The following is a 228,525-nucleotide window of genomic DNA, read 5'->3' on the forward strand; positions in this document are numbered from 1 at the left end:
CTAATCAATTAAAATATAAAATTCATTCATTTTAATTCATTTTAAAATTTTCTCAATTTATTATAAATTTTTAAAATTTATTTTAGTTTTTCTTCAAAAGTACAAAGTGTGTTCAATTATTTAGGTGTTACGTAAATTAAATCCACATGTATAATTCAGTGAAAAAACGAAATTTGATGTAATTTTGCTGTTTGACTTTCTGAAGTTTCTGAAAACTGCCACAGTTAAAAGTAAAAAGAAATTCATAATTAAGCAGCGCAAGTGTAAAACTTTTGAATGCTTGTTTTTTTTTAATATTTATTTTTTTTTTTAATCAAAATTCCCACTTTATTAAACTGATATTCAACTTTTTGTATTTAGTATCAAAATATAGTATTAGTATAAAAATTCAAGGTTTGGAGAATTTAAATTGAAGAAAATTTTATTATTCATGAACTTGTTAAGTTGGCAATAGCTTGCTTAATTTCCCCCTTTTTAAAATAAATTTATTAGAAAAATCATCTAAATTTATGTATTCTTTTATCATTTATGAGCCTCAATTGATTATGCGATGAGCTGAAAGTTCATCAAAATAGGATAAAAATTTAAAAAGCTGAGAAGTATTGAGTGAATATGCTCCTGTTGAATAATGCTCCTGTTTTACATCGAGGAATTTAAACATATAGCTTTGATACATAACATTTTTGTATTTGAACATCATTATACTAACACTTATATTAAACAAAATTAACATTGAAATCAAATTTTCCTCAAAAATAAAATATGTTCTATAAAAATCAATTATACATGACAGTAATTAAAAATTAAACAAAATATTTTAGTGTCGTGTTTAAAAACAATATAATTGTTTTGTAAAATAAAAAAGTATTAAAATAATTAAAAATATATTATTATTAATTATGATTTTTTTTTAGTACCTATATGGTTGTGTAGAGGTTTGTTAGAAATAGATATTTTTTCTTGTGATAATTAATTATTAATAAATAATAATTATAATATAGATTATTTTTTATTATATTATATGTAAAAAGTAACAAAATTATTATTTTATTTTATTTTTCAATTAGTATTATATTATGGTTTTGTATATTTTATTACCATTTACCAATGGTACACAAAAACATTTGTAAATAATAATTACTACTCATGTAATTTGTAAATTATAAAAATTCATTAAAAAAATGATTAATTATTAAATAATATGTGTGCATTTTTTATATTTATCACGACCAATCCCTATCCTATTTGTGCAGAACATTTGTGCTTTGCAAAGCTATTATTTTAACATTCTTCTCTAATTCATTCATTGTTTTAGCTCTCCCAAATAAGTTACCGAAGCACATATCTTTGTAAAGAGTAAATTTATACTTTGAATTTTCCGTGGAGTAGATATATATCAAGAAAACTAAGTCCGATTGAAATCCAGTCAATGGAATCTTACTCACTATGTTCAAAGCAATTTTAATAGTCCAAACATTTGTATTTTAACCAAAATCTCATTAAATTAACAGTGCCAAAATTATTTAACCTTGTGGTAGATAAATTGCGTCGAATTTAAGTAATTTTTATTTTAAAAATATTAATTTTTATCAAAACATATTTTCCACATATATTTCTCGCATCATTAAACTCCATTACCAATTAAAAAGAAATATTTTTAAAGTCATTAAAAGAAGATCAAAGCCGCAAACAAATGATATCATAGAATATTTATTTCAAATTGAAATGAAAAATCCTTTTCTATTCAATAAATAATATAGTCTAGGAGCCTGGCACATTAAAGTGATGTAAAGATTTCAGGAAGATTTGGTAGATGATTACAGTATATTGTAAAAGTGAAAACCATCGTTTTGGCCAACCCAAAATCCTTCTAGATGTGAAGAATAGGAATAGGATTTGACACAAAGAAATCGGTGCGGAAAGAAAGTACTTATCATATATGACTATATAAATGAAATATTCAAATTTTTAATTACTTAAATCACAGAAAAAGCAATAAAAGATTGTATCTGTCAGTTTGCGCGCGGATTTACATGTTTTTTAGGTTATCTGGCCAAGTTCTAGTGCACATTTGGTTAATCTAGTAAATTATCAGTAGCAATTAACGAAATAAAGATAATGTATGCATGGTAGATTTAGGCCGACTTGCTGAAAATAAGGTTTTATAAATAGGAACCTATTTCATATGTATAATCTTTATATGCTAACATTGGGATCGAAACAAACTGTGAAGTTCTAATCGGAATTCCAGAAGAGGGCTTCCAGTAAGGGATCAAGTGGGCTAAGACGGGTTAAAATATTAATATAGAGTCTCTAATGATGAGACGAGAGGGTCAACTGGTTTAAGAATATTATTGGATGGCGATTTTGGTTTCATAAAGTTGGAATTACCGAATCCATTTGTAGGTTCCGAAAGTGAGATTTTAACAGCTTTTCATCAACTTTTTTAACTTCTAGACTGGATCAAACACAAAATTTCATATCCCGGTAACTTAAAGTGACTGGCTCCCATTCTAAAATAAATTTTCCATTTAAATTATATACAATTATTTATAATTATGTATATATATAAATAAATATATAGTTGTTACAAGATTTCTATCGCATTTAAATTATTTAGCACAAAAGTATTTATTATTAATGACAATTAATTGCGTTAATTGAGTTTAATGTAATAATTAATTTTTATTTTTTATATAAATGAAAAGCATACCTACCTATCAAAGGAATATATGTGAACAAGGTAACCAACTTAATGTGATTACCTTAACTTATATGTATTTATTGTAGTATGGTAAGACCGTCTGAAAGTAAAGTGTTTTTTTGTAGAGGTTCACAACTATGAGTTTTTTGTTTGATAAACAATTTTACGGCAAATGGTTGCTTTCTTTTTAGTTTGGTTTGCCATTTCATGATGAAAAGACCCAAGCTAGAGAACTGCACGTTATGGATCTGTTTATTAGTCTCCAAGATCCACCGTTGCTAACTTTTAACTATCAAGCCCACTAAACAGACGATAGAAAATCACTAAAAAATCACTAGAACAATTGATATGTCACTCTCACCGTCTGGTTTTGATTTTTTATGTTTGAGGTAAGCTTTTTTCCTGAAAGGAGACAAATTCGAAAATTAAAGTTACTGTCATCCACGAAAAGTAATACCGTTCAATTATCAACCACGATTCATTTCACATCTATTTCAATGTCTCTATGACTCAAAATTGATTAAAAAAAATCGATATTTAACGTAAATTTTAAATCTAGAATATTCCAAAAAAATTGAGCAAATTCCATAAAATTTGTATGATTATCTTACTATCGAAGTATCACTCTCGAAGTATCTATTTCACAGTAAATTAAACTCATACTTTCGGCCGTATTACTGTCGAAAAAGGAAATTTACAAAGAGTAAGCTCCGAAAGTAGGTAAGTTTTTCGGTTATTACTTTAAGGTTTTTCCAGCATGGTTTTTGCAGTTCCTACCCCAAAGCTATGATAATATTTTATTTTCGATAGAATGTAACGAGAAATTAAGGTTAAGTTCTCTCAAGGTTTCAGAAATTTTGATTGTTTAAAAGACGATAATTATTCCTACGTTCCTAATTTTGACCAATTTACTTATGCTTAAAATGACTTGTCTATGCATATGAGGGTCGCTACAAAGCGCGATCGCTCTGTTAGGTAGCTCCAGCTTTAATAAAAATTTCAGTCATGGATTGTTTATGTTTATTTTATAATTGTAGATCTAAATAACCTGTAGAATATTTAGAACTTTTCGAATGAAGTCCAGAAACAGAGTAAAAAAGAAAAAAACATGTTTTTTATATTGAACAATTTTACCCTAGAGTCTCTGCAGTTTCAATAATTATAATATTTATTTGTATTTAACGTAGTTCCAGCATGGTATTTGCAGTTTCTATGTTAAAGCAATGGTACAATTTTTGTTTCGACAGAATTTAACGAAAAATTAAATTTAAGAATTTAATAATGCTTACTATTAATTCCCAAAGTTTCAGAAATTTTGACCGTTTAAAATGGGAAATAATTATGCCAACGTCCCAATTTCGATCAATTTACGTCAAAGTTAATATCTCGAAAGTGAAAATTAATTTCTAAATTTTTTTTTTTAGAATTGTATTGTATAAACATTTTTTTCTACTTTTTCTTCAATATATAATAATATCATAAAAAATAGTTGGAGAGACCGGACATTTTACATGCTTTAAATGGGACATGACCCTCAAAATCGCGAACTTTGTCTTTAAATATCTCGCGATCTAAACGGTCAAAAATTATGAAATTTTAGGAATTCATAAATAAAGCTATTATAAACCCGAGAAAAAAAATTCGGCCAAATCTGTCGAAAAGTGATTTCATGCTGGTACTACCTTAAAATGTAATTACGTTTTTAAAATAAGTACCTATTTATATTTAGCTATAAATAAGTGAATGATGATAACGTTTTCACCATTTTATAAAATTATAGATATCTATATATGAAAATTGACAGTAATTGAAATAAAATGTGTGTGTGTTTATTAATTAGTTTTAACTTGTTACTATAATTATTGTATTTATTTATCTAAAAACATTAAATACTTATATTTACATTGTTTACAGTGTGTTCTAAGTTTACCACGTTAGAATGAATTTACCGGGTACAATTTGTTTAATCTATAATTAGAGTAAGATGTACCTAGAGTCAAATGTAATTCGAATATTCTGTATCAATACAAATATTACTGTATACTTGGAAGTATTTTTTATTGAAATGGTAGTATTTTATAAGAAATCAAGAAGGCTGAAGACTGATGGACAATATTGTTTGATTTAAGAATAAATTTTGTAAAAAACTTTGATTCTTCTAGCTGTTGTCTATTTACAAACTGGCCATTGCATATCATTATAAATATACCGTCGTCTGTTCGTATGTTTGTCACTGAACTTCTTATAAACGGCTGGACCGATTAAGATGATATTTTGAGTGTGTATTCGGTTTTCGGTCTACTATAAATTGGTTTTGAGGGATCTACACCAAAAAATTAAAATTCATGGTGGAAACGCAAATAAATAGTGCATTATATTATATCTTACTATATACCATGTATTTCTTTGCGCTCCCACCATATTTAACCAGAATTGCGAACAGTATTGAGGTATTATTTATTATAATAAATAATAATTATTAATAACGTATTAATATTAATAAATAAGGTATTTAATTATTAATAAATAATAATTATTAATAATAATAATTAATAGGTATTGTGAATTGGTATTCATTAGAATTATGTGAATTCCACTACTGAAGGCTCCAGTCAGGCCAATGTCCTGTCCAAGAGATAGGTGTGAAATTTGTGCTAAGCGGACGGGCTAAGCAGGGGATAGCTAGCGGAATGGCTTAACGGGTTCAACGGGCGGGCTAAGCGTAGTATAGTTATTCATGAATCGGAGCTGCAGGTTTATTAAGGCTAATAATCGCAGATCAATAGTTATAATTAAATGATTTGTAGATAAAACGAAGTTCATCGTAGATCAATGGTTTTAGTGAGAAACTGTTAATACCATACATCAATGTAAGATATACAAAGATAAACATTTTCCTATCAACGGGCAGAGTCAGCAAGAGTGAACTAATCAATATAGGAAAATATTGATTAGGATATTGTTATCACTTTGAATTTTGCATCGTTCTGCATAAGGATTTTATTGGTCCACATATTATTGTTTAAATCTTCTACAACCTAAAAATTATAGGACTACGTTTTTTTTTCTTAAAAATAATTTTTTAGTATTTAATTGGAACGGGAGAGTGGAATAATCTTAGAAAATGGTGATACATCTTGTATTAAATTGTAAAATAACTAAGTAACTATTAAATGAGATGTGGAAATACTTGTTTAATTAATAAATTAATGACTTTGTTTCACTTTGAATAGTTAGATAGATGTATTTATTTACCTGTACTTAGTTAGGCATAATAATAACATGATCTGATGATCATCATTATTTGTTGATGTTGTTAGAGTTGTTAATGTCGGTTTATTTGTTTGATTGTTATTCTAAATGAGTTTATATATAGATTGAATACCTTCTATGCACAAAACAGAATAATAATGCGTAATATTTAACTCAGAATAACAACAGTATAAGTATAGTTATTAACATATCCAAGGTCTTCAACCGTTCAAATTGGAAAAATTTGACATATTTATTATCTCTACTATTATTTTACAAGTTTACTCTTAAAAAAATTTAAATAAAACAAGTGAAAATAAGAATTGACTGAGTTTATAGTTGAAATACCATGTAAAGACAGCGTTTATTACTCTGTCACATTACACATAAATACATGTCACACATATATAACTGTTATTCCCATACATACTATATTATTTGCGCATAATTTGCACTCTCACGGGTAAATAGTGATGTTTACGAAAAAATATTTCAACCAAAAGTTGTTTATTTTTTTATAAGAAACATTTTTTACATTTAAACTTTTGTTCTATCTCTAACGGTTTACAAGATGGGTCCTACAGACACAAGACCAAATTGATCTATGTTGCTCATTTACGCTATAAAAATCGGCTTCGGCTTGATATTTCTTTTCGTTTTTGAGTAATCTTGATGACAGGCGGACAGACAGGCGACAGACAGACAGACAATCGGAAGTGGACTAACAAGTTGATTTTATTTTTTAAACAACTATACCAAAATTTTGTTCATAGTATCAATATTTTTAAGCGTTACAAACTTGGGACTAAATACTATACCTTACTATACCTTGGTATATTTCATATACATGGTATAAAAATATTTTTTAAGTAACAAGCTTTTATTGTACTAACAAGTAAAATACAATTTTTTCTATAAGTCACTTATACTTGATTATTTTGATGCTTGAGGTGCTCCGAAGCATCCTCGATTTCTTTTAAACTTAGCACCACCAGATTTTCCGATTACCGGAAGTTTCCGATTATTGAGGCTCTACTTTGGTTTGATCGTGTTTAGAGAGTTTGGTTGTTTAAGACAAACTATGAACTTGTTTGTTGTCTCGGTATTCATGTTAAATGCATGACAGAAATAAGCTTGAATATTTAGAGAATTTGAGTTTCTTTTTATGTAATAATTAAAACATGTAACATAAAACTCAACATATTTTAAGAAGCAATTTTGTGTATGATAAATTATGAAAAATGTTTTTATCATAATCTGAATTTTTGTTTTAAATGCAATAAAAACACCACACATGTCCTCTATGTGCAGCTCATAGAGATACTATCAAGCATGTTTAAAGTATTGCTCCAAGAAAATTAGACATTTGGGAATTTAAATTCTTAAATAAGCAGGTTCTCAACTTAAAGTGGAAGGATATTTAGTTTTAAACAGAATTTTTAAGACTCAAACTTTTACAGCATATGCTAAATTATATATATTTATATAAAACTAGCTGCACTCTGCCAGGCTGCGTTGCGCAGTTTTTTTTTTTTTTTTTGTACATTTTTGTAGTGTGTCAGTAGCATACGTGCGATTGCGGATATGCTACTGACGTTAATAAACATAAAACGTGTTTTATAAAATATAATTAACCCCCGATAATAGAGTGCACAACTTTTAAACGGCTGAACTGATTGTCGTGTAGCTCTCGGTTTTGTAATAAGCACGTCATATGCGCTATTATTTTCATAATATTTTTACACAAATAAATTTAAACACAACAAATTTTTATACAACTATTTTTATCAGCTGTAATAAGCCCTAAAAAAAGGTTATTTGTGGCTCATTTTGTGGTTAAAAGATCTAGTTTTGAGTTCACAATGTTCAAAACAGTGAGCTCGCAATACTGATTGCGAGTGATCCCAATGTCTAAGAAATAATTTTGAAATGTAAGCAAATTGTAACACAAAGATATGAGAACTATCGTCCCAAAAGAGCTTCAAGGAAAATTTGTTGGTTCTAGCTTAGATTTCAATACATTTATTTTCAAAATTGTTTTTCGAAATCTACGTATATATGTATACCCGATAACGAATTTCAAAATTTGAATTTTTGAGTGAAAATCCGTAGAAAATATTTCTTAGTTTCTTCCCTCTAATTGAAAAATTCTTTTCAAATTTCTTTCAAAAATATAGTTTCTAAAACTTTTCCAAACTTGATATGAGTGATTTGCCATAAGTAGTGGACAAAAATCGTTGTACCTAAGTATATGATACTTCTATATGGAAGTAAAACAAATAATATTAAAATAAAAATTAATGAAAATGTATGAAAACGGGAAGGAAAGAATAATAATAATAATATTGTTCTAATTAAAATAATATTTTTAAATGACAGTTATTTATTTTAATGTCAAAATTATAATTTTTTAGAATTTATTACTGGATTATTTTTGACATAAATTTGTTTTACATCTGTAAAGAATGAACATCCTGTGAAATAATTGACCAGCCATGCGCCTCAAACATTTTGTTTTGAGTAGATATTTGTAGTTTTATTAATTAATATACATATCTCTAATGCCTATTACATATCTATTTTGCTGGTTGGGCGAATTTTTTCTCGATTTTCTCAATAATAGATGGATATTTAACATTATTTAATTTCCAATTATTCTTATAAGGAATCGAACTTGTAAGTTTATTACCTTTGCAATAGAAAAATAATGGAATATTCGTCATAATTTAACATTTGTTTGATAATCTCCTAACTCATCGAGAAGTTTATCGTTGATTCCCTGGCTGGCTTGCAACAACTAGTCTAACATTTCGGTGAAAAATCGTTTGTCTCTTACAGTAGATCTAAGAGAGTAGATTCGCATCTAATTTTTTTCGGCTCATTTTAAAAAAAGACCATACATACAGTATGGTACTTATGGGCTCCAAAAACATAGAGTTAAGAAAATTATAAGGGTGTTTTTTTAGAGGTTCACAACTTTAAATTAAAATCAATGAAACGGGCTTCATTGGAAAGATAGTTTTATGCTATTAATTTTGCAAAATATTTCGATCATTTGGCTGAAACGAGTCATTATTTGGATAAAAAATTTCGAAAGATTTCAATTTGAAAGCGTTGCTAATAATTTCGAAATATAAAACCAAATTAAACACAAAGGAGCTATCTGCCTCTAAAAAGACACATTATACAAACATAACAGAATATATAGGAACAAGAATATATATTTTTTATAATGTCTAAATCAGATATTTTTACGTTAAAGTATTCTAGTTGGTTTGTAGATTTTTGGAACACTCTATATGTTATAATATCGTATATATATATATAGTTATTGTAATATATCATTTTATTATATATATTAAAATTAAAGTATGATTGTAAATGTAATTTCTTTGCCAATTATCTAAAACACTCTTTCTTGTTCATTGCCAGATATTTAACAACGATGTTGGTGGTATTACAGTAAAACATCTTATATACACATTTATGTTTATAATAATATAAATAGTAATGCCGTTTATACTTTTTTTAGAATAAATTTTAAAATTATAGCAGGATATGAACCAAAAAAAACAATTAGAGTCAGAAGCCGGTAGAATTTGAACCTATCTGTCTTCGGAATAAATAAATCTTTGTCTATTTACTTAATGATGGATGCGTGGTTTTAGATATAATCCAAAATTGGACACAAAGAGCGATTTTCTCAGAAACTATGCATCCAATCGATGCATAAACTCGATTTTTGTATTTTTTGGGTTAAAATTACCTTATATACAGAGTTTTATCGAAATCGGAAACAAAAACTTTTTCCCGATTTTTTCGATTTTTTTAAGGGGTACCCCTTCAAAAAATTGCAAAAAATCGAAAAATTTTTTTTGCCTTCGATTTCGATGAAATTCATTATATAAGCTAATTTTGACCCAAAAAAAACAAAAATAGGGTTTATTTAATGATTGGATGCGTGGTTTTTTAGATATAATCCAAAATTGGACACAAAGAGCGATTTTCTCAGAAACTATGCATCCAATCGATGCATAAACCCGATTTTTGTATTTTTTGGGTTAAAATTACCTTAAATACAGAGTTTTATCGAAATCGGAAACAAAAACTTTTTCCCGATTTTTTCGATTTTTTTTAAGGGGTACCCCTTCAAAAAATTGCAAAAAATCGAAAAATTTTTTTTGCCTTCGATTTCGATGAAATTCATTATGTAAGCTAATTTTGACCCAAAAAATCCAAAATTAGGGTTTATTTAATGATTGGATGCGTGGCTATTCAGATATAATACTAAATTGGACACAAAGTTCGATTTCCTTAGAAACTATGCATCCAATCGATATGTAAATCCGATTTTTGTATTTTTTTGGATTAAAATTTTCTTGTTTTTATATCATATCTGTTATAAAATTACCTATAAATAAAAAAGAAAATTACTTACTAGTCACTCACATATATATTAATTCTTTAGCCAGTTTTTAGGCACGGATACCGCACTACCACTAATTTAAAACGAATGTCATAATTATAATACACAATTTAGCTGTGCAAAGATTTGTCTCAACTTACAATCACTTCATAAATATCGTAAAAATATAATAGAGATCTCTACAAATCAAGTTTGACTGTAATATGATATATATTTTTCATAATACTTTTATTTGTTATAATACATAAATCACAGTATGATCTTAAAAATAAATAATACAAATAAAAAGTAACATTATTAAATTTGATCTGCTAAAACTAACTAACAGTGTTGTAAGTCTAGATGATACTATAATAATATAATGTTTAATATATAATATGAAACCACATTATATAGCTATTATTATCCTCTTGAAGGGAAAGAACACGTAGCAACAATATTATTTTATTAATTTTGAACAAATTATTTGATAATACGCTTTATATTGTTACACATTATTATAAGATATTTTATCAAGAAATTTATCAAGAGTATTTGTAAATATTATGATTATGGAAGCGATGAAAAGTCCTATTAACATAGTGTGTAATATAGGAAATGTTGTGTAACATAAAATCTATATGGGAAATTTGACTACTTATTGGCTTTCCAGTAGCGATAACACAGTCCCAACAGGCAAATTGAATTCAGATTGAAATTTAGACAGTGAAATGTAACTTACACGTATTAGTATATATGTCAAAACCTACTGAACCGATTTTGATGAAATATTTAATACAAACAAAATACAGTCCACAATTCGATGAATATTCGGAAAATTCGCCGAACATTCATAAAAAAGACATACAGTCGAACATAAAACCACCTTCTTTTTAAAACTTTTTAAAATATTTCGGACAAAGCTCAAAAAAAATATTTCTTCTAACCCAAGCCCCGCGTGTGAGAGAACAGGGCCTAGGGCCAATGACTAAAAATCATTGACTCATGAGCACTAATATATTGAAATTTAGGCTTAAATCTATACCGAATATAAGAAATAAGTAATGCCATACCGAATCAGATCTTCTCTCAGAATTAAATCCATAAACAAAGTCTTAAATTAATGAATAAATAAACATTGAATTTTGTGCAAAAATATCGATATGATAATTGTGTGGCCACCTTGTAGATATTTACTTTTATATTTTTTACTTAAATTTTAATAACTAATTAAATGTTTATTAAATATTTGAATCAATAAATCTGATATGTCCTTTCGAAAAAAAAAAACATGATTAAATTACAAATCTTAATCACAAATAACTGTGAAATCAGAACTGACCGATTTCTAAAAATTCTTTAACTGATTTATCAAATATTTAAAAAAATTATCTAAAAAGCAATACAAATTGTATGGTTTATTCTTCTTAAGGATGTACGATCACTGCTGTATAATGATTAAGGGTAAATAAATTTGCGGATAAAAAATTACTTTGAAATATCCAGACTAGATGTTAGAGGTACCAACCCTCGAGATATGGTCTTACCAAACTTCCAGTTTTGGACTCCAGTAATGGTACTGTTTCTCCTAACTCCATTTTTGACATCAATTAGGTAAGATCGATTGACATTTTCAGAAATTTTTCTAAATTCCGGCATCAGTACAAAAGCAATAGCTCCATTTCCTTCGAAAATTCGTTAAGAAGTAAATCGTTATTATTTATTTTAATCAACCGTTCTCGGACAACCTTAATAATAATTTATTAATTTGTTAAGTTGCAGAAGAAATTTAATAAGCGGTTTTAACTAACATATTATATTATACTAGCGGCCCCGACGGACGTTGTCCCGTAAAAACGTAACTCCAATTCATGAATACCTATACTACGTTTAGCCTGTCCGCTAAACCCATCCCGCTAAACCCCAATTTAACTCCTATTTATTGGAGTGGCCTGACCTTCGACCTTTGGCCTGACCTTTCATAGTAGAGCTCGCTGCGCTCGCATATGGCTCTAATAAATGCCTATTGACAATACCTGAATACTATTAAAAATACATTGTACACATAGTATACATAATGTGATATGATTTATATGCGCTCCCACCATTTAATGAAATTTAATTTTTTTGGTACGGAGCCCTCAAAAACAGTTGTAGTGGACCAAATGGTAAATCTAAACCATTCTCCAATCCCCTTGAACTCACACAAAAAATTTCGTCGAAATCGGTCCAGCCGTCTAGGAGGAGTTCAGTCACATACACACGCACACAAGAAATATATATATTATATTAAGATGATATTAGTAAGGAATATTTTAGATTATAATTTATATTATATTGAAATCGAGCATACAAGAACATAATTAGACAATTATACTTAACTACACTAAACCTACCGATTAGAAAAGAAGGTATGTTTGTTTTTAATCGTTAAATGATTTCAAATTAGATAAGTAATAATAATTAATTAACATTTTACTAATTTGATATATATATATTTAAAAAAAAACGCTATATTTATTTATTAAATATTAACAACTTAGCTGCTGTAATAAAAAAAAAATTAAATGATCTTATGAAATCAAAAATTATAATAAATTATTTATGCAAAGTGGTTATCAATAATGTTGTCGTCAATTTTATGTTTAACTGATTGATATTTTAACTAAATAATAATTGAAACTTTGAAATTAACTAACTAAAAAATCGAAACTTTGTTACTGTGGTCTTATACACCATACAGTGTGCTAATCCGTAAGTAATAGGAATAATGACTGTCCGTGTGTTTCTGTTTTGAAATTGAAATAAATCCTAGTTTATTGGTTAGTATTTTGCTGTGCTATAATTTAATAATTAATATCGAAATTATTTTGCCTTTTGAATCCACATTGCAACTAACCGAACATTATCCATACAATAGAAATCGGAATACTAACCCAAGATATATCACTTATAGACAAATTGTGAGAATATTTTAATAGAATTATCAAATAAAAAAACATGTTTGGCTTAGTCTTAATCTTAATTGAATCAGAAAGAATTTTCAAAGACGTTCATATTCATACGTTTTAAATATTTTTACCAAGGATTAATTATATTATCCTTATAAAAATTGTGTAAGGTGTAAAAAAAGACGTGATGTACGTGACTTTACATCAATATTAAAATATTATTGTAAAATATCAAGTTTACGCGTCATTTTAAAATTATAGGATCGTTATAACAAAACTTTTTAGTGAATTCAATTAAACGGCGTTGTCTTTTTATATCATTACAATTTAAAATCGAACCAATTCTTGTATAAAAATGACTTTAACATATTATTTCAAAAAAATTCCCATATTGTAACGAGACGGTAAAGTGGCTGATTGAAATCTTTTCTAGAAGAATACAATTACGTCCAGAATCATAGATAGTTGAGGATAAGAAAATCGTACATTGTATCCAAGGAAACGGCATATATGTAAAAGTATAGTGAAATTACTAGTCAGTAGATATGGAAAGTTCAGTATGATCAGTCGACGGTTCACACAACAGTGTAGTGCTAAGAATTGTGGAATTATTATTAAATATATTGTGAATATATTTTGAAATCAAGTTTGTAAACTGGTTTTGATTTTCAAGCATCCACTCCGAAACTAAGTAGAAAGTTTCGAATGGGAAAAGGCAACAGTATAACAACCTGATGAATATTATTTCAATGAAAAGCCAATACTTCCATTTCTTGGCGAAAAATTTGGTTATAATCAAAGAATTGAGTTAGATAGACGTAAAGTATTTTAATTTAAGGCTTTAATACACTTAAGGCTTTGCCAACAAAAATCAATACACTCTTGAGTAAGGATAATATGAGACGTTGCCTGTGGTGTATTTTTATTACAAACCGCGTGGGTATATATTGCTTTTTTACTTTCTTTGAGGCTTTATTGTGGAACATTTTAATAAAACAACCTGTTTTTCTAACATGCTATAAAAAGTACCTTTAAATTCCACAAATTTTTATGAATTAAAAGAATACCTAAGCATTTCAAATAATACTGGCAAGGCATTTAATAAATAAAGATAAGAATACATAAAAATATATAAAGTTTATTCATTTTAATTCAAATTTTAACCAGATATTTATTATGATTACTAGTAATAACCAATATAAGCGATGTTAGGGAGGATTCTTAGACGAGAGATCAATCACTTCCTGACTTCAAATATGAATATTCAATTTCTTCAGGATACATATAATTTTAAAAGACCATAAATATATAAGTAAATATTATACTTACAAATAAATACAAATTAGAAAAGTCTCAGTAAAATCTTGTTTTCTACAACTTTCATTTTCATTTCGTTTTATTTTTACACATACTTTTTTTCGAATAGCTAAACTATTCCACTTTCGTACATCCAAAGTTTCACGAATTTTCCATTGCATTTTTTCAGTTGCATGGGTATTGCTTATTGCTTTTGAAAAGTAAATTTTCCCTGAAGTAATTAAATTTTCAGAAAGAATGATATATAAAAATTCTTCCAAGTAATGGATACCTCTCTCATTTTATATGGGTGTTTGTCCTCTTAGCTGCACATATCTGTTCCAATACTATAATTAATATTGTAGTGTTTTAGACAGCTACTAGCTGTGAACTACCCGCTTTGCTGGGCAACATCCCCACTTGCACCCCTTCCTCCACATTTCCTTGCGTGGGATAACAGTTTTGTAATGTACACGTCATGCTCTTTTATTTGATACCCCACTTAGGTATATTTGTAAATATTCGATAATTCCTTCCCACTTTCTCGCTACACCTTTCTACCCTCCGAAGGTTAAAAGTAGATAAAAACAATAGATCTTTGAAGCTGGTTGTATATCGTGTCAATATTTGAGCTTAATCGATGCACAACTTTTTTAGTTTTTGAAGCATATCCCTTTCAACCCCTATTTCAACCCCTTACTCTACTATAATATGGATGTATTATACATAAAAACCTTCCTCTTGAATCACTCTATCTATTAAAATCCCGCATCAAAATCCGTTGCGTAGTTTCAAAGATTTAAGCGTACAAAGGGACATAGGGACATAGGGACATAGGGACAGAAAAAGCGACTTTGTTTTATAATATGTAGTGATGGAAAGCTATGTTCATAGTCTGGGAAATTGATGATTCCGCCGATTGTAAGTGAATTCGGCATAAGGACCGAATTCACTTGAACACCTTGTTTTGATTTCGGTATGAATTCAATAATTTCCTTCCAGTATAACTAATAATAATATTATTATAAAGTAAGTAAGTACTAAATATTACTCAAAAAACTACTCTAGATCTTTAGTATGGTAATAAATAATAAAGTTATATTATATTTTATTTATAATAAAACTAACAACATACAACACAAGTCAAGTCAGTCCATGGACTGAACATGGAATTGAAATGGAATGGAGTGGAGACCACCCACTTTGATTTCTGTTTAGCTCTAGCGATAGCTGTATGTTGTAAAATTCATATTATTATAATATTTAAGCCATCATATTAAATATGTAGTATAGTAAATAAGTATAAAAAAAAAAACTAAATAAATTTATTATATTTATATTTTGAAAATTAATTTTTATTTATAAATAGAACGTGTGAAATATTATATTTATAAGATTGTCGCGCAAATTTTATTATGTATACCTATGTTTATTTTGGATCTTAGTTTTTTTAAATTTATGTTTTTATTTTGTGTAATACATATCCGATATATAATCTCCAAGACTTTTTATACTATATCTCTCTGGAAGAATTCCTTTAACAATACTCTTTTTTAATGTAACAGAGGTGAAAGTGCCTCTGGAATTCGTTAAACGTAAAGGACTAACCTTCAATTTATCCTATAAAATACTAACATTTTCCACCAATGTTTGTCGAAACCGACATGTGCCTTTTTTATACAAATTTTCCTGATAATATATGTAACTCTTTGGGTCAAAAATAAAAACATTCTGACGAAATTTTCCAAAGAACACCTGCGCTCAAGTCCTTAGTCTTGACTTCGACTTCAATGTATCTTTTGTTAAAATTTGAAACTGTATGAGAATAGTTCTCAAGATCTGAAATCAAAATTAAAATCGATTGAAAAACATAAAAGATATAAGCGTTGAAATAATTTTTTCCATGCAAAACATTTTCATATATAGAATCTATGGAAATTGAATATTATGACGTCACCAAGTGTTATTTTCTTTTCTTTCTATTTGTACATTGGAATCCCTCATATTTTCGTAGTTACTGATGTTTTGGCTCCATAACGAACGTCTTTTGAACCAATAAAAATTTTAGGACAAAGTCTCAGTTTTGGAACGTAGTATTCCAAGGCGTTGACACAATATTTTTTTCTGGAAGCTCATTTTTATACCCGAAGCGAACATTTCCTCCTAGTCGCTGCAGGTTTTGTCAACACCTTTGGTCGCTACTATCGATAGTTTCCGAGTAACAGCGCATTAAACAATTAAATTGTTAATAGCTTTTGTTTGCACCACTTTAAGTAAGATCGGCGAACTTTTTTGTAATCAGTGACCAAGAAACCTCCAGAAAACACTGCGTCTACTCATTCCGGTGTTACTTCCTACGAAACCCTGTATTCTCTCGTAAGGACCACATAATATAAAAAAATTATTTTCCTGGAAGTTGCTACCTTGCTCGCATTTCCTTAAACTTTTTTTTGCTTTTATGGATTACACATCCCAACTATCAGACATGGAAAATTAAGAATTTAACAACAAAAACGTTGACATTAAAATTGTAAATACATTATATCTGCATACATATGACATAATATAAAACGTTTCTTAGAATCTCTGATACATAAATTATTAAGTTACTATAAATAAAATTTATTTTTGAACACAAAGTGAAGATGTAGCAGTAATATATTATGATTTCATAGAAACTAATAATTGAAAGAAAAAACTATTAGACGTGCAGAGTCAGTTTGTCTTGAATCAGAGTCACAGTCAGCCACTTTATATTGAACTGAACTAAAGTCACTACAAATTTTATAGAAATCACTTTTAATAATATCATGGTTCACTAGTTCCGACTGGTTAAATGCATTTAAAATAATATGTTCAATATGTATCTATATGAGTTATTATCTACAGTTTGTTCGAATCTAAAATATTTATTGGTTTACCAATTAAGGAGCGGGAAATTAAACTCATAGGAAATACACTTAAGGGCTTACTAAATAATACGTAAAACCTAGTATTATTTTCGGAAAATTTTAAGTCGTTTCTAATTTTACGCTAAAATCTTTGACGTCTTTTTCTGTGCTGTTAATTGTATTTAACTAGAATTAGACACCGACACGAAATTCGACACCATCCTGCAAATTGTTTGTTGGATTATCGCACATCTACTGTAGTACAATCAAGTCTTAGATTAATACTCTCACGGGTATCATACTATCTCGCTATATAGCAAAAATATGGGCACTAGATGAACACTATATGACCAGTACTCTTTGTTACATCACCAACTGAATTAATTGACTCATGCTTAAATAACAAAAGCTCAATCTTGATCCAATTTTCTCTTACTCTCAAAGACCACCAAAGTCTCAAGAAGCACTATTTGAACTGACTGTTAAGTACGAGTTAAGTAACAAAATATTCTTCGAAATGAATGTATTAATATTCGAGTCATTAGAATGAATTCATCCATATTAGAAATAAATTTAAAATAATCGTTTTCGATTTTAACAAATAGTAATAAAATTAGTAATTTTAAAAACAAACATCATACTTCTTACCTTGCAACAACATAACTAATAAATTGTAGCAACTGATGTTTTTACAAAATATTAATATTTTGATCAAAGAAACATATAATTCTAAGAAATATTTAATATTCTAAGAATGAATTAAATTCAAATGTAAAGTATGTTTGCTTTGAAACACAAGTATAACACTAACAACCAATGAGAAAGGGTTAAATTGTTAACTTTCTGTTAGAAATTTCTGGGTTTTAACTCGGAAATTGTAAGAAAAAAGTTTAGTGATGTATATGGCAAAAAGTGTGTTTTTACATACAAGTACGCTGGACGTTATAACCGAAATATTTGCTTATAATTGCAATGGATATTGATCGCTATATAGCGAATATGTCGTTATAACCGATGTTGTTGTAGCCAATACATTCGTATACAGAGGGGACCATTTTAATATATTATTGCTAATAGTTCGTTTTGTATCTAAACAATCAAAGCCAAAAGTTGCAAAGTTTGATGGGATAACATCATTTTTTGAAATCAGATTTTCTGGCTTCAGATAGTTCTCCTGGTTGCTTTAATAGTCAATTTAGACCTTAAAAGGTAAGAGATAGAAAAACACTATCAATTAGAAAGAATTAATTAGAACACTATTAATAAGAATCATTTGAAGATTGATTTCAAATGATCTTGAAACTAGAATTTGGGTTAAAGCTGTTTTGCACTCACATTATAAATTGTTCACACTGCCGCTGCCTGGATTCGAACCCGCAACCTAAGTCTAAATGGACACACAGTCCAAGGCAAACGCCTTAGACCGCTCGGCCATTTATACTCTAAAATGTTTTAAATAAAAATGTTAGTTTTTTTTATGAAGATCACCTTTCTAATTAAAAGTGTTATTCTATTTCTTACCCTTCAGTATCTTAATTTACTTTTAAAGCAATGGAGAGAACTAGGTCCAATCTGATGTCAGAAAAGGATGTCCCCCATCAAATTCATTAACTTTTGTTTTAGTTATTTTCTTATTGTTTGACTACAAACGAGCTATTAGTCATAATAGATTAAAATGATTTACCCTGTATGTGTTTATATAAGAATTCAGCTGGGACCTTTCATTTTCGTCGTTGGTATAATCGAAGTCGTTATAGCCGATTAGCACTGTATTATTACAGTGATCTTTCAAGAAGTCACTGGTGTGGTCTGCAAGTGTAATACTCTCCACGATTTCATTTTTTTTCCTTTTAGTAAGTACTCAAAAACAAGAATGTAATAATCATAATTACTTTCATATACTTAAACTCACTAATAAAATTTAATGTGAGAGATGTTTTTGTATAGTGCAAATATATCAGTAATGAAATATATCTATCTCAAATTATTATCATATAATAAATGTTATAGTTTTTATTCATTTTTTATTCAAGTGTTGTTAGTTCAAAGTGCCGCTTCAAATGTAATGGTTTGGAATTGTCGTCACATAACAAGACGACTGAGGATGGTCTCATTATAATTACTTGCATACATAATACATATTCATTGGAGATACAAGGAGCATCATATTTATGTACAGGAAGATTCATTCAGTTTGGTAACGGATTATCAACGTCAATATAATAACTATGTTTGCAGCCATATTTAGAACTCTCTAAAGCTTTGGGAAAGCTTAAGAAATTTAACCCCAGTAAGCAGTTTCTAAAATTAACGCTCCCCATACAAGAATTCTGTAAAAAATGACGTTTTGTTTTTAGTTAGTTTCAAGTATTATTTTCTTAGAACATGTAACATCACGTTGGTTGCTCAGGGAAGTTCTCCGGTTCATGCTACCGTAATCAAATAAGAACGTAGATGGATACTACATTCATCAAAAACACACTTGTTTAAATCACTCGAAAACATCCTTACTTAAATGCTTGCTCTATTTTTTTTACTTCTTCTGTGTTCAAATTAATCAAGTTGTTTAAGACAAAATTTTACGGTAAAAATTCCGGTACGATTCGCATCTCTTTTACAGTTCAACCTCGAGTTTGTTTATAATTACTTGATATACAGTCATTCTGAATGTTTCCCGACCAGAAAATGAAAAAATTATGTCTTCGGCAGATTCATCTGCTGTGAGATTTCTTTCGGTATCTTCTTTTTGTCCTTTTTGCATTCATTGATTATTGAGAATTTCAAGGCTTTCTATTCATCCTAATTAAAATTTTCCTTTACTGCAGAAATTATATGAATTGCCACTATTAAGAATAACTAAAAATTTCAATATCAACGGATTGTAACCTTTTTGCATACTTGCTTACAAAATTAATTTAATGTTTTTTTCACACGCTTTTCCCTTTTGTAATCTGTAGGTATGTGCCACATTTGCCTTATGGATAATCTGCCACTGCTTCCACTTTTTTCAAATCGGTTAACTAAGACTTGACATCGCTCAACACCCCATTTTTTCACTTGTTCAACGGAAATAATATTTCTATAACAACTAGTCTTTTATGGAAGGATTATGGCGAGTTTAATCTTCCTAGTGAGCGTGCAATCACACATCATTGTGCAAAAATTAGGCTTATTTTGTTCCTTCTCTTCCCTTCAGTGAAATATTTTTCATAAAATTTTGAGTAAAATAAATTTCGAGTTATTAAACGCTATAATTGAAATCGTATATTTACTATGCTTAACTTTTTTTAGATTTATCGCTCATTTTCAGGTTATCCGAGTGTAAAGTTTTCATTGCCTGCCTTACTCTCCTTGCGCGGATTAAGCACTTAACTAATGTGTATTTATTTATAATGCTAAAGCCACTTTTGTTCTCTAACAAATTGTACTGATTTTGGCATGGTTGCCAACAACTAAGTGTTAATAATAATCAATCACCCAATACTTATTATTACACTTAAAATGATGTACTTGAATTTGAATGTAATATGAACAGCCAGAACATTTGATGCTAAAGCCACAACATTTCTTTTGATCAGCGTCACATGTATACATACATACATACACTAAAACATATACATTTATTCAAAATGAATATGTTCAAAGTAATTAATAATGGTAATATATTAGTTTTATATAGTTAACGATGTTTTAAACGTGTGTGGCATTTTCTTATCATCCTGTTAATTGTTTTATAATAATTACCGTGTGTGTTAGCTTCACTTTTATACTTTTATATGTTTTTATTCACTTTAATATATGTGTTTTATAGAAGAGTATAGACGTTAATAACTTGCATATAGTTAATTTACGTTCAAGAAAATACCGTCCGTCCGTTAGTTGTGTAGTTGTGGTGTAATGTTCAAATACCATTATTGTTTTTATTAGTGTCCAAATTTAAATAATTTCATGGAATTTTAATAAATTATATCATTGACCAAACGTTGGTGAATATAACTTTTTGAGGCCAGATCAATATGGATCAAATCACAAGGAATAAGTTGTTACAATGAGTATTCCCCATGGTACAATATTAGGTTCTCTACTTTTTATCTGACTTCCCGCATAACTTAAAGAAAGAAGAAACATTTGATGTTTTTTGACGAAGACGGAGGCAATCCACGTCATTTGAAGTTATTCATCGCAATTGTAAAAGAGATAATTGAAAAAGATACAAACTTACAAAAAATATTATAATACCCAATCCACGCACTCACGACCACACTGTATTTTTCATTCTAAAGTATCTCGTTGCTATGGTTGACATTAGCACGCTTTAACAAGATTTTTGAACTGACGAAATCACGAGAATCTGGAGGTGAAAGTTTCCTGTATTCGAAGTCAGACAAGAAGGACAGACAAAACATCAAAAGTATCAAGAGTGTGTAGGAGACTTATAAGGATAATCCATAGCCAAATTTATTTTCTACTGCATTGTTTGTGGTAAATTTTTTAATTTTATTATTAGAAGTTAAAAATTTTAAATTTGGTTTTTTCCTCTATCTGTAAACACTCCCAAGCATACATATACACACATTTAGATAAAAATATCCTCAAAACACAGTACATACATCCATCCAAACGGGTAAAATTTAAACCTAAATTTTTCGTGAAAATCGATACAATATCTTTCTCTCAAGAAATTGCAATAGCAAAAATCATTTATATTCTCTGTTTTAAATACATTTCTTTGAATAATCGGTCAAAGGAAATCGATCAATGTATTCAAAAGAAAATTTATGACATAACTTTCTTTGTTCAAATATAAATACACCAAAACTTTCAGTGAAATCAGTTAAAATCGAAAAAGTTCCATAAAATTTTTGCCGTTTATTATTATTATCCAAAAAAATACAAACATCGAGTTAATTCTATGAGTGGATTCTTAGTTAAGTGGATTCTTTAGATTTCCTTTAAAACTCAATCGCAGAATTTATGCATTATTCCTCAATTGGAAATTGAAAATTTATTTCGATTATATGCTATTTTCTTTAAGAGTATAAGAATATCCCTTTCAAATTTCAAAAAACTCCAAAATTATATATTTAATCCTCAAATGAACGTGATTTTTATACTTTTCGGATTAAAATTACCTTATAAACGGATTTATATTGCAATTTGAATTCAAAAATTTATTTCGATTTTTTGCTATTTTCTTAAGGGGCACCCCTATGGAAAAATTGAAAAAAATCGCAATATATTTTATGCCTCAGAGTTCCATAAAACTCTTTCTTTTTTTTTTTTTTTTAATTAATTTTGACCCACAAAATACAGAAATAGCGATAATTTATGGCTTGAATTTGTAGTTTTTAAGATATCGCCTAAAATTGACACGAGTAGTCGTTCTTTGAATCGTCGAATCGGGTTTTGAGCGATATTTCAGAAATTATACATTTAATCCTCAAATGAACAGGATTTTTGTTCTTTTTGGGCTAAAATTACCTAATAAATCGATTTTTATAGCAAATGGAAATTCAGATATTTATTTAGATTTTTTGCTTTTTTCCTAAGAGGTACCTCTTTGATCGAGAAAATACAAAAATTTAGACACTATCCCCACAGCAAGATAATTACCATAAATTCAATTCATAGATCCTTCCTGATAAAAGCAAAATATCAGCATCATTAAAATTTATCATAACTTTTAAATTATTTTGTATAGTATTACTTAAATTGGCTTTTTTCAAAGAGTAAGAATTTATCTTTTACAAAAAAATATTTGCGTTTGTAAACTAATTTAAATTGAACGAAAAAAAAAAAGGCAGAAAAAATGCTGAGTTGTCAAATCAAAACATGTCAGTGATTTGTTTAATGTCGAATAGGATATGTTTCACGCGACATGATAAATGTTGTACCCTTAAACAATGGTACCAACCAAACCCAAAACAAACAACTAAATATGTATAATGTTTATATTGTAACCAGATGAAGCATGTTGAAAAATTAATGCTCCACTTACAACTTCCATATTATACTCGCAATTCAAGCGATTATAATTTGATTGACTCTTTATAGGAATCACTTGTCCAAACCTTAAAAGCGTTGGGTTTTCTTTCATGGACCTCTGAAAATTTATTATTTTTTAACTATTTAAAAATTGAGAGAATATCCGCTTTCCAAATAACACCAAAAAAACTAATCCGATTCAATATTTATAATAACGTTAACACCTTTGGAATGGAAAACCGAGCGGATGAAAAGAAACATTAATTTTCCTGTCATGTATGCATGATTGTATGCAATCGTTTGTTTTTTTACATCATGTAAGTAAAGAAAGATAGCCACTCTTGCACACAAAGAATCAGATTATCTTGCTTCTCACTTCCTCAGTGAATATAGTATACGCTATTGATAAACAAACACATACATAATATATGTAACTTAAAATAATTTAAAATATATACTACAGGTATTGTATATACATATTAAATGTTCTAGCCTAATTTGAGTCGTCGCGGGTAAACAGTGATGTTTACCAAAAAATGTTTCAAACAAAAGTTGTTTATTTTTTTATGAGAAACATTTTATCTCTAACGGTTTAAATGTTGGATTCTGTGGATCTAAGACCCAATTGACCTATGTTGCTTATTTACGAACTCGAAGCGTGCTATAAATTTAAGGTTGATATCTCTTTTCGTTTTTGAGTTATCATGTCCACAGACAGACAGACAGACACACGGACATTCAGGTGTACAACCGGAAATAGATTTTATCCTACATCTTTACCAAAAATTCGTTTTTAGCATCAATAGTTTTAATAGTTACAATCTTGGGACTAAAAACAATATACCTTGATATATTTACATGCTATAATGATAGGTGAATATTGACTGTAAGTAAATTTTTTGTGTTCACGGTAAAATTACATACAAAATATTTTGAAATTCAAGCTTTTAATTTTGAATGACTAAACAATGAACTAAAAATAAAAATAATTCTCATTTTTTAACAATTTAGGTCTAAATGTTTCAGGCTTGTAAGCGCTCACAAAACATTTAACTTTATCAAAACTAGTCTTGATTCTTATCAAGCAAAAAGGTTGAACACCATTGCCTTCGATTTAAGATTGAGTTAGTTAATTTAAGATTCTTTCGGTAGATGACCACTGGACATTGCATTTGCAATAAATTTTATATATACAAATAACAATTCCTCTAGTGATGACATATAGATGTCATCCTAAATGCACTCAACAAACAAAACCTAAGCTTAGTTTGTTGAATAGATCACATGTAGTAATATAGCAGCATATGATAAAGTACATAGAAAATACGAAACGTTGAAAAATAATTATCCTATTGTTATATTTAGATAACCATTATATGATTTTTTATTTTTATTCTGAATGTATACGCAGCTTATGTATGCTTATTCATTATCTGGTGACATTTCATATTAAAAAATTAGTTAATTTTGTTGTTTAGTATATTTATTATACCATGTATATGTAAAATATACCAGGGTATACTAAGTTTAATCCCAAGTTTGTAACACTTAAAAATATTGATACTAGGAACAACATTTTGGTTTAGGTGCTCATAAAATCACCTAATTAGGCTATTTCCGTCTGTTTGTCTGTCTGTCGCCTGTCTGTCGTCTGTCGTCTGTCCGTCTGTCATCACGATTACTCAAGCATGAAAAGATATATCAAGCTCAAATTTTTATAGCGTGCTGAGGACGTAAAATGTGAGGTCAAGTTCGTAAATGAGCAACATAGGTCAATTCGGTCTTGGTTCCTACGGACCGTTAGAGATAGAATAAAAGTTTCAGTGTAAAAAATGTTCCTTATAAAAAAATAAACAACTTTTGTTTGAAACATTTTTTTGTAAACACCACTGTTTACCCGTGAGAGCGCAAATTGTATATTATGTATGTTATTGCTATATCATTTATATGTGTGTGACATGTATTTATCTGTTATGTGATAGAGTAATGAATACTGTCTATACATGGTATTTCAACAATTAATTCAGTCAATTGTTTGTTTTCACTTTTTTTTTTCTCATTTTTATTTTATAATATTTATTATAGTCGACATTTTTTGTGTTAATGTATGCTATTTTTTATTATGTTGGCACATTAATTATTTGAAAATAAAAAAATATATTATTAAAAAAAAAAAAAAAAACAAGAATGTATTTTTATATTAATAAAAATAAAAAAAGATTTAATTAAATGTATATCTCTTTTTGTGTATGTGATTCTAGGGGATTTTTTTTTTTACATAATATAAAATGTTGGTGTGAAAATAATTCTAATGACTGTTTTACATGAAATTAGTAAATTTGTATTGGTGGTACTGCATTATTAATTTGATTAATGTTGTAGCATTGATACTTTTATTTTATTGTCAAAAACTTCTCACAAGTTTTTTTTAATTTACTGAGTTTGACTTATATTAAGCTAACGAAAGTACACAAACTCATTCGAAAATTTCCAAAGTTAATATCTTTGCTCACACCCTTACTCTAACGATGAACGCGAATTTCTCACCATTTCTGAACGACTTAATAAAAATAGAAAATGTTTCAAGCATAAACCATTTAGAAAATATAAGTTATTTATGTTATAAAACGAGCGTGAGCACAATACTCATAAGACGATTGCTGGTAGGTTAAAAATGGCCAAATTTTAGGTATTTTCTGGGAAATTTTTTCCTGGAATGGATATCTTTAGCTCTTTTTGGTTGAACAAATATGATGGAACCCATCCCGGACGACGTTCGTAATTGAACTCCTCGTAAACGAATTGCCTGATATTGTTGAAATTTTGTGTGCGTGTTCAAGAGGATGCGAGGTTTTTAAGGATTCCGCGCCAAAAAATCTTTGAAATAAATGGTGGAAACGCATATAAATAATACATCACATTTTACAATTCAAATGTATTTATTTGCGCTCCCGCGATATTTATTTAGGATTGGAACAGCTATTTAAATAGTATTGAGGTATTTTTTATTATCATTCAGATTTTGTGAATATTTATTATAGCTATATGCGTGTGCAGCTAGCTCACTGCCGAAAGCTCCAGCCAGGTTGAAGGCAAGGTCAAAGGCCAGTTATTCCAAAGTTTTAAGTCTTCACTTCGGTCGACAATCCCGATTACTGATCTTTTTTTTCAAAATTTCTAGGCATTATCAAATTTGGACTAAATTTAATATATTATCGAATATTACAAAAAAGCCGGGTATAATGGCAATGCATTTATATTTTAAAATATAGCTACTGAAAACATTGTTTAGCTTTATAAATTAGAAGAAAAAAAGGTTACAAAATATATAAATAATTTAGGTACTTATTTATTTATACATTTAAATACATAAACATAATGTTTATATGCTTATAGAACTATAATTCATTCAACACTACTAATTGGTATCACTATTAAAACTGTCATTCAGTTAGTTATATGTTATACCTATACGAACTACATGAGCAGTGAAATGGCGTTGCTGTTGCAACTACGCGGCGGCAAACACCATTTAAATAGATACCGAATGCGACAATCACCAATAATAATAATATGGTCCAAGAGCCAGTAGGCGATAGATTAACAATATTTTTTACAACGCCCACTCGGGAAGTAGACTTTCCGAGCGCTGTATGTCACCTTCAAAATACACAATAATCGCATACTTAACTATATGTGTTTCATAAACGCACATGTTCGGTTATAGGTGTTTCATAAACGCACATGTTCGATTATAGACTACATAATTGTATGTACTACTGACACGCCATCTGTACTAAAAAAAAAAAAGTAATCAATCTTAACCCTCATTTATTAAAGTTACCACACTGATTGTGTCAAACGCGAGTGTTACATACAAAAAAACAAAATTAAAAATTGAAATTAAAATGAACGAGCAATAAAAATTTGTATGCAATAAAATTTAAATTTAAAATAAGTAAATAAATCATTTCTCAAATTGATAAATTTCTCTCAAAGTCAACTTCCCGAGCGATTGTTGTAAAAAGTATTGAATGCTACTTGCGGAATAACTAGCAAATATGACAGTCGTGATTACGGCATTCGCTCTAAGGTTATGAGACATTCTTATGAAGACTCGTGTGGTTGTCGCAACTCGCCTACGGCTCGTAGCGACATCTACCACACTCGTCTTCATAAGAATGTCTCATAACCTTACGCTCATGCCGCAACACCACGACTGTCAGATTATTTGCTAGTTATCCCACTTGTAGCATTAATAACTATTAATCAACCTCATAATTTCTTCTATTTTAGTAGAATCTTGATAATGTGAAATGTTCAGTAAACAAAACACATTTCGTCCGCTTGTTAAACACCTCTCTCGATCAATCACTCAAAAATGATATTGTTTGTTTGTAAATACATCTATTATGATTCATTGTTATGATTCCAAAAAACACAATAACATCTCAACAACACATGTTTAATACTGCGTCTACAGTTTCGCACAGGGCCATATTTAGAATTCAGGGGCCCTTGGGCTGAGGGAGAGGGTCAAGTAAAAAAATATGATTACGTACAGCATATGAAAAAGATTATTCTTCTATTATATTTCCACACTGCCAATCGTTTATTAATTTTAATCATCAAAATACATATCGCAGAGAATGTCGATTTCCAAACTGACCAGTATTCGACAAGCGTTCTTGGTTCATCTTCGATTCATCTGTTCGACGTTCGGCGTTTTACTGCAATTAGCTTTCATCATCGATAAATAAATACGAAGGTCCACTTTTGCATTAAGAAAAGGTAGATTGCACATTATTTTGCAAAATTATCCGGTAGAGAAAAATTTCATTCAATTCACCCTTTTTCTTTTCGTATCATTTTGGAAAAGTGGCGAGATGAATCAATTTATTAGCTAAATTCAAATCTGAATCATCAGAGAACTGATGTACAAGATATTTGTCCTTTTGTTAAAACTGGGGAGGTTCTATTGTGGTTATTCGACAACTACAACTACACTAGACAATCTTTGCTAACAACTACACACTCCTGCCATGTCATCGCTGGCCTAATTTGAGTAATGATAAGGTCCAATCTGACACATCTTCTTCAGACATAAGAGGCTGGCTCTCAGATCAGAACCATAATAAAAAAATTAAATAAAAAAATATTTTCTACTTTAACGCCGCTTCTCTTTTTTTTTCAACACTTGTTTAAGGTAGACATTGTCGTCTTAAAAGAAGAGAATCTTAGTTACTGCTGTAATCGCAATATCTTTCATTATTTCATTTAACAAATTTTTTTTTTTCTCTATACGTATAAAATGTCAACTTATAAAATCACTTTATACAAAAGTTAAAACACCAATCAACACATTAAGTTAACACCAAGAAGTAGAACCCCTTATATAAAGTGTTCTAGTCTGTATAGGGTGTCGAACATGATTCTTCTCAAGTGCATTTGTTCTTTTTGCCACGGCGTGGAACACTGAGTACACTCGATGTGATTACTGTACGCAAAAGTAGCTACAAAAGAACATAAATTGAGTATTGTTTCTATGTAATTTTTTTTTGAAAACAGAGTCGATATTTTTGATAGAATTTGGCATGAAGGTACTGCTTTAAAGACATGATTCATATCAATTCATTAGCGAAAAATGTGAGAGGGTATTGTATTAAAACCTCCCAAAATTCTAAGCCCAAGGAGGAAAACGATTATAAGTACTTATGTAATTTAGATTTAGTATGTTGTTTACTAAAACAGGTACTTGTTAGAACTTGATTTACACTCATGGTTTACTTGAAATTTGTCATTGTAATCATTGGAACCAGTTTCAATATAAAAATTTAAATACGAAAAATTATGGCTGTAGTTAGTTATTCCAGATATTATTTAAATACTAACGTTATTAGGGTACTTAGAGAACATACTTTGTTCAAAAAGCTCTATAATATCTCTTGATATCTTTATAAAGTGACAAAAACCTAAGCGAATTTCAAAATTGTGGAGTTTGATAGTTTGTTTTGGATGCTGAATACAAGGCCAAAGATAGTCTATTTAATTTTTTTGTCTTTTATAACTATTAAAAGACATTTTTTCGTTCGAATTTTAGAACTACATTGCCACCCTACCTTCCAGCAAAGTAACGTCTGTTGCATGAAACTTTTTTTTGTTTTCTTGTATTTGAAAAAGTTTCTGTATCTCCTTATTTAGAAATGTTTGATTGATGTAAAAACTTTTTTTTGTTTGGAAAAATAATTGTACACAGAAATGTTGTTGTTAATTAGTAAAAAGGAACTTTTAAAGAAAGATTTATTGATTTTGGCACTTTTATGTATTGTACAAAAGATTTGACATTCAACTAAGTAACTATTAATGAGATTTTATTACACACATATTAACAATACTTAATAATAATAATTTTCTGATCAATTAGTGATTTTATTGATAAATGCAACGATAAGATTATGCAGTTAGATTCAGTATATTGTGTATTTTAATTTTATCATTTTGATCTTATACATTGTTTAAATTAAGGCCGAGGGTCATAATTTCTATATGACACTTGTTAAAAATAATTGACTTTTTGTGCCAATTTATTATGGTACGAATAAATGTTCTTAGAATTGCGAGAATTGATTTCTCGAGAAAGAATATTAAGGAAATTTATATATAATTTATTATAACATCATATCTCAAAAAATCTATGATCATGAACAAATAAATCTTAAGAGTATGATTAAATTTCTAAAAAATTATGACTGTTTTTTAACGTCTGAAGTGTCTAGGCCCAAGTGTCTCTGATAAAATTTCGTTATACGTTAAAAGTTTTTGATTCAGGCATACAAGGTATATATTAATTCGTCAAAAATTATTGTAAAGTAAGTGTCATCATTGACAGGTCTTGATCAAGTTTCCTTGATTTAATAAATAGACCAAAATAAGTTTGAATAATTTACTCGTTGACCACCTTGAATGTAGAATGCCTAGATTAATGTCGGCATTCAATTCAATGACGAATTTTTCTTATAGCTTACGACATATTTTTATCTACAGATCCTATATAGGTATCACATACACATATTATGATCATTTATTTTATAAAATAGGTACCACTTTTTGATATATCTGTTTATATGTGTGTACAATTTTACCATACCTAAAAACAAGGTGATACAAAAGTGGTTACCTTATTTGAAAGGGATAGAATAGTTAAAATCGATTAAAACGGCATTGAAGAGACGAAACGATAACGAAAAAAACTTTTGATCCCTTCCATGTCGTTATAAGCGATATTGGTCTCTATATACGTTAAAATCGATGTTGTTATAGCCGATAAATTCATACCTAGGTATATGTGTTTATATAAGAATTCAGCCGACACCTTCCAATTTCTTCGTTATAAACGGTGTCATTATAACCGGTTTGGACTGTTATTCTATTTGGAAAAAGTTTCTTTGTTTCTTAAATATTCTTCGCCGTGATCGGTGCCATGTGTATAGTTTTCAATTGATAAAAAAAATTGAAGGTATTTGATGTACGACCAATCAAAGTTTGGAGCTGTCGAACTTGTTGCCTAAAAAAAGTTTGTGTTTTTTTGATTTTACAGAAATTGAAAGTTTTATCAACGAGGGGCTGAACGAATAATATTAAAAATTGAAAGAAGATTAAAAAAAGGAAAAATGATAAATATCATAACGAAGAAAAAACAATTTTTGAGTTTCAGAGATCCATCACTAAGGTCAGATTTTCCTCCTAAATATATGCTTCTTATTATAAAAAGCTTTTTTTTTTAAATGAGTTTTTTGTATTTTCATGCTTTTTTTCAACACATAAAATAAAATATTTATATATTTACATATAAATAGAGGAACAGTGTCGAGGACTTGATACTATCAAAAGGCACTTCTTTTCTTCAAAGACTAACGGTTTATTGAATTATACGAAATATCACAAATTTGGCTGCGAACGATTAATATTCCAACAATCTCAAATACAAAATTTCACGAAAATCAAGAATCCTTTGATAAAACCTTCAAAGATAGTTTTTGTTTTCAATGCTCTCTAATTGAGACTAACGTGACAAGGTATTTTTGTCATTATAGTTAACGCCATTGTATCCTAAAATACATCTATAACAATCGAAATACTTTGATGTTTAAAATTTCTACACAAAATTGAGTAAACAAACATAAATAACAAATAAATAAGTTAATGTTGACAAACAAAGCAAATTACAAGTTGAATTAAAAAAATTACATTGTGCCTAGAGCACATATGGCGCGCAGTTGGCAATTCCTGGAACGTGTGACTTGTTTTCAATTCTTTTTAATTAACTTTGAAACGGATGGATACTTTTGTAGATTCTTGTATTATAAAATAGTTTAAAATGATATAGTGAAGTCATTAACAAGGGATCAGAACATTAATTTTAAAGGATAAATATTTAACAAAAGCTAAATGACCACCGTTTGGGTTTGTTATTATACCAAAAATAAACCATTTATTTTACTATTCTTTTGTGTGTTGTATACCTATTTAAATGTTTTATTTGGTCTCATTTTATTATAATAATAGTTAAAGTTGGTCCGGTCCACTCATTTGACCGAATTTTAAAGAGGAATGTGTGTATAAGTATGACTATTTCAAATATTTCAAAAATGTTTTTTGAATATCATTTGAAATTTTATCCTTTATAATCTTTGTATCTTTTTTTTTGTAAACATTTATTCATGTTTAATGATCATAATTAAATGTTATTTATTCATGTTAAATGTAAATAAGCTTGTTAAGTGTGAGGTTGCACAAAGTCGCACGTTTAAGGTGTTCTTTGATCTTTAATAATTATTCAATATTCTTGTCAAAAACATTTTGATTACCATTAATAAGAGAAAAAAAATTTAATTACTAGTCATTTAAAAATATCTACAAATTAAATTGGAAACATTCGAATTAGTGAGTATTTTTTTCTAATCTGAGGAAGATATTATTAAAACAGGTGATTTTTCACCTTGGTACATTGGTACACATCTGTAGGTCGAATAACTGTGTTTTTGAAAAGAATTTTATACTAATTCAGAAAGGTAAGAGTGATCCAATGACAGTTCATAATGAAACAAACAATTAACGATTTTATTTGATTAAGGTAGTAAGAGCACCAAGCGGCCGTTCATAAAATACGTCACGCTAAAATCAGGATTTTGAGACCCCCTCCCCTCGGTTGTCACACTGTGTCACACTTTCTGTGACCCCCTATAAATATTACGTCACAAAAACTAAGTCCCCCCCTCCCCCTAAAAATAGCAAATTTACTTATTCGAAATTAATGCTTTTCATCATGACAAAAAAATGCAAAATAAAAAAAATTGCAGAAAAAAATTCTCCACAAAAATTTTTTGATAAGCCGTGAACGTCACATTGTCTTAGACCCACTTCCCCCCCTGGTCTCATCTTGTCACACTCAGCAGAACCCCTCCCCCTTTTAATGCGAACGTATTTTATGAATGCCCCCAAGGCAAGTTCAGACTTGTGGTTAAATATGCCTACTTTTAAAATCATTTATTTACTTAAATAATCGATTGCTTCTGTGAATTCAAGCTCTGGGCCTTTCTTATAGCTCCCTTTGGCACATTTTGCATAGAGATTTGATCCAACACCCATATAATACGTTAAAAAGAGCCTTTCTCAAAAAAATATTTGTACCGAGAGCAAAGTCGCGGGAAATTTCCATTTCATTATATATTTAAATTATTATATGTAATTTATATGATACATGTTTAGTAATTATATTATATTAGGATATAATTTAGTGTTAATTTGATGAAAGATATGATTTGAAACAGACTATTTAGTATTTGTACAAAAAATATATTTTAACAAATATATACTTATATGATAAAAACACTTTGTGAAAATGCTTAATTATTAACTTATCAAGTCACAAAATCCGTTGATTTTGCATCCAATAACTTCGTTTGAGTAGCAACATTGAAGGTCTTATGACTGTTCTTTCCAAAAATTTCTATAAAATGTTCCATGTTTTTTAAAATAACTTAACTTTCATGGATACAGGATATTAAAATTTTGAAAGAAAGAGTATATAATTGTGAATATGGCCAAAACGTCTCCTTAGAAATTTCACACAAACAACCACAATTGCCATAACCATTAGACATAACTATTTTCCATAGCCCCGCTTCGAGAAAAAAGCTCTAGCACCACTAACTTTATTGCAAATACAATAACGTAATGAAATGCCTTATGCTTGGGCCAAATTTACAACTTTTCTAAGCAGATGACTGCCATACTCAAAATAATATTCTTTTTTCTAAATTTTCAACACCTTGTATCTAGAAAAAGACGCTTTCTTGACTATAAGTGTGTCAAGGAATTGTCACTATTTTCACGTTACCAACCATTTGATGAAGTCTTGCTATTTTTACTTGGACCACATGTATGTGGATCTATTGCCCATCATAAAAACCAATCAGGACACTGAATATTTTAAATGGAAAACTGAGATATGAACTAACGTCAGGGTTTAATTAATTATATTTTTTAAAATTTTCATTAACATGACAATTTTAATGAGGTGTATTCATATTATTCTCTTTTCAGACTTCTAGGTATACGTTTTAAAACTAAGCTGATTCAACGTTTAATCTTTTTCTCAAACTTATTATACATATATTTATTTCATTATCATATATAGAATATAATTATTAGGTAATAACTAATAATAATAAGTAAAAATATGTACATTTATTTTTATAATATACTTACAGTCACATGTAAATCTTTTAACATGATCATAAAATTAATTTCAAAATAAACATAATTGTATAAAAACTAATTAATTAAATCAAACTAACTAAATGTATATTATTTACTTATTTATACAAAAAATAATTAAATATTTAATATACTGACAGATCATTAAAATTTGCCATAAATTCATCACTTTGATGATAATCATTTCTATTTGTACTCCTCCACTTATTGCAAAACATTCTTTTATTAATTAGGAAAATTATTAAGGACGTCAAATAGTTAATACGGCAGTCATTAGCAGGAAAAAAGCAGTAATGGTCTACAGAATGATGAGATCATTAAAAGGTGAGCTATTTTTTGGAAAAAAGCTCATGAGTCAAAGCTCATTCATTTTTCACAATTAAAGAATATTTATTAATCATGAGACCCGAAAATCAAAATTAGTTTATTTTAAACTTTCAGATATTGTTCTCTTAGATTTGATCTCGAAAATTCAAGTTTCTCGAAAACTGAAAAACTGTCTAAAACATTCGGTTAGGTTCGTTCATTTTCATCGCGTGTGTTTGAAATTGAGCTCCTCTTAAACGAATGTACCGATTTGGATGAAATATTTCATCAAGTCGACAATTTGGTCGACTATAAATTGTTTTTGAGGGATCCTCATCAAAAAGTTAAAACCCTTGAAATAAATGGTGGAAACGCATATAAATATTACATATATTACATCTTACTATATACTTATTTATTTATTTGCGCTCCCACCATATTTATCTAGAATTGTGGACAGCTATTTGAATAGTATTGAGGTATTATTTATTATTATTCAGGTATTATGAATAGTTATTTATTGGAGCTATATACGAGCGTACCGAGCACCACTACCGAAATCTTCAGTCAAGCCGAAGGCCAGGCCAAAGGCTAGTTATTCCAAAGTTTTTAGTTTTTCGTCGACAGTTCCCATTGCTGGCTATCTTTTTTTATAGTTTTAGTTATGCAAAGTATGCAAGGTTAAAAAGAAAACCACTCTAAGCTATCATTGCGCATTTGAAGCTGTTACTGAACGCTTGAGTGAACTAATTACGTCGACAACTTTTTATTTTTAAAATCGCTAATTTTATAGATTTTCAATTAGTTGATTTATTCGCATGATCTCATATAAAAAGATTGCAACTTTATTGATTTTTAACGGAAAAGAAAAATCAGCTAGTCAGTGTAAATTAATTGCATTTAATAGATAAGAGAAAATTGAGACTATAAAAATGAACGAATCTTAAAAGAATAAAAAACGGAATTAATCTACATTTTTAAGCCACTTAATTTTTACCACAGGAAAAAAATTTCTTTTAAAATAAAGTGTATGTAAAATCTGAGTCAGAAAGAGAAGCCATTGAAGAGTAAAAGATAAAAGTAGAAATTTTTGAATTGATTCTGTCGACTAAATAATATAATGTTGTCTATTATTATTAAATGTTTGAACAAGATTAAATGATTAAAAGGGGAAATGATTATATAAAGGGAGGTGTTATTGCAAATAACTGATTCGACACGCCCGACAATTCACTATACTCTATCTAGCTAACAGACAGATACACAATCACACATTTATTTCTCAAAGTATGTATATGTGTGTTTGTTTAAACACTGTGTGTTGTTTGTTTGAGCTCATCATTATATGTTATGTGACCCCATATTCTATTAGAAAAGTTCCAGATTATTCTTCTTTCTATGTGAATGTAATGCTTACTATATTAGACTGGGTGCTATTATTCTGAAATGAATTTGAATTGAATTTTTTTATACTAGTTCCTTCACTTAGTTTTTACTGAGGAGCAGATTCAATCTAAATTCAAAGACCGTTTTAGATAAAAGAATCCCTAGAAAATGGTAGGGATTCTATGAATGATTTACATTTTCCTAGATTTTTATTGTATGTTTTCTATGACTCTGAAACTTTCACGGCTTGTACGATCTGGCAACTACTTTAGCTAAAGGTGAAGAAAACCTTCATCTGGTGTTCCAACATTGAAAATGAATATAAACAAATTTTTTAACTAACTAGATTTTTAAACAAAATTGGTCAAAAATTTTGATTATCAAAACTAATAAAAGTTAATGATTTTCTTAAAGCTGTTGCCTTGCTATGGAAATAGTATTAAAAAATTCTACCTTTTTCTATACTTATTAAATATAGTATAATACAACTACCACCAAAATTTGAAGACGATTGAATGAAAAAATTAAACCTGAATTAACTTCGAAGTGATAGAACACTTACTATCTAGTTTATAAATAGATTCTGGTCTATATGTAGTATTGGAGCTAGTGATTTAAAAAGCTACTTTACTATAACAATCAATAGCTCTTACACAAGTATGTTTTACAATTATATCAAACTCAATATCACTGACTTAAATTGAGAAACGAATTTATTCACATGTTTCTACGCTTACAAATTGTACACTTGTTTCAAAAAGTGTTTACTCTATATTCTATCAACAACAATCTATTATGGCTTCAGTTCCCTTAAGTATACGAAGAATAATACAATTCATTATTTTATGTAAAATAATAGCTCGTGTCTAAAAACCGTGATAGTTTATTTTCTTTTTATTTATAGGCAATTTTATTACAGATTTGAGACACATATTACATATTCAACAATATTAAATCTTAATATTATTTCTCTAGCCTGTTTTTTTCTAAGTGGTACATTTTTTGAGTCTATTTTTCGTCATTAGCCAGTACGATAAGCTTGAAAATGTGGAGTCAATCATGGAATTAGCCTTTTTCCTGGGAAGATCAAAAAGAGATCCTCTAGATGGCAGGATTTATTTGTATTTAATTCTCGGCGTTGATGCCCTAGGCCAGTGCCTAGTGTGCCTTAAATAAATTCATCAGTGAGTACAATAATACCCAACTTTTTAAAATAAGTGTACATGTAATATTGTTTTTAAATTTTTTTTGTTAGGTATATAATCACCCCATTTTCTTGTTGATAGCACAAAACATTCCAATCTGAAGTTTTAAAATAAAATTGACATCGCTGTTTTGCACTCAATATACCTACATATTGTTTGTTCTCTTATACCCATTCAATTCAATTCGATACCATTCGATTCCCTTATATACAAATAATAAAATAATATCTATCCAGTGACGTATATATTGTATGAATACGTGATTATTCCCTTTTTATATACATATACATACAACAAACACAAATGTAAAGTGGGTGTTGAATTGATAGAAAATCGGGTTAAAAATACCAAGGCGAATATATGTCTGTTAAAGAAATATTTCTATATTTACTTGTTGGAATCTGTGTAAAAATCAATGATAAAATTTTAATATTATACCAAGAGCCGGTACGGTATTTTATTATTACACAGTTGCATACGCAGAAATAATAGGAATTTAAGTCAATCTTCTCCAGGGTCTCTAAGAAGTTCAATGTGGCCCTGCGTTTCACTCAGATAAAGGGCAATAGTGGTTTTTCACGAAATTTTATATAAGCGTAATCACTAGATACCCCATTTAAGGATGCTCACGTCATACAAGGTTCTCCTTATTTTTCCTTATTGTGCTTATGGGTAAGATCCCTATGCCCTACTGAATAGGTGATCCTATACAAATATATTCCTACCTAGATACAAATTTTCAATTCTAAACGCTTTAAATCAGATTGTAATGTAGCAGCAAGGCTCGATTCATCTAATATACATAAAAATGTTACATGTTCGAGTATAACTCCCAAGGGCACGTTCCGCTGGCAGGTTAGTAGGAATTTTTCATACTTAGCGTGAAATATGTATCATGATAAACAAAACTGCAAAGGTACCCCCGTCATACACCTAAAATTTTACTGACCAGTGTACTGTACTGTTGATTTCTGACGAATTAATAATTAAATAAAGAATTGCAGATCTTATAAACTGAGCTTTAGCTATAATATAAATCAATCAAAAAATATCATTATATGAATAAAATTATTATTAATAAATTCATTTCTATTTATGAATATTTTATATCAACTAATAACTTTGAACCATATACAGATCAGAAGTACTACCAGTTAGTAAATTGAGAAATTTTTATCACATAACTGTACAAAATCACCGTTCCATATTCTTTTTATTTTTGGGCTTAAACAATATATCCATAATAAGCTTGGGGTTTCTCCGGAACTAAAAGACATAGAAGACAGCAAATTGAAATGTAGCTAATGTTATTGGTTTTTTGTGCCATATTTTATCGATCTATGATAAGCTAAACATCTGTTTGATTTAATAATAGTATAAAAATTTCCAGTTTACCTACAACCTACGTGTACTCCTATTATTAAATATTGTCTGTGAATAAATCATATAAAGCTAATAATATGAACTCATTTTAACTCTCAAACAAATTTTTATAATACATATTTCTTTATGAAACATTTAAATTTAAATATCATATCATAATCATAATTTTATTTTTGAATTATTGTTAACATTAAAAAAAATAATAATGTTTTCAGTTTGTTATTATGAAATTTATATAAATAAAGTTTTAAAATATCAAATTATATGTCAACAAAAAAATATGATTGATAGGTAATTTAATGCTTTTCGTAGATAAGTTACGGGTAGAAAGCTATTTTATTCGCCTTGAAAATAAAAAACTAAAATATTATTTTATATAAACCACGCATAAAATTTTCCAGAGTTGTCCGATTTTGATTCCTCTTCTTCTTAATTTTTTCCTTAATATTCCTATCTTTTAATGAACGTGTGATTAAAAGATAGGAGAAATAGTTTGAAATCTGTTTCACTTCATGTACTCCGTTGAAAAGAAAAAGAGTTGCAGCTGAGGAAAACCAACATTTTCATGAGCCACCTCGGACAGGCAATCGTTTAAATGATATCATTTTTAAGTAAAAACCATTTCAAATTTCTATTTCTATTGTACTTTCTCAAATTCCATTATGATATCTCAGCTTAGTGCTTTTACAGTTATTCTTCCATACTATTTTATCATCGATTATTTCTACATCAACATAATTTCCTTTGATTCAGATACCCAGAAGAGGGAGAAACTTGAACTTTCAGATTCAATTATATGCCCAAAAGTAAAATGAGATAATAATTTATAAACAAATGTATATTATATAATAAACGGTTAACCTAAAGTATAATTTACAAAGTATGCAAATAAATATATTTAAACTAAGTGTTTTTACTCAGTTTATAAATATTCACAAAACCAAAAACAACCGAAAAAAATAAATATTCTCGTCTGAATATTTTAATTCTTTTTTTATATTTAATATAAATAAACAAGAGCATTGTATGAAATATCTACAAATGGTATATTTTTTTAATATAAAAAGTATAATCCAAGCATGTATACGATATTAACGGAGTCATTTTAATGGAAAACTCTTTTTTCTTTTATTAATAGGGTGTCCTCTACTAAAATCATGAAAATAACCAAACAAAAACGTTTTTAGATCGTGAAACCCATATTTATAAAAAAATCTGTGTTAGTAAAATTGTAATTAAATTAATTTTTTGATTTTTTTACGCTTTTTTTGTCTTACGTAATAAAAAGATGGAAAAAGCTGACAACTGTCGAAAGATATGAAAATCGTAAACTTGTAAAAAAGCCGAATTTCATTTCCGTTTAAATATTTTCATAAATATAATTATTATTAAGAAACCCATCTTGATCATTCCTCAAAAAGACAGATCTTCAAATTGGAGAAAATAGAAAATAGTTTTAAGAACTTTATTTGCTGTCCTTTGCCTCATCGGGCATGTAATCATGGATTCTTTTATACGTACAGAAAAAAAGGAGGGGGAGAATTTCGATTTTTCAAAGGATTTTCCAATGCCTAATATTATTTTAAAATTATTTTGAATACATGAAGACAATTTTTTCTATGTAAATTGCCTTTTATCTGCTATTAAATGAAATCACAATATGTATATTGATAGACGAAATAGAAAAGATGTTTTGCAAAATTTTACAAGTCCAAGTGATATTTATAATCTTTCTATCAAAATAAAATCCTTAGAAAAGGGACAACCTGTACACCATTGTCGGAAAATGTTTACATTCCATTCAGAATTTTATGAGTTTATACTTAAAAACAATTGTATTTAGATTCTCGATTGGTATGAGGTGGAAGAATTTTCACTCAAATAAACTCTCTCTGTCCAACATTGGGGTACATTGAATTATGGCTTTTACGGAAGTAGATGTAAATATTCCGATATTAAACCAGAAAATTATTGTTTTGATAGTAATCCTATGCAAAAAACAATGTTGTTTAATCAACCTATTTAGTGAAAATCTAAATAGAGACTGCATATTCTTAACCCTTCTATAAAAGCTTAGTACTATTATTGTTTTTTTATTGCGTAAAAGGCCATCGTGTATTCTTAGAAAATTCGAAGGAAAATCTTCGTCTGTTTGAAAGTATTTCTTGTTTCCTAACAAAGTCGGACTATTTTGTATGATTGAATAATGTTCTCTGAGTTCCAACGGGTAATCGGAAGACGTATTATCAATTATAAGTTTACGAAACCAATGCTGATCTGATAAATTTTCGTTGGATTGTGATGAAGCTAGCAAGAAACCAAATTCCTAGCATAGCTAACTCAAATTAGAAGGCTAGAAATTTGTTGGCTAACTGATTTAAATTATTGTATCAGGAATTGAACTCGATCATTTGATGCCCACCATACGCTTAATCAATTAATCGATTAACTAAACTGTACAATACAGGCCAGTCTTACTACTTTCTCTACTCATCCATTTTCTAAGCTCACTGAATTTAAAATGTCTATATATAAAAATTGCTTCTTTCATTGTCTGGACCGCTGCAAAAATACATTTTCTGAATGAAGTTTTTTTTTCTGTAAATAAACAAAAACTAATATAAGATTACTGTATATTAGAATTGCTACAATACTGAATTTTCATAGATTTGGGAATAAAAATTCATTCAATTTCAGCAGATTACATTTTTCAATAATAAACTTTTTATTTGGTAAGAAATACATACCAACATTCTCTGTTTTCATGCATTAAAATTAGAACCAAATACGTACACTGGAATGCAAAAGTTTTGAATCAATATTTTGCATTCTTATCTTATATTTTATACTCTTATATGGTTCAATTTTTTTGAATTTAAGTGACTGTGCAAAATAATCAAGAGTGAGGAATTAAATTACACAAATGAAGTGGAGCAAAATGTTTTTTTTTTTATTCATTCAGTCATATAAAAGAAACGAAAAAAAAACAAAAGGGGTTGGAGGGTTGTTACAAAATGAGTTCAAAAAAATCAACTCTGAAATATATATAATAAAAGAGGGTTGGTTATGGGCTACAAAAGAGCTAACAGCCAAACAGATATGTGAATATTTATATTTTTGTCTTCTTCATTGTACTCTGTCCGATGTCCAAAAACATTTACAACGTATAAAAATTAAAATTCAAATGTCTTCCGACAATTCTTCCCAAGTTCCAAGGCTCCCTACTTTCTCCCCAAGTGACTATGTTTAGAGCTCGTATGAATTTAGATAGGTCCTAGGCTATCCTGATTTTAATAATACCCTGATTATATGATATACTTCAGCTATTTTCATCGAGGTAGTCTCATTGACTAATACGATTTGGCAATCAGAATCTTGAAAAAACTGAGCTTAGTTGTAAGGCGGGGGATTTTTTGTTTATATTTAACTAACTAAATGCACTTGAGAATATGAGACTGCGGACGATATCTGAATCTGAATTACGTAATCTATGAATTAACGCCTAAAAAAACTTGAGGACTTAGGTTTAAAGCCTCCAATTTAAACTTTGCTTTTTTGTGATTTACACGAACTGAAATCTCAAATCCTAAAGAGGCAAACCCTCCTCTTTGACACTCTCTCCAAACACCCGATGAAAAAAAGTAGTTGGCTCTATGTAATTAAAAAAAGGCCGAATCTGCTCGTTCATTTTCAGGGCACAAATTTGTTCAATATAATGTTATATTATCCCAAAATGCTGTTTTGGCAAAAAACAAATCCTTTTATTATGAGTATTGAAAAATTATAAAACTGGTCTTAGTCTTTTTTCTAAGTAAGTGACTGCCTGGGTTATATTCACAACAAACTGATTTTCACATTTCCTTCCCCTGTCACTTCGAATGAAACTTTTATCTTCTCATGGATCTACGTTAAAAATACAGCTTTCACGGACTTTATTCTGGATAAATATTAAAGTAAAATTATTTATTAGCTAGTGTTTCAGAGAATTTTAATCTTTCTTAATTTCAATACTTATGGATAAGCATTTTTTTGTGAATTAAACAATGTTGAAAAAGTACGCACATAATGGGAGTCAACCTCGCGGCTCTTGATTTCGTGCTAAGTATCTTAGCCAGTTGGGCCATATGTGCCACAGGAACAATGTGAAATTTTTGCTCCAACTTAACTAATTTTTATTTTTGTTTGCCAACCAAAACTTATTTACTCCAACGTCTTTCGATTGATATGGAGTAAAATAAAAAAAAAAACAACATGTCGAGTAAATCAGAATAAAAGAAAATTTTAAAAAAAATACACACATACCTGAGGTCGAAGCCAGAGCTCTTTCATTCATGCCAAGCGCCTAAACCACTTGTTCCATATATTCTCTAAGCGCAATGCGTAATTTTTCAACTTATGAATTTTCATTTGTGTTTTTTTTTTTTGTCAATTTTTTTCTTTATACCAATTTAAACGTCAAAGTTTTTCGATTATTATTGATATTTCTACTAATTCTATGTATTAACTTATTTTCAAAAGGTTTCATCTCAAAGTTTTATAACAATAATGAAAACGAATATTTTCTTTTATATTTATATTTATTATCACAGATATTTTTCTCTGTAACCACTATTATTTTATTATTTTTATACATTTTAACAAATTACATTCATACCTACACAAACAGTTACGTTTTCCTTTCATAAACAGTAGCAAGCTATCAAGGTATGGTTTTTTTTTTGTATTCTCTAAATTAGTAGCAAGCACACCATCTCATCTCATCTAAATATTTTTTATCCGAATATAGGTTTTTATGTAGGTATACAAATGAGATGAATATTTGTAAAAACAACATTGTTTGTAATAAAAAAAAAAAAAAAAAAGAGAATAAATTTTATTATCATTATTTTTGTATTTATTTATTTTGTTGTATTTATTATATAAAATATTTGTTTGTTCATTTTAATCTATTATATAACACTGCATTTTCTTTGTATAAACATTATAAATTATGCTCAAATTTTTCCTGTAGGAGATAAATTATTAATTTTTAGATAGAAAGTTATCGTATTCATCGTGAAAATCGGTGAAAAAACGAATGGGATATCCTTAAATAGCCGCACTAGTTTTTGCAAAAAGTTCTTTTCTAATTTACCAAGTACTGCAGAGGACCTAAGTGTATGATTTCAAAGTTATCATGTACTAATACAAAACCTATCAACGTATTCGTGAATTCATTTTATTTTCCTATTTAATTTTCGCTTGTACTTGTGCGCGATTGCGTTAACCACTACGTATGTTCTAATGAGGCGAAACCTAATAACTGCCTAGAAAATTAAAATTACATTCTATATTTGTGAAACTAAATCATAACATAATTACTTCCATGTTAATTTTTGGTGGGAAATCGCACTAGTAAATACAATAAACGCAACCACTCTCAAGTGCTAAGCTTATTTCACCCCTACCAAAAACCACAGGAAAAGAAATATCCAAAATCCAGTCGCCTGAAATCAACTTTTCCTTGACGTTGCTCTTATATCATAGTTCGTGAAGATTCTACAAATACTATTTTATACGCTTTTTGAATCAATTTTACGACGTTAATCCTTTGTTTTTGTCATCCCTACATATAAAATTCAAAAATTAAAATCTCAAACCGGGATGGGTTAAATGCCCCGATTTAGATGGGTTAAATGCATCTAAAATAGCATCTAAACCTCTTATCTGCTCTACGTTCTTGGTTCAAACGCATACCTTTTTTTCTGCTCTTTTTCGGAAAAGAAGGAAATTTTTTTTGGGAAATAAGGAAGACCACTTTTGATAAGAAATGCATAGTTAAAAAATTTCGCTCTTTCGTAAATTTTCTTAAAAATGCATAATTTTAAAAAAATTCACAGTTTTTGAGGTGAAAAAAGTTAAAAATGATCAGAATTCATTATGATGGGAAATTTTTTATTAAAATATTGTTTTTTTGTCACCTTTCTTAAAATGAGTTTTTGAGAAATTAATTTGAGAGCCATTATTTGATAATGAATTTCATCTCTTTCCTTTTTCTGCCCGAAAGGAGTAAATTTTTATACTATTCTTATGATTAAAAAGTTTCAGCATGCTTCTCAATTTAGAATGAATGTGTGCAGAAACGATTCTTTATATATTGCCTTTTCGGACATTCACACGCATTAACAGTCGGAAATGACTGCCTATAACAATAATAATAAAAAAAAAACAACACATTATATCAGTTACATATGAAATTACCTCCAAAAATAATTACAGCTAATGAAATAAAATTATTGAAGAGGAATAAAATGTAATTATATTTTTATGTTTATATAGCTATTAAATTACAACATACACCTTTATTTAATATATTAAACGAAATTATCTACACAGATGTGGCTGATTTGTTGTTATTGAACATAAAATTTTTTATCCAATAAAAAGGGTTTTGTATCTTTATAGTTTTATCGTTATATTTTTTTTATTAAATTTGATGTGTATGTGTTTGCAATAAACAATTTTGTGGCTGCTTTCTGTTGTCGACCTGAAATTCTTGATCATATTTGTGTCATTAAGAATGCAAACTTTGAAAGCTCCATTCTAGAACATCATTTTCTTTGATTTCACACAAGTAAAAAGCTCCAGTTAACAAAAATTATATACAGGCTGAGTCATTTGAATCTATATACACCAAAATATCTCGTTTTGCAGAGAACCAACCAAAAAATAAGTTGAACAAATTACAAAACGATATATTCAGATGTGGAGATTAAAATGACCCTCCTAAACTTTTTCCTTGGAGATATCTAAAGTATTCAATGGTCAAATATTGATTCTCAAGCAGTTATTGATTAGTTACGTAGCAAAATCAAAAGCTACGTTAGGGCTTGTTTAGTAAGGCCTCTAGGTAGATTTACGAAGACGAAAAAAAAGGGAAAAAATACAAATTCTTTTTAACATATATACGTCCGATGAAAATCATTGAAAAACACAAAATTTAAAAAAGTATAGACTCGAACGACAGTTTGCATCTTGATTTTCCTCATTACCAATCCTCAGAAAAGGTGGAAAAAAAGAATGACAGAAGTTTTGCTTTACGATTTTTAAGGTTGACGAACTTTAAGTTAACAATTGATTACTAGTTGTAACAAAAGATATAAATCAATGAATCACTTAAGGAATCAATTAAATAATTCTTTATTGGGTACAATTTTTAAAAAATAATTTATTTCGTCATATCTTCAATCTGTTTATTTATACACTGGAGAAATTTTGAATTATTAATAGTGTTATCTCATTTTTTCATATTATAGTTACTTATATTGTTCATCTTTGTTTCTTACATGCTATAAAAATTTAATAATGAATGAAATAGGAGAATCTCTGTAATCATAGACTTGAATACTTATTTAAGGACATATTTCTCTTAGCTAAAGAAGTGTTATTCACTAGTAAATATTAAGCATCCCATTTTTTTATAAGGTTTAATCATGAAAAAATTAAATTAGGTACTTTTTGGGGGTTCCTAGATTTTTTTTAATAGCTTCATCACGGGAAAAATAATTAATCTATTACGGCCAAAATAAATCTTCTTATAACGACCGTCGGTTACAACCACCATAATTGTTGGTCCCTTTAATGTCATTATAACCGATTTTAGCTGTGTCATAAAATATTCAAAGTTTTGTGTGGTTTTTCTACGTTTTAACCCGAAACCAAAATTAAAACTATACAAAAAAAAAACCAATTTATTGAAATATGAATCATCAGATGACACAAACCAATAATAATATTAAATCAAAGCGTTCTATTCGATTAATTAGAAAAAAAAATTTTTCGTATTTCGAAAAAAAAAATCTTTTATCAAACAATATTCTAAAACAAATATTTCTAAATAAAAAAAGATAAATAATACATAAAACATATAAACTAATACAAGATAACAACATTATATTTTAAATAAAAAATGATGAGAATGTGCATGAGAGTTTTAAAAGTTTTTAAGTTGATATATTCTTTGGTAACATTTATTATATACCTATATTATATAGTATAGTATAAAGTGAATGCTGATTTTCATGGACCACACACGTTGAACATTGATAGTATGCTGATGCTGATGCTGTTAACAGATGATACCGCACTATGTGTTCAACGCACTGCTATACAATTCATTCACAACAAACTGTATAGTCCGTATTACACTAAACAAATAACTTTACTTAAACTTATACAATCACATATACACATACACTTACACATCATCGTGGATCGTGGGTTTAATAAGAAGAGAACTCTTTTATTTTATTACAATATAACATAGAGTAAAGAGGGTTTATAGATGTTAAAACAGATATGCAACAAAAAAAAAAAAAAAAAATACAGGAATGTTATAAAATTTCATCAATTACTCGATATTGGCTCCATGCATGAATTTCATTTCAGGGAGATAATATAGTAACGACACGCTACTTTATTAATATAATTGTGTCAAGCCGAATCCGCAAAAAAAAAAATACAGGAATGTTATAGAATTTCATCAATTACTCGATATTGGCTCCATGCATTAATTTCATTTCAGGGAGCTAATATAGTTACGACACGCTAGTTTATTTATATAATTGTGTGGCTGAATTAGTCCATAGATCGTTTACAGAGTGGTTCAATTTATGTAATAGCTGGCTTTGTAGTACCAATAAAAAAATTTAAAGAGTTTGATAGAAACATCTGGTTCTGACATCAGATAACAGCTAGTTCTCCGGGTTGCTTAAAAGGTAAAAGATCTTAAAAGGTAAAAGATAGGGTAAACCTTTAAATTAGAAAGTTGATCTTTATAAAAAATCTAACATTTTAATATTAAAAATTACTAGCTGAATACAGATAATTACAAAATTATTCCCTTTTTGTATCCAATTATTCCATCTGGCAGTCCTGGAGCAAGCCCCTAAATCAACAGCCAAGCCAATGTTTATGAAAAATAATGTGATTGGCAAATTCCATCTATGGGGTATGGGTATGGAAGTTAGCGGACCATGCTCTAGCATCGCCAAATAGACCCTTGCACTCTATCCCCGCTACGCTTTTCAGTGGCTATTATAAACCAACTGATGTACTGAAACCCAGGATTTGCCTAGCGCTGAGTTTCTTAATTTCTTCTGGTTTCCAACCAAACCATTTCCTTCGCTGCTGTATGAGCGCCGGGCAGTAACAGAGAAAGTTGATGTTTCTTCTGAATTTTCTCCGCATCTGTCACACGCGGTAGATAGTCTTTTCCAATCTGATGTTGGAACTTGTTTAGGTTATCATGCCCTGTGAGTAACTCTACGATGACTCTAATATCAGCTCTGTTTAGTTTTTTTTTCTAAACCATCCCTGAACTATAGCAAACAAAACAAAAAAAAAGTTTTGAAAATCGGTCCAGCCGTTTTTGAGTTTTAGCGAGACTAACGCACAGCAATTTATTTGTATATACACATCAATCAAATTTAAAAAAAAAAACCAACTCAACCCACACCCACACCCACACCCACACCCACACCCACACCCACACCCACACCCACACCCACACCCACACCCACACCCACACCCACACCCACACCCAAACTCACACCCACACCCACACCCAAACTCACACCCACACCCACACCAACACCCACACCCACACCCACACCCACACCCACACCCACACCCACACCCACACCCACACCCACACCCACACCCACACCCACACCCACACCCACACCCACACCCATACTCAACCCAACCCAACCCAACCCAACCTAACCCAACCCAACCCAACCTAACCCAACCTCACCCAACCTAACCCAGCCTAACCCAGCCTAACCCAGCCAAACCCAGCCAAACCCAACCTAACCCAACCTAACCCAACCTAACCCAACCTAACCCAACCTAACCCAACCTAACCCAACCCAACCCAACCAAAAATTACAAAAATTGTGTTTTTTTGAATTTTTTATGATTTTTTCGATTTTTACAAATTGCAAAAAGTGTAAAAAAAGTTTTTGTTTCCGATTTCGATAAAACTAAGTTTATAAGGTAATTTTGACCCGAAAATTACAAAAATCGTGTTTATTTGACCATTAAATGAGTAATTTTCGAGATATTTTATGAATCTGACTGTAGTGCCAACATTTTCATTCCGTTCAGTCTCTGAAATTATTCCGCATTGAATCTAATTATTCCGAAATTGTCCTTTTCATTTCAATTACGATTCATTACTGTTTCGGACACACAGTAATAAGTTGTACAAAGACCCAAGATATTTGTTATTCATTTTATTACATTAGTTTTTTAAGAAACTGTCCGAAACAAAAGGTAATCAATTTTTTCTAAACCATCCCTGAACTATAGCGAACAAAACAAAAAAAAAAATTTGAAAATCGGTCCAGCCGTTTTTGAGTTTTAGCGAGACTAACGCAAAGCAATTTATTTTTATATACACAGATTATATCATTAAAATTTTTTTATAAATCTAACAGTTTATAACAGCGCTGCGTCGATTTAGTCGTCTCTCCAGCCTACAATGTTTCTTGCCAATAGATTTTCACGAATATAGACTTGTTATCGTTTTTCACCAATTAGAACTGGAAAATAAATTTAAAAAACCTCTATTACATCAGTTTTCTTTCAAAAACCGATTTGAAAATTCGAAAATTCGAGGATATCAGGCACATAATAGGGGAAATGTAGACTCAAGAAGGAATCTGCCGGTGTTGATCCCAATAAATTAACGATACATGATTAGTTTGTGATAAACCCTACGGCAAACAGTATATGAAAAGTTTGAAGAACTTGCTTCAAAGACAAACAAGTTAAACTTATTTCAAAGACAAAAAAGTTAAGCTGAAAGTTCAGGCGTTTGTATGATACGCAGTATCATCCAATTCAATTTCAGTGGTTACTATGATCGCCCCTATTATTTGAATTTCCTATTTTTGAAATTTAGAGTTTTGTAAGAAAATCTGACTCCATTTATGATTGGAAAAAATTTTACATACCTAGGAGAATAGTTTCGAGCATTCTTTGTATATTGATAGTACGATACTTTAAAACGGTGTTACATAAAACTTTTCTGAACATCTACAATCTTTCATATCTGTGATACAGCATATAAAATACACACAATAATACAAGTCTTTAGGGTCTTTTACTTTCATGTGCATGGATCCGGACGGATCTCGTTTATTATATATGCATGTATATCTACTTACTATCTTATGGAATATAATATACACACAAACACAGCATCTCGCTGGACTCACATAATACCTTTTTCCTTTTTTTTATAAATAATATATTTTATTGGTAAATACTAACACGCAATTATTTATTTACAACATTATAATTATTTTAAAACACTAATTAGAATTTTTGTTTTATTTATTTATATATTATAACTATAGGTACTATAGAGGTATTACTTTTTTATACTTTCTTGTTGCATCCTATTATATTGCATCTTTTATATACAGTTGGCAATTTTAGGACTGCATATACACTTTAAAGTATCCCTTCTACAGTCTAATTTCCACAGTAGATTTCGACAAGCTGCTTTGGCTGGGTTGACTCAGTTTTGAAAACCTTCCATTCCAATTAAGACAAAATATTAAATGAAATAAATGGTGGAAACGCATATAAATAGTCCATCATATCACTTTACTATGTACTTATGTATTTTTTTGCGCTTCCACCATATTCATCAAGAATTGTGAACAGGTATTCGAATAATATTGAGATATTATTTATTATAATAATTAAGGTTCAGCCAGGTCAAAAGCTGAAGGCTTGGCCAAGAGATTGTAGTAAATTTGTGTTTAGCGGGCGATCTAAGCAAGGGGTGGGCTTGCAGTTGGGCTTAATGGATTTAGCGGGTGGGCTAAGCATAGTAAGGTTAATAATAAGAGTGATTTACGGCAAAAATTTGTATACCTTTTTGTTGTATATTTTCATTGAAAAACTGCGCCTCTATAACCATGTGTCTGTATAAATGTGTTATATTTTTTTTCGGTACCGCAAATACTTGGAATTAATGGAATTAAAACCAAGGAAAAAGAAAATTTTTTCTTTTTTTTTACAAATATCTCAAAATACATGTTGGGAAACTCCAATCATAATTAATCTTAAAATATAATGCCATTTTTCTTTAATTCAAACACATTCCATTCGGAATGTACAATTTTGGATTTATTAAAGATTTTGTATTTGCGTTTTTAAAACATACAACCTGTACAATTGGCTGATGGTGGCTTGTTATAATGTTTCATGTTATATTGGATTGTGTTGAAATATAATCTTTATTCATTTTAATAAAACTTTTTTTTATATATACTTTATTTTATTTTAAATTATATAAATATTGTTGTTTGTGTCACATAATTGGAATATTTATTTATCTTTATTTTATTTTTTTATCTAAGGTAAAACTATCGTTCATAACTTACTTCATAATAACATACTAATTTGTTTTGAGTATATAATTTCCTTAATTTGATATCTAAACAGTTAATTAGGTAAATGATTAGATAAAGCTTATACTTAGACGTCTATTTAGTACAAGCAGTACAAGAAGGTAGGTAAACAGTAAATTAAAAATTCACTTTTTAGAGTTACAAATTAACGATGTTCCAGCATGGTATTTGCAGTTTCTATGTTAAAGCAATGGTACAATTTTTTTTTCGACAGAATTTAACGAAAAATTAAATTTAAGAATTTAATAATGCTTACTATTAATTCCCAAAGTTTCAGAAATTTTGACCGTTTAAAATGGGAAATAATTATGCCAACGTCCCAATTTCGATCAATTTACGTCAAAATTAATATCTCGAAAGTGAAAATTAATTTCTAAATTTTTTTTTTAGAATTGTATTGTATAAACATTTTTTTCTACTTTTTCTTCAATATATAATAATATCATAAAAAATAGTTGGAGAGACCGGACATTTTACATGCTTTAAATGGAACATGACCCTCAAAATGGCGAACTTTGTTTTTAAATATCTCGCGATCTAAACGGTCAAAAATTATGAAATTTTAGGAATTCATAAATAAAGCTATTATAAACCCGAGAAAAAAAATTCGGCCAAATCTGTCGAAAAGTGATTTCATGCTGGTACTACCTTAATAGTATAAAAATATGAGGTCTGTTACAAAAGTGGAGAATTGTATTGTGGGTTGAGATCTGAAGAATAGGACGAAATAAAAAGCTTATTATTATATTTGGTTGACTAAAATTCAATCAAATTTGCGTGTGTAGAGTGAAATGAATTATGAGAAATAAATAAAAATTAAATATTGACACCTTTAAAACAATAATTATTTAAAATATACTAATTGACAATTTGCAATACTAAAATTACTTTCTTTCTATAAACATAAATATAATTATATAAGTTACGTATATCTTAAGGTGTGAATCTGTGAATAACTCGATAAGTATACACACATATCAATAAAATATTGTACATATATAATTATAATTTCTTTTTTTGCTGTTTATTTCATTATTATTTTTAATAATTTAATTATATGTTACAAAAATTTTTATAACACTTAACAAAATTATAATTTTAACACCTTATAAAAGACAATTTCGTCCTGCCACTGAAATATGTAATCAAACTGTGAAGAGAACGATCCCAAGAAGCCAGACCAAACTTGATGCAGTTAAATGGCCTTACGAGAGAAAAAAATTGCTGTGCCATTTTCAAGAATTTTGTATCTTATCTTTTCGAGAACAAAGCAAGATAAGAAGTTTTAAAAATATGGTCTGCAATGAAAAACTATCATTAATATGCATTCTGGCGTATACATCAAAATCCCAAAATCAAGAAAAAAAGGATCAATTACAAAGAAGTTATCAAATTTGTGTTTCACCTGCTCTTGAAACTCCTTTTTACTGTGATCCATTTAGGCTTCAAACGCGATAGTATCTTGAGAGAGGGTTTTTCCATTTGCTTTCCCATTTCAATTTAATTGCATTATTTTTCTCGTGCTGTCGTAAACAAAAAGACCACTGGTAGATGCAAACAACAGATGGAAAGATGTAAAAACATTACAAACAATTTTTTATTTCGATTTTCGAGATAAAAGCAATAATTAACTATCAGGAAATTTCAAAAATAAAAATTCGAATTTACTGAATCTGTGATATACTTTTACCTTAAGGCAGACATGAATTCCATTTTTTCTGCAACGATTGAAAAATTCATTACAAAAAATATGCAAAACATGTATATTGATAATATTTTGATGTTAATTTTTAGCATGTTTGTTGAAAAATGCATATAATTAAGTGTTATTAACAATATTTTACAAAATAAGCGATATTTAGAAATTTTTTAAGTCGATGTTTTTAACTCTTCCGAAATAAAATGCGTTTAGTTGTCGGACATCAAAGAATTCTTCTTTATGTTTACGTAAAAAAGTGCAGAACTATTGTATAAATGTTCATACAGAAAGGTTCAACAGACTAAATAGTTTAAATACTCGCTTATATGTTTGACTACTCTTTTAAAAAATGGTGTAGGGGCAAGGAAATCAAGAAAATGTAGATGCTCTATAATTAATTACTAAAAACGAATGCTTCAAGATCTTTCAAACAAAAGATCTGTGAGTGGAATTATTTCGTGAAAATTTGTTCTATTTGCCTAAAACATTCAATTTAAAAACATTTTAGAAACTATGCAAAATGTTTTAAAAGACTATTTGTACTTATCTAAGCGACGTCGGGCATTGCTGCTTGAAGAAAAAGATTCTAAAAAAATAATTGTTTTACGTGACAGTATAAACCGTGTTAAAATACCAATAAAACCTAAAGTTTTGAAATAACAGTTGTTTTCCTAACTAATTTCAAGGTGTTAAATTCTAAAAATATGTTGTTTTTTTATTATTTTTTAATATACTTTTAATAATTTTATTAATTTGTTAAAATATTTGATTGAAATTGACAATTAACTCAAATAGTGGATAAAACCTACCTGAAAGTTTTTGTTTTATTTTTCAAGTTACTTAGGTCTACAGCAAGGCGTGGTATTTGATAGTAATTTCAGAACGGCTCAAAACTTTTTATTCGGCAAAGAGAAAGAAACGAAAAAATTACACAGTTGGCAATGATAAACGCCATTGACTAACAAGTCGATAAGATCCGAAGATAGTACACAGAGAGGTTGAAGTGACAGAGAGGTAACATCCTAGGCTAGATATCTACAGGAACCGGATTCGATTCTGGGCTACCATTTCTTTCTATTTGTTTCAATAAAAATACGTAAAATGCGTTAATTCATTTGTATCTTGCTCTCACATTTTATGTGGTATAATGTGTTAATAAAGCAAAAGCTATTAAAAATGTCATTTTTGATGTGTAAGTTATTCGTATTTTTCTTAACGAGCCCTTGCATTTGATATCCATATTATGGAATTGCATAACGATATATCTATCAAATTTAAGATGGACGTGCAGTCGTTCTGAAATCTCTTCCAAATACTTCTGTCTAGCCGCAGACCTAATTCTGATCTCAATATCATTAGTCATAGATTAAAATAGGACCATTAACCTTTTTCTCCGTGTGTGTGTAGTCAGACTGTGCTTGTATTTATGCGTTATGTTCAATTCCTTCTGTGATAATGGCTTTAAGGCATTCTTCTTATATTACTAACGATTTTAAATTATATAATTTTTTTTGTTCTTTTTTTTATGTTTGTTATATCATTTGACATTTGAAAATAAGAAGTTTTATTCTGAAATTATTTATTAAATTTTTTTTGGTATCATATTAAAATTATCACAGGAGTGGTTTGTTTATTTATTAGGTTGAATAAATTATTTAAGATTTTTAGATCATTAGATTTTTTTAAATTGCCTTGGAAATAAGAGCTCATTTTTGAAGCTGGTCCTACTAGAAAATCAATGTTTTAAGATGGCTACCGTAGTAAATTAATTTGTCTAGTCAGATTTATAGAAATGTTTTCTTTAGGGTTAATATTTTCAAAGAAATCAAACCTATCTGATATAAAAGTATTATAGACATCAAAAGTTTTCTAGAAAAAAATTTTTAACACAAATTTTACCAAAAATTCCAACACCTATATCTCTGAAAAATATCTTCGATTTGGGAACAGTAATAGCTCACTTGAAAACTAGTACATAATAGTATGAAATTTATTGATCAAAATTTCATGCCACACCCCCTGCTGCTTTGTACGGAAGGTTGAAAGGATGAGAAATGATATCCCAAAAAGTTTAGTAGCATCATCAAAATTTAAAAACATATTTTACAATAAATCTGTTACTCCGAGCTTTTTGGACCAAGATATTTCAAGCAAAATTGATACCTCTGAATTTGAAATCTTATTTCGAAAACTTGTTATTCTAGAAGTATTTCGTATTATAATTTTTAACGACTGTAACACATACATAGAAATTTATACCGATGAAAGTGGTGTCCACACTATTAACAGTATCATTTATGATATTTCATATTATTAGAAATTTAATTTAGACCTAATTAGTGACTTTGAAGCCGTGAATTAATCAAATGGATTCATTAGTTAGATATCATTCCTAAAAATCTTTAAAGCTATAAGTGATAGAAATCAACAAATTTTTTTAAATCTAATAAATTCCAGTATACACAGAATATAAAAAGAAATGAAATTTTATAGTTATTTTGGCTGTAAACTATCTATTTAAGAACAAATAGCATAAGTCTTTAAATGTGTATGAATAAATTTATAGATAAAAACTGTATGATTATTGTGAAATTTTATTTTAAAAAATATTTTTACTATATTTTGCAATAAAATAAGCACTTAATTTATTACATTTTTTTTAAAAATATAATTAAAATCAAATTAATTATTAAAAAATATAAGATATTAAAGAATGTTTTTATGATTTTTAACATTAAAATTTCAGTTAATAATCAGTTTTTGCCAAGGTGTTAATAATTTGTCAACTTTTCATAATTATGTATAATCAAGTTTTTTTTTAAATAAAATTAAAATTCGTGATTTTATGTTATTATTGACATTATTGAGAAATAATTTGTATATTAATTTCGAAAAATACGATAATAGTATTTCCTCATATTTGTTTTAAGTAACTGAAATTTTAAATATCAAGCCAATAACAAATACTCATTAACAGATAAGTTTTTTTTAAATTTGATAAAGGTTGGTGTTAGCGCATGGAAATTATAAAAGCGCAGTTTTCGTTTTTTCAAAGACTAGCTGTGAAATGTCCGTTTCGTTGAGGTACTTCAATTTAAAATACAAAGATTATTATGTTATAACCTTCACTTTATATGCCGTCACTTATCCTCCTTTTGTTCACAATTTCGTTTAAGTTCTAAAGCTATCAGTGTTTCTCTACAATAATATACATGTATTATACATAAAAATCTTCCTCTTGAATCGCTCTATCTATTAAAAACTGATTTAAAAATCGCATCAAAATCCGTTACGTAGTTTTAAAGATGTACATAGGTATTAGAGACAGACAGACGGAAAGGACTATGCTTTATACTTTGTATTGACTTTTATATTAGTTTCAAATTAAAATCGATTTTTGTCTTGATCGTTGAGACAAAATAAATTCCGATTTCCAGCTTTTAGCGACTCACAGAAAACTATCTAAAGCGCTTAAGCCATATATAGTTACACTAACAAAATAGGTGTCGGTTTTCTCGGCAAAAATAACTACTTCTTTCCATAAAAGCCAACATAGGATACAAACAATACTCCCTTCTGAGTAATGTGCTTGAACCTAAGTAGCTGGGCACTATAAATAAGTTTGTTTTTCTAAAAATACACTAAAATTTGTTGCATATAAGTGCAAAATTGAAGGCAATTTGCAACGTATCTGGCAAACGAGCAACCATATCGACGACAGCGGCTGCCTGCCTTTGATAAGAACTTTTAGTCTTTGATATGAACGTCTATCTATGGCATTTAAGCAGTTTTATTTATGGCATTAACCGTGCATGAGCGCGAAATATAAACTTATTATCAAAGTATGAGAAATATAAACTTAATATGAAAGTATATGATTACATAATAAGCGCAGAAAGAATTTCTTGAAATTCTTGAGAAAAAAAATGTTTATGGATCGTAATTGATACTATTAAAAGCAGGATCTATATTAATGTTATTAAAGTGATATTTCCATTAAAAATTAAAATGATAAAACAATAACACATTAGTAAAAGTGTAGGTACCAATAGCTAATAATACATAAAAGTAATAAAACCTCTGTTTATCACCATTAAAAATGACTTAAGTATTAATTTCAGTACTTAAAGTAAAAACAAAAAAGAAACTTTAAAAAATTAAATTGTTTGTTTTTGTAAATGATAATCACTACTATATAAAATGTTTTTGTTTCATGTAATATAGGCTATATTATATTATATTAGTTAGTGGATTTGACGAGGAGGGCCACCCAGGTGGTACGCGGGCCTGGCATCTGTCACACTGACACTACCGCGCCGCGCCGCGCGACTAACTTTCAAACTGTTCTTCTATAATGATATGTGTGTACACGTATATTATGTAGGTATGTTTGTACATGCATGGTGTACTTGGTGCATTGGGAGACTAACAGTGGACAGTGGAGACCCTAGAATCAAGTAGTGTAATATAAAAGTAGGATTGTGCTACAAGGTACTGAAAAAGTTGGTGGTCTATTTAGAAAGACAGTGCTTTTGAATAAAAGTACAAATAGTCCATCTGTAGGATAGAGGGTTTCGTACGATGTAAAATCGGGATGAGTAGCCGCTGTTTTCAGATGGTTTTTAGGTCGCTGAATTACGAATATTTTACGTAAAGTTTAAATCGCTGTTACTCGGAAACTATCGATTGTAGCGACAAAGTTGTTGACAAAACTTGTATAACATCAAAATTTTCTTCCGATCATTTCAGACTAAATACTTTAGGATGTGAAACTTGGGAAAATAACCGGATTTAAAAAAAAAAAAAGTACCCAGGGCAGGTAGAATTAAATACCTTTAACACATATCCGAATTTCAAAGTGATAGAGTAAAGGGTATAATCGTTGAAGTTCAATTGTTAGTTTAACCATTCTTATCCGGAAGACCGCTTTTCTTTATAAAGTTTTTCCACATATGAATATTTAAGAGGAGTCTTAAAAAAATTATAAAGTTTCACGTCAATCAAAGAATGTTTAAAATTTGCACATAACAGCTTTAATAGATAACAAAAATAGTCAACAATAATAGATAACAAGTAATTTATTAGTCTTTAGGTGTCTATAGCCTAATTATATCATTTTATGAAGCGTTAATGTACTAAAATGTATCACAAAACTATTCAGTATTACCTAATACCCATTTATTTACTATACGAGAAACTCTCTCGGTGGGAAATTTTTAGAAAATTGGCTCAGTACTATTACCTATTTATATTAATCTAAAAACTGTAAGGTGGTAATTTTTTGGAAAATGGACATTGCAAATATCATGATTTTATTCATAGTAATATGGTCCAATATAAATTCAGTGTTTAAAAAAAGCTTAGTTTACGGTTTATAATGTATGCCTCATCTTAATAGGTATGCTTCTGTGCAAACATTAGTTGTTTTTTCACGATTAAATCACTCTAACTGGATTGTTGAACAAGAGAGAGGTTCAGAAAAATTAAAAAAATGATACTTTCTTTTTAATGGCCTTGTAAAATTACGAACAATTTCTCTCTGTTTCTCATGTGATAATAATCATATTTTTTTAGTAGATTCTTAATTGTCATTAAATTTTTAATAATTAATAACAAATCCTACATTGACGAATAATTTTTTCATAAAATTAAACTTAAAAATCAATAAAATTTCTTAAAATTTCATATCTTTCTTAGTTAGGTAGTATATATATAAATCAAGCTTTAATGTGAAAAAATTATATACTCAGCAGTTTTTTTACGCAATCTATATATTCATAGTATTGATATTTTCGAAAAATAAAAATAAAGAATACTACACATTTGAACTCTAATTATTTTTTTAATTACAACTATTTTAAACTTATTTTGTCTAAAGTGAAAATTAATTCAAACGTTAAAAAAGCTTCCCAAAATAGGTTTTTATTCAATGTAAGGGTTTTTATATTAGAGTGTTGATCCTGCACCGACCCGAATTATATTATATTACTTGTACTTCTTATCGACTATCATTTTGAAAACTTTATGTTTCATATCGATAGATTTTTAAATTTTGTAAATTATTATTGAATAATTTTATATATAAATTAAAATTAAAATTAAATGTAAATTTGTAATAAAATAATTGTATATAAAATGGCATATAAATAAAGGTATTGTAAGTTGAATGTATAATCTATATATTTTATAATGTGATATATAATCATCAACACTTACCGCCCTTTTACATGCAATCCAATGCATAATCTTAAAAAATGATTTTTAACTACTTACGATACAATTGTAGTAAGTTATAAATGAAGAATTAACAAACGCTCACTCAGCAGGAGTAGTTTTTAACAATTATTACAACAATTATTATTTTATGTAATAGGGTAAGATGTAATACCAAGAGTGTAATTCACCTTGGTTCATTCTCTAATTTGAAATTTCTTGATAGAATTTGCTGTGACAGGGGTGGCGAACCTTTATCAACGTGCCATTTTTGTAAAAGAAATGCTTAATGAGGTGAGGTCCTAGATCTGTCGTCAAATAATTTTGACTTCGTCATTATTGGAGTTTGAAATTAGCAAAAACAGCTATACGTTCAGATTTGGTGAGGTCAGTGTTTTCGTCAATTCGCAGATTAAAATTTCCGGATTAAAAAATTACAAGAACTTGTTACTAGAGAAAACGTGGTGTGTAAGAGAAACTTGTAAGGTTTTCAATGTTTCAAACTTGGTATGGTGGTATTCCTTAGAGTGAAATGATTACATGATAAATAAAGAGTTTTTCAGGTATAATCGGTGGAGGTGACTCTGGGTTCAATAGGTAATAAATCATGATGAAAAATACATAGTGTTGGGGAATGACAATGCTATAAACAGAGACAATTTCCGTTGAGATATTTACTAGGTACTACAATCTATCCCTAATACTATAAAAGTAAATTATTAGTTATATGTAGATAGATATACTTTAGTATTGTATTATTTATAAAATTATTTCATTCCATTTGCATAATTATGACACGTTTAGGAAATTATTAACAGATGATATACATTCAATACTTTTTACAAGTTTTCTTTTTACACAAATACGAAGTTACACGATTAAAAAAAGTTTTCCTGTTGAAAATTGTGTCTTCTTATTGCTGGACTAATGATTATTTTATCAGTTGATTAAAAAAACTAAAATATCAAATCAGATTAATGCAAATATAAGGAGTGCGATTATGGCTACTCTCCCATATGCCATTAAAAACTACTGGCTTGATTTCAAGATGGGGTTCAAGCGTTTGTCCTCTTGACAACACGATAACTCAAAAATGAAAAAAGATATCAAGTTGAAATTGAAACAGCGTGCTCAGGACGTAAAAAGTGAGGTCGACGTTGTAAATGAGCAACATAGGTCAATTGATCCGTAGAGCCCATCTTGCAAACTGTTAGAGATAGAGCAAAAGTTTTAGTATAAGTAATATTCTTTATAAAAAAATTACCAACTTTTGTTTGGAACAATTTTTCGAAACCATCACTATTTTTTGGATTGTATGTATTATATAGGAATATCAGTCATGTGTGTGTGACATGTATGTATGGTTGGCTATCTCTCTTAACTGTCTATACATGGTTTTTCAACAATTAACTCAGTCAATTGTTTGTTTTCACTTAATTTAGATATTTCTGACCACTTTTAAAAAACACCACTTTAATGAAGCTTATCTTTAGTTACAGACGGTCGATCAACTTCAAATTTTAATGGTAATTGTATTACAATATCTTTAATAAGTATAAAAATTTAGAATTTTCTCACATTATGCCCTTAGCGAGAAAAGAACTTTTAATGTTTCATTTTATGTAAATGAAATAATAATATTTACATATACTTACTTACATTCACGTATGTAATTTATTTAATTAAAGCTTTAACTTGAAAGTAAAGTAATATTTTCATAGCCTACACACTTACATACACACTTTATGTAAAAATAGTGTAAAACTAGTAGATTTTTAAAAACTTACCTTATAGTTTTATTCTCTAACTCTAAACACTATTATACTATTTATATACAAACACTATTTATGAAAATTATAAGTTGTAAAATGTTTTCATGAATATTAATTTAAATAATTGTAAATTTTAATTATATTTAATTAAACCACGTAAAACTAACCACTTTGTTATTGTGCGTTGATGTGTTCAATGTACAATTGTTGTTTGTTTAAGACAATTTAATTTATTTGACTTTTTTTTTACAAGAACAGGGGTTTTGGAGGAAATTAAGATTGCAGAATGTGAAGGACGACTGATTCACATACCTGAGATTGTAACCAGCTCAAAAAAACTATGTTTTATAATTAAAAATTACCAAATTTAATATGCAAAAAATGCACAGTCCGTTCATATTGATATTTGTACAGTTTTTCAATTGTATGGCCGTCTAATTCATATAATTCCGGGAAAAAGAAAATTTAAATAAAAATGAACCATAAGCCTTGGAACTTCTTCACTATATGGCCGGGAAACATTCAAAGTGACGGTATATCTAGCAATTATAGACGGACTTATGATTGAACTTCAAAAGAGGCAGGAATTGTACAGAAATTTTTATAGTAAATTTTTGTTTCTAAGCATTTTGATTAATTTAAACACAGAATGATTAATTTAAACACAGAAAAAATTCAAAAATGTGCAATTATGTTAGTGAGTTAACCAAGTTACAAATTGAACATTATTTTCATTTGAGAGTAAAAAAATTCAATAAATGTACATATAGAAAAAAAATAGACAAAAGCAGGCGAATATTTGGTCAAAAGAATCAAGAGTGGAAAAAAACGAAGTTCGCCTCTGATTACACTTTTATATAAAGATATTATATAAACTGGATTTGTTAATATTTCAACGAGGTTTCTCATCTCGTTTAGATATAATAACACATCAATAGTCTATAATAGGTATATAATATAAATAAATAAACTGATTTAGTTTCAGTCTGGTGCCGCTTCGCTCTTAAAACCATTAAAACAATAAAACTGAATAATATAAAACAATATAAAAACGAAAAAAAAAAAAAAAACATATACCTTATTATATTTATGATTATAGGTAAACAAATTATTTATTTAAATACATTTATATTATATTATATTATATGCTATGCACTTATTAAGGACAATAAGGCCTGTCTATAAAATATGTGCCTGATATGGGTTTATTGCATAATTTCGTTCGTTTATTTAAAACATCATAAAAATGTTATTTGATTATCACCTTTTAAAAGTCGAAAAAAAAAGTAGTTTTAATGGTAAATTTATTTCTTTGGCGTCATTGATGGCACTAAGAGTGTTCTATAATTGTTTTTTTATTGGGGTGTGAAACTAATTGAATATCCAATGTCGATAATGTCTCTGTAACTAAAAAAAAATTTTTGTTTTGGTATTTGATGAAACTTCGTGGATGATGTAATTTTGATCCAAAAAGTATAAAATTGGATGCAGATTTTCTGAGATATAGCAATATTTGGATCGATTTTAGTCCGTATCTCAAAAACTATTCGACCAATCATCAAATACACTCAATTTTTGTACTTTTTCGGTCAAAATTACCTTATATACTGAGTGTTTTTTTTTAAGGGGTACCCGTTTGAAAAAATCGAGAAAGTCGGATAAAAAAATTTGATAGGATTTGATGAAACTCAGTGGATTTGATAATTTTGGTCCAAAAAGTATAAAAATCTGGTTAATATAATGATTGGACATATAGAAGTCAGCGAGTATAAAAAAAACGTCAAAAAACAAGAAAATATTCAATGAACAATGAAGGTACTGTAGTTTTACAAAAGTGTTATGAATCATCAATTTTGGATTTATTGAAAACAAATTAAAGTAAATAACAGGTATGTATTTACTGATTACAAATAATTAATTATTTATAACATTTAGGTTGTTTATTTCAATTAATTGGTCCTGGATCCAGACCCCACACCCTGTAATGGTATTTTTATATGTATCACACACAATTACATATTCAACTTCTGTAACGATACAAGTTTTGGATATATATTGTGTGTTAATAAATTTCTTAATTATTACTTACATAATGGCTTGATAATGATTTATTTATACCACTTTTATTTTATTTTCATGGTACATTTTTGTTACAGATACCAAATAAATTTATTTTGGGCCATTTAAGAAATATTGTTGGGCTAAATTGTACTGGTCGGGACGTGACGTTGAAAATATAAATTCTTCTTAAAGTTTTTAGAACAGCACAGATCAGACGATCAAGTGGCGTATTTCTGGGACAGTTATAAATATGACGATACATCGATAAATAAAATTAATTCAGTCATCTGAATACTGAGAACTTATAAAGAATACATACCTAAATACGAAATAAAAAGTTCGATTAAAAACAAACTGAAAGTAATTTAGCAATCAAAAACTTCTGCAAGAATTGAAAGGGAAAATATCAAAATTTACTCTTTTCAGAAAGATATTAAGATATTAAATTGATGCATACAAATTCATTCAATTTAGCAAATATCTCCAATTTATTGTAATTTTTTTTTCTTGGTCTCATGGCACATATACAAAGCTGGTTACTCGATGAGCTCTCCAAAATAACTTGCAAAAATCGAAATAGTCATGTAAAAATGAAAATTAGAATAAAATTTGGTTCAAACTGCTGTGGACGATTATAGTTATTCGGTACACAAAGAGAAGTAAAAAAATACTGTTTCACAAGTATAAGTAACAAAACATCAAAAACCACATTATTTATTAAATTAAAATAATTTTTTGAAGCGGAAAATGGTGGTCATCTGGGGAGATTATTATTATTATTATTATTATTTATTTTCACCATAAGATACAAACGTACATAGGTATAGTCAACATGAAAATTAAATAAATTAAATTAAACTATAAATAAATTAAATTAAATTAAACTGTATGGGCACGACGTTACAATATGCTTCTTCAGCTCACGTTTAAATTTTGGCATGCTCTCTATGTTTTTTAACTCTCCGGGAAGATTATTGTACAATTCACTTCCAATAATTTCTGGAGAGTTTTTGAACTTTTGCAATCTGTAGTTTGCAATATGCAAATCATTATTATGACGAGTGTTATAATCATGTATTTCATTTCTAAGTGGTAGGTTTTGATAATTTTTTCTGATAAATATTAATAGCTCGTAGTAATAAATGCCATAAAATGTTAGCAAATTATTCCGCTTAAAATGATTAACACATGATTCTCGATAATCAAGATTAAACATGAGCCGAATAATTCTTTTTTGTAGTATAAATATTCGTGTACAATCTGAACATTGTCCCCATAATATTACACAATACTGCATGGCAGCATATACAAACGCATAATACACAGCCAATAAAGCTTCAGTGTTATGAGTTTGTTTTAATTTTTTGATATAAAAATAAGCCGTGCCTAACTTTTTACACACTGTATCCACATGTCGATTCCATTTCATACCTTCATCCAGAATTATACCTAAAAATTTCATTTCGCTTACTTGCGTAATCGGATATTTTATTGATGACGTAATAATTGATGCATCAATAACTTTATTTTTAAAAACTAAAAATGTTGTTTTAGTCATGTTTATAATTAAATGATTATTTTTGCACCAATCAGCAAATTGTTTTATTACAATATTCATTTCATTCATTAAACTATGTATATTATCTGAAGATAATATCACAGAGGTATCATCTGCATACATTAATAATTTACCATACTGTATAAAGGACGGAAGGTCATTTATGTAGGTCAAGAACAATAATGGTCCAAGATTTGAGCCCTGTGGAACTCCAATGTTGACACAGAGTGGGCTTGATTTTATACCTTCAACATCCGTTATTATTTTTCTATTATCTAAATAGGACATAAACCAGGAAAGTGGAAGTCCTCTTATCCCAAGACTTTCTAATTTATTTAACAAAAACCTGTGATTTACCATGTCGAAGGCTGAAGTTAAATCAAAAAATAGTGATAAAACATATCTTTTTTTATCAAGTTCTTTTAGAACATGATGCGCAAATTCATTACTTGCAGAGCAAGTAGAGTGTTTGGGTCGGAATCCATGTTGGCATTTAGTCAAGATGTTTTCCGTTTCTAAAAACTCAGAGAGTCTATTGTACATGATTTTTTCTAAAATTTTAGCAAATTGCGGTAGTAAAGATATAGGTCGGTAATTTTCAGGCTTCGACATTTCACCTTTCTTAAAAATTGGTTTTATCATACTGATTTTTAAAATATCAGGAAATATCCCACATTCAAAAGATAGATTGTAAATATAAACTAGCACTTCCGCTAATTGGGATAAGTTTTCTTTTATAAGTTTAATAGGTATTTCATCAACTCCACATGAAAATTTGTTCTGCATTGATGAAACAATATTAATCAATTCTAACTTAACTACTGGTCGTATAAAGAACGATTTAATGTTAAGGCACATTAATATTTGATTTTCTACCAAATCATTATTGTGGTTTTGTCGGAGTTTTTCGATAGCAGCTGTTGCAAAATATTTGCAGAAAGTTTCTGCATTATCTTTTTTATCAGTGCATAACGAACCACCCTCACTCATTAACTTAATTTCCCCGTTATTAGGCCTCTTTCTGCCTAAAGAATCGTTAATAATTAACCATTGTTCTTTAGTGCGATTGCTACATTCAAGCATTCTGTGCTTAAATAGCACAGATTTTGCTTTTTGAATGTTGCCTTTATACTCATTTTTTTGTTGTTTGTATGCTTGCATTAATCGGCTATTGTTACTAGCCTGGGCTAAGTTGTATAAGTTTTTTAACCTCTCACTTTCCTGTATTATGTCGGAATTAATCCAGTCATTTTTTTTATTTATTTTGTTTTGAGTTTTTTTTATTGGTATACTAACATCAAAATAAAATTGAAAAATTTGCCAAAAAGCATTGTAAGCATTATTAATATCAACACACGCATACACATTATTCCAGTCAGCAGAATTTAACAACCAAGTGAAATACTGCATATTTGAATAAGTGAATGCTCTTTTATAAATATTATTTACACAATTGTCATTTTCAAATTCATTTATACACAGCTCAAGAAATTGACCTTTGTCATGATCCGATATACACGTCGATATGTTAGCTATTTTATAATAATTATAATAATCTATATTATTAATAATCATGTAATCGATACAACTGCTGGTAGATGTAGTTGTACGAGTTGGTACTGATACCAAATTTTTTAATTTGTACGAATTTAAAATATCTAACAATCGCCGTTTAGCATTAGTCTCACTCAAATAATCAATATTTAAATCACCACAAACGATGACATTGTTTTTTTCTGACCTTAAATATTCTAAAAGTCGAACAAAGTTTTGTTCGAACAATGTTATATCCCCATCCGGGGCTCGGTAAATAGTCACTAATAATAATTTTTCTTTATTTTTCTTATACACTATACCCGCACATTCGAAATGAATTTCCAAGTATAGGCTTTTTAACTCAATTTCTTTCACATATTTATTAATGTTACTTTTTGAAAATATCACTACACCTCCATGTTTTCTGGTTTTGCGGCAGCAAGACGCAGCTATGGAATAATTGTTTGGTAAACAACAACTTAGTGAGTTTTCATTTTGCCAATGTTCCGTTAAGCATAAGAAGTCAATATCATACTTCTTAATGATAACTTCAACTTGCTCAACTTTATTAAACAAACTTTGGATGTTTTGGTGGAGTATTTTTGTTCGAAGTTTTAAATTATTCATTCTCGATGATTCTTTTATGAGTCTTCCATTTTTGTTTTTAAATTCTCCCAGGTTGTTGCTTACGAAAAAAATACCTTTTTACTATTGCCCCTTTTGGCCAAAAACTTCCATCGTACATGGTATCCTCGAGATCCGCATTGGCTGCTATCTTAAAGCAGGCATTTGTTCCTTTTGTTTCCAGTTTTGACACCTCAAATATTTTACCAGGAATTTTTCCTTGTAAATAATGGAGTATTTGCTCTTCGGTGGTAGTTGCGTTCATTCGTCCAAGGAAAATCCATAACTTTCGGTCGGCAGCAGAGATTGATTCAGGTTCATTTGAATTCCCAACTACTACTCTTCTTTTCCGTCTTCTTACTTCCGTAAATCCATCTGAATCCTGATATTGTCCACTATTGCTTCCTCCAGGATTAATAGTATTAATATCAGGATTAGGCATTACTCTATTTATAGCCAAATCCTTAATAAGTTTTTGTGCGTATGTCACTTGCTTAGTTCTCTGTGGATCGTTCGTTTTTTGTTTACTGTTTGTTGTTTGGTTTGCGCCTCGACTAATTGTACTTAGCTGAAATTGATTATTTTCAGTACCTTGCATATCATGATTTTGGTTCACAACTTGGCTTAATGTATTCAACTCCATCTGTTGTTGAATGGTATTAGACGCCATTGTTGTGCCAAGCTGGATTTTTTTTATTTCAGCAACAAGATTGTGATTAATTTTGCGTAACTCTTCAATCTCCAATTTTAAAGGCGTTACAGCCTCAATCACTATTTCTCTCACTGTATCACGTAAAACACTTAACAGACTATCACTTAGCATATCTTTAGGAATATTTTCAACTTTTTTAGATTCACAATTATCATCTTTTTTAGCAGCACTTCTGGTGGCGTAGTTCTTATCCGCCATTTTTATTAAGCAATCAGCAGAGATCATATGAGATATGGAGTATAATAAGTTTATATAATCGACCAATAATATTTGTTTTAATTTTTTTGAAATCCCATTACTTTTAATAAAGATTATTAAAGACTGTACCTACTCTGTTTTTAAATCTCTTAAAATGAAATAAGAAAGGGCTATACTGAAAGCATTTGTATGTATACCTACCGGGTGTTTGGGAAAAATTATTTTAAAAAAGTTCAATGAAAAGATATTTATGGTGAATATAAAGAGAAAAAAAACATGCTTCATTAGTTTCGTGCAGTCTCTAACTGTTCGTTAAATTTTTTGAGGCAGGTTTTCTAATCATAGGCATAAGAAAAAGCTATATCCTCGATATTTTTCACGTTGAAATCAAATAATTGATTTACCGAGCAGTCGGATATTTCGAGTTATTTTTTGATAATATTCAAAAGTTTTTTGGACTCGTTTCCTAACTAATACGGTTACTCTTCAATCCATTTCTGTGTTTTCATTAACAATGTTGTAGGTATAATGAATAATAAAATTGGATTATTCTGTACTTCCTTATTAAATTTCGTTTCTAAACATTCTGTACCCTCACTGTTACTTACACAAGTTTAATACTGTATTTAATAAATAGATTTATAATTATAATTAAAATCATATAGCTTAATAATAATTATTGTGTTGTAGCCATAATTTTTTTAATATGATATCTAATCACGATATTATATTTACATTTACTTTAGTTTTAGGTTTAAGGGTGCGGCACTTCATTTCACATACAAACTCACCAATATATACAAACAAATAGGGGAAGATATAGTGCCTGGAAACACTATTTACATGTATATGTTTTGTATAGCCCCATGCACCAAAATATGACCATGGTAATTGTCTTTTTGTATAAGCACTGTTATTACACACTAAATTTTTTGCTTAGAACATAAATATTAAACTACTACCAATAAAAACGTTTGAACCATGGTACATGATATGTGAATTATGGTACGACATCATAATGCATCAAGACTAAAACTAAAAATGTACCTTGAATCACCTCGGTAGGTTATTCCCGGAGCCACTCTTTCTGTAACATGTAATCGTTTAAGGTCACTCAAAGGAATAGTATCTTGAAATGTTTATGATTGAAAACCTAACATGTTCCTCCCACATACAGCAACTAATCTGAACATGCAGCAATAGCTTCAACTGGTATTTTTAATAACTTAGATTGAATGAGGCTCCTTATTCATACTTACACTACGCTGTCCTATGCTTGGAAAACGTATAAAACACAATTATACAATTTTAAAACTTAATGTACACTTATATTAATTCTTAGATTCAAGGTACAATGTCTTATTAGATTCAAGTTCCATCACTTTGCGTATTTGAAACTTTTCTTCCACAAAATTTAACGTTTTAAATAACTATGTACGTTGTGTTTATTTTATAAAAGAATAAACAAAGGCAAGTCTGCAAAATTTTTTATGCAAAAAGAAATTAACTTTTATTTTATTCGAACATAAAACCACATTGACAATCAGTCTTCAGCCTGCCTGTAAATTTGATAAAATACTAACATTTTAATAGAAATTCTGTTAAGTTTATATCTATATCTTCATAGTAAGATAGAATGATACAAGGTACATTTGAGTCTAGGTACTATATTTTACCCTATATACTTTCTCCACCCTTGAATAGTAATAAATAATCCTGTTAATCACTTTACAATTTATATATATTGTGTTCAATGCTGTTTGTTTGTAAAGCTTAGTTAGCTACTGTTCTGTTTGTTAATCATTCTATAAATTCATTTTGATTTACAGCTAATAATTTCTTATTAATAAGACAGTTGTTAATTATTTTAGGTTATGTTGGTAGTGATAAATAGTATATAACTATTATGATGTAATGAGATTATTATCATTCTTTTCTCAGACTAAAAATCTGTTACATTAAATAAGGCTCGATATGAACTTCTGGACTTATAAATGTCTATAGCTGAGCTAATACCTCTTTTATCCATCTAATTTTGTTGGTTTATAACTGAAATTATCATCAAAATTGGGAACTATTTTCTCAAATATTCGAATACATTTACTGTTTAATTTACACCATAATGGGTAGAATAAACTCCTAAAATTTCTTAAATATACTTAAGAGATTAAGTATTAAGAACATGGTTGCCAAAAATATCATGCATTTGTTTCAATAGCACACAGTAAGAAATAATTAATACAAATTCTATACTCCAAAAGAAAAAACTCCTCTCTAAATACTCTAAAACGATTTCCTCATCATAAGCTTGTTATTGTCATGAAATCGACATTACTTCTTTATTTTATGGGTGTCTTAATGTTTCAATTCTCAAATATAAGACTTTAAACGAAAAAAGACGTATGAAGTAAATTAAAAGTTTCAAAGTTACAAAAAAAAAATCGGGAGAAGGTAGAAAAAATAATACTCCTTTAACTTTAAAGATCCAGTGCTTCAATCTGGTTTACTTCAATTCATTGAGTATTGATTAGTTTATACGTTTCCGAGCCAAAAATTTGATAACAATCAATTATTAATGATAGTCTAGATTGTTATTAAGGACGTTCCCAAAATAATAAGTGTATGTAAATATTTGAGACCTGTGGTGCAAAATTTGAGTGTAGAATCTGAACCTGGGAAAATTTCTCGAAAATAAAGAGTAAAACTTTTCGATATATACCATTGCCTTAAGATTTACACAAACGCCACCCATTACATTATTTTTTAAATGTATTTAATGGAAAAACGAGTTTAGTTTGTTATAATTTTCTTAAAGGAAGAAAATAACAAAATAACTTTTATAAATATAGTTAGCAATTTTTCATTGAGTTTATGACTTGATGGGCAGATTTCACATAAAAATCAACAGCTATGAGAAAACTGACTAACCGGTGTGCAGTAGGCTATCTATGCATTTTTAAACTCTTCTATTACACCAACTACCTTAACTTCATTAAATTGAAAGAATTGAATACAATATGATATTGAATTATAATTATAAGTTCATTAGAATATTGTACTATTGAATTAATATTATTAGTTAGTTAGTTGTATTGTTTGTAATAATTGTAATGTGAGAATATGTCCATATTGTTTTCTTTAAAAATCAATTTAAAAAACATTAGGACATTTTATATTTAATCGGTTTTTTTTATTTTTAGCTTTAGTATTAATTCTATAGCAGCCATTATTGTATTATGTATAAATTAAAAATGTATTAATTACATTTTTATTTTATTTTACATATAGGTAGGTAAAACAGGGTGGCTCTCAGAGTGTAATTCGGCAAATTGAAAAGAAGTTTCGATTTTGATATGCGTGCTTGTAAAAGTTAATTATCAAGTTTCTTTTTCAGATGTCTCAAAAATGGTTCAAGTCCTCCAAATACCTTCAAGCCGATTTGGATTTGAATTATATGGAGCTTGAAAATATTCTGTAAGACGCTGTTCATAATCGTACTTTTTGATGGACTTTAATAAATAACGAAAATCGACCCTCTGTGTATATTAAATAAAAACTGACTAGGATTGTGAAAATTTGCAAGTGCATTTCTTTGACACTGTTGGTGACCATTAAGGTAGGCTTTTTGTATATTTAACTCCTAGGGTGGTGAAAAAGGGGATGAAATACTATGGATATATTACATAATAGGTCAACTAAAAACTAATTAATCGATTTTAATAATTATTTCAACTATAGAAAGCTACATTAACAGCGCTTAACATGGGCTGTATTTTATTTTTAAAAATACTTCCCAGTCTTTGTATTTAATGTTGAAATGGCTCAGCAAAGCTCGAGATAGCTGCCAGTATAATAATAAATGATTATAAAATTTCAAGCAGCATTTTGACGTCAACAAACCTGTTTTTCTGGTATTTCAAATGGTTACCGGACAATGAAACAAATAACAGTACAAGAAAGTAAATTTCCCAACATCGACCAGAAAAGTATAATTTTTTGTACCGTGTATTTTCTCCCGGAATAGTTTCCATAGTCATCCAGGAATGCATTATTTTTCATACTAAATACTCAAAAATCTTTTTTTACTTGTATGGAAACGTATAGACAAATCAATACCTTATCATTTGATACAAAAAATATAACAAAAAGTAAATTAGGTTGATGTGACACCCGGTAAACTAAAGGTCGTATAATGATGATTCTACTTCCTATTTTACCAATACACATACCTAACGTTTTAAATTATGATTATTTTTATTTTTTTTATAGAATATTAATTTAAAATTATAAAATGAATGGCTGACTAGCTAAAAGTTATTACTATTTAAATAATAATTTGAATTTATAATTGAGAAATAGTTATAAATATTTAATTCTAATAACGATTTCTTTACTGTTCAAAATTTATTTTTTACTTGCATGGTTATTATCATTTGATGCGATATAGTATAAAGTACTTATATCCTTGATTTTATTAATGGGACGATGGTAGAATTAACTCATAGGAATTGGTTAAAGTGCGGTACTTAGAGATTCGACATTACCTTCAAAATGTTTTGTTAACACGCTGTGTTAAAGCAAAATATTTAATCAGTGTATAACATAATCGAACAAATATTGTTTGATTTCAAGATAATTTGTTTAAAATATCTTGAAATATAACCTTCTCAACCTTTCATTATACTTTTTAGTCCGTCGTTTTTAGGAGAGACGCAGATGAAATTGAGCGTTGAGCATTAGTTAAACGACTCTTATCGTAAATGGAATGAATATGATTGACATTTGGCGTTTGAAATAGAAGCGAAAGTATTCACAGCATTCTTGTTTAAAGAGTTCCAAACATAGGAATCTAAAAATGAATCATCCTTTATCAATTGCCACAAATACCTGCATGTGTCCTTTATCAAGTGCCACAAATACCTACATGTGGTACCTCAGGTCATTCAAAGTTTTTAAACAATTATTTTGTCTGACGCCTTACCTACAAAAATAAACTATACCTAATTAAATTATTTTTACAAAAAGATAGGGATGGTTTTTAAAAAAAATGTTTATTTGATTAGCTGTAATATGGTTATAAACCACTTTTCTTGGCTATTAATTAATGTTAGAAAAATATGGGACATAATATTTTAAACGAACAAAAGAATGTAAATGTGAAACATATCTAAGTAGTGTTTTGTAAAATACTGCTGTTTTATAAATTTACAAGTTCATACCCCAAACACAACATATAACAACAAAATTATCTGCCCCGCCTTAAAACGGAAACTTCCAACTGTGGGAGGGTAATATATGTGATAACATTCAAACACGACAAACACTTCCTGAGAGAGTAAAAGAAAATCAAAGTTAGGAAAAACTATTATACTTATTATACTACTGATGTTGATAAAGCACGTTGAAAAATCATCGCTACAATTTTTTGTGTTTTGGGGTTGATAAAATTATGTTTCTTATAAAATTATGCTTTATGATAAGATACCGTATCGGGAATATCCGGTATTATCCGGTTTTTGATCATTTTTATAACAATAAGCAACTTCAAATTTCCTCTAAAATAATATACAAAACTTTATAATTAACACATTAATATACTTCATCTTTAATCCTTGACCTAACTTAATCCCCTCTAAATTTTTAAAAATAAAGCCAAAAAAAACGCCTCCCACTTTTTACCAATATGAAAAATAATAATCGGGTCAGTATTTGTTCGCGAAAGGAATTGCAATCCAAGACTTGATTTATAAGTCTTGCCGAAGGAATATGCAATGGTCGATTGATCAAGGCTCAATTTGTAAGCATTGGTCAAGGCTTGGGCTAGCCTGGTGAACCAAGAATTGATTCATTAACCGTGACTTAGGTGTGGACAAGAGCAGACACACCAAGACCCATACATGTGATACCTTCACTTCTTTTTAAACATCCTCATAGAGTCTCTGTTTTCTTCTTGAAATTATGAATCCTATATGTTTATTTCTATTTATTTGAAGTCAATTCTTACTGTACCTGAACGGCACAGTGACATCGGATATTTAAGCTTATCCTAAGTATTATATTTACGATGTTATTTATAAATACATGTACTATAAACCCTGGACTATAAACATATCTACATAAATATATCGAGATATTCATTTAGGTAAAACATATTTTAGTTGATTACGTAATCCACAGAGGTTGTTTCGCAATGACCGCACTCGAGCAATACAGAAAATAATACATAGAGTAAAACTAGCTGCATGAAAAAATGTTCTTAACATGGATGCAAGTAAATATTTTCAAAAAATTATTTCCTTGCTATTCTTTAATTTTTGAACAATGAAGCACTTATGTATGGCCAGAGTTAAAAACCTGGGAGTACACATTTAAATTTTTAAAATTTTTGAGTGGAAAATTTTGCCTGCCACATCATTGTTGTTGTCAAGTCAACTATCCTATGTCATTTGACCCGTTAGGATTCTACAGGTCATAAATCATTAAAGATATTTAAACCAAATAGTTTGATTATAATGAATATCGTAAAAATTATAATCAGTTTAGGCGTTTTTGGACAACAACTAAAAGGCCAGCCACTGGTTGTTAAACATATATATCTTCCGTCAATGGAATAAAACGCGCAGCTACCTCAATAGCACGTTTGTCCAGTAATGATGGACATTGCAAAAACTAAACAAAAATTAATTGTAATTAGTTCCAAAAAATGACTCAATAAATATATTAAAAATTTCAAATGAAATAACTTTTACAAATTACAAATAAAAATATTATTTTTCTACATCATTAAATTATTTTTTAATAAAAAAATCAAAAAGCTATAAAAAAAATCACAGTTAAAGAAAATCCAATAATTCATATTGAATTTAAAAATTAAAATGAAATCATAAATGATTTATTTAAAAATAATTTATAGATATATTAAACTTTAGCCACCATTCCCAAAACTTATAAAACTATAAATAACTATTATCTTACGTACACATACATATATATGGCTGGAGTAGTACATTCACAAATTATGGGGGTGTTAAATCGCGTGTTATATATAATACATACAATAATAAAAAGCTCTCTGTAAAGGGCGGTTGACCCCCGTTGATAAACTTCAACAACCATACTCATATACCAATATATATAATTCATTTAATATGTAACTATTTTCTTCTTTTTCTTACATATACTTTAAAGATTAATCATATCCTTGTCATTATTTATTGAGTTAATTTTGTTCCGATTCAAGTTAATAATCATGGATACTTCTCGATGAGAACCAAAAGTTCCTGTTACAAATCCTGCCTTGAGCTCCAAGTCATGGAATCCCAAAAAAAATTGTATAGTTCTAAGAAATATTAAAGATAGATTTTCCACTACAAACTACTAGGATATTTTTCTTGTTTCTTTTACCCAGTTTTTCATTAGAAACTTCAATAAATAATTTAATGATTTACAATAAAAGCTGCTTTATAAAATTTTCAAATTTACCTAAATAGGAAACAAATACTCAAAAAATTTCTCAATTTACTAAGCTCTGGGAGATTTATATTGAAATCGTGGGTCGGGAAAAAATACACGATTTATGAAGTCTTCCGATCAAATCTGGAGAGGTGACTGGATTAATGTAGATGGTATCTTATGATACCTAATTTAAAGTCATTTTTGACTAAAGCATTTTTCTTTCGACCAAATATAATAATAACATATTTTTAAATCGTATCTTCTCTCAAAGTCGACGATTTTTGAAAAAATGGATAAGATGAAACATGTTTTTTTTTTTTTTGCTTTTCAACAAATCGGGAAAATTATAATGGGATACATTTGACCACCCAAAAAATAGAAAAATAAAAAAATTCCCATTTTAATTTTTTTTAATATCTTATATTAATTAAATGGGTATAATTCTAATAGAACATTACAAAATTTGCAAATCTTTTAAAATCAATATATACAACTAATCACAACAGGACGTCAATTATATTTTAGATTAACTACATTATATGATACCTATACATTACAATATAAGAGTAATGAGAGTAATATAATATAATCTAATCCACTGTAGTATATTATAAACTAATTAATCATAATTTACATAGATTTATTTATAATATAATATATGAAAATAAAATGACAATATGAATTATTATTAAAATAAAGTAAATATAAAAATATGGCTGCGAGGCATTTTTTAAGTAAATCAAATACAGTAGCAATCATAATTTAATATTAATTAAGTAATCTTATATTATAAAGAAAATATACATTATATAGGTGTGTATAGTTTAAGACAAATATAATGTCCTACATACTATTGTAAAATACATTGTATATTATTTGCAAGACCCAGTAATCCGATCCAATGACGGAAAACAAAAGCGTCACCTGAAAAGAAAATTACAGCAACTAGTCAATAGAAGATTATAAGTTTTTTTGGTAGTCTGTTAATCCAAGTTTTTCGGTAGAATCAATAAAATTGACAGAATGAAGTCGATAAGCTAAAATTTGTCAACGCTGTAGAATAAATTTGCAGGAATAAAGATAATTAATTAAGTAGAAAATTGAAACTTGTAAAAAAATTGAATAAATATTCTTAGAATCATATAATTAACGAAAATTTGGAAATTTGTATATTATTTTTGAAAGTTCCACATATAATAATGGTTTTTAGATCCTGTTTCGCAAATGAAGATGTTTTTTAAAACAAGAAGAATAGTTGTTTTGTTAACTTACAAGTAGCTTAAACCAATAATCGAATAAGTAATTATTAGCGAGTATAACCATAAAAATTGACTCGAACTGTATTTGTATAATCTACAATAAAATGTAAAAAAATATTAAGAAAACATTAATCTTTTTTTCACACGAAAACTTATTTAAACGTAATATATAAATATTACTATGAAATCTAATTTGAATAATTTTGATATAAATATTAATTTTGTAGCAAAATACAATTTGTTTTAATTACATAAATTTTATATTTTTATAAAACATGCTTTATAAACGTAAATAATGAAATCTGAACACCAACCATTTATTCTCCCACCCTTAAGAACATTACTGAAACATTTCTCTGAAATTTTAATTAATCTAAATCAATTCAATTAGTTTTTTGGTATGAAGTTACCGTAAATTCGGACTTATTTGGAACAAAACATAAATTTTTGTGGATGTAGTCGCATGTTGGTCTCACAACAACAAGAACTGGGCCTGGCATATTTTTAATTGGCCCTCTAGCTTAAATTTGATGAAAATCGTCCATTTTTCATACTCTAATAAGAAAATAATCGGTTCTTCGACACTATCGAATTCAATCAGGCGACATTCTTATAGCCCAACATTTTGAAAATATCATATTACAAAGTGTTGGGAAACGGAAAAGTCTTTAATACTTTTGCAGGTATTCACGTTTCAATACTTCACGGTTATACTTCTATACTTCACGCTTGAGTTCTTGCAAAGTATTTGTGGTGTAAAATGTCTTCTTGACGCATTGGTTTCTTCTAAGAAGTTCCGGAAAACTCTCCAAATTTTATTTTATTTGAAGGCTTGAAATAATGTACATATAAATAAATATCTTTGAAATTTATGGAACTTATCCGAATAACGCCGGGCATTTCAAAAGTATAGTTTTTCTTTAATAAATAAATTGTTTTAGACATCAATAAATTAAATTATTTATTGTTTTATGACATATATTACATAAATGAATATTAAATGCATAAAAATCCATAGACAACCACTCTATCAACATTGTGAACACAATTATTGTTTAAGGTAACAAACTAGTCATCAATTAAAGGGATTGGCGAGGTTCATATATCAACAAGACCTCACACATTCAATAATATTATATTATATATATATATTTATATAATACAAAATGGTTCGAATTTAAGGTGATTCTAAGCCTACAATATTGTAAAAAAAGTTTTGGTTTATTGCACGGTACAACGGTACATACAACGGCAACTACAAAAACATATAATATATTGTGTGCAAGTGAGTCATATAAATTTGATAATATAGATATCGCGCTTCAATTATAATCAATACTCTAATCAATTGTCGTCTCTTTTCATTAAATGATGGATTTTCGATGAACACATAATTAAATAAAAGTTACGTTTTTATATCATCTTCAACCTTATATTTTTATGGTATTATTATAAACTATAAGATTGTCTAAATATTTTAGATAGTTTTTTATCACACTCTCTAGATTTTTTGATATGGAAATATGCAATTGAAAAGAATAACCGATATGATTCATCATTTTTTCCGGCAACTTTGAACGATAAAATAATAATAAAAAGCCCGGTGACCTTGGAATTTTTTGTGATTTTTGGAAACTTTGTTAATCAAAAAATGTATTTATAAATTTTTTTTGAAATCCCTAGTATTATTGAATTCTTGCATATCTCATTAAGTGACACATTTATTCGAAATATCAAGGTGGTATAAAAGAGAAGTAAATCAATTAGAAAAAAGTTTCACCAGATAAAAATTTTAAACCTCTGTAAAAGAACCTTTTATTTGAACCTTTCGGTATTATGTAGAAAGATATCCCCTCCTATTGCACATTAGTGTTTGCTTACTCATGCTTTCCTAAATTATCAACCACATAACACACTTCACACAGCACCGTATCCCTTAACGTGAATCCACAAATTGAAAATAATACGCACAGGGTAAAAGAAGGAAAAAAAGAAAAATGGAAATATAAACATATCACATGGTGTACACTTGAGACAAAGAAAACCTTTTATCTTTTAAAACAGGGGGAGTTACGGTTTTCTTTTCATATTCAATTATGTTAAAAGGGAATTTTTATTTAGTAAATTTTCATTATCTTATATACATAAGTTTAATCAGTGATAATAAAAAATATAACCCATGGTTCTCACATCACTTTCATGTAGTTAACTTCGAGGATTCGAGTTCGAGGATTTATAATCATACCTATATAAAACTAAAACTACACATCATGAATGGCACCCAAGATGATGCCTTACCATTTATACAAACTTCTAGTAATCATGAAATTTGTTTGCTCATTCATTTTCTTAGTGGCAATAAGCTATTTATTTATGAGCCATTTCAAATTTGAGCCACTATGCATTACAATGAGTGAACCAAATAACCAAATATCAAAAAGCTACGATTTAATGCTGTTTTTTCATCAAGCTGAAAATATAATATAAATTTTTATTCGCAAAGTCGGTAGTTTTGGCCTAAAATCTTTGGGGAAAACTTTTCAATCCGTTTTTGCCTAAAATGTACGGTTTGCCGAAAAAAATTTCGAACAAAAAAATGTTTTTTTTAATCAATAACAACTTCCAAATTTAAAGTGCTCATCTATCTGTTACCAATTATGGAGTAGAGTGAGCTTTTAATTGAGTCTGAAAACCTGAGTTAAGTTTAATGTCTGTGTATGATATGCGCCTATATACCCAACATCTTTTGCGTGAAGCAATTTTTTATCGATAAAACTTACTTTTTAAGCTGTACCCTGTTTGCATTGGTATACATGGAAGAATCCTTGATTTTCTTAGAACGTGAAAATCGGAATAAATACCATAATTCAATAGACGATTGGGTTAGTACATTTTGAAAAAAACGAGATTTTGGATCGATTCTGCCGATATCTTAAAAATTAGCCGCTCAATCGTTAAATGAACCCGATTTTTGATTTTTTTGGATCAATTATACCTTATAAATTGTGTTTCATCAAATTCCGAAACACAAAATTTTTTTCGATTTTTTGGAATTTTTTGAAGGGGTACCCTTGAAAAAAATCGAAAAAATCGAAAAATTTTTTCTGTTTCAGAATTCGATAAAACTCAGTTTATAGGGGTATTTTGACCCAAAAAATTCAAAAATCGGGTTCATTTAACGATTGGGTGGCTATATTTTGAGATATCGGCAAAAATCGATCCAAAATCTCGTTTTTTTCAAACTTTTACTAGCTCAATCGTTAAATAAACCCGATTTTTGAATTTTTTGGGTCAAAATACCCTTATAAACAGAGTTTTATCGAATTTCGAAACAGAAAAAATTTTTCGATTTTTTCGATTTTTTTCAAGGGGTACCCCTTCAAAAAATTCCAAAAAATCGGAAAAAATTTTGTGTTTCGGAATTTGATAAAACACAATTTATAAGGTATAATTGATCCAAAAAAAATCAAAAATCGGGTTCATTTAACGATTGGGCGGCTAATTTTTAAGATATGGGCAAAAATCGATCCAAAATCTCGTTTTTTTCAAAATGTACTAACCCAATCGTCAATAGCATTACATAGCATTAAAATTTGATATTTTATCTAGAATGTCTTATATTATGAGCAAGAAACATATGAAAACATCCTGGTTAAAGAAAATGACGAAATATCAAATTGATTTACGTGCGTGAACGATGATTGTTTCATTTAGGATATTATTTTTAAATTTTTAATTAAAAATTTACAGCTTAATTACCAAAGTTTTGAATATAATTACGACACATTTCCGCACAAACTCTTGAATGGCATCAATGATATGATATTTCAGTTCATCTACGGTTTGAGGATCATTAGCGTAAATCGTTTCCTTCAAATATCAAAATTAAACAGACGCTAAATTGCAAGAGTCTAAATTATTCGATTGTCAAACATAAGATCCGAAATTGCTTATTACTAATGATGTCTGTTATCTACGGATTTTTCTCCAAATTTAAAATGCAATTAAAATGTATATAAATAAACAAATTTCAAACAGTAATTACCAAATAGGATTTTCCCAACATTCCAGTTCAATGTATGTATATAATAAGTGATATGATTTGATGTCAGGAAATTCCATGTTCAAATAATTCTAATAAGTTGAATAGTTGACAAAATACAAATTAAAAATTAATTTTAATTAATTATTAATTACAAATTATATACTAATATAAATATAATCAAAATAATAATTTATTACACGTTTATTAATTGTTAACAAAAACATGTTCTGCAATTTATATATTATAAATAGTTGAATTTAATGTATAATTGAAAATCATATTCAGATTCTGAGAACTGTTTTCAATCTAATCGAACTATTATTAAAATTAGGAATTGTGTATCAGATAATAAAAATCCCAATCGTCTGTATTTAACTATAAGAATTGGCATAATTATTTTACGTAGTTACTGTTTGAACTGAAATTTTTCTTGTTTATTCGCATTTATCTATTCGTAGCCATAGCAAATAGTTCTACGGATAATTCTAAAATGATATGTGATCATTTAAGTAAAATTGATTCAGTATTCCATCCAAAAAAAAAACTTCTATTAGCGTAGCTATTCAATGTAAGTCCAATAAAATGAAGATTTGAACTACCATCAAAACGGAAGACTGTAATTTTGAATACAGTGAAATTGAAGTTCGTTTTGACATAAATTTGAATTAAGTACCTACTTCAAAAATATTGAAATATATTAAGGTGATTGTAAACCTACAGTATTGTTTAAAAAAGTTTTGGTTTATTCCACGGTACATACGTATAAACCAAATGCATGTTTTGCAGTCAAGTAATGAGTTATTTTTGGTTTTACAATACCACGCAATTACAAAAATATAAAATATATTGTGTGCAAGTGAGGCTTATAAATTTGATAATATAAATATCGCTCTTCAATCATCAATACTCTAACTATGTTCGCCTGTGTTCATCAAATGATGAACTCATAATTAAATTAAAATTTTGTTGTTATATCATCGCCAACCTTATATTTTTATGGTATTATTATAAACTACAAGAATGTTTTAATATTTTAGAGAGTTTTTTTATCACACTCAGATTTTTTGATATAGAAATATCCAATTGAAGAGGATAGCCTATATGATTCATTGCACACCTTCTTAGGAGATTACAATAACATTAAAAATTACCCCCAAAATCACTTTTTCAAATGCTTCGTTTCCTACAATAATTTTCACAGTTGCAAACATTGAAAACTGAAATTGTATCATCCTTTCTATTGCCTTGATAAAATTGCAAAAGTTGACAAATATACCTTGAAGTTGCGTGAACTCGTAGATATAATAACCATTAATTAACGCTATAAACATGACAATTTGCTTCATTATTATCAAACAATAAAAAAGACATTTATCATCACGCATTGTTGTATATAAAAAAAAAATTAATAATATGTTATCAATTTTTAATAAAATGTACAAAAAACAAATTAATTATCTAAATACATATTATATTATATTAAATACTATTTTAAATGAGTTATTATTAATTACATATTTAAAAAATTATTTAAATATGTAATTAATTAAATTATGTGAAATAAATATGATAAAATAAATACAATATATATACGGGATAGTCGTATACCTTGGATGCAAGGATTGAATAACACTAAAGTTTATTAGTATTTTATCGTTCAAAGTTGGCTGAAAAAATGATGAATCATACAGGTTATCTTTTTCAATTGGATATTTCTATATCAATAAATCTAGAGAGTGTCATAAAAAACTATCTAAAATATTTGGACAATCTTATAGTTTATAATAATACCATAAAAGCATAAGGTTGCCGATGATATCACAACAAAATTTTAATTTTATTATGAGTTCATCGAAGATCCATCATTTGATGAATAGAGAAGACTATAGTTACAGTATTGATGATTGAAGAGCGATATCTATATTATCAAATTTATAAGCATCACTTGCACACATTTTATTTCTATTTTACTTGAATATGGAAGCACATAGATGTATTAACCTTCGTTGCTTGCCTTCTATTAGATAAACGATGTCTTCATATAGTTGGACTCTCCATATTTTTCAAGTAACGAAAGAGTATGAAGCGAGCTATTTTATCAGCAAGGTACATAATTTCACCTTATTGGTTCAATTTTTAATGGTATTTGTTTTTTTAAAGAAAACAATTGTTTTTAAAACCTTATATTAAACGAATTTTAATAAATTATTAATTTCCTAGAATTAATTAAATATGTTATTAATATTATATTGATTATGTATTGTCAACATTTCCAATTGTATTTTATTTACGAAAAATCATTAATTTATAACTAACTAGATCTCAGGCGTCTGTCACACGAGCTTCAATTTTAACGCACCTTATACAAACGTTGTATAGACATTTGTCAGATTTATGTAATGTAAAAAAATATAGCTGTCTCATCAGGCATATGCGTTGATGTTGGAATCCATGCAAGTAGCTCTTTTTAAATTGACGAATAACTAAAAAGCGCAATGAAAAAACAATCAAAAAAATCTAAAAAAACAATCATGAAAATGATTTCCAAGTATGGGATAATAAGACTCTTCTCATAAGGTGCATGAGCGAACCGAAGATTACCGAAAATGTTCATAAGTATGTATAAATTTTATAGTATGAAATATTGTAAAGAAAACCATATTCAATTTAAATTCTATGAAATTCATAGATAATTTTCATCGATGAATAATTTTCGGATAATTTTTGTTATTTAATTAGATTCTGAAAAGATTTGATCGACTTAAAAATTAATATAATAATTAGCAAGCAATTGATCAGACCACTAAGGTTCATTCCCATTATGCCTATTTCTTCGTTTTCTGCATAATTATACAGTTTTGTACAAAAAACAATATTTTTAACAAATGAACTAATTTAATAAAATGAAAACATTAGATAGATACTTAATCGTAAATTATTACATAAATATTATTAATAATTATAATTTTTTTTATAAATAGAGACACAATGAATGATATCTAAACATATATAATAAAAGTTTTAAAAAACAAAACCAATTGAAAACGACACAAAACCTCCATGTTAATACTAAAATCAACGTGTAATAGCTAATTGTAAGAGTGCTCAGAGCGTTTAGGATATCATTTGTTGTATAAAGAAGCATTAACAAATACATATAGTATAAAATAGGTTACTTATACCTTTTTACTTTGTAAACTTTATGTAGGGTCTCCCCTAGCTGAGAGGAAAACCCAATAACATCGTAAAATAGCAGTATGGTATTTTTAATAGTTAAGGATGTATGATCATGGTAGTGGGGGCACAAATTTAAAAATAGATATTTTCAATTTTGATGATAAATTTATATTATTACTTGACGATATAAGACGAAAAGTAATAATAAAATTTTTCGATATCTGGCTTAATTTTCAAAATATCGAAAATTGAAAATTTTGTTTAATTATTTAGCTTTCGATATTTCGAAAACCAAGACACATATCGAAAAATTTTATTATTATTTTTCGTCTACATTCATGAAGTTATAACAAAATTCATCATCAAAGTTGAAAATAAGATAAAAATAATTTCAACCCTTAATCTACCCTGCTCTTACATCCCTTATATGGACGGTGACACTTATTTTTTTTCTTTTCTAATTCATTGCTAATATGTTTACTTTCTATTAAAAAGTTTTTTTTAAAATTTGTTTTCATTCATTCCAAATGAAAATTATCAAAAACTTCCAAAATATGTCGTTTTTTGAGATTCCTCCATAAGAGCCAATGTATTTTATATCGATTTTTAATGACTTCTTTCTTAAAAATTTGCACGGTTACCTAAGCTGAAATTTTAACCACATATTCTTTGAGTAAAAGACTACCTATAAACAAATTTTGAGCCTTTAAATCAAACATTGTTGTCATGCTCATACATCCTTAAATATATATGCCAGAATATGAATTATATCCAACATAGCTGATTTTTTAGGTTTTTACTTATTAATCACAGAAAATGTAATTTTTTGGGTTATAAGACCAGTTTCTTATAAGAAAACCGCGATGACAATCTAAGTACCAGTAACGCAATACAGCAATACACTACTTTCTTATATATTGAATATGGAGGTGAACTTTTATTTTGAATGTATAAAATTGCACACGCAATGTATATTTTTAAATTATTTTTTATTTTAACACAAAAATAAATTCATTAAAACATATTTTTCATGTCGTAGCTTATAATAATTATAACTATTATTTGTTTATCTATATTAGATTAATTTATAATTAATGTTTAATTTGATTAAAAGACCTATATTCTATTTTAGTAATAAATATTATGTAAGTGTTACATTTATAAAAAATATAATTAAAAACTAGGAAAATTTTATTTTTTCTATCATAGATAAGCTAATGATGAGCATTTAATCACACTAAAAAAAAAATTACAACTTTTTCGGGAATGTAAACGCATGTAAACGCAGTTATCCAACCGCTACCTCAATTCAATAAGAAAATAAATATCCAGAATCCAGCGGTAAAAGAATTGAACAATAAATATTCTGATGACAGTCTTTTAACAAAACTATAAAGATTATTACCTAAGCAGATATCAACCTACTTCGGTACAGGTTACTATTTATAAAATTCTTTCTTTCTTTTTTTTTTGTTTGCTTTTTAAATAATTAATTAAGCACCATCTATTCAACTTTCAAGTAGATAATTCATCAGTCTCATATATTTGTTGAAAATAATTAATATTAAAATAATAAATATATATAAATAATAATAATTTAAATATTTATGATTAATTAGTATCAATTTATATTTAAATGAAGGAATACAATTGTAAGATTTTTTTGTTTAAATATTTTATTTATAAGATGTGTATATTTGCACGGTAGTATCTATTTCATGTAATTCCATCGTTTATAACTCACGCTAAAAAGAAATATAATTTGTATCTTAATAGCTTTATAAATAAAGTATCTTGCAACGACTTATTTAGCAGAAAAGAGTCACATACGACATTCGCGAGCTGAAAGTAGCATTTCCACATTTCTTCGATGGTAAAGCCGTCCCTTGACTACCACAATTTTTATCTTCCGTATTTTCTGCAATAATTTCTGCAATTTGTCACTTTGTACATGAAAAAATTGTTTGTTTTACATCAGGAGTTTCTCTGCTGAACATACACTTACCTGCCTCAATCCCTATTTGTGTTTTTTTTATCGAGCAACAACTATGATCGAAGAGTGTCTATGTTTAACTCACCTAAGAAATAATCCACTTCTTCTAAAGGTGCATTCAACCAGTTGTGAACATCTAATGTTATCAATTGCCGAACCCCAAGTGTCTCAAATTTTCCTCTTTTATAAGAATTTCATTGTAAGGTACTCTCACTATGTCGGATACTTCAGCCGAAAAGGTACTGTGGGGACTACTGACTCTTTGCCTACCGTTCTTTGAACAATTTCCTGAATTAATTTTTATCTGTACGTTTTATAATTTGAACAACCTTTACCATTTAAACCTTGAGAAAATTAAAGGATAGCAGGATAGGTGCCATCGCAGATTGAACGCAGAATCCATAGAGAGACGCGTGCTAACTCGTCCCCATTAGATATATGGATTTTTCTCAGGTGTTTTTACAGAGAACTTTCAAAAAAAGAACACAAAAAAAAAGGTTTTCTTGAAAACACTAATTTTCTTGATACAAGAAATTTTCCTTGGCATAAGTTAATTTCCTCTTGCTCGAAGAATATTTATTTCTTCCTTTTAAATTCTTAATTCAAGAAGAACATTCTCGGCTAATAATTCTTTTGCTTGTGTACTATCACAAATTAATATCTAAACGTTAACGTGTAACATGGCCCATGAATTTATTAGAATAATATTATAAAAAAGTTCTTATTAATGAATTCTAATACTTTATGGTAAAATTGCAGACTTAATTGTTTTATATCTTAATATAAAATTAATTTTTTTTATTTTGTACAATAATTATTGTTTAGTTTTAATTTCTATCAATAATTAATTTATATATTATTATTATATAAATATGAATTTCATTTTGTTTTTTTTTGTTTTTTATTTAAATATAATTATGTATTAAATTATATATTAAAAACTGTTATTATGGTGAATTTTTTTTTATGATGTGGTTACAAACAATGTTTTATTAAAAGATTATAAATAAAAAAATACAGCTTAATAAAACGGAAGTTATTATAAAAAAAAAATATATAATAATGTCTGCCATGATGTTAAAGACGTGTATGAAGTAATGAAAAGTAGGGTATTTTTATTAAGAATTTATTTAAATTTTAATAGTTATTATTATACAACATAATTCGATGTGATAATTAATTATTATTATATAAAAAAAAATATTTTAAAAATTATGATTTTTTATAAGCACTATACCCATATGGCGTGGTCAAAATTAAAAATATAGTTTTTTGCTGAGTTTTATTATGAAATAGGAGCCATTACTCATCCGCTTCACTGGACAATTTTCAAAAAAAAAATTACCCCTTTCTCTGTACCTGCAATCGGATAAGGAGTACCAGACCAGATGGATTTCGGTTTCTGGCATCAAAACTTTCATCGTCCGTCATATGCAATGATATGAGAAATAGTAAAGATATTTCGGCTTTTATGAAGCCAAAGAGAGGATAAAAAGCTACCGGGGCCATCAGCTAGGATCCAATAATATATTAAATTAACATCCTTAAAGATATAACGTATGATAACATAAGACACAGAAAAAATTGTTTTCTTGGCTGAAGAATATTTTTAAAAGAAAAGCAAAATTTTTTCGTGCGTCAAGACAGGACTCAAGGCAAGATTGTAAAAGAAAATGGGTTTCTGTGAAACTGTTTCTAACCCACCAAAATGTTCTTTGGATCGTTCTGATCCAAAGCTCTCACGGCCACAAAATTTTTTAACTAGTAGTTTTCGAGCTATGAGCAATCAAAGCTACACAAACATTCATTTTTAGGTAGTTTGAAAAATTTTCACAGAAAACCACTTTCCTAGTCATTTGGGTAAAAAAAAAACTACTCGTTAAAAAGTTTTCTAGGCATGAGAGTTTCTGATCAGAACGATCTGCAGAAATTTTCAGGGGTGGTTTGAAAAAGTTTCACAGGAAGCCATTTTCTGAGTCATGTACTAAAACTATAATATATTCATAGCTGTGATCGCCCGTAGCTCGAAAACTACTCGCTACAAAATTTTGTGGCCGTAAGAGCTTTTGATCAGAATGATCCAAAGAACATTTTAGGGTGGGTTAGAAAAATTTCACTGAAATGTTACCACAATCTTCCGGGGTCATTTTTATGGCCCGCATTTTTCATTACTTATGTAGAATATTTTTGAAACGTCTTAACACATTTTTCATAATATTTAAGCTAAGATTCCGAACATTTCTTAGTTTGTACAACTACCCAAATAAAACTAATAAAATATGCTCAGATTTTTATCACAATCAAAACAAAACTGAAGAATCAGTTTGTTCAACGTATACATGGTAGTTATTTATTTATAAAATTGAAGAAATCGATACAATCTGCAATTTAATAATAATAATAATGATAATTATGATGATGGCTGCTGATGGCATAGCATTTAAAATAATTTATAAACATGTTTGTTTTTGTGTTAAGGCTTTTTGTTATGTTTTTTAAATGTAATGTCAGTAAATAAGTAAATACATATAGGTAATTACAAACAATATTTTATTATTTATTTATTAATTGATATTGTTGTAATTATTTTGTAATATCTAACTACATTTTGATGTCAGAAAACATTGTCATTATTGAATAATAGGGTACGATGTAGTACCTAGAGTAGTTAAATACACATTGAATAATTCTATAGATAGTTTCTATTCGTTGTGTGCATAGCCATGGTAGGGACAATAAAATCGATGCCAGCGCTTCCAGTGAAAAATTTTGGCGATAAAGAAGGTTATTATGACTAATTTGTAATTCTTTACATGTTAATGTTATAGTAAATGTCAAATTAAAATTATTGAAAAACACCAATTAATTAAACTTAATGCATTAAAAATTGTGAAAATAAGAAATCAAATTGCACAAATATTATTTTTCAAATGTAACTTTCCATAATTATTTATTTAAATTTGTGAGACAATAATATTAAATTTTCAATGTAAGTCATAAATGCAATCCATACAATTATATATGCATTCATACAATTCTATAATTAAAGTATTGTATCGATACCATGGAAACGCCTGCAATAAAACTCACGCACGTTGCGAAGACAGATATTGTCGTTTTTTGCAATAGATAAGAATGTAGGTAGACTGAAGATAGTGATTCCATATGTTTCCTAATTTGAGTATGATACGAAGAAAGATGGGTTAAAGCTCAAAAAGAGAGCACACTGTATAATTCTCAATAAAATTTGCCGTTAAACATGTGTTTATGTGCCGTGCCGATTCTTCCCTTTGATATAATTAAATAGTCAAACGATAAATCGTAAATAAAATAAATTAATTGATTAATTACACAATTAACAATAACAAAAATAATTATTCACAATAATATTTATTTATTTCTAAGAACTAGTAAATAAAACTTGTTATATTAATAATTGTTTGTAGATGAAATCATTTTAATTTAAATAATTAAACTGGATAAATAAACAATTAACTTTTGAAGACCGCCACCGCGCTTCCGATACACAAATGTCTTTTTTTTATCTATGCGTAATTGTTAATCCCGCATTTTGATGAATTTATTAATGAAAATTATGCTTCCCTCAAGTATGATTACAATAGAACTAGGAGCAACAAACCAAAATACTTTTTATGGAAATTTCTATCATATTTGCCAATTTTCAGTTCCAAAATACACAAATAATTATATTCATAGCAGAAAATAATTCAGTATGCACTGGGTGTTTAAATAAATAATGCTATTAGTTGTTTCTAGTATTTTTTTTATGTTAAATTTTTTTATTGTGCATATTTATAGAGATTAACCGTCATTACAAAACATTAAACATAATACTATTCATTTTATAAGGACGTCCAGCTCGACATGTTTGTAGAACACAGTGCTACAAAAATCATTTCCTTTTTATTTTATTTTTATTATTTAGCTTCATACATATGTTAGTATATAACAGAAACTAGGAACACGATTTTGACCCCGTTCAAAACTCGAAATTTTGTGTTCTTATCAAGGACCGATGGCAATACAATAATTTAATAAGTTTATTTGATTATCCTGATAAAGTTTTTGAGGATTAACAATTTCCATACCTGAATTTTTTTTCATTTACTTGCGCTCCCACCATATTTATAATTAATTTTTGATAAAAAAAATACCAGTCTTAAAAAACTAAAAAACACAAAATAAACTATAGTTTAGAAAAAACTAAAAAACACGCTTTTATAACTAGCTGAACTAAAAGGTAGAAGTTTGCTTCTCTGTACTAGCATAAATGTAGAAATCATTAATATAAAATAACGGCTTCGTTTTAATGCCTTAGCAAAGCCTTGAACAAGGACGGAAGTACCAAGGCTTGACACATAAATGCTACCCCAACTTTCGTCAAGAAATGAAAAAAGTAGGCCGTGAATTATCCGTCTCTGCCAAGGCTTGAGTAAGTATTAGGTAACTAGATCTCAATTTATAAGCCTTGGCCAAAGGCTGGGAAACAAAGGCATGACGAATAATGCTGACACAGCATCGATATCGATTCCTTCGGCAGCATGGGCAGATCCTATTTTGAAGTTGACCCGTTTTGAACGCAGCTTTCAACTATTTTGAAAGCTGCGTTCAAAATAGTTATGAGAGCTCACAGTCTAAATGTTTACAAGAGAATTTTCCAAAAATAAGAGCATCCTTTTTAACCACCGAACCAAAAAAAGGAGTGTTATATGTTTGACCGCTGCGTGTGAGTGTGTCTGCCTGTCAGTCTGTGGCATGGCAAATCTTAATTTAATGGAGAGTATTCTAAAATATGTTTCAAGTGCGAGTTTAGGATTGCGTACCCGAAAAATTTATCGGTGGTTTATAAAATTTTGAAAAGTTCACTTGTCATAGGATGCTTACTTCTGCACACTTTTACTCAGTAATGATATGCAGTGGTAGGTAGTTGTCGTATGTTACTTATATGACTAGTTAGTTCTACATAATACTAAAAGTCTACTACTGACTGAGCTGAACTGAGTGAAGTGACTTAGTAAAGTATGTATATGTATGTTATATTATTATAAAATAAAATAAAATAACACACTAGCTACTTGGGTGTCCATGTCAGCTTAACTCTTAACTATCTTATTTACATACTAATTATAAGCTATCACTTTATAAATTAAACAAATGTAAACAAATATAGATCAAATATGAATGATAATGTAATATTACTTTTTTTTTGTATATTATATTTAACTATAATATTATATTATATTTTTATTAATAGCTAGCCATTACCCGCCTGCTTTGCTGGACAGAAATTTATAGGGTGTTAGTGAAAAATTATTTTTTGTTATAAATTTATAATTTTTTTTGTACATTCAGGATGCTCTTCCTTAAGTTGACAACATCCAAAAAACTTCTTTATAATAAAGTTTACTAAAAATGTTATTCTTTATAAAAATCTCTGATTTCGAAAATATTACCATTCAGCTATTCACTTTTCACATCGAATGTCCAGGGTGCACAGATTGAGAAGGTGAGATAGAAGTGTTATAGTCGTTTAGAAATATAGACCATTTAGAACAGATAATAATTGAAACGATTCAAGAAATCACAACCGAGAAATGTAGGAGTGTATTTAAAAATTTTTGTAAAAGAACAATTGCATATACAGAACACAAAGTTGGATACGTTAAGGCAAAAACGAACTGAAGATACAATCAAAGAAGAATTCGATCACACGATTAGGGCAGAATGTACTTGGTGCCAATATTTCAGTAGGTGTCAGGAAAGGGAAAAGTGTGAAATAAGCTGTTTGGTTACGTTTTTTTGTTACGCTTTCACTCAAAAACTACTAAATGAATTTGAACGAAACTTGACAATAATATAGCTCATACATCAAAATAAAACATGAGCTATAATTTATAAATATATAATTAAAAAAAATTTGAATGCAATGAGCTGCTTGAAAAAGAAAACGTCAATATAAGAACTCTTCTAAGAATCAATCTCTCTCGTCAATAAGAAACTAAGAGGGTTTTCTGAATTTAATACATTTCACTTGTTGAAAACGATTCACAAACAATTTTTGTAATATTTATTATTCCATGGAATTTTGTAATTTTTTTTTTTTTTAATAAAAGTGTTTGTTTTAAATTTTAAACGGAAATGGAACTAACAAAAAAACAATTTTTTTTTATACTTAAATATTTTAATTGTTTATCAAATTGATAGTAAAGAATTTAAAATAATCATATAACGAAGATATTATAAGCAATAATCCAAAATTACGTTCCCTTAAACATCTGCTTTTTAAATGTTTACAAGGAGAAAGAGAATTTTATTTCTTTTTATAAAATAATAAAAAAAATTCAAAAAAATTTCAAAATATTTTTTTTAATCAATTTCATAATACAATGTTGCTCTTTTGTTTTAACCTGAATTTTAATTATTTGGACAGAAATAAATTATAGCCATTAATTTTTATTACATAAATGTTTATTAATGTACGCATTAATTTTTTTTTATTAATAGACACTATTGTTTCAAAAAATTTCCTTTTATTTAATAAGTGATATAACAATTTATTTTATAAAAATACCAATCAATATAGATAACTTTTTACGTTTAAGAATGTAAGTGCAGCGCTGTATTTAGAGCACGAGGGTCGTGTAGGCATAACGTCCCCAAGGCGAAAAATTTTCAGGAAAAATTGTTCTTCAAGTTATCGAATGATGAATAATTGTTGCACTTTCACGTGTATTGCACTTCGATCAAACTTTACACTGAGTTACCGAACGTGGAAATAGCATATCGAATATTTACCACATTAGCTGTAACAAATTAACCATGAACTTTCGTTTTCATGTTTGAAAAGAGTTAAAAATTATTAAATAGCTTACTTCAAATGCCACCAGCTAAAGATGCTATTGTCAGCAGATCAGAAATATAGCTTCTCCGCCAAGAATGCCCTTGAGATTGATTCAATAATTTTACACGTGAATTCCTTCAGATTTCTGCATTTGTAAATAATGTGTAGGGAAGGTTCATCGTCCTCCATACAGAACCTACAAGTAGAATCATTTGAGATCTCCATATTATGAAGGTGGTAATTGAATCCACTCCACAATGTCCTGAGAAGCACCGTCAAATGATCCAGCTGTGGACAGTAGAGAGAATACGTTTTGCAAAACTATTTTTGAAAAATTGCTTCCGTGGTCTTTCATCTTTCGGATGACATTTATAAGGGGCGTGATATAAAATGAACTAATACGAACGCTGAAATATTTTAATAGACTGAGTTTTTTTGGGAAAATTAATAGAATTGAGTAAAACATTTTTCTGATAATTCTACCAACGTTTTTTATTTTGCATACGTTCGCATTTTACCCAATAATAAAAATTTTTGCAAAGCTCATAATTCACTCAAAAATCATGACAATTGAATTTCGGTTGGCCCAATTTAACTTGCTAAAATTTTTCACAATACTATTTTGACTGTAAAATGTTCAAAAATAAATACTTACCTACCTTACGATTTTATTAATTACTTCCCTGTCGAGACATTTCATTACATACTTTGATAAGTAACAAAAACAAAAGTTTGAGATTCAGAGAGAGAAATTGTCGAAAATAATCCATTCAGTTATATTTCATAAAAACTGAACTAAAAATTAAACAAAAGGCATTGTTTTGAAAAAGAAACACAAATTTATCATTAAATAAAAATTGATTTTATTTTAATTTTCTGTATAATTTTTTTATTCTTGATTAAACAAACACACCATTTTTCTATAATTTTTGAAAAAAATTTTTGTTGCCAGAAAACTTTTAATTATTAATGAATATAATAATTAATCAATTTGTGTATATATAATACATTTATAAAATAATAATATTAATAAGAATCTATATTTTGAATTTTTTTTTTAATAATTTTATTTTATTTTTTATTTAATTAATTATTTATAATAATAATAATAATATTTACTTAAAATTATCTACAAATATTCACAATATTCAATTTGGTTTATTTACTTTTTTTGCAATATTTAAATAACTATTTATTATTTATTTATATATAATATATTTATTTATTTATCTATATTTAATTGTTTTGTTTATTAATTATTATATTTACAAATATATAAATACTTATTATTATTAAATATTAATAAATTAATTTCATTTACAAATCAAATCAATAATATTTATTCTTGTTTATTTTAATAATGTGTGATTTATGTAACTAAAAAAAATATCTATTTCGTTATCAAAATTGATCCAATTTTCTTGTATAGGCTTTGAGCCATTGTATCCCTTCTTTTAAACTTTCTTTCAATATAAAATCATTAATTATATTGCTATGAATAGCCGGTAGACCTTCAGAGAAATTTTGCCTCATAATTTGGTATAAGAGCATCTTCACGAAAACGTTAATTTCTAGACAACTGAATTTTGATGTTGTTTTCTTATTGAAATTAGATAAGGAGAAAGTATGGCTAGCACCTGAGAGCGATTCCGTTAACCGTGTTTTGAGAATGCAACCTCTAAAAAAGCTGCAACAATTGCGAGCCAATTTTTCCGCTGGTATTATTCTGATAATTTAAAGAAACGTTTTCAAATGATTTTATTGTGGCTGTAATTTTAAAATGACTTTTCATAATTAAAGAATGTGATTTTAATTTAAGTTAGCCTTGAATTTTTTAAAGTTTGTACGAAATTATGAATCAATTTTGATAATAATATTTACAATAAAATTGTTAAGTTTGTATTTTTTTTTTTATAAGTGATAAATTATATATTCAGTCTTCAAAACATAACAAAATAAAATTTTTTAATCACACAAGCTAAGATATGATTTTTGTTTTTTAAATAAAAGAAATACCATGAAAAATCGGGACTACTTTAATCACTTGGTTAAAATAGTTAAAAAAAAGGTTTATTGAATCATTGGCTGCTAAAAATCGTCAGTAAAAATTGTACATTTGGACCCCAGGCATTACCATAGGGTACTCCTATTGGTGAATATCTGCTATTAAATGTTTTTAGAATTGTTTATTGTAAATCGTTTCAACTCTTTGGTTTCTTCTATTATCTTAATTATCAATACATTAAAAATTATTGAATTTATAAAATGACTTAAAGCAGTCCCGAATTTAAGATGGTATTTATATTTTGTTTTATTTACATTTTCTTTTAATTTTAAGAATTATTGAACAAATTAATAAAAAATTATTTATGGAAACAAACAATTGGTAACTTTGAAATGATAAAAAATTTAATATGTTATATAAATATATAAAATAACATTCAAAAATATTTCGGATTTTTTAAATTTTGTAAAATACACTTCATTATTAACCTTTGACTGAATCCGATGGTTATATTTGAAACGTACTAAAGATAATAGAGAGGCGTTAAAAGGCGTTTCAAATAAGTTTTACGTGAGGTAACTCCTCACGTCAATAGTACTTTTAAACAATCGAATTATATTTAAAATCAATTACAATATGATTTTAAATTGTACTTTTAATTGATATGTTTAGATTATAAGAAATAAATTTATTATATAAATATAGTTCAGATCCAGATACTATGAATTTACGTCATGTTATTTTATATATTATACTAATAACTATTTGTTCAATAATTTTTAAAAATGTTTATTAAAATGAAGGGTAGTTATAATTACTTTTTAATAGCCATAAAGCCAACGTACTACTTTAGGTTTATTTGCAACAAATCGAAAATTTGTGTTTTGATGTAAAGCTTAGGCAATTCAATATCACAGTGAGCCTTATTAAATTAATATTTGAACTTTTTTATGCCTGCAATTTCAAATCTGTGTTCCCTACTGGTTCTGTCAAGCTAGTTCAAAATCGAAAAAGGCTAGTTCAATGAAGTAGTTCTGAACAGAAGCAGTTCAGTGGTCCTGACCAGAACCAGTTAAGCCTTCACGAGAGTGTGTTTGATAAGGACCACTAAAGGTATTTACCCTACATAAATTTTCTACTTGCTCCAAATAATTCAAAAAATGTACCCTTACTTTATTGGGCTATCATTTAAATCATTCCTAAATTTTCAAATAAAAAAAAACTAGCCTTGACTATTTGATTGCTGTTGTAATTCTTCCTCTTCTCGCGTTAAAGGAACTGTCGAATGATTATATAAACCTTGTGCCATTAATTGCAGTGCTAATGGATTTTTATGACCCGAAGCCTTTTTAATCTTTGCACGTTTATTTTGAAACCATATTTTAATTTGTGCCTCATTTAAACCTAACTCAGCGCTTAGCTGTTGCCGACGACGTTCCGTTAAATAACGATTTTCAGCAAATTCATGTTTTAATCGTGCTAATTGTGCACCACTGAATGCTGTACGAGGACGTTTTTCATCTGCACTACTATTTCCACCACCATTTCCTACTCCATTACTACCGCTGGGCGATGATCCGCTCGATGGTTTTTTAGGACGACGTGATCTTGGACCTGTAACAATAAAAATAACATAAATACTTACTCCTACCCCATTAAAAAAATTGACAAAAACGCAAAAAAATTTTTGTTTTGGAATTTGATGAAACTCGGTAGATGGGTCCAAAAAGTATAAAAATCAGGTTATTTTAATGATTGGACGAGTATCATGAGAAAAATTTCATTTTCAAAAAAGTTAGAATTTCCCACCAAAAAATTAAAATCCATAAAATTGTAAACAAAAGGGAGGATAACTGAGGGTTATAACGTGATAGTCTTTGTTTTTATAGGGGAAACTGTCTAACAAAGTGGGCGGGTATCTGCTAGTATAATATAATTATTGTTCAATGAAAATAATTGACATGTTTGAACATTGTTTAAAATTTCAAGAAACAATATATAAATAGAAGACATAGAATAATGTCTGTCTGTCTTTCTATGTACTACCTACCTACATACAGTCTTTTTAAGAATACAAATATTGATTTAAATAAATGTTCAATAATCATTCAATAAATATAAATATATCTATTCTATGTGAAAACCACTAATAATTCATTTAAATAATTTTGTTATTAGACTGTAGTCGGACTACGTACGTTTAGTTATTACGTATATAAAACTATTAAACATCACTGTCATAATGGCTGACAGTTAATTTTGACATTTAACAAGTTAACTAAATGTCTTTTCATTATACTTATTATCAATGGCTATGTATATGGATGTATATGTAAATAATATAATAAGATACATTATATACATTGTTGATAATTGATGTTATATGTATCATGATGTAATGAAAACTTTACTGTATCTACAAAATGTAACAATTTGCAATAATATTATGTAACAAAAGGGCTTGAAAAAGAACGAACACCTTTATCAAGATGCACCAGAACAAGACTGACATGCTGGGAAATCAATATCAGTAGAAAATTTTGATCAAGTTAAGAAAGTTGCAGAGAATTCAATTTCTGATTATTATCTCTAAGCTCGCTAAACATCGTGTAAGTACTTCGCAGATTCAACCTGGTTTAAGTGCTTCTTCAAAGCTTTAATCTTCTCATCTACTTTGAAATTAAAATAATGTCCTCTGAAAGTTGTCCTCTGAAAGACTTGATCTAAGCCTAAAATCACCTCAGGAACATATCCAGGAATGTTTCGTCACTCTCAACAATAGTTCAAAACAGTTTTATGACACGGAACTGTAATATCAAAAAGCATGTGATTTAATTTGAAATGAAACCGAAAAGAAATCTTTTTTGTGCATTCTAAGACAAACTGACAAGGTGAGTGTTTCTACCGATGATCTATGAAAATAGAGCGGCATTACATGATATCAAAATCACATACACCAAGAAAAGCTCTAAAAAGGACAAGAAATCGGAGAACACCGACCAGCGATTTATTTTTCTCTAAAATGTCTGCGATAGTTTCAATAAGTATTAACTACGAGTATTGACTCAAGTAGTATTATAGAAAAATGTGATTAGAAAGCGATGAATAATTTTACGAAGAGAAACCTTAAGAATGCTAACAGGCTATCCACAAAATTATTATAACGGGTGTCCCAAAAGTATGGAAACTCCTGAAGATCTCGCAAAGTCAGCGGGAATAAACATGATAAATACCATACCAGGATTGTTCCTCTTGGCTTAGGGATTCCTACCAAATAAGATCTTTGACCTTGGAATGATCTTGAAGGTCGTTGTCAAAGTCATATTTGGACGTAAAATATTCGACTCTTTCTAAATAAAAATAGGGGTTCCCATTTGAAAAATCGATTTTTGATTCGCTGTGGCTTTAACGTTATGTTTAAGATCAAATCCTAGATCAACATTTTTCTCACTGACTCTGCGAGATCGCCAGGAAAATTCATACTTTTGGGACACCAGATTTAGAAATTACACTTTCTAAATCCGGACCATATCCTGCTATTCCCAATAAACAGCTTCCGAGATATGCTCGAGACGAAAATATATTTATTTCACGTTAGATTGAAATATGTTATCATTATTTTTGATCAGGGTAATCCTAATAATTCCGAGGCCCATAGGCAATGCGAACATCAGTTGACGTCGTGTGTTTTTTTTTAGCCAAGTGATTCTCTGTAAATCAACTTGGCACTATTCACCTTCAAATTTGTCCTTTTCTCTTTTTCTTTTTCTCCGGAGTCTTTAGCTAATGCAGGGACCCTAGGTAGTTACCTACTCCGCCCAAGGCTAGATCCACCACTGTTTTTGATCGCTATTCAAAACTATAGTTATATAATTATACGAAACTAAACAATCGGAATAATTCTTATTCCATTTTTGTGGCCGTAGTAGATCTATCAATACAATTGAAACATACTGTAGCGTAGCTTTGTTCTATTTTAAATACAATGAGTCAAGAAACACAAAATACAATTAAGAAAGACTTTTAAGTCGTTATTATCGGTCCGTCGAATAGTTATATGAAGGAACTGTCGAGGAAACATCAGAAATGATTTGTGTTGTTATTACTTCTTGGTAATATATACTTCTTACAAATATACATAAACCGCAACTTATGACGTTACAAAGTATATTTTACTAACAGTGCTGTACAAGAAACAACAACAATAGTTTTACAACAGTATACAACCTGAGTATTGTAGTATTGTTGTACAAACATTCGAAGATGTTTGTTACATCGTCATATTATCAGCTAGTAATTGATATCTTTTTTATTACATTGTTAAACGTTTTCAATTCAATTTTCTAGAATCAGTACTAAAATACAGTTATATCAAAGTATACTTATTATACACTCCCCTAAGGAGACCCAATAACACATCTGAAAAGCAGCTTTAGGCTCCAAAAAGCAGCAGCCTTCGGGTCGTCATTGGTCCAATCTTTCGAAAGTTTTTCAAAGCATTTTCTAGAAAATCTTTTTTTTTTAATTTTACATAAGGATTACTAGTAGAAGCTTTCTACAAATTTGCATCTGTCTATCTTGTATGTTTTTGGAGACAATAGGCAACAAATTTTTGCTCTAATTTCTCCTACTACGAGAATGATTCTTTTGAAAAATTTTTCAAACAAAAGTTGTTCATTTTTTTTAATAATCTCTAACGGTTTAACGTAAGCAAAACTAAAAATTTTAACTTTTCTGAAAACCATGTAAATTTTCAAGCATCATACCTGAAAAAATTTAGACATACGGAGCTGTGGGTTGGCTGCAATTGTTTCAAATTTAATATATGTACTTTCAAATTGATAGCAGCAACTAATGTCAAAAGCTCATAGTTTTTGAATTGTATAAAAAAAACTGAAAAAATAGCCGAAAATTTTGCAATTTTTCACCTATTAGGCAAGTAGCACAGACATAATTAGCTAAGTAGTTTCACCGTCCCCAAATGGGTTCAAATAACATCGAGAGAACATCAAGAGCTTTACATCGCGTTTTGTCATTTTAGTTGTTTTTTTTGTTTTAAGTAAGATTTTACTGGCATAAACATATTTAGCAAATATGTATTCTTTGCCTGTAAAATATTTTCAGAAACTTTTACCAAAGTACCATGTTCAATGATTATTATCATTATTACAAATCCTTCCCCTCTTTCTTGCACAATTGTTTATCTAAGTATTCTGCAACACATTTTCTTTCGTAATTTCACCCCCTTATATATATTTTCAAAGTTGTGTTCAATTTAACGCAATGAACTTTAAATAATTTACTAAAATGCAATATCGAAGGCGGAACATCACATTCTAACCGCACGTTTATATTTAATATTATCTATAACAGAACTTATAATGTTTTAACACTAGATCATTTCTTTTGTTGTGAAGTTAACTAATAATTTCTTCTCCAGTTAATAGTTAGAATGTTTTGGTTGTCGGATAGTCTATGAAATACACATTTTATGTAAGTATGAAGTTAAGTGACGAACGGTTCTTCTATTTTTCCCCCTTCTTTTACTAAAATTTTATTATGAATTGAGTGCGATGGTGTTGGTAGTGTGTGCGGTAGTTTATATATTTTTTCACCCTCAAAAAATGCTCATTATCATTTCTAAGAAAATTATACAAAGTCATTCTGTGTGTTCTCTTACCGAAAAAAAAAAACACTTATTTAGTTAGTTCTTACAAAAGTACAAGATGGACTTTCTATAGATTAAGTTAGCTCAAAAAATTAAATAAACAAAGCTGATCCCTGATTTACTATAAGCGCCCTCGTATAAAAGATCTAAAAGTACTACATTCTCATTTTCCCTAAAAATGACACGATATATGCTTTCTTGCTTTGTAATTTTCCTTTCAATTTTCAACATATACGAATATTTAATTACGGATGAAGTTTTAAAAAATATCACTGTGATTACTATATGCTTATTTGCGCTTCCACCATAATTTTTGAGATTGATGTATTTGAGACTGACTGTGAACCAATCAATTTGCTGATTTCTAATCATTTTGACCGTTGCAAACTGTCATTATTTTCTTAGAAATGTGCTGTCAATGAATTCTTATTAGTACAAACGGTAAGAAAAAACAATGAAACACGAAAATTGAAATGCTTGTTTTTCATAAGTTGAACACTCGATCCAAGATTAAAACTTAAAACTTTTTTTGTAGGTCATATTAAGCACCCTAAAAGCCATCGACATTTCTATTTATTTGTATATCATAAAATTTCCTTAGTTAAGAAATTTAAAGACGTCCTTCCTTCATTTCTTTAAGTGAGTCCCAGGAAATTTTATTTATTTCTAGTGTGTTCACAAATAAATGTTTTGGCATGACAATATATCAATTTGTGAGTTTATATTGCACAAGTAGTTTCAAAAATACTGAAGGAAAGAGGGACACCCTATCCAATTATTTACTAGCTCAGAAAATAATGAATAAAATATTTTTGGTGTGTTAAACAGAGTTTTTTAGTACATTTTGCGTGTCATGAACTTAATTATATTAACATTACTATATTTCGTGTTCTTTCTATTCTAGGTACAACAAGAAAAGTCGATTAAGTATCGCGACAAATGTCATTTCGTCTAAAATATTAATGAAAATTAACACAAACATTTTATTATAACTTAATGTTTATTCGATTTGTGTTAAATTTAAAGAAACGAAAATAAAATTATTGTTTTTGTTTATATAAATTAATCCCGAAAAAAAGTTCGAAATAAAAAGAAAATGTTTGCCATTTGGAAGTTATTAAAAGTTGGTTTGATAAAAAATAATAAAGTTTTATCTATGGCTCCTGTGTCAAGTTTGTGGAAATTGAGTTTTTCGATATTTTTATTTTGATGATTATTTTCTATCATATGTGTTAAAACAAAGTCTTTGATTACATAACAACACATATCGTAGAGACAATTGGCTCGAAGTTTCTAACGACCTTCGACTCTTACATTCTTCCTACCATTTGGTAAAATTTCTTTTTTGCTTTTTTGACAAACCTACTTTTCTCAATCTTCGAAATATCTCAAATTTAATTTGGTAAACATATTTCAGTAAATTTGAAGAACGTAAAAATTTTCACATTTTCCGTTTCCAGAATTCTATGTAGTTTTATGTTCATTAAACTTATTAAATTTAAAAAATAAATAATAATTATATCCTCACTAAGATCTGTGTCATCTTTTTCGGATGTTTTGGGTGTTCTTCTGCGGTACTTACTTCGTCCTGAAACAAAAAGAAAAGTAAAATTAGTTATCATATAAAATTTTTATCAACAAACTTAAATCTGTTACTATCATTAAACGATTTTCTCGAATTCACAGAGAGTATTATTTAAATCAAGTTTTAAAAGTTTAGAGGGTTCCAAATAAATTCAATAAACATTATGTAATGTACTAGAAATCATTTAAAAGTGAGGAAATAAAAAAACCACGCGTTATCTTTAAAAAACACAATGTCAGAAAAATTGAAACAAATTCTTGTTAAATTACCCAAGAAAATTGTATCAGAATATATATTGAGAAAAACAATATTAATACCAAACACCAATTCCTAAAAATGAAAAATCACTCTTTTTTTAATAAAAAAAAGTTAAAATAAATGCAAGGGTTCAAAATCCAATAAAATCAACAACCCCCTCACTGAAATAAATAAATTGACACCCTCCTATATATATCGGTACTAAATAATTGCGTCATTTGATACATTATCAACGTGTTTATTGTGTTAACCATATACATCACGGTACTTCCATAAAAATCATTAATGATAATCTTATCAGAAATAGAAGATCGAACTAGATTTTTTAAACACTAGCTGTAGAATATACAATATATGAACGTTTTAAATACCTAATTAAACAAAGAGAAAGATTTACACTAGTGACGTCATACGTGAGTATCACACCATAGATATTACATATAAAACTTTTTTTTGCTAAAAAGAGAGCGGCCACCTTTGAATGCAATCTTTGGTTGCTTAACTTCGTTTTTTTATCAATTTCAATTTCTCTTTCAAATTTTGTCATGGTATCAAGTCTAGTTTTACATTTTTTATGGGTAATATGGCGAATTCGACATCAAGATTTTCATCTAAGCTTCCTGTAACAGTATTAAACATGCGAACATAATAGTATAAACATGTTTGTAACATGATTGAAAGTTACACTTTTCGTATAAAAAGTGCATGTTTTTTCATTCTCAATGTACAAAATATCTTCAATTTTAGTTTAAAGTGGAAGCTTCGATTGTTGCCACCAGGAGCGTTTTGAAGCATAACTCCATAAGTCTTTTTGTATTGTGATTAGACTTCTGTCTTGTTGACTGATAGCACTTTGAGTACAGAAGACAGGTATACAATCGAAGTCTTATGGAAGTGAGTATTTAAAAGAAGTTTACCCTCAAGATATTTTTAAGATAAACTGTATGAGTGCTCTATGAAACATTTGAAATGAATTCTTTCTATTTAATCAAGTATCTAATTTTTTTTTTAAAACCACCCTTAAACTTCTCTCTAGTAAATTGTTTCTCTTATATTGATTATATTTATCCTACAAAGGGTATTTAAGGGTCACTCGTTTTAATTTAATAATAGTGTTAATTCGTCTATCTCAATATTCAAGTTTATTTTATTAAATTCTTTTAGTTTTTAGAAGAGGGGAGTATGGGAAACCGTTGTACCTTGAATTGCATTTACATATTTTACATCAAATCTTACAATTGAATTTTAAAGCAGTTGTCATACAAAAAAAGTCATACAAAATATAAAAACCCTTTTATCAAATCCAAATTTTATCCAATTTTGATAAACCAAGTATGTAATCCTATTAAATTTGGGCCGTACTTTTCAAATTTATGATCAAAATTAACCTAGCTTGATTAGGTTTCAAGAATGTGGAGGCCTGGTTCCGGAATTAAGCACATAAGGGGTAGCTAGCGAAAAACTGACATAACAGCTGAAAAGAATGACCCAAAATTAGTGGGTTTCAAAAAAAATTCCAATAAGATCGGATAAAATTTGCCTGTGTTATCAAAAAAATCGAATTTTTGAACTTTATGACGTCATCAGAATCCAATAAATTTAAATTTGCTCTATCAAATCCAAATTTTATCCAATTTTGATAAACCAAGTATGTAATCCTATTAAATTTGGGCCGTACTTTTCAAATTTATGATCAAAATTAACCTAGCTTGATTAGGTTTCAAGAATGTGGAGGCCTGGTCCCGGAATTAAGTACATAAAGGATAGCTAGAGAAAAACTGACATCGCAGCTGAAAAGAATGACCCAAAATTAGTGGGTTTAAACAAAAATTCCAATAAGATCGGATAAAAATTGCCTGTGTTATAAAAAAAATCGAATTTTTGAACTTTATGACGTCATCAGAATCCAAAAAATTTAATTTTTCTCTGTCAAATCCAAATTTTATCCAATTTTGATAAACCAGGTATGTAATCCTATTAAATTTGGGCCGTACTTTTCAAATTTATGATCAAAATTTACCTAGCTCGATTAGGTTTCAAGAATGTGGAGGCCTGGTCCCGGAATTAAGCACATAAGGGATAGTTACCGAAAAACTGGCATCACAGCTGAAAAGAATGACCCAAAATTAGTGGGTTTCAAAAAAAATTTCAAAAAGATCGCCTCTTTAAAATAGAATAATAAATTACTCAAAAATAAGCAATGGCTTAGGTAGATTGTAATTTAAAACCTAAAGGACAACTTCTCAACTTGAAAATAAATAAAGGAGTAGTTTTGGCACTGAAAGATTTTATTTTTAGTTATTCTAGTAAGTAAGCTTTGTCTTCAAGATAAATGTCTTTTAACTGAAGACTGACACAAAGTGCATTACCTTCAAGGTATAGCACCCTACCCCGAATTAGGTGTAAATAGTTAATTTTTTTTTTTTTGGAAACAAAATAAAAAATACAATAGAAAAAAAATTAATTAAATATTTAAAAGGATAAATATAAAAGAGGCTTTTATACGATGTTTTTTTCTTTTTAATTTGATACAATATAATTTGACAAGCATGTAAATACTACAATTAAAATTAAAAAACATTCATAAAAAAAAAACTTTAAACTACCCTTAGTTTGTTTTATGATGTACAAAAAAAAACATCGTTAAAAAAGGGCGTAAGTATGTTTAATTAAGTTTTTTTTTTTTGCTTCGAATCATTTAATTTCTCTTTACATTTGTCAAGATTCAAGTGTCTATAATTTGCAGAGTTAAATTGAAAATAGTAGTGACATGAATCCTTCTTCTTCATGCCAGGTGAACTGCAGGTAAAATAGATAGCAGATGGCAAAGAAATGAGCATTTGAATTTAGTTCAAACTTAAAGCTTTCCTGTGATGAATCTCGCAGCAAGAAAGTCACAGAAGTTCTAAAATTCTAAAATTCTCTTTCGAAGCTGATTAAAAAATTTTTAAAACACTCGTTTAAAAGAAAACACATACATTTGATCCTTTGTTTTTATTTGATCACGTATTCTTAGCTATATTCCAAATTAGAGTTCTGGGTTTCGTACTCGATAACAATTAGAAAAGAGGGAATGATCTTCAAACGACTCAACAGATTTTCTTGAAACATGAATATTTTTTATTCCATTATAATTCCAAGGAAGAGATTCAAGAAGAGTTGTTCAATCAATAAATCCTTTTTTTCTGTGTAAAATTAATATAAGAATCAAAGTTTCAGTTAATCGATCCATTACTGTCCGAATTTTTGTCATATAACAACTTATTTAATTCAATTCAAAGCTCCATTATCATTCTATAAATAGAGAAGTTTTGAATCTAAAAAAGGATAAAAGGATTATCCTATTATCTATTTTGATATAATAAATAGACATTTGATAAATTCTAACAGAAAAAAAACGCAAAATTAGTTTCAATATTATACAATTGAACATATTGAACAAAAAAACAGCCTAATATCAAAAATATTTTTATTAAATACAAAAAAATAAAGAAACTAACGATTTTTTATACGCCTATTGAATTACACACACCAAATAAAAAAAACTGACCGTATTCAGTTTAAAAAAAACCAACTAAAGAGACCACCTTGAATATCATAATAAAAGGTTTTTCAATAAGTGTGATACTTTTTTTAAATTCGAATTATTTGACGTATCAAAGTACATTGTATTTAAATTTGGCGCTTAGACATCGAAGTAATTTTGTGCAGAGAAAATCGGTCTAATGATCATCGCAGCTACAATTATCCATAAACTTTAAGCTTATTTTCTTTCAATGAAATGTTTAGTTAGCGTTAGATAAACGATTTCAATCATGAATGAAATGGTTTCTCCTAACATGTGACGCCCATTACGTTGAATTTTGATTTTAAGGCTTTCAATTGTTTGTTAAGTATCATTTTCGCTTTTCAGCTAAATACAAAGAAGAAAATATTGAATTCAAAGAAAATAGCCTAGTTAATCCAGTTTTTCATTATAGAAATAACAAAAACATTCGAATAGAGTCCTGATCGCTAAAAATCACAATTTACTTCGTTTACTGATACATGTTTGAGTTGTTTCTTTTGTATTCAAATTTCAATAAGTATCACTCTTAATGAAAAACTCTCAAAACATATCCATCTATTGAATTTTTCCATGTTGTGATATATCAGCAACATTATAAAGAAATCAAATACAATAACAATTTTTAATACATTTTTATTAAATTGTTACTGTCATAATTTTTATTCATATAAAAAATGGGTTGAAATTTTAGCTCGCGGCTATAAATTTTTGTCAAAAAATGGACATTATTTAACTGCTCAGTATAATGAATTTTTTATTGAAGAAAAAAATTTGTCGAATTAGAATAATTTTGAAGTTAAAAATAGATAGGTTAAGATTTCCTTGAATAACATCAATTGGTTCAATATATCTCTTATATACCCTGTATATATGTAATATATATCAAGGTATAATAAGTTTAGTCCCAAGTTTTTAACGCTTAGAAATATTCATTATTAGAACAAAATTTGGGTATAGGTGTTCATAAAATCACCTAATTAGTCCATTTCTGGTTGTCCCACTGTCCAACTGTCCATCCGCCCTTGATCACCATAACTCCAAAACGAAAAGAGATATCAAGCTGAAATTTAAAGAGTGTTCGGGACATAAAAAGTTCGTTTGAGTTCGTAAATGAACAATATATGTCAATTGGATCTTGGATCGTAGGACCAATCTTGTAAGACATTAGAGATAGAACAAAAATTTAAATCTCAAAAATATTCCTTATAAAAAGATGAACAACTGCTGTTTGATACATTTTTTGGTAAACGGCACTGTTTACCCGTGAGGGCTCAAATTAAGACAAAACTTTGTGGCCCATTTTCTCCAAAACTGTTCAAGATAGAAGTTGAAAATTTGCATGCATCTTCAACTAGTTGTATTGTAAAACATTTTCGAAACCATAAAAAAGTTATAAAAACTACATTCGAAAATTTTCGAAAATCAAATAAATAGCGGTCGAAAGGTCGGCATAATTTTGTGTTGGTTTCTTAAACTTTTCTAATTTATTGAAAATATTGCCAGCACTGTCATTCAGCTCTTTCTATACAGGGTATTTCAACAGTTAACTTAGTCAATTGTTTGTTTCTACTTGTTTTTCTTTATTTGGGGTTTTCTCAAAATACATTTTCTTTCAGCTCCTCAATTTTGAAACTAATTTTTCATGAAAAAGCTCCTTAGACATTTTATGCAAATAATGGATACATTGTATTATTTAAATATTTATTTAATTTATAAGAAATTGTCACATGTCTAATGAACAATATTTATAGATAAAATATAATTTATTATTGATATATTATTTATTATTATTTTAGAAATAAATACAGATATTTTATACTCAAATTGATCTTTTGTCGGCTACGACCTTCATCATTCTACTACTTAGAATTAAACGATTGTATATTTATCTTCTTTACTTAGGTAAGTATAATTAATTGTTGTTGCCATCAAGTAAAATTTATTATTAGCCATCATCATCACAGTAAATTATATACGGATGTGTACGGATTGTAAGGGAAACTTACAGATGTTGGTAGATGATCTTCGGCTATGCGTTTCTAGATTTTTAGCCGCAATAATATCCCGCATATTATCGATTTCGATGCACAAATAATATACCTTCGGTACTCCCTAAAATACAACATTCCACTCTTCCCTTCATTTCACATGCCCTAAGGGGACCAAATATCATACCATATTTACATCGCTTTTTCCGTTTTTAATGTAGGATTTTATTTGCGTAATAAGTTACTTTGATTTGATAAAAAATAATTTAATGTTAACTTTCATAAATTTTTCATTTGTAAAATTAATAATCCTTCTTTTAAACATAGAAAAACTCCTTATATAAATCCTTAGCCACCTCGGATCTTGTGAAAAATACGACAAGTAAATATCCTCTATATTGTTTTGCTTTTCTTAGATGCAAAATATGTTTGAAACGCCTTTTTAGTATTAATTTTAAATGATATCTCAGACAACAACAAAGCATTTTTACTTATGATTTCATCCCATACATCGTTTTGGTCTGCTATTAAAAAGTGTTTGTTTGAAGATACGTTTTCAACTATTTAGCTATTGTAAAAGGCTAAATATTAAATAGAAATAAATTGACCCAAAGTACAAACATTTCCCCTATTAAGCTGTGGTAGTAGCAGGTAATAGCTAGTTAAACAAATAAAACTTATCTATTGTCATTTAGAAATAAATATATGTTTATTTTAATCTGTTTTATCTAATAAATATGTTTATATTTATTATTCATGATTTCCTTAATAATGTTTATTTGTTTAAATAAAATTATTATACAAATAATTATTCATTTAATTGTTAAACATACCGTTTAGCAAACAGTTACGCTTACAAAAAAAGGAAATATCTAAAGCCCATTATTGCGCCATTTCCCATTAAATCACATTTCATTCTTGGATAAATTTTGTTCGAGGAACACTGTAGGTTCTTGAGACTTTGAATGAATGGTAATTATATCAAGAAATAACATTAATTCTAAAATATTTTTATTCAACTAGAAATAGGTGAAAATAAATCAACTTTATACAAATAAATTACTTTGTAACACAATTATCATGGTAATTTAGCTTAGACGCCGCAAATTCCTTAGTTTGTACAACTTTTCCCGATTATTTCTGTAAATCAAATTATTGGAAGGTTATTTTATCATTAATTTTCCAATAAATTTAGAAACTACTTTCTACTCTCTAGTTCACGTTTGAAATCAAAGCAATTTCTTTTAGTTTTTTAAAGCTATAATTAATTTAATGCATTTTGATACCGTAAAAATGAAAACAACTCTTGTGAAAAACTCATATCAATTCTCTGTACGGTTTTTGAGAAAATAACTATCAAAGTCAGTGTTTTTACCCAAAGAAGGTTTTCATTTTTATACACAGTTCTTAATTTTGGTATGATTTTAAAGCTTAAAACTTGAGGAATATTGATAAAAGTTTTTATGTAAATAGAATCATTTTTAAAAGCACTTATTGACTAAAAACCAAGATTTAGTACGACTTCTTCATATACCACCCTGTAAAAAGGACTGTTTTTTTAAATTAATTTATCGTAAGCCGTACAGAGAATCAACTTGAAATTTATACAGAAGGAGCTATTAAATACTCATTAATTGACATACAAGCATTCAGTTTTTTGGTAACACTTTCATTTGGGTATTGAAATGCCTTAGTTGAGACATTTTTTTGCTCGAATCCATTGGCATTGAGAATCGCATTTTCAAAAATAACTCGTATATATTAAACGGTTAAGATTTTCAGTATTTTTTATTAAGTAGGTAGGTGTAGGTATGCTTATTGTGCTCTCCAATCAGATTACAACAAAACACAACACTTATGTACGTTAACTGTTTTATTAATCATATAATAATATTTTTCGTGTGATTTTATTACAATTTAATTTATGTTAATAAATGGGATTGGTAATAAATAATAAGATAATATACGCAAGCGCATTTGTAAATACTTTTATTTAGAATTTATTATTTGTTATTATTATTATTAGTAATAAAATTACACATACATGGCAGACACACACAGAGGCAAGCAACAGTAGGCATTATTATGTGCACTCGAAAATCATAAATAAAATTTTAAAAGAATAATAATTATTATAATAATTTATAATCCATAATATTATAATATAATACACTTATTGTTATTACAAAGTGTACCATTTTTATTCTTGTTATGTAATCATATAAGAAACTAGGCAATGTCACGAAAAATACATTTCAAGACAACTGGATTTTGGATATATCTTTTCTTATTGAAAATAGTTAGAGAGACAATTAATGATTTTAAAAACATTTCAAGATGTTTTAAGATCTTTATTCATGCCTTTTTAGCAATATAAATTGTTTCGCTGATTGATTTCCTAATAATTCAACAGATTTTATTTGTTAAACAGATATTTAGTTGCTTTTTTAGTGTGTATCCAGCGTTAGTAACCGCAATCGTTCCTAGGTGCAAGAAGTACTTCATTCCTACTTAATTTCAATAAGGAGAGAAATATGCGAAATTCAATCGTTAAGTGGCCTCGTACTTGTATTTGAAACGCTTTCATTACAATAGATTTAACAAAAACATTCATCAAAATAGTGGAAAGACTAAGAAGAATGTATAAGAACTGGCCAAACTCAAAAATAAAGATAGTCAAAGTAGTTTAGAAAGACTTTATTAGTATACAAAATATGAACGTTTTAAACTCTTATTAAACATAGAGGAAGATATAGCTTAGTGACATCATTGCACGGTATCGCTATAGAGATTACATATGGAACCATGCTTTGAAATAAATAGGCGGGTAGCAATCTTTGAATGCTTATAACTTCTTCGTTTTTTAATCAATTTTATTTTAAAATTCAAAGTTTTTTTATGGTATCACGTCTACTTTTACATTTTTATTGGTAAAATGACAAATTCGGTATTAGTAATCAGCCCAAATATATAACATAATGCCCCATAAGCCCCAAAAGTATGAAGGTTTTAAATGAAATAAGTTTGAAATTGTTTTTCATCAAGAGACTATACTAAAACATTTTTTTTGCCTCTTGTCTTATACACATTATATTACTTACATAACATAAATACATATGATACACTCCATATTTTATAGATGTAACAATATGATGTATTTCTATATATAGTTTTGCAGCAGCCATAGCGCTCGCTGCACTGAAGGCATGCACACCATCAGATTTAATTAATATGATTTATGATTATTGTATTTATATGAACTGTATTGCATATAGTTTTATTTTATTATTATAGAAATGATATCTATAATCAAAACAATAGTTTATATTTTATATTATTCAACTACTTATATACACATATTCTATACAGAGTGTCAAGCTCACTCGCAATATGGAGCGTATTGATGGTTTTATACAGAGTGTCATTCATTAGTAAAGACCAACAGCAATAATAGGGGTATTGATGATTTTGTTTTCCTTTCATTAAAGGCTATTCATGTAACACCAGAGGAGAAAAATTATATTTCGAATAAAAATAACCTAGATAATCATCATCAGACGGTAGCTTTGTGTTTAGTTTGTTTTTCCATCATATTCACGATGAAATGAAAAATTGTCCATGAATTAATAAATATTCATTTAAATTAACTTATTGAGTACGTAGCCAAATTTTTTAATACCTTCCCATGAAAAAATATTCAGAAAAACCGCAATAATTTTCAAAATTTATTAGTTAATTAAAATATATAGTTTATTAAACAACTTGATTAACAAAAAAAAAAAGTAATTAAAAAATATAAACGGCTCAATTAATATTTAAATGTGTTCATTTAATGTTTAAAAAAAATCCATACCTTGAATAAAAAGAGATAAAACATTAGTAAACAAGAAACTAGCCGGTTATAAGTATGATAAAATTAAAGATTTCTGTTGTATGGAGAAAAGAATTTCTTTGAGATTGTCTCGAAGATTCATTACGACGAAAACGAAATCGTATGTATCAAGACACTTTTTTTTTTGGTAATGACCTTGAATATCCTTAACAATATACTTTATACCTTTTTAGGTTTTTGCTAACTCCGCACGTTGTTCCAGCTTTGTTTCCTATCGAAGTGTAACATAAAAAACGACACAAAAAACCGACCATTTCCACCTCGGTCACCTACGAAACTAAAACTTTTTTGATTCAGCTTACCATGAACTTGATAATATACAAAATTATTTGTCATTTGAGATAATTTAAAGTAAGCACAAGGAAATTTTATGTTATGTAGATATCCTGATCAAACCAAATGTAATGTACGCACATATTGGGTTGACTACTAAAGCAAAAGTATGTCTTTTGTAAGCTAAAATTACAATTTATTCATACAGTAAAAAGTAAAAGTAGCTATGAAATTAAAATAATAAAACAAGTGTTTGACTTTTAAAATAAATGCCTTGAATTTTCACAAATATATCTTGTAAATAAAAATGTAATCTCTACATTTATAATGTACGAAGGTACGAAAGAAATATGGTTCCTACCGAGTATCTCACGACGCTTCTCGTCGTTTTTTTACTATTCTAGACTTCGTTGTCTCACAAGTAAGGATGTTTTAAAGAGGCTTATATCTTTGAATTGACAATCCAACACTCCAATATCCTGCGATCTAACCCCATGGGGGTATGTAAAATAACTTGTCTACGCCGGTAAACCAAAGACGGTTGAACACTTGGAATATAACCGTAATTTATGCGAAAAGTATATAAAAATTGGACATGCAAATTTCACCATCTACACTCCAGCCTCGGTGGCCACATAACCGAAATTATATTCAAACATTAATGGCATAAAATTATCCTTCCAATAAAGCCACTTTGTTTTATTTTGTATTCTACGACTTATTTTAATTTTAAGTTGTGAACCGCTAAAAAACACCCGTTAGAAAAGGCACTTACAAGATACGTGCATATTGTTGAAGAAGGTGTAAGTGTAATTACTATATGCTCTCCACTTTTCGTATACTCAATACCAACTAGTTTAATGACTAGATAGGCATTATAGTGAATAACTTTTGCCTACACATTATCATTCTATGAAATCTGTATCTTCTTTATAATAATATAGGCTTATAATTAAGCAATTAAAATATGTGTATAATATACCTTTCATCTAAATATTATATCTTCTACTAACTTATTTCTGGTATTTAGTTTTTATTTGTTCTTTTAAAAAACAAAATATTTGTTGTTGTAGGTATTATTAATAAATAAAGAATAGAAAATATGATGATTATAACTGAAGAATAGAGATAGGTAGATAAAAATACACACAAACACACACACCCTGCACAAAAAATTCATTAGTCATTTTTTTTTTTTTTTTTGTTATTCTAAGGTCGAAGGTGAATTCATTAAGAAATGTTTATAATTATGTGCATTTTTAAATACAGAGATAATTTTTTTTTTTTTTTTTTTTTTAGATCTTGTATTCTAAACTTTGTTGAAATTATACAGGTCGGCAACCACAAAATGGCATAGAACTTAAAAATCGGGAAAAATAATTAAAAATTTTATATCACATCTGGTTTCCTTGAAAAACTTAAAAAATCGAACATTCGGCGTATTGATGAAGATTAGTGTAGAAGGATACTAACTCAGTTGATCAAATCCTTAAAATGAATTGGTGGCTGATTAGTTTGTGGAAAAAAATGCGGGAAACAGAGTATAAAAAGCGTAAACGTGACCGGAGAAGTACCAAGGCAAATTTGTAGTGCTAGAAATACCTATTAATACGGAATAGCTTCTTTAATGACAAGAGATTTTGTTTAGCTTTGTTTGCTCGACCTAAATATTTTGCGAATAATATAAGTCAAACTTATTTGTGCACGTAAAAACACCCTCGCAAAATCTCTACCAACAACTTCATTTCTTTAAGTCTAGAAATGTTCTTATGGCTCTCAACAAAATAAGTAATCTGGTAGGTAATCTTTGGAAAATAGTTCCAGGTTCTAAAACAATAATTGTGAAACTAATGAAAAACAATTGAAAAGAAACAATTGATTGAGTAAATTGATGAAATACCATGTATAGTCAGTGTTGATTACGGAATCGTTTTTTTTTTTTAATGTAAGTAAAGAAATATAGCCACTTTTAAATGGCCACACATACATATACGTCACACACACATAACTGATATTCACATATAAAACATACCATATAATTTGCGCCCTCACGGGTAAACAGTGATGTTTACGATAATAAGTTTCAATTAAAGTTGATCAATTTTCTATGATGAACATTTTTTACATTTAAACTTTTGTTCTATCTCGGTTTATAAGGTGGGTCCTACGAATAAAAGACCTAATTGACCTCTGTTGCTCATTTACGAAATTGACCACACTTTTAACATCCTTACCACGCTATAAAAACTTGAGACTAAACTTTGTATACCTTGATATCTTTCATATAAACATGATATAACATCGAGTAAAATTAGTGGATGAGTAATGAAAATCAGCTTAAGAAATATTATTCTCATATTTAGTCATTACTTAACAAAGCGTTTAGATATGGAAAATCCAAAAATCCAGAAAGAAAAATGTATTATAACTTTCTGAGTTAGAAAAATGTAATTTAAAAACAAGAAATCAATGTTTTTTAAAGTTTTAAATTAAAAAATCAGTGTATAGCTGCTAATTTTCTATAATCACCTGTGTTCAGTTTTCATATCACGATAAATCAGTAATTTAATTTATGAAAAAAAAAAGTTGTGATTCGACTATATGCACACACGAAAATGAAAACGTTTTAAATATAAATATAACAGCTTAGAGTTAAACATATAGCTATAGCGTGAGAAATGGCAGTTTTTTAAAATAATAATTACCGCGCAAAAGTATGAAAATTATATCGTGTGGAACTTAAAAATGTCCTATTAATATAAATATTATTATAATACATACATATCAGTTTAGAGAGTAGAAGAAAAATTAACACATTAAAATTATTCAAAGTTAATAATCCGTGATCTTATCTGGAAAACATACAGTCAAACATTTTTTTGAATGAGTAAGTATTGCTATATAATATCGTCATATGAATGTGAAGCAGTATAGTGCGGGAGTTTGGTGTGCAAAAAATATCACACCCGTATTGCAAGCAGGAGAGATTTTTGTGTTATACGAGTTGTAGAAAATTTTTGATATCAATTCATAAATCAAGATAGGGTGCACAATTAGAAGTTTCAAAACCAAAGTCCAAAATTTCAATATTCTTCGATTCTTGTTTCAGAGTTCCACGACTAAGGTTTTGGAGCTTGACAGACAAACAAGCACAGAAAATATACCGAAACTGGTCAAAATCAATTCGAGGATGCTCCAAACTTTGCACAAGGGAATAAAGATAGCAATAACAGGAAAAATTATTTACGATAAATTCAATAATTTTTCAGATATTAATAAAAGAACTTGATCCTTCTTTCAATCTTTTTGAAAACATATAATACCTGTTTTTAAGGCACCACTGCGTCAATAATTGAAAATGTCCAAAACTGGAATTCTTGCAATTTTCGCGATATCGTCATGAAGTAGGATCGAAATGTGTCACCGTTTTGGGGAAATCATTTATAAAATTTGTGCTTATCGTTTAAGGGGTTATATCCAGTTGCGAGCGCAAAAAACACATTTTTCATGAGTTTTTCTGGGAAGACCATTTCTACATAAATATAAAAAAACGTAAATATAGGACATTATATTTTTAAGATTCCGTTGTCCGTTTTCAAAAATTTTATATGTTACTGTTCCTATAGGCGGTCAACAATCTCCTGGAAGTTCTCCAAATAGAAGGTGTTCGGCGCTGAGCACCATATTAAAATCGAAGGAATAGTCAAAATTATGATTTTTGACAGAATCGCAGCTTTAAACAAAAAAAATTCGAAATTCTTTCAACTTCAAAGTGGTCTAAAATATCGAAATAATTTTAAGAAATATTATTTCTTCGATTAATAATTGGGGAAAATATCTAAGAAGGCTGTGTAAAAATTCGAAATCGATCGGTCGAGCCGTTTTGGAAAAATCTAGGTCACCTTCTTTGAAAAAGCTGTTTCGAGAAAAGCGTATTTTAAAATTCTAACTGGGTACAACCAATTAAGCTTTAAAATCATATAAATATGGGATCGACTCTCTGCTGAGATTTGGAATTGAATTTAATCGACGACAGTTACTAGGTACATACACAAGAATCATCCAATTTTTTTCTGAAGTAATAGGAAAATCATTTTTTAAAGGTTAATTTTTAAATTCATGAGCTCCGAAAATTTGTTTGCAGTACCTAATTAACTTCTTAGGATTAGGAATATATCCGATACCTATTGGTAGCAATACCATATCGAACATTTTTTTAAAGTCTGAAGAAAATCGTTTAGCTATAGATTCATTTTAATCCAAGAATTAATGAGCTTTAACAATGTTCGATCAATAAAGTTAATACTTTTATAAAAGTTTATTTTTGTTTTTATTTTCTGGAAGCGTTGACCTCCTGGTCTATAGAAAAACACACACACACAAAAGTCCAAAACATTTTTTGTTAAACAAAAAAAATAAAAATAAAATAAAACTCTTCTATAATCGAAATCATTTATCTAGTATTTGTCCAAGGAAGATATTTTATTTTTTTAATACTTGTGTGTGGCATAGATAGAAAAAGATAAATATATAATAAAATGATTTAATAAAACAAAGTAAACAATACAGTTTTGACCACACATATTGAAAATCGTAAGCCCAATTAAGTGAACTCACTCCATTAATTTGCCCGACGCAACTACTCATCATCAAGATATTTTATGAACAATTTTTTTTTTGTCTTTTAAAAAAGATAGTCGATTTAACTAGAGCACTAAACTATACCCAGTTTATTTTAATAATAAAATAAGATAAACGATATGTAAATAATATGTATTTATATGTTCTATCACTTTTTAATCAATGACTTTATTTATATGGTTTTGTTAATAATAAAAGACATTATAAATAATATTTTTCATTTAAATATAATGATGTTTTATCTTTGTCTTTCAATTTTTTAATTGATTTTAATAGTGTTGGCGCATGATGCTAAAATTGATTACCAGTGTTTTTGATTATCATTAATCAATAAAACTTTGACATAAATTTAGATAAGAAATTCAGGACGTTGCGAAGAATATAAGTTTAGTCAGGAGCGTAAAAAGAGATTGAATTTATGTTGAGAGGCAAATTATGCTGGACTTACACAAGGTGGGATAGTCAGTGACATTTCGTAAGAGGCGCAAACAAATGCATTCTTTTGTTCTTATTATCATAGGCCATTACCTATTCCTTTGCCTACCAAAGATTTCCACTCCCAGTTTAAACATCTCAGTGCAGACAGAAATTGATTTGTTTTTTACGATTTATTTTGAAAACTTCCATTAATTATAGTAGTAGCAAATATTTTTCTATAAAGAAAATGATAGCAAACGATTTCGAAATTATTAAGAAAAAAATTTTTCGGATTCTGATTTCTTACGCCTCAAACTGTTAAGGCGTGAACAAATTACTTTATTTTTATTAAAATATCTTCTAATCAAGAACTACTCCTTGATTCGTCTGTATGGGACCGTTTTTTTAAGGTTTCGATATCTCATTTTCTCTGAAACAACCTACGTCTTAAAAAAAGTAGCTTCATATTTTGCGTTGTATAGCTTTAATTGAATATATTTGTCAAAGAATACAATTTGTTAAATAAAAATAATTGTTTAAAGTAAAATTTAAAAAAAAATCAAATTGTTTAAATTGTCAACAATAAATGAAACTGTGACAGTTTTTAATTTGAAAGTATTTATTAATGTAATTTATGTACTTATAAATGTAAAGGCTTATTCACATGTGGAATAAGGCAGTCGGGTTTGTTTATGAAGAAGCGTGTTTTAAAAAGGAGGGTGATTATCAAACAAAGCAGACAAGAAGACGCTATATTTTAAGTTGCCAATTCATAATAATAAAATAATAATGGGGTTTAACCCCCGCTTCTCTGACATATACGCCTATAACAGAGCCTATAACAAATTTTGGCTGGTCTGTATATTTCTCTGACACTAACGGGTAAAAAAAAGGCATTAAGATCTGTTAAATAAAAGAATAAACCAATTATTTGACATAAGCTTATATATATTTTTTTTAATATTCGTCATTTTTAATTGCCTCATTTTATCGAATTACAAGTATCTATTGGTTGGTATTAATTTTACTTTTCTATTCGAAATTCACGTATTGGAAATTCAGCAGTGGCCACTGCAGTTTTAGCTTTAATTAGACACTTATTTCACATAACTTAGCAGTATTATTGTAAATTAGTATGGTTTCTTAATATGCATCAAACTTTTCGAAGCTTTTATGAAACCATTTAACCCATTAGACATCTTTGATCAAAACATTGTAAAAACAGTCACCTTAGTATCCGTTAAGTCACAATTGTGAATAGAATTGTTTACATGCAAAGGTCTGTGGGAACCCTTCAATAGTAACCATGGGTTTTTTCAACCGTACTCAAGTTCTAAAAGAGCTTTCATATCATCTTTAAAGACTGTTTTTATGGATGTCCGGTGACACTGCCTATCTGCCAACATAGTAAAATCAGTCCTGTAATTACCAATTTTCCACAATTTGATAAGTGTCAAATAGTTTGATGAGTGTAAATTAGACTTTATAAATTAAAACACTTATATTGTACAACAGACTAAATATATATATATTCAGTTTGTTGAATGTGTTAAACAAGTTTAAATGGTGCAAATTATATTTACAAAACAATTATTTTAATTAAATACATGTCAACTCATTTTCACTCTCTTGTATATACATACATACAAGCTCATTCTCTACCAGCCATTTTAAACATAATATTCGCACAATACATGTATACATATATCAATTATATGTTTTGTGTAAGCAGTGATGGTATGAATTCAAAAAGCACCCCTCTTAATTCATTATTTATCACATTAAATAACACCGAATAACAATAACATAATAAACAGATATACATATATATATACGTGTAACATATCCCAATTGTACCCTACTTGTATATTTATATCCCAAGTAGTACCTACAATTTAACAGGCATATCTAATATGAATAAATTAATATAAACATTACTGTATAGTTTTTTTTATATTCAATGATTTTAAATTAAATATTTAGTTGTTTTAATCAACATTTCAACTAAACTTCTCACTCTTGTTGCATAGCGAATTAATTTTTTTACGTCTTTAATAATCCCCATTGAATTTTAGGTATGTATCATCCGGGTGTTCCGTTTATGAATTCCAAGCTGCTTCTAAATGAGAATATCTTTCGAAAGTACAATCTTAGATAGAGGGAGGATCACACTTGTGGTACTGTAAGACAGATATGGTGTGCGTACAATCGCACACCATATCCGAAGATCTTATCTCGCTTCGAAGGATCTCCTAAAGCAAAATCGTTGGGGTTATTACAAGACACTGGCTAAGCTGCAGACCTCTGAATGCTTGGGCGTACCAGTGCATTACAATGATTAACGAAGCTCACAGTGGGAATGGAAGCGATGTATCATCTTGTCTACCACTGCCCAGCTCATGTCATGAGAAAATTGACTAACTGACGCCAGTCTTTTTTTTGAAAACCTCTCCAACATGAAGTTCGTTGACGTCAAAGCATTTTTACTGTTCTTAAATACCTTCATAGGGTTCATGGGATAGTGACCGAGGATGGCCAATCGAGAATAGCCACTCTAACTTAACCCTGCCTAGGTATGTAAATTCAAAAAGTCTTCTTATCAGAACTAAAATTTCATTATATAGTATTACTCCAGTTGAGTATTTTTGTAAGGACTTTTCGTAAATATATTTTTCCAGTGATTATGAGACAAAAAATTAAAGTTTTCCAAAGTTTTCTATCGGCCCTAGTCAAAAAAGAATGGCTCGGAACTTTCATATAGACGTTACGCGCATCAATTGATAGAATATCTTCAAAAACATTTATAGCCTAATCTAATAGTTTACATTCATGTTAGCTTCGAAATATAACAATTAAAATTTGTTTTTTAATCTTAAATTTGAGCGGAAAAGAACCTAGAATTTTATATACTTTTTCTTAAAAGAAGGTATGTCTTGACCTAAAATATGTAATAATCCTATAAAGTCATTTATTTATTTTATTTCAATTTCGCATTTTTTTTAGTACATACGATTCTCTATGGAACAAATTTGACTCAAGAAATTCGGATCGAGCTAAAAATCGAGCCTGCACCCGACCAATACCCCCCTCCCTAGTAAATTAGACAAATAATATAGTATACGCACATGAACTATATAAAATAATAAAATTAGTTTATATTATAAATATGTAAAATACTTTTGTTTTTATTAGGGCAGATGTCAGAACAATTATACTGTTTATTTTGATCCAATATAAGCGTAACAGTCAATATTATTAGTACCATAACATAACATATATACACTCACAGTTTGTGGTGGATGTGACCATTTGATAGTCAAGTCAATTACTTTATTTTTTTCGTGTATCCATGTATCTATCTATCAATTCATTCAATATAACCGGCTTTACCTTTGTAATAAAACGGCAATCAAACCCGAAAAAATAATACGCTAAGGCAACCCTATGAAACAAACATGAAGAGCAGGGTAATTTGCAATGCAACATTGGGATACCAACCAGGCTCATAAGTTATATATATATATATCACTCGTATATAGCTTTAATAATAATCTAGTCACAATTCCTGAATAATAAATAATAAATGATAACTCAATACTATTCAAATACCTGTCCATAATTGTAGTTAAATATGGTGGAAGCGCAAATAAATACATATTATATATGAAGATGCAATGCTATGCCCTATTTATATGCGTTTCCACCATTTATTGCAATTAATATTTTTCTGAAATTTTCTAATGTTCCTCTCAGCTTCCTTAATTTTTTTTTTCATAAAAACTTCTACTGACAATAATTAACACAACAACAAAAAATTAGCGAAATTGTTCCATCAGTTTACTCGTGATTCGATGACCAGAAGAAATAGGCGTTCATTTATATATAAATTATTTATTCTATGTAAATTCTTGATTTCGTTTTTCCAAGTGAAAACAATTTCCCTTTCAATCCTAAACTTAAGAATATGATATGCCATGTATATATGATGTATAACTAAAATAGTTATATGATATAGTTATACGTATGTATAATATGATTATCTTTGTTTAATTTGCACAATATATCAATATAACGTATTCACTCATATATTATACCATAATATATATAATACATATATAATATAATATAATATCACATATTGTAAAACTTTTAATATTACGCTTTGGGTGGTCACACACAGCAACATATCACACATATAACACATACACATTATACATATATGCATATGCATATGCATACATTATTATAATATGCATATACAGGTTGGCTTTCGAGGAAAATGCTTCTAACGAAAAAATTTTTAAGGGATTTTTTTTTCTACAGGCATCGAATTCGATCTACGATTTCAGGTTCAATTTAAATCTCACTCTGATTCATAACTTACAAACATTAGATAAACGCTTTAAATTAGTAAGTTGTTCTTTATAAATACACAAACATTTTTTGTTTGAAACATTTTTTTGTAAACCGAATAGTTTAGACAATAATTGATAGTAAATATCTAGTTTTTTGTACGTTTGTTCATTCAATTTGACCAAAAATGGTTTTAATAGAAAAACAAACCATTTTTATTTTATTTATCGGAAAATTTTTTTTAAAGAAACAATTGAGATTTTGTAGAAACAATTATACGAAATAAGAATTTTGGATAAAAAACTTTTCAGTCTGTTTTTGTCTAAATTGTACGGTTTGTGGAAAATTGTTTCGAACAAAAAATGTTATTTTTTTCATCAATAACAACTTTCTAATTTAAAGTGTTCATCTATCGATTACCAGTTATGGAGTAGAGTGAGCTTTTCATTGAGCTTGAAAACCTAGGCCAATTTTGTTCTTGAAGCATTTTTATCGATAAACTCAACTTAAAAATGTCTCCCTGTATATGTATATGTATTCAACAATAGTAATATGGTAGTAGTGTTTTGTTATAAATATATTATAAAAAAAATTACAAAAATATTTAAATTTATTATATTAAAATATGATATTAAATATTATGATGACGATTTTATTGTTTATAATCGTATTTTTATTTGTAATATAAGTACTTCCATGCCATTTATAAATTTAGCTAAGTATGTATAAATTATTAGCAAATTTTCGTTTTAACTCTGCGTCCAAATAGAGAACGGCCGTTGTGACCCGGTATATTTTATCTATGTACACTCTTGTACACTGAATCAATCTAATTACAATATAATAATAATGGGGTTTAACCTCCGTTCCTCAGAAATATACGTCTATAACAGAAGCCACCCACATCATACTAAAAATTTATTGACAGATGGTTTTCTCGTGTACAAACTGTAAATAATAATAGTAAGTAAAAAAAACATTGATTATGTTAAATTTTATACACTAGAAAACCGACTGCAAATAAATTTTTAGTGTATTGAACAGTCTTACGTTTACTCAAATGAATGGGACTGTAAAAAAAATTTTCTCTTTGTTATGCAAATAACTGTTAATTTTTAACTATGCAATAATTGGTTATGCATGTTATTTTATACATTTTTCTGTGTTATTTGTGGCTATTTATATCATTGTCAGACTGTAAAAAATTGATTGATTTTTTCTGTCTCTAGCTGACTGCTTAAACTTGTAAAAAATTGTATTGTAACATTATTACTGAATACATTCTTTTCCCCCGAAATCTTTTCTTTGTTTATGGACTCGCATTTTGCTAAGTTGTTAAATATTTTGGCCATAGCCATCTTCAACCTGTATGTAAGTTCACCATATATATACAATTTTTCTCAGGCTTTATTTTGATGTCATACTTGATATATTTACAAGGCGTAATAATGGAAGTAATGTGTGATGTTATAATAACATATTTATATTTTCTATTATTTATATTATATTTAGTTCTTCTCTCATATGTGTGTATGTGTGTGTGTGTGTGTTAGTTATTTATTATAATGATCGTATTCTTTATTTTATTTTTTTTATTTTTGTAATTTAATGGAGTTATTTATTAAATATTTTACTTCATTAGTGTGCCATCATGATGTCTACATTAATATTATTATTGTCATTTGGGTGGCATTTGTGTTTTCTTGCTTTCATTTCATTTTTTATTAAACTATGTTTACAGGCTGTATCTTTTAGAACTGAATACATACATTTCTTAAAAAATAAATGGTCTGGTAAATTATATCTTTAATGAAAAATTTTCTTCGGTTTTCTTCCATGGAGATTTATTTATCGATTTAAATAAAAAATTTTGGGCAAGACCTTATGCAGTTGTTAGTTCTTATTAATATATATTTTCATTTGAAGTGGAAAGAAAAAAAAATGGCCTAGAATGTTGAAAATGCCTTATAAACATATACCATATAAAAAACATATAAAAAAACTGATGTTTTCTTAAACAAAACATAATATTTCGACCGAAATATATAACCTTTTATCAAGTAGAAGAAAAATCAAAAAGAAATTGTTAATTTTTAACTCTTAATTTGTTTATAACAATTGAATAATCGCAAGATATAAGTCACAACTAGTCTTAAACGATATATTTTCTTAAAACCTTTGGCCGATGCACCATCTAATATGTATCTGTATGGACTTCCGTGTCTAAGCTAAGAATATATACAGTTATGAAAACTACAACCTGTATAGATATGATTTTTTCTTCTGTTTATTAACTAAGATGTTATGTTATGTAATATCTGTTTATTTTAATCGTTCTGTAGTTGGCAGGTATAATATTCTTTATAATTTTATGAGCGTGAGTTGAATTAGATACCATTCATTTTTTTGTTTTTATTTTTTTGATATTAAAAAAAAAAATTATTTGAATTAAATCAACATTTTAAAATATTTGTTCAAGTTTAAAGTTGTATGTTTGTGTGTGGCATTCACCTTTGCTAAATGAGATTATTTTTATAGAGTAATTCAGGGTTAGTTGGTCAGTTTAATTGTGATCGACTACTAAAAGTTGATTATAAAATAAAAATTCAATTAAAATATACGTTTTTAGTATACCACTTTTTCAAAACGGGCTAAAAAGTATAAAATAACTATTTAAACGTAGTACACAATAAACTATTGAGTTATTTTCCGTAAATTACCTATAAAAGATCGGAGAAACATACAAAATTTGCCTTGAATCAAAGTGACGTGTCTTGTCAATATCAAGAATTAATGACTAAAACGACAAAAAGGGCAATTTGACTCTCTTTAGATGTTTATTTTGTTCTTACACGTGGATCTTGCCCTTTTTCAAATTAATTCAGTTCTTTTGGACTGAATCAGTATTGTACTTTGATCTTATTCAAACATATTTAACAAAGAAAACATGTAAACTAAAAAAGTCACTTTTAGGGTTGCCTTGACCTAAAATAACGAAATTCTATTCATTTATCCGCCTGATCGAAGGAATTCAACATACTGCATCTTCAATTCCTCGGATTTTAAGTCCCAGAATCATGAGAGCGATATCTCGAAAATCATTATTCGGATCGTATTTTACCCAGTAGTACCGTTTTCGCTGTGACCAAATGAGTCTAAAATGATGTTTACATCATAATCGGAAATGAATAATTTTTCTCGAATTTTTTCTATTTTTTAAAGGTATACCCTTTGAAAATTGTTGAAATTTTCAAAAATATTTTATGTTGCCGATTGTAATGAAAATCAGTTTCTAGTATTATTTTGACCCAAAAACACATTCATCCACCAGAATAAAATAATTCAACATATTGGGTCTTCGATTCCTTGCATTTGGAACCCATGAGAGTGTCATATCTTGTAAACCGTTATTCGAATTGTAGCTATTGGAATCTTTTTTGCGGGGATCAAACTAGTCTTAAATCATTTTTTGATCATAATCAGAAAACAAAAATATCGAAAATCATATTCATACAGATATTGAAATCTCGAAGTCATCTATCTTCATGAAGACGTTTTCGTGAAGTTAACCGAATTTGTAATTCTGATTAACCATGATACCATTTTTTCGGGGTAAAAGTTTGTGTTTTACAAATAATTTACGTGCAATTTACTGCAAATTCAAAGCCCGCTGAGAGTGTACGATACATTTTAATACGGAACACTCAGATTTTTCGTGAACAGCATGTAATTTATTTGCAAATTTACTTTTTATCAAATTTGACTACTCAAAAAACACACTCCCGGACTACAGCTACCTTTCCTAAATGTATATTTAATATCCACAAAAAAAACTAACAAATAATTATATTTAATTTGAATAATAGACCTCTAACATTATAAAACTAAAGCACACAATATATATAAGTATAAGTATGTATTAGTCAGTGATGTGATTGCCTAAAGGGCATTATAATATTGTTTGGTTGATTAAGTCATTATGATTTAAAAGGCCGTTGACCACCAACAAACCAAACACCATATTATAGTAGTGTATGTATGTATTATGGTATACTAACTTAAAACCATTGACTGAATGACTCAATATTATTAATAATATAGTCAATGCTTCGCTGCTCTGATGTTGAACAAATCAATGTTGTATTATAATAATCATACATTCAAGTGAATAATCAAACAATATAGATAGGTAAGTGTATACTTTATGGTTAATAGTCTAGGAGTCAATGGAAAAACACAAACAAACAAAATATACAAACAAAAAATTATAAGAGGTGCCCAAAATTATGGAACAAGTTATGCGGAAGGTTGACTTATCCATGGCAATAGCTCTTTTTAAATTCTACTTTATTCAATAATTTTGGATTCTTATCTTTATGTTCATAGATGGCTTTAATTGAAAAGACATATTTTGTTTTCATTACTATTAACTGACTGACTGATCTTTGGTAATTTAACAGTAAAATTTACAAGATTTTATACCTCTTTATTCAATAAGGGGAAATTTATAACGAAAGAAACATAGTTCCACTGGTTGTCTCAATTGACTGAGTTAATTGTTGAAATACCAATAGACTTTGTTGATTCTGGAATCGTTTGTTTTTTACGTCATATAAGTGAGGAAAGCCACTCTTATATGACACAGAACTGATATTCCCATATAATACATACCATATAATTTGCGCCTCATTTGCCTGTATAATGTTTCTTAACTTAATTTTCACCCTCGCGGGTAAACAATGATGTTTATGAAAAAATGTTTCAAACAAAACTTTTTTTTTTAAATTTTTTACACTTAAACTTTTATTATATCTCAAACGATTTACAAGATGGGTCCTACGGGCTCAAGATCAGGTCCTACGAACTCAAGACCATTCTCATTTAACGTTTTTTTTCTTAATTTGAAGTTGATTTTTGGCCCATGGCTCTTAAACTATATTCGAACTATTTGATGGTTAATAATCAATATCAATACATTTTAGTTTATAGAAACACATATTTATTTGATTTGAGGAGTGAACCAATAGCCAAGCTAACCATATATTACACCACAATTATATTAGTTTAAACGATTTATCTTTTTATTTTATTTTATATCACCTTATAAAGTTTGTTCTTTTTATTCCGGCCTAGTACACTTAGTGTAAAATAAATAAACGAAAAAATGTAAATGAAAATACCATAGATAATATTTTTCAACTGTATAACATATGATTTAATAAGACCGCATGATAGGGTATTCTACTATTTTTTAAAAAGTACTTCAAAATGTTGATTTTGCTAATAAAAAGCCACCAAAAATTTATTTCGGAAAAATACACACGCTTTCTTGCCAAAAACTTAAATTAAATTTTAAACCTTTTTTAAACGGTGAAAAACGCGGGCATCCAATTTGATGACGTACTATGGGTATCACTATACGAAATAACACAAATAAATTTGACAGACATTTTTATAGACATCTGATTATAATAAATATAAATACTTGAATATCTATGTGTATATTATACCCAGCTGTCTACACTGAACTAACTGATGGTCTATTACTCATACCGCTATGACATCACAGCAGGGCTTACCCGCGCTTTAGGTCACGTGATATACAGTTTAAGAATTACGATTTTTAATATTTTTCAAGAAAAATGTGCTTTTATGACTCGAAATCAGAATATTTAAATATATTTTTACAAAAATTTTAATTTTTTTCAAATTGAATGATTTATTTTTGACTAACGACCTTACACACAGTGTACTAGTGCACTATATTACAAAAAGAACACAGTTAATCAATACATACACTTACGTGTGTATTGATACTTTTTTTTTATGTTAAAAAAAATTTGTTTAACTCTATTAGGTATCGATTCCATTAGCGCAATTATATATGATAGGAATATAAAGATTATAAATAATGTTTTGTAAAATCAATAAAACAAATTTGAATAAATATATCTGTTTAAAGATCAGCTTTTATTATGCTAAGAAGTAGGAAATAATTTTTATTATGAATCACTCTTACATGACTACTTCTAAAAGCTGGACGCGCTCAATATAAAATATTAATGGTTTGAGGTGCCTCAAGATTTTACAAATAGTCATGTATGAGTCATTCATAAGAAAAACCATTTTTTTCTTTTTAAGTACAATAAAAGCAAGCCCTTAAAAGAATTTTCGAATTAAATTTTTAATTAATCCGATTAGTATCGAAAAACAAAAATTTCTAGTTTGATGTGATTGAGAAAAAAGAAAGATTGAGAAGAAAGTTTTATGATAAATGTTTGAGGGTGGGTTTAACTTGGATTTACATTGAAAAATTTTCCTGCCAATACATTTGTCACATGTGATTTACCAATAGGATTATCGATTTGTATATATCATTCGTGAAAAAGGAATTCAGCTAAATGGCGGCTTTTTGCTGACTTTTTCAAAAGATGTTAAAAGTCTAGACATCGAAGTACCTACTCCATATACGATAATCATGTTATAACATTATTACGAAATAAATAGCACGTTGAAATTCAACGAAACCTATTTCTAAACTAAACATTTTGTCATATATATTCGACTGTATTGGCATTTTACAATTCATATTTTACTCACTTACGGCTGAATGACTCCGCGAAAACTAACATGCTATAAAAAATGTCGAAAGACAAGCGGACGGATGGACGGACAGACAGAAATTAACTAATTAGGTGATTTTATGAGCACCTATATCAAAATTTTGTTCGTAGAATCAATATTTTTAAGCGTTACAAACTTTCGACTAAACTTAGTACACATTGATATATTTCATATATACATGGTATAACAATAGTAAGTAACCACTGTTATTAAACATACAAACTAAAAAGTACAAAATAATTTTATTTATTATATAAAATTAAATATATTATTAAGTATGACGGCAAAATCAATTAGATCAATGACTGTAGGAACGACTCCTTGCTTCAGAGTAAGATTTACTTCCTAGATTCAAATATACCATCTTTCTGTGCTTTATTTACTGATAGTACTATTTAATGGACAGCATGTGTATTGAAGTGAAGGTATTTTATTAGAATGTAGGTAGGCTGAAGACTGATACTCAATGTGGTTTCATATAAACTATAAATTTTTTGTGTGAAAAGCGACTTCCGAGTCAATGGTGGTGCCTCTAGGTCTATATTAGGGTGTGAATCATGAAAAATTATAATATTGTATAATAGTTCACACATCTTGTACTATGAGAGATGATATCGACCACTGGATATTCAACAACATTATACATTATGATAAAAATATCGGAAGTATTTAAGTAGTAAAAACACAAAAAAAAAATACGCATTTATATGTATTTATTTAAACTAAAAACTGGTATTTATTCTGATTAAACAAATAACTGAACATGGCATCATGGCATGATTATAATAAGTATAGATATATAAGAAAAAGTAATTGTTGATAACTCTATTTTAGATCAACAAAGAAACTAGTTTGTTACTAATTCTTTTTTTCTATTATTATTATTTTTTTTTTTAAATAATACAACATTATTTCCAATAATAATAAACAATATAACACACAAACAAATCAATAGATATAGGATAGATATATATTGATAGATAGATGGATATAATTATTTGTTGTTAACGAAAAAGAAAATTCAATTCAATCAACAGTACCGAACATGGTGAATTAAACGAAAACTAGATGATTATATTGTAAAGCTGCAGTTAAACGTTCTGTGTTTTTTGTACTACACATATTCTGTAAATTCCAAATACCCAATATAGCTGGACAAAAGTCATTCTCGATTTTTCACATTTATATCCAAATTTCAAGATTTGACAGCAAAAGAGATAAAAATTTTTAATTCAAAGTGAAAAAACAAGATACTTATCTCTATAAACATTGTATACCTAAGCCCATCTTTAAAGCGCCTAAGTGACTAAGAATGTTCACATCTGCCACCCATTTTCCTAGATCCAAATGTACCTCCGGTTTTACTTAAGATAAAATAAATCGGCCAACGAGAAAAGTTGATCCGTGACCTACTCTACTAAAGTGTAAGATTTGGTCAATCTTAAAAACTTCTAGCCTCAAAAATTTAGTACATTTCAAGGCTCAAATTTTTCAAAATCAGTTCGGAAGTCGGGATATTGACCTTAACTACAGCGGATGGTATTTTTAGTTTATATTAGATTAAATCTACAAGACCAATTTAGATTTTTTTTTAAAAACTACATTTTTGGCCAACAAACTGAATTTTAAGATTTTCCGTCAATGATTGATTTTGACATCTTGTCCGATATACATATTATTTTTATAGTCAACCACCTATTCGAAAATCATTAAAAAATATGGAAAAAATAGACATAATAGCCCATATCTTTTTTCTCTCACTTCGGATTACAAAATGACCCAGAAATTCTTAACCAGTGTACAAAATAACTCCTTAGAAGAGTATTTTCAGCCATTCTCAAAAAAACAATTCATCAAAACTTACCAGACGACTGGCTTAGTGGAAAAATTACGAAAAATTTTATACAAATGCAGAATGGAGTATCCCACAATAAATAATTTGGTCCAACCAGATTGGTTATTTGAATCATAGCCTTTGTAGACCATAAATATTATATGCAAAAATTTATTTCTTCAATCGTGAATTATGTGGTTACACTAATCTTACCATTTTTTACAGAATCGATTTCCTTACTATTTGTTTTTCATTTTTCTTATATAACAAATTCGTTTTTTTGACATACCTGAAACAAAATAGAAAAATTAAAATCAAGTAATTAACTTTTAATCTACAATTGTTTTTTAGCCATTATATATAGTGATAATTAGACAATTTATTCACCGTTTCGATAAACCTGTCAGATTTGATTGGCTGTTTGATTTAACCGTTTGCTTTATTTTTCATGTTTAGACTTTTCTCATTATTATTTTGTTATAAAAAAAAATTTTGTTTACATGATCAGTATGAATTCTGATAATATACTAGTGCAAACGTAGCTTTAACATCATGTAATAAATTTATACAAAAGTAAATCAACTAAACAACCATCTTTGATATAATAAAATGGCAAACATTAGCAAACAAGCATATATATTATAAGCAACAATTGCATATATGGAATATACGCGAACACAAGTAAGTATTTTTATTTATTTATATAAATGATATTGTTTTATTTCATAATGTTAATAACTATAAGTTAAGTGTAATAAAGTTTATAGAAATAAAGAATAATAATGTTTTTATATAAAGTGTAATTTATATTATTTTTATACCTAAATCATCCATTTTGGAATATTATTAGTTTCTATTATTATAGTTAGTTAGTTGTTACTTTACTATGATACTCATTATTTTATACAGAATCATGTTTTCAAAACTCTTGTATTCCATCAGCACTCGCTTAAATCGTTCGGTTTTGCCATAACCTCTACATAATTTTATATAAATTTATTTTTTATTGCACCAGTTTATATAAAAAATAGTTTGATTACGAGATTATTGAATGATTTTAGGAGTCAAAATATAAGAGAAATTAACTAAGTACGATTATTAAATTAGCGAAAGTACATTAATAGGCCCGAAAGTTTAATATTTTTTTTCTTACACTTTTGCTCTCGTGATGAGAGAAATTCTAACAATTTCTGAAGGACTAGAAAAAAAATATATTTAAAAAACTGTAGGTAGATTGAACAATCTGAAAAATTCTGAAAGATAAAAAAAGTTTCAATCACAGGAGAATGAGAGGTATTTATGTTTTAAAACGAGCGTGAGCAAAATGATCATAAAGCGAGTGCTGAAGGAATATTATTGGTGTTTAGATCCGTTCCAAAACATAAGTCTGTAGACTATTAAGCGCACAGTTATGTGACCACAATCATCTTCAGGCTTCTCTTAGATTGGCAGAAGGAATCTAGCATTTTTTAAATGAGCTAAAATAAAAATTTATTCAAATTGAGAGAAAATGTTTGTATTTGCGAGTAGGCAGTGTTTTTTTAAGTAAATTTTATAACTGCAAAAATTTCCATTATTTTCTGGTGATAAAAGGTCTACACGGAAAGTGTGAATTCCAATTATAAATAGAAGTTGTTAAACATTTTACGTTTAAATTATTATAGAACCCTTTACGTAGTGGTTTATTTATATCACTATTCGAAATAAAATAAAATAGTTATTAAAACACAGCTTGACATAACATTTATACAAAAACATTTAAAATAAGAATACTTGTTTGACAAATATCAATCACAGTCACAACATGTGAATGCGTGTAATTTTCTCGTTCCCTTATTAAGGATGGAAATATTATATATCTCAATATTATTGGAAAATTAGTTAACATATTATTGATGTGTTGCTTTGTTCACCACTCATGTTAACTGTAAACTGCAACACAACTACTGAATTATGTAACGGCTTTTTGTTTTTTTTTTTTTTAAATGGAAAAAAATCATTTGTTTAAATGTCATACGTGTTTGATTGTCTTAATTTTATTGTGACAGACTTACAAAAACCTCATTTATGGAATTGACAATACACAATTGAACAAGCCTTGATGAATATGACCTTTATGGACCAATTAAATTAATTTCTGACTATGAGCATACCGACTGAGTAATATTTGCAGGAGAGTAAGTAAGGGCAGCTGCCCCCTCCCCTTGGACTTCGATTTGATATCGATTTAGGTGACTTAAACAAAAGTTGCAGAGTCAGATGGGGGTCATCATGTTCTGACATGAGATTGGACACAGTTCTTCGGTTGCTTTAATAGTTTTAGATCCTTAAAGAGATAGAATAGCATTTTAAATTAGAAAGTTAATCCTCTTCAAAAACCAATGCTATAACCAACGAAAATCGTTAGCTTCCGGAGGAAATGCGACTTTAAAATATGGCATTATTACATTTATTCGAAAGAAAATATGCTTGCCTTAGAATGAGAAACTAGAATTTCAGGTCAGAGTTATGGATGCAAGCGAATGTCGTCTATTGACCTTGACAACTTTTAGATAAAGTATTTTTCTGTATTTTGATTAGAGTAAAAAAGGTTAGTTTTTATGAGGATCAAATTTCTAATTTAAAGGGTTATTCTATCTCTTACCTTTTAAGATCTAAATTGACTATTAAAGTAACTTAGATAACTAGGTCAAATCTGATGTCAGAACATGTTGTTTAACACAAAACGAATTATTAGCCATGATGGATTGAAATGATCCATCCTGTGTTAAAAATGTCCCAAAAACATATATAAGGAGACCAACGGGCGAGGGCAAGGATTAAGAGGAAGCTCGTGCTGCCACAAAATTATAAAATAGCGTTTAATAATTTATGCCTTAGCCTATTTTATTTTCGCTCGTAGAATTTATTCAATTTCCGGTTTGCTTGAGAGTAACTTTAAAGCCGTGCAATATTTTTTTATGTTCCAAAAAAATATGTCAAAACATTTGGACATGGATAATAAATTTATAAATATACCTACATATACATATAAATTCAAATACCTTACAAATTTCCTTTGTAATAAAAATTCCATAATGTCAAAAATAATTGAAAAGCATTTAATTAAATATGCATTTATCTACCAACAGCAGTCATATAACTAATAATCCAACAGTACGTCTGTAGCAGACTTCAGCCTGCAATCTATAAAGCAGTCTAGAGCAACAAGCAGCTTCTTCTTCTTATTCATTCTTCTTAATAAATGCCTCATATATTTTTATTTATTTATACTAATTTCATTCTTCACTAAAAATATTTAATTTTTATTTATTTATTTTGAAATATATAGCTTTTTGACATTATAATACAGAATGATTAAAAAGTCTTAAGGCTTTTACAGTAAATTCATCTTTTTTTCAAAAAATATAAACTAATACGTCTTCCTCATGTTATTACCATGACATTTTGATAAATATTTTCTGTAATTTCTGGACACTAGTCAATTACTTATACTTTTCATCCCCTGTCTTTTAACTCATAGGCTCTGCTTGTCTACTTGTCTGCCAAAAAACTTTGGATCGATTTTTAACTTCTTTCTCGTGAATTAATCGTGCTGAAACTTTGCAGGTAGACTAGTGGTAACGATAAAAATAATCTATCAAATTTTCGTTTAGAAAATGTATAGCACGGGAGAATTTAGAAAAGGAGTATAATAAAAACTTGGTTTTTATGGGTTAGTTTTATAGATATCAAAAGGGAATTTATATCAGCTTTCAAGTTGGTAATTCAATTTTTACAATTGTTCATCACCAAATATTTGGGAAAATTTTTGCTTAATTTATCTACTCACTGGAAATTTTTCTTTATTTATCTATTTAAGCCGTATTTTCTAATTTTGAAAAGTTCCAAATCGCGTCCAGGTAATTATTCATAAAAAGTTTAAATTTCCATATATATTCCAACGGACTGATTTCAGATCATTTGAAATTATTTCCTCAGCCTTCAAAAATTCAAGACTTTCAAAGTATATGAGTCTAACTTCAGCGAACTTAATTGAAACGTTATTTTCCAGACAGGTAACCATGTAAAACACTATCCACCAGCTATTTTGAACAATACCATTACTGCCATCAACTACATTATGGAAGAAGCGCTACTAACATTCAATTCCGTTACAAATAAGTAAATCTTATTAACTTATCTGTGTTACCACTTATATGAATCATCCCAAAATAACATGCAAATAGCTGATAATGGGTCTTTGTCATAAAATTTGTTTATTGTTTCAAAAGACGTTCGTTATTGAGCTCAAACATCGTGTGAAATCAATTTTTGGTTAACATCCATAACAACGAAAATATGAAGGATTTAAATGTACAAATTGAAAGAAAGGAAAATAGCACTTGGTGACATCATAACCTGCAATAGCCAGAGAGACTACATATCAAAAAATTTTATCAATCAATTTTAATTTTGGTTTCATATTTTAACGAAAGATGTATTGAAATCAACATCAGGAAAAAGGCCTATTCTTCGTACGATGGTCAGATATTCATCGAATATTTGTATCAGATGACGGAGACAAATATATAGAGACATTAACGCAAACTTATAACTAAATTTGTCAATGGTTATAATAAAACATCGTCCATATGAACTAAATTTTCACATTTTATTTCGAGTTCTACCAACTTTTTTCCTAACATCAGGAAACATAATTTTGCAAACACCCCATAAAAATATCATAAATATTAAATGTCTCAAAAATCATTTCATTGTGTACAATAAAATTGATCCCATCTGAACAATTTTAAGTCAGTGGCATTCACTCAAAAACCAGACAGACTTAGTGAATCCAATAAAGACAGGCAGGCATACAGACGGACAGACTTCTTACTCTATAATAACATTTTAAAGAGATTTTAAAAGTTCTTCTACTATTAATGAAGACATCATGTTTTTTTTTTTATAAACACAAAAAATTTATGTATGTCTGTGTGTGTGTTTGTTTATTATTGTTGTACAGTCAGGTAAACAAATATTTATTTATTTTTAATAGATAAATTAAATAAATAAACACTTCACTTTTGATTATACTTATAATACCTTTATAAAACTATATGTGTGTGGCATAGATATGTTGTGGCGTTTAGTTTTTAATACTTTTATTGTTATTGACAAGATGAATCCTTTTAAACTATAAAATTGGATATCGTTCATAACCACAGCCAGCGACCTTGTTCATAACACACAAATTTAAATATTATTTTTATTGAGTTGAGTGTTGTCGTAAATCAATTTTGATTTTTATTTCGTTTTTACTTTTTTTGGAAATTAAATAATAGTCCGTGATCTCGAAATGAAATGATCGTTCTATGATTGAACGTTATAAGATATTAGAGTGTGGCTCGAGTATCGAACTATGGAAACTAATTTTCGTGTTTTTTTTAATATAATCCGTAGATTAAGAATAGCTGGAAGTTTATACAATAATCATCGAAAAAACCAAAAGTATCTACACACGTCGAATACGTTTCTGATTCAAAAATGAAAATTGAATAAAACTAATGGGTAAATTTTTTGTTACTTCTCGGCGCCTACACCATCAGTTATTTTTTCTACAAAAAACAATCAAGAAAATTATTTAAACTGATACAATCGACATTAATAAATAAACCTGCGATTCTATACAGTGTGGAATATTCGCAATTAAGCTTTAAATTCAAATTTCGAGCTTTAATTAACTTTTGCCCATTCTCGATTATACAGAAAAGGGACAATTTATTTCAACCTATTTGTGAAATCACTAATGACGTCAAGCATTCAAGATGGAATGACTAATTCATTTAAAGAGAGGACAATTTAACAGTATTATTGTAGTTTCCCAATATTCAACGGCTGTTAAAACGTATTGATTATCGCATGGAAAAATATTTTCTCGATAGAAGATACCTGTATCGATTATCGCATGGAAAAATATTTTCTCGATGGAATATATCTGAATCTTCGGTTTTAAGTTGAAGATGTCATATCCTGTTTTGGCAGTTACAATTTCAAAACTCCCGTTTTTAAAAAGTCAAAAACCGACTGTTTCTCTTAAGTGTTATATATAATTTTCACATACTTATTGATGCGCTCGTAAAAACTACTCAATGGGTTTGGATACAACTCCACAATAATATAGCTCATATATCAGAATAATACATAAGCTATAATTTATAGAGAAATTTGTGCTTGGACATTTTACTTGGAATTATTGGACATCAAGCTATTTTGTCATACTTAATAAATTGAATTTTTTTCAAATTCCTAGGGAATTAACTTGTCTCCGCCGACCACCATTAATCTACATTATTTTTTCAATGTCAAGAATATTTAAAAAAAACAACATACATTTTCTGAAATCTAAACTTTCTTGCGCAATTCATCTAACTCGAAGATTTCTAACAAATGTTTTTTACTGTGTACAGACCTGATATGTTTATAGTCTTCATATCCTATGCCTATAGCTAAAAATACTAAATTGTTTAATGTGATTAAGTATTTAATTAAAAACTTGAAATTTAATCTTAATGCCTGTGAAAAATAAATTTACGTTAACTGATTCAATTTTTGTATAATATATTTTATACTTAGGTACAGATTGATTGATTGACATCCTGATTTGATTTGATTAGAATTTAACACGTCAATGTGTAATTATATTATTATTCTTATTTTTAGTAGTAGATTATTATTATTCATTTAGTATACATAAACAAATAATTTCATTTCCGTTTTGTAAAAACTTATATTAATCAAGTAAAAACTTTATATACCATTAATACATAAAATTCCTGTAAAAGTAAAGTTTTTTGGAAGAATAACACATACGAAGATTATGTTGGTAATGATGTAATTTGTATTCGTAATGTAATACTTTAGACATGTTATTTTACACGGTACACGGTGGTCTATCAAAAATCAAAAGAATATTATTCATAAAATTTTTAAATATTGTAAAATAAGTTTATTTTCAAATAACACCGCCTTTCCTTTATTTTATATTCAAAATACATATTTGTTTCATTTATAAACCACCTTTAGTGACAGTGATTTTCCAGAACAAAATTTTAGGTAAATGACAAATCTAAAGAAAGCCGATGGTGGAGAAGATATGAACCGCATTATGGAACCGTTGTAAAATTTAATTACCTATCTTTTTATAGCTTTTACCAAATTTTCTTCTCTTAGGAATTAAATAAAAATTGAAAAAGATTAATAAAAGTATTTTGTATTTAGTAAAAAATGGAAATTTTGCACCGTCTGTTGAGTGAGATATAAACAATCGAAATGCGCATAATTAACAAGCTGATGGTTTACTGAGTATAAAAGAAATACATACTTGTCTCTACGAGGTGTTAAAAAATTCTCGTAAAAGCCTCATTTTTCTTAAATATAGTTAGTTTTCCAAAAATTTATTCAAAAAAATGGATTCTTACTTTGTAATTTCAAAGTTTTTTGTCTCCTTCTATTATGAAAATTTCAATGCAAAAACTTATTTCCATAAACTAATAGATAGAATTTCGAATTCTTCCTCTATCTAATCTATTGAGTTCTCCAGACAATGTTTTGAACAAAAGTTATTTTTATGAGGAACGATTTTCTAATTTATTAGTTTTGGCTTATATTTTACCAGTTAGAAGTTTGAGTCAGTTGAGATTACTCCCCAGATCAGCAAAACAACTATAAATTTGCAGTTACGTGTGTGTATTGAGTATATGTAAGGATACAATGTCTTAGTATCGTAACTTGTTGGCACAAATTGTGCATGAATATAAGAGCCTTAGACTACAAACCCATCCTAAAAATTTTCTAGTGAAATGACCCATTAGGAATCATGTTGAAACAGATGCTCCTATATGTAAAAGTAAATTTTCGCACCATGGCGTCAACTTTGGTCGATACAGATGAGTACTGTTGAGAATATGAATGCCATACCCTTTGGTGTCTAACTCTGCACCAGCAAACATGGACAGCGTTCTTGGATACAAGCTTTGCATAAGTATTTGAAGCAAATTACATAAACGGCGTACAGAAATAAATTTTTTGATATCTCATTACTGTACAGCATTTATATAATTTGGTTCGAATACTTATGTAGAGTTTCAGGGTGTCAGTTCTCGATGAATTATTTTTCCAAATTCCGAAAATAATGATATTTATATTTGGTTTTGATTTGTCTTACTAGATTAATAAAAATAACAATTTTAAGAACTGTTAAAAACTTACATCTGTAACAAATAATTCAAAAAATGTACGCCTGCTTTATACCTTCCACTTTATTGCTGTTATTTGCCATTTTTTTTCTTTTACATATTTTAAATTATCCAAACCATGAAGACTATCATTAAATTTTGTTTTGCCAAATAATATTATTTAAATGAATATTTAATGAAGCACAAAAAAAAAAAGAGTAGAAAAGAAATATTGTTGTATTTATAATAAAATCAAAAAGAATTTAAAAATTAATTAATATGTTTACATTTAAATAAATTCTATATAATTTAGTTAAAATATTTCTGAAATTTTTGTAAAGGAGTGTATTTTACATGAGAAAAAAGACCAAAAAGAAATTGTAAAACGTACAAGGCAACTAAAAAGTTATCATCATTATTAAACAATTCTTTCTAGCAAATCTATGGAACACGAATGGAACAATTGCACTAATTCTTTTTATATTGTATTGATTATTAAGAGAAAGTTTGTATGAAATAAAAAATTAAGGTAGTTAAGCGAAACATTAGAAAATTTAAGAAAAAATATTAAATGCAATAAATGGTGGAAACGCATATAACTAAATTCATTATATTACCTTACTATATACTTATGTATTTATTTGCGCTTCCACCATATTTATGTAGAATTGTTAGCAGGTATTTGAATAGTATTGAGGTAATATTTATTGTTAATTAGGTGTTATGGAAAGGTATTTATTTGAGCTATATGTGAGAGGCCGTAAGTTGAAAGCCTGTCCAAGAAAAAGTAGTAAAATTTGTGAGGGGTCGAAAGTTTTATTTTCAAGTTGTGTATATTTCGTGTATATCTCAAAGAATATGTGGTTAAAATTTCAGCTTAGGTATCCGTGCAAATTTTTAAGAAAGAAGTCGTTAAAAATCGATATAAAATACATTGGCTCTTATGGAGGAATCTCAAAAAACGACATATTTTGGAAGTTTTTGATAATTTTCATTTGGAATGAATAAAAACAAATTTAAAAAAAAACTTTTTAATAGAAAGTAAACATATTAGCAATGAATTAGAAAAGAAAAAAACTAAGTGTCACCGTCCATATAAGGGATGTAAGAGCAGGGTAGATTAAGGGTTGAAATTATTTTTATCTTATTTTCAACTTTGATGATGAATTTTGTTATAACTTCATGAATGTAGACGAAAAATAAGAATAAAATTTTTCGATATGTGTCTTGGTCTTCGAAATATCGAATGCTAAATAATTAAACAAACTTTTCAATTTTCGATATTTTGAAAATTAAGCCAGATATCGAAAAATTTTATTCTTATTTGTCTTATATCGTCAAGTAATAATATAAATTTATCATCAAAATTGAAAATATCTATTTTTAAATTTGTGCCCTCACTACCATGCTCATACATCCTTAATAATACTGTTATCTCACTAGTATTGTAAATAACTATAAGTTTTGCTATTAATAAGTTTTGCGGGAATAGACCAGCTTTCCTAGGAATATCGCTACAGAATTGGTATAAGGGTTTAGCCAATTGAACCACTAGAACCAGGCTTCATAATCAAAAAAATTTTCACATAGAAATTTTTACTAGTTTGGCTTCTTTTGCACCACTTTGTAAGTAAAATGTATAATCGCATCGGATCAGATCGGATCGCAGTAGTAGTAAAGTTGAGTTAAAGTTGTGTGTCTGTCTCTGTGTTGTGATGACTATACAGCCAAAAGAATATAATATGTTCAGTATTTATATCGATGTGGGTGGCATTTAATAATATAGATATAGATGTCAGTATTCAAACAAATAAACATGAGTCAGACGAAACGTTTTGGTCCAAACATTATATATATATACGTATATACATGCATACTGTAGACATGGGTCGGTCGATCCCGCGCGCGGTCAAACTCTTCATCGTCACTTTCAAATAGAGGGACCACCATATATGTGGTAATTGATTACGCTATTGAACTATCTTTACTTTTTTTTTTTTTGAAATTTTTGTACTTTTTTATTTTTTTACAATAAGGTCATTGATAATTCTTTTTGTTGATTTATTCTACCTGTTAATTAATTTTATTCAATCATTTTCCAACTGAATGGATTGACTTGCGTCAAATTTGGTGGTTCTTATATTTGCTGAGTTGTTTACCAAGTTTTCAACCTCAAATAAAATGCTGTACAACCTTACAAAAATCCAAACCTTCACCACACTCTCGAAATAACAAGAAGTCAGGCGAGGAACGAGAATGTGGAAGTGATACTTATAGTCTCACGTGTATCCTTATCTCGCCTTGTCAAACTTTGGTAAAAAGCGATTTGAGTATCCAAGGTAACAGGCGAGTATCATCTCCATATTTTCGTGACTCAGTTCAAAAGTTTTGTTATAATGCTGAGAGCACTATCGCAGCAGCTATTTCCACTTTGATGTAAGTCATAATGATGAAATACTTGCGAAGTATACGAGTAATTGAGTGCTTCATTTCGGCTAACTTTCCCGAGAATACTGGAAATGGAAGGTAAAAACATCCGAAGCAACGTACCATTCTCCAACTTTCTTCAGATTTTGCATTTTAGCTTTAAAGCATTAGTTTTTAAATATAACTGCAGAGGTACACTAAATTTACAATAATTTGATGTTCTATCGGAATTTGACATTTGGATCGACTTATGTTTTTCAGTGTTAGGACCACTTTCTTGAAAAATTTTCAAAATCTTAAGAGAAAAGTTTTCTAATAGCCCCCACAAGTGATATCCGAACTAGTTCACAGTGCCTACAATCGGGATTCCTTGAGAGCCATATAAGATAATGTCCGAAATGATATAGTTCATTGATTTTTAAAATTCGACTGCATTTTACTATGCACGTATTCGAAATGGGACTCTAGGGATTTTCGTTAGTCAAGCCTTTTCGAGAAAGCAAACAGTACCTACTTATTTAACTTTTTTTCAAATTTTCACTTCTACCTTCTTTTTTTTTCTAATCAACAGAAAATCCACCTATCGATCGAAACTACCTACACTAGAAAAATATTTTTAAATATTTTCGAGTTTATCAAGAAATAAATGATAGATAATACCACAGAGACAGTTCTGGACTCAAAATAAAAGAAATTTAGCCTATTTAAGGATATGATTATTTACATGAAAGTATACATTTAGCTTTAGGTCGTATACACTTAGCTTTAGATCGATCATCAATTTTGAAGAGTTGATTTTTTAGTTTACGAAAAATCAATGTTTTCTTCAATCAGGAATTTAGTACATGGGAGTCGTGTAGCTATTTACACCAGATTTTGTTCTTTACATAAAATGTTCTTAAATTTTAATATTTGTATGCATAGGTTTAATGAGGTCTATTCAATCATCTTTTTTTAAGATATTATAATACTATTGTATGGAATTTGTCATAAAAAAATTATATTACTCTTTTTGACAGGTTAAAATTTTCTAAATGGCCTAATTTATATTCATTTATTTTGAAAAAAAAAAACATTTATTGAAGTTTTTTTTGGATATACGAACGAGCTATCAGGTGACTGAAATTGATTAATCTCATAAAAAAGCTACTGAAAGATCAATGGAAGCTAGATGAAGATAGATAGGTACATAATCAATCAAATCATAAATTCTAAACCAGTAAATTTTTATCGAGAACTAAAAGATTATTTTCTGAAATAATATTTCAAAATCAAGTAATCTTATATTCAATCTGTCGCTGTTACTGCAATCTAAAAATGACGCAAAAATGGGAGTTTTTGATAGGAAATTTCCTCCTGTTTAAGAATCTTCGCATATATATCGCATATATTATTATGAGCATTATCTCTATTTTCCACCATTTTCATCTTGTTAACTAGGCTAATAGCATAGACATAGATAAAAAACCTTTAACAAATAAGTAAATTAATTAATTAACATTTAATCATTTAATTTATATTTATATTTACATTTGTATAATTAAAAGATACAGTTAATTAATGTATTATGTACTTGTATGAGTGTGTATGTGCGTATAATTAATTAATTATATGTATATGCAAACTGTTTTATGTCAATTTAATAATTCATTACCTAAAACGTGTTTATATTTTTTACAAGACTTTATCGGCAAATGTTTTTCTCAGAAATATGAAATTATGAAATTTTCATTTAAGCAAAAACAATTTTTCACACATTATATCTAAATATACAAAAATTTCAATAAGTAAATCAAAAATATAAAATTATAAAATATTTTGAGTTTAGCTAGCTTAGCCTTCGGCATATCAAAGATTGAAAATTTCAGTTTAATTAGTCAGTCTTCGGTATTTGGAAAATTCAATCAAAAATTTACATACCCTGCTCAGATTTCCATACAAATATTCACAATTTTTTCCGCACTTACAGCTAATAATTGTTCAAAAAGTTCTTATTCTATAAAAAGCGAATTTTTTTTATAAAGTGGTTAAAAAAAAGAGTTTTTTTACGGTAATAATAGGGTTGGCTTTAACAACTCTAAATACATTATGTACAATAAGCAACTGACAACTTTAAATAAACAGCTGCGATGTTTATATTTTTATAAATATTTATTGAGTGTTTCTTTAAAAAGATGTTGGTTGAATTATTTTTTTTATTAACTTCCATTTTAGGATTAGACAGACCTATTGTTTGTAATCATAGCTGTTTTTTTTTTATTAATATTCACGAGCGTTAATTTGTAGTTGAATTACTTATGATATCATTTGGAACTACTTCATTTGTCCTCAATCGATACTTCAAGTTTTCAATATAACAAGTTTTATGAAAGTGAATTCAGTTATTAGTATCGATAATTTATTCTTCCTATAATAGCTTTCAGAAATAATTATCACAGCTTTTATCGCCCTAAAGAAGCTCATTTAATAGCTCTAATAATTTTGATCTAATAAATAATTTGATTCACCGATGATAATAAAATTTATATTCTATAACTTTTCTTACGATAAATAAAATCACAAAATGTCCTTGATAATGTTATGCATACCTACAACTTCAAATGAATACTTCATTCGCTTTGTATTCGATTATTTTACAAAGAAATTTAAAATTGATGGAATTTTCTCAGGAGTTATCACGAGACAAAACAGCAACCATTCCGATTTTTTCATTTTACCAATTATTTAATTTGTTGACTAATCTTGGTTGAGTTTTTCATTCCGTATACGTCCGCCATTTCAAGTCATAATTTAAACGATATTATAAATTATAAGCTGTAATTCATATACATAAATATCCAAAAATATTTTGTAATAACCACCAAGTCGGAAGTAATTAAACATTTAGAAAAAAAAAGGTTAATATTCCGTCATATATTTAATGATAATAAACATATTAATTACTTTTTATCGATTTTCAAACCAAACAAGGTCATATTCCCTAGTACGGTTATTATAAAATCATATTAGCAAAAATTTATATATCGTAAACGCAAGCGCATAAGTAAATATTTTATTAGTAATTTAGGTTTTTATACTTTATGTATAATTTTAATGCTCTTTAGAAGTTCTTATATTCTTATAAAACACTATTTTGTAAATTTTAACGCTTGTTCAGACAATTGTTCTGGAAAAGTCGTATGATAAATAATAATAATTGACATATATGATTTCGTATGATAATAGACATCTCTTTCCTACTATTTTTACTCTAAATATAATTGTCTCTGTTATACAATAAACTTAAATAACTTTGAGTAATTTCATCTCAAGAATGAAGCGGTCAATAATTTTGGTATTTTTATTTTGAAACTCAGAAAAAATACAGGCATGTTCATTTACTTTTTTGAAAATATCTTAAATCTAGTTTTTTTTTTCTAGAACTTGTTAAAACTACAACAAAGACAACCTCACCTCTACCCTCCATGTTAATTATCCGAAATTTAATTGAGTTTATCTCAAGTTAGAGACGGACAATCGACTTCAAATTTTTATGGAAAATGTATTATTATATTATTTTTAATAAGCAAACACTTAATTAGAATTTTCTGGCGATATGCCTATAGCGAGACAACGTGAACTTTCTTTAATCGGTGTTTTAACGTAGTATGTATGTCTTTTAGTGTATTACACATTAAAGCTTCAAAATAACGTATATTTAGAGCTCAAACATAATTCTTTCCACTTTTCTACTTCACCAATCATCTTACTGAATTGAATGATGAAGTAATCTTTATTTTTGTTACTTAAATTTTTTTTCGTGCTAATTCTAAAACTATTTACACAAATAATACTTAGTTATTTTGATTTAATGTCATATATATTTAAAAAAAATAAAATAAATTATTAAATTTATTATAGACGGTATTTATTAATAATAATAATATTGTATGTTTTATTATTGATCATAAATTATAAGCCAATTAAATTATATTTTATTAAATATTATAAATTAACACACAAACAAACAGACACACAACTTTAGACTTTTATCAAGTTGTTTTACAATATTACAATCTGTACTGTTTTTTATTTACATAAGGTTTTGTGTGTAGGTTTTGCTGTTGTTGTAACACAAATATTAATTTCATGTCAGATCTTCTAAAACGTATATATAAAATGTTTTTAGCTCTTAATATAATTTTTTATTAGTTTTTATGAGTAATAACGTGCTAGATTTAAAAACACGCAATTAGAAATGCAAAGTGAAAACAGCATTGAAAAAACCAAAACCACGCATCCCAAAATCTTGTTTTATACCCTGCGCAAAAATCCATATGCATTTTTGCATTGTTTCTTTATAGAAAATTATGTTGGCTGAAATCTTGCAGGAGAGTTCAATTGATGATTGTTACATCCATTTTCATTCTATGGGTGGGATCGGATTCAATCACTCTAAGAAAATCACAATTTGACACTCTGCTAAAGTGGTAGAGGGGATCTATACAGCCTTATGGATTTATTTAGGATGGAATGTATTGAATCCAAGAGCATAATATTGTGATAACAATAAAGCGCTTATTAAACCATCTTTTAATTATATTTCTATCAGGATTTGTTCAAAATCCAAGAAAACTTCATGCTTTTTGTGCCTTCTGCTTTCATTTTCTTAAAATTTGGGCTCACTCCAAATGTCAATAATAGGATAATACAGTTAGTTTTCAAATTCAGCAATCAAAATTTGCTGGTGGTATATAGCGATATAACAAGTAATCTATTTATCCTCGATTAAAAGGGGTTGAAACAGTCGCAATAAATATCTTTTGAAAGAAAATATATTTGCTAATAAATTTCTAAATGATCTTAAAGTTGTCATATTAGTTGGCAATATTGCAACATCCTCCAGAAGTATGCGCAATGCACTATTCTCGTTTCAACAAGAAAATTCTAAAAATCAAACTTGAAATAATTTTGAATCAAAACTATTTGCATACTCTCTAAAGCTTACTTCCAGTAGACGAGCTTCGTAAATACGTATGTCTGTGTTTCGTAAATATGTTATGAAATTTGTATTTAATTATATAAGGAACTAGTGGTATATCCTATGGATTAAAAATTTGTAGACAAATTAATTCAATTTGGTGTGAGACCTTTATTAATTAATTATAAGCCTGTTTCATCATACATACAAGATCATTAATTATTAGCTAATATAAAGTCATTATAATTTTTAACAAAAAATCAATTAGAAATTTGTTTTTAATTGAAATAATTTATGATCATAATAAGTGTAAAGGAAGTGAATATTTACGACTTACATTTTTTATACAAATTAGTTAGATTTAAAAGTATGAAACAACATAGCAACATAAATAGTTGAACGAACTTCAAGTACCCATAAAAGTGGAAAAATACCTCACCTAGTAACTTGATCATTATTAAATAATTTCCTTAAAACGTATCACTTTTTTTAAATCATTTTATTAATCTGAAAATGATTATGTAGAAATTAATATTAATTGATTATTTAATTCGTAAATTTAACTTATTTGATGCTTGCTATATTATATGTATAGCAACCTTGCTATACAGGCCGTTTTTGTACCATCTAGGCATATACATGTCTGTAGTATGACTGAATACATCCGTTTAGTAATGCATCTAAGCGAGATGTATTATATACATATATTGTAAGGCTACAGGTACGATACACAAGACTTTTGTTGTATGCATGCAGAGAGTGGGAGTTTTGTTGCATACAAATATTATTAATTATCTAAAAAACTTCCACTCTCCAAGCGTCTCCCAACTAATGTTAAATACATGTATATAATACATCTCGCTTAGATGCATTACTAAACGGATGTATTCAGTCATACTACAGACATGTATATGCCTAGATGGTACAAAAACGGCCTGTATAATGCATGTATTACATAACTTCCTCTTGAATCACTCTATCTATAAGATAGAGTGATAGACAAATCCGTAAGACAAATCCGCAGCAAAATTCATGCGTAGTTTTGAAGATCTAAGCATGCATATGGACTAAGGACAGACAGATGGGAGCAACTTTGTTTTATTCATCCCGTCCGTGAGTTTTATTGGAGGCGTTTTCATGGTAACGATACACTACTTTAATTATAGAAATGTATGGCTGCATATATAATTGTAAGGATTACATTTATGACTTTAAAAATTTATATTATTGAAAATTTATTATTATTGTCTCACAAATTTAAATAAATAATTATGATAATTTACTTTTGAAAAATAATATTTGTCCAATTTGATTTCTTATCTTCACAATTTTTAATGCATTAAGTTTAATTAATTAGTGTTTTTCAATAATTTTAATTTGATGCAAATTGGTTATAACAGCCTCCTTTAACGCCTCCTTTTTCACTGGAAGCGCTGACATCGATTTTATTGTCCCTACCATGACTATGCACACAACGAATATTGTTTTATTTTATATTGATGTTGAATTTAAAAAAAAATTGTCAGTATACAATTTATTGATTATTACCGAATCACTCTGTACTTAATAATAATTATAAATAAATACAAAATAGGACAAAAAAGAAAGATATTTATTTCTGGTTTTGGGTGTTGCATCTCAATAAGATCCATCAACACACACTGTGACTTTGACAATATTGTTGGGGGGTCCGTCCGATCGATCGTTTGTTCCAATCTTCTCAAGTATTATAAATCAATTATGAGACATATTATTATTATTATATTATTTCTACTATCAACTACTGTCAATAAATTTTTGTTTTGCTTATTTTGACTATTATATGATGCTTTATCTTTGTGCAGTTACTATTATTTAAAATGAACGTGGGGAAAAATTTATAGTTTTAAAAGAGATATAAAAGGAACTATTATGGGTCGTATTATTATGAAAATTTATGATAAAATTAAATGCTTTGTGTAAATATTTTACTATAAAGGCCACCCACCTTACATTTAGCGTCTTCATGTTTTTAAATGCCCTTCTGTCTGATGTATAGTGTTTTCTGTTCTTATAGGTCAAAAATAATGATATGTTATATGAGGCGTACTCAATAGGCCAATATTAGGCATAAATGCCAAAAAATGTTTTCCTCAAGATGGACTATTTATAAAAAATAAAAATAAATTTGCTAGTTTGTTGAAAGAAAGAAATTTAGATAAATATTTAGCATTTCGGGATGGAAATTCAATTTTTGAAATTTCTGTCATAGCGACTAAAATATAGGCTCGATAGCTTCAGATGGTTTTCCAGCAAGTATTTAACCGAAAAATAATCGATTGCTGACCAAAAACAATAACTGCACTTGATGAAACGCGTGCCGAAAGAATTGTTGTTAATTCACAGTTGTTTGATGACTAGTTGAAGATTTTAATCACTTAATATTGCAGTAATATAGACCTTATAACATGGCACCTAGGACGTTCAATATTATTCTTTTTATTTAAATAGGGGAAATTTGTGCAAATACTATTTGAATATTTACAAAAAAATTTAAATTAAAGTTTTTAAACATCCTTTTATATAAATCAGAACAATAAACCATTTATAGAAAAGCTATTAATCAAATACCTAAGTGTTTTGTATACAAAGGTTTTATATACATATTATTAGAAAATATAATTAATAGTTAATTGATTAGCAAGGATATCGGGAAATACGAAATTCGTACTAAAGTTATTGTTTACTTCAAAACCAAGGTATTCAATTGCCATCCATATATCTTATAAATAAGTTTGAAGAAGACCCTGATGTATGAATAACGACATTTTAATCATTTATATGTATAGAAATCAATTAACTGTAGAAATAACTAGGATTCACACAGATCAATTATTTATTGTTGTATATTTTCAGACAATCACCATAATTGGATGATGATTTCGAACAATAAGATTTGATTCCAGCTTTATGTGAAGAAAATTTTGTGCTAGATTTTCGAAAGTATTTTCTATCTTTTATAACTTTGGAAAAAATGAACACCAAAGTTTTTCCCAAAGTTGCGCCCTCATGGGTAAACAGTGATGTATACGAAAGAATAATTTCAACAAATTTTGTTAATTTTTTTACAAGGAATAACTTTTACGCTTCAAATTTTGTTCTATCTCTAACGGTTTACAACGGGGATCATTTTCATATGATTGAACGAGAAAAAAAATTCGATTTTAAAATTGTCATATCTATATATATTTTGAAGCTAAAAAGTGAAGAAGCTACAACCCAAAAACCGCATTTGTCCGGAGGGGGGGTTAAATTTTGTAAATTTCACTTGTCTTATAAGAACTGAGTTCATTTCATTGACATATGGACTAAAAATTTTAAAATATTTTTAATTATGATATAAAATTTATTGTCAATGTGTGACGTGTTTGATATTTTTATTATAATTAAAATTATTTTGTACTTTTTAGCTAATATGTTAATAAAGCGTTTTTAATGTATAATAAAAATTTTTTTTTGTGGTTTCAATTCAAGGCCAAAATATTAAAATCGATGTATTATGATGTTTAATACTATAAAATATTTTCGATTTAAACATGAAATGTAAACATTTTAAAATAAATTAATTTGTCAGATTCTTGAAATTCATAATTAAATGTAATTAATGCAACTTTGATTACATTAAACAAAAAAAAAGAAGACTTTTTAAGTTGACACACAGACAGATAAACAGACTTATAACCACATATCAGCTAAAACTGTTAGTATATAATAAAGGTAATAGATATTACTTACATTATGTATACATGATTAAATAAAATTAATTAATATGTCAAGACAAACATTATCACTAAAATATCATTAATAATTACTAACAACATTATCTCATCTTTAATAGTCAGTCATCAACTCAACTTAACTTTATATATATCTGTAAGTTGTTTAAGTTTTACTTGGATATGCTGCAGATGACAGTGTCTTAATAGACCAGGAGTTCATCGTTATTGAAGTTGTGTGAATAAAATATATCATTAGCTACCGTGATGTCGTTGATAAATTCTTGTGTAGCCCACTTATGATTAGCCAAATAACTTCTTCCTTTTAGAGTATTCTCTCTGGCCTGTTTCTTTTCAATAACCCTGGATATTTATCCAGGGTTAATTATGCCCTCTAATTGAAAGACAAGTATTTTTTAATAATTTAAATGCATTTTAATTGCAGTCCGAAAATTAAAAAAGTCACCATAAATTTGCTTTTTCGGGTAAGCTAAGTACCTAAACTTTAAGTTCTTTCCAGTGATAAATGATTGATACAATGAGCTCTTGGTCTATAAGTAAAAAATCTACACATCTCATTGATTGTAAAAATCTATCTCATGTCATCTGTTCATGTGTGTTTGACTATGGTGACGATGTTCAAAATTAAGTATCCATCCATATGATGATGACACCACAACAGGCAAAAAACGAGCACAATATGAATGCAACGTATTACTTAAAAATATTTATTAATATTTGCTTGCTCATATTTAGACATCATTGATATTGTTTGACCTGTCAACTAAAATATACGTTACTGGGTGTAAAATATATTATTGTAATATGTTTTATAATAGTAGTGATGAAATAAAGTTTTAATATAGATCTTGTAGAATGGGACCTGGGTCAGTAAAAAACAATGATGAATGATTTCCTTGTTTCTGTAATAATCCGGTAAAAAGGTAGCGATATTCGACAGGGGGTTAGGTCCGTAAGACTTTATCTTGCTTCTTATACATTTTAAGTCTCTAAGTGAGCAAGAAATATCAATTATACATTTTGTATTCTTAGAAACTTGTTGAAAAAACATAGTCAGTCATGGCAACTGTTGACGGAAGCCTTGAAGCTTTAAACTTTGGAATAACTGTTTTTTTTAATTAATTATAGTATGAATAATTAAAATTGCATAATTTGTAAATTCAATCTTAAACTGACGCACTCCAGTTAATTCACCTATCGCAATTTTGTTTTACTAATCTGCTCGTCTGACCTACGCCTGTTATTACTAACCTGATTTTACTTTAAAAATCAGTTTTGACAGGATCGTTTAATTTCAACTTTTACCATCTCCGGCAGTTCTGCCTTCGCAGGCGTATTGTTCCCTTCCCCTCACGGTCCCTTCTTCTTCAATGTCTATTACCATTAGGTTAGATAGAAATGGAAAGTGATTTACATAAGTCTGTGCCTCATTGTCATACCCAGTACTAGACTTATTTATGTATGTCTGAGCATATATGAGTATGTAATATGTCGTTCATAAGATAATTTTATTTGTATGTGTGTGTATGTATGTATGTTATAAAAGTTTAAAAGATTCTTAAAGTAAGTCTGAATCGTTTTGTCACATTACAAACTGCGGTAGGTCGATCATGTTCAATTCATTCTATATACTATAGTGCATACTATGTGTACTATAAAGACCTCTTTACGTCTCAATCCTCCTCTAATCCAATCGTCCACCAAATACTATACGTTTCATCTTATATTATTAATATTCTTTATATACACATATTTAAACGAACGTAGAAACATTCATTTGTCTCTTCAAGTCCTTGATCATTGTCGTCTTCATCTTTTTCAGATTGTGACTTTTGCTATGATAGTATTTTACGAATGCGTTTAATGAAAGTCTATGGTCTGTTTTGTTAATCATTATGATTGTGCTATAGTTAAAAATCAATCATCATCTTTCTTTTCTATTTCGAATTCAATATAGGATTAGTTATACAACCCTAGTTGCTGAGTTGGTTAAAGCGTTATGGGGTATGTCTAGGGTAGCGGTTTGATTTCTGACGTCACAACAAAAACTATGATATTTGCATTAAGAAGGTATAAGCAGCTTCTCAAAGCAATTGACAAACTGAAATAATCAGAGAAAATCGAATGGGCCTCAAGCGTCCGAGTGAGTGTCAGTTCTGCCGAGTCTGCCCCCCAGCTTAGCCTAACAGACATTGAAGCACGGTTACTCACAATAAAAACACATATCTTTGAAAATATAGTTCTTTGTTTTTTCTACAGACACATTTTTTATTATTAAAACTTTTTATCTGGGCGAACTGATTGATTTTGCCCGTCAAAGTCACTATTTAGGTCTACGAGAAATCATATAATCTCAATTCAGTGATCGTGTTCACCGTGTTTAAAGACGGATAAACAATATAGATCAACAAGCAGGCAGACCGGCCGACAATTGAACAAACTAGCAGACAAACAAACAAACTGGTAGGCTGGCAGATATACTGGTAACAGGTGGAAATGAATTGTGTTTTTGAAGCATAGTAGTTGAAATTTTGTATAGATCTAATGTTTGCTAAAATGGTGGAAGCGCAGAGAAAAGTGCAATTTCACAAAAGATTCGCCAAACTTTCTAGAGGCTATATATACGTATTGTAGATAGAGTCGTTTTTATGTACGCTTATCGAATTTTTAAATTTTTGGCAGACTATTTGATATTTCGATTAAGATTTTAATGTACAATGTATATAAATACATATCATTAACCATATGAACACATTTACACATTTAAAAAGGTATCTATAATTATTGGATAGACGTGTCTGCTCAGACAACTTTTCACGTGCAGATATTACAGAATGTTTCAATAAAAGCAAAGGATGATGTCCAATAAAAGTTCATAATTATTTCGTATAAAAGCTGTATTTTTTAAGGCGAAGAAATACTTCCGAAATAGAAATTCCATTTGTCATTTAATTTTTTTAATAATATAATATTATTTTTAATTTAATTTCTGATTTGAATCTTCTATTTTCGACTGGATTAAGAAGTTTAATTTCATCAGTATTCATTCAATAAAGTACACTTGATTTATAAGAAAAATGTTTTAATTTTTTTAAATAGAACTTTTCCACTCTTGAAATAAACGATCAATTTCTGCAGAATCTGTTCCTACGGTTAGCGAAAAAAAATTTCGAGAAAAAGTTTATTTTTATCTCTTCTTTGCGGCTGGAGCACAAAATTACCAGCATTCCATAGGACATATATTATTAATTATAGATAAAATCTATTTTGTTGTGCAAATGTTGTGATATAACAACTTCTCTAGTTTTTCAACTCGAGTAGTCAGGGATACGATAAATATTGAACACCCGGTTTAAAGTGTTAAACGTTTGACTTATGCAAAGTTATTTTTAGGGTGTGTATATGTACCTAAATGAAAAATATACATCTCTATGTGATTAATGAAATATGATTTTGTTTTTCGATAATTAACTATAATGAGCAGCGCTTTTAAATAATAATCTTATACATCAAACGAACAAAATCTTTCAAATATTGTGTGTTTTAAATTTAAATAATTTCAGCAAATTATATTATTTTTCTGATAATTAATTTATAACTCACTTGGGTGGCCTTGCCAATCTAAAACACTTGATATAATGTATTCTTTTAACTTTTTTTATTGATGTTTTTGAGTTGTAATTTTACCTGAAGTAAATAAAAAAAATAAAATTAGTTAAATTTTTCAAATTTTAATGATAACTATAATATCATTAATATTTTTGGCTAATTAAAAATTGAATTAATTAAATTGACAGCAATTTAAATTATTGTTTTTAAAAAAATTTTTAATATACATAGACAACCCATGATTCACTCATGATACTTTTCAAGGACGCTAAAATAATCGTGGCAATATTTTTTAAATGTTATTTATTGGTTTATATATACAAAAGCTTAAGTGCTACAGATTTCAGTGCAGGACGCCAGGATTATGCCAACGAAGAAAATTTTTATAATTGAAGCTGATCACGAGCAATACGGTCGAATTATAACGTAAGAAGATAATAATAAAATTAGCATTGTAAAGAAAGCGAATGTTTCACAACAATTCACCCGATATTTTTCCTAATACTTTTTTACTCGACTGTTAAGGAATGCGTACTATCAAGGTGTGAATGGTTTTCGTACGTATCTTGTATGTATGTGTATATTTGTTTGTTAATTTCTTTTTTACCTCGAAGGTATCCGGGACGCAAAAAAAAGTCTACAATAAAATTTATAATTAAAAAAACCCGACTGCGATAAATAAAATCTGAAAAGAAAGAAACAAGTTCAGTAGTTTACATAGCAACTTTATTAGCAGGGCCTATTATTGGGAAGATTTAAGTCGTCTAGATTTCAATGGAAACTACTGAACTTGTTTCTTTCTTTTCAAACTTTATTTAAAGCAGTCGAATTATTTTTTTTTTTTTTAAATTGTTTATTTTATTTAAAAGAGATCAAAATATTTATGGAAAAATTGCTTTCCTATAGCAAGGAAAAATTTTCTTAATTTTAAGTAGTCAAATACTTATTTTCTTGATTTAAGTATTGACATCCTTAATGCAAGAAATATTTACTTGTTATAAGAACATCAACAGCGAAGTAAGCGTGTTTACTTTAATCTATTAATTTATTTACAGCCATATTAGAATTCAAAATTTAGATAAAAAAAGATTTGTTAGAATTAATTCTATACATTGCCATTTTAAAACATTATATAAAAATGAATTGTAGCAACAATTGTAAGCAGCAGTTTTACAAATAATACATTTGTTTTAATTTTTTTTTTATTATTTATAACAAGAATAATAATGTTTTTATTCAATTTAATTTATACTTTTGTTTTCATTGCAGACATATTTATATTTATTATCACTGTTGAATGTACTTATTTTTAGCTTTTTTTTCTTTTCTTTTTTTACATTTTTTAAAGTACTTACTGTTTCTACAACAAGACTTGAAAATTAATTTGTACAAATATATAACAATTGTATATCCTGTTATGGAAGGAAGTATATAAATTTATACATTTTTTTGTTTTTATTATGGAAGTTAAACATAGATTTAAAAAAAATCATTATTACTTCTATACAGACAGTATACTCTATTTCAAAACAGACGTATCAAATTACATAATATTAAATTAACAAGTGAAATTTGCAAAATTTAAAAAACCACCTACAAATTTTTCTGGTACAGCATCCTAAACTTAAACTTAAAACTAATCTCATAAATTACCATTCAAATGAAGCCAAAAAAATCAAAATCGGTTCATTGGTTTAGGCGCTATTCAATGAAACCGCCGACCGAAAATCAGGTCTTAACGATCGTAGTAAACGATGACATCGTATTTTCTAAACGGGTGAACCAATTTTTACTTTTGTTTGGTTTGTAAGGTTATTTGATGTTTTAATAAGAATGTTTTACTTATGGTTCAAGAAATCTTCTCAATCGTTTGAAGATCATCGCCTCTTTTCCAGTTTTTCGGGTTTGGCTCTTTAACTCGCACTTAAAACTTAACTAAATATACTCTCAAAATATCAAAATCGATTGGAGCCACTATGCCACAGACATTCACACAAATACACAGATATACAAACACAATTAAACGTAAAGCCAATAAGAACCCTTTTTTAAGTGGGGGGTTAATTAAAGTCGATAAATGCTTGAAAGATTTTTAATATACATTATTAATTATTGTAATCAAGATATAATAATAAGTCAATAAACTAACTATGTATATTAAAATTCCCACATGCACTTTCGTAATCGAGTTTTTTTAACGAAGATATTATTCCAGATGCCAGAAATGTCGAATAAAATAAAATACAACAAAATTTGTATTCTATTTTAGGCTCTATATCTTTGTATACAGGTTTATAAGAAAAAAAATTCTTAGCGCAGGAGCTGTGTCAGCAAAGCGAATTTTCTCAGAGATTGTACTTTACAAAATTCTCTAACAAGAATATTTTTATAGGTACGCCCTTTTATCAAGCCACGGCTGATTATGCAATCCCATAATGTTATTGAATTGTAATTCGAGGCAGTAAGACAGTGCCGAATGCCGTAAGATTGCCCTAAGTGGACGAAAATAAGATAATATCAGGTGAACAATCAAGAAGAGAGAAGGTAAAGGTAAAGTCGCAATGCATGAACTTTTCGGTGCAATTAATAAAAAGTTTCTTCAAAATATTAGAATAAAATGGCAAACTTTTTAGTTCGCTCTCCCAAATTGATATGCTCAAACAATAAAACAAAACCCTTATTAATAAACTGAAAATCCGCCAGTTTTTAACCGTCGTGATTGATTATTTTTCTCGTAAATGATTATTTTTGCGGTATTGTTATTAGTAAAAATTTACGAAAAATATAACTTTGTGAAATTATATTATCGTTGTTTTTTGAACGGGTTTCTGTATAGTCTTGTCTTACAATAATAATAAAATAAAAACATGAAAAAAATTTAATATTATTGATTAATTTAATAATTATTATATTTTAATATGCAATTAAACAATGGATAATTAAAAGAATGTAATAATAAAGCTATGGTATTGTTTGTAAAACATGATGAAACATAAGTATAATTAAAGCGTTTATAATTAATTTATACGTATAAATATTTATTTGTAATATTAATAATATTTTAAATAGATATTTATAAAAAAAAATTAATTTAACATTAATTTACTAATTACTTAATTTGTTGCTCAGGAAAATATGATACATTGAAACTAAAGAAAGTTTGTAGAAGGATAAATTTTGAGATATTTGTGGTACAAAAAAGTGGATAATTTATTTTTTTTCATTTTGGCGAGTTGCAACTCCCAGTCAGCTATAAAAAGGGTAAATGGTTGCAAATTTATGTCTCCAAAACTTAAAACTCATTCCAATCCATATCCAATGAGTATGGGAAACATTTGTAGTAAAGAAGTATGATTTGCATTTTTTTTTTTTAATTTCTTTATTTATTCCCATACTTATTTTTAAATCATATTGAACATTTTGATTTGTTTTAGTAAATCGATGACCTAAATTTTCCACTATATTGAAGCATATATATATATTGTTGTATATATAAAAGATGGTGTTAAAAATATTCTAAATGTTTCGTGTACCAATCATAATATAAAATATGACAAATATGACATGATTATTACAAAATTTTCTGATTTTGATATAGCAACAAAATAGATATTATGTTTTCATATTTGTATTTTGATTTATGTCAAACTTTTCTTATATTATAAATTCATATTTCACTTGATTTAGTTTCTGTCATATATACAGGGTGTTCAATTATAAAATGAGCAATACTGTACTTGCAACCAATAGTTAAACTTAAGAAAAGTTCTATATATATGTAACTACCGACCCGCCCCGGCTTTGCACGTTTGCAATGCTGATACTAAATACACTACAGAAAAACTGTGAACGTTGTATATAAAAACATAGCGGTCCGCTCTGGCTTCGCACGGGTATAAAATATATAGCCTATGTGATTAAAATCGATCCAGTAGTTTTGATTTAATCATTACTGCCCGTGGCCCGCTCGCGTTAAATTTGGAGTAAAACAATCCCCCTTTCCCTATACCATGAAGATTTCCTGCTATCTTCGGAATATCTAAATTCATACACTACATTTTTACTTATTTACTTTTTACATTTTTAACTATTAACCTCAAAAATAGCAGTACTTCTCCACTATTTAATGGATGTTATTATACATATAAACCTTCCTCTTGAATCACTCTATCTATTAAAAAAACCGCATCAAAATCCGTTGCGTAGTTTCAAAGATTTAAGCATACAAAGGGACATAGGGACATAGGGACAGAGAAAGCGACTTTGTTTTATATATACTAAGTGATATATACTAAGTTTAGTCCCAAGTTTGTAACGCTTAAAAATATTGATAATACAAACAAAATTATGTTATACGTGTTCATAAATTCACCAAATTAGTCCAATTCCAGTTGTCCATCTGTCTGCTTGTCTGTCATTTGTCCGCCTGTCATCACGATAACTCAAAAACGAAAAGAGTTCACAAATGAGCAACATAGGTCAATTGGATCTTGGGCCCATAGGACCCATCTTGTAAACCGTTAGAGATAGAACAAAAGTTAAATTGTGAAAAATGTTTCTTCTAAAAAAATTTAAAAACTTTTGTTTGAAATATTTTTTCATAAACATCACTATTTACCCGTCAGGACGCAAATTGTGTAGTACCTATGTATTGTTTACCCAAAAAAAGGAAAGTAGGTAGAAGGTATTGCAGGTTTGACAATACGCACACTGACTTAAATGGCAGGGGGGGGGGCATTAAAATTGTTTGATGATCTACGAACGTCGCGTTTCCTTAGACTTCCCATCTCGCCTTGTCACACTAAGCCACTTGTATTCGAATCTATTTCATGAACTATAACAACTTTTGAATAAAACTTTTTTACAATATTTCAATACAAAGTTGTTCGCTTTTAGATCATAAAATATGACAGCCGGTATATTAAAATATTTGTATATAGATATGATATTGTGAAAATGAAGTAATCATAATATAATAATCATTTGCTATCACGATTTCATTGTATAAAACGCAATACTTTATAATTTATTATTCTTTACTATGAGTTTTACTATATATACAGCTAAAGTATTTCTATAATTGTCAATTTTGTATATTATTTTTAGAACTTTTAATATTTTTAAGTAATTTTTGCATGATTTTAATGTTATGATAATGACGTTCAAGTGATTTATTCACTTACTTAAAGTTTTGTTGTTTATATACAGAGTGATCCAAGTTTCTATTAATAGCATAACTTCAGCAAATGGAATAGATATTAAAATAATCACAATTTCTTGATACAATTCTCGCTGAGAAAGGGCTAAATTTGTATTACCAGTTCGAGACGGGGTTATTGAATATCAACATTTCCATTGCCGATTTTCGTAATTTATGACCACAGCTCTAAAACATGAAGGATCCTTAGGTTATACTGTGTGTCAAAGTTCCAGAATTGGTTATACAAAAGCAACCCGATTTGACCCTTTCTCTGCTGTAATTGTATCGAGAAATTCTCATTATTTTAACCTAAAGTTCATACTGTATGTTAGATTTCCTATATTTCTGAACAGCCATTTGGGAAATATTCACAAAAATATCAATTATTCGCAAAGTTTCTACTATATTAAAGTCTAACGAAATTATTTCCCATTCCCTAAGGAATCTATCTTCTATTAGCTCTGTTAATTTCCTATTTTTAAAATGGTTAATAATTTTTAATGTTGTAGAAAATTTAAAAAAATAAAAAAAATCATGGCCACGGGTTTTTTAATAAAAAATTAATTTAAAATAATCACTAGATCGCTAATAACTAACGTTCGCTTAACAACTGTTATAATACATTTTTATCGAATTTCTTACAGAATATGCAGCTAAAGTTGCACCAATAATGATGGGATTTCAAAGGTACTTATATTTATACTTATAATTTCTTAGGGATTGTTTTTTTTTCGCATTTCAACCATCAAACACATTAATGGATTGCATTATCCGTTTGATATATTTTCAAATAAGGGGTCTTCATAGAAATACTTACCATGATGTTCCTGTTTCAATTATAAGCAAGAATAAAAAGATTTTAAAATATTTTCTTTTTCCTAAAATCATATACCCTTGATTGGGAAACATGTGTATTACTAAGATTTTCTCTACTTTTTATGTCATGTCCGAGGGCCAACCACGGTAGAAAATCGATCTGAATAATTTCTTCTATATTACGAAATGAATTCATCATTGTATAAATAAAATAGTATATAAATTACATAGTATACATTTTAGGAAATTCGTAAAGCCTACGCAGTTCCTGTGTGTCTGGTGCATTTTTTAACAGTGTATGATATACCTGTATCAAAATTCACACTAGCCACAAACTATTGTCAACAAAATACTTAAACCAAAACAAATTGTATAATTTTTAATAAGCCATTACAAAAAAATAATCTTTGCACATTTAGGAAAAAATAATAAAAATACGTTATTTTTTGGTACGCATTATTTTTTTTATTTGATATGGTTTTAACGATGTTAAAATAAAGCCTAATTAGAAGTATACAATGCCAGAAAAAAACGGTTATTAAATTTAATATTATTTTTCAATTTTCTGAATGGATTAATTTCGTTTTGGCTAATTTTATTTACGTTTCAAGTAACTCTGATAAGTTGCTCATTGTTTTGGATTTATTTACAAAGACCCCTCTCAATTTTTTTGAAAAATAGTTTTAACGTAATTTGTAAATTTTATTTTTATTTTATTCATATTAGAGCTTTTCAAAGTTTTTGAGAGTTCATTTTAAGAGCGCTGAAAATGATACCGATCGTTCAAATCAATTTGGCGTTCACATCGATACTGACATAGTGAAATCCACAAAAATTTCATACCGTGTTCTCCGGTCTAATAAAAGCAGTTAAATTAACCACTGCGGATCCCGAAGGAAAAATTTTTTTGGTTTATTTCCCCGAATAGAACATTTATATCAATAAAACTTTCTATATTCGCAACAAAAAAAAACAACTTTTTTTTCTGCCTTTGATTCATAACAACTTGTTTGTATGTATCCGATATAATATAATATAAATAACCGTGCCACTGTTTCATGCCACTGTTTGTTGTTCTATTCGAAGTCACGAGCTTTATATAAAATATTGATTTAGCAAAAGTATGCTACACATAACATGCTTGTCTAATATACTCAAGTAAAAATAGTTCCTACTACTATAAATGAGGTATGTTATTCGAAATGAATCAATAAAGACGTATTTTTATTATTTTTTACTGATGATATATTTTCCATTCAAGTTTTTCACTAATTTTCATTTTACTTCCATATGAAAGCTACAAATGACTACATTATTGAAATGTGTTGAAGAATAATTAGCGTTTTCGCGTTTTTAAGGATGATCGTATTTGTGAGATCGAAAAAATTCTTTCCTATGTGGCTCCTTTTTGGAGGAAATGAATATACAATAGTTATATTTTTTTAGTGCCTTCCTGGTCAAACGGAGATCTTCTTTGATTTTTTACATTATAAGTCAATATTTTTTGCAGAAGATTCTTCTTGTTAGAGCTCAATTTTCGAATTGATTTCAGGTTTTCAGATTAATAAGTTACACTACCAGTTTTTGCATTAACGATTTTTTCAGGCAAGTCTATACCAATATATTTGTAATTAAATTATCTTTCTTCTGATTACCAATTACCAATATTGATTGGCTAACAGATCGGTGGAGATTTGTTCATATAGTATTAACAGATTTATACCCATGATAGAAGTATTTAAAAATTAATAAAATTTCATAAAAAATATATCCCATCTAGTTATCAGGTGGGTGAAGGTCGACCTTAAACCGCCTCTAGATTAAAAGTTGTACAAAACAATTTTACTTAAATTCACCAAAAGATATAACAATTTAACTAATCAAAAAAGTTTAATTTAGAAACCCCCGACTAAAAAAAGGGGTGTCTAAAGTATAATATGTTTGTATATCTGTGTGTTTGTCTGTGGCACCGTAGCTCTTAAACGGATGAACCGATTATTGAATTTTAAGCTTTTTTTTTTGAAAGGTAGTTTTATCGAGAGTGCTCTTAATTATGTTTCAAACGGGTGAGTAAGTTCTCGAAGCATACTCAAAAAACACTCGAAAACGAATTGTTCAGATAAGATTTTGTGACAAGGGTTTCTTTAAATTTTTCATTTAATATTATTTTTGCATGGCACCTTGACCATCATAACAGTAATGACTTCATCATCCATATTAGAACTGATATTAGATCCCGTATTGTATCAGACCTCTACACTAAAACAGTTGTACTTTAGTAACTATGTATATTTAAAGTATTTATATGATGTGAAATATTTACAAAATCATTAATTAACTAAACATTAATTAAATAATAATATATTGAATGATTTTATTATTAGCATTAGCATATATTATGTATGTACTCAGCTAAGCTACTACTGACTGCTATATAGATTTTATTTATGAGTATTTTAAACTTATGGTTCTTTTTATTTTATTTTTTTTAATAAAATGTGTGTGGTCCTTCTTCACTGTATATACTACTATAACTATAATACACATATAACTATATAATAATGTTATATTGTACTACCAACTTAATATAAAACATACAAACTACTTTACTACTAGAATATTACTACTATAATATTATAGATTAGGGTATAATGCACTAATACTGGACATATGATCTTATGTACACTGTTGATAACATTGACTTAAGGATATGAGCATGGTCGGATTTAGCCATTTAGGCGCCCTGGACGAGTTCTGCATTTGTAGCCTTTTTAGGTATACTTTGAAATTAATAGATATATTTTGGAATTAATAGAAAATTGCAAACATTTATTTATTATCGTTAATAATAACACATTTTACCCATTTATTCTCTAAAAATGTAGCTATCTATATTGCCTGTCAATCAATTCATCAAACAGTTAATGACAATATAAACAAAGCTAAAACTTTATTTTTCTAGCTTTTTTGTCAGCAAACACTCTGATAGGGCTGGCAAAATCAAAGTTTTCTGCAACTTGAATTTCAATGGCCAAACTAGTTAATCTAAACAAAGAGAAACAAAGTTTAATGTTTCGATAGGTGTTGTCTGACTTCAAGATAGTATTGCAAAAATAAAACTTTATCGCACAACAAATCTCTATCCATATCAGATTTAAAATTGACGGTTAACTTTTCTTGCAGTACGGAAAAATGTCGCAAACTTCTTTATTTTGAAATTTTTTGTTTGTTAAACAAGTGAAAAGTCTTGAATCGGTTGAAATCTTTCCTTGATAGATATAAGCACGGTATCCAAAAATGCATTAAAAAACTCGACTTCAAAAAACTTTTTTTCGAAGTTGGTGGTTCATCAACAGCGTTTGCTCCTGGTCTACGTTTAATGCGTCTCTATCCCGTTTGTGATTTGAAAAATGGCTGCCTATCAAGTTCGGATGCTAATTCAGTTGCTGTAACAATAGCTTACATGAAACTTGTTTGTCAAATACGCGAGTTAATATGCTGAATTTAGTTTTCCTTTAGGTATTCAGATTAAATAACTTAGTGGAGCTGACACGCTCGGTACCATGGAAAACCCCTGGTCGTTTTCTTAAAATATGCCTTACCCTATATGTTTTATACACTCGTAATCTTATACTTGATTCATGTCCATGCAATTGGATATCTAACCCTTTACTTAAAATATTTGTATCTTTTTTTAACTAATTATTTAACAATTTTAGTTAGAGTAAGATAAACTAATATCACCACATCCTATTTACTAACGTTTTATTATTATTTAATAGTAACTAAAATTAGTAAATTGGTTTTTTTTTTACAACTCTGTAGTTGATAATGATGACTGTTGTCTTAAGTCATCAGTATAATACGTCTGCGTGTGTACGTTTATGTATGTGTGTATGTGCTAATAAAAGTTTAATGTCTTTATAAAATTTTTAATATAATTACTCTAAATAATGTTATTTTAAAAATATATTATTAATTATAAATTAAATTGTTTTCTATTCAACATTAAATTTTATTATAGCAATATGTTGTTGTTTTTTTTTTTTTTATTGTATACGAAGTTATTAAACGCTTTAAGTGATAACCTTGAGAATATTTCATCAAGGTTGGTTTTCAATTTCATTGCAAAAAGTCTGACCTTACTAAATCAAAGAACAATACTTCATCATGAATTTACAAATAAAATCTATTGGGCTGGTATTTAGCTCAAATAATGGGTCGAAACTCCAGTCAGAGCAATTGATAGAATCTTAGAAAAAGTTTCTAGTCTACCCCGCAAATTCTATAACACGTTTACTTCGGAAAATACATTGTAACTATTGAATTTTTTTGTTATGCATTGTAGATCTTGACAAAAATGGTAAATGGCGTTAGGATTTTTACATATTTTAGAACGAGACAAAGTATCAAGCAAGGGTTTATTAACATTAAATTTTCCTGCCCTTTTTCGAATCTTCCGATTTAAAAAAAAAAAGTTAGGGCATATTTTTTATGGGCATAAACTTTCTGTTATTCTTATCTTTTAGGATCTAAATTGGCTATTAAAGCAACTATATTCAGGATTTAAAAAGGAGAGCTAGAGCTTTAAGTACGATCATTTTTCCGAAGTTCTTTTTCTATAAAAAACCTTGATTTTAAAAATTGAATGATAAATTAACTTGCCACGTGCCACAAGCTCTAAGTACTTTCAATAAGAATTTATATATTTCCTGCTAAAGCTAGAAATATTTCGATAATTATTTTAATATCTTTTAAAATATTTTGCTAATTACTTTTGTTAATTATCACATTATTGCATAATTATAGCACAAGTAGTTATATTTCTTTATTTGCATAACGTTATTTGCATAAAATATCTAAAGCAAGATAGTGCGGCGACGATTTTCCAAAATAAATTCTGATGAAATAATCATTATATCAAATATTCAAATCCATGACAGCTTGACAGACAAAATCAAGATACAGACAGCTTCTTTGGACAGTCAGTCATCATAAGCCACAATTAAACTTAATATGCCAAAAGCAGTGCAGGGAAACATGGGTATATCCCTATGCTTTAAAAGTAAATTGGAAAATTACAGGAATATATTAATTTAATTTATAAATTATACTTATTCTTCTAAAACTTTGATCAAACAGCTAACAAACACATAAAAAATTATCTTTTACTCGAACAAGTATTTTTCTATAGATTAAACCAAAGTCTAAAAAAATTCTGCGAAGAGTAATGCTTATTTGCAGATATATTCCAAATTTTCACGCTGCCTCAATTCCCTTCCTAAAATATCTAACAGCTCTAAGACCGACTACAACATTTTGAATTTTACACATTTTATCACAAATGGAAAAGGTTACTTATCTACATAGAAAATTTGAGTACAATAGCAACCTAGCATGAAAATATGTTCAAAGCATGGTAAAAATTTGTTTGGTCCAAGAAAATATTTACTTGCTGTAGGTTTAATTTTAAAACAGCCAAATACTTCTTTTCTTGAATTAGCTATTGAGATTTTGTTGACTTAATGAAAAAATAAACCACGTGATAAATTTGGTCATATCGTATCCGCCCAAATTTTGTTTGAATTCAAATAATTTTTTTTTATAAAGAATTTTGATATTTGGAAATCAATAGTAAAACTCTATTTATAATGCTATTGCAAGGATCGTTTTAATCGATTTCCAAAGCACCAGTTCCGTTTCTCACTATACTAATAAAATAATTATTAGTAATTTATTTTTATTATTCAAAAAAATTTATAATAAAGTAATTTAAATGTTTTATAACATTAATTTACATTAAATTTTTTTGTAAAATTATAATATGCAGTTATTAATAAATATTTTCATATATATTATTAAAATAATAGGCAATTATTATAAATCATTTAATTATTAAAATATATTAAATTATTTATAATTTATTTTATTTTATTTGTTAATAATATTCTAATACCATTTTATTTATTGATCTAAATTATTATTGTTTTATATTATATTAAATTGTATAATAATAATATGTTATTTTATTATGATTATGAAAATAATAAATAAATAATAATATTTATCCTGATTATGTAGTAATCATTTACAGTAATCAAGGTTTTTAACTTGATTATCTATTATTGCATTCAATTATTATAATTATTTAATCGAAAATATTATGTAAGACAAAACGATGGATTCAAATAAAATATATTGCCTGTGGTTTTATTCAGTGAGCTTTGGCAATGAATCAATGTTTTATTTCTACCATACAAATAGTCAAGGTAGTCAAAGAGCTCAAAAAAATGTTTCAATAGCAAAAACAAGCTGTTCGGTGAATCCAACCATTATGGTCCACATTGTCAACTTCCCAGATAATAAATACTTTAATAGGTTTCTATCGTTGTAAAAAACAGAGAAAAGGAGTTTTCCGGTTCCGGAACTAGACCTGCATGACCTTCTGCACACGGTTTTGGGACAATTAATCTTTACATTGTTTTCTTTGGTAACATTTTCTTGAATATCTCTGTTTCTATGGATCGAATTGAGGCGAAATAAAAAGAAATCCCCATATTTTCAACTTTCTCTGATAACTTTTCTAAAAATGAAAGAATTGAGTAAAAACTCTGAAAAAAGATGTAACTTATAATCATGGTGAGTTGAAAATTAACAGGTAGCTTGGTGGTCTTAGAAGCTTGTGATAAATTCTCGAAATATGAAGAAAAATTGAAGAAAAAACTTCCGAAACTTCCAAAAACCAAATAAATGGCGTAATTGTGTCAACTTTTTAAACTCTTCCGCATTTTATAAAAAAAAAAAATGTAGGCACTGATATTCAACACTTTTTCTATACAGGGTATTTCAACAATTAATTCAGTCAATTGTTTGTTTCCATTCAACTTTAAAATCACCAATGGTATAACATTTTAATTTCATATCGCATACAGAATTTTATCGCCATATAGCATCGAATTATTTCGAAGTTAAGTATATTCCATTTTTTTTTCTAAATTCAAAAGAAAAAGTCGGTTTGCAGTCACGATCATTTCTAGGATGTCTACCCTCTTCAACTCACCCTCATATTGTGTGCTAGTATAAAAATAAATTACAATATAGGTACATTATATACCTACATACAACTTTAAAAGTTTTAATTGAAACAAGTCTCTGACATTGTGCATCGCCCTTTTAAAAATGCTAGGCACGTTTGTTTTCATTAAAGAATAAAATAGTCTCATAGGTAATAATAGTTTTTAACATAAAATTAATGATTTTATTTTATAATCATTTATGTAAGACAATTACTATGGAGATAAACGAGAAAATTACACGTTGAAAAACAAAACAGTTAAACTGCAATACTAGACAGGTACAATAACTGAACCAATCCGTATAAATGTTGGTAGTAGTCCACGGGACAGCACCCTTTTTCTTAGATGACCAATACATATTAGGCTTTCTTTTGGCTAGTGTATCAAAACTTTTCATCTACGACTTTTATCGAAAGTTCTGCGTTTTCAAATGACCATGATAACGTCATATTTAAGCTATCGGTTTGAAAAACAGCAAGCAATTTGTCGGACACTATAACCACTTGAAAACATTAATAATTATTAAAGAATAAAATATTTGGTCCGACAAAATACTGCTCCGATGAGCTTGTCTACCACCTCGCATATATTACACCTGTCATATATTTAAAATTTCATTGGAAAAAGCGGAAAAACAAGAGCAATAACTTTCAAAAGAAGAGGTAGACCAAGCACCAGTTGAATAAAATTTGCAGCGAAATATTTAAGAAAATTGGGAATTGGAAACTAATCGTTGGCAATGGAATCACATGGTAAGAAGATGAGCATTTAAGGCCTTTAATGGTAATTCGTACTTGTTTAATATGATTCAATTTTCTAAGCTCTTTCTTAAACGAAAATTTTGATTATAGTTTGGTACGTCTGACCTAAATTACCTTTTCACATTCTTAGATCGGGAATACACGGTCCGGTTTAACTATGCAGCTGACTTTTACAGGTATACCTCTCTGGTATATCGTAACGTGTATGTCCGCCCTTAGTAATCTGACGGATCATTAAACAGCGTACACTCAACGAATTCATAGTAATATATTTTTATTAATATTCTATTAATGTCTATCAAGAAGTAAATATATATCTATGGCTATTATTATTATTATTATTATTATTAATATTTTTAATTATAAATTAAATCATTCTAAGAAACATAATGTTTAACACTAATTAGTATCTACTACTTAAGTAAGTACACTATCTTTAGATATAAATACTTACTTAGCCATTTAATGAAACTAATCAGTACAACATATTAGACACATAATTAGTACATTTTATATAATAATATTATTAAAAGAGGTTTTACATTAAGAGTGTCCACAACTAAAAACTTAAATTAACAGAAGCGACTATGCAAACTTCGTCTTATAATGCAGGGAAAATTATCATGCAACATGAGATACAATTTTGAACAAAAGGTGGAAATTATTATACTTTATTTTAACGAGTGCTTAAATAAAATATTGTAATGACAATAGACTGAGTTAATTGTTGAAACACTCTACATATCAGTGCTTGTTTTATTATGTATGGAAAAAAGCGGTTGTCCCTTACTTGCCTGGTGTAATATGTCAACACAAAATGTCATGGAATATTCTTTTAAATGATAGAAAAGTTCGAATTATATCTGTTACGAAACTTGGCTACATTAGGTTCGGACAATCTCATTGAAAAACTCTTTTCTATTAATTTTTAATTCTGTTCATTTACTTAGTTTTTATTTTATTATTTCATACGACATTTGACAATAAATGACTTAATTGTCTGTTCTTGAACAATGTATAGACACAGTGACAATGTGGGAACTTAAGTATTTATTATAAAGTGTCTGTCTGTAAGTACAATCAACTTCTTTCTCATTTTTATATTAATCGATATTAATTGATTACAATCCATGTTTACAACATTATTAATTAATTTAACAAATATTGTTAAATTCAATGAAAATATTGTATATTATTACTTTATAGACGAGTCGAATTGAAGTCAAAATTATCGATTTCAAGCAGAAATATTTGTTTATTAGCCGTTTATTTCCGAGCGAGGTTAGGGGTAGAATAAACAATAATTATAGGAACGCCTAATGTGACATTAATTCGGAAATTAAAACTGTAATTTATTTGATAAGCATATAAATATCTCTCATTATTAAATTGGAACTGATGAAGATGATTCAAAATCTAAAAATGTTGAAATAAAGACGGAGGATCATTATTGTATAAATAAATATAATTATATTTGTTACTAACTTATATGCATAATAGTAGTCATTTTTGCATCAGGCTGTTTGTGAGTACGCTTCTTCTTCTTCTTCGATAAAACGTACAAAAAAGAACGTAGCTTAACACAAGTAAAAGAAATATTCACATACACAGAAAAAGTCTGCATAATATACAATCAACCAAATCAAACAATTTATTCATGTGCAAGGTATACGGTGTATAATTTGTTGTGAAGTATCTTGGTTCTAATATTTGAGGTCCTATTTAATCCTTGGGATGTTGAATTCTAGCTCGTTTCAACTACTCTTATACTCCAAATTATCCGGAACATCGGATGTTAATCTTAATTATATATAAAGTTGTAAACTGGCAGACCATGAGGAGGATCTAGGCAATACGTGTAGGGCCTACTTTATTGCAAGAATCCTTTTTATAGGATAATCAAATAAATGCCAAACAAAATATTTTTTTGCAGTCTTTATTTCTTATAAAAATTACAGTCAAGCCTGGGTAAGTGGAACCTGGATAAGCGAGAAGCATTAATTCCCAAGTCCCGTTTATTAATCTTCTTATACCTCTATAAGTAAAAAACAGGAACCTCTATAACAAAATGTCGTTCTTCCTTTTTTTTCCGAGAACCTCTGTAACTGGGACTATAAATTGCCTGTACTTCTATTAGCGACAGTCTAACGTAATTATTACGCGCTATTTATGTCCTATTTATCAATTTCAATTTCGAGAAACTAACTAGCATTGCTTCGGCCTTAAACCTCTATAAATAAGAAAAACCACTAATGCACCTGTATAAGTGATAAACATCCCTAAGTAAAAAAGAGATTACGATCCCTTGAACTTTATTCAAGTTCGACTGTATTACAAACCAGTATTTGAACGTGAGTGGACAATGGTTCAAGAGTTAGGAAGGTAAAGCGTCTGCAGACAACTTTGATCGAAAACCACATTCTGCCGCTGTTGGTATTTGAACCTATAACCAATGTCGGTCCTACAACTCAATCACGGTAGGGCTAGATCGTCTTTCGGTGCTTTTTTTTTCCAAAAATGAACTTATATTTCAATAATCAACACTTAAAATGTGAAATTGTTTTTCGCATTTGGCATTTGGACGCCTACAGCGCCCGCTCCACTTGCTCTAACAGGCCTACGCTGCCCGTAACTTCCTAGTCCGAGTTAAATCAAACGCCAAAATGATGAATGCCTTAGCGTTCTCCCTAGGGGCCAAGAACACTAAAATCCTCAAAACTGTTGATGGTACTTCTCGTAAAAGGTAAATCCAAGTACTCAACAACTGATATATTATGGATTTGTTCGGTACTCAAATGATTTACAAATAATAATAAATTGTACACTTGGTACTTAACAGTCTTAAGTCAGATGAATGCCGCGTGTACATACATCACCAGCACCCATTCACAAACAAAACCAACTCTATAAGTTCAACTTGGGTGGTCTGTTTTTAACTCTTATCCACATACTTTACTATAAGCCAACAAAACACAACACTATATACTCAGTACATGCACTATGTATGTATATTACTTAAGTTAATAATATTACTAATAAAATGAAGAGAATGTTTATTGTGAACAATTTAAAACATTATAAACATTCATAATAATAATGAAAATATATCAATAATCATATTGTATTATTATTATTATTATTATTTAATGGAAGTATATATAAAGCTATTTTATTTATTACCTTTATTATAAATATACTATATTGTGGTATGCAGGCAGCATCACTCACGTGGTCCTTACAGCATTATTTATTGTTTTCAATTTATTTAAAGTTTTATTTTTTGGAACTATGTTCCTTATCGAACAATATTTGTTTGCAGGTTGAGTGTTAAAACCAAAACAAGTGAAAACAAACAATTGACTGAGTTAATTGTTGAAATACCATGCATAGTCAGTGTTGATTTCCTTATCACATTACACATACAAACATGTGACACATACATAACTGATATTCCCATATAATACATAATATACAACATGCCCCTAATTTGCGCCCTAACGGGTAAACAGTGATGTTTACGAAAAAATGTTTCAAACAAAAGTTGTTTATTTTTTTTATAAGGGACATTATTTATTTTTAATTTTTTGTTCTATCTCTAACGGTTTACAAGATGGGTCCTACGGACCCAAGACCCAATTGACCTATGTTGCTCATATACCGACTTCACCTATTACGTTCTGATTACGCTGTAAAAATTCAGCTTGATATCTTTTTTCGTTTTTGAGTTATCGTGTACACAGACGGACGGACAACCGAAAATGGATTAATTAAGTGATTTTATAAACACCTATACAAATATTTTGTTGGTAGCATCAATATTTTTAAGCGTTACAAACTTGGGACTAAACTTAGTATACCTTGATATATATTACATATATGCATGGTATTATAACAGCAACAGATACCAAAAACTTACATCTAAGTTATCTAGAAAACTAAAACGTATTTCGACTATCAAGTAGTCATTATCAGTATAAATTAGCTAATCGTATACTCTTATTGTGTTGTGTTACATGCTGCTAATTTGGTGGCAGGGTGCAGAGTCTTATTTACCTCGGATACATACAATTTTCATCAAAATAGGTCCCTTAACTATAATTCACTTTTAAGTTTTATAAAACGTTGTCCCTATTTATATACTTGGAAGTAAAATAACAACTGCGCTTCAGTGCTTTCACACAGATTTACTACGAACACTTTTTTCTACTTGAAACTCATACTGTTTTTTTAAAAAATTGCATTGTTTGGGGAAAAAATCGCTCTTACTCAAAACTGTCTCGGGTATAAATCTATTATTAGGCAAGTATATCCATAGAAAGCGAAAGCTGTGTAAGGTAAAACAGACTTATCCATATCCAAACTAATCAGTAGATTGTTGAGTTAGATAAGTTTGAATAAAGGACACCAATGATATCTTTTAACAGATATTTTATTATCGGATCATGGCTATTATTGTTAATATTATCATTATTATACGATTTCTATTATTGTGTTAAATTGTTCTGTAAGCATCTGACAATCATGAATCAAACCAAAAAAAATTATAAATAAAATGAAAAAAAGTATCGTTAGAGAATCTATGTACACGTATTTCAAATTTATTAAACTATTAAATTATTATAATCGAATCCGATTCGGGTAATCGTATTTTATATACCATCAATGATTTTTATTGTTTCTTCTATTTTCTTTAGTTTTTTTTTATCTTTGATGCGTTCAGATTTTTTTTTTGGACTTTTGATCTGAATTGTATTGCTATTCAGTAGCTAATATTTTTCTAAGCGAAGAAAGCCTTCAACAAATTATGTTTATTGACATAGATATATAGCTGTTTTACTACTATCTCTAAGACAGGCCTTGGTTAAGGCCTTCGGCGGTGGAGTTCTCTGTGCTTATACATTAATAATAATAAATAAAACGTAATTACTATTCAAATACCTATTCACAATTCTAGAAGAATATGGTGGAAGCGCAAATAAATATATAGTACATAGGGAGAAGTAATGTAATACATAAATTATATGCGTTTCCACCATAAAAATATTTTTGACTATTCTAAACACTTTTTGTGTCTTCATATTTTTACGTAACCTCGCCATTTACGAGATACAGGCGTTAACAAAAATGTAATAAAATTGATTTCGATGGACATGTAAAAAAATTGGTTGTTATGCTTCTTTCTTCTTTATATCTTAGTTTCCTAGAAATGTTAAAAATAGTCAAATATATAAAATTCGTCGGTTTTCAAATCAAATACTGTATCAAAACCACGGAATAATCGTTAATTTTCTCAATATCAAATTTTCATCAAAATCACCAATCAATTTTTTGAACTTTGTATCTATAAAAGCGCAAGGTTTAGGAAAAAATGTAAAAAGAACAAAAAAAGTTCAAATAGTTCAAAATATAACATTCAAAAGTTTTGTTTTTCGTTTTTCATGAACTATTTGCTCGTTATATGAACTTGTAAGCACGCACGTTTAAAAACCACATTTTCTGACCAAACTTTTTTCTAGACTCTTATAAGAACAGTTTGTAACTGATGACGTAAAAATCGGAGTTGTACTATTACATTCCGATTTCAATAGCCTTATTTCCTCTCAACTATATAGCATATAATTTTGCAATGATGGTTTCAATTTCTAAGATTAACATAATAAATAGTAATTGTGGTGACTGTATAATATAATAATTGGCAGTATATAAATAATATGATGATAGGAAGCCATTCATCAAGTGTGGTGACAGAAAATTGTTGCTGAATAAAGTTGAATCAATTATTGAAACTCTCCGTTCTTCGGATTTGTATACATTTGTAACATATACAGATAGGGGTTCAAGCACTTGGATAGTTGATAATGGCTTGACTGTTTTTTTTTTGCTGATGTAACCAATCATATTATAACGTAAAGGTGTGGTTATTGCTTGTTGAATGATTTAAATAATCACATGGTTACGCTATTAATCAATAAATTAATTCATATATTGATATCACAATAAAATTGTACTTTTTTTATAATTCGCAAATCGAATGAATACACCCTGAAGTTGCTTTTTAAAATCAATAGCACGTAATTCAAAGGAAATTGTTTTGGATTATGTAACGTATCATTTTAAAACAATCTTTAACCCGTCACCACTCGCGTTAAGAGCATTTTGCTCACGCTCGATTTTAAACATAGATTACTTTTATTTTTCAAATGGTTTATGTGATTTAAACTTTTTCAATATTCTTATTCGAGAGTAAATGCGTAAGCAAAACAATTTCGGGCTTGTTCGTGTACTTGCGTTAGTGAAACATAAGTCGTATTCAGTAAATTAAAAAAAACTTGTCATAGAAATATGATGAAATTAGTTAAAATGAATTTAATTATGAATTTAAAGAATATTTATCGTGCAAAAAATTTGCAGTGTAGAACATGTCAGCAAATCTCACGACTAAAGATTACCGAACGGCTGACACGAGTGCTGACGGGTTAAGGCTCTAACTTAACTAAGTATATCTATAGATACGAACATGGCTATAAGCATAAGAAACATTTAGTTATATCTTATCTACATTGCTCCTTGAATTTTAAGCAAAAACTCAATTTGGTTCAAATTTATTTTAACAGGTTGGGAAATATAAATTTTAATACTAAGAAAATTTTGAAGGCAATGAGATGCCAAGAAAGAGAACCAAATGGTTTTCAAAGAGAGTGCTATAAGAAATTCCAATAAAAATATGCTTTGGAGCTGCGGTATGACATTTTAAAACAAAAATTAATTTCTTAGAAAGTTTTTGGAAAAAGGTGTACATTAAATCAACTTATCTGCACTCGCAATGTTGTGTAAGCTAAACGATTTTCCTCTAAGAAGAATAATTATAAAAATGTACATATACACAATAATTTACGAAAAAAAGCTTAACTAATTTAAACCTCGTGGAGTGTAAATAAGACACTAGTTAGAAAAACACATCAAATTAAATTATAACATTAAAAAAATAGATGGCCATTATTATTAAAATTTTGACCTACAAAGATGGCAGTTATAACGGCTCCCATAATAATAATGAAATTTTAAGTTTTTAAAATTATTTATCTACCTATAATATCTCCTACTGTTTTAAAATTTATTAAAATTATTAAAACATAAAAACTTATTAAACCAAAAAAATTTGAGAAACAACGCAACAGGAAAAAAAAAGGTGTGATTTACATGAAATTTAATAAATTAAAAACTTGTACCATTAGTATTTTTTATGTAATGTATCAAACAATAGACGGACAAGCTGAAAAAGCTATATCAAATGGATATAGTTATATTGAATATCGTGTGTCTAATGGCTTCTGTCCTATTCGAACCATCGAAAGCAGAATTTTTACATGTAAAATAGAAAACATAATTAGTGTAGTGGCTTTGGTATCCGCTCCACATGTAGCAGATCGTTAGATCGAAACCAAGCTTCGTTTAAAGATTTTTTAATTCAATTTTGTTACCCAAAGAGTATAAAATTATGAACTTAGCGAGACTCAAACATAAAAAGATAAATTATATTTAAAAAACTAAAAATTTACGACCATTTTAACACTGGAAATCATTAGCTCAGTATGGCACAGTCGACAAAACCTTGGTTGTTTCGATAAAAGAAAAACGAACATTTCTATAAGTTAGGCTCGCTGAAACCTCGAAAGTTTTTTCTCATTCTATTCAAAGCTGATATACTTCAATTGTCCAATTGCTTTTTTCAACGTATTTCATTCCATTTTGATAATAACACTAAAGGTAGATACTTATAAGTATAATATAAAGGACTTAAAGTAACCAACATAAATTACATTTTCTAATTACAAATTATTCGTGTTGTACTTAATAAAAATAAAATTTAATTGCACATTTTTAGGGTAATTTATTTTTATTATATCTATGTTCGTATTAGACGGTTTTAAGTTAATATAAAAAAAAAAAACGTACATACAAATATAACTTTATCTTAGTTGTTTTTTTGTTTTTAAAATTTATGTTCAGAAATATTAGGAAAGTCGTTTTATTTTATTATCACCAATTTTAAGCTTAATTTTTTTTTACTTGATCTAACAACGAAACAAACAAAAAAATTCGACAAATACAACATCGTAAAAATAAAAAGATACATAAAATTTATTTTTATTTCTAATTTTTTGATTGGATATCAATAAATGAGAGAGATTTAATAACAAGAAAATCAAACCGTGGTAAACCTGAACGGTAAACGGCAGATCAAGAATTTCTTAAATATATAAATAACTGTCATTACTGATGATTATTTTGTACAAATTGTGATAAATTTTCATATTTAAGACAATACAGTCGAGAAATTTTACTATTCACTGTACAGGCATAACAATTTAATTTCGAAAATTTATATTTAAAAACTCTTTAATAAATGATTTTACTACAATATTTCATTTTTTGCCCGCTTCAAGCCGAAATATTTCGAACATAAAATTAGTTCTTCGAAAAATTTATATAATATTAGTACAGATACGTTGACGATATTTTAGCAACGTTTGTCGGAACTCAAAGACATTCATATTTGCAAAGCATTGGTTTTATTTTATTGATTTTAATTTTATTATTACTGTATTAAAGATATTTTTTGTATGATTAAGTAAGCTTTGTATAATATTTTTTGTTGCTTCTAATTATTTTGACTTATATTTTCCTTAATTTTCCCTTTTTTTAGTTCCTCTCATTTGACAAAGTTTAAAGATGTAATAAAAATTTAATTTCTAATTTCATGATGAATGCAATAATATCCTATTAGGGAATTTCTAGACAGTACTTACAAAAATTTTTTTATCTATATTTAAAGGCCTATTTACTATCAATTTTAATGTAAAATCAATTTGTTTTTACTTATTTGAAAATATCATAAAAAATTTATTAAAATTAAATGATTTTTTATATATGTTAGAAAGTTGCTTAAGTTATGTTAATTATACCTACTATGTTAGAAATTTTTCGTCGCAAAGGCAAGCAAAAAGATTTTCTAACAAACATTAAAAATCTAAAACTAATTGAACTTTTTGGTAAAAAAACAAAATAAAATTTTTTCTAAAACGTTATTTCAATGTATGACGTATACGTACCCACAAAACAATGCCTAAGTAAACGCTAATCATTGACAGTTGAGTCATAAATATTGGTTACATAAGTATTTATTGTTTTAATATAAAAAATTGTTAATTAATTTAATAAAATTTTTGCATTTAAGTTATTTATAGCCATACAAATTGCCAACACGATTAAATTTATTTTTTGCAACTATATTAAATAGCCCATAAATTTAATCATACCGACATTTTAATCAATATATTAACTGGCTACTCATTTATGGTACTATACCGAAGAATGGAACGTTTGTAGTACTATCGCAGCCAACTCGATTTTTCTTAGAAATTAATGTAAAGATTAAAGTATTTACAAAGTTCTGTCTTAGTCACTCTGCTGCTCTTCAATATTGTCTATACATGGTATTTCAACAATTAACTCAATCAATTGTTTATTTTCACTTGATTTATCTTAGCACGATAAATTACTAATTCATTAAAATAAGAGTATTTGTTTAAAAAAGTTTTTTTTTTTAACATTAAGACTACGAACGAATTAAATTTCCCTGGTCTTCCACCATTTTTTGAACTTATATTTTATATGTTCTTAAATTAGCTCCCACCATAATCCTATTTCAAAGTAGGTCGAAATGAAGGTAATTGCTTCAAATAAATAAAAATCTTCGGAGAATTTCATAGCCATTGTAAAAAAAAACTGCACAAATTGAGACACTTTCCCTTTAAACAAATATTTGAATAATTTGAAACAATTCCTATAATCTAGCTTTAACAAATAAGAAACGTATTTAAAATTTTTTGCATATTTGATTTTAAATTGCTTTAATAACATTTACAAATAAATATTTCTGATTTATTATTATGAAATATTAAATTAATAGTAACATTTCTGATTTTAGAGTGCATATTAAATCATTTCATCTATAAATACTTAAATCATTACGAAATCAATTTATTCAGATTATCTTAAAAAAAATTTTTGTTTTTCTTATATGCATTTGATTCGCATGATTTAATTCAAACAAATCAATTTAATGTATCTTAAAATATTTGACCGTCAGCCTATAATAACTGCAAATTCTAGTGTTTTATAATTAGTAGCATACTTTCCATACAAAGCACTTTAGTGCTTAAATTTTGAAAAGTGTTACTGTATTTAATACTTAGACATTATATGTATAAATATACAAATAATACTATTGTTTTTTGTGTTTATCTTTTTCAGAAGGCGGGCAAGAATTGTGTTCTTGGTACCACAAAAATTAGAGATCGAGATCGAATATTGAGATCGATTGATTGCTTTTAATATGTACATAATATTAATCGATTTTTATTACATGTAACAAATCATTGTAATAAGTTTCGCCAGTAGAAAAAAATTCTCTTATTTTATATTTTTAATTATTACAATTGTTTAATAATTGTGATTTTATTTGATCGAATATATAAAAATCTCGTGCCACGATGTTCGTGCTTAAACCCCTCCGGAACAGCTTAATCAGTTTTAATGAAATTTTCTTTGTACATTCGATAGGTATGAGAATAAGTCATTAAGTATTATTCATTCGCCTACCCGCACTCTCAGATGGTGAAAAAATAAATGATAGTATGTATATGGAAGCCCCCTTGTAAACAATTTTATGCACAAATATGGTGCAATATTTGCTAAAATGTCAATGTTGGTATGGTTTTCGTAAGTTGGTATGGTTTATAATATTTACAAAAGAGAATTCTAATTATTCTCCCTACTAGCAGTATGTTAGAAATGTTTCTTTATAAATCGAAAATCGAATAATTCTATCTAATATCGTAAATTGATTAAATATATTATTTGCTATAAGTACAGTTATTGGAAAAAATCTGAATTAGTCTAAAGGAAGTTTTTTTTGAAGAGATTGGCTATCTATTGATAAATGAATCGAATAAGTATTAGTCGTTTTGGAGCTACAACCTTCAAAGCCAATACTTGCTCAACTAGTACCGATCTATTCTACCCGGTTTTTTTGTTATTCGTAGTCATTACTAAATAAAAACTAATTTAATCTTTTCATATAGTCCGACACCTTGTAAAGTGAAATCTTTGCTCTTTGGTCAAAAAAAACTTACCAAGAAGATAATAAATTCGTCTTTGACATACCTAAAACAAAAAAAATAATATACATCAGTAATTTTCCCCTCAATCTACATTTGTTTATTTTTTCCAAAATAATTTTGTAGGTAAAATTTAAAAATAATAAAAAAATTTAAAAATCAATACTGCAGTACAAAACACATTTGCTAACAAAAATTTTGAAAGAAAATAGCTACTTGAAATAATTGCTTTGGAATGCAGTATGAGAACGATATGGTATAAACTATGAATGGAATTTCTTAAAAACATGTTCCTACACAAATACAACACATTTTATATTAAATAATATTTTATATTATTAAGTAATAGTTAAAAAAACATTTGAAATGAATTATGAATGAAAATATTAATAATAATAATAATAGTTAATAACATGTCATTAATGTCTACAATACAACTTGTATACTAAAACTTATCTGTGATATCTAATCAAAACTTTTCTATTGTGTAATAGTTTTCAAAATGTCCACCTATTAAGGATGTATGAGCATGACAACAATGTTTCATTTTAATGCTCAAAATTTTTGTTATCGGGAGACATATATTCAAAGAATATGTGCTTAAAATTTCAGCGAAGGTAACCGGGCAAATTTTGAAGGAAAAGATCATTTAAAATCGATATTAAATACATTGAAATCGACATATTTTTGAAAGTTTTTTATAATTTTCACTTGAAACGAATGCAAACATATTAGCTATGACATGGAAAAGAAAAAAATCAAGTACCTCCATGCATATAAGGAATGTACGAGCAGGGTAGATTTAGGGTTGAAATTATTTTAATTTTATTTTCAACTTTGATGACGAATTTAATTAGAAGTTTTTGAATGTAGACGAAAAATATGAATAAAGTTTTTCAATATCTGCCTTGGTTTTCGAAATATCGAAAGCTGAATAATTAAAGAAAATTTTCAATTTGTTGAAACTTACGCCGATTGTTTCGGATATCGAAAATTTGTATTCTTACTTTTCGTCTTAGATCGTCAACAGTTATATAACATAATTCACTATCAAAATTGAAAATATATTTTTTTCCCAAATATTTTTACCTGAAATTGCTTGATCATTTACGCTCATACATCCTTAAATATTAATATTTGTACTTAGTATTTTTTTTATTAAACTTGACAGAGACAATTGTCATAATTTTATAATAATAGTATTTGTTTTTAATGGAACTTATATCAATAACAATATTAACATCTATCTTTTTATCTATTAATTATCCAGCGAGTTTAAGTTGATTTATTTGCCTATCATTTAAAATTTTTCTTGCTAAGAGATGAATTTCCAAAAATCTCATTCTTTAGAGCTCGTATGTAGTAAATAAGGAGTTCGAAGATTATAATTAACACGAAACACATTTCGCCTTAGAATCAGAATGAACCTCTTTCGGATAATTGTAAGAAGTATTGACGTAAAATATACAGGGTTTTTCAACATGTCTAGTAAATTTGTACAATGATTTTATTTAACAAAATAATGAGCTTGTATAAACATGAAATTTGTTTTTTACACATTCCAATGTAAATATATTAATGAAAATTTAGTTTTTTGTTATCTTATGATTCCTCCTTAAAAAAACGCCTTAGACTTCAGCTATGCTGAAAAGCCCTGTATAAAATAAATACAAGTTACAAACTACTGTTTGCATATTTATGTGTGTGAATGTATGCATGTGAATATGTATGAATGTTTTTCATGGTGAAGGAAATGCATACAAAAACAAACATTATATTATTTGAAAACACAAAACTAACTCTTTTTATTGTGACATATGCTTCTTGCATTTTAAAATATTGTACATGGTCTAGGAGCCAGTGACCGCTAAAACTTTACACTTTACAGTGACCACTAGCCCCATATTTTTGTTATTTTATATTTTCCGTACTTGGGATCAGAATTACGATTTTTATCCCTCAAAAAGTGTATGAAAAAATCAGATTTTAATATGTATAAAACGTTTATGTGAAGTGTAAAGCTTACCACCCAAAAATTACGATTTTCTGTTCTATACATGGTAGAATGATGGAATTTTCACCAATCGACTCAAAATAAAGTCAAATTAGAAGAAAAGTTCGAAAAATTTCAAAACCTACATCGCAACCCTCCAGAAATCCATTTTACCTATTTTCCGGGGTTTAGTTGTGGAAAATGAAATTTAGTTTGACTTTAGTTTAGGTCGATTGGTGAAAATCCCATCTTTTTAGCATGTATAGAACAGAAAATCTTTATTTTTGGGAGGTTTTTCGCAAGTAGGCCAAAAACTTTTGCAGGATGTTGTTGAGTAGGCTTTTTATGACGAAAATTACGTCAGTTATCGAAAAATTAATAGATATCAATATTAGAGGGCTTGATAAAATAACATTCCAAAATCAGTCGACTACTGGCTCCTCAACTAATAATAATTTAAGTCGGTCTGTCAACTTTACTAGACTATCGATTTAGTTTGTGGTTGCTTTAAGTAAGTTAATAATGTTTATTTGTTTGTTTGGTATAGTTAGTTGGTCGGTAATATTTATTTGATCTGTTTCATTCAATCAAGGATATTTTACATGATATACACATACATACATTATTAAGTAAGTACTTAGTATTTATTTATTTTCATTTATTTTACATATTATTTTACATTTAATGAATATAAGCATCATATTTTTAATTTTTAATGAGGAAATTAAAACATTAAAGATGCAAATTTTATAGTATGTATTAATATGGTATTATCAGTTATGTATATGTGACATGTATAGGTATGTGTGTAATGTGAGAGTGTAATCAACACTGTCTATACAAGGTATTTCAACAATTAACTCAGTCAACTGTTTGTTTTCACTTTTATTTTTATATTTTGTGAATCAGACACTAAATTATAACAACAGTGATGAATCTTTCCACTTAACACCATCCTCTTTAATATAATTTATGATTATTAATCATTTGTTATTATATTTATTATATTTATTATATTAAATAACAATAATGCAATGAAATAAATGATTCAGATAGTATGAAGTACATTCAGATTGTATACAAAACATTATTTTATTTATTGTATTATATTATTATTTATATTAAAAATGATAATATAATATATAATGTAATATTATTTGGTGTAGGTGCCAATTTATTACGTACACCTGCAATTTAACTTAACTACAACAGATTACTTACATTGAACATGTTTAAAACTTGATTTTATAACAAAATACAATTACATTTTTACATAATTTATATTAATATACTTTACAAGGTGTCCAACAACTAAACTACCCAGCCTTACTCAAGATTATATTGTTTTATTTTGATTAATGTATAATACACAAGTGTTTAGTCGATTAAAAGCACGTTGAAAAATCAATCATAAAGTGGGTACTATTTCAGGTAGCGTTCAGCAGAAAAGCGTTCATCATCCATTTGTTCACCCGATTATTTTTAGCCTTTTTCATGTATGAATTTTATTTCAGGAGTTTCCAAGGTAATAACACGATACTTGTAAGTTGGGCATATAAGTCTGCCGTTTGTATATATAGATAACATTGAAAATTTAATACTATTTTCTAACAAATTTAAATAAGTTCTTATATAAGTATACATTTATACAATATAAAATATATAAATATTATTTATACAATTTCACTCTATATTTTACAATTTCGACGTATGATTTATTGCAAATTACATAAGAAAACATCGCTGAAATCAGTAGATATAGAGATTTTAAACGAACACAAAAATTGAAAAAATTTTTTGAAATTCTGAAAGTGTAGATAATAATTATTAACTAAATTTTACAAAATTAATTCTACAGCGGTAAACTTTTCTTTCTTTAATCATTCAAACTCATTTTAAAGTTTGTATTATCATATTTCTTTTATTTTTCTCTTTATAGTGTTGAAAGTCCTAAACCCAACGCATGACCGTCCTTAATGGTGATGAAAAGTCTTCGATTGCATTGATTGCAATTTTAAAATAAAGATGACTTACTTAATTCCCTCTAAGTAATAACCTCTGAATGAATTCCAGAAATATGTAATCATATGTCGTATGTTTCCCAATACTCCTACCTTATTTACAAATGCACATGATTTTCTGAAAATCTCTTATGATTCATTTATAAACTTTCTACTGAAGAAGAAGGCCATTAAAACATATTTTTCCGAATCAGTTAGACCCATCTTTAGACTGACAAACCATTGGGAATTAGATACTGAACATTGAGTATTCAATGGCATTACATATGCATATATCTTACTTCCATGATTTGTTTGAAAAAAATTTCAATACTTGTTTTATTGTTTAACCTCGCCCTTGTTTTACATTCTTAACATACGTTTGGAGCAGAGTTTATTACAGACACGTATAGCTACTTTATATTATCTAAGGCGGAAAAATACAAATATTGAAAAACACAAAAAAAAAGAAATTTTTACTGATCAAAATACAAATCTTTTTCTTTATTGTTATTTTTATCACATTTTCGTTATTGCAAATTTTCTATTTTATTGTTTTCTTTAAAGAAAAAGTTAAGAGTCGAGTAACTGTATTTTTAAACTCAACTTTTTAGTTTTAACACAGTTAATGTTTAATAAATATATTTACTTTTTAACGAATATTTCCACCATGGACGACAATTGGTCTATCAATATAAAAAATGATTTCTAGTGTTTCTTTGGTCACTAGCTTAAAAGGAATGTATTTGGACCAATATTTTTATATATTAGTTTTTGATCCTATCATTTAATTTACGTATTAAAAATTATTATGTTTTTATGGTGGAGACGCAAGGAAATAATTCCTGATATATTATTCCAGGCGCTTCTAAATAACCATTAGGTAAATAATCATTCCATTTATTTAAAATTAGATAAATGGAATGATAAATAAAAATAATCCAATTTTTCATTGATTTATAAGAGAATTTAAACTGTTTTGAATATAATGCGAATATTTTAGATATATTATAGAAGTAATTGGATGTATTTATAGAAGTAATGGGATGTATTTAAATATTAAATTTGTTGTATTTATTTATTTATTTTTATTTTATTTTTTGTTTGTTTATTAATTAAGATTGAATATGAATATTAACTCATTAAATGTACCATTAATAAAAACATAAATTAATATATTTATAAATAATTAATATTATTATTATGTATTATTATATATTTAAACAAAAGTATGTTTTGTTTAAATAAATATGAATACTAACAACATATTTATTTATGAATTTCTTTTATTGAATATTTATTTATTTATATATTATTGAATTAAAATAAATTTTTATTTATGTTTAAATGATAAATAACAAACATAATGCAAATCTATGCAAGTATATTTATTATATTATAATATTGTATAAATAACACCTGGTTTTAAAGGTATTTATTATATGATTTTATTAATAATTCATTTTGTATTTACGGAAGTAATCAATGGGTGTTGTTTTTAAAACAATAGTTTTTAAAAAACCAATAATGACTAATGAAGTTTTTATGTCTTCTTTTGAACAACAAAAAAACAGCATATATAAGAAAATGAACATATAAGTCCAAAATTATATTTAAAAAATTTTTAAAATTATGATAAAAATCGTTTAATTTACTAACGAAGTGTTTCTAACAAATTAAATGAAGTTTTTAATGATTAGTTTTTAAGAAAAATATTATCTGTAAAAACAAATGAATGTCTTAGGTCAAAATACATTTAATCTTTAATGCACTGTATAAGAGTTATACATTTAAATGTTTTGAATAAAGTGTAAAATATGGTATAAAAGGTAAAAATATGGTGTAAAGGTTTTTAAAGACCTTTTTGTTATTTTGTTTTTCAAGAAATGAAAATTTGATAACATCTATCATCAATGGTTAAAGACAGTAAGATGTCTTCAAGTGAGATTTTACCACATGGCACGGCCTTTGAAATATAAGGTAGCTAACAAGTGTAAATGCGTTATCAAAGCTCAGTCGATTATAATTGCTTGAACTCGCAAATCCATGTTTTGACTAAAATTTGATCGTAAAATTTCGAGATTCAATGGTAATTTTTTTATTTGTATAGCAGCTATTGACAAGCACTAGTGTTATCAAATTTGGTAGTTATTACATTTTGGAAACATTTTCACATAAAGGTCGTTTAGCCATCGCTACTAGATTGGTAGACATTTAAAAAACAAAAAAATGTCTAGAGGAGATTGCAGTAACAATAATATGGAAAAATTAATGTGTTCTTTTATAAAGTCTGTCTCGTAAATCATACAAGTCCTGCAGTATTTATTTATATTTTTTCAAATGAAATAAAATTCCAGAGTAAAAGATTCTTATCGAAAAGGTTTTATTTAGTATGCAAATACCTAATATTAATCGTAGGCATATTACGCGGATTTTAAATAACTTAACGCAGAATGTCCGTAAATCCACTTTTTTACAGAATGAAATAAAATTTTAAGTATAGATGTTAAGAATAACTATTCCCTTGAAAATTGCTCAATTCTAATTTTTTGCCCGTCAATTAATGAACTTATTCGCTATCAAAGTTAGTAGTTTTTGCATTGGTTAAATGGCGTAAAGTACCAGATGACTAAAAGTGGCACATTTTACATTAAAACTTTTCTACAGATTTTTTTCAAAAACAACTCATTGATGAATTTTTTGATTCCAAGAAAACGGCTCTTGCCCGTTTCGTTGAATAATTTATAGAAATTATTATTTATTAAATTTATTTGTAATTTATAGAAATTACAAAATAATTTAAACAAGGCAATTCAAAAAATTAAAATTATAAAATATATAAAATTTACGTTGGGAATTTTTGAAATTGTATATCTTACAAATTTATAATTCGCGTGATTTACTTACTGTCCAGTGTCCATATATTTTATATGCACTATATAATAATTATTACTCGTAAAATGTTGATATTTATGTGTTATAAAATATTTTATAATTACTGAATTTTAAATTAATAAAATTGAAAAAATAAAATAAAAAAGCAAGTCATTTAAATGACATTTAACAACAGTTAAATTTATAAGAAAAATAAAAAATATAATATTATTTTTATAAATGTTTATTTATCATTATTATTTTATTATTTTATTTATAATAATTTATCATGTTTTATGTGTAAATGAGTCAAATCTCACACATCAGATCTGACCTTATGAAATTAAATTTATTTTTATTTTTAATACCTTAATTAATTGGTTTTTTCGAAGATAGAAAAATGGTCTCTCTCAAAACACCACCAAGAAACAAATAAACAAATCAGGAAACGAAACGTCTTTATTAGACTCAAGACAAGAGTTATGGATGTACTTACGAAGATAGACCAACTAAAATGGAGATGGGCAGGTGGCATGATAAGGAGTAGCCAGGAAAAGTAGAATTAAATTGTGACAAACTGGTATCCTAGAGATGGAAAAAGGAAACGGGTAAGACAACTAAAGAGATGGGAAGATGAGTTGAAGTTCACAGCAGGCCCTCATTGGAGAAGGATTGCCAGACACAGAGCACAATAGAAAATGTTAGAGAAGACCTTTGCCAAAAGACAAACTTAACTTAGAGATATCCCCTAAAAGAAGAAAACAAACATTTCAAAACAGACGGAATAGAAGGCTTATTGATTGATTGATTGAATTAGTTTTTGAAAAGTTTATTTAAAAAGGCTCAATATCTTCAGTATTCTCCTTTTATGCCGTAATTAATTAGTATTATTATTCGAAAAAGATAAGTATCTTCAAATTTTCCTTCAAACGAATAAACTGCGCCCCGTGTTAATATGTCACGTAATCCGAAAATTATTGATTACTTATCAGATAATATGGCAGATTCTAGAAAACCTCTTTGGGTTTTACTGTATGCCAAATTTCCGTTTTAAGCATAACATAAAATATTGAGGATGTAAAGTTGGAAAAAAACACACCATCTTGTACCATAAATCAAACAATGTACTGTACTATTTCCTCTTAATAATATACGTACAGTATGCAACTGGCATAATTACATTACTATCTCAATACTCAACGAATTACAACAAAATTTCATTTTGATTTTGCCCAAAGCCTTTCAAAAAAATCAAATATTTTGACAAGTAAATTGAATTTACAGTAGAATTATCGAAAAACAATAAATTCAATGTAAGTTATGTGAATTTCATATATTTACACAAGTTAATATTTGATTTCTGTTTCTTTAAAATCGTATAAAACTGGTTTTTTTAAAGACTTACCACACAATACACTTTAAAACTTTATATAAATAGCTTTAAAACTTTATCTGTCTGTCAGTCAGTTAGTCAGTCTGATGATGCAGTTTTTTTTTAAAACAATTCACTGCTACCATACGATGGTTTGTTACGTTTGTTGAGATAAGTTTGTTTTCAATATTATTTGCTACAGCAACTGACGAGATCTTTCATATTAAGAATTACAAAACTGATTGTTTTAACATCAAACAAGTTTGTTTTTAAATTCTAGAACAGGAGTTCATTGTATTAAAAATATATACATTTGCTACCATAACTTGTTATAGAGCAAAGTTGGTACTCTATTCAGCTCGACCTACTTCAATCTTTATACCCTGTATACATGAAATATATCAAGGTATACTAATTTGAGTCCCAAGTTTGTAACGCTTACAAATATTGATGCTACGAACAATAGTTTGGCATAGGTGCTCATAAATTTACCTAAATAGTCCATTATCCATCTGTGAGTTTCAATTCGTAAATGAGCAACATAGGTGAGATTGAGTTTTGGGTCCGTAGAAACAGAACAAAATTACATTGCAAAATACGGATAAAATTGTCATTTGGTGTCCATTTTCTCAAAAACTATAAATGATAGGGAGTTGAAAAAAAATTTCCAGGTAGCTTCAACTATTGGTCTTCTATTCAAAAAAGATTCTAAAAAAATTAATAAAATTTCTTCTTTTGAAAATTGTCGTCATGATAGGACCGATTGTGTTTTGATCCAACCGTTTTTTGATGCTAACACACAAAAACAGATGTATTCGATTTGATTTAAAATAATAGAAAATCAATTCGAAGTGTGTATTTTCTTTTATTCAGTTTAACTAAACAAGCATAGTTTTGATACGCTGACCTTCTGATCTATACACGTATCATTTTTATTACAAATTATCTGTCTGTACGTCTGATAATGACCATCACTTTCATTAAGTAACCATAATTTAAAAAAAAAAATCGTTTGGTAGTTTAATAATTTGGCATTACGAAAAAATTGAAAAAATCCATTTATAACTTCAATCAAAAATGTCTTCACATATCAAAATTTGGGCATTTTAAACATGACCAATGCATACTGTAATCTATTTGTATTGAATATGCTTTAAGCCTTTTTGTTATAAACGCAAAAATATATGGTACATGCCCTTCTTCGCTTCAATACATGACAGGAGCGCACCTCAACACATATCAATTTATTCTTCTTGCCGTTTTCACAAGAAGCAAATCTGTTGTAAATTGTGCTTAACCTTTCTGGGAAATATGATTGATCTATGGCTCTTTTCGTTTGAAAGTAATAAGAGGAATATCCGATGGCTGTAATTACCGGGCCTTTAAAGATCCTCTGAAAATTCACTATAGAATTTCTGCAGTCAACTGTCACTTGAAAACTTATTTTAGTGATCAAATTCATATTATTTGCAAGATATATCCGACAACACAGTTTTCTGAACTGTTATTTTGAGGTGGAGACAATTTTCAGCTCAAGTTATGATTCGCTCGATAAAAGAGAATAAAAGAGTCAAAGAGAATCTTGGTAAAAACGACAGACATTTCCTTGACTGACATTAAATCCTTGATGTAGCATTTTTCCCGAGCATTTTGCCCTTGTCCATTACATAAAACGCACTTGCACTTTCAACAAATAATTCTCACTTTTTTCATTAAACTATAATAAAATTCTTTTTTATATAAAACAATACTAAAATAAAAACAGTTATAAGAATTTTACTTTCATCTTAATTAATCCAACTGCCATTGTAAAAGAATAGGTTTACTGACACAGTCATAATATTGACAACATTATATTGAATTCATATAAATGTATTAAATATTTATAAAAACTTTAACGAAAGGTTAATATCACAATCAATATAATAATAAAAGCTTTTTTTTTATTCTTATTATTTGTTATAACAATCTGTTAAGTACTGAGTATATAAAACACAAAATAATTATGTAATAAAATTATTATATTCGAAACGTTGCTTTTATTTTAATCATTAATATACAGAGTGAGCCACTTAATCTATTCATATAAATATCTGGTTTTGTAGTGAACCATTCAAAAAATAACTTAAACAAAAGCTGCAGAGTTTGAGACCTTTTACACTGACTTACAGCTTACAGACACTTACAGTTACTCAATTATTATGAGAAGCAGAGCACATATAATAATTAAATTAATTTTTGGAGTTGACATACATAACATAATAATTTTTGTTACATTTTGTATTCAAACAGACAACCACAACACACATCTGTAATAAAAATATGTTTTTATAAATAAGTAATATTAAATTTGAAAACATTATTATAATATTTTGACTTTTGCACAATCAAATACAGTTTGTTCGCATCTTTTCTATTCAATAATATAAATATAATCATAATAATATAATATATTTATCTATTTTAACAATATCCATAATATATAAAGTAATATAAATAAATAAAAAGACAGTTTCACACTTTTAATATAATATAAACTATTATTATTATTATTATTATATTCAATAAATACAAATGAATAAATCATATTATAACGCATGACAAAATGTATACAAAATACATATTTATAAAATAATATGAATAAAATATAATGGTTATGGTTACAATATATGTATGTGTGGTTGATTATAGTGAATAGTAAAGGAAAGATATTGTGGTGTGTTTAACCAAAAAGGGTAAATATTATATTTAATATTTATGCTAACGTATGTGTTATAACGTATATACTATTACAGGCAGGGTCAACATACCTAATAGATGGACATAATCAAACTTATTCCTCAAAATTCAAAAAAAAAAAAAAAAAAAAAGTGAAAACAAACAATTGAATGACAGAATTGTTGAAATAGCCTTTATAGAAAGTTTTGAGTGCTTGCATTATTATTTTATAAAATTATTTTATAAATATTTTTCAGCGTTACACACTTGGGACTAAACTTAGTATACCTTGATATATATTACACATATACAGGGTATAATAAAAGTCTCATGAAGATTATAATTTAATATCAGTGCTTGCTTATCTTTGGGTTCCCCGGTTGATTTACTAATACAAAAAAAAGTGGACAAATGGAAGAATAGTGGAACGAACAAGACCAAAGTTTTATGTTAAGGTCTCACCACTGGGGGCCCCACGTAGATATGCGAAGCCAACGCACATCCGTTGGAGGAGTTTTGCAAAGCGAGTATCAAAAGTATATTATGTCCATGTATTGGGTAGCTGCCATCTAATAGACTAGCAACCCCAAAACATTTTCATATTATATTCAAACGTTTGTCAACGCACACAATATATCGAAAACTAACTGTGTGACAAACTTTCCAAAAATTTTATAATTGAAACAATTTATTCTTAAAATTAGGGTGGGATTTATACACATACATACTCAGTTTATTATTTTAACCCCTCTGAGATACCATTATCAAAGGGAGTTAGTACTTATTTCTCCATTACTTGTATCCCATAATGACATATGTACAAATTCCAAAAAAAGGAATTTATAAGATTTATTATATGACTTCAATTTGCGACAAATTATTTCCGATTGGGATTTACATGATATCAAATTGATCTCAAATGTTTATCAAACTGTTTGTAATTACTAATAATACCCGCATAATTATGAAGTATAAAAATCGGAGAAAACTGTTTTTCGTTTCACTACTTTAGACCTGATTATTCTCTTTAAACCTATCTTGAAAATTGAAGGACTTTTTCCATAACTCTAAGCTTTTTGGAATATGTTTTTTTCAATAACTTTAATTAGTATTCACTTTGAGGTAAGTTATACGAATTTTTTTTCATTTTATCAACCCAATTACTCATCATCGACTTTCCAAGTGAATTACAATCCATGACCTCTTTCAACCACTGCGTGCATAGAAAAAGAAAAAGAACTATGGAATATTTCTAAAGTAATGAAAGCGGATATGTGCGTAAACACTTTCTCAGGTATATTTATTTAAATAAAATTTAAAAAAAAAAAGATTATACAATCATATATTTACGCGTAAATGATTATCAATAATTTATTATTACAAAATAAGTACATTATATTTTTTTAAATTATTAATTAGCAAAAAGTAATAAAATTTATACTTTCTACAAATAGTTATAATGTAAATATCAATGATAATAATTAAACTAGATGTAATATGTGATTTGATTCTAGTTTTAATATCTTGTTAATTATAACAGAAATTATCTAATCTAAATGTAATGGAATCTTAACAGATTAAAGAGTAACTTGGGTATGAAAAGCAGTTTAATAAAATAGTTTCTATTATTATAATAATTACTGGAATTTATTTATATAATAAATATTTTTAGATAAATTTAAGTTTATTTTAGAGCATTAAAAACTTCGTAAATCAAAATATTATCTGTAATGAGTGATCCAATTTCAGTTTTCTATGTTTTCAACTTTGTAAATTAAATGCTGTGAATATTTTCGCTTTTGTTTCAAACGTTAATTTGAAACATTCTATTTACGATGTGAATCGTTTAACTACACTCAAAAACGCCCAACGCTCAAATTGTGCCCTTTTTTTGCAAAATAACAAGTTTGTAAGAACTGTATTTAGATTTTTGCGGGAAGATTATGGCCAATATAATCATCTTAGCATGTAAATAAATCGCATCATTATGCAAAAGCTCGAGAAAATTGTAAGCATTGTAGACAGGGTAATGCGTTTGTGGGGGGGGGGGGGGGGTTCTTAATAGTCGTGTCTCTATCAACCAACTTGGAGTGTCGGTCAACCTAAAAACTGACATGCACCGAGCTTTAGCCGAAATAACCCCCCAAAACTTGCGACAAGTAATCGAAAATTATCTCGAACGAATAAACTGCTACAGAAGATCCAGACGGCGCCCACTGGCCTGAGTTTATTTTTCATATTAAATGGAGTATATTTTAAATTCATAAGGATGTATAAGCACAAGTTATAACAAAATTCATCATCAAAGTTGTAAATAAGGTACAAATAATTTCAACCACAAGTCTAAACTTGCCTTGGCGCTCGTACTACCTTAATAAAAATATAACTTAGATAATCATAAATTTTGTGTCTGTGGTTTTTCTTTAATTGAAGTTATGAAACTCAATTTTGATTATCCTATTTATATTACAAGGGGTTTTCTTTCCTAATTTTGATCAAAATAAAAGAAAAATAAGCTCACTGATCGTACCTTTTTACATTTTTTCAACAGTTTGGACTTGAAATCCCCCTTAATATAACAACAGCCCCACTATACATTCAAAATAGCTACCTTGATTATAAAAAAAAGGAAAAAAACAATAGGCTGGCATTTCCCTACTAATTAATATGAAATAAATTCCAATTTACTAAGGTAGCAAGAAAACAGCGTTATACATAAATATCTACAAATTGTACATAAAACTTTAAAAGATTTATGTATAAATATTTTTCAAAGAGGAATGGTAAAACATATAAATTTTATAATATATAATGGCAGTAAAACCTTTTTTGGCTATTTTAAATTTATTCTCTTAATTTAGGTATTAATTTATTCGTTATATATGTACATATAAACAATACTAGGTTTACCAATTAAATATATATAATATAAACCTATTATCTACCTTAAAAAGTAATATAGTTAACACCTTAAAAAACAATTAATGTATAGGAAGTCACACCAACAATTTGACTTTATTTTTTTATTTGGTTGCAAGTAAAGTTAAACTTGGCTTCGATCTTCGATCTTAGAGCTTTTTCGGTCGCAAGTTGTCACTGTGCAGTAAGGAATTTTTGCAGTTAAAACTTCTTTAGGCACATTGAGTACTTTTTAGGTGAACAAAAATCATGGAACTCGCGTCATCAGCGTTTGTAATGGAACTTCTCTTAAACGGTTCGACCGATTTTGATGAAATTCTTTGTGTGTGTGCAAGTAAATGCAAAGATGGATTATATTTACAATTAGATCTACTACCAAATGTTTTTGAGGGCTCCACACCAAAAAATTTAAATCGGTGCAATAAATTATGGACACGCATATAAATAATATCTAACATTAAATTATACTATTCAAATACATTTGCCCTAACCGCCATATTTATCCAGAATTGTGAACAGGTTCTTTGAATAGTATTGAGGTATTATTTATTATTATTATGGTATTGTGAATAGGTATTTATTAGAGCTACATGCGAGCTCAGCGGGCTCCACTGCTGAAGATCCAACTTGGCTGAAGGCCAGTTTTTCCGAAGTTTTATGCTTTCACTTCCTTCAACAGCTTCGATCTTTTTAATATAGATATCACTGTGTCAGTAGATATCGGTATGAACGCCATACTGATTTGATCATTGAGGAAGTCACCAAATTAGTCCATTTTCGCTTGTCTATCTGTCTGTCAACACGATAACTCAAAAACGAAAAGACATATCCAACTGAAACTTTTATAGCGTATTCAGGACGTAAAAAGTGAGGTCATGTTCGTAAATGAGGAACATAGTTTAATTGAGTCTTTGGTCTATAGGACCCCATTTGTAAACCGTTAGAGATAGAAAAAAAGTTTAAATGAAAAAGATACTCTTATTACTTTGTATGTAAGAAGAGTGGTAATCTTTACACGACGAACACTGTCTTCTATACATATTATTTCCACAAGTAACTCAGTTAATTGTTTGTTTTCACTTGTTTTGTTAATCTTACATTAGATCCAAAAACTATAATACAGAATATTTGCTTGGTACAAATAATATTTGCTGTTGTTGTCAACGTTACTTGGAATATCTACGTAACATTTCTCATATGTATCCATCCTGTATTTTAAATGTATATCATTGTTTTTATGTACACCAAAACAATATTACATACACATTATTAGGTGTAGTTATTGTTATTGTTATATTATTGTTGTTGTTGTTGGTTAGTTTGTTAAGGGTTGTACAAAACTAGATATAAAATATACCACACAATACATAATAACAATAATAATTATTTAGATTTAATTATACTGATGTTATGTTATTTTGTGTTTTGTATATATATCTCTATAAATATCTTTTTAAAACAATTTTAGTTGTATGTATTAATGTAGTTATTTAAAGCTCTAGTACACAGGGTTAGTACATATATTATTGGATAGATGCTAGCTCCCATCCCACTTCAATCCTGCTCTACATCGATTTAATATTTTATTTTGTATTTAACACTTTAAAAATAATTTATCAAGCTCATTTTATATAAGGGTTGCAATTTTATGTAATTTTAGTTATTTAGATACAGTTAAAAACAAGTAAAGAATTCGCTTTTCCAAAGAAATTTAGTACTATATTAACCCTTAGGATTGAATCAAAGATAAAAACAAATTAGACATCTATAGGTCCTAGAAAAACGTCGCCGTTTGACTACCTTTGCCATCGTCAGTGCCAATTAGATAATCGCAATTATTCGCTTAAATAATTAAGTCCAAGTAAATTAGCAAGTGGTTTTTAGTTTATCCTGGCAAAGATTATTAAAAATTAAATAAAGTAATATGACACATACAGGGTGAAGGAGACAATTTATGGACATCTGTTCAACCAAAGTTATCAGACATACAAAAAAAGTTAGCTTATCATTTTCTTTCTATGATTTTGTTTTTTTTAAGCTTACAAATTCTGTGTTTGATTTTATAACCTTTAAATATTGTTTAATTTACCTACGACCAATAAAACCAATTCATATAAAAACAACTTGAAAACATATATATTTTTATTTGGTGAACAGGAAATAACAATTAATGGAAATAAATATGCATTTGCGTTGGCGGGCGGTTTATATGTTTTACATTTTAATAAATTATATCAAAATTTACAACATGTTTGTACATAACAGTTTATCTCTACCTCTCCATCCATGTGTGTTAGGTAAGCTACAACAAATATGGGCGGCTATATGGCTATATACAGCTTAATAAATTTTAAGTTTTTTTACCTCTTTGTCGACTTCAATATAGTATGCAATACGGAGTAAATGTGTTAAAAGTGGTTAAAATGGACATGAAGTTTTCATACATTTCGGAACATCCAAACAAAAAAAGACAACAATTGATTTGAAAATAAAAGAGCATTGGCATCCGATTAAAACTCTTTTAAAATTTTGGATTTCATATTTATTGTAAAAATTTCCCTAAAATTTCTCCCTTATTTCTCTGTCAATTATCTATAAAAGTTCAGCAAACTCTCTTTTAAACGGCATTTTTATAGAAATCCAACTAAAAGTTTATGAAAGCCGACGAAAATTTGGAATACCCTTGAGGGAAAGATTAGTGCAATCAATGATACTGGCCACAGTGTAAAGAAGTTCATTCATGGCTTACTCCTAACTGGAATAAGACGTGGAACACTCAAGCTCGAAGGACTTTACTCTCAGAAAGCGCTCTCCAGAACTCTTCTCCAGAACTCATCGAACTCTACTCCAGAACGCTTTAAGCGAGTGATATTTAAGTCACGCAAAGATACTAGGCAAAGGGTGCCTATGTGATTTCTGTACTATAGCCTTTTCCGAAGATGGGCTAGTAGGGAAGAAAGTCGCGAGCGTAAATTTAAATGAACGTTGATTGGAATAATACATTTTACAGAATGGAGCATTTCACATAATAATGAGGGTTGTAATCAACAGCCATCAATTAGCTAGTTCTTATTCTTAGTGGTAGATTCTTATTTGTAAGACTGACTAAAAAGACAAAAATCGTATAGTCTGATTTATATGGCTTTGCAACTTCTATACACTGTATATGGAGGCTATATGAGGTTCGCACTAAATTTTTTTTTTTTTAAATAAATATTTTAATTTTAGTTTAAACATTAACCAGAAGTGTTAATATATCAGATTCAGTAGTTAGTTGTTATAGGTAGGATTATGTTTTTTTCGGCATTTGTGTGATAATGTTATCCAAAAAAAAAAAAACGGTAATTTGAATAAATTTATGTTTTTTGATTCGTAATTTTTTGTTTTAAATTTTTTATGTTGTTCTGGTTTTTGATTTTTAATTGATATATTAAAATATTTAATTAATTAGTAATTTTGCATTACCATTTTTAGGCACCCAACTATATACGGGTGACTTGCTAATGCCGTTATAAATTTGGCCAAAAAAATTTTTCATGATAAAAATCATTTTTAAAATTAAATGTCGCAAACGTTATCAAATACACAATTTCCCAACATTCTCGAATTCTTATAAGAAATTCAACGATACGAATCTCACTTATATATTACAAATATTTATACCTCTTAACTGAATAGATTTAATATAGACAGGTATTATTTCCACTTTTACTTTAAAAAACCTTTTTGTTAATGTAGTAATAATTTATGTCCAAAATGTTTTTAAGTTATTTAAATTAAGGCTGTGCGTTATTTTTAAAAATAATGAACAAAATTTTCATGGCTCGTTGGTCTAGGGGTATGATTCTCGCTTCGGGTGCGAGAGGTCCCGGGTTCAAATCCCGGACGAGCCCAGGTTAATTTTTTTATTTCATCAAAAATAATATATTAATAGATTTTCATAACATGTTATAAGTATACTGATCTTGTGTTAAGTTATCTTTTCACAAGGTTTATTTTCCAATTATCTGTACTAAACGTGAAGTCGAATGGGATTTAATATGGCAAAAAAACGAAGAATTATCATTTATTCGAACTTCCGAAATTTCCTCGAAGTATTGGATACACTGGTTTCAAACAAAGAATTATGATTAACATTTTTTTTCAAATTTTTCTATTGTTACCCAATCTTATTGCATGATTATCGAATTAAATATGATACAGTACTAAGAAATTATTAGAACTACACCTAATGATTACAAAATTAATAAGAAAGTATATATAAAATTATAAATAAAGGAAAGCTGCCAAAAGAACACACAATCTTTGATGAACGAAGGCACACTTTCTATATCAAAAAGGAAATAATTTGACTCAGTGGATCTCTTATACTACAAAAGCTGGCAATGTTTTTTCTAGTTAATTTTATGACGGCTAAATTTCTGATATTTCTTTCGTCATTGAAATTAAATAGGAATAAAGCACTATCTTACTCTACATAATAGTAAACATAATTAATATAATTTATTATAAATGAAAAATGACCTATAATTCTATAGGTGTAGGTAGCTGATAGGTTTATTATATTGTATATGTAGAAGACAATCGATAACTATTTATTGAGTATCGTACAAATATTGATATTAATTGAAATAAACTCATTAATATTTGCATTTTGATTCTGAAAAGTCCGGATGTTTACAATATATCTATATTCTAAATATTGTATTTTATTTTATTTAAATGATAAATATTATACCATGGAAATTATAAACCAAAAAATTTGTTATTTAAACTATATAAAATTTATCTCCAAATAATAGTTCAATTTAGTAATATACAAAATTAAACAATAAAAAAACTCCCAGCATAAAATAATCAACTTGGCAAACTTTTGGAACAAATCGATTGAAGATACTATGAAACTATAACCATATACACAGAAATTTATTGTCATTATTGTAATACAAGTCAGGTAGGATTGCTAAAGATATAAATTTTATTATACACCGATTGATGAAATAAGTCTTCTGGTGTAGCAATGTCACCTTACCAATTTTTAGCTTTTCACCTATTGAGTGAGTAAAAATACATGTTCATATGCGCAGAAAAAAGAATGATTTTATAATTTATTCAAAAACTATTCTTTTATAGGGAAAAATACTACAGCATGGTTTGATTTAATATATGTTTAATGTATTGACTTGCGCTCCCACCAAATAACAAGTTTTTTTAATAAAATAAACCATTTTGTCAAGCCTTTCTCGCATATTAGGGAAATAAATCATTTTGCCATGCAACAAACAGTCCCATAAAATCGAATTACTATAACAGGCATAATCTGTTTTCGACAGAAAAGTTCAAATGAAAGAAAAAACTTTTTAGGTCGTGAACAATATAAAAATTTCAGCTTGATATCTCTTTTCGTTTTTGAGTTCTCGTGATTACAGACGGGCAGACAATCGGAAATGGACTCTCATATATGGCAAGATGATATTATGAACACCTATACCAAAATTTTGTTCGTGGTGTCAATATTTTTAAGCTTTTCAAACATGGGATATTAAACTTAAATATATTTGATATATACAGGGTATAAAAAAATCATCGATATTCCCTCTTAGATATTAAATTTTCCAATACCATCCGTGGATACTCTGTAAAACACAACGCCTTTATAAAATAAAATTTATGCTTTTCTAACATAAAATTGAATGACAGTTAGGCTTAAGACTATAGAAACAAATTTCAAAAGATGAAGTTTAAAACTAAAATAACTTTTGTCATAAATGTTTTTTTTATTAATTTTTAAAAGTATATGAAAAAATATCTGCTTTTATTAATTAACTGTACGTGTAATATTGTCCCACGTTCTATCCAATGGATTTCTAACCCATAATTATATTCAGATATATCAGCGAGGGTTGACGTTTTGGTAAAAGTAATAGATTGTTTGCGCCATACGCAAACCTGGTTTTATTATTTAATTATTACCAAAATTATATTTCTTCAGATGTTTGGATAAAAAGCTTGATTTTTTTTTATTGAAGTTGGGCTAAGTATAATTCAATTTTGAAAATATTGTCCGATTATTTCAATAAATAAATTTCTTCAAAAGTAGGCATATTTAACATGGGTCTTATGGGAAAACGATAGATGGATGATATGTTTCCAAAGATTAAAACTACTTAAATTAAAGTTAAAATCTTAACAAATTATTGAAAACAAAATAAACTCGTTGTGCTCGACTAATTAAGGATGTATATACTACGATATATAAGACGAAAAGTAAGAATACAATTTTCCGATATCAAAATATCGAAAATTTTGTATATAACTATTTAGCGTTCGATATTTCGAAAACCAAAGCGGATATCGAAAAATTTTATTCTTATTTTTCGTCTACATTCATGATGTTATAACAAAATTCATCATCAAAGTTGAAAATAAGGTACAAATAATTTCAACCACAACTCTAAACTTGCCTTGGCGCTGATACTACCTTAAGATACGTAAATTTTATCATACCATTGTTTCTATTGCTTAAATTTTTCTTGTTAATAAATTGAAATAAGTATAAAAATCAATACTTCATCAATTTTTCAACTATTCATACTTCATTATAATTAAATTTAATTGATTAAGTAATCAATTAAATTCTAAACTAGACATACGTATGTATGGCTACTACTTACAAAGTGTAGGTATAAAAGGTATGAACTAATAAAAACAATTTGTATGAAAATAATTAATAATTAATAAATAAATACATAATTTTAATTATTATTTATAAGCTATTGAATTCTTATACCTATATATATATTTATAGAAAGTACTAGACCGTGAGCTCATAATGATAGAGAAATTTTTGACTGTTTTTTAAAGGTCAAGTGTCGAATTTTTGATAGCTAAGTTTTTTGTTAAAATAAAGGAACAGATTAACATTACAATACGTGAAAATGGTACATGATTTACAACTATCGAAACGATTGGAAAATCGGAAAATAGTTTTGTTTTAACAAGTTTACAAGTACACTTTATTTTAAACTCTTTTAATAACATCGATTTTTTTTGCATTAATAAAAACCTATTCATGTAAAAGACAATAGAGAAACATTATTTTTCGAATTACTATAAAAAATTCATCAAAGATTTGTTAGTTTCTAGCAAAACAAGATTTAGCATGGAGTTCTTATGGCAATCCCTCTGTTTAATATCTGCCTAAGTATTAGTTAGTTTAAAATGCTTATATCAGCCATATTTCTTGGCAAATTTTAATTTTAATTTCACTTTTTATCATCTCTTTTAGGTATTTTCATATTTTGTTAAGAGGTGCGATAGAATAAAATAGTAAACACAAATTCGATCCATGATTTAAGCTTATATTACCTACCAAACTTAGCATTATCAATGCTCAAAAAGATAAATACAAAAAATCATTATGGGCTCATGGTCAAAATATATCTTTAAGTATCTTATAAAGATAATTTTATTATCTTATTAATTAATATTATAGTTTAAATTTTAAAAAATATAATTATTAATTATAATAAAATTATATAGATCGTATATAGATATATATTTATTATATAATCAAATTTTTTATTGGAATTTAAAAAGAAAAAAAAAATTCCGCATTTTCACACGAGAGATATAAGTCTAGTTGTATGCTTTATATTTACCTCTATATACAGGGTGATTCAATCACCAAGAAGACTTCATCGTACATGGTTTGAAATTTGTGGATATCGCTTAAAAATTTTGTTTATTTCTTAAATTATAAAAATCTTTAATAAAATCAATAACAAGTCAGATAATTTTAATAAGTGAGTATAAACAAATTTGGTTTTTATGAGTTAGCCCCCTACTCCTGGTCCCACAATGTCGCACATTTCGTAGGTAAATAATGGATGGTCTCTTAGCAGACTTTTTTGTGAGAGAAAACACTGAAATTATTATATATCGATTATCAAAAGAAAATATTTATCATAAGAAAATTTGTGGAATTCTAAGCTGGAAAATATTAGAAACCGTACGCATTATCACATTTTTAATTCTGATGGTATATTGGAATTGAAGCGTAGAAAAGGACAGTTTTGAGAGGAGGGAAACTTTATAATTTTATCTTCGATTTTTCTATAATATATTACACTCTGTATACAGACGTCACCTGATATTCAGATCACTTATTTATTAAGTCTGTAATTAATCATTAAGTCTATGTTTTATAGGTGCAGTATATTTATATTTTAATTTTGTCTGCTAACAAGTTCAGGATATAATAATTATATTCGTAATAAAAACATGTTTAAAGTGTCAAACAATCACAGTAATTTTCCGTTTAATTATTTTGCATCGACAATTTTAAAATTTTCTTTGTGCTTAATACAAACAATCAATGAATATTGATTTCGCTCGGCAATTTCAACTTCAACTTTTCAATGTTTTGGTGTGAAAGTTCTAATTTTGAAGGATAGAATTTGGCATGATTTCTTGTCCAAATCTGACAATTCAATGCTTGATTCATTACATTTCGTTCAGGTTTTGGCAACGAATGCAATAAAATTTGACTAATATTCGCAATATGGTGGCATATAACTTTTACGATTTTATCTTCAAGCTTGTTATTTTTTACTTATACGAATGAATACATCTCTTCCCTACTCCACAGTACCAAAGCCACACAACCTTATGGTATAAATAAATAATACAAATTATTATTATTATAAATTCTGACTGTTCTGTTGTAATTTAAGTCACAATTTAAATATTTACTCGCATAATAATAATTTAACACTTTTAAACCACAATTGTTAAAACATACATAAATACATACAAACATATGAACATAGGTACACATGAACTAATATCCACACCTTTTTTATTTGGTTTTTATTATGTATATATGTCGAAGCCACCTAGCTTACTAAACCGTTCGGTTAATAGCCTAAGTTTTTTTTTCTAAACTGTGCCGTTCAACTACCAGCCTGAACGATATTTAGTCATTCAATCAAACAGCTAGGTAAATGACTAGCCTAATCATTTAAATTTAGTTTCACTTTCCGACACCTGGTGCTGAAACGTACACACTCTAAATGTTTTGCGTACCATTGTAAAAAAAAGTATAATGGAAAAGTGCAATGACAAAAGGTTGGAACTTGGTCCTTTTAAAAACTATTGATTTTCATTGCAAGTTCAATTTTTTTTTTTTTGAAAGAAACTGTGGCAAGTCAGTCACCTTTTTGTGACTAGGAATTCCAAAAATGCCTACTATAAATGATCGTCGTAGTTTAAGTAAAAGATGTGTTTGTTTTAAAAACTAAGTTTGGAAGTATGATGGAATATCATTCAGACCGCTATAGTTGCACGGTGCCGTTTAGTAAAAAGGTTATCCTGTTAACTGAACGGCTAATTAAGCAAATTGGCTGCGACATATATATAATTTATTATTATAAATGTGGCTGTGGCTAGATGGCTTGGCTGAACTGTTTACAGACGGCAATTTAACAACAACAAAAAACACAAAAAAATTATGAACTCAACTAACTTAACTCACTTGACTCAAATACAAAAAAAAAAAGTTAAAAAGTAAATTGAACAGCTCTTTTGTATTTGTTTTTTGAGTGAATATTATTGTATTCCATCAGTCGTACAAATAAAAAGCAGAAGAAAATATACTTTAAATAAATGGGTGTAAATATTACACTTCTTGTAAATATATTCAGGTAAATATAGGCTTTAAAATTATGTACATATTATAAGTTTACCCGCGGCTTCATCGTCTTAAGGGCAGTATATTCTAGTCTAGAAAATTGAATAAATCGATATTTTTGCATATTTTGAAAGGTTATATCCTTAAGAATATGTCATTAAACGGATTTTTCAAAATTCGAATTATTAGATACAGCAGAGTCAAGTAAAATTATTTTCCGAGTTACTCTGTCGAAATTGTCCCTCAAACTTAAAACGCGTTTTATTGACATATGCTTGAAATTCCACAAATAAATTTAATCGAGGAAAATGAACGAAAAATGTTAGTTTCAAAGCCACACTTGTGATACCGGCATCGAATTTGCTCTAAGTTTTCAGGTTCAACTAAGACTTCACTTTGATTCATAACTGACAAACATTAGATGCACGCTGTAATTAGAAAGTTGTTCTATATAAATACACAAACATTGTTTTTGTAAACCGAATAGCTAAGGCAGTAATTTAAAGCAAAAATCTAGCTTTTTATGCGTTTATTAACTCAATTTGAACAAAACTGGTCTTTATAGAAAAACAAATCTCTTTTATTGGATTTATTAGAAAATATCTTTTGAAGAGTGCCTAGATTTAGAAACAAGTATTTGATATTAATTTCGATACGAAAAAATAATTTGGGTAGAACTTGTCAGTCAGTTTTTGACTAAACTGTACGGATGCGGAAAAATGTTTCGAGCAAAAAATGTTGCTTTTCTAATCAATAATAACTTTCTAATTTAAAGTGTTTATCTATCGATTAAAAGTTATGGATTAGGGTGAGCTTTTTAATGAGCTTGATAACCTAGGTCGAGTTTAATGCCTGCGTTAAATGTGCGTCTTATTTTTCGAGTTTCGAGCATATGTCAACTTAAAAGCACACTCTGTATATTTCATATATACAAGATACAATAAGAAAACCTTAAAAAACCTATACTTAGACATTCAGTCAACCGACATAAATAAAAATGAAATTTAGTTTAAGGTGTCGTATGTAAGTACTTGATGAAAACAGAAAGTGTTAAGTAGTTTACAATTATTTGAGAACTTCTTTAACAATATCACTTATAAAGTCAATCTTCTTCAATGAGCACAGCACAGCAGCAACTATTGACAAGATTCCATTCACTTAAATCAAGTTCAAATAAATTCATATATTGATTCATTGTCGATGTCCTCTTTATTAGTAAAATATTGTTCTTTGATCAAAATAATTATTGTACGCTAAGGTCAATTATTAAAAAAAAAAAAAAGTCATAATAAAACTAAGGTCAGTTATATTTAAAACAAATCGTGCATTATCGCGTAGACAATTAAACTTTGGTATTGATAAATTATAGCAAAACCTACTTTCTAGGATTTTGTTTATGACAGTGTAAATATTTCCATTTTATTCGAATACTTAACGACTAATTCCTAACTTTCAAAATATTAAAATCGTAAATAATTCTTGAAATATTTGATTTCAATTTTCTAGAATTTACTCTATACAACTTTGGTTATATTAAATATTTCTATTTCGAAAACCTCTAAGCTTTGAAATTGTTTTTACTCGTTCCTCTATAAATCTTTGCCTCAATTTCTAGAATTTACTACAATTCTGCTTATGGAAAATATTCCAATTTTGAAAAATTTCCAACTTTCGCTCAATTTTCGCTCGAAAAAGTTTCTTTTGAGAGAAGTATCTACACGTAGAATAGCTTAAAACTGTCTAAAGGGTTAAGAAATAATTTTTGATAATTTTTTACAGTAGTACTTTTAAACCCATCCAACCGTTTTCTGAAAATCGGATCTATCATTCATTTTCTTTTAACATGGGCTGGGCTCACATACTTTTTTTCCCTAGTTATTATTTTACAGAAGTTCTTCTTATTGGTGGAAGTGCCGATAAATGAATTTAACATATCCCACTGTATTAAAATTAAATATTCCTTGCGCTTCCACCATAATTACATTTTGGGAGTATATTTTGTACCAAAGTTGATATTCGTTTACAATACTTCTTCAACTGTTAAAACTTAAATAAAATTAGTTTTCAAGTAAAAACAGGGCTGGATTTAAGATGGGGCCCTAGGGCTTGCACCAAGAAAACGCTTAAAATTAAACTTTTGAAATGTATCATGCATGTTGTCCAGCTTGAATTTACTTATACCTTAAAAGTTTAAAGGGCCTTTACCAGATGTTGGCCCCAAGGCCTCCGAATTCAAAATCAAGTCCTGAGTAAAAATTTGGCATAATAAATTGTAAAAACTTTAAGGCAATTTAAAATTTAAAGTAATTTTGAAATCGAACGTGCCCAATCAATCCAAATTAATGTGCCCAATCTAAAATGTTTGAAATGTATATCAACATATTTGATCCGGGAGATAGGCAGAAAAATTTTATGCGGAATGATCGCGCCAAGATTTTAATAAATGTCAAAAATTTCGTTCTATTTGCCGTTTTTTGTCAAGATTCGATTTCGTGACCTCAAGGTTACGAGGGTTGGACATGTTAACTCCTCCTCAAATTAAAATAAATTCAGTTTGGCTTTTGTGATATTACCACACTCCGAAACATGGACAGATATACTGTAAAAAAATTTGCTGGATCGAAATAAAGGCGTTTATCTGGTTGTGGATGATCATATAACAAATAAATATTTCTTGAGTCGACAATCTCTATTTTCAATTCAAGAAAATATATATTTTACTGCTTGAAAATTTTCTTGAACCAGAAAAATATTTACTTGCTATTATATTAAGAACATAGTTTCTTGCAACTAGCACTATTTTTACAGTGTAGGCAGGTAGGAATGGACGTACACTTTTCATCAAATTTCCTGTTACCTGATATTTGGATACCATCTCGTATGGATTTTTTCCGTCTGTCTCCCAGACTAATATTTGAGTCAAATGATAGAAAATTAATTTCAAAAAAATGAATCAGATTTTTCCAAACAGAATGATGAATCACTCATAAATAAATATTGCGGGTATAGTTATATTTTACACTTAAGTAAACACATTATTAATTCTTATGTTGGCAACAAATAAATTTATTTATATTAATAAATAAAATAATTAGTAAATAAATAAATTATATTTAATAATCTTTTTCTAAAGAAAAACAATATTTTGAATATGAGCCACTGCAATAAAAATATTAATTCGTATATTGGAACACAGTCGATATTATATTTCTCATTTCCTAAGGCTAATCGGACAGTTTACTACAATTTTACAGTACACCTCAAATATTTTTTTAAAGAAATTTAAAATTTGAAATGACACCTCTTATCGTGGTAGAAAGGTCTGTCATACCGATTTTTAATATATAAAGCTAATAAAATTTTACCCTTCTCGTGGAATTACTTTTTTTTTAATTTGTCCGTTTTGAGTTCTACTTTCGAAATACCTCGTTGTGGCAGCTCAAAATTAGACCAAAAAATATAAAAAAATCCTGGCACACTTAGTTCAGATTGTACCTATCTTTAAATAGTATTGATTCAAATGCGAAATTTTGAAATTTGTGTAAGTGCAGTTTTACTGTCACAGACTCTAGGGCTAAATGTGATTTTATTTAGATAAAAACTTTTAAAAATTTGCCTATTTCTTAGTAGATAACAAAATGAATGGACAATATCAACTTATACAAATATTTCAGCGAGCCGGCGCTAAATTTAGCTCTGCGTATAAAAGACATACGATGGAAACACTGTAAATGTGTAATGTTGATTTTTCAACGTGTTGCTATTTTTGTCAGATAATATATAGTTTGCAAAAAATAAAAATAGACCGTAGGCGTTTAGACTAATTAAATTATTTACAAATCAATCAACAATATAAGATTTTGTAATACAATCTAATTCTAATTAATATATGCTCTACCTAATTAATTATATAAAATAGAAATTTTTGCTGATTTACGAAATTTATTTTGGTAATGGATTAGGAAATTTTGTGGGTTGAATTTTAATTAGTTCTATTATTTTGTTTTTCAATATTAAATATTGTTCAAGAGTTAATGGGTTTTTATGTTAATATGACGGATCGATAAAAAAAACTACTTAATTTGTTTAACTGTGATTTTTTCCTTCAAATTAATCAAAAATTTTTAACGGAAAAGATCGCTTAACCTATCTTATCTTTTTTGCTTGAGTTAAAAGAAATGCAAGATTTCAAATGATTAATATACAGATCAAATACAATTAAAATATAATATAATTTATGGCGTAGGGGAAATTAGCGTAGATTAAAGCGTAGGGGAAAGTTCGTTTCTTTTACTTAATTACTGAATGTATTGACTTGCGCTTCCACCATTGTCGATGAAAAAGGCGATAAAGATTGTAAATCAGCTTCAAAACCAAAAAACCTAAGAATTTTGAGAAAAGTTAATTTCTTTTACTAACTGTTTGTTATATACTTAATTATTTAATGTATTGACTTGCAAAACCATAGAAATCATTCCGTAGAATTTTTAAGTAGGGCTCAACTTAAGTAATTTCCAAAATTTGATTATGATTATTTAGATATAAGTTATCCCTTTCTCTCGTATCTTTTTTTCTTTAAAACGGTCGATTTTGTTCTTGAGATTCTGGTAGGAAAATTTCCTCTGTTGGGCGAATAATTAATTTAAAAGTTGTTTTAAATATTGATCGTTTTATATTTAACTCCTTTTAATATTTCTCGATAGATTATTGCTTTGAATAAGCTTTTTACCTGTCATAAAGCTAATTATTGTTCACTGTTTCAACCCTCAGTGTAAAGCGACAGGGGATGAAAAATATTGTCGAGTAATAGATTCCATTTCAGATAACGCAATTATTTATAAAATACCACCAAGGTCAAAAAAGGCCTAAAATATGAAAAAATTCGTTTTTTTTTTACATGTTTTAAAAGCGAAAAGTGTGAGAGTGACAAAAAGCAGGGCTTAAAAGACGGCAGTTAAAGTTTTTGAATGATATGAATAAAATTTCAGTGTGGTGATTATTTCAAAAGATGCAGGATTTTAAATACAAAAGCGTCAATTTTGTCTGGAAAGCAAATATATTTGTCCAAAAAACTCGCCCAGGAATTTTCTTGCACTTTTTAAGAAACAATTTTTTTTAATTTTACGTACGCTTCTCCCTTTCAACCCTCCATATCAAGCGGCAAGGGGTAAAAACAATTTTTGAGCAAAAGATTCCAAAATGAAAAAGTACAAGATTTTGAACGAGCTATTGCGGTTCTAAATTTGATGATTTTTTGCAGAGATACAGAAACTTATATGAAATTTTGGTAAAAGTGTTTAAAAAATTTTTCTTTAATATTTTGGTTGAGTATATTTTTATCAAGAATGTGAATATTGAACAGTTTATCAATGAAATATGTCGAAAATTTTCTATTTTAGTATGAACACATAAAAATTCAATACTTTTTTTTTGACAAAGATGCTTCTTGGAATACTTTCTGTGCGAAGCAAAATTCGAATGGACTTTTGATATCAACCTTTCCTCGATTAAAATTTGTTTCACTATATTTTCTCGATAGGTTTTAGATTATCAAATAGCTCCCAATTTTATTTTCGATTGAATTTTCGATTCTCTTTGATTTTTTAAATTCTAACTTAAAGCTTAATTCTTTCTAAAAATCATTTGGGAAAGTCCGGAGTTCGATTCTCAACATTAATAATTTATTATATAATTTTGTTCATTTTTTTTTTCGGCAAATGTGTATCATATTCATTTTATCATTATTTCTAAGCTTTCTAACTAAGCTTTTCAAAATTTTCTTACCTGAACTTGGTCGATCACTATATCTCGTACAATAGACCCATGCAGGCCATAACATTGGTTGTGACGAAGATGACGAAGACGAAGATCCCGTAGTGGTTGTTGTCGCACTAGATGCACCATTCGACGACGATGAAGCCGCCGTTGATGAACTAACACCAATTGTTGTACTACTACTATTTAATTTATCAGTTTTAATATCACCTAACAATGAGGATGCAGGTGAGGTTTGTGTTGAGGATAATACTACACTACTAGAATTATTTAACAATGAATTTGAATTTGTTTGTTGATCACTTTTTGATAAATCAACCGGATGTCTGTTATCACTTAAAAAATTATTTGTTTTTGATAATGATAATGAATTTACCGCACTCGTTAAACCCTTTTTATGATTTAAATGTCCTAAACGATGTCCCCGTTTAATTGTTAACGGTTCTGTGATCCTTCGTCCAAAATCCGCTTTCAATATATTATCAATACTAAACTTTAAATTACTATTATTATTATTATTATTTATCGCTTGGTGATGATGGTGATGATTTGATGAGGAATCACTGTTTGATGGCGATTGTCGATGTCGATGATTATTAAAGGACGAACTGGTTGAATATGTTGAAGCGGTACCACCGTAACTTGATTGCGGCGAACATGGTGAACTTGTACAAGAACGACTTGAATTTGGTGATAAATTCCCATCAACCGTGGACGGTGATGATACAAAATTTGGACTAATACTTGGTGTGTTACAATTAATATTATTTGTTATCGCTGATATTGCATTTAAGTGATTTTGTATATTTTTAAAACTTAATTGATTATGATTGATTATCGGTACATCCGACGGTGATGATGATGAAGCTATTGTTGACGGTACAATCGTTTCAGTTTCATTACCGACGGATAAAACGGTATCTTCACTACAACAACTTGAATTATCGATCATTTTCCGAGGTGTTTCATCGTCATTATCATCTTCCTCATCATTATTGATTAATTTCGCTACCGAGAATTGATGATGAATTATCGAATGATTTGATAAATCAGCATCTAATGACATTTCCGTATTACCACTTATATCAGACGCTGGTGTTATAGTCCGTGTTGCTTGTAATAAATGTGGTTGAATTATCGAATTTGTTATCGTTGCCATTATCACTTTTATCACCACAAAAAATTTATCACTTTCAAAATAATCACATCACCATAAATTTTTTTTAAACTAAATTTTTTAATACACAATAGAAAAAAAAACTTCTTCTTTATGTTCACCGGATTAATTTAAGTTTTATGTTTTTAACAGCAACAACTTATGTTGAGTTGAGTTAAGTTGATGTTGCTTGTATGAATTCTACACGTAATCTAAGTCTGTTGTGTGCTGTATATAGGTGTGGCTAGTTAGACAAGCGGGCGTGTACCTTGTAATGAAAATTGTATTGTAGTGGTGAACAACCAATCACGTTACAGTATATTTTACAGCTTTATTTATTACACAAGCATAAAGTTTTGGTTGCACACACAACTTGTACTCGTATGCACACAACACAAGACAACTGTTTTGTATAAGTGTATATACTACGGCTGCTAAGTTTTTCAATATTGTTGTTTATGATACCTACATAAGTTTTATGCTTCTTTGTTAATGTATAGTACTTTATTTTTAGTTTACATGAATTAATTTTTGATTTGTGTGATTTACTATATAGTTTTTTTTTTCTGTTTATGTAGAAGGTAATGAAGAATAATTTTAGCTTTTAATATATCTTTATTGGATTTGTTTATTATTATTATTATTATTATTACGAATGGATCACACAGATAAGGATAATTTTATTGTGGAAATATATGAGAAAGGATTTCTTTTTTTCTTTTAATATAAAATATAATTTTTTTTTTTTTTTTCGTTTTATTGATTCTTTTTTTTTTATTATGTACGGTCCGTAGGTAAGTTCATTATTCATGGCTCACAACAATAAGCTTCTTTTTTTGTAATTTTTTTTTTTTTAATAATGATAAAAATGAAAAGACTAAAAAGTATGAAATAATTTTAATTTTTATGTAAAATTTATTGTTGAAATCGTGGAATTTTAGTAAACTTTTAGGTAGACTGATTATAAAAATATATGAAACGCACTCCACGGTTTTTAACATTAAATACCTACATTAAAATTAACATTTTTAATTATTTTTACTTTTTAGTCCGTTTTAAAAATGTGATATAGATAATCTACTAAAAAATGTGCTAAATTTATAATATTTGGTGAAAGAAAAAAAACAAAGTTTAGCAGTTCCACCACGTTCCTTTTGATGCAGTTTTTTAATGGAACTACCTATTTTTATGAACTGATTTTTGTTGTTTGTCGCAAGAAAGTAGCTTTCCTTTAAAAAAATGCAGGAAGTTAATAAAAAGGTTTCTCCTAAAAACGATTTGTTTTCCAAAAAAAAAAAAAAAAATTTAATTGATTAAATTAACATTATAACTAAGCATGTATCTTCGGTAAAATTTAAACGAAAGTTGGCATAAAAATGATGGCCTTGGAATTTAAATAACCAGCAAAGTAAAATTTATATTTTTAGTTTATGTGTCACTGTGAGGCTAAAATATTATAAACAACCAAAAGGTCCTTAGATAACAAATCTTTTTACATATTAATTACAAGAATTGTTCATAGTTACTTTTTCTTTACATTGTTTTTACGAATTATTTTAATTGTTAATTGACGTCTTTAACGAACTATTCAATTATTAATGCCTTTCACGAATAATTTGTATTGTTAATGTTAATATCTTTAACGAATTATTCAAATATTATTGTTTTTTTAGGAATTATAAAAATATTAATGTCTTTACCGAATTATTTGTGTTGTTCATGTTAATGTCTTTAACGAACTATACAAATATTAACGCCTTTAACGAATTGCACAAATATAACCTAATGTCTTTGCATTTTATAATGTTAATGTTAATATCTTGAACGAATTATACAAATATTATTGTCTTTAACGAATTATAAAAATATTAATGTCTTTAAAAAAGTTTTGGTATAGTTATTTTCACAAGTGTGTTTTAAATCCATAAGTATAGTTCAATTTAGAATTAGAGTTTGTCTATCAGAACTGTTTAGTTAAAAATGAGTATTTCCAAAACGGTAATTTAAGATATAAAGCTTAAGATACAATTAAAGAGCTTAAAAAAATGCTTATGAACCTTTTATAAAATGATGAATATCACGCTTACATAGTAGCTATATAGCGTCTTTGTGTATTAGTCATATGTAAGCAAGTTTATCCACAATATAATTTTATTAAAACATGAAATATTTTTTCCCAAACAAAGCTTTTCAGTAATAAATATATATCGCTCATGATTGAGAATAACTATCTTATATGTCTCTAAAGTTTTTTAACTGTGAATCAAATAGAAGGAGGTTCTCAATTTTCAACAAAATATGCAAAAATGGATTTTTAACTTAAATGAAAATGTATTTCTAGTATGTTTTACTATATGACACAATTTTTGGTATAAGAGTCGGGAAGTATGAAATTCAAAGATATAAAAACTGAAGACATATTTAACAATTCTTAACAGAAATTTTTAGTTCATATTTCAATGGAATTCCTTAAAATTTTGGATTTTTAAGCTAGGTAAGATTTTAATGATTGAAGAAAGAAGCACTACAGGTGTCTTTTTCTATCGTTGGCAGACAAATTATTAACAAAAAGACGTCATGTTTTATCAATAAGGCATCACATTAAAAATTTTTTATTTAATTTTACAATGGCCCAATTTGTTGTTTAGTGATATTATTTTGGGCAATAGGTACCAAAAATCCTTTCGGAAACTAAGTCAAATTATCTGTTTTCTCAACAGTACAGGTTTCTGTTTTGTCACAGCTAGGTTTTAAAGTGTGGATTTTAAGTTCAGGGTTGATCTTTTTTTTTGTTAAAAAGTATTTATTATATATTTCCTTTCTGGATGTAGATTGAAAAAATGATTATGACAACATTGATGTCACTGTCAACATTTTTACATGATTTATCTAAATTTTTACAATAAATTTCTATTGCTTTTCATTTTATTTTTAAAAATTATTAGTTTTGATGTAGAATGAATTATGATTAATATTAAATAAATATAAATAATTATTATATTTTCTTTGTTTTTCTATAAACATATATAATTTCTTCAATATTTTAAATTCATAAATTGTATTATTTTTTTATTGACAGATTAATTTTACATTTTATGTAAAAGGATAACAGAAAGTTAAAATAATACATTCATCAAAAAAATCGGGCCCAATTAGAATTTTCTTTTTTTTTCGAGACTTTATTCCCTAATTTTTTATGAACTTTGCAAGCAAGCCTATAAAAAACGTGGCAAAATCGGGGATTGATCCCGATTTGTGGGCATGTTTTTATTGAAGGCCTATGTGTGTAAAGAATTAGTAAATGCGTGGTCAATGTTTTTGTTTTCTTATATATTTTTGGTAATGCATTTGATATGTCAAATTATTAAATTTTAATAATATATATTAATAATGGTAGCTATTTTTGTAAATAACTTAAGTAAAAGGTGAGGCGTACACTCCTTCACATGTCATGGCTATGTCAGGAAACCATACTGTTTTGTCCACTATGTTTCATTAGTGAAATTTAACGTCGTATCTATAAAACAATAAAACTATACTTACAGCATTGTTTTATTTTGTATAATTATCTAGGTTTCTGTTATAGTTTTTAGAATTTCGAACCTGAAGGCTAAAAATGGGACCCTATTACTCCATTGTCTATCTGTCTCTCTCAACGAGCTATATCTCAAATATGTTATTGGTTTTTATTTATAATAACAGACGGCATTACAATGATAGTGTTTGTCTATAATGATAGAGGGCTTTACAATTATAGTTTTTGACTATAATTATAGATGGCCTTACAATGATAATTTTTTATTTAATGATTGAATGCGTGGCTTTTGAAATATGATCCAAAATTGAGCACGAAGAGCAATTTTCTCGATTTTTGTATTTTTTGGGCCAAAATTACCTTATATACAGAGTTTTATCGAAATCGGACTCAAAAATTTTTTCTCGATTTTTTCGATTTTTTCTAAGGGTACCCCTTAAGAAAATTGCAAAAAATCGAGAAATTTTGTTTGCTTCCGATATCGATATAATTCATTATATAAGATAATTTTGACCCAAACAATCCAAAAATCGGGTTTATTTAATGATTGGATGCTTGGTTTTTGAGATATAATCCAAAATTGTACACGAAGAGCAATTTTCTCAGAAACTATGCATCCAATCGGTGAGTAAACCCGATTTTTGTATTTTTTGGGCCAAAATTACCTTATATACAGAGTTTTATCGAAATCGGACTCAAAAATTTTTTCTCGATTTTTTCGATTTTTTCTAAGGGGTACACTCTTAAAAAAATTGCAAAAAATCGAGAAATTTTTTTTGCCTCCGATATCTATAAAATTCATTATATAAGATAATTTTGACCCAAACAATCCAAAAATCGGGTTTATTTAATGATTGGATGCGTGGTTTTTGAGATATAATCCAAAATTGGACACGAAGAGCAATTTTCTCAGAAACTATGCATCCAATCGGTACATAAACCCGAGTTTTGTATTTTTTGGGTCAAAATTACCTTATATACAGAGTTTTATCAAATTCGGACTCAAAAATTTTTTCTCGATTTTTTCGATTTTTTCTAAGGGGTACCCCTTAAGAAAATTGCAAAAAATCGAGAAATTTTGTTTGCCTCCGATATCGATAAAATTCATTATATGAGATAATTTTGACCCAAACAATTCAAAAATCGGGTTTATTTAATGATTGGATGCGTGACTTTTGAGATATAATCCAAAATTGGACACGAAGAGCAATTTTCTCAGAAACTATGCATCCAATCGGTACATAAACCCGAGTTTTGTATTTTTTGGGCCAAAATTACCTTTTATACAGAGTTTTATCGAAATCGGACTCAAAAATTTTTTCTCGATTTTTTCACCAATCAACTCAGTTAATTGTTTTACTGGTTTATTGCAAATTAATTTATTTATTATTATAAATTAACTTTTATTTTTGGAACATTTTATAGCTAAGCTAATTAATTTTTTTTAATTAAATATTTTTAATTTACAAACAAAATTGCTTAAATTAATTATTAATTACGCAATAAACCTATAGTAATTAAGGACGTTTATATGCTACCAATATTAAAGTCACTCTATAGGGGATAGTTTTAAGCAAAAAAGTACACTTGTAATTTTTTCTCAAGACGCTTAGTTTTCGAAATAAAATTTTTTGGAAAACTAAAAATGCAATATTCCATTTAAAGAAAATGTATTATATTTTCAATCACTGAGGGAATTCACTTAGCTAACGCAGCTCCCGCGCTACGAATTTTTCTTTATTACTTTTTAATCTTTAAGTTCAACAAAATTAATTAATCAACAATAAAATTTTTCTTTGATAAATCATCAAAAATCATTTATACTATTACATTATCATTTTCTTATTTCTCTATTTATATCGTTGAAGCCAGAACGTCCTTAAACAGTAACTGTATGAGTATCTGCTGAAAACATCTCAAATATCTCCAGATATCACAGTAAATTGATGATGATAACTAGTTTTATAACGATTTTGAACCAAAAATAACAAAGTATACAGAAATTTAGAAACAATGGCAAAAAAGAAAAAAAAAGAAATCAACAATGATTCAAACCATCTGTGGGTCTGGTTGTTATAATGGTAAGGTATGAATAATTTTCCTTTTTTTTTTATAAATAAAACAATAGAAACCCATTTTATAAAACTTACCTCTAATATTATTTGAAATAAACCAAAACTAATACAAATGTGTTATGAAGAACATCACATTAAACCTCTATATTTATGTATACAGATAAATATGGTGGGAGCGCAAATTAATGTATATATTTTCAGATATGGAAATTGATAATCCTGAAAATCCTGAAGGGGAAATTCAAGCTAAGTATTAAATTATTGTATCGATCCTTGATATGTATACCAAATTTCGAGTTAATCCGACGTTTTGAAGGGGGCAAAATCATGTTCAAAGTTTCCGTTACATACTAACATACGTATGAAGCAAATAAAAGTGTGTTAAAAATGTCATTTTTCCAAAATTCAAAATACTGTACTTTGAAAAGGAGGACTTATGGTGTATAAAATATATTTTTAAATAATCATTATTTTAACGTTATCTACACCATTTGCTGGAGTATCACTACATAGTATAAAACAAAGTCGCTTTCTCTGTCCCTATGTCTCTTTGTATGCTTAAATCTTTGAAACTACGCAACGGATTTTGATGCGGTTTTTTTTAATAGATAGAGTGATTCAAGAGGAAGGTTTATATGTATAATAACATCCATTAAATAGTGGAGAAGTACTGCTATTTTTGAGGTTTCTAATGTGATGTGTAAAAATAAAATAAATAGTTAAAAATGTAAAAAGTAAATAAGTAAAAATGTAGTGTATGAATTTAGATATTCCAAAGATAGCAGGAAATCTTCATGGTATAGGGAAAGGGGGATTGTTTTACTCCAAATTTAACGCGTGCGGGCCACGGGCAGTAATGAATAAATCAAAACTACTGGATCGATTTTAATCACATAGGCTATATATTTCATAAACGTGCGAGGCCAGAGCGGGTCGCTATGTTTTTATATACAACGTTCACAGTTTTTCTGTAGTGTATTTAGTATCAGCATTGGACCGGTGCGAAGCCGGGGCGAGTCGCTAGTCGTTGTTATAACATGGACCATCCTGTATATGGAAGTATGAAATCTATAAAGAATTAAATCCAATCATAATAATAATAATAATAATATTCACAATAGCACCACAATATAAGGTATATAACTAGGCATGTACTTGTTAATATCTAAGTACTTTTAAATAAAATTTACCTATAATTGTTAGTATAAGTACTGTGTAATGTACCTACCTAACTATAATAGATAGATAACGTTTAAATAAACTATGTTTATTTTCATATCCAATACTTACCTATATGATATTGTCTTATAAGATTTAAAAAAAAAATATATCTTGTTAATATCTTTAAATAAAATATACCGGGTGTGTCAGTCGTTCACATTTCCAACCTTAAGGATGTATGAGCATGGTAGTGGGGGCACAAATTTAAAAATAGATATTTTCAATTTTGATGATAAATTTATATTATTACTTGACGATATAAGACGAAAAGTAAGAATAAAATTTTTCGATATCTGGCTTAATTTTCAAAATATCGAAAATTGAAAATTTTGTTTAATTATTTAGCTTTCGATATTTCGAAAACCAAGACACATATCGAAAAATTTTATTCTTATTTTTCGTCTACATTCATGAAGTTATAACAAAATTCATCATCAATGTTGAAAATAAGATAAAAATAATTTCAACCCTTAATCTACCCTGCTCTTACATCCCTTATATGGACGGTGACACTTAGTTTTTTTCTTTTCTATTTCATTGCTAATATGTTTACTTTCTATTAAAAAGTTTTTTTAAAATTTGTTTTTATTCATTCCAAATGAAAATTATGAAAAACTTCCAAAATATGTAGTTTTTTGAGATTCCTCCATAAGAGCCAATGTATTTTATATCGATTTTTAATGACTTTTTTCTTAAAAATTTGCACGGATACCTAAGCTGAAATTTTAACCACATATTCTTTGAGTAAAAGACTACCTACAAACAAATTTTGCGCCTTTAAATCAAACATTGTTGTCATGCTCATACATCCTTAAGTGCACTTTTGTGCTAAACTACTAAGATTGTACCCATGCTAAAATTCGAGTGAAATGACCCACCAGAAATTATGTTGAAAAAGATGCTTCTATATTTTAAAGTAAGTTTAAGCACCATGACGTAAGTTTTGCGCGCGGTACAAGTGAGTACATGTGAGAATATGAATGACACACACCTTGGTGTCTAACCCCTCTGCACCAGCAAATATGTATGGCATTGTTGGATACGAAGAAAGAAATCGCGTATTGCTTCGGAAAATGATGAAAGATCAAAAATTTTTTTAATTTCCGGTACCAAAGTTATCGGATTTAATTCTGCAAAGCATTTATGCAACACCGTAAATATTTGCTGGTGCAGGGGTGAGACACCAAGGGGTGTGTCATTCATATTCTCACCTGTACAGCGCAAAACTGACTACATGGTGATTAAACTTACTTTTAGATATAGAAGTAAGTTTATCAACATCTTTTTCAATATGATTCCTGGTGGGTAATTCCACCCGAAATATTTCTGCCTGGGCTTGTATTCTACTAGCTCTCATTATATTTCTATTATGTTTTAAGGTATGTCTAATGTAATTCATCCTGTAGCTAAAACTTTAGGTAATAGGCCGCATTAGACTAGAAGGTAGAAAGAAGGTAAGTAACTATGAGTCAGTATATATTTTAGGTAGTAGGTAAATACGTACGTATATAGAACTTAGTAGTAGGTACGTATTTTATATCTAAGATAAAATATATTTTATAAAATAGTCATTTGTTATACATATATACTTACAGGGTAAAGATTTGTGCCTTGGAGGAAGTGGAAGGTTATTTAATAGTAGATAAAGTTTGGAAAAACACTCTCATTTGAGACATTGAACCAAAACAAAGATATTAGATGTACCGGAAAAAAATTTCAACCTGAATCAAGTCAAGTTGTTACTGGATGCTCAGAAAAGTGTATGTCTGTAAAAGAAACTTGCAGGGCTATCAATGTTTCAATCACACGAGTCTTTTGATGCTATTTCCCAAAATGAAGTACTAAAATTACATGTTGAAGAAATCTTTTTGTACAACCGGTAAAGATCACAAGCCTACAACTAAAAAAATTATATGATTATCTCACCATTCAGATCTTGTGCTATGTATTTTTCATGTCCTGTAGGGCATACGATTTAATAATATAGGATAATTGTACTATAACTAGAAGACACCGAATCAATTAACGTTCATAGTTAACTTACAGCTGCGAACATGGCACACCATGTCCAAAATTTGTAATCTGTGTTTTTTTAAAGAAGTTTTTTTTCACTATAAAACATAGCTTTCAAAAAAAAATGTTTCTGGGCGTTTTTATACCTTGTATATATGAAATATACATAGTATATTAAGTTTAGTCCCAAGTTTGTAATTCTTAAAAATATTGATGCTACAAAAAAATTTTGGTATAGATGTTCATAGAATCATCTAATTAGTCCATTTTCGGTTTTCCGTTCACCCATCCGTCCGTCTGTCTGTGAACACGATAACTCGAAAATGAAAAATGATAGCAAATTGAAATTTTTACAGCGCACTCTGGACGTAAAAAATGAGGTCGAGTTCGTAAATGAGCAACATAGGTCAATTGGATCTTGGGTCCGTACGAGGCATCTTGTAAACCGTTAGGGATAGAAGAAAAGTTTAAATATAAAAAATGTTCCTTATAAATAACTTCTGTTTGAAACATTTTTTTGTAAACATCACTGTTTACTCACGAGGGCACACATTAGATGCAAATTTTATAGTATGTATTAATGTGGGATTATCAGTTATGTATGTGTGACATGTATAGGTATATGTGTAATGTGATAGAGTAATCAACACTGGTCTACACATAGTATATCAACAATTAACTCAGTCAATATTATTTATGATTTGAAATTTCTTGTTGAAGTTATCAAGACACAACAGACTCTCTTCGTTATAGGTATAGATATATTTATACAAGTTTTTAATAATATTTATGAACCAATTATGTACAACTCATGTGAAACGGTTTTGTTTCTACTATAACAAACAACAACAACAACAACAACAACAACAAACAGATCTGTTTAGATCATTTTACAATCTAAAACAACAATCTATTTATTTAATATATATTTAAAAGTTAACTTGTTGTTTGTTATATATATAGTCTAATCCGTTGTTATATTAAATGTATATCTGTATCTATATTCTATCTGAAAACTATAATATAATATTCATTTGTAAATATTAACCACTAGCTCTAGCCTAAGTAAGTACTCTCTATAACATTATAACGAGCGATTTAAAAAAATCTACTGTGAACATGTTGTACAACCTCTATGTACAATGCTAATTAAAAACAAGTGAAAACAAACAATTGACTGAGTTAATTATTGAAATTCCATGTATAGACAGTGTTTATAGCCCAATCGTTTGTTTTTTGACGTTACGTTAGTAAAAAAAGATATCTACTCTTACAATTAGATAGTCTAGCACATTCATAACTGATATTCCTATATAATAAATAATATAAAATGTGCACCTAATTTGCGCCCTTGTGGGTAAACAGTGATGTTTATGAAAAAATGTTTCAAACAAAAGTTGTTTATTTTTTGATAAGAAACATTTTTTGCATTTAAACTTTTGTTCTATCTCTAACGACATACAAGTATAAGATAATTTTGACACAAAGCGCGATTTTCTCAGAAACTATACATCTAATCAATATTTAAACTCGACTTTTCTCTGCGTGCCTACCCCTTAAGAAAATTGCAAAAAATCGAGAAATGTTTTGCCTCCGATATCGATAAAATTCATTATATAAGATAATTTTGACCCACAAAATTCAAAAATCGAGTTTATTTAATGATTGGATGCGTGGTTTTTGAAATATAATCCGAAATTTGACACGAAGAGCGATTTTCTCAAAAACTGTGCATGTAATCGGTACATAAACCCGATTTTTGTATTTTTTGGGTCAAAATTATCTTATATACAGAGTTTTATCGAAATCAGCAACAAAAATTTTTCCCGATTTTTTCGATTTTTTCTAAGGGGTACCCCTTAAGAAAATTGCAAAAAATGAAGATATTTTTTTGCCTCCGATATCGATAAAATTCATATTATAAGATAATTTTGACCCAAAAAATCCAAAAATCGACTTTATTTAATGATTGGATGCTTGGCTTTCAAGATATAATCCAAAATTGGACACAGTGAGCGATTTTCTCAGAAACTATACATCCAATCGATTCAGAAACCCGATTTTTGTATTTCTTGAGAGGTGAATCATCCATGCAAGGATTTTTTTCAAAACATAAAATTAATTGTGTAAGAAAAGTATCCAAAAAATTATAGACCGTTGATATTGACATGTTATATTCAAATGTATATGACAGTATAATTCATATAATGTCCACAGAAAAGGGAAATTTTAATAAAAAATGAACAGCAAGCCTTGGAGCTCTTAATAGAGAAAGATTATGGAAATGACACAAAAAGGATATACGGAAGACAAGAAAGCTCACAGCATCTAATCGAGAAACAATCAGAGTGGCAGTATATCTGGTAATTATATATTGACTTATGATTGAACTTCAATAGAGGCAAGAATTGCACAGCAGTTTTACTGTTTTCTGTTTCTAAGCAATTTGATTAATTTAAACACAGAAAAATCCAAAATTGTGCAAGTATGTTCGTAACGACGTATTCTGGTGATTTGGAAAAGTGCTTTCTTGATGAATGTATCCATTTGAGCAACGATAACTCGAGCCGCAGAAGTACCCTGAACAACGAACTTGATTTTACAGGTTCTAAGAAATAAACAACTTGAAATTAAAGAAATAACAAAAAGATCTTTGATTGATAGATTATTGGAGGGCGCAAATTTTCTTAATCCGCCTCTGAGTATGGAAATACCGCGCTCAAGAAATACCAACAAAATAAGTTGTTAAATAAAAAGGAAACAACATTATACTTATTTAAAGAATATCATAAAATTCTATATTGCATAATTATGATAATCACTCTAATTATATATCGATAAATGTATACCTATTTAGTTATCTTTTTCCTTTAGACAACATCCTAGTGAAATTGATAAAGAATGTAGACACAGGGGAGACTAGCCTATTGCGTACCGCGCGGTGTTTAATTCATACCGTACGGTTTTCTCATAATTGCTGGTTTTTATGTGACATTTTTTTTGCTAAAAACCGTACTTCTTTACTTAAGATAGAATGTTCGTAAAAAACCCACTTTTTTACAAAATGAAATAAAATTTTGAGTGGATGTTAAAAATAATTGCCCACTTCAGAATTGCTGAATTAAAAATATTTTACCCGTCAATTAAAGAAGGTTAGAAAAAAAACTTTATTTTGGGCTAGAAATTTCTAACTGAATTCAACCTACCTGGTAGGTCAGTGGTGACGCTGTTAGACTGTCCTAGTGTCCATGACTTTGGCATACAATTATCAATAAACTTTAAGCGTATTTTCTTTCTACTAAATGCAATAATGACATATTTTTTAGTCGCATTTCCACCGAAAGCTTACGTTTTTCGAAAAAATGTTTTTAACAAAAATTGTTAATTTTTTTATGTGGATCAACTTTCTACTTTAAAGTGTTATTCTATCTCTTACCGTTTAGAATCTAAACTGGCTATAAAAGAAACCCGAAGAACTAGGTTCAATCTGATGTCAGAATATGACATCCCCGATCAAACTCTACAACTTTTGTTTAAGTTATTTTTTGATTGGTTAACTACAAAACGAGAGATTTAGGTGTATATTGATCATTCTTTGTGAAATTTTTTTTCCACGTTTTTGAGACATCTTCTATAAAAAGTAGATCGTTTAGTGTCAAATCTTTGTGAAATTTTTTTTTTCCACGTTTTTGAGATATCTTCTCAAAAGTAGATCGTTTAGTGTCAAATTCGGAGACCAAGAGGTAGCCATTGGATTGAACTATGGTGTTTCGAACTACCATACTTAGAAATTTCTTTCTTTCTACATTCATGCATGGGAATCCAGATATATAAGACTTAGGTACCTTATGCATGGATATTTAGATCAGTTTATAAAAATGTTAAAAACTGATCATCCTGTATATGGAGGCTAAAAAAATAAGCAATTTAAAATAACAACTATAGCGCGAATTTTTTATAAAAGAATTTAAAACAATATTTTTCAATTTTTTTATTAATTCATAAACAAGTTAGGTAGATTAGGAACTGTGAACGCGGACATTTAATAAAACCTACAATATCTATAGATAGTAATCAATATTTATTCTATTTGTTTAAACTAAATACCCTGCATTATTATTATATTATCAACAAATAATAATAGAAAAATTAATAATAATAATTAATTAGTTAATAAAAATATTGAGGTTATAGCTAGGTCATATTTTATATTCATGTTATATTTTTGTTATTAATTATTTTATTATTGTTTATTAAATATTTTGTTAATTAAATAATTAATTAATTATATTTAATAAAATACATAGTGTCTCAGACTACTTGTATTTCATTGTTAAAGCTGAGGAAATGTTTGACTGTGGGACAAAAGGGATAAGGGGCTTTGCTTTGTTAAATGATTAATACATAATTGAAACTTCGTAGGTAGTTTCTTTTTGGCGAGTCTAAAAAACTTTCTTTCTACGACTTTTCTTCAAAAGTGCTGCGTTTTCAAATGATCATGAAAACGGCATATTAAAGCTATTAGTTTGAAAAAACGCGGCAGGAATTTGTCGGACACTACGATCACTTAATAACATTAACAATGCATCAAAAGTGAACTTCTTGCACGCAGTTTTATCCCTGCATTGTTTTCTTTGGTGATGTTTTCTTTAATATCTCTGCTTCTATTGCTCAGATTGAGGCCAATAAAGAAAATAATTGTTTGTTAAGAATTCCAACATTGACCTTGCCTACTATCGAATCCTTAACATAGCAAAATAACTTTCAAATCTCAAGAAACCTTCAACTTTCTCTGATAACTTTTCGAAAAGTGACGGAATTGACTTGATTCTGAAAAACGATGTAACTTATGATCATAAAAAGGAGTGGTAAATTTTAGCACTCAATTTTGAGAAAAATGGATTTTTCGATTAACTTTTACACAGTGATAATTCACATTCCAAGGTCTCAGAAATTTTTGCATTTAGATCGTCATACTCTTTGATAAGGATGTAAAAATCTACAAATTCTCCAAATATGACCAAAATCCAAATAATCCCTTTAATAATAGCTTCTAGTAATATACGGGTGATCTGAGACACCCTATATAAGTTAGAACAATAATCATTTTCATACAAATAATAGGTTTTTTCAATGTTTTAAATAGACATTAATTAATCATTAATTATTTTTGATTATTAATTATGGTTACAACATAGAAAATAATTAATTTAAAAAAAAAAAATACCTTTTATAAATCCGTAAATGTTAAAGTTTGTTAATACATATAGTGCCATCTATAAATTTGGAATTGAACTATTTGGATAATATTTAAAAATAGGTTTTTGGTATTATTAAGGTCAGGTATAAAAAGAATTTAAATTAATTTTTTTAACGGTTGGTTGCATGTATCCTAATTTCGGGTGGACAAACCTGAACAAATCGTTATCAAACGAATGAAATCTACATTTTGTGAAAATTTGCATCTATAGGGGTGCTGATGTCATAATTTTTAATTGTGTCATAGCTTTCAATTACAGGATGGACAAATGAAAATTTTGGGTAGGCCAATGATGAAAAATTAACGAATCTAATGAAAATTTTTTTCGCATTTGGGGCTGCTATTTTCACGAAGCTTTTAAAAAAGAGTGGTGTCGTGAGACACCTGGTAGCGCTTACTTTTTTACACAGATTGGCAGACGGACAGGCAACCGAAAATGGACTAATTAGGTGATTTTATAACACCTATATCACCTATATCAAAATTTTATTTGTAGCGTCAATATTTTTAAGCGTTACAAACTTGGGATTAATCTTTGTACCTATACCTTTATATATTTCATATACATGGTATAAAAAGACATATTTCTGATTTAGTAGTCAACCCAATATGTGCGTACATTACCTACCTTCATTTGGCTTGATCAACATATTTCATATGGCGCATAACATAAAATTTCCTTGTTCTTACTTTAAATTATCTCCATTATGTTTAGCTTCTTCTGATCAACACACAACTCATTTTTTTTTTTTTTACTCACAACCCAAACATTAATTTTAGACAATAACTATAAATTGACAGGTTGTAAATTATTTTCAAAATATTCTCAAAATTTATGGCAAGCTGAATCGATTAAAAAAGTTTTAGTTTCCTAGGAAACACAAGTTGGATTTTTGGGTCGTTTTAAATTGTTGCACATTTTTTTATTTTACCTCCAAACCAGACAAACAAATTATGTAACGTGCGATAAGGAACATAGTTCCAAAATTGTGATTTTTCACAACTCTAAATGAGACAGTCCCCTTAATCTGTACAAATCTTAATCTTAATCTGTACTGTACAAATAATATTCCAAAATACTTCTTTCAAGTTTAATAGGTTTCTACTGATATTGAATTTAATAATAGCTTCAATAAAAGATAATGATATTTATAATACAATACCTATATAGCTTTAAAACTAAGCTAAATATTGAATGTCTATTTATCCACATATGTTATACATACCGTCTAATATAATTTCTAATAAATGTATTTTTAATTACATCTAATATTTATTGACTATTGTAATTAATTTTTTATTTATATTTAATATCCATTATTTTAAAAGTAAATATATATAAATAAATAAATTAAAAAGATATAGTACTTTGATAATAATGTACCTATTTTACAATTAAAAATAATAATAAACATAATAAACAATAAATACACACGAAAAATTGGTTTTCAATTACATGTTTATTTAATATTATATTTTTAAGAGGGATCCGTAGGTAATAAACTGTACCTATAACTTCCTATTATACAGAAAAACATTTAAAACTGTTATACAAATTTTAAACATTCTTTGGTTGGCGTGAAACTTACCTTTTTAAGAATACTCTTAAAATATTCATTGGTGGAAACAAAAAATTTATAAAGAAAAGCGGTTTTTCAATTTTACAATTTAATTTCAAACACTGCGATTAATTCCTTTACTCTATCGATTTGAAATTTGGGTAAGTTATAGGTTATTCATATTATACGTGTCTTAGGTACTTCTATTTTTCGAAAATCCGGTAAATTTTCCAAATTTTCATTTTGTACACACAAGAACAATGGAATAAGAATAATTTTCTGTAGTTCCAGGGCAAGTAAAATTCCCTCCCATTAAAATGGTAAAATTTTCTTTCGTTTAAGCGTAGCACACTAAAACGAAACTACGCTCAAAAAAAAAAATTTTTTCAATTTTTCTTTCACTATTTTAATGAGAGGGTATTTTTATCTGCCCTGAGACTATAGAAATTTTTCTTATTACACTGTATCTGGAAATGAAAACTAAACATTGAAAAAAATTCATAGAAATTCTGAATTTCTGAATTCATCAAAAATTCAGAAATTCAGAATTTTCGAAAAATAAAAGTTCTCAGGACAGGTGTATGAATATGAGTAGATTGCATTGCTTTTTTTCCAGAAGGTTACTTTATAGGAAGCTCGAAGAATCAAATAATTCGAATTTCATATCAAAGCCATCCAAAGAAAGGTAGAAGTATTTATGGTTGAACATTCCTTTCAAAGTATATGGAATTTCCAAAAAGGAAAAAAAAATTTACTAAATTTAGATTTTCGAAAACCAAAAACGTAATATTTTTAATGATAAATAGTTCAAACGTAAAAACTCAAATGATAACTCTAATCGAAAGTGACGACAATAAATTATATCCGATTTAATCTTCTCGAATTTATAGTTTTAATACCTATCCATTAGAGGAAGTTTTCTTCTAGGAATTAAAAAATTATGGGCTAAGTAGGATATGGAATGTCTTGTATCATTGTCACCAATAAGTCCTGTATATCGTATGATATTTTTTATAAATTTTAATTAGAAATAAATCTGGAAATAAATTATGAATTCCATTGCTTAATCCATACAATAAAATTATTATCATACCAATAAATGAATAAGGTTTAATTTATTTAAATAAATAATAATTTTTATGTGTGTCAAAAAAAAATAATTTATAACTAAACAAATAAAAATTTAATATTTCTAATATCAAAAATATTGATTGAAATTTTGTAATTTAATGCAAAATTAAATTCAAATTAATCGACAAATATTTTTAAAATTATAATAAGTAGGTAATAAAAAATTAATACGTGCGTTTAAAATTTGTTTCTTTTTTTTTGGGCAAAAAAACTATCAATAAAAAACATGCCATTCAAAATTTATTTGAATTTACAAAAAATTAAATTAATTTTAATTAAGGTAGTTCACGTATGAAGAAATTTGCTTAAAAATGTGATAAAAATAACTTCGCTTAAAATTCAGTACCCAGATAGCCAAGCCTTACTCTAGAGTTATAAAAGCACAAATTTTATCACTACTATAAGAACCATTTAAAATATCTTTACACAAATAACAATTTGAATGTCGCGGTAATGTACTTTATTTTGTCGTCAATAGATGTCATGAAGAGTCATATTTTGCAGTCAATGTTTCAGTTATTCCTGAAAACACAGATAAAACGACATTTTCTAAAAATGACACCTAGCTAGATCGATTTTCCGCCCCAAAAGCCCCCTGCATACAAATTTTAATGAAAATCGTTGGAGCCTTTTCTGAGATTACTGAAAAAATAATATAATTAAAAAATATAAAAAAGTTTTGTTGTTCGATATTTGTAGGTACTCAAAAATAAAATTAAACCACCGAAAAAGAATATAATGAGCTTATTATCTTAACACACATATTTTTGAATATTTGATTCCGAAAACAAAGAAAATTTTCCATCCGATTAATAAAATATTTACACTAAAAATAAAATCTAGTAATACTTCCCGACGGCGGGTGATATATAATTTATTACATTACATATAAAACCGATTTGTGTATACCAATAAAACATGTTTTTCTGAAACTACTGCAAACCGATGATAACAGAAATATATTTATAATAAACAAAGGGGTATGCGAAAACGGTCTACTACTTCAAAAAACACTACAATTTCCACTTCTCATTTTATTGTATAGATAGAGTAAGCAACTTAACTATGTTGTTGTATATGTTTCAAAGAGTATCAACAAAAAACTGAATAATAAAATGAACTATATAAAATATATGGGCGTGGTTTAAAATAACCCCCCACCAAAACAACAACATTCTCCCACTACTAATACAAAAAGTAGGCGGTAACATTACTATAACACAAATTAGCCAATAACATTGACAACGTGTGTGGTCTGAATTATAGTTCATCTTCATTTACAAATCTTATAATGGCAATTTATTATAGTTATAATACTTAGTGATGATCAAAATATATGTATTAGATAAAGATAGTTGTATATGATATATTATATATTAATAAGTGATAAAAAATGATTGTTATTTTTAATGCTACTGATGATATTTAGATAAAGATAAAACTATTAGGATATATTTTATAATAATAAAGGATGGAATGATTAGTATGAGTAAAAAGAGAGAGAATATAGTGTAGTGATTATGTTTTTTTTTTAAATGGTATGTGTTTTATGTGTATTATATATAGAGAGTCCGATTATAGTTATATTTATTGGCCTTGAATTGCCTGCTGCGGTCAGATTATATTTTAAATATGATATATTTGATTCTGACTGCACTTACCAAAGAATCTATATATTTATTATTATAATTCCTTCATCTATTTATTTTTGTTTTTATAACTCGACGCTGAATGCTCCATGTTGCTTTATTTTTTATAATATTTTTATTTTGTTTAAATTAATAATTAAACGTGTTTTTGCATTTAGGGGTATTTTAATTAGTTTGCTTGTGGTTTATATTTTGTAACAAATTTCACGCATATACATGATTACATACCGGGGTTTTTGTTTCCCTTTACAAATGCAAATTACTTAAGGCAAAAAATGTTTCAAACAAAAGTTGTTTATTTTTTATAGGGACATTTTTTTACGTTTCAACTTTTGTTCTATCTCTAACGGTTTACAAGATCCAATGTTGCTCATTTACGAACTCAAATACGAAGACCCAATTGATCTATGTTGCTCATTTACGAACTCAACCTGACTTTTTATCTAGATTTAGCTTATTGCACCAGTTTTTTCTTAGAAGGCTCATTAAAGGACATCTTCCCCTAGCACTTGGAAAAGCACCCATTCCTAATCATAGAAGTATAATTGTAAAATATGACTGTTTTCATGAAGCTACAATATTACTTATCATAAGTGTATATAAGTTAAGTTAGCTTGTTTGTGTATTGTTTGTTAATAATATTATGACACTGTACACTGTACTTAAGTATATTATGTTACAGCATAAGTTTTATGTTTATGTTTATATTTTTTAATGTTGTAGTGTAGATACTTAAAGTATACTTACTTACTTACAATAAACTTGTTATTATTGGTTATTTTTATGTATAGAATATTTAATGCTTGATTAAACAACTTATTATTTTATTTATTTTTTTTATTTTAATATTACTAAGTACTTACCTCTATACATAAATAATATAATATCATTTGAAAATGGAAGAAGTCACCCACATTACCGACGTTGTGTCGTTAACAAGACTATTTTTGTATAATTTCACTGGCTTCTGCGCAAAATTTTTTTTCTTCGTGGATCCCTTATTATACATGGTGTTCTGTTATTGATAGCAGAAAATTATACCAGTAAATTAAGCTTATCAAAACAAATGGATAAGCTCTTTACCAAATTTCTATCTGAGGCCTGATTCGGGATATGTGGCTATGGGAAAAATAGAAAGATTTATAAATTCACAGACCTATTAATTTTATTAAATTAGTAAGTGCCACTTTAGATTATAGAGAGGACTATCATAAAACAGTAATTGATTGTAAATTGATTTAATATTTCGTTTTTATTGATTTAAACTTTCGCATATTTTTATGTGCTGAAAAACGCTTCTGGCACATTTTTCCAAATCTAACGGGCTATCACACGTATTTTTACGACGAGTATTTCTACAGTGCTGGCAACATGGTCACTTACTTTTAAATATGTCTCTTATTTTTATTATAAGTATTTAATAACGAACATAATTCTTTTGTCTTATGAAATGATATTATTATTTACCCAACTACAAGTTTTTATGTTATTACCTTTCTTACCTACCAACATTTTAGTATTTTTTACACAAAATTAGTAATTATTTTTGTAATTAATAATTTTAATTGTTCATACAACTATTAACTTATCTATTGTTTTAATTTATTAGTATTTTCATTAAGTTTTTTATGTTGGCATTTCAATGAAGTGAGAACATTATTGGAACTAATGAATTTTCATGGAGATAGTACCAAGGAGCTGTATAGACATAGGAAACGCAATACGAAAATTCTTGACCGCAATGAGAGAGATAGAAAGAAATAGAGATTGTAGGCATATCTCTACAGCTCGACGCGCCAACTTTATCTGTCTCTCTTCACTGCGATCAACTGTTTGGGCGACAACTTTACAGTTCAATGGTATCTTCTCTATGAGAAGTTACAATCATTATTGAATAATGATTATTGAACAGCTGAAACCCTCCTAGAATGTAATTTATATAGATACTAATTTTAAAAAAAACACCACATACTGTCATGAAATGTCTTGAAGAGTAAAGTTCTTTCGAAGATCTTTCAATGCAGCTTTTTAAAAGAAGGTCCACGTGAGCTTTCACCAAATACTTGTTGATTTTATCCATTATTAATATGATAGATTTAGCTTCCGATTTCGTTCCCGTTTTGTTTTAAGGTACGAATTAAAAATCAAAATCTTGTTCATTTGTAAGATTCATAGTGTGGCAATGTTTCGTTATTTTCGATCAAATGAACGATAACTGTTAAAATTTGAGGTTTCGTACATTTTAGAAAGTAAAAAAGAGTAAGTAGAATGTAG

General features: G+C 28.0%; 1 protein-coding gene and 1 non-coding gene across 2 annotated transcripts; one reads left to right on the top strand and one right to left on the bottom strand.

The window, feature by feature from the left end:
- Window positions 1–95,000: 95,000 nt before the first annotated feature.
- Window positions 95,001–207,781, bottom strand: LOC123299701 (homeobox protein invected). Its single transcript, XM_044882004.1, has 4 exons — window positions 206,950–207,781; window positions 206,662–206,742; window positions 101,433–101,438; window positions 95,001–95,796 (listed from the first exon to the last, which is right to left on the bottom strand). The coding sequence occupies exons 1-4, from the start codon at window positions 207,716–207,718 to the stop codon at window positions 95,405–95,407; spliced, it is 1,248 nt and encodes a 415-aa protein (XP_044737939.1). The 5' UTR covers window positions 207,719–207,781; the 3' UTR covers window positions 95,001–95,404.
- Window positions 195,008–195,079, top strand: Trnap-cgg. Its single transcript has one exon. It is a non-coding gene; the product is annotated as a tRNA-Pro (tRNA).
- Window positions 207,782–228,525: the final 20,744 nt, after the last annotated feature.

The sequence above is a fragment of the Chrysoperla carnea genome, chromosome 5 (genome assembly GCF_905475395.1).
Source record: "Chrysoperla carnea chromosome 5, inChrCarn1.1, whole genome shotgun sequence".
NCBI classification, from domain to species: Eukaryota; Metazoa; Arthropoda; class Insecta; order Neuroptera; family Chrysopidae; genus Chrysoperla; species Chrysoperla carnea.

What these genes read in the sequence shown, in the direction of transcription:
- LOC123299701 (XM_044882004.1), bottom strand. Translation starts at nt 207,718, where the DNA reads ATGTCATTAGATGCTGATTTATCAAATCATTCGATAATTCATCATCAA. An exon ending in TGATTTATCAAAAAGTGATC is followed by an intron (nt 206,743 to 206,949) that starts AACAAACAAATT and finishes CTACGGGATCTT; the next exon opens with CGTCTTCGTCATCTTCGTCA.